The sequence below is a fragment of the Lithobates pipiens genome, unplaced genomic scaffold (genome assembly GCF_037356315.1).
Source record: "Lithobates pipiens isolate NorthernLeopardFrog02 unplaced genomic scaffold, aLitPip1_a1.2 Scaffold_1, whole genome shotgun sequence".
In the NCBI taxonomy this organism is placed as follows: domain Eukaryota; kingdom Metazoa; phylum Chordata; class Amphibia; order Anura; family Ranidae; genus Lithobates; species Lithobates pipiens.
Window position 1 is genome coordinate 141,722,204 of NW_027507685.1, and position 258,096 is coordinate 141,980,299.

Below are 258,096 nucleotides of genomic sequence, written 5' to 3' on the forward strand. Positions count from 1 at the left end.
AACCGCATCATAAAGGCCAAGATACACACCAGACAGTTCAGGGATAAAGTTGTGGAGAAGTTTAAAGCAGGGTTAGGTTATTAAAAAATATCCCAAGCTTTGAACATCTCACAGAGAACTGTTCAATCCATCATCTGAAAATGGAAAGCGTATGGAACAACTGCAAACCTACCAAGACATGGCCATCCACCTAAACTGACAGGCTGGGCAAGGAGAGCATTAATCAGAGAAGCAGCCAAGAGGCCCATGGTAACTCTGGAGGAGCTGCAGAGAGAGATCCACAGCTCAGGTAGGAGAATACTAATTCCTATTGGGAAAACCACTCGGTCTGTATGCTGTTCTGACGGACCAAAAACAACGCATGCTCTGAAGCAAGTACGAGATGAAAGCTATTGGCTACTGACTATTGAACTTCCTTTTTCTAGTCCTGTCCTACGTGTTGTATGTCACTGCGTTCTTGACGGTCGGACTTTGGTGTGATTGTGTGTATGCAACAGTTTCACTGAAATTCCATCGGAAACTCTATCTTAAAAACCTTCAGAGTTTATTCCAATGGGAAAACCAGTTGTGTGTACGGGGCATTAGAGTCACCTTCCAGTAGGACAATGACCTTAAACCAGAGCAACAATGGAATGGTTTGGATTAAAGCATATTCATGTGTTAGAATGGACCAGTCAAAGTCCAGACCTAAATCCAATTGAGAATCTGTGGCAAGACTTAAATTGCTACTCACAGACGCTCTCCATCCAATCTGACAGAGCTTGGGCTATTTTGCAAAGAAGAATGGGCAAATATTTCACTCTCTAGATGTGCAAAGCTGGTAGAGACATCCCCAAAAAGACTTGCAGCTGCAATTGCAGTGAAAGGTGGTTCTACAAAGTATTGACTCAGGGGGGCTGAATACAAATACACTCCACACTTTTCACATATTTATTTGTAAAAAAAAATATATAGAATTTTCCCTCCACTTCACAATTATGTGCCACTTTGTGTTGGTCTATCACATAAAATCCCAATAAAATACATTTACCTTTTTGGTTGTAACATGACAAAATATGGAAAATGTCAAGGGGTGGGAATACTTTTACAAGGCACTGTATGTGATGGCATTCTTAATAAATGTTATTGAATACATTGATTGCTACACTATTGGGTTGTTTTACCCATCCCAATTTGAGGTATGGGGTTCACTTAGTGGAACCCCCACCCCTTAAAGGCATACACACAGGGATTTGTGGAGAGAAAACAAGACCAGGGTTATCTAGTACCACTGGAAATGCTCTCATATAAATATCGGAACATCTATATGATGTGGGTCATATCTGGAAAGGAAGGACACTGTTTGCACACTAGTGGTGAAGCACGGGTGTGATATTGGAATGGTGGTCACTGGATTTGACGTAGTTGCTATACTAAGAAGGAGAAAAATATTTGATGCTCACTGGTTCTGTTGTTGAGGATGAGAGAGAACATTAGAGATACATCTTGTGTGGAGGTGGTGATACATGGAAAGGTTTCCTCATGGAAAGGAGTTTACCGTGGAGAAAATAATTATTTAATCCCTACAGATTTTGTAAATTTGCCCAATTACAAAGAAATGAAGAATCTATAATTTTACTTATACAGTAGGTGTATTTTAGAGAGAGACAAAATATCAACCAAAAGTCCAGAAAAAACACACGATACTAATGGTACAAATTGAGTTGCAGTTCAGTGAATAAAATAAGAATTTGATCCCCTACCAACCAACAATAATTCTGTCTCCCACAGACTGGCTACAGTATGTGCTTGTGTGGTACACAGATTAGTCCTGTTAGTTTAACTTCTTCAGCTATAGCCGAACGACAGCTACAGTGCGGACCTACTATCCCGGAAGTACATCAATAGACGTCCTCGCATTCCCGAGCGGCCTGAGCACCCCCTGCAGGGGCCGCATGGCGTGCTCTGTGATCAGCGAGTCTATAAGCCAGTGACAGTTGATCATGTGATGTAAACAGAGTCGGTAATCGGCTATTTGTTCTCCTCGTGCTGATAGCGTGAAGAGAAGAAAAAGATCACCAGTGGGACATTGGTCCCGATCAAGGAGATCTTCCACCAGCTCATCTGTGCCCACCTGTGCCACCTACCAGTGCCACCTATCAGTGTCACCAATCAGTGCCTCATCAACGGTGCAACAGAGCCCATCAGTGTCACCTACCAGTGCCCATCAGTGCTATCTATTAGTAGTACCTATCAGTGCCACCTTATCAGTGCTGCCTTATCTGTTCTCATCGGTGCCACCTTATCTGTGCCCATCAGTGCCCACCAGGGCTGCCTCATCATATTAATGAAGGAGAAAAATGACCTGTTTGCAAAATTTTATAACAAACTATAAAACTTGATTTTTGTATTTTTTTTCAAAATTTTCCATCTTTTTTTGTTTGTTCAGCAAAAAATAAAAACCCCAGCTGTGATTAAATACCACCAAAAGAAAGCTCTATTTGTGTGAAAAAAATTAAAACATTATAAAAATTGGGTACAGTGTTGAAAGCTGAAAATTGGTCTGGGCAGGAGAGGGTTTAATTGCCCAACAAGCAAGCGGTTAAGAAGGTGCTCCTAACAGCAACTCTCTTTCTTTGATTTAAAGCTCACCATCATGGACAAGACTTTAATAATAGCTGTCAAAGGATAACCAGGACAAGATTGTAGACCTGCACATGGCTGGAATGGGCTAAAATACCACCAGCAAGAAGCTTGGTGAGGAGACAACTGTTCGTGTGATTATTCACAAATGGAAGAAATACAAAATAACTATCAATCTCCCTCGGTCTGGAGCTCCATGCAAAGTTTCGCCTCATGGGGTAAGGATGATCATGGGAAAAGTGAGAGATCAGCCCAGAACTACACGGGAGGAGCTTGTGAATGATCTCAAGGCAGTTGGGACCACAGTCACCAAACAAACTATTGGTAACACAATATGCTGCATGGATTGAAATCCTGCAGCGTCCGCAAAGGTCCCCCTCCTCAAAAGGCACAAGTATAGGCCATGTGAAGTTTGCCAGTGAACATCTAAATGATTCAGCGAAGGATTGGGGGACATTGCTTTGGTCAGATGAAACCAATATTAGGAATTAACTCGACTTGCTGTATTTGGAGGATGAAAAATTTGGACTATAACCCTAAGAACACCATACAGTCAAGCATGAAGGTGGAAACATAATGCTTTGGGGCTGTTTCTCTGCTAAAGGTACAGGCTGACTTTGCCACATTAAAATGGATGGGGCCATGTATTGTAAAATCTTGAATGAGAGCCTTCTTCCCTCAGCCAGAACACTGGAGATGGGTCGTGGATGGGTCTTCCAGCATGAATATGACCTAAAACATATCGCCAAGGCAACAAAGGAGCGGCTCAAGAAGAAGCACTATAAGGTCATGGAGTGACTTAGCTAGTCTCCAGACCTTAATCCTATAGAAAATTTATGGAGGGAACTAAAAGTTTATGTTGCCAAAGTAACAGTCAAGAAACCTTAAAGGGTTTGTAAAGTCAGAAGGTTTTTTTTTTTTATCATAATCCAGTCTATACATTAAGATAAAAAGCCTTCTGTGTTCAGCAGCCCCCCCTAATACTTATTGGAGCCCCATCTCTGTCCAGCAATGTCCACAAGTGTCTTGCCAGTCTGGGAATCTCCCTCTTGATTAGCGCCATTGGCTCCCGCTGCTGTCAATCAAAGTCAGGTAGCTAATCAGGAGAGAGAGGGGGCGGGGCCAAACCGCAGCTCTGTGTCTGAATGGACAGGCAAAGCTGCAGCTTGACTTGGGTGCCCCCATAGCAAGATGCTTGCTGTGGGGGCACTCAACAGGGGGGGGGGGACAGGAGCCTAGAGAAGGCACCCGAGAAGAGGAGAATCTGGGCTGCTCTGTGCAAATCCACTGCAACAGAGTAGGTAAGTATAACATGTTTGTTATTTTTATATAATAAAAAAAAACTAAAATTTACAATCACTTCATGGTTTTAGAGAAGGTCTATAAAGAAGAGTGGACCAAAATCCCTTCTGAGATGTGTGCAAACCTGGTAACCAATAAAAAAATACTTGGGAGGCACACCCTAACAAAGCATTACAGTGCTGCTATAAGACCATACAAACAGAACACACACACACAAAAATTACATTTAAATCCTGCAAGGCTATTTAAAGCACCTGAGCACATTAATTAAATAAGCAAAAATATGGGTATTTGGTCACACCATATGGCCATATAGTGCTTAAGCCCACTACTGTGTCAAAGTACCCCATTTTCAGTGGGTCCTACACTATGCATAGAATGAAAGATCCCACTTCTCACCCATAAGAGAAATACACTTCTCTTTATGGTAGAACTAAAAGGATGACTCCTATAACTCAGGAGGACACTAATTAGTGCTTTAGGCCTGATTTACACTGGTGCGACACGACACTCGTCCTACTTTGGATCTGACTTTGCCCTGCGACTTGAAGTCAGAGATGCGTCCGACTTCAATAACATACCAGGCACTGGGTTTGGTATGAATCTTGAGGGGGGAACGCCACGCTGAATTAAAAAAAAAAAAAAAAAAATGGCATGGGTTCCCCCTCCAAGGGCATACCAGGCCCTTTCGGTCTGATATGGATTTTAAGGGAAACCTCCTACATAAAAAAAACGGCATGGGGGTCCCCCCAAAATCCATACCAGACCCTTATCTGTGCACGTAGGCCAGTTAGGAAAGGGGTGGGGGCAAGCATGCTCCCCCTCCCCTCCTGAACCATACCAGGCCACATGCCCTCAACATGGGGGGGGTGGGTTCTTTGGGGCAGGGGCGCACTGCAGTCCCCCCACTCCAAAGCATCTTGTCCCCATGTTGATGAGCACAACAGCCAGGGTTGCGAGGTCTGCGGGCGGGAGCTTATCAGAATTCAGGTGCCCTCTTTAATAAGGGGGCCCCAGATCCCGCCCCCCCACCCTATGTGAATGAGTATGGGGTACATCGTACTCAGATACAGTTTGTAAGGGCGCTCTGAACTTCAGGACCAAGCAAAAACAGATGTCTTTATGAACCAGAAAGTCTATAATAGGGTATCTTCCACACTGCACTTATGGAGAGAAGCAATCTCTAAATAGGAAACAGAAAAACAAAGAAAAGGCGCCGCTAAGTGTAGAATTAAAAGCTGTTTAATTTCCCCAAAAAGGGTTAAAAACACTTACAAGATATGTAGACTGGCAGAGCATATCATTAATATCCATGTAGTTGGTCCGACATGAATGCAGTGGTCACTGGCATATACCAGTTCTTTAGGCTGTGTGTGTCCAGTAGCAGGGAGGTCCAGGGGATGCCAATGGGAAAAACAGCAGGGAGCTCCAAGAGAACTGACAGGCCAGCCCGCAATCACAGTCTCAAAAACCGAGGATCCTGGAAGTGACGTCAGCGGCAGGAGACAATAACCAGCAACCAGCGTGGACCACAAACAGGAAGCAAAACAGGAAGCAGTCATCAAAGAGGGACGCGTTTCGGAACATCTCATTAGTTCCTTTACCAACCTGATGACTGTGTGTGTATGGGACTAATTTATACTACCTGGGCGGACCTTAGGGGCGTGAATATGTAAATGGAGCGTTATCACAATATAAAGGTATAGGACAGGAGGAGAAACAGAAACAAAATCCCTATCCAAACAAAAAAAAAAAAAAAAAAAAAAATATATATATATATATATATATATATATATATATATATATGATTTCATACAGAACAACAACCAATAAGCGACATTTAACCACTTTCAGACCGGACCATTTTGCTGGTAAATGACCAGAGGTCTTTTTACACTTTGGCACTGCGCTGCTTTAACTGGTAATTGCGCGGTCATGCAATGTTGTACCCAAACAAAATTTGCGTCCTTTTCTTCCCACAAATAGAGCTTTCTTTTGATGGTATTTGATTGCCTCTGCGATTTTTATTTTTTGCGATATAAACGTAAAAAGACCGCAAATTTTGAAAAAAAATGATATTTTCTACTTTTTGTTATTAGAAAAATCCAATAAACTCAATTTTAGTCATACATTTAGGCCAAAATGTATTCAGCCACATGTCTTTGGTAAAAAAAAAGTCAATAATTGTATATTTATTGGTTTGCGCAAAAGTTGTCACATCTACAAACTAAGGTACGTTTTCTGGAATTTACGCAGCTTTTAGTTTACGACTGCCTATCTCATTTCTTGAGGTGCTAAAATGGCAGGGCAGTACAAAACCCCCCCAAATGACCCCATTTTGGAAAGTAGACCCCCTAAGGAAATTGATAAGAGGCATGTTGAGCCCATTGAATATTTTATTTTTTTGCCTCAAGCGATTGAATAATGACAAAAAAAAAATTTTTTTTTTTTTTTTACACAAAGTTGTCACTAAATGATATATTGCTCACACATGCTATGGGCGTATGTGAAATGACACCCCAAAATAAATTCTGCTGCTTCTCCTGAGTACGGGGATACCACATATGTGGGACTTTTTGGGAGCCTAGCCGCGTACGGGGCCCCGAAAACCAAGCACCGCCTTCAGGCTTTCTAAGGGCGTAAATTTTTGAGTTCACTTCTCACTACCTATTACAGTTTTGAAGGCCATAAAATGCCAAGATGGCACAAAACCCCCACAAATGACCCCATTTTAGAAAGTAGACACCCCAAGCTATTTGCTGAGAGGCATGTTGAGTTCATGGAATATTTTATATTTTGCCACAAGTTGCGGGAAAATTACAAACTTTTTTTTTTTTTTTTTTTTTTTCACAAAGTTGTCACTAAATGATATATTGCTCACACATGCCATGGGCATATGTGAAATGACACCCCAAAATAAATTCTGCTGCTTCTCCTGAGTACGGGGATACCACATATGTGGGACTTTTTGGGAGCCTAGCCGCGTACGGGGCCCCGAAAACCAAGCACCGCCTTCAGGCTTTCTAAGGGCGTAAATATTTGACTTCACTCCTCACTACCTATTACAGTTTTGAAGGCCAATAAAATGCCAAGATGGCACAAAACCCCCACAAATGACCCCATTTTAGAAAGTAGACACCCCAAGCTATTTGCTGAGAGGCATGTTGAGTCCATGGAATATTTTATATTTTGCCACAAGTTGCGGGAAAATTACAAACTTTTTTTTTTTTTTTTTTTTTTTCACAAAGTTGTCACTAAATGATATATTGCTCACGCATGCCATGGGCATATGTGAAATGACACCCCAAAATAAATTCTGCTGCTTCTCCTGAGTACGGGGATACCACATATGTGGGACTTTTTGGGAGCCTAGCCGCGTACGGGGCCCCGAAAACCAAGCACCGCCTTCAGGCTTTCTAAGGGCGTTACAGTTTTGAAGGCCATAAAATGCCAAGATGGCACAAACCCCCCCCAAATGACCCCATTTTGGAAAGTAGACACCCCTAAATTTAGGGGTACACTAGTGAGACTAGGTAATAAATGGCGGGTGCCCTGAAACTATAAAAAAATAACTAACCAACCAGCGTCACCTGTAACAGTTATATGGTGATCACTGGTGAAAGGGTTAACTAGGGGGCAATCAGGGGGCTTTATGCGGTAGTATATGGGGGTCCCTGGCGCTATAAAAAGCTGCGGCGAACCTAAATACCTACTTGCCTAACTAGCGTCACCTGTGACACTAATACAGCGATCAGAAAAACGATCGCTTATTAGGCTGGGTTCACACTGGAGCGATGCGGGAACGCCACGAATGCGCGGCGGGTTCCCGCATCGCATGCCTCCCGGCGGCAGTTCACACTGCCCTATGCGAACTGCTGGGAGTGTCAGTGAAATGTTACTGACACCCCCAGATCAGTTCGCATATCGCAGTGCGATCTGCAAACTCGGATCGCATGGTGTGAACACCCATGCGATCCGATTCTGCTGCGGGCCAAAAAAAGGGTCCCGTGCGAATTTGCGGCGGGTGCGGCGGGTGTGGCGGGTGCGGCGAATGGCTGAACTCGAATCGCACAGAGATCGGATGTGATTTGCACTGCAGTGCGAATCACATCCGTTCTCAAACCGCTGCAATCTGAACCCAGCCTTAGTGACACTGGCGACGGGGGGTGATCACGGGGTTAAACCTTTATTGGGGGGGTTAGGGGGGTACCTTAGAACTAAAGGGGGCTAACCCTAACTGCCCTAACAGTTATTAGTCACAAATGACACCCGCCGGGTGATCAGGGGGTTAAACCTTTATTAGGTAATAAATGGCGGGTGCCCTGAAACTATAAAAAAATAACTAACCAACCAGCGTCACCTGTAACAGTTATATGGTGATCACTGGTGAAAGGGTTAACTAGGGGGCAATCAGGGGGCTTTATGCGGTAGTATATGGGGGTCCCTGGCGCTATAAAAAGCTGCGGCGAACCTAAATACCTACCTGCCTAACTAGCGTCACCTGGGACACTAATACGGCGATCAGAAAAATGATCGCTTATTAGGCTGGGTTCACACTGGAGCGATGCGGAAACGCCGCGAATCCGCGGCGGGTTCCCGCATCGCATGCCTCCCGGCGGCAGTTCACACTGCCCTATGCGAACTGCTGGGAGTGTCAGTGAAATGTTACTGACACCCCCAGATCAGTTCGCATATCGCAGTGCGATCTGCAAACTCGGATCGCATGGTGTGAACACCCATGCGATCCGATTCTGCTGCGGGCCAAAAAAAGGGTCCCGTGCGAATTTGCGGCGGGTGCGGCGGGTGTGGCGGGTGCGGCGGGTGCGGCGAATGGCTGAACTCGAATCGCACAGAGATCGGATGTGATTTGCACTGCAGTGCGGTGCGAATCACATTCGTTCTCATAAACCGCTGCAATGTGAACCCAGCCTTAGTGACACTGGCGACGGGGGGTGATCACGGGGTTAAACCTTTATTGGGGGGGTTAGGGGGGTACATTAGAACTAAAGGGGGCTAACTCTAACTGCCCTAACAGTTATTACAGTCACAAATGACACCAATGCAAAAAAAAAAAAAAAAAAAAAAAAAAATGACATTGGTGTCACTGTGACTGGGGGGCAGGGGTAATTGGGGGGGTGATCGGGGGGTAAAGGGGGGGTGTGAGTGTGCCTGGCATGTTCTACTGTGTGTGGGATGTGTTGGTGCAACTCACTGATCCGCTCTCCTCCGTGTCGGAACGAAAAATACCGACACGGAGGAGAGAATACATCACTTCCTCTCCTGTGTTTACATTACAGGAGAGGAAGTGATGTCACCGGGGATTTCTATTCGTCGGGAGCGATCGCGAGGGGGTGGCCATGAATGAATGGCCGTCCCCTCGTCCGGGATCGCTCCCGAACGAAAACCGACCGCCGCAGGCACCGGGCGGGGGCCCGATCGGGCCCCCGACCCGCGGGAGGCAAATCACGTACATGTACGTGCTTATGCCTGCCCGTGCCATTCTGCCGACGTACATCGGCGTTAGGCGGTCGGCAAGTGGTTAAAAATAAAAATAAACATAAAATTAAATGAACATAAAATCGTACATCGTACCCCTACCCATTCACCTGGGGGAAAAAAGTGTCAATAAAAAAACACACTAGACAGGTTTTCAAAGTAAGTTATTAGACAGCTCCGGGGGTCTCTTGCGACTTCTTCGCTCCCTCCGGCCTCTTCTCCCAGTCTCCGGTTCTTCTCCTGTTCTCCTCCTGCTCTCCCGTATCTTTTGCCGGGCTCTTCTGCTATCTTCTGCTCTTTTGCCCACTCTTTTGCTAGTGTTGGCCCGGTCTTCTCCATCGTCTTCTTCCCCCGATCTTCTTCCGATGTTGACACGATGCTCTCTCCCGCTGTAATGCCACGTGCATGGTGCGCAACGACTTATATAGGCATGGGGCATGGTAACGAGGTGATGTCATCCAGTGACCCCACCCCTTATGATGTCGCCGCCTGGGGCATGATAGGGTGGTGAGGTCAAAAGGGCCGGGGTCACCGGATGCTAATGGGTCACTTACAAAATCTGCAGGGGATCAAATACTTATTTTCCCCACTGTATCAGGAGCTAAGATAATTTTTTCTTTTCATACCTTCACCTTTAAACAAAACAAGCCGTTAAAAATTAATATATGATCTTACACTGTATTTCAATTATTTCCAGCCTACTGCTATTTAATCTGAATGATCGTGAAGTTTATAAATATACTTTGTAGAGCTGCATGATTCTGGGAAAAATTTGATTCACGTTTTTTTTTTGCTTAGAATAAAGATCACGATTCTCGCAGCGTAACATTATTTTTCACATTATACAAAAAAATTGGGCTAACTTTACTGTTTAATCTTTTTTTTTTTATTCATTAAAGTGTATTTTTTTTAAATAAAATTGCATTTGAAAGAACGCTGTGTAAATAGTGTGGCATAAAATATTTCAATAACCGCCATTTTATTCTCTATGGTTTATACTAATATATATATATATATATATATATATATATATATATATATATATATATATATATATATATATATATATATTAATGTTTGGGGGTTCAAAGTCATTTTCTAGGAAAAAATAATGATTTTAACTTGAAACCAACAAGTGTCAGAAAAAGGTTTAGTCTTTAAGTGGTTAAACTGCCCTCATTTACAATCTGAAGTTCATTCCTTTCATCTAAAGAAAAAAATGTTACAATGTTTATAGTTAGCTTAGCAGTTGAGGAATGTTGTGAAGCTTGGCAGACTGCCTGTTACTTTTTTTTTTTTACAGCTGTCGGCTTGAGTATAGAACTCGGAATAGAATTGAGGGGGGGAAAGAATCGCAATCTCAATTATTAATGATTAATCGTGAGGCTCTAATACCATTAAAGTAGTTGTAAAGGCAGAAATTTCTTTTTTTACATGAATGCATTCTCTGCACTAGGGTAAAAAAAAACTTCTGCATGCAGCCAGCTCAACCCCAAGTACCCCCTCCCCGCCACACCCCCCCATCAAAGCCTCTTTTCTTTATCGTACATCATAGGACACAGAGTCTCAAGTAATTACTTGGTGGGTTATAGGCCTGGTATAACCACTGGTATAACCAATACAGGAAGTTGACTCCCCTATATAACCCCTCCTCCTTCCAGGAGCACTCAGTTTTTCGCCAGTGTCTAAAGGTGTTGGTCACAAGTGAAGATGTGCTCTAACGGAGCTCCAGGAGGGATCCATGCTGGATTTAAAGAAACCTCCACAATCAGATCCATCCACTGAGGCCATAGGATGGTACCTGGACCTCGATGCAAGAACGAGGTTTTGCCTGTAATGCTTCTCTTTGAGAGCTGGACCCTAGGAACCAGGACGCTTTTTGGTCTTGCTACATTTCCTAAAGTTGTCCTGAGGGGTGCTATACAAGGCTCAAAGGAGCGGAACCCCTTTTAAAAGGGCCCCAGTCTTTGAGCGTGTTTGAACGCAGCCCACTGTGATGGGTGAAAGTTGGATCTGTCTGTTAAATCAGCAGTATCCTGCAGCGAGGACAAGGTAAGGGAAGAAGCTTTGCTTTTTCTTTCAATATACCTTATATGCCTTACAAATGTCTCCTCTATAAGGAGTAACTTACACTACCTATGATGTGTCTTAGTGCAGCTCTGTCTCAGAACATGTGTGGTCCCAGTGGCAGAAGGGGGTTCTTACTATAGATCTTGTGGGATTTGTTTAAAAAATACAGCAGTTGCTAATACAGAGATGTGTATAAACTTCTATATGGGCGGTGGCTGATTGGTTGACGCAGCTGCTTTAGCTGCATGGTTTAATTACAACCTAGCACTTCCACCTAGTAACATTGGGAAACACCCTATGCTTCTGTGGTTTAAAAAAAAAATATATATATATATATATATATATATATATATATAAATCTGCTGACAGAACCCCCCTCCCCTTCCCCTCTTCCCCTCCCCCCTTGTAGAGGTGTATAGTACGTTCACCTTACTTTGTGTTGGCCATCCGGGTCCCTAGCAGGGCCTGAGAACACAGAGGGGCATGTCCGCAAGGTCACGTGGCGCTGTGTATGGATGTAACGTCCACACACACAGCACTCGCCGCATAGCTGAGGGGAAACGCTGAGGATACTAATCAGGTTCCACCTGAGGCTTTATATCACAGACACTCTCAGTTCACAGACACTCTCATTTCAGAAAGACGTAAGGGTGTAAAACAGGCATTCCCAGACAGATTGTTACTTAGTAGCAAAAGAACTGTTATTTTGTGTGTACCTCTGCTTGTGATTTGCACTATGTCTTCCAGACCTACCGTAAAGGTACCTAAGGTGTCACCCCCCCAGGCACTGGGAATCCCAGTTATGCCTCCATACTGTCTTCCTCTTCGGAGAGATCAGACATGGCAAGCCAGGGTGAGTCACTGGAAGCTAGCAGTGGTGCAACTGCTTCACACACTTCAGCCCCTGTAGAGGTGACTGAAGATGCATTTTCCTCTGCCTTGCAAGGCTTAGAAGGAAGATTAGCGGCTTTAATCGCATCCTCCATCCAGTGCTCAGATGATCGGGAGGAAAGACATGTGATTATTTCTCTGCGGAGGAAACAATACTTGAAGTTCCCAAGGATCCCTACTTCACAATCTGAAGTACAGAGGCTTGCAAAGATGGTTCGCTCTACTTGCATGCTACCCCTAACAGAGTTAGCTGAAGGGCCGGTCTCTTCCTTGGGTTCTTTGAAGCCTTTACAGCCTTTGCATGCGTTTCCCATCCACGCATTACTAAAAAAGCTTATTTATACCGAATGAGATCATCCGGATAAGCATTTTTTTCCCTTCCAAAGAGATTCGCAAAGCTCTATCCTATGGAAGAAAGATTCACTAAAAGATGGAAAGTTCCAGCAGTTGACGCTGCGATTTCCAAATGTGAAAAAAATATATATATATATATATATATTTTTTTTTTACCCAGTGGACAATGCGCTTATGCTTAAAGATCCAACAGATAAGAAGTTGGAAGGTCTGTTAAAATCCTTTTTTTCTTAGCAGGTACTGTTGCTCAGCCTGCAATTGCAGCTATAGGCATCTGTCAGTCCTTAAAGGACCAGTTCACATATGCTGTCAGATGAGCTTCCTGCACAACAAGCACAGGAGCTGGCCAAAATACCTAAAGCAGTATGCTTTGCTGTAGACGCTATGAAGGACTCTATTCACCAGGCATCACGCCTTGCGTTTGTACTTGTACATATGCAAAGGACCCTTTGGTTAAAGGGTTGGTCCACTGAGACGCCATGTAAGAACCCTCTAACTAGTTTCCCCTTTAAGGGAGAACGATTATTTGACGATAGTTTGGATAAATACATTCAAACAATTTCCAGCGGAAATTGTACTCTTTTGCCAGTCAAAAGAAAATATAAGCGTCTTTCATTTAAACTGTTCGGCCTCTGCCATCAGACCAGGCATAAAGGAAGACCTGGGGCTACAAGTCTGCAAAGCAGAATACAAGACCTCTTTATGAAGAGGCATCTCCCCTCACCAAGGTGGGGGGGAAGACTGCTGATGTACTCAGAAGTCTGGCAAAGGGAGATTCAGGACAAATGGACTCTCTCCACAGTGTCTCTAGGATACAAGCTAGAGCTTTGAGAGTTTCCACCATCTCATTTTCTGAGATCAAACGTTCCCAAGGATCCAGGGAAAAGGCAATCCCTGTTGCAAGCATTAGACCGATTTATTGGCTCAAGGGGTGATCAGACAGATTCCCAAACAAGAGCAAGGTTGGAGGTTTTACTCAAACCTAATTACGGTGCCAAAGCCAAATGGGGATATCAGACCAAGTCTAGATCTACGTAATCTAAATCGGTTCCTGAAAATCTGCTCCATTTGCATGGAGTCAATCAAGTCAGTCGTTTCCAGCCTACAAGGAGAAAAACTTCTGGCGTCCATCGACATCAGAGATGCATAGCTGCTTGTCCATATATTTCCTCCTCACCAGAGGTTTCTGCAGTTCAAAGTAGAACAGAAGCATTTTCAGTTAATAGCCTTGCCCTTCGGGCTTGCTACAGCACCTCGGGTATTCACTAAGGTATTAGCCCCACCTCTAGTCAGGTTAAGGGCACAGGGCATAACTGTCTTGGCTTACTTAGACGATCTATTGTTAATAGACCAGTCAGTGGCTTGCTTGAAGCAAGGTATAGCCATCACAAGCAGTTACCTGGAAGGTTTGGGTTGGATTCTCAACCTAAAGAAATCCTCCGTAAAGCCACTAAGAAGGCTGGAGTATCTGGGCCTGATCATAGACACAGCCCAGAAAAGCTGTGTTCTTTCCTCCCGCAAGGATCAGTTCCATACAGGAGCTGGTGAGGATGATCAGGTCAAAGAGAAATCCTTCAATTCGCCTTTGCATGAGGTTGTTAGGGAAGATGGTAGCTTCATTCGAAGCAGTTCCCTATGCTCAATTCCATTTGAAACTGAAAGCAGTATTCTGTCTGCTTGGAACAAAATGATTCAAGCTTTGGACTTGTCAATGTGGCTGTCCCCATGAGTGTCCCAAAGCCTCAGTTGGTGGTTACTATCTTGGAACATGCTGAAGGGAAAGTCCTTCAGATCAATTATCTGGAAGGTAGTAACGACAGATGCCAGCCTTTTCAGGCTGGGGAGTAGGAGCCTTGCCCATCGACATCCTAGAGATTCCGGCAGTGTATCTGGCTCTAGAAACCTGGACCTCCAGGTTAAAGAATTGTCCTGCCAGGATCCTGTGCGACAATGCCACGGCTGTGGCATATATCAATCACAAGGGGTCACCAAGAGTCTCTCTCAGCTCAGAGAGAGAGGTGAACCAGATTGTAACTTGGACAGAAGAGAATGTCCCATGAATGGTCTCTTCACCCCAAGGTGTTTCAGGCTGTTTGCCAAAGATGCAGAACTCTGGACGTAGACCTTCTAGTGTCCAGATTCAACACTAAGCTAGTCAACTTTGCATCCAGGACAGGGGACCCACTCGCATACGGAACAGATGCATTGGCGACCCCGTGGGATCAGTTTTTACTGAGCTATGCACTTTTCCCCGATTCAACTGCTACCTCAAGTTCTTTGCAGGATCAAGCTGGAAAGAAAATCGGTAATACTGGTAGCACCAGCATGGCCCAGAAGGTCATGGTACGCAGAGATCGTAAGGATGGCAGTGGAGGATCCAGGGCTCTTCCCACTAAGGCCAGACCTGCTATCTCAGGGGCCGATATTCCATCCTACTTTACCAACGCTAAATTTAACGGCTTGGCTATTGAGACCCACATTCTGAATAAACGTGGGCTTTCCAGGTCAGTTATCTCTACTTTGATTAATGCTAGGAAGCCAGCTTCTAGAGCTATATATTATAGAGCCTGGAAAGCTTATGTTTCCTGGTGTGAGTCCAAGGGTTGGTACCCTCGGTGATATATTATAGGCAGAATTCTTACCTTTCTACAATTAAGCGTAGAGATGAAGTTGGCCCTGAGTACTATTAAGGGCCAAGTCTCAGCCTTATCAATTTTTATTTCAAAGACGACTATGCATTCTTTAGTCCAGGGTTTCATGCAAGGAGTGCTGCGGATTAATCTGCCAGTTAAATCACTCTTAAGCCCTTGGGACTTAAATTTAGTTTTGTCAGTGTTACAAAAACAGCCATTCGAAACGTTGCAGCATGTTCCCTTAGTCCCTCTGACTAGGAAGCTGATATTTTCATTTGCTATATCCTCAGCAAGGAGGATTTCAGAATTGGCTGCTCTTTCTTGTAAGGAGTCATATTTGATTACAGGACAGAATGGTGTTACGCCCTCGTCCAGGATTTTTGCCAAAAGTGGTTTCAGGCTTTCATCTGAATGAAGATATTGTCCTGCCAGGGTTTTTTCCCAAGACCTTGTTCCAGGGAAGAAAAGTCTCTACATTTTCTTGATCTAGTGAGAGCAGTGAAAATTTATTTAAGAAAACTGCTCCGATTCGTAAGACTGATGTCTTATTTCTTCTACCAGAGGGTCAAGGGAAAGGCAGCGTCAAAATCCACTGTTGCTAAGTGCATTTGGCAAGTTATAATTCAAACTTATGATTTAAAGGGAAAGATTCCTCCTTTTCAAGTTTAGGTGCACTCTACCAGAGCGGTTGGTGCTTCTTGGGCAGTGCGTCACCAAGCCTCCAGGTCTCAAATCTGCAAGGCCGCGACTTGGCCTTCAATACATACATTTGCAAAATGTTATCTAGTGCATGTAAGATGGAATGAGGATATCGCCTTTGGGCGCAGTGTGCTGCAGGCAGCAGTATAAGTCCTCAGATCTGGGGGTTGTGTCTCCCTCCCCTCAAGTAGCATTGCTATGGGACATCCCACCAAGTAATTACTTGAGACTCTGTGTCCTATGATGTACGATAAAGAAAATAGGATTTTTAAAACAGCTTACCTGTAAAATCCTTTTCTTGGAGTATATTACTTATATTGCTTGGCTACAAAAACTGAGTGCTCCTGGAAGGAGGAGGGGTTATATAGGGGAGTCAACTTCCTGTATTGGTTATACCAGTGTCAACACCTGAAGGTAGGCCTATAACCCACCAAGTAATATCTTGAGACTCTGTGTCCTATGATGTACTCCAAGAAAATGATTTTACAGGTAAGCTGTTTTAAAAATCCTATTATACTTACCTTGACCTGATCTTGATCCAGGCATGTGCATGAGAACAGAGGCTTTCTCAGCTCTCTCCCTCCTCATTGGCTCAGACACAGCCATTGGCTCCCACTACTGTCAATCACAGCCCATGAGGAGGGAGTGGAGGTCAGGGCCAAGCTGTGCTTTGTGTCCTATGGACGCACAGAGCTGGCTTGAGAGTGAGCATGTACAAGTGCCATTATGGCAAGAGACTTGCTATGGGGGCACTTGGTGTGAGGGAGGAGCCAGGAGCGCTGGCAAGAGACTCGAGAGGAGGAGAATTAGGTTGCAGGTAAGTATAACATGACTGTTGTGTTGATTTTAAAATAAGCTAGCATTTGCAATCATTTTTATCCTTGAATTCCGTGACACATGCCTTGTGAGTAGGCACTGTCATGTCCCGTGTTTCACAGTCTGCCTTCTAAATGACAGAGGTGCTGAGAGGAGGGGTTTCAGGAGATGTTATCAGTACAGGATTGACTGCTGGCAGGGTGGTACCATGGGATATGTAGACATTGAGGAACAGCTGCAAAGCATGCAGGGAATCCAGGAAGTTGTGGAATGAGCTGGCCAGCAGACAGGCAGTACTCACAGCATGAAAGGAGATTTTTCAAGTAAGCCTTTTTTGGATTGTAAAAAATAAGTATTTATATTATTACAATGCTGATGTTAGAACATGAAAGCGTGACCTTCGAGTCCTGTAACTTTTCAATGTGGGGTGAGGGGGGTGGCAGCAATAAAATTATTTATTATTGACTGCTGAGCAAAGATTATCTCTTGTTAACTTAAAGTGGAGGGCCAGCCTAAAAAAAAAAAAAATAGCATTAATATTCTTAAAAAAATGAAAAAAAATATTAATTTAACAGAAAACCCTGTTGCTAGGCAGTCTTCCTAATCTGCCTCTTCCTATTCAGCTGCGCTTCCTCCTCTTCGGCGAGCACATGTGTGTGTCCCAGAACACAACGGAGCCATTCACAAAGGGTTACGCGACTCGCGCATGCGCACTAGGAAATGGCCACTGCCTGTTTCCCTTCGTTAAGATGGCAGCGCCGACAGCTGATCCGATGGACGGATTGGCCTGGTGGGGGGGGGGGGGGGGGTTTACATCGAGGGTTCGCTGGACAAGTAAGTGTCCTTATTAAAAGACAGCAGCTACAGTGTTTGTAGCTGCTGACTTCTAAAAAAAAAAAAAAGCACATTGTGGCTAGAACACCCCTTTAACACTTTTGTTGACTTGTTATATTTTACTATATCACAAACTTTTATCATCCCGGGTACACGGATTTCTTATGTTCTTACTATGTTTGTTTAACAAATGGGCATGATTTTACTAGTAAAAGAAAACTATTTAAAGAAATCTAATGAAGAAGAACCTAACTGTGAGTCTCAGTCTCTGTTAGGCCCCTTTCACTCTGAGGCGTTTTTCAGGCGTTACAGCTCTAAAAATAGCGCCTGAAAAAAGCGGCTCCTTTCACTCCAGTGTGAAAGCCGGAGGGCTTTCACACTGGAGCACTGCGCTGGCAGGATGGTAAAAAAAAGTCCTGCTAGCAGCATCTTTGGAGTGGTGAAGGAGCGGTGTATTCACCACTCCTAAACAACTCCTACCTATTGAAATCAATGGGGCAGCGCGGCTATACGGTTTTAAACCTTTTTCGGTCGCTGGGGGGCTAAAACCGCCCCGCTATCGGCCGAATACCACCGCTAAAACGACAGTAATGTGGAGCTAAAAATAACGCTGCTTTACTGCCGACGCCCGCACCGCCCCAGCATGAAAGGGGCCTAACAGTCCTGCTGGAATTGGGACCCTTTTTGCTCTACGTAGAGTGGTCAAGACCCCAATATCACAAGCACACGGTAGCAAAAGCAACCTGCCAGGACACAGCAGAGGCCCTTAGACCCCCATACTCTCCTCCCAGGTGCAGTCCGTTCCGGTTCCTCCCTCCCCTCGCTGTACTGATTGGTACCGTGTGAGAGGAGAGAGGGAGAGATTGTTTGCAGCGCTTTGGGCACTATAGATTCAGCCCACATCGCTGCTCAGTGCCCATACTCTTCCAATACTCTGTCAATAAACTTTAACAGAAAAAAAAAAATTCTTTATTTTTTACCGAATTTTCAGTCTTTTTTGATTTATAGCGCAAAAAATAAAAAACCCAGCCGTAATTAAATACCATCAAAAGAAAGCTCTATTTGTGTGAAAAAAAGGACAAACATTTCATATGGATACAGTGTTGCATGACTGAGTAATTGTCATTCAAAGTGTGAGAGCGCTGAAAGCTGAAAATTGGTCTAGTTAGGAAGGGGGTTTAAGTGGCCAGTGGTCAAGTGGTTAAACCAATATGGGGTGTTCTGCAAAATAAATAAACCAATACAATGTATTTTAGCCAGTGCCTAATATAGATCAAAAAGTGGATAAGGCATAATAATAATAGTAAAATTACGCTTTAACAATGCAAATAAAAAAAAATATATACTTATATATAGTATTCGCTCCCTCAAGTGTGCTTAAAGTGGTTGTAAACCCTTACAAACCACTTTTCACTACAGGTAAGCCTAAAATAAGGCTTACCTTTAGCTACCGTGGATATCTCCTAAACCTGCACGGTTTAGGAGATATCTCCTGTATCATCAGCACATGCGCACTGAAGCAATGGCTCGTTCATGCTGTTGCTTCGGCTGACATGCTGTTACTGGCAGCTCCTGGACACATGTGCAGGAGTGACACCATCGCAGCTCCGGCCATTCACAGCACCAGAGACCGCGATACTCGGAAATAACTCCAGGAGACATGTTGCTTGGCAGAGCAGTGTTCCGGGACCGCTGCGGGGGCTTCGATCTATGGTGAGTATTTCATAATGAGCTATATATACTAGCTCATTATGCCTTTGTCTTGCAGGTTTTTTTTTAGTTACATTTTTTTGTGGGTTTACAACCACTTTAAGTGTATGATAACATAAGTCTGTCAATAAATGTCCTTAAAGTAATTTCAATTAAGTTGAATCCTTGTGATGGTGCCCCAAACTTATCCAAAGTGTCAGCAATCTTGTATCCTACCCCCCATAGCATAGTAGCTCATTATGAATTACTTACCTGAGATCGAAGCCCCCGTCACCTCCTCCATCACCGACATGATACCCGGATTGACTTCCATGTATCGCGGCTCCAGCTAGTCACTCCCGCAGATGCGTGCAGGAGCTGCCAATAACGGCACGATCCCATTCATAAAATGGTACGCTCAGTGCGCCTGCGCCATTGACAACAGTGCCGTCTTTCTTGCAAATATCTCCTTAACCGTGTAGGTTAAGTAGATATTTCTTGCACCTACAGGTAAGTCTTAATCTAGGTTTACCTGTAGGTCAAAGTGGTCTGTAAGGGTTTACAACCACTTTAAGTGTGGTCTAACAATGCTGTTGAACCACCCCTGGGCTCTGTGATGTATGGGCTCTGCAGGAGCTGTTCAGTGGAATTATCCTCGGTGCATATATGAAAGATGAACGTTTTGTAGTCCAAACGCGCGTGATTTACTTGTAGTCATATATGACGCTGTATGCTGTAAGTATAACATGTTTGTTATTTTAATAGGAAAAAAAAATCATGCTGTGTGCGTGTCTATGGGAACATTTTCCATCACTTCCTGTGCCAAAGGCACAACAGGAAATTACACAAAATCTCCCAAAGAAAGGGAGATTCCCCTCTTACACAGTTGTCCCCAAAACGGTGGTCTCTAATGAAACATGTCCCCTTACCTCTTGTTCCAGTGAGGTCTCTAAAATTCGCATTAGTGTGAATGCAGCCTAAAAGAAGGGTTCACTTGGCTTCCACTTCTTTTGTCGGGTCTCTGTGTTGTGGCAAATGCCCTTTTCAAAACCTTATTTAAATGTCCCTGTAGTGATAGATAACATACTAGTGCTCATCATTTGGATAGAATCAAGAAGCTGAATGGCAGTAGAGGGTCATAAAACATCCATCCTGGGTCACATCCAAAGCTATTAAATAAGCCTTAATATTTGCACTGCAAACAAAGGTATAGTGTCAACAAAGTCCTAGAGTGTATAGTAATCCTCAAGGTTTCTACAAAGCATCATTGTATAGATACAAACCTTCACTGTTTAACTAAAGCCTCTAAAGCCTTCTTCTAAACAAAACTTATTTTTTTTTAGATTTGAATAGACTGTGGAGAATATAGGACTTCTGACTTTTATTGCTGTTTGTGGTGACATTGGGGAAATTTGCCCTCACTTAGTTTGCCACCGACACTCCTGTGACACCAGAACTAAAAAATAAATGACTGGGGTTCACGGGGACAGAAAGGCACAGACAGCGATTATATCCGTTTGCCAGTGTACTGCAAAATCTGCTTCCATTGCGCTCTCTGTCCCCTTTGCAATAGATTTTCCATCATTACTGGTCCCTCTCCTCCTCGGTCACTTGGACAGGAAGTGGAGGAAATCTCCACAATGGTGAAACAGTAAGCAATCAAAACGGATAGGGGGATCAAATTCCTACCCACTCTATATAAAAAATAAAAAAAAACACAAAAAAAAATGTAAAAAGGTTTTGGCATTTACTCCTATGTGTACCCATATTCATGGAAGTCTCCAGAGGTCCTGCAGAGTATGGTTCACCACATAGAAATGAACAAGGCCTGTAACAAGTATATAATAGCAGAGTTAAGACTTATGCCGCGTACACACGATTGGAATTCTCGTCGGAAAAAGCTCTGATGGTATTCGGCTCAAGCTGTCTTGTCTGTACACGATCACATCAAATTCCGATTATAACGCGGTGACATACAACACGTACGACGGGACTAGAAAAAGGAAGTTCAATAGCCAGTAGCCAATAGCTTCTGTCTCTTAGTTGAATCTGAGCATGCATGATTTTTGGCATGTCGGAATTGCATACACACGATCGGAATTACCGATAGAACGTTTTTCCGTCTGGGAAATTGAGAACATGCTATCAATTTTTTGGCTGGAGGAAATTCGGACAGCTAAATTCTGATGGAACATACACACGGTCGCATTTTCCGATGAAAAGCTCTCATCGGTCTTATTCTAGCCTGAATTCCGATCGTGTGTACGCAGCATTAGTGTGTTGTCTATTGTGCTAGCTGCCTGTGTCAAGATGGCCATTTCCATTTAAGAGCAGTCAGTAATGACCAACTGCTCTCAAATGTCTTGACTTGTTGAAAAATGTTGCTTCGATCAGCTCTGCAGCGTTGATCAGTGTATTCTAGAGCTGCACAATTCTGGCTAAAATGAGAATCACTATTTTTTTTTTTTTGCTTAGAATAAATCACGATTCTCGTGGCGTAGCCTCATCTTTCACATTATACAACAAACTTGGGCTAACTTTACTGTTTCGTTTTTTTAATTCATTAAAGTGTATTTTTTACAAAGAAATTGCATTTGAAAGACCGCTGCACAAATACAGTGTGACATAAAATACCGCAACAACCGCCATGTTATTACATAAAATAATATGCAATAATAAAAATATATATAATGTTTGGGGGTTCAAAGTAATTTTCTACCGAAAAATATTGATTTTAAAACAGCTCTTAGTCATTTTTTCATCTTTCCATCTCATAAATCTTCTGCCCTTGTTTTAACTTTGGATAGTAAAACATTTTTTTCTGCCAGTAAATGCCTTATACAGCCCACTTCTTGTTTTTTGTCTGGTTATTAGCCTAGGCTAATAACACATCGCTCTCTCACTCTCGTGAGAGTTTGCCAGGAAGCAAGGGGGGGATGAGTCATAAGAGGGCCAATGAAAGCTGCAGGGCTGAAGGTGTGCCTCAGCGTGTCTGTGTAAATCCAGGAAGTGAACAGGCAGCAGCTTCAGCTGCCTACAGTTAAAATGGTTGACTTAGTGAAGGGAGATTTCTGCAGCATATTTGGCAAATACAGAATCACAGTATGTATAAAAATAATATGAAAAGTGGTTAGGGGAAGCTTCAGAATGGCAAAGATGTTTTTATTACAAATTCTGTGAGCAGACTGTATTTCCTTTTTAACAAGTGTCAGAAAAAGGTTTAGTCTTTAAAGCATTTGTTGCCCCAACAATTTATATCCCTGATATGTGGCTGCTGTACCATGTACTTTTATGAGAAATGATCCTGTTCTCTTTGTATTGAAATCCCTGGTGTTCCTGCTAGTCCCCATGCTTTTCTATTAAAAACTGACCATGCTAAGCAGGGGTGCTCACCATGGTCAATTCTCTTCCTGTGGTGGGAACTCAGTATGCTCTCCTGCAATGATCAAACTTGCCCTGGCACACCTCTGCTGCACAGCCATTCACTGGGAAGATCAGTGTGCTGCTGCTTCTCCTCCCCCCAGCTCTTATGCAACTGAGAACAGAGGGAATGTTACTTATTAAAAAAAAGGGAAAAAACGTATTTATAATATTTTTTTTTTTATATCTCTACAAAAATGTTTTGCCTTTCATTTCTATTTTTAAACTGAATGGGTTGTTTTACAAGGTGATTGTTTACAATCACTTTAAATGGTTAAACTCGCCTCATTTACAAACCGAAGTTCATCCCTTTTGATCTAAAAACTAAATGTTACAATGTTTCTCTTTATCTTGGCCTAAGCAATGTTGTGATAAACTTGGCAGGCTGCCTGTTTGTTTTTTGTTTTTTTGTTTTGTTTTTGGGTACCTGTCAGCTGCAAGCAAAGAACGGAAATGCTGTTTTAAGATCGCGAGGGGAGTTTAATCGCGATCTCGATTCTTTAACGATTAATCGTGAAGCTCTAGTGTATTCTAATGGCAGAGAATCCTGCTGTCAGAATACAATGACACAGCGGGGAGAATAATTGAGGTGGATGGGGGAATCTGTTCAGTTTTTTTTTTCAATCAGCATGCTGGCTCATCAAAAAAACAAAAACGGATGCGTGTATGGTCAGCTTCAGTAATTGAGACTATTATAAAGCCATTTATATTGTACTTGCTTAACTGAATTTCCTGTTCTGAGCTTAAAGTAGAACTCTAGGCAAAACGGCTTTCGTTTTGGATAGATTAAGTTAGGGTTATAGCCCCTGTCAGTTTTTTGTTTGTTTTGTTTTTTGCCATCTGTGTCACATTGGGGAGATTTACCTTCACTTCCTGTCCCATAGCCAAAACAAGAAGTGAAAGGAAATCCCTGCAAATTAAGGATACCCTTAAGAATTTACCCTTGGGGAGCCCCCCCAGATCACCAAAACTAGTGTTCCCATATGACGATTTCCCCTGTATTACTTTTCTGCGGACAACCCAAAAGTTGGGGTTTTCTTTGATTTTCACTTTCAATGATAATGATAGATGGGACGAATAGAGAGGGTGAATTTCCCTAATGGGAGAATCCTGTTCTAATAAAGCCCATTCAACAGTGTTGGTGTCTGTCCTGTGCAGATTTAGGTCGGGTCATCACTGAGAAAATAAAAGTTAAAGCACAGGGAAAGATAAGAAGATGGAAAATTGTATTACTGTAGTTTTCCTTTGCTATCAAATACTTAAAGTTGTTGTTGTTGTTAACCCACTGTGACATTTTTATATAATCCTGTGCGTTTCGTTATGCTATGTGCCCCAGTCTCTGCGTTTTATAAAAAAAATGCCATCTTTACCTTATTTTAGAGTGCTGCTCAACGTGACCCACTGCCTCTCTCGCCTCTAGGGTTGCCACCTCATCCCTTTAAACCCGAACACAGGTTCTGAGGTTAATTTAATGCAGATAAGGCACTAAAGCTAGACAGCTAGAGCGGGAGGGGCCAAGATTCCTCCGCTGTCGTCAGTCAGGAGGAGAGAGGCGGCCGGTCACGTGAGCGCTGAGCAGTGCTCTGAAATTAGGTAAAGCCAGCATTTTTTTTTTTTTATAAAACACAAGAGTGGAGGGGGGGGGGGGGGGAGGACAGAGAAAAACAGAACAGGGCTGCTGATGACTGAGGCATGTTCACTGAACACGGTGTCAGGGCTCAGCAGCCATAATAAACCATGGTCAGTTTACAGGGTGAGGGTAGAACCAGGATCAGCCAGGTATTTCAGGTGTTACAGGGGGCCAAATTACACAGCACAGTGTGCATCGCCCAGGAGTCGGGACTTACCTGTGTCGCAGTGGGTCACGGTGGCATCCTCTATGTCCATGCTCCTTGATTTCTCCGGTCCTCTCTAGCAGACGTCCAATCACAGCGCCTGTTGTTTCAGCCGATCAGGTGACAAGTAACCAGACCGAGCACCTGATTGGCTAAGATGCGGGTCAGTGTTAGGAAAGAGATTTATTCACTTTCCTAACACAACACTGAGTAAACAGCAAACGCCTATGACTCTAATCAGGCGCTTCCAAAAAGAAACCCTGCCACTGTAATTCAGGTGCCCACCCCCCGACAAGGGGCCGGACACCTGAATAGGGGGTGGCAGTGGCAACCATAAAAAGATTCATGCAATTCATGAATCTATCTATGATGAGATAGAGGTGACAGGAGAGAGGGGGCAGCGCTCCTGTGCCTTTTATGGAAGGCAATGCCACTGGTCTGGAGGATATTAGTTATGAGGAAAGGTTGTGAGCACTGAACTTATTCTCTCTGGAGAAGAGACGTTTGAAAGGGGATATGATTTCAATTTATAAATACTGTACTGGTGACCCCACAATAGGGATAAAACTTTTCTGGGCAAGGGAGTTTAACAAGACACGTGGCCACTCATTAAAATTAGAAGAAAAGAAGTTTAACCTTAAACTGTATAGAGGGTTTTTTTCTGTAAGCCCACGTACACACGGTCGGAGATTTTGCCAACCAAATCCGTCGGATTTTGCCCGTCGGATTTAGTCTGACGGATTGTGTCCAAAACTGTTGCATACACACGGTCGGGCCAAGTTGGCGAAAAATCCGATCTTTCAGAACGTGATGACGTAATTTCGTTACGATGGGACTACATTCAGGCTAGTAGCCAATAGCTTTGATGTAGGAATTTGATCTGAGCATGCGTGGCACTTGGTCCGATGAAAATGCTCTACACATGATCGGATTAGGTCCGTCCGGCCCAGTTGGTCGGGAAATATTTCCAACATGTTGGAAAATTGGGTCGGACGGAGATTCGGACGGAATCAGTCCGATGCATACCACACACAATCGGATTATCTGACGACACGGTCCGATAAGACTCATTCCGACAGATTCTCCGACCGTGTGTACAAGGGCTAAGAGTGGCAAGTATGTGGAATTCCCTTCCACAGGCGGTGCTCTCAGCTTCAAAAAACTATTAGATAAGCACATGAACGACCACAACATACAGGGATATACTGTACAATGTATCATCACACACATAGGTTGGACTTGTGTCTTTTTTTCAACCTCACCTACTATGTAACTATGTAATAACTATCTATGCCTTGAAGAAGAATTCCAGGCTAAACCTGACTCCCCCTTTCTAACACCTATGCTAACTAACCTGTGTAGGAAAGATGTTTATCCTTACCTTTTCTCAGCTTACCAATTCCTAGATGTGATGGCTGCATTCATTATCTTGTATAAGCTTTCCTTCCTTTATTGGGGATCTTGCTAGCAAGGCTGGTATTTTTTAACAGAACGAGTTCTCCTGCAAATGTAGCAATTGGAGTATTTAACAATTTAACACTGGCAGGGGGGCTTACACTTATCAGCTTTTATTTATTCATGTAAAACCTTTATCCGAAAAGGAACAAAACTGTTGCTGTACGACGACTTTCACACCCGAGCCACCCCGGGTGTCGGCGGTAAAGCGGCGCTATTTGGCCACTAGCAGGGCGGTTTTAACCCCCCTCTAGCGGCCGGAAAGGGGTTAAATCCGACCGCAAAACGCCACCAGAACGGTGTTTTGCCGGCGGTATCGCAGTGCTGCCCTATTGATTTCAATGGGGAGCAGCGGTGGAGGAGCTGTGGGCTCACCACTCCTTCACCACTCCAAAGAAGCTGCTGGCAGGACTTTTCCGGATACCCTGCCAGCGCAATGCTCCAGTGTGAAAATATTAAGCATGTCATATAGGGGTGCACCGAATGGGTTTTTTGGTGCCAAAACCGATACCGAAAATGAAAAATACACTAGGCTGAAAACCGAAACCGATACCGAAAATGACTGTTAAAAAATATTTTTATACAGGATATGGCAATAGACTGCGGACATGGTACAGGAGATGGTCAGAGACTGTGGACATGATACAGAGGATGGTTAGAGACTGCAGACATAGTACAGGAGGTGGTCAGAGACTGCAGACATAGTACAGGAGGTGGTCAGAGACTGCAGACATGGTACAGGAGATGGTCAGAGACTGCGGACAAGGTACAGGAGATGATCAGACACTGCAGACATGATACAGGAGGTGGTCAGAGACTGCAGACATAGTACAGGAGGTGGTCAGAGACTGCAGACATGGTACAGAAGATGGTCAGAGACTGCAGACATGGTACAGGAGATGGTCAGAGACTGGGGACATGGCACAGGAGATGGTCAGAGACTGCAGACATGATATAAGAGATCAATGCAGCCTCACCAGTGCCCGTCAGATGGAGCCAGCCTGTGTTTCCCCAGTGCAGCCTTGCCTGTGTGTCCCCAGTGCAGCCTTGCCTGTGCAGGGGAAGAGAGAAAAGAGCCGCCTCCAGGTTGGCGCCGGGAATATCACAGCTTTCATTTTAATAGTTGTGTGTTCCCCGTCGTGCACCGTCACATACAGCCCCTCCCCCTTGTACGGGAAACTTTGATAGACAGATCACCCGTCCCAGGATTGTACAGGTGATCTGTCTATCAAAGTGCCCGGACAAGGGGGAGGGGCTGTATGTGACGGCGCATGATCGGGAACACACAGCTATTGAAATGAAAGCTTTGATGTTCCCGGCGCTCTAATCAACCAGGCGGCGGCTCTCCTCTCCCTTCTTCGCTATACAACACCGTCCAAGCCCGCCCAGGCCCTGTCCCATTTTCGGCTCCATTATCAGCCTTTTTTCTCTTTTGGTAAATTGCCAAAAAGGCCATTTTCGGCTGATATGTTTTGGTGCATCCCTAATGTCATACTTACCTGCTGTGTTCAATGGTTTTGAACAGAGGAGCCCTGATCCTCCTCTTCTGGGTTACCCTGCTGGTCATCCTGGCTCCTCTTACCTTTTGAATGCCCCATGGCAAATTGCTTTCTATGGTGGCACTATGCGGGCTTAACCTGCAACCAGAATGTGTGTGTCAGCCCGACTCACCCCCTACTCCCTGCTCTGCTCACAGGATTCGATTGACTGTAGAAGGAACCAATGGTATAGAGCAATGGTCATCAACCCTGTCCTCAGGGCCCTAAAAGGCCAGGTTTGCAAGATAACTGAAATATATTACGTGATATCATTTGCTGCTCAGTGATTGCAGTATTCTAGTTTGCATCTCCCTAAGGTAATGTATAAAACATGGCCTGTTAGTGGGCCCTGAGGACAGGGTTGATGACCACTGGTATAAAGCAAAGCTTGAGATCAGGCTCAGGTAAGTATTTAGGGGTGGCTGGGGAACGAGCTGATTACAGAAACTTCTCTGGAAGATTTACCCCACTTCCTAACCAGGCCATTTTTTTGCGATGGGGTACTGCGTTACTTTAATGGACAATTGCGCGGTCGTGTGATGTTGTACCCAAATGAAATTGATGTCCTATTTTTCCCACATATAAAGCTTTCTTTTGGTGGTATTTGATCACCTATTTCTTACTTTCTGCTCTAAAACACATCTAATAAAAAAAAAATGTAAAAAGTCTAATTTCTTTATCAATTTAGGTGAAAATGTATTCTGCTACATATTTTTGGTAAAAAAAAAAATCCCAATAAGCATATATTGATTGGTTTGGGCAAAAGTTCTAGCGTCTAAAAACTAGGGGATATATTTATGGAATTTTTTATTTACTAGTAATGGCTGCGATCAGCGACTTATAGTGGGACTGCGATATTGCGGCGGATAAATCAGATACCTAGCTGACACTTTTGACACTTTTTGGGGACCAGTGACAGTGATCAGTGCTGATCAGCTCCCACAGTGTAAAATCACAGCGGGAATGAACCGCTGGCGGTGTGCCCTCGCGTCTGATACCCGGGAAGTGCAGGATCATGTATATATGTAGCAGTAAATGTGCTATGGAGCGGTCGGCAAATGGTTAACGTAAAAAACATTCTGCCTTTTCATTTTATTCTAGTTTATGTCCCATTTATAATGCCAGTAAAAGAATACTTCAGGTACAAAGCACAGAAAAATTGCTTAAAAATGATTGGAAATTAAACATTGTGTCATATTTTTATTTTTTTAAAGCGGAGGTTCACACAAAAATTGAACCTCCACTTTTTGGAAACCCCCCCCCCCGGTGTCACATTTGGCACCTTTCAGGGGGAGGGGGTTGCAAATACCTGTCTTCCGGGCATAGACTCCCACGGGAGTCTATGCTTCTTCCAGTCCTCCCGCGCTGTCTGCTGGGACACACACGGGTCCCAGAGACAGCAGGGACCATTCGGATTGCACAGCGCGACTCGCGCGTGCGCAGTAGGGAACCGGAAAGTGAAGCTGCAAGGCTTCATTTCCTGATTCCCTTACCGAAGATGGTGGAGGCAGCATCCGAGGATAGAGGGACGGTTCGGCCTCGGGTGCCGACATCGCTGGACCCCGGGACAGGTGAGTGTCCTTATATGAAAAATTTTCGCCGGACTTCTGCTTTAATGCAACAAAAATGAACATGTTTAATTATTAATAGCAAAAAAAGTTAAAAAAAAAAAAAATAGAAGAAAAATAATAGGGGAGAAAGGAAAGTAGTTAATTGTATTGCTTCCTTTGTGTGAAATCCCTGGTGTGCCTGTCAGTCTCTCTTCTTTCCTAATTAAAACTGACCAGACTAAGCAGGAGAGCACAGCATGGTCAGTTCTCTAGCTCTGTCGTGAACTCAATCTGCTCTCTTCCAATGGTCATAGCTGTGCTGACCCCACACCCTAGACCTTAGGGTATACAACAGTTGTCCGGAGGTGCCTGCTTTGTGTTGTTTTGTGTGGGTGACAGGTCTACTTAAGGCACACAAGTACTTTGTTTTAGGACAACATACTCTCTTATCTATGTTGTATCACACACCAGTTCTTTGTTTTGCTTTGACATACAATTTCCCCTTGCTCTCGATGTCACACCTGGTTGCCAATACCTGCATTGTCCACAAACAAGACAATGTGCATTGTAGAAACAGTGACCTTCCATACCAGCTATGAGCAGTTTCCCACGGACCCCAAGCAGAGGGCTCAAAGTGCCTTCCGAGGTCACAGCTCTGGTTAGTACAAAATGCACTGATAAGGGTAAGAATGACTTAAAAGGGAGCCTTTGTGACTGCTCTGTCATGTTAATCCAGTGTCTTCCATACTAGCAAACATTTAGCAAATTTAGGTCCTCATCTGAATACTTGTTGCAATCAGTGAATCCTAAGGCTCCATGTACACAGGACATTGTTCAACCTGTTCTGAAAGATTTAGCTTGACAGCTAGAAACCAACGTCTAAAAAAAACGGACGTTTAGCCGCGTTTACCTACCGCGTTTGCATCTAGAGGCGTTTGAAAAAATATTTATGTATATTTTTTTCAAAATAGCCAAAAATGTAAACGAAACACGGCTAAATGAGAGTTGCCGAATTTAGCGTTTGAAATGCCTCTAAACACAGCTTCTGAACTAGGGCTGAAACAACTAATCGATTAATCGACAACTAATCGATTATGAAATTGATTACTATTTTCATAATCGATTAATCGGGCAGTAACATAATGGGGTTAAAAAAAAATAGCCCTATAGTACAAAGCGCAAATAATCGCTAGTGTAAATATTACTTTTACTGTTCTACAGTAAAAAAATTAACCCCTTACAGTAGTGATTATCTGCTTTTTTCTACTATTAAGGGCTTTTTTCTACTAATTTTTAGTTTTTTTTAACCCCATTATGTTAGTAAACATCTTAGCCCACGTACACAAGGTCGGAGATTTTGCCAACCAAATCCGTCGGATTTTGCCCGTCGGATTTAGTCCGACGGATTGTGTCCGAAACTGTTGCATGCACACGGTCGGGCCAAGTTGGCAAAAATCCGATCTTTCAGAACGTGATGACGTAATTTCGTTACGATGGGACTACATTCAGGCTAGTAGCCAATAGCTTTGATGTAGGAATTTGATCTGAGCATGCGTGGCACTTGGTCCAATGAAAATGCTCTACACATGATCGGATTAGGTCCGTCCGGCCCAGTTGGTCGGGAAATATTTCCAACATGTTGGAAAATTGGGTCGGACGGAGATTCGGACGGAATCAGTCCGATGCATACCACACACAGTCTGATTATCTGACGACACGGTCCGATAAGACTCATTCTGACAGATTCTCTGACCGTGTGTACAAGGGCTTAGACCTGGTTCACATCTATATGTTTATTGGTGCTTTTTGTAGAAATGCACTACAGTTCATTTACATGGTTTCCTATTGGACACGTTCATATCTGAAAGGGTCAGGGACTTTTAACGCAAAATGGTTCAATATACTTCAATGGAGAAGCTGCACAAAAGAATGTAATGCATTTTTGCATCAATTTGTGTTTTTTTTATCTGCCCAAAAAAATGCAAAAATACAAATTGCAGTAAAATCGTGTGTGCAAAAATCAAAAGGTACAGCAAAAAGTACTGCAGAATCAGATCAAAAGCAAACTGCATAGGTGTGTACCGAGCCTTATGCTGGCCACACCGATCAATTTTCAAATGAGAATATTCAGACAAAAAAATCTTTGTACATTTGCTGAATGAAAGAATTTTGTTTGAAATTTTCACTTGTTTTTAACATTCTGTTTTTAAAATGAATGTAATTTCTGAACGAAAACCACATCCACTGTCTGAAAATTCCTTTGACTAAGAAGTTATTTCCAAATTTTTCCATCACTGTGGTTGAAAATGAACGTAAATTTGACCCACTTTTTTTTTTAAAGGTTATTAACCGATTAATCGAAACAATCGGCCAACTAATCGATTATGAAAATAATCGTTAGTTGCAGCCCTATTCTGAATGCATTTTTTTGGGTTTCAAAAAAAGCCTCTAAACACAACTGCCTAGAAACGACCCTGTGTACATGTACTGAGAAGATAACATAGAGGAGAGTTCAGGAGCAGTTAAAAAAAATGCCCAACTGCTTCTGTACTTGTTGATTTAAAGCCGCCCAAAAATGAAACTTCCATTGTCCGGATTACTCCCCCCTCCTCCCCCCCCCCCCCCCCCCGTGTCACATTTGGCACCTTTCAGGGGGGAGGTGGGAGCAGATACATGTCTAATACAGGTATTTGCTCCCACTTCCGGCAAAAGATTTCCACAGATTCTGCAGCGATCTACGCCATGTCCGGCCCCTCATCCATCCCCCCCTATCTTCTGGGAGACACACAGATCCCAGAAGACAGCAGGGACCAGTGAGGATGCGCAGCGTGACTCGCGCATGCGCAGTAGGGAACCAGGCTGTGAAGCCGCAAGGCTTCACTTCCTGATTCCCTTACTGAAGATGCCGGTGCCTCCACCCGGGAGCCAAGGGACAGATTGGCTTCAGGGGAGGACATCGCGGGCACCCTGGACAGGTAAGTGTCCTAATATTAAAAGTCAGCAGATGCAGTATTTGTAGCTGCTGACTTTATTTATTTTTTCGGTGGAACTTCGCTTTAAAGATCATTCACTTTAATATTATAACATCAGCATTGTAATAACAATACAAATGTAGTCCCCTGCCCTAGGTTCAATAAATTTTGTTTTTGGCTCTGTTGTATTTTGCTTCCAAAAATAGAATAGAAGGGTTAGCCACTGGGTTATGAATAGGGACCTATTAGTTTGAACACGCGAACACTGTTAAAGTCTATGGGACATGAACATGAAAAATCAAAAGTGCTAATTTTAAAGGTTAATATGCATGGTATTGTCATAAAAAGTGTTGGGGACCCGGGTCCTGCCCCAGGGGACATATATGCAATGCAAAAAAAAAAAAGTTTTAAAAAGAGCCGTTTTTTTCGGGAGCAGTGATTTTAACCACTTAAGCCCCGGACCAATTTGCAGCCAAAGGACCAGGCCCCTTTTTGCTATTCGGCACTGCGTCGCTTTAACTGACAATTGTGCGGTCATGCGATGTGGCTCCCAAACAAAATTGGCGTCCTTTTTTTTCCCACAAATAGAGCTTTCTTTTGGTGGTATTTGATCACCTCAGCGTTTTGTTTTTTTTCTGCGCTATAAACAAAAATAGAGCGGCAATTTTGAAAAAAATGCAATATTTTTTACTTTTTGCTATAATAAATATCCCCAAAAAATATATGAATTTTTTTTTTTCCTCAGTTTAGGCCGATACGTATTCTTCTACATATTTTTGGTAAAAAAAATCGCAATTAGCGATTATTGATTGGTTTGCACAAAAGTTATAGCGTTTACAAAATAGGGGATAGTTTTATAGCATCTTTGTTAATATTTTTTTTTACTAGTAATGGCGGCGTGATCAGCGATTTTTATTATTATTTTTATATTGTGACTGCGACATTATGGCGGACACATCGGACATTTTTGGGACCATTGTCAGATATACAGAAATCAATGCTATTTAAATGCATTGATTCCTGTGTAAATTACACTGGCAGTGAAGGAGTTAACCACTAGGGGGCAGTGTAGTGTTATGTATGACGTTATGTGTGTTTTTTTTTATCGTAGGGGGGCGTGGCCTGGCATGTGATGTCACTGATCGTCCTTCCCTATAAAAGGGAAGAGACGATCGTGACAGCCACACAGGGAAGCACGGGGAGAGGTTTGTTTACACAGACCTCTCCTAGTTCTTCAGCTCTGGGACCCGATCGCGGGACACGAGCGGTGATCGGGTCCGTTGGTCCCGCGGCCACGGTCACGGAGCACAGGACCGGGTCGGGAGCGCGCTGCCGCCGGTGCGCTCCCGGCCCACAGCTACGTGATTGTGCCCAGCCATGCCATTCTGCCGACATACATCGGCATGAGGCGGTCCTTAAGTGGTTAATAATGCTTAAAATGAAACAATAAAAGTAAAATATTCCTTTAAATTTCTTACCGGGGGTGGGGTGGGGGTTTTCTATAGTATGCCTGTAAAATAGCGCATGTTTCCCGTGTTTATAACAGTCCCAGAGCAAAATTATATTTCTAAAGGGAAAAAAAAGTTATTTAAAAGTACTAGTGATAGTGCCAGCTATTAATGAATTGTCGGTCCAGACAATACACATAAAAGTCATTGAAAAAAAAAATGCTTGGGGGTCCCCCAGAATTCCATTACCAGGCCAATCAGGTCTGGTATGGATATTAAGGGGAACTCTGCGCCAACATTTTTAAAAACAAATGGCATGGGGTTCCCCCCAAAAATCCATACCAGACCCTTCAGGATTTGCTACAAAGTTACAATGTTGTAGTCTGATCACGGGGGGAGAGGAAACTGAAGAAATGCCTCCTCCTGCCTGCACCAGACTGGTGTTATTATCTTAGCCTCCAGTTGCTGAACTGGAGCTCAGGGACATTTTTTATTATTAAATTTAGGGCCGTGCTAAACCCAAAAGCAAACATTTATTCTATTGCAATTTACCGGTTCTTAGATGTCATGGCTTTATTAGTTTCCCTTTTTATGCTTGCTTTCTTCTAGTTTCACTGGGTGATCCAGCCAGCAAGTCTGTTTTCAAAAGCACAAGCTCTCCAGCAGAATTTCAGTTTACATGGAGGAGACAAACCACTTAGGGGTGATTAAAATGATTTGATTTTATTTACTTATGATAAAGCTGGAGTTTGACTTCTGTTGGTTAGTGTATCTAAATCTGCCAATACATTTAACACTGCCCTCCACCCCAGACTCCTTCATCAAACCTGGAATACTGAGGACATCTTGCAGTGGAAAAAAAGTACTAAGGGGACAACTCTAATTTGAAGGTGTGTACTGCAGCAAGTACCATCCTTTTTGTTTTAAAACCAGCGGGGGAGACCATTATAACAATCAGGCTGGAGCTGGGCATTTTCAGTACGTGAGAATTTTAGGAAAGAGGTGCAATTGCAGCCTCCAGGCCTCTCTCAGATATGTACATCACTTCTTTATCATGATGGAGAAACCTACTTCTACAGACAATCAAATGATTATTATCTGGTCCCTGCTTGTGTCACTGTCCCCCATCCCCATGAAGCTAATGCCTCCTAGGACAATGCTCATAGCTAAAGGTTTGCAGGGAGCCAAGATTGCCAAGATTGAAGTTTATGGTTTTATTGCTGAGAGGATATAAACATGACAGGATCTGACTGGGGGAATGCAGGTAGATCAGTACACAGCTCATCTGGGTTAACCCTTCAGCACACAGGTACCCAAATGTATGTGCTTTAAAGGCTAAGTTCTCTTTTTAGCATTAATGTACTTATTTTGCAAAAATAAACCAGCTTTCCATTTATTCTACACACACTTACCTCACTCTCTTGATGGCTGGTTAAAAACACTCCTCCATTACTTCTGCCTTACTTCCTGGACAGACTTTAGGTCATGACCCAGGAAGGAGTTGACCAGCTGATCTCATCTACCTATCATTTGTCACCCTGCAATGGTTACCCACAGATGGCCAACACCTTCCTGTGTCCAGGAAGTAAGGCAAAATAATCTCTCAGCACCTGTTCTTCTGCTTATGTGCACTGGTCCCTCGGTGGCCAGTCGCCTCAGTCCTAGACTCAGAGTCCAAACACCAGCACACATTTTCTTGGCACACGTCTAATTACCTTTCTGTGCCCAGTGCATCCAATACTGGCGGTTATTACTATGTCCATTGACGCCAGTGCTGGGGGTTAATATTGTGTCCACTGACACCAATGCTGGGGGTTAATATTGGGTCCACTGACACCAATGCTGGGGGTTAATATTGGGTCCACTGACACCAATGCTGGGGGTTAATATTGGGTCCACTGACACCAATGCTGGGGGTTAATATTGGGTCCACTGACACCAATGTTGGGGGTTAATATTGCGTCCATCGACACCAAAACTGGCGGCTAATACTGCGTACATCTACACCAATGCTGCGGGTTAATGTTGCCTCCATCTACACCAATGCTGGGGGTTAATATTGCCTCCATCTACACCAATGCTGGGGGTTAATATTGCATCCACTGACACCAATGCTGGGGGGTTAATATTGCCTCCATCTACACCAATGCTGGGGGTTAATATTGCGTCCACTGACACCAATGCTGGGGGTTAATATTGTATGCACTGACACCAATGCTGGGGGTTAATATTGCGTCCACTGACACCAATGCCGGGGGTTAATATAGCCTCCATCTACACCAATGCTGGGGGTTAATATTGCGTCCACTGACACCAATGCTGGGAGTTCATATTGCATCCACTAACACCAATGCTGGTGGTTAATATTGCGTCCATTCCAACCAATGCTGGGGGTTAATATTACATCCACTGACTGACACCAATGCTGGGGGTTAATATTGTGTACATCTACACCAATGCTGGGGGTTAATATTGCCTCCATCTACACCAATGCTGGGGGTTAATATTGCGTCCACTGATGACACCAATGCTGGGGGTTATTACTAAGTCTATTGACACCAATGCTGGGGGTTAATATTGCGTCCACTGACCCCAATGTTGGGGGTTAATATTGCATCTACTGACACTAATGCTGGGGGTTAATATTGCATCCACTGACACCAATGCTGGGGGTTAATATTGCGTCCATCTACACCAATGCTGGGGGTTAATATTGCATCCACTGATGACACCAATGCTGGGGGTTATTACTACGTCGATTGACACCAATGCTGGGGGTTAATATTGTGTCCACTGACACCAATGCTGGGGGTTAATATTGCCTCCATCTACACCAATGCTGGGGGTTAATATTGCCTCCATCTACACCAATGCTAGGGGTTAATATTGCCTCCACTGACACCAATGCTGGGGGTTAATATTGCGTCCACTGACACCAATGCTGGGGGTTAATATTGCGTCCACTGACACCAATGCTGGGGGTTAATATTGCGTCCACTGACACCAATGCTGGGGGTTAATATTGCGTCCATCGACACCAAAGCTAATGGTTATTATTGCATCCAACGCTGGGGGTTACTACTACATCCACTGGCACCTGCTGTGAGTGCCGGCTAGGATGAAGCTCGTTCTGGCTCCAGAATTAAGTATGTGGGGAAGAATATATCCTGTGCGCCGCACATTGCTCCAAGTCCTGTATTCTCATACAAAAACAAATTTCGCTCCACCCCTGATACTTAATTATGGGGACCCATTACTAGATTCTGAAGCTGTAGCGAAACGCGCTGAAGGGAGGAATGGCCTGGTTGGAGCCCAGGCTGAGGCCGTTGCACTCAGTCATACATTGCTTTTAGCAATGTGTGTCTTACAGGACATATACTTGCCCAGGCACACAATGATGGCACACTAAATGCCGACCCGCAGGTGCCACATTTTCTTCTCGCTCCCTTTATAATGTCCTTCCTGATTATTTCCAGATGTTGCAACTATGACCCAATCACTGCCCAACAGGGACCGTGGCATGCTGTCACCCTATATGGTGGGTACAGTCAGGGCCTCTGATAGGCCAGTACAACTGGCCCTGTTGTACCGGGCCCCCCTGCAACCTTAACAGAAAACAAATTAATGTAATGTAAAAAAAAAAAAAACTCTTCCAGCCACCATGACCTAACATCATCCCCCTCCCGCCCCCCCCCCCCCCCCCGGCCACCTATCACGACTGCTTCACACACAACCCCCAACAGTCCCCCAGTAATCTCTCCCCCCCCCCCCCCCCCCGGTACTTTTTAATTTTTTTTTTACGATGTAGGTGGCAGCAGGGAGAGGGAATGTCTCTTCCGCGCCCACTCCTTATTCTGGCTCAAGTCCCAGCCAGCACGTACTCTGTAGTGTCTTCCCTGGCGCCGTGCCGAGTGCCTCTGCTCTGTTCCTCACTCTGCCTGAGAGTAGAAGCAGTGAGGGGAGTGGCGGCATTGGCGGGAGAAAAAAAAGAAGCAGCTGGCATCTGAATCAGATAGTTTGTGGACACTTCAGTCCAGGCAGCAGGATCAGGGAGGAAGTGACTCCTGGGACCCGTCTAACAGGTGTGTGCTTGCTTGGGGGGATTCAAGATCTACTACTACTGCAGCAGCATCTAAACATTACAGCATTGGTGGCATGGGTGGCACTGTCTGCAGGCAGCACATGCAGGATGGGCCATAAGGCATGTGTTGCCTGCAGACAGTGCCACCCATGCCGTAATGTGCTGCAGAGTTCTACCCATGACGCTATTGCCATAATGCATGTGCTGCCTGCTGAGACAGTGACACCCATGCTGACAATGGCATTATGCCATTGGCGGCATGGGTGGCACTGTCTGCAGCACAATATGGCATGGGTGGCACTGTAGGCAGGCAGCACATGCGTTATGGCATTAGTGTAATGGTTGGCACTGTCTGCAGCATAATATGGCATTGGTGGCATGGGTGACACTGTCTGCAGGTAGCACATGCGTTATGGCCCATACCGCATGTAGTGTTGCCACCTGTCCAGGATTCACCCGGACAGTTCGGGTTTGGAATCATGTGTCCGGGTTTCAGACTTCCTGAAACCCGGACACATTATTTAGACTGGGCTATGGCTTCCCAGCAGGGTTGCTGCATGCAGTTGTCTAAGCTGAGAGTGTCAGGGTTCTCAGGTCACCCCTTACATCAGAGTTCCCCTTTACACCAGAGGTCACAGTGTTTCCCCTTACATCAGAGTCCTCTCCGTACATCAGAGTTCTCAGTGTTACCCCTTAAATCATGGTTGCCAGAGCATCCATTACTCCCCAGAGTTCTCCCTTACATCAGAGTCTGCAGAGTCCTCCCTTACAGTGAAAGGGAACTCTGCGAGTTCAGATGTAAAAGGAGAACTCTGTGGACTCTGATGTAAAGGGGGACTCTTGTAATTAACTTCATATGATTAGAAATGTTATTTAATAGCAAAGTATATCTATAAAAACGAATGTCTGTGCGCTGCTAAAGTGTTCAGGTTTGACTTGAAGAAAAGGTGGCAACCCTAACCGCATGTGCTGCCTGCAGAGACAGTGTCACCCATGGCGCCAATGCCAATGTGCTGCAGACAGTTTCAAGGCGGGGTCTGGGGAGGGGCCAGGGGTGGGGCTGAGGGAGGGACCAGGGGGTGGAGCTGAAGGGGGCCCTGTCAGGTAGGCTGTACAGGGCCCCATGATTTCTATCAGCGGCCCTGGGTACAGTACAGCTGGACAGTCTTGCCTTATATAGAGCCCCGCCTTTAGAATTAAGCCCCTCCTTTCAGTTCTTCCCCTCCCCCATGACTTATTTCTAACTGGACTGCTGCTCAGGTGCCAGCGTAGGACGCGCTTAGTGTTTACTGACTACGGCGGGGACGCGCACGGGAGCGAGCACGCAGGCATGCAAAGGATGGCCGTACACAGGCAGAACACCCCCCAGGCGGTGTACAGGACTGCCCGACACCGCCCCCTCTTCCCTGTGCTCTGTCCTTTGCAGGTCACATGCACGCTCAGGCTGCGCATGCTCCCTGAAGATTGACAAAAGACTACACCTCCCAGGATTCTTCAGGGCAATACATTAGACACAATGGGACATTGGGCCGTCGTGAGGTTTCTGGGAAATGTAGTCCGGTTGGCTGCAGGTTGTCCTAGCTATGGCTTCTGCGGGAAACCTGGATCCTCCGGAGCGCGGACACCCGCGGCCCTTCCTGATCGGGGTGAGCGGGGGTACGGCCAGTGGAAAGGTGAGAGCTGGGGGGTGATGGGGCCCAGTGTGGGCTGGTCCTGTCTGTCCTGCTAAGGTTACTGGGGGCAGCCAGGTGCAGTGTCATTGTCACTGAATAGAGCTGAGGGGGCAGCCAGGTTCAGTGTCATTGTCACTGAGGGGGGTGAACAGCCAGGTGCAGTGTCATTGTCACTGAATTGAGGAGAGGGCAGCCAGGTGCAGTGTCATTGTCACTGAGGGGAGTGAACAGCCAGGTGCATTGTCATTGTCACTGAGGGGTGTGAACAGCCAGGTGCAGTGTCATTGTCACTGAATTGAGGAGATGGCAGCCAGGTGCAGTGTCATTGTCACTGAATAGAGCTGAGGGGGCAGCCAGGTTCAGTGTCATTGTCACTGAGGGGGGTGAACAGCCAGGTGCAGTGTCATTGTCACTGAATTGAGGAGAGGGCAGCCAGGTGCAGTGTCATTGTCACTGAGGGGAGTGAACAGCCAGGTGCATTGTCATTGTCACTGAGGGGTGTGAACAGCCAGGTGCAGTGTCGTTGTCACTGAATGGAGGAGAGAGCAGCCAGGTGCAGTCATTGTCACTGAGGGGTGTGAGCAGCCAGGTGCAGTGTCATTGTCACTGGGGTGTGAACAGCCAGTCAATGTCATTGAATGGAGGAGAGAGCAGCCGGGTGCAGTGTCATTGTCACTGAATGGAGGAGAGAGCAGCCAGGTGCAGTGTCATTGTGACTGAGGGGAGTGAACAGCCAGGTGCAGTGTCATTGTCACTGAGGGTAGTGAGCAGCCAGGTGCAGTGTCATTGTCACTGGGGTGTGAACAGCCAGTCAATGTCATTGAATGGAGGAGAGAGCAGCCGGGTGCAGTGTCATTGTCACTGAATAGAGCTGATGGGGCAGCCAGGTGCAGTGTCATTGTCACTGAGGGTAGTGAGCAGCCAGGTGCAGTGTCATTGTCACTGAGGGTAGTGAGAAGCCAGGTGCAGTGTCATTGTCACTGAGGGTAGTGAGCAGCCAGGTGCAGTGTCATTGTCACTGAGGGTAGTGAGAAGCCAGGTGCAGTGTCATTGTCACTGAGGGTAGTGAGCAGCCAGGTGCAGTGTCATTGTCACTGAGGGTAGTGAGCAGCCAGGTGCAGTGTCATTGTCACTGAGGGTAGTGAGCAGCCAGGTGCAGTGTCATTGTCACTGAGGGTAGTGAGCAGCCAGGTGCAGTGTCATTGTCACTGAGGGTAGTGAGCAGCCAGGTGCAGTGTCATTGTCACTGAGGGTAGTGAGCAGCCAGGTGCAGTGTCATCGTCACTGAGGGTAGTGAGCAGCCAGGTGCAGTGTCAATGAATGGAGGAGAGAGCAGCCAGGTGCAGTGTCATTGTCACTGAATAGAGCTGAGGGGGCAGCCAGGTGCAGTGTCATTGTCACTGAGGGTAGTGAGCAGCCAGGTGCAGTGTCATTGTCACTGAATGGAGGAGAGAGCAGCCAGGTACATTGTCATTGAATGGAGGAAAGAGCAGCCGGGTGCAGTGTCATTGTCACTGAATAGAGCTGATGGGGCAGCCAGGTGCAGTGTCATTGTCACTGAGGGTAGTGAGCAGCCAGGTGCAGTGTCATTGTCACTGAGGGTAGTGAGCAGCCAGGTGCAGTGTCAATGAATGGAGGAGAGAGCAGCCAGGTACATTGTCATTGAATGGAGGAGAGAGCAGCCAGGTGCAGTGTCATTGTCACTGAATAGAGCTGAGGGGGCAGCCAGGTGCAGTGTCATTGTCACTGAGGGTAGTTAGCAGCCAGGTGCAGTGTCATTGTCACTGAGGGTAGTGAGCAGCCAGGTGCAGTGTCATTGAGGGAAGTGAGCAGCCAGATGCAGTGTCATTGTCACTGAATGGAGGAGAGAGCAGCCAGGTGCAGTGTCATTGAGGGGAGTGAACAGCCAGGTGCAGTGTCATTGTCACTGAGGGGTGTGAACAGCCAGGTGCAGTGTCATTGTCACGGAATGGAGGAGAGAGCAGCCAGGTGCATTGTCATTGTCACTGAATAGAGCTGAGGGGGCAGCGAGGTGCAGTGTCATTGTCACTGAGGGGCGTGAACAGCCAGGTACAGTGTCATTGTCTCTGAATGGAAGGGACAGCCAAATGCAGTGTCATTGTCACTGAATGGTGGAGGCAGCCAGGTGCAGTGTCATTGTCTCTGAATGGAGGGGAGGGGGCAGCCAGGTGCATTGTCACTGAATTAAGGGGGCAGCTTTTTACTGAGGGCTGTGAACAGCCAGGTGCATTGTCATCCTCACTGAATGGAGGGAAGGGGGCAGCCAGGTGCATTGTCACTGGATGGAGGGGGCAGCCAGGTGCAGTGTCATTTCACTGAGTGGCATGAACAGCCAGGTGCAAAGTCATTGTCTCTGAATGGAGGGGAGGGGGCAGCCAGGTGCATTGTCATTGTTATTATTGGTAAGGATGAGCTGTGATTGGACAGACATGTGGCGTGGATCTTCTGGGGGAGTTGGTGATGGGAATGGTGTGAATGGTGATTGGTCCTCTGGCCCTGTGTTGCCCCGCCCCCTTGATAAGCTCTTTCTGGAAGAACTTTTCACCATTAATTGTTCATCATAAAGTGTCATTTCCTGAGACGCCTCCGATGGAAATCCATGTTGTGGGCATGTGGCCTGGTATGGGGGGGGTGAGTGAATTAGAACTCACACTTTTTTATTACATGGGAGATTCTCCTTACAGCCACTGTTATTGTCTACATATAGTGGATGGTGGATTAGTGGCAGCCAGGTGCAATGTCAGTGTCATGGAAATGATGGGGAGGATGACACAAATGTCTTGATATAGAATGTAATGCTCTTATACATGGTGTAGGGATTGGCTCCAGATCATTGGAGATTGGTGACTCCTATATAAAGGAGGGTGGGAAAGCTGACCATACACTTATTCCCAGCCTCAATGGTTGTGGTGGACGATCTCAGGACTGACAAACAACGACATAATTGATATATAAAAATATGATTTACTACATATATAAATAACATACAGAATACATTTAACCACTTTCAGACCGGACCATTTTGCTGGTCAATGACCAGAGGTCTTTTTACAATTTGGCACTGCGCTGCTTTAACTGGTAATTGCGCGGTCATGCAATGTTGTACCCAGACAAAATTTGCGTCCTTTTCTTCCCACAAATAGAGCTTTCTTTTGATGGTATTTGATTGCCTCTGCGATTTTTATTTTTTGCGATATAAACATAAAAAGACCGCAAATTTTGAAAAAAAATGATATTTTCTACTTTTTGTTATTAGAAAAATCCAATAAACTCAATTTTAGTCATACATTTAGGCCAAAATGTATTCAGCCACATGTCTTTGGTAAAAAAAAAAAGTAAATAACTGTATATTTATTGGTTTGCGCAAAAGTTGTCACATCTACAAACTAAGGTACGTTTTCTGGAATTTACGCAGCTTTTAGTTTACGACTGCCTATCTCATTTCTTGAGGTGCTAAAATGGCAGGGCAGTACAACCCCCCCAAATGACCCCATTTTGGAAAGTAGACCCCCTAAGGAAATTGATAAGTGGCATGTTGAGCCCATTGAATATTTTATTTTTTTGCGTCAAGCGATGGAATAATGACAAAAAAAAAAATTTTTTTTTTTTTTACACAAAGTTGTCACTAAATGATATATTGCTCACACATGCTATGGGCATATGTGCAATGACACCCCAAAATAAATTCTGCTGCTTCTCCTGAGTACGGGGATACCACATATGTGGGACTTTTTGGGAGCCTAGCCGCGTACGAGGCCCCGAAAACCAAGCACCGCCTTTAGGCTTTCTAAGGGCGTAAATTTTTGATTTCACTTCTCACTACCTATTACAGTTTTGAAGGCCATAAAATGCCAAAATAGCACAAAACCCCCACAAATGACCCCATTTTAGAAAGTAGACACCCCAAGCTATTTGCTGAGAGGCATGTTGAGTCCATGGAATATTTTATATTTTGCCACAAGTTGCGGGAAAATTACAAACTTTAATTTTTTTTTATTTTTTTTTCACAAAGTTGTCACTAAATGATATATTGCTCACACATGCCATGGGCATATGTGAAATGACACCCCAAAATAAATTCTGCTGCTTCTCCTGAGTACGGGGATACCACATGTGTGGGACTTTTTGGGAGCCTAGCCGCGTACGGGGCCCCGAAAACCAAGCACCGCCTTCAGGATTTCTAAGGGCGTTACAGTTTTGAAGGCCATAAAATGCCAAGATGGCACAAACCCCCCCCCCCCCCCCAATGACCCCATTTTGGAAAGTAGACACCCCTAAATTTAGGGGTACACTAGTGAGACTAGGTAATAAATGGCGGGTGCCCTGAAACTATAAAAAAAAAAACTAACCAACCAGCATCACCTGTAACAGTTATATGGTGATCACTGGTGAAAGGGTTTACTAGGGGGCAATCAGGGGGCTTTTTGCGGTAGTATATGGGGGTCCCTGGCGCTATAAAAAGCTGCGGCGAACCTAAATACCTACCTGCCTAACTAGCGTCACCTGTGACACTAATACAGCGATCAGAAAAACGATCGCTTATTAGGCTGGGTTCACACTGGAGCGATGCGGGAACGCCACGAATCCGCGGCGGGTTCCCGCATCGCATGCCTCCCTGCGGCAGTTCACACTGCCCTATGCGAACTGCTGGGAGTGTCAGTGAAATGTTAATGACACCCCCAGATCAGTTCGCATATCGCAGTGGGATCTGCAAACTCGGATCGCATGGTGTGAACACCCATGCGATCCGATTCTGCTGCGGACCAAAAAAAGGGTCCCGTGCGAGTTTGCGGCGGGTGCGGCGCGAATTCAGCCATACTATCTGTATGGCTGAACTCGAATCGCACAGAGATCGGATGTGATTTGCACTGCAGTGCGGTGCGAATCACATCCGTTCTCATAAACCGCTGCAATGTGAACCCAGCCTTAGTGACACTGGCGACGGGGGGGTGATCACGGGGTTAAACCTTTATTGGGGGGGGTTAGGGGGCTTAGAACTAAAGGGGGCTAACCCTAACTGCCCTAACAGTTATTACAGTCACAAATGACACCCGCCGGGTGATCAGGGGGTTAAACCTTTATTAGGTAATAAATGGCGGGTGCCCTGAAACTATAAAAAAAATAACTAACCAACCAGCGTCACCTGTAACAGTTATATGGTGATCACTGGTGAAAGGGTTAACTAGGGGGCAATAAGGGGGCTTTATGCGGTAGTATATGGGGGTCCCTGGCGCTATAAAAAGCTGCGGCGAACCTAAATACCTACCTGCCTAACTAGCGTCACCTGTGACACTAATACAGCGATCAGAAAAATTATCGCTTATTAGGCTGGGTTCACACTGGAGCGATGCGGGAACGCCACGAATCCGTGGCGGGTTCCCGCATCGCATGCCTCCCGGCGGCAGTTCACACTGCCCTATGCGAACTGCTGGGAGTGTCAGTGAAATGTTACTGACACCCCCAGATCAGTTCGCATATCGCAGTGCGATCTGCAAACTCGGATCGCATGGTGTGAACACCCATGCGATCCGATTCTGCTGCGGACCAAAAAAAGGGTCCCGTGCGAATGTGCGGCGGGTGCGGCGCGAATTCAGTATGGCTGAACTCGAATCGCACAGAGATCGGATGTGATTTGCACCGCAGTGCGGTGCGAATCACATCTGTTCTCATAAACCGCTGCAATGTGAACCCAGCCTTAGTGACACTGGCGACGGGGGGTGATCACGGGGTTAAACCTTTATTGGGGGGGTTAGGGGGGTACCCTAGAGCTAAAGGGGGCTAACCCTAACTGCCCTAACAGTTATTACAGTCACAAATGACACCAATGCAAAAAAAAAAAAATGCTATTGGTGTCACTGTGACTGGGGGGGGCAGGGGTGATTTGGGGGGGGTGATCGGGGGGTGAAGGGGGGGTGTGAGTGTGCCTGGCATGTTCTACTGTGAAGTGTCGTGTTGGTGCAACTCACCGATCCTCTCTCCTCTGTGCCGGAACGAAAAATACCGACACGGAGGAGAGATTACATCACTTCCTCTCCTGTGTTTACATTACAGGAGAGGAAGTGATGTCACGCCTCACTTCCATTCGTCAGGAGCGATCGAGAGGGGGTGGCCATGAATGAATGGCCGCCCCCTCATCCCGGATCGCTTCTGAACGAAATCCGACCGCCGCTGGCACCGGGGGGGGGGGGGGCCCGATCGGGCCCCCCACCCGCGGGAAGGCAGGGACGTACATGTACGCCCATATGCCTGCCCGTGCCATTCTGTCGACGTACATCGTCGTGCGGCGGTCGGCAAGTGGTTAAAAACAAAATTGAAAACAAGTCCATAAACAAATCCTCTGGCTTCCCCCAAGAGATATCTGTTGATGAATTGTAAGAATTGGCTTTTCCTCTACTAGTTTAGCCGCACATTCACCGGTTCTTCAGGAGGAATCTCTAAGACAAATGCCATATTTATCGGCGTATAACACGCACTTTTTTCCCCTTAAAATCAGGGGAAAATTGTAGGTGCGTGTTATAAGCCGATCCCCCGCTGATTGTGAGCAGAGCGATCGCTGCCGAAATGCACATAGCCGAGTGTACTCGGCTCAGCTAGGCTCGGCTCTGCGCACAGTCACGGCCAGTCCCTCCCTATGATGGACATAACACAGGGACTGGGCGTGACTGTGAGCGGAGCTGAGAGGAGCTGAGTCTAGCTGAGTACACTTGTCTATATGTATATCTGCGGCTCCTGCCTCCACTCAGTCAAGCTGAGTACCTGTGTTATGCCCATCATAGGGAGGGACTGCAAGAGGAGCCGAGATACACAAAGCTGGTCCTGTGTAACTCTAGCCGGTGCCATATTTAAACTGCAGTGACACTGATAAGGCTGCAAATGACACTGGACAAGGCTGCAGATGGACACTGATAAGGCTGCATTGATGGGCATTTAAATGTACGTTTTTTTTTCCTTAAAATTCCCTCCTAAACTTGGGGCGTGCATTATACGCCAATGACTATGGTACTTGGTAGGAATAATGATAGTAAAAGGACATCTCATACATGGTCACCACACAATCAGTGGGGGGGAAAGGGGGAGGAGGAAAGGTGTAGAGGGAGGGAGGAAGGGAAGGGAGGGAAATGTAAGGGGATATTGGGGGGGGGGGGAGGAAAGAGCGGGGGAAAAAAGGAGGGAGGGATTGCAGTCAGACCGGGGGGGGGGGGGACACAGACGAAAACAAGGTGGAAACAAAATAAATAGAAAAGGAACAACCAATAAAGGTGGAAGAGGTAAGAGAAGGGGAAAGGAAGAGGGAGTGTTTATGGGAGGGAGGAGAAGGGGAAGAAAACAAGGAATTGGAAAAAAAAAAGGGGGGGGAAGAAAGGGGGAGGGAAGAGACGGGAAGGGCAAGGGAGTAGGATAAAGCTCCATAGTGTTCTTCTCTATGAGAGGAAAGCGGGGGGGAGGCTCCATAGTGTACTTCTCTATGAGAGGAAAGCGGGGGAAAGCTCCATAGTGTACTTCTCTATGAGAGGAAAGCGGGGGGGGGGGGGCGGCAGCTACATAGTGTACTTCTCTATGAGATGAAAGCAGGGGGAAGCTACATAGTGTACTTGTCTATGAGAGAAAAGCGGGGGGAAGCTCCATAGTGTACTTCTCTGAGAGGAAAGTGGGGGGAAGCTCCATAGTGTACTTCTCTATGAGAAGAGAACGGATTGAAGCGCCATAGTGTACCTCTATATGAGAGGAGAGTGGGAGGAAGCTCCATAGTGTACTCATTACCCAGGTGTCACACAAGAGACATCTCATGATGTTAGACCTTTTTTCCAGTGCGCACTGTTGGGGCCATAACCCAGAAGTAATCTGGCAAAGCTCTGTAGTGTATCTATACTTTATTATAAGAGAAGAGAGTGGGATGAAGCTGTGTAGTGTAGTTATACTTTTATGTGAGAGCAGAGAAGGGGGTATACTCTAGTATAGGTATTATAAGAGGAGAGAGGGCTAATTCTCCATACGTAGTTATACTTTATTATTGAAGAAGAGAGCAGGGAAAAGCTCCTTAATATACCGGTAGTTATATTAAAGAGGAGTTTGGGGTAAAGCGCTGTGATGTGTTTTTTTTTATCATTATTAAAGTCAAATCGCATTGACCAGGTGGCTTTGAAATCGCCCTGAAGTAGCATGATTTCATAGCTGCATTCATTGTGAATGAGGTCTAAAGTTCTATAGTATAGACATTATTATAACAGAGGAGGGTGGCAAAATGACATAGTATAAGGGCACTTTATTATACAGAAGATAGCGGGTTAAAGTTCCAAAGTATGGTTCTACTTTATTATAAAGGGAAGAGAGGAGGGTATAGTTCCATTGTGAAAAATACTATAAGAGATTATAGTGTGGCAAAACTCCATAGTGTATAATATAGTATAGTTATACTATACAGTATAGTTCTAAAGCGAGAAGAGTGGAGTAAATGTCCAAAGTATTCTACTTTATTATAAGATAAGAGTGGAGTATAGCTCCATAGTGTAGTTCTACTTTAATTTAGCTGACTCTATATGAAGACGGAACATAAGCGTAAAGCTTTCTAATGTACTTCTAGAATATAAGAGAAGAACAATGTGCAATCATTTAGCTTCATATAAAAGAGGAGTGTGGGGTAAAGCACCATAGTGTACATCCCAAATAGGCTCTGCATCGGGGTCTGTTCACCCGTCTCTGTCATACTTGGCTGTGTAGGTGAGTCTGTACAGACAATGCGTGTCTATTCACTTTATATAGGCTGATTCCCGCGTGCGGGGCACAGAGGAAAGGGGAGGCCCACCGTGCCCTGACACACACTGCCCACATGTATTATAAAAGAAATAAATCCACATCCAACTTTTCCCTCAGGCCAAAGTGGGTAAGGTACTGTTTAATAGGCATCAGGAGCTTTATAACTTTTTTGCACCTTTGTAGGCAACGGCAGCTGGCCATGCTATGAATATAGTTCCCGCTACCGCCGCCTACAGCCAATGTCTGTAACGGAATCAGGCCCCCCCCCCGCCCTCCCCTCTCCTCCTCAGGACACCCAGACCTCCTTGACTCCTCAGACCTCCCGTCTCCTCTCATCGGGCCCCTCAGACCTCCCGTCTCCTCTCATCGGGCCCCTCGGACCTCCCGTCTCCTCTCATCGGGCCCCTCGGACCTCCCGTCTCCTCTCATCGGGCCCCTCGGACCTCCCGTCTCCTCTCATCGGGCCCCCCGGACCGCCCCTCTCTCTCTACCTCAGGCCACACCGACCTCCCCTCTCCTTCTCAAGGGGCCCCCCCTTTTCCTCAGACCCCCCCCAAACCTACCCTCTCTCCTCCCAGACCCCACCTCCTCAGACCCTTCCTCTCCATATCCCTAAGGTCGACCTTTTTAAGACCCCATTCACACCGCTATGGTTTCCTCACAGAAGCTAATGGAGAGCAATCTGTACTTTTTAGCTTCAAGGGAGTGCATGTGAGACATCCGGGATCTAAAAGACTCCTGACTCATAAAAGAGAACCTAACATATCAACATCATATCACACAAAGGGCTTTCATTTTAGTGAAAAAATAAGAAAGTGTAAAAAAAAAAATTGTTAAATGCAATCACGTTGAAACCCCCAAAAATATTTTGAGTTGTGCTTCCTCGCCTCCCAATGGATGTATGTGAATGTAAAAAAGTAAACACCCGTTGGGGGGCACCTACTTATAAAAACGAAGCTTGAAATACAGTATGTTATATATTGTTGCACACTCAGGATAACGGCAATAATTCTAGGCCCGTTATTTACAATTCACTCTAAACGGAGGACCTTTAGGGCCACGCCCAATATTTAGTGCAATTTAAACTATACCTACTTTTCCATTTCTGTGTAGGGCCTAACTTCTGATTCTGCACACAGACCCTCTGATTTCATACAACACCCCTGGGCTGACTGCGTGCAGGTCAGCACTACTACAAAAAGTAAACCAATGTCTGTTCATGCTGCATGGGGCTGAACAAGTCCTGGCTAAATGAGCCCCAAGTAGTATTCTGGAAAAAAAACAATGCTGTTCTGGCAGTACACAAGCCAAGTGTTGCCTAATTTTCTGTTGCCCTTGGTGTGATTTGCGGTTTGCTCTGTCATTATCTACGTGATGCTGGGACCAAGTGATAGGAGACTTTGCTCTGTTGTAAATATTGACCTGTGTTAATAAGTCACTGCCTATCAATTGTGTGTTCTGCTACAACTGCCCACACATCATCCTATGTATGGTGACAGCCTTAGACAACTTTTGGCCAAAGGTGTGGAGATTTTTACCAAGAAAATATCTGCAAGATAATGCTGGCCATACGTCTGCACACGCATGCGCACTCACACTACAGACACTATACACTTCCAGTTGATATTGAGAACACGGACAGGAACTGTTGTGAGAAAACCAGCTGCTGGAGTCCCGAAGAGAAATATGTGACCTGTTTTTCTTGCCAGATCATTTACACAGCCTGTTTGTGAATTGCACACATTTGCAATATTGCATAGCCAGGAAGATGATGCCACTATGTTGTGCCAAATTCCAGCTCTTGGGATATTCTGAATGATTGTGAGCAGGATGGAAACACAAGGGTAGCTGCAATGCAATTACAAATACTGTGATGGGTTTAAAAAAAATAAAAAATTCATTACATGCAAGTGCCACACTATTTGCTTGGATTTCCACTCCAGATTTATTGGTGTATATCCAGACATAACCCAGAATTACCCCCCAAACCCACCTCTTCTAGAGTATGTTCCTGGGTAGCAATTAACAGCTGTAGTTTCATTGTCAGATTTGTACAATTCTTGCAGGGGCAGCTACTGGGAGCTTTATTCCTGTATAGATAAAGACATACTGTCAAGGCCATGTCTGTCAAAAGCCCTTTCCCTAAACAGTGTATGGACGGGCTCATGAAAGCCAAGGCAGCAGCATTGTTTTGTTGGGGAAGAAATCGATGCATGCATGTGGCGACGATGGGGAAGAAATTGATGCATGTGGCGAGAATAGCCTTATGCTGGCCATACACTATACGAAATATCGGCCGAAAAAAACATTTTTGAAAAACAAACATTCGGCCATGGGCACAAACGATAGTGCCATCATGTAATGACCAATAAATCGTTCAGTGGACATATATGTAAAAATAACATACAAAAAATGCATTAATTTACCTAGTGCAAACGGTAAACACATTAACCTTTTTCAATTTATTGTTCATTCGGCAGAAAATTTCTAAACTCATCCTTTGCTTTTTCGTCTCAAAAACTTTCCAATGATTATCGATTTTGTGCCCATTAACTGGCTGAAAAATGAACGAACTGTCTAAATGACCGAATTTCGGAAGGTTTTTTATCTATAGTGTATTGCCAGCCTTAGTTCTGTAGTCCAGCAGTTAGAGCGGACAACGCTGGTTGGGATTTCGGTGCATCAGTCGGTCAGCTCAGACAGGAAGTTGGGAGCACACTAGATTTCTGGTATTTTTCTGTACTGTGTAAAATTTTAGGGAAATCTGAATGTAATATGATAGATATATATATTATAATATAATTATTATTATTTTTTTTAGCTCCTACATTCACTTTAGGAAATCATCAGTAATGGTCATCCCACTTCTTGTAATCAAGGTCTTATGTGTAGTATAAATTACTTACATGAGTAGGTTTAGTTTTAATACCAGTTTTTAGCCAGAAAGTTCCCAAAGCCTTTTCTTCTTTATTAATCAGTCCATGCATTGATGATTGTTTGATTCTTGCAGTCAACAGTATGTGAGAAGATCATGGAGCTCCTGGGCCAGAATGAGGTGGACCACAAGCAAAGGAAGGTGGTTATTTTAAGCCAGGACAGATTCTACAAGATACTGACCCCTGACCAGAAAGCCCGGGCCCTCAAGGGCCAGTACAACTTTGATCACCCTGGTGAGTCATTCGTCATAACTGATCTTGACTTTTCTGGGCCACATGTTATCCTTGGTAATTCACACATTTTCTTGTAGCTGTGGCTGGCAAGCTCTATCACCCTTGCAGCTTTCAGTTGGTGTAGTGCTTGCCATTCAAGCGAATGGGGGCTGTTCTGGTTGCGGTGTGCTAGTGTGGGGTTCAAAGGGATAAAGCTGGCAGTAAGGCGGGATACAACCCCCCCCATCAAATCGTCTCTGAAGAACTGCATACTATTATTGAGCTTCTGATCTACCAAAACACCCAGATCATTCTCCACCATTGATTCCACTGTTCTCCCCCTCGTATGTATGATGCATGCATATTCTTAGCCCCCAAGTGCATAACTTTACATTTATTAACCTCATTTGCCACATAGTTGCCCAATGAAACAGTGCATTGAGATCGGCTTATAAGTTTGAGACATCCTGTAAGGATGTTATTCCGCTGCATAGCTTGGTGTCACCTAGGGTTGCACCAATACCAAGCATTTGCACGAGTACTTATACTCATGCAAATGCTCTGATGCTTGACCCGATACCTGGGCAGTCAGGGGCAATCAGTGCGGCAAGTTGCAAGCACTGATCTTCCTATATAGATTTCCATAGCCGCTTCTCCTCCTGTCTCCTAAATATTTAAAAGTTAAAATTGTAAAAAAAAAAGTAAAACATAAAATAAGAAAAACACTGACACCATCCACTCCCCCCTCCTCCAAAAAACCATTGTAAAAAATAAATAAATAAATTGTGGGGAAAAAAAAAAGACTGACAGGGTCCACACGTCATTGGTGCCACTGTCACATGACATTTTGAAAAAAAAAAAAAAGTATCAGTACTTGTACTCGGTCTTAAAGTGGTATTGGTGCAACCCTAGTGTCATCTGCAAACACTGAAATTGTACTTTTAATCCCTGACCCTATATCATTTATAAATATATTAAAAAGTAAGGGTCCCAACACTGAATCTAGGGGTACAACACTGATAATCTTAGACCATTCAGAGTAAAAAATCATTAACCACTACTCTCTGTAAATGTATAGAAAACTGGCTAAAAGACAGAATTCAAACTGATCTTTCTAAGCCTGTAGACTTTACCTTACACATGAGCCGTGTGTGGGGAACTGTGTCAAAACGCTTTTGCAAAATCCAAGTATACCACGTCCACCGCCACCCCTCTGTCCAAGGTTTTACTTACCTCTTCATAAAAAGAAAGCAGATTTGTTTGACAACTTCTGTCTTTAATGAATCCATGATGTTAATTAAAATATATTTTTTCCAGCAAGAAGTCATCTATATGGCCTTTTATTAAAGGATATGTACACCCTAACACTAAAATTTCTACATCTATAGACCTCCATGATCTAGCCCTCTAAAGAAAAAATCAGTATATATACCTTTTTTCTGAAGCCGATCCAGCCTGATCCCACACTGAGCTGTCATCTGTGGCTTTGCTGTGGAGGTGGGTGCAGGGGACACACCCGACAACAGAAGCCCCATAGTAAGTCTATGGGTGATGTCACTCCCCATTAACTTCACAGCCGTTGTCGGCTGTGACCTCTGCAGAGCTTCTATTGCTGGAGACTGAACTGGAGCGTCTCAAAAAAAAGGTATGTATACTGATTTCTTCTTTACAGGGCTAGATAGGTTAGTGTTAGATTGTGGATGTCTATAGATAGCGATTTTGGTGTTGGGGTGGACTTCCACTTAAAACTCTCCACTATCTTCCTGACCTATAGAAAATAATAGATATTATTCCAGTGAGAGTTGTCTTGGAGAGATTTTCTCCTCATCTCTTTTTTTTTTTTTTTTTTTAAGAGGTTTCTTCTCACTTCCTGTCAGAACTGGAAATGAAGTTAAATCTCCCTAAGGTGGATCAGATGGCCACACAAAAAAGAAAAAAACACCTGACAAAGGTTTTAACCATTCCCTGCTCCACCTATATTAAAATAAAAGTGATACTTGAAACACATGTACCCAGACCCCACAGAGAGAAGTCACATTGTTTTGTCAGCGACTTTACAAAATTTGCATAGCATTTCTCCTAGTTTGCGTTCTGTGCGAATTTAGTCCAAAATGAATGTTGTTAGGCTATCTCCAGTGCTAGTCAAATGTTTTTTCATTGATTTAAAGATGAACTCCAGATGTGGATTGTATTGCATAGTTACATTTGTCCAGCTTGGGCAAGTGAAAATATGCTTATGTCATACCTGTGGGACTGCTGTGGAAGCAGAAAATTACTCTAGTATTCCTAACTACTACAGTGATCACCAAAGTATTCCAGGTCCTATGCTGAGCCTCTGCCGTGCTGCGTACCAATCACGGGGAATTGCATTTTTTTCAGTGAATGCAAAATGTTCTCTGTACAAGGTGGATGATTATAACTTCACCTCCTCCCCCCTCCACCTTGTACAATTACAGAATACCTTGCATTCATTGGGAAAAATGCTGTGTGTGGTGCCTTTGCTGAGCAAGCAACTCTTACAACATAGCGGGGCAGCCACACAGAACCTGGAGGAAAGTGCTGACTACTATCAGGTTCAATAAGACTGCAGCAGTGGGGTGATGTCACGGGGGGGGGGGGGGGGCAATTGGCCCAGCACAGACTGCAGCACTGGATTACAGACCTCCGGTCCAGGCAGTGGTGTATCTCTTTTGTGCTCTGATTCTCTTGTACGTCTGCTTAGTATACTGTAGATAAATATTTTGTGGCTCTTTACAGATGCGTTTGATAATGATTTGATGTACAAAACTCTCACAAGCATTCAAGGGGGACAAATAGTGAGCGTGCCCACATATGACTTTGTCACTCATTCAAGGTAGGTCTTCCCCTTTACCATGATATCATTTCAAGGTCTGTAATCACCTGATACTTTGAGTGTAAAAAGCTGACAAATTTATAACTTCAGTGAGTGTGGTAGCTGACTTTTTTTTTTTTTTTTATATATATATGATATTAATAACAAAAATGAAGTACTAAAGTATTCACATTTCCAATTCCTATAATTCTATTTTTATTTAATTAAACTGTTCCATATTTTATAGATAAAACCATTCTGTTTTTTTTCACGAATTGTGTATGTTGCAGTGATCTAATTGATTCTCAAAAATATCCTATAGTTTGGATAATGTTGCTGAAGGACAAGTCCACCAAAAACATATATATTGTTGGGTTGACTAATCCACTGGCTTTTCTTACTGAATTTGTTTGCTCCCCCCATACACCCACGGCATGGTCCCTATCTACTGATATATTCTGAAAGTGAACCTGGACACTGTTATTTTTAAATTGTAAATGTAAAAATTCTGTCTTAGACCACTAGATGTCTGTTATTACCTTTTTATTAAAACGTAGCTAAACTAAAAAACACAAATATAATGTAATCCAACCTACCAATTTTTTTTTTTTTTTTTTTTTTCTTTTTCAGAACATTTCTCTTTATTTTCATCTGGTGATTCTACCAGTAGCACACTTCCTGTCCTAGGGTGACGATACTCACTGTACATAAGGAGAAAAAGCTTAGTCACCCCAAGACGAGAAGTTTGTTAGGACTACAAAACCCCTCCCTCTCTCTTGCAACATAAGGAGTGGAGGGCTCTTAAATGTAAAATCTAGATGTTTATATTTGTGATCACTGTAATTTCGCCATCACAGTGATCACAAGGTACAGAGCTGCTCTGGTCAGCTATGTACATTGTAAAAAATACACACAAGAAAAAACTAGCAGGTGTGCTAATCAACAGTTTGGTACAGCCCTCCAGCTGGCTAATGGTGATAATTAGACAAGTCAAAGGGTGCTGCTGCTCTCTATGGATACTTTGGGTGGTAGGAACACATCTAGACCAAACAAAAAAGAGAGAGCACAAAGCCGCCCAGCTTTAATATGGCAAAGTTAAAAACACAGCAATGGTCAAGCTTGCATTTTGTGAAGATGGATACAGCATAAGGTGACCTGAGGAAGGAGGCCATGCCTCCAGAACATGTTGTCATGGCAACTGTTTGACGTCCTCATACTACCCCGTACTGTACTTGTGTGGGTTTGTGTGCCTTTTGAAGAGCAGCGCTAGCTGGACCGGACGCAAGTAAATAAGGATCTGCACATCAAGCGTGGTGGTGGTGCATAGCCTCGGATGTGCTGCCAGTATCGGGGCACAGTCAGGTTGAACGTCCATGGTTCCCCCTTCCCCTGTTGGGATCTTGAGGTGGTTATAGGAGTGTGGCCACAGTGGAATCCTTTCAATGGTCAAACTCACATTGCGTGAAGTTAGATACAGTATAATGTTTTTTTAACTTTACCATATTAAAGCCCAGTTACACTAGGGCGGCTTTGCGCTCTCGTCTTTTGTGTTCTGTCTAGCTATATACATTGTGCCTGCGATCTGAGCCATTGAATGACAGCTCGGATCATAACCATTCAGGGACAAACTTTCAGTCCAGGCGTTTTCTGAATTGCTGTTTATAAATGTCATGCCAAATGTATTTTTACACCATTTGCCATTTCAGAGGAGGTAGTGAAATGGTTAAGCCAGAAAGACCTTCCTTGTTTTGCCCCTCTCTGATTTGAGATTGGCTTTGCCAAATGTCATTCCACTGTCGGTGAAATTTCTTTCTCGTACATCACAGAAACGCAGTAATTACTGGTGGGTTATAGGGTATCACTAGGTGATTGGACACTGGCACACCCTAGATAGGAAGTTCAATCCCCCATATAACCCCTCCCCCTACTGGAGGTACCTCCGTTTTTTTTTTGCCAGTGTCTTAGGTGTTGGTCACAAGTAAAGATGTGCTGTGCTGAGCTCCGCTGGAATATCCTTACTGGGGCCAGCTATGCAACCGGATCCATTCAAAGTATCTTTTCCAGATCGAATTGGATGGTCCCCGGGCCTTGTGTCTGAAGAAACAAGGTTTTACCTGTAACGCTTGTCTTTTTAGAGAGCTGGACCCTGGGATCCAGTATTGTTTTTTTTCAGCCATATTCCTGGCAGGGTGCTTTACGGGCCCAGAACTGCGGATCCCCCTATTCAAAGGGGCCCCAGTCTCTGAAGATTTTTTTCCTAATGGAGCCCACTGTGAGAGGTGAAGATTGGGTCTGTTATTCAGACCCTGCAGCTGGATAAGGTAAGGGAGACTTCTCAAGAAATTTTCTAATTTTAGTAGGTTTTCTCCTTTTAAGTAAATGTATGCTATGCCTATAGTCGCCACTGGGGGCTGCCAAGAGCACATACCTTTTCATACCTGATCTGTCTGCTTGGGTGTCCACGCTCTATGCTCCTCCAGCCATGCTCCAGGAAGGATGAAGATAAGGGGTGTTTTTTTCCTTCTGGGAATTTTCCCACCACGGATTAGGGGGCTGAGACAGGCCTGGGCAGAGAGCGGTAATATACCCCACCACCCGCCGCCATCCACCGTCGTTCGCTGCCGCCATTACAGTGGCTTCACATCCACCGGCCCTTCCCTCTCCTCTGTCCCAGCCTCCCCTCCATGCTTACCAGCAGGGTTACAGCCTCTGCTCGCGCAGGAAATGCTCGTTTTTAAAACGAGTGGTCAGAGGAGAGGGGGCGGAGCACTAGGCTACACAGGCTTTAAAGTGCACTCTTTTTCAGATGCACACAGCCTATGGAGGGACACAGCTGACAGGCGCATGTGAGTGTGGGAGACACAGGCATTCCCAGGCAGCATTTACTTAGGCACCAGACTGAGTCTTAAGTAGCAGCAGCAGTTGCTGAACTACAGGGCTCAGCAGTCAGTGCATTTTTTTTGTGTGGTACCTCTACCTTTTGTTGCTTTGCACTATGGGTAAAAGAGGTACAAGTACCCCAAAGAATAGGGGCTCTAAGAGGCCCCCTTCAGGCCCTGAGGACCCCCCCCCCCCCCGCAGGACCCAGGGAGGCTGGCCAGGGAGAGCCGTCGGGGTCAGGGGCTGCAGCTGCTTCTGGCACTTCAGCCCCTGTGTACATTACACAGGAGGTTTTTTCCTCAACCATAAACGGTTTATAGGAAACATTAGTGGCCTTCATCGCATCTTCACTCAGTGGAAGAAAACGCACTAGGCCCCCCCTGTCACCCAGGACCCTCAGAGTGAGGAACTCAGGGATAAAGGAGAGGAATCCCCCTCAGAGGATCGGGAGGAAACTGATGATTCCCCTTCTGAGGAATCTAGTGGAGAATGGCCCTCTTCAGCTTCTCTGGATGAGAAAACGTTGGTGCAAATTCTTGCTGGATTGGTCCGTTCCAGGTTTAAGTTACCTGTACCTGAGTCAGTTAAAGAACCCACTTCTTCTCTGGGTTCACTGAAACCTCCACAAACTGCACATGCTTTTCTTGTTCATGGTTTGCTGGAAAAGCTTATCTATTCTGAGTGGGATCACCCAGATAAACATTTTTTTCCTCCTAAAATGTTTTTCTACACTTTATCCTATGGAGGAAAGATTTACTAAGATGTGGGGTATACCAGCAGTTGACACCACCATTTCCTCCGTAAACAAAAGCCTGACTTGTCCTGTTGACAACTCTCAGATGCTTAGGGATCCAACTGATAAGAAAATGGAGTTCCTATTAAAAAATGTTTTCTCCTTGGCAGGTTCAGTAGCAGCAATTGGAGTCTGTCAATATTTAAGAAACCGTGTTAAACAGGTGCTTAAAGCCTTACCTGAACAGCAAGCCAGGGGGTTAGGTAACCTTCCAGCGGCTCTGTGTTTTGCTGTTGATGCTATCAGAGATTCTATCCTTCAGACCTTTTGCCTTACGCTTGGATTGGTACGCATGCGTAGAATCTTGTGGCTGAAAAATTGGTCAGCCAAATGGCCATGTAAGAGACTCCTGGCGGGATTTCCCTTTCGTGGTGCAAAACTGTTTGGAGAGGATTTGGACAATTGTATCCAAAGGATCTCTAGTGGGAAAAGCACTCTTTTACCAGTCAAGAAAAGGAGTAAACGTCCCTCCTTTAAACGACGGCCTCCCCTGTCAAGCTCTAAGGTTAAAACTCAGTCAACCCCAGGGACAAAAGAAGTTCTGGGGGAGAAGGTCTTCAAGACAAAACGCTAAGACCTCCTTATGAAGGGGTGCCCCCGCTCACTCGAGTGGGGGGAAGAATACTAAAGTTCTCAGGGCTCTCGCAGGAGGAATGTCGGGACAAATGGGTGATCGCCACAATAACCCCAGGTTACAAACTAGAATTCCGAGAATTCCCTTCTCCTCGTTTCCTCAGATCAAATGTACCCAGAGAAAAAGAAGTCTCTCCTTCTAGCGTTGGAGCGACTATTGTCGCAAAAAATTATCATGGTAGTTCCCATGCAAGAGCAAAGAACGGGGTTTTATTCAAACCTTTTCACGGTACCAAAGCCAAATGGAGAGGTCAGACCCATTCTAGATCTCAAAGATCTAAACCATTTCTAGAGATATGGTCCTTTCGCATGGAATCGAGCCGATCGATAGTTTCCATCCTACAAGGAGGAGAACTTCTGCCATCAATAGACATCAAGGATGCGTAACCTGCATGTACCTATTTTCCCTGCTCCCCAAAAGTTCCTGCGTTTCGAAGTAGAAAAAAGCCACTTTCAGTTCGTAGCTCTGCCTTTCGGGCTAGCTACTGCACCTCGGGTGTTTACAAAGATCTTGGCCCCTCCTCTGGGCAGATTAAGGGCCCAAGGTATAACGATAATGGCATACCTAGACGACTTGCTCTTGATATATCGGTTGGTAGCCCGCCTGGGCCAAAATTTGGTCACCACAATCAACTACCTGGAACGCCTAGGTTGGGTCCTCAACTTAGAGAAGTCTTCTTTAAAACCAGTAAGAAGACTAGAGTATTTGGGTCTGGTCATAGATACAGCCCAGCAGAGGCAAAGATCAGTGCTATAAGAGAACTGATTCAGGTAGTCAGGGCAAAGAAGGGTCCTTCTATTCGTCTTTGTATGAGGTTGTTGGGGAAGATGGTGGCTTAATTCGAAGCAGTTCCCTACGCTCAGTCTCATTCAAGGCTACTGCAAAACAGTATCCTATCGGCCTGGAACAAGAAGGTTCAGGCGTTAGGTTTTCCGATGCATCTGTCCCTTACAACGCGTCGGAGCCTCAGCTGGTGGTTGATACCCGAAAAACTGCGGAAAGGAAAATCCTTTTTACCAGTTACCTGGACAGTGGTAACAACAGATGCCAGTCTTTTGGGTTGGGGGGCAGTCCTGGAACAGTCGATTGTCCAAGGAAGATGGTCCAGGACCGAAAGGGCCTTACCCATCAACATTCTGGAGATCCGTGCGGCGTATCTAGCCCTAAAAGCCTGGAAACTCAGGTTGCAGGGTTTCCCTGTCAGGATCCAGTCCGACAATGCCACAGCAGTGCCTTATATCAATCACCAAGGGGGCACCAAGAGTCGTGCAGCTCAGGAAGAAGTAAACAAGATCTTAATCTGAGCAGAAAGACATGTGCCATGCATTTCGGCAGTCTTCATTCCGGGGGTAGAGAACTGGCAGGTGGACTACTTGAGCCGCCAGCAGTTAGTGCCAGGGGAATGGTCTCTCCACCCCGATGTCTTTTTGGCCATTTGCCAGAGATGTAGATCTCTTTGCGTCCAGGTTCAACAACAAGGTCGACAACTTTGTGTCAAGAATGAGGGATCCTATTGCATGTGGGACAGATGTGTTGGTTACTCCATGGCATCAGTTCTCTCTGATTTATGCGTTCCCTCCTGTTCTGCTACTGCCAAGACTGCTTTGCAGGATCAGGCAGGAAAAGAAGTCAGTGCTTCTGGTGGCTCCAGCATGGCCCAGGAGAGCTTGGTATGCAGAAATAGTGAAGATGGCGGTAGGCTCTCCTTGGACCCTACCGTCCCATCCAGACCTGCTATCCCAGGGACCGGTATTCCATCCTACCTTACAAACGCTAAATTTAACGGTTTGGCTATTGAAACCCACATTCTGAAGAATCGTGGGCTTTCGGGCCCTGTGATATCTACCTTGATTAATGCAAGAAAGCCAGCTTCCAGAATGATTTATGATAGAGTCTGGAAAGCATATATCTCCTGGTGTGAATCCAGGGGTTGGCACCCCAGAAAATATGTCATAGGCAGAATCCTCGAATTTCTGCAAAATGGGCTAGAGATGAAACTGGCCTTGAGTACCACCAAGGGCCAAGTCTTGGCCTTATTGGTTCTGTTTCAACGTCCACTTGCTTCACATTCTTTGGTCCAAAGCTTTATACAAGGGGTAACGCGCCTTAATCCTCCAGTTAGGGCGCCTCTGAACCCCTGGGATTTGAATTTTGGTTCTGTCAGCTTTACAGAAGCAGCCTTTTGAACCAATACATCAGATTCCCTTAGTTCTGTTGACAAGGAAATTTATTTTTCTGGTGGCCATTTCTTCTGCCAGAAGAGTATCAGAATTAGCGGCCCTCTCTTGTAAAGAACCGTATCTGATAATGCACAAGGATAGAGTGGTGTTACGCCCTCATCCTAGTTTTCTACCGAAGGTGGTCCCAGGTTTTCATCTAAACCAAGATATTGTTCTGCCTTCTTTTTTTACAAATCCCTATTCTACGGAAGAGAAGTCACTACATTCTTTGGATGTAGTGAGAGCAGTCAAAGCCTATCTGGAAGCGATGGCTCAGGTTCGCAAAACGGATGTTTTGTTCATATTGCCAGAGGGTCCTAAGAGAGGACAGGCAGCATCAAAATCTACCATTTGAAGCAAAAGAGTCCGCCTTTTCAGATCAAGGTGCACTCCACTAGGGCTATTTGTGCTTCGTGGGCGGTGCATCACCAGGCCTCCATGGCTCAAATCTGCAAGGTCGCAACCTGGTCATCAATCCATACATTCACCAAATGTTACCAGGTGGATGTGAGAAGGCATGAGGACTTCGCCTTTGGGCGTAGTGTGCTGCAGGCAGCGGTACAGGGTCCTCAGGTCTGAGTAACACCCTATGTTGTGTGGTTCCCCTCCCCTCAGATAGCATTGCTCTGGGACATCCCACCAGTAATTACTGAGTCTCTGTGTCCCGTGATGTATGAGAAAAAAAAATAGGATTTTTATAACAGCTTACCTGTAAAATCCTTTTCTTTTGAGGTACATCACGGGACACAGGTCCCTCCCCTCTTTTAATACACTTATATTGCTTTGTTACAAAACTGAGGTACCTCCAGTAGGGGGAGGGGGTTATATGGGGGATTGAACTTCCTGTCTAGGGTGTACCAGTGTCCAATCACCTAGTAATACCCTATAACCCACCAGTAATTACTGAGTCTGTGTCTCGTGATGTACCTCAAAAGAAAAGGATTTTACAGGTAAGCTGTTATAAAGATCCTATTTTCTGACCCTGGACACTGTTGCATCGCATTTGGTATCACTTGGCCATAAAATCAAGAATGTTTTTGACTAGTAACAAAATTAAACTAAATCGGAGTAAACGGGAGTCTTTTTTTTCTGGCAATTAAAACTGATATGCGAGTCTGCCCTGAGCCAGGATTTTTACTTTTAAAGTTGAAAGGGATCCTGTAATTTTGCTCACTGAAGTCAAAGTTCCAGGCTCTCTTGAAAGCTGTTATTTCACGATACCTTCCCTTTTCTCCCTCCATTCCTTTCCTGGAGCCATGGGTCTAATTTTGATGTAAGTTCTGTGTTGGGACAGTGTCAGAGCTTACACAGGATTAATAACAATCCTCCCCATGTAACACTGTTCATCACTGAACTATCCCATACCTGTATGCAGCAGATGTTTCAAAGGTTTGAGGCATCAGGGGAACATGGAAAAGGTATCAGCTGCTTGTCTTTCTTTCCCAGATTACCAGAGACCACAAGAGTGTACCCTCCCGATGTGTTGCTGTTCGAGGGCATTTTGGCTTTCTACAACCAAGAGATCCGAGACATGTTCCACCTTAAGCTGTTTGTAGATACAGACTCAGATGTCCGGCTCTCCCGCAGAGGTGAGATTCTCTTAATAATAACTGATGCTATAATCTATTATTATACGCGATTTATATAAGGCACACAGTTTACACAGCGCTTTACAATGTATAGGGGGCAGGGCCGGATTAACATAGGGGCTATTGGAGCTGCAGCTCCAGGCCCCTTTCTCAAGATAGGCCCATTTGCCAAAAAAAAAAAAAAAAAGATTGACTTCGAGAATTGTCTCTTGTAAATAGTTCCCACTGTCATACACTTCTCTCCTGTACATATTGCCCACTGTCATACCCTCCATACTCCTCTCCTATACATACTACTCACTGTCATACCCTCCATACTCCTCTCCTATACATAGTGCCCACTGTCATACCTCCAACACTTCTCTCCTATGCATAGCACCCACTGTCATACCCTCTGCACTCCTCTCCTGTACATACTACCCACTGTCATACCCTCCGCACTCCTCTCCTGTACATACTACTCACTGTCATACCCTCCGCACTCCTCTCCTGTACATACTACTCACTGTCATACCCTCCATACTTCTCTCCTATACATAGTGCCCACTGTCATACCTCCAACACTTCTCTCCTATACATAGCGCCCACTGTCATACTCTCCACACTCCTCTCCTGTACATACTACTCACTGTCATACCCTCCATACTCCTCTCCTATACATAGTGCCCACGTCATACCCTCCCTCCACAATCTTTTCCTGTAATTACTGCTTACTGTCCTACTCTCCACACTTCTCTCCTGTACATAGTGCCCACTGTCATGCCCTCCACACTCCTATACATATTGTTCACTGTCATACCTTCCACACTCTTCTCTTATACATAGTGCCCAATGTCATACCCTCTACACTCCTCTGCTGTGCATACTGCCCACTGTCATACCCTTCACACTCCTCTCCTGTACAAAGTGCCTTCTGCCATACCCTCTGCACTCCTCTCGTGTACATAGTGCCCACTGTTAGACCCTCCACATTCCTCTCCCTCACCTGCACATACTTCCCACTTGTATACCATCCATACTCCTCCCCTATGCCTCTTACCCACAAAAACTGTTCTTTAAAATTATACTGAATATCCTCAATGTTACCAGCTCTAGAATGGGCACTTTTGTCAGTTCAACTAAAGGAAACCTCACAGTCCTCATATTTGTTCCGCCCCATTATTAGTACTTATTTCATTTTGTAATTACTATTGTGATGTATAGAGGAACACGGGGGATGTCAGCTACTATAAATATAGCACTTGTAAAGAAAAGCGTCCCTGAAAATATTTTTGAAATGTTGACAACTATGCACTTAGGCACTGCCCAAGGGCCACAGGGTCAGTAGGGGGCCCCATGAGAGGCTCGTGATATTAAAGCGGTAGTAAACTTTTCTAACATTACGACTTTTTAGAGGCCCTGGGGTAGGTTATGCCATAATGTACAAGTATGCACAGCATATTAGCACATTAGGGTACACTTAAATTGTCAGACTGAGCCCTCCAGTGCTGTGCTGTGATCAACCGGCGGGGCCCCGGGCACTTCCATCTTCACCCGGTCTTCCTTCTGGGTTCTGTGCCTTCGGTCACTTGCCTTGGCCAGGCTGCGTTGATGTCATTCCCATCCTCTCTCTCTCACCCCCCCCTTTCTCTCACATCCTCCCTCCCTTACCCCTCTTTCACCCCCTTTCTCTCTCTCTCTCATCCTCCCTCTCTCTCTTTAATTTAATTTGTTATCACAAAAAATAGTTTGCATTTTTATTTATTTATTGTTTATAAAAGGCCCCACCAAAATCCTCAGCACCAGGCCCATGATGTTCTTAATCTGGCCCTGATAGGGGGACAACACAATTACAGTACAGTTCAATACAAAAGGTACAGGAGCGCCCTGCTCGTAGAGCTTACATTCTAAAGGGAGGGGGTGGTGGTACAAAAGGTAATAGCTGCAGAGAATGATTTGATGAATAAGTGAGTTTTCAGGGTGGACAGGCTAGGGGCTGATTGGATATACCGGGGCAGGGAGTTCCAGAGGATGGGAGAGGCTCTGGAAGAGTCCTGAAGGCGAGCATGGGAGTAGGTAACAAGGGAGCTAGCGGAGGGGATGATTTGAGCGATATCTGAAGATGAGGTTGGTGATGTAACAGGGGGTGATGTTATGGATGGCCTTGTATGTTATGGTTAGTAATGTTTTGAATTTTACCCGGTGGGGTAGGGGAAGCCAGTGAAGGGATTGGCAGAGAGGAGCAGCAGTCACGGATCGTTTAGTGAGGTGTATTAGTCTAGCAGCAGAATTCATAATAAACTGAAGGGGGATAGCCTGCTTAAGAGTAGGCCATTAAGGAGAGAGTTGCAGTAGTCAAGGCAGGAAATAATCAAGGAGTGAATAAGTTGCTTTGTGGCATCATTAGTCAGGAAGGATTGAATTCTGGAGATGTTGTGGAGGTTAAGGTGGCAGGATTTAGCCAGTGATTGGATATGGGGGCTGAAGGGGAGGTTCGAGTCAAGGATTACACCCAGAACCCTGACATGTGTGGAGGGATCAATGGTTGTGTTGTTGATATTAATGTTGAAGTCACGGGGGGGGGGGGGGGGGGGTTAGACCATTATAACAAGCTCTGTTTTAGAAAGATTGAGTTTGCTAAGTTATGCTAAAGCATCACTGACACTGCATTGACTGTGGACCAGCATCATAGTATATAATTACATAGTAGGTGAGGTTGAAAAAAGACCAACCTATGTGTGTGATTATATGTCAGTATTACATTGTATATCCCTGTATGTTGCAGTCGTTCAGGTGCTTATCTAATAGTTTCTTGAAACTATCGATGCTCCCCGCTGAAACCACCGCCGAAGGGAATTCCACATCCTTGCCGCTCTTACAGTAAAGAACCCTCTATGTAGTTTATGGTTAAACCTCTTTTCTTCTAATTTCAATGAGTGGCCATATGTCTTCTTAAACTCCCTTCCGCAAAAAAGTTTTGTCCCTATTGTGGGGTCACCAGTATGGTATTTGTAAATTGAAATCATTCTCTCTGCAGAAGAGACGCTTGAGAGGGGATATAAGTTCGGTGCTTGCAACCTTTCCTCATAACTAAACAATTGACAAATTAATTTCCTCTATATGGGACTTTAAAATAGGCCAGGTAGCTAATGAAATGTAGGAGTATAAAAAGTATATATCTTTTAATGAAAGTATTAAAAATTTTGAGCACATACATAATACACAGAACATCATGTGATGATACTCTGCAAACTGGTAAACATGCAAATACAGTAAAAATATATAGACAATAACCACACAAGATCTGCTGAACTAATGGTGAGCACAGCAGAAGTACCCAACGCGTTTCAAGATTTGCAAAAGTTGCTTTCTCTCATCAGGGGTATATGCAATTTATCGCAGAACGTAAAAAAACGTCTGCAGATAATAAACAAAAATAAATTACATATTGATAAGTGTGCAGTAACGATACAGCTTCAAAGTACACAAGTATATCAGTATACCTTATCATATATATTGATGTTTGACCACTTGACATCCGCGCTATGGCCGAATGACAGCCATAGCGTGGATGTGAATTCCCGGAAGGCCGTCGTATGATGGCCTCCCCTGTACATGCTCCCTGCGTGCTGTGATCACCGAGTCACTGAGACTCGGGTAATCACCGATCCGAGTAAGGGGCTGGTCCCAGCCCCTTACCATGTGATCAGCTGATCACATGATCAAAATAAAAGCTTGGTGATCGCTTTTTTTTTCTCCCCTCACGCTGACAGCGGAAGAGAAAAGAAAAGCTGATCACTGGCTCATCTTAAAGGGACATCGGTCCCGAAACGGATACGGAATTCCAGTGGAGTGGTTGGTACACGATACCACCTTGATACCAGTTTATAGTTTTTTTTTTTTTTTTTCCTGTGTGTAGCTTGAGATGGATGACTTGTGGGTAAAGATAAAAGCTTTACCCCATTCTGCCTCATTTATATCTCTCCCAAGCTCCTCCGACCATGGTTTGGTGTATTTAGGAAGGGTGTCGTGAGCGTGGTCAAGGATCATCTTGTAGATCAGTAATAGGGTATGATGATGGGTATCTGTAAGTGTGCATAGCTGTTCAAACCCAGTCAGGGGTCTGTGGATTTGTTTGGAGTTGTGGAGTTTTTTGCAATAAGAGGTCAGGTGTAAGTGGGTAAGCCATGTTACCTTAGAGGTTGTAGTGTGATGGTTAGTCACAAAGGTGCCAAGATCATTCTTAACAAACTGTTGTTCTAAGGGACAGGAGTCTCTTTTTGTAGCTATCTAAGGTGTGGGGTGTGATCTACCTTCTGGGAGAGCCGGGTTGTCAAATAGGGGGGTGAGGGGGCTCGGTTCAGTGGACAGAGAGTAGGTCACTTTTCTTAAGTACCAAATTGCTAAGGTGTCTCTAGTGAGGGGGGGGGGGGGGGGGAAACAGTGTGAGAGATTTGTGAGTCCAGTCAAAGCCCCAGAGGAGTGCTTGAAGGTCATCTGAGGACAAGTCTTGTTCCACTAGGGCTGGGGCCTTGATCAGGGGACAGAGGAACCAGTCCAGAATTCGGGAGACCACTGCCAATGTATGATAAAGCTCAAAATCTGGCAGGCCCGCCCCGCTTTTAGAGGTGGGGGAGCACAAGAGCTTGTGTTTGTCTGGGGTGGTTTCCCTTCTATACAAATCAAATTGCCATAGAGCAAAGGGTACGGAAGAATGCGGATGGGAGAGCAATCGGGAGGCCTTGGAATAAGTACAATAGTTTAGGAAGTATATCCATTTTTAGTGTGCTCATTCGACCAAACCAAGACACCGGTAGGTCCATGTGGTTTTCTGTAAGGCGTCTCAGTTTTGTGAGGAGTGGACTGAAATTTAGAGCATATATCTCGATTTGTGTTTAGGGATGGCTGTACCCAGGTATGAGATGGAGTTTGCCTGCCATTGAAATTAGAAATTGGCCTTAAGGGAGACAAGGGTGGGTTGTTTTAAAGAAAGGTTTAGTTTTTCCATTTTGGAGATATTCAGCTTGTAATTGCTGAAGCAACCGAACTGGTTGCGAGTATGGATGGGATGCTGATCTGAGGTTGGATCACATAAAGGAGCAGATCATCCGCATATAGGGAAAGTTTACATTGGGAGGAGGGGGCGCCCAGGGACAAAACCCACTTGGTCTTTATGTATTATCTCGGGTAGGAAGGGTGAGAGGCGATTTGCTAAAATCTTGGCAACCTGATTTAAAACTTTGTTTAATAGAGATATCGGCCTATCATTGGGGCAAAGTGAGGGGTCCTTACCTGATTTTGGGATAACTACAATTTGGGCTTGAAGTAGAGCTGGAGAGGGGGCAATCGTCTTGTCTATGGCGGAAAATGCTTTTCCTAATAGAGGTGCTAATAAGTGGGAATATTTTGTAGAAGCGTGAGGAAAACCCATCTGTACCTGGGCTCTTGCTGTTTTTAAGGCTTTTTATGGCCATTTGAAAGTCTGATTCAGACAGGGCGGATTCAAAGTCTGCCAAGTCAAGGGCTGGGATGGTAGGAAGAGTGGATTCTTGGATGTATGAAGGCAGGTCTTGCGTGGGGTTGCCTGAGTGGGGTTTGGATGGTGGTGCCTGGGGGGATAAGGTTATATAGGGACTAATAGTATTGGCGGAATTCTTCAGCTATGGCTGAGTTTATCAATTCTTCAACCAAAGGGAAAATATTGAATAAGGGGATAGGTCTCCGGCCTTGTCAGGGTTGAAGCATATTTGCTAGGTATCGGCCACATTTGTTAGCATGAGAGTAGTGTATGAATCGCCCTTTGTTTCTTGCCACCATACAGTGCTCTGCAAAAATTTTCAAAAGATCTCTCCTGGTGTTAGTCAGGTCTAGTAGCATATTGGTATCTGGAGTTTGTTTATGTGACTCTTCCAGTGCAGCTATGGTGGCAACGAGGTGTGTGATATCTGCTGTGCGCACGCGTTTTAGTCTAGAGCCATGTTGGATGAATTTACCCCTAGGTACACATTTAAGCGCTTCCCACTTTGTAACTGACCATGCACATAATGATAGCAACCCACTCACAAAGTGTTTGATGGTCTGTATGATATCCTGAATGCAGACTGAATCAAATAAGTTGATATTCAGTCTCAAAGAGGTTCTCCTCTTGTGTGTGGGGATCTTCCCTAAGCTCATGTGAATGGGGGCATGGTCAGACCAGAGGGTGAGGCCTATGAAGGTGTCAGGAGTGTAGTCTAGTAAGGATTGAGAGCTGAAAATGTAATCCAGCCTGCTGTAGGATGAGTGTGCATGGGAATAGTACGTGTAATCCTTAGTGGTGGGGTGTAGAACTCTCCACACGTCCACTAAGGATAGTTCGGAAATGAGTGATCGCATTTTGGTCAGGGAGGCCGGGGAGATTGAGGACTTACCAGTCGAGGTATCAAGGTGGCATTGAGGTCTCCTCCCAGGATAGGATCATGTTGGTTGTGCTGAATCATTTCAGGCGACAGGTCACTGAGGAGAGGAATTGCAGCTGATCCTGATTTGGAGAATCTATGTTAATTACAGTATAGATCATATTCATGTATGAAGATTTAAGAAAAACATATCTTCCTTGTGGGTCAATATAGGTGTCTAGTACGTCTGGTGTAAATGTAGCGTGGAATGTGATGGAGACCCCATTGGATTTAGCAGAGGGGTTGGTGCTATGGAACCAGGTAGGTTATTGCCTATGGAGGAGATGTGGAATTGCAGAGAGGAGATTGTGGTATTGCCTATGGAGGAGATATGGAGATGTCAGACCTAAAGTGAGTTTCCTGAAGGAGGAGGATTTGTGTACGAAGTTTATGGAAATTATATAATATTTGCCTTCTCTTCTCTGTTGTATTAAGGCCCCTGCATTTCAGAGAGGAGACTTTCAAGGACGGGTGTGTGTGTGTGTGTGTGTGTGTGTGTGTGTGTGTGTGTGTGTGTGTGTGTGTGTGTGTGTGTGTGTGTGTGTGTGTGTGTGTGTGTGTGTGTGTGGAGTGATTATCTGCTCACTCAGCTGTCAAAAGAAAGCATCCCCCAATCTGCCAAGTGTAGAACTTGAAACATTGTAACTAAACTTCTTAGATCAAAGGGAATGAACTTCTTGTGTAAACAAATAATCTGGGCAGTCTGCCAAGCTTTCAACCATGTGTAAATGCAGGAAGTTAAAATCAATATTTTTTGCTAGAAAATTACTTGGAACCCCCAAACATTTTATTTATATAAAATCAGAGACCCTAGGGAATAAAATGGCAATTGCTGCAATATTTTATGTCACACTGTATTTGCCCATCAGTCTTTCAAATGCAATTTTTTTGGAAAAAATACATTTTAATAAATAATAAAAAAAAAGAAACAGTAAAGTTAGTACAATTTTTTTTGTTTTAATGTGAAAGATTATACGCCGCGAGAATCGTGAGAGAATCATGATCTATCTTCTAAGCAAAAAAATTGTGATTCTCATTTTAGCCAGAATAGTGCAGCTCTAGTGTGTAGCAACATCTAGTGGTGAACATAGAGGAGATAAGTACAAGAAATATGAAAGCGAGAAAAGGAAGAGGAAGTGAAGAGAATCGAGGGCGCGGTCGCGGTCAGTGCACAGAGGGGCCCGCACACACCGGGCAACAACAATAAACTTATATACCATAATGTAGGGTTCTGAGCTACAATGTTAATATATTTTGTATATCTATACGTATGTAATCATCTGGAGGAATAGATTCTAGGAAAACATCTTGTATATCTAACCGCGTAATGGGTCCTTTACCTGGCCTCCAGATTAAACTGGATATAACCAAATATTATAAAGTGGTGGGAGGGGAGGATGGGGGATCCGAAGGGGTTAGTATGATGGGTGCCGACAGGTATAGATCTCAGCTAAGAGGCTATCACATTTATGAGGAACAAGTCAAAGCCTGTAAGTGTAACACATTTTTAAAGTGGGTTAGCAATTTAATGTCCCAACATAACTGTGAACCGGGACAGCTCCACAGGACCAAGGCCTGTGAAGAAAAGCGTAGTCAATGGGCTGGCAGTGAGGGTTCATCTGGCTGTCGAGCTGGAGGCTTCTGATTTGAAACGTTTGTTCTTCTTGGGTTGTTTTTGCCAGCAGGTGGTGGCCTGGAATCCAGGAGTAGCTGCATGAAGTGGCCAGTCTGGTATTAGGGATCTGTGGGAGCTCACAAGATCCAAGGAATTTTGGGAGATCACCCAATGTGCGGAATGTTGCCGACTTCCCTTTGTGGGATGCAGACAGGTTAACCCCTTCCCGCTGAGTGTACGCAGATGTGCGTACTCGGCTTCCGGGGGGTATGTCCGCACCTGCAGGCATCATCCCGGTACCGTTTTTTACAGCGGGCGATTAGCTATTCAGCCATAACACCCGAAGCAGCTAAAAGCCGCTCGGCTGTTATGTCGGAGGAGTGGGAGGGGATGCCCCCCCCCCTCCCGCCGCTGTTACCGGTGCTCCCGTTCAATTGGGAGCACCGATTCACGATCCGATGCCTCCGGCTGCTGGGGAAGTAATAGTAAACACGAAAGCGACGTCATGGCGTCACTTCCCGTTTACTCGGCTGCCAATGGCGCCCATTTAAAAAAAATATACAGTATTCAGAATTGCTGTTTTCGTCGATCTGAATACTTTGAAGTGTAAAGGAGGGATCGGGGGTCTTTTAGACCCCCGATCCCTCCATAAAGAGTACCTGTCACCACCTATTACTGTCACAAGGGATGTTTACATTCCTTGTGACAGCAATAAAAGTGATCAATTTTTTTTTTTAAACAATTTATTCATTTTAAAATAATTTTTTTTTTTTTAAAGCGCCCACCATCCTCGCGAAGCAAAGAAAACGCATACGGAAGTCGCGCCCGCATATGTAAACTGTGTTCAAATCACACATGTGAGGTATTGCCGCGATCATCAGTGCGAGAGCAATAATTCCAGCACGAGACCTCCTCTGTAACGCTAACCTGGTAACTGTAAAAAAAAATTAAAGCGTCGCCTATTGAGATTTTTAGGTACCGTACTTTGTGGTCATTCCACGAGTGCGTGCAATTATAAAGTGTGACATGTTTGGTATCTATTTACTCGGCGTAACATTATCTTTCACATTATGCAAAAAAATTGGGCTAATTTTACTGTTTCGTTTTTTTTTAATTCATGAAAGTGTCCCTTTTCCAAAAACGTTGCGTTTAAAACACCACTGCGCAAATACCGTGTAACATAAAATATTGCAACAATCGCCATTTTATTCTCTAGAGTCTCTGCTAAAAATATATATATATATAATGTTTGGGGGTTCCAAGTAATTTTCTAGCAAAAAATATGGATTTTAACTTGTAAACACCAAATGCCAAAAATAGGCTTAGTCATGAAAGGGTTAAGTGGAAATCCCCAGCGGTATTTGATATTTTCTGCTTGTAGGGCTCCTGTGAGGGGTTTCAAAGCATGACACATGTCTAGGGTCAGCTTAGAGATGTCTGGGAGTAGATATACTAGGGTTCCATTAACCACTTTCAGACCGGACCATTTTGCTGGTAAATGACCAGAGGTCTTTTTACAATTTGGCACTGCGCTGCTTTAACTGGTAATTGCGCGGTCATGCAATGTTGTACCCAAACAAAATTTGCGTCCTTTTCTTCCCACAAATAGAGCTTTCTTTTGAAGGTATTTGATTGCCTCTGCGATTTTTATTTTTTGCGATATAAACGTAAAAAGACCGCAAATTCTGAAAAAAAATGATATTTTCTACTTTTTGTTATTAGAAAAATCCAATAAACTCAATTTTAGTCATACATTTAGGCCAAAATGTATTCAGCCACATGTCTTTGGTAAAAAAAAAGTCAATAACTGTATATTTATTGGTTTGCGCAAAAGTTGTCACATCTACAAACTAAGGTACGTTTTCTGGAATTTACGCAGCTTTTAGTTTACGACTGCCTATCTCATTTCTTGAGGTGCTAAAATGGCAGGGCAGTACAAAACCCCCCCAAATGACCCCATTTTGGAAAGTAGACCCCCTAAGGAAATTGATAAGTGGCATGTTGAGCCCATTGAATATTTTATTTTTTTGCCTCAAGCGATTGAATAATGACAAAAAAAATATATATATTTTTTTTTTTACACAAAGTTGTCACTAAATGATATATTGCTCACACATGCTATGGGTATATGTGAAATGACACCCCAAAATAAATTCTGCTGCTTCTCCTGAGTACGTGGATACCACATATGTGGGACTTTTTGGGAGCCTAGCCGCGTACGGGGCCCCGAAACCAAGCACCGCCTTCAGGCTTTCTAAGGGCGTAAATTTTTGAGTTCACTTCTCACTACCTATTACAGTTTTGAAGGCCATAAAATGCCAAGATGGCACAAAACCCCCACAAATGACCCCATTTTAGAAAGTAGACACCCCAACCTATTTGCTGAGAGTCATGTTGAGTCCATGGAATATTTTATATTTTGCCACAAGTTGCGGGAAAATTACAAACTTTTTTTTTTCACAAAGTTGTCACTAAATGATATATTGCTCACGCATGCCATGGGCATATGTGAAATGACACCCCAAAATAAATTCTGCTGCTTCTCCTGAGTACGGGGATACCACATATGTGGGACTTTTTGGGAGCCTAGCCGCGTACGGGGCCCCGAAAACCAAGCACCGCCTTCAGGCTTTCTAAGGGCGTTACAGTTTTGAAGGCCATAAAATGCCAAGATGGCACAAACCCCCCCCAAATGACCCCATTTTGGAAAGTAGACACCCCTAAATTTAGGGGTACCCTAGTGAGACTAGGTAATAAATGGCGGGTGCCCTGAAACTATAAAAAAATAACTAACCAACCAGCGTCACCTGTAACAGTTATATGGTGATCACTGGTGAAAGGGTTAACTAGGGGGCAATCAGGGGGCTTTATGCGGTAGTATATGGGGGTCCCTGGCGCTATAAAAAGCTGCGGCGAACCTAAATACCTACCTGCCTAACTAGCGTCACCTGTGACACTAATACAGCGATCAGAAAAATGATCGCTTATTAGGCTGGGTTCACACTGGAGCGATGTGGGAACGCCATGAATCCGCGGCGGGTTCCCGCATCGCATGCCTCCCGGCGGCAGTTCACACTGCCCTATGCGAACTGCTGGGAGTGTCAGTGAAATGTTAATGACACCCCCAGATCAGTTCGCATATCGCAGTGCGATCTGCAAACTCGGATCGCATGGTGTGAACACCCATGCGATCCGATTCTGCTGCGGGCCAAAAAAAGGGTCCCGTGCGAATTTGCGGCGGGTGCGATGCGAATTCAGCCATACTATCTGTATGGCTGAACTCGAATTGCACAGAGATCGGATGTGATTTGCACTGCAGTGCGGTGCGAATCACATTCGTTCTCATAAACCGCTGCAATGTGAACCCAGCCTTAGTGACACTGGCGACGGGGGGTGATCACGGGGTTAAACCTTTATTGGGGGGGTTAGGGGGTTACATTAGAACTAAAGGGGGCTAACCCTAACTGCCCTAACAGTTATTACAGTCACAAATGACACCAATGCAAAAAAAAAAAATGACATTGGTGTCACTGTGACTGGGGGGCAGGGGTAATTGGGGGGGTGATCGGGGGGGTGTGAGTGTGCCTGGCATGTTCTACTGTGTAGTGTTGGTGCAACTCACCGATCCTCTCTCCTCGGTGTCGGAACGAAAAATACCGACACGGAGGAGAGATTACATCACTTCCTCTCCTGTGTTTACATTACAGGAGAGGAAGTGATGTCACGGAGCATTTTCATTAGTCGGGAGCGATCGCGAGGGGGTGGCCATGAATGAATGGCCGCCCCCCTCGTCCGGAATCGCTCCCGAACGAATACCGACCGCCGCAGGCACCGGGCGGGGGCCCGATCGGGCCCCCGACCCGCGGGAAGGCAGGGACGTACATGTACGCCCTTATGCCTGCCCGTGCCATTCTGTCGACGTACATCGTCGTGCGGCGGTCGGGAAGTGGTTAAAGTAGATGGCTTCTTGTGTACATGTGGCTTGCATTATGGTGTCTTTGATTGCATAGAAGTGAACTCTGCATATAACGTCCCTGGGGTGTTCCTGGTTCGGATTTTTAGGGCCCAGAGCTCTGTGCACACGATCTAGTTCCAGAGGGGCATCTTTGTCTTTCTGAAGCAGGTCGTTGAACATGGCAATGACTGCAGGGGCCAGGTCTTTGGTTTCAACCGACTCTGGGAGGCCGCAGATGCGTATGTTACGCCTGGCCCTGTTTTCCTGGTCATCTTGGTGGTACATTAATTGCTGGATCTGCAGGGTATGCTCATGTAAAATGACTTCATGTGTTTGTAAAGTGGTGACAGTCTCCTCTACATTGTGCTCCACTTATTCCAGCCTATTAGTGACATCCCTGCACAGCTCTATATCTTGCTTGTATAAGCGCTCCATTCTCTGCACACAGGCCTCAAAATCGTGTCCATTTGGGAGGGCCTTAATGTAAGCCTCCATGTGCGATTCAGGGGAATGGCAAGCAGAATGGACTGACCCATTTTTGGAGTTTGCTGGGGACCTGGCTCGTTGTCTGGTTTTCATGTGTGGAGCGCTGTGAAGTGGCTCCCTGTGAGGCCACATGTGTGCCTGAGGAGTGTGTCAGTGGCATCTTGGTGAGGGGGGGCGCAGTGATTCGGCCCCAATTGGACGAAAAATCTGTCTATTTCCCCCTCTTTCTGTGGATCGGGGGTGTGATGGTCTTCTCCCCCACCTCTCCTCCCCATTACCGACCTCTTATCTGGATCTGGGAAGCGCTGTGAGCTGTGGCAAGCTCAGAGTGTGCGGGAGCTCCAGGAAGGCACATCTTACTGCTAAATGCGCTTGGCCATGAGTTTAATTGAGGAAGCTTGTGGGCAGTTAGAAGCTTTTATAGCCCATTGATGCATGCAGCTACAAGATGATCTGAATGATGTTCCATTCAATAAAGAGCTGCAGCCAAATTGTTAAATTTGGATAGGCTAGAAAAGGGGTTAGACAGGCAGTGAATAAAAATCTTACCAACCTGTGTTACACAGCAATAAAATCCTGCCATCTAATCTGTCATGTTTTTGGTTGGATTCAACTTTAACATAGACTGTTGTACTTGATAAAGCACTAGAATAGGTTTAAAGTATATGTAAATGTTAACAGCATTGTTGCTCATAAACCATTGTCTTTAGCTAAAATACTTATTTTTATAATTTTTTTTTTTTTTTAGTCCTGTGTTGCTGATCTTTATGTTGTTTGCTGTGACTTTCTGTCTACATGAACTCCAGCAATAGCTGCAGGGCATGGAGAGGTTTCCTGATGATAACACTTGTGGGCCATGATGAGTATTACTATGCTGAGTATGAAATGGCCCCTTGTATTCTCCATCAGAATCCTCTGTGTGGGTAAAAGGCAGGGGGGCAGTGTTTACATTCTATAACAGGAAGTACCTGAACAAGGCCCTTATGGTAGGATTACCAGGGAATAATTAAAGTGATTGTTATTTTTATTTAAAAAAAACAAAGAAGAATTTACAAATATGTTATACTTACCTGCTCTGTGCAGTGGATTTGCACAGAGCAGCTCCAAGCCTCTTCTCGGGTCCCTCTGCGGTGCTTCTGGCCCCTCCCTCCTGTAGTGTGCCCCCACAGCAAGCAACTTGCTATGGGGGCACCCAAGCAGAGTCACAGCTCTCTGGGTCCATTCGGACACAGAGCTGTGGCCCAGCCTGCCCCTCCCCTCCCTCTGTCCTGATTGGCTGACTGACTTTGGCTGAGACACAGCAGTGGCGCCATCAATCAGGATGGAGAGTCTCGGATGGCCGAGACACTCATGGACATCGCTGGATAGAGATGGGGCTCAGGTAAGTATTAGGGGGTGCTGGGGCAGCTGCTGCACACAAAAGACTTTTTATCTTAATGCATAGAATGTGACTTTATGACTCCGATTTGAAAGCATTGACAATGTTAACAATGAGATGAGATTTTAATGACTCAGTTTATATCTATTGCACTTACCCACATTTGGAAGAAATAAATTGACATTTAGTTTTGTTTTAGAGCCTATTCACATTTTAGCCTTGCACTAAATGGGAGTCTTTGTCTATTTTTCATGTTTGCCGACAGTCCCTTTAAAGAGATTGAGCTGCCTTAACACAGTATACATTGTTAAGGTCTTAAACTGGCTTTGACATGAATAAGAATAGTAACCGAATTGTCGTCCAATCACACTGCTCAAAATATATATCATTTTTCATTATTGACTAGTTAGCATATTATGCTTTTGCTTTACAGCTAGTTTGATTTTCTGTTTAAAGAATACTTTAATGATGTATACATAAAGGGCATTTATTCTTGTTTTACTGGCAGTTCTGCGTGATATGAAGAGGGGACGCGACCTGGAGCAGATTCTTACCCAGTACACCACCTTTGTGAAGCCGGCATTCGAAGAGTTTTCTCTACCGGTAATGGTGTCCAGTCACTATTTGATGTGTTTTCTATTTAATTCAAATTTTCTATCTATATAGTGCTTCTGCCTGTATTCTGCTGCATGTTGACAGCTAACCTGTCACAACTAAGAGAGAGAGAAAAATCCAAACCCACCTCTGCCCATCTTGTACTGAATATTCTCTCTAGAACCAATATTGTCCTGAGTCACCAATCATCTGCAGGGGTGGCAGTGAGGATGCAAGCAGCAAATGGCAGCTGTTGATAATACAGTGAATGGCAATGCTCCTGCCCTATGTGATAGCTTTAGGACATGGCGATTTGTTGCCCAGATTTTAATGGCTGCATTATGAACAGACAAGTGTTGTGTGACTTCCTTGCCCATACCAAGAATTATTTGGTGTTTTAAAGCAGTTAAAGAACATGTTCATGTTTATGAAGAAAAATACTCTCCAGTCCCTTCTCTATAGACCCCTACTGAATCATATCTCTCTCACCTGCATGCTTAGTAACCTCTTTCCGTCGGAAGAGTGTTTAGAACCCCCTTTTTGAAAATTTTGTCTGGCACTGCATGAAATATTACCTGGTGCTGCCCATGCAGTACCTCCTCGTGAACCTTAATTGGGGCTCTAAATTACAAGTTGGGGTATAAGTATTCAAAGTAGTCACCAGCTGTGACTGTTTCACTGTAAAGTGACTTTCGACTGCAAGGGTGAATATTTCAAAATTCCTGGGTTTGAACTTTGAATCTGAAAATGAAGCCTATAAACTAGTTTGGTTTAGGAAAACAGCTTATTTTTTTACATCACCAGTTTTCTCGACTTCGGAAAAACAATCTCAATAATTTGTTTTTATCCTTCCTGCAATGAAGTAAATCTTGAAAAGGTAGAAAAAGAAACGCTGCCATTGTTTAATTGGTGCTAATGAGGCTAATATTAAAATGATGGCTCTGGAGCCTACTTCTTTAGTGAGTGTCTGACCCAGAATAAGCATGCAGCTATTGAAATGTAAAGTCTGCACTATCGTCCTACACACTTGTTCCAGGTCAGCGAGTCACCAGGCAGGCCAGGTTTGGGGTGAAAGTTCTGTACCTGAATTGGCTGCTTCCCTATATTTATTCTCTTTTTACTTTAGCCCTTTAAAGGGTAAGTACACCTTTACTCCAATAACATCATTAATAATATATTTCTTCTTACTATATAGAGCCAGTTTCCTTTGAAAATAAAGACCACCACGAAATGATGCCTAATTTGCCCTGAACAAAACAAGGTATAATTTACCTGCATATACTAAGAAGTTTAACCACTTCTATACTGGCCTATAGGCATATGACGCCCACAGGAAAAGCCAGTCACTTTGGAGATCTGTGTGCACGCCGCTCATGTGTGAACCCAGGGCGAACAGCGTGACAAACGGGGATGAGGTGTGTCCCTCGAATACAGCCCATCCCCATTCCGGGTAAAGAGCCAATGAAATGAAATTGACTCTTTACCACGTGGCCGGTTGTGTCCAATCACAGCTGGTCACAAATGTAATTATAAAGAGCTGCAGCCAAATTGTTAAATTTGAATAGGCTAGAAAAGGGGTTAGACAAGCAGTGAATAAAAATCTTACCAACCTGTGTTACACAGCAATAAAATCCTGCCATAGGTTCTAATCTGTCCTGTTTTTGGTTGGATATTACTTTAACATTGTTTCCAAAACATTTTTTGCTCTTTTTTCACTTATGTTGCAAAAAATAAAAAGCCCAGTGGTGATTAAATGCCACCAAAAGAAAGTTCTATTTGTGTGAAGAAGATGATAGAAATTTTGTTTGGGTATAGTGGTGCATGAGTGAGTAATTGTCATTCAGTGTGAGAGCACTGAAAGCTGATAATTGGCCTGGGCAGGAAGGGTATATAAGTGCACTGTATTGAAGTGGTTAACAGACATTTTTGGTTTCAGGCATTAGGATTTGTTTGGATCTTTTTCTTGAAGTACAAGTTCGCCTTTATATAAAATCTGTAAGGTGAACTTACACTGGACCCCCTTCCCCACCCCCCCATACCGGAGTTCCCCGATCCTCCACGGTCAGACCCTGGGACGTCGCTTTACCAGTCCGAGGATTTGAAACCCTCCTGGCTTTCTCTCCTCCAGCACTGATAGGATAGGCTAGGTGGACTCTGATTGGTCAGTGCTGTCCATGTGATGGTGCTGACCAATTAGAATGCCTCCTATGCATATACGCTGAGAGGTACGGCTAGGAGATTAAGCCACAAGGATTTCAAATCCCTGGACTGGTGAAGCGGCGCCCTAGGGTCTGACGGGGGGGGGGGCTCAAGGGACTTTGGTAGGGGATGGTAGAAGGGGGTCCAGTGTAAGTTCACCTTACAGATTTTATGTAAAGGTGAACTTGCACTTAAGAGGACAAAGGTCCAAATAAATCCTAATGCCAGAAACCAATTTTGCAACTCTGGCGTGTGTTTAGTAAAAATAGTTTTTAAAACATTTACAAGGTATCCAAGAAAATTATACCTTGTTTTGTTCAGGGCAAATTGGGCATCATTTTGTGATGGTCTTTATTATCAAAGGAAGCTGGCTCTAAATAGTTATTTATTATTAATGATGTTATTGGAAGTACCGTATATACTCGAGTATAGGCCGACCCGAATATAAGCCGAGGCACCTACTTTTACCACAAAAAACTGGAAAAAGTTATTGACTCGAGTATAAGCCTAGGGTGGGAAATGCAGCAGCTACCGGTAAATTTCAAAAATAAAAATAGATACCAATAATGTTTTTGAATATTTATTTCAAAGAAAAACAGTAAACTATCTCTGTAAAAAAATATAAAAGTGTAAAGAGGGTCAATAAAACAATATGGTATCAACAATAACTTTAAAAGTACAAAAACCTTAGCTCATTCAGCAACCAAGCTAAAACACAAGAGTTAAAATCCTTCAAAACTGGATTCCTCATCATCTGTATGTCCAAACAGAGCTTCAGCATTAGCTGGTGTGAGATTATCAGCGTAGACATTGTCATCATCACTGAGTTCGCAGTCATCACTATCACTGCTGTCGTTCTCATACAAAGCGCTGTCTTCACTGCCATCCATAGCATTACTAATGCCACATTTCTTGAAGGCGCGTTGCACCATGTCCTCCGGAATCTCTTCCCATGCATCACGAACCCACTTTGCTATCAATTCTATGTCGGGCTTCATCAGATTTCCACCTTTTGTCAGTCGGGCTTGACCAGATGACATCCATTCATGCCACATCTTTCTCACACGGTCTTTAAAAGGTTTATTTAAACACACATCTAGCGGTTGCAATACAGATGTAAGCCCACCTGGAATAACGGCCAAAGTAACTTGAGAAGATTTTGCCATTTCTTTTATGCCATCAGATGTGTGGGCTCTGAACATATCCCAAACTAGCAATGATGGTTTTTTCTTTAAGGCTGCTCCTGGTCGTTCTTTCCAAATTTCTTCCAGCCATTTTTTTGTTCCGTCTTCATCCATCCAGCCTTTAACATGTGCGCGCACTGTAATTCGTGGTGGGAATTTGACCTTTTTAGGCAAGGTCTTTCTTTTAAAAATAATGACAGGCCGCAGCTTTGTTCCATTAGCCAAACATGACAGAACAACTGTGAAATGATTTTTTTCATTTCCTGTGGTTCTGAGAAAAATAGTTTTGTCTCCCAAACTTGCCACAGTTCTGTTGCTTGAAAGATCAAAGGTCATCGGTGTTTCATCCATATTTCCAATATCTCCCAGGTCATAGTTATGGATCCTTCTTTGTTTTATGATGAATGAATGGAATGACATCACTTTTTCATCAAGGTCTTTTGGCAACTTCTGTGAAATCTTTGTTCTTTGCCGCAAACATAGGGCAAACCTATTCATGAAGCGGGTACACCATCCTGCTGACGCAACAAATTTTTCAATGCCTGGTGCTTTTAATTTGTCATCTTTAGCCATCTGAAGGGCACGTAAGCGAATTCCCATGCGTGTTACGCAGTAACCATTTTGACGACACTCCATAACCCATTTATGCAATTCAGTCTCTAAAGCCCCATATGAAGTTGTTAAACCACGTTGAGCTTTTTTTGCCTTTGGAATCTTTTCCAAGTCAGCTTTCTTTTTCCGCCATTCCCTCACTTGTTTTTCATCAACACAAAATTCCCTACTTGCAATACTGTTATTGCTTTCTTCTGCTCTTGACACAACCTTAAGTTTGAAACCAGCTTCGAATGACCTGCGTTTTTCTTTTGGTCCAGGATTACCGGTAGAAGTACTGGGATCCATTTCTAACAGGATAAAAAAAAAAAAAGACTTGTTCGGGTACCTTTTGAGGCCTAATGCAGGCTGATATTACAGAAAGTGATGACATGACTGTTTGCAAAGAGCAGCCTGTGTTAGGGCTCATATTACCGGTAATATACCGTACATTCTACCAGTGTCCTGCCTGTGCCCATTAAATATACAGTCCAGCCTGCCTGTGTCCATTAAATATACCGTACAGCCTGCCTGTGTCCATTAAATATACCGTACAGCCTGCCTGTGTCTATTAAATATACGGTACCGTACAGCCTGCCTGTGTCCATTAAATATACCGTACAGCCTGCCTGTGTCCATTAAATATACCGTACAGCCTGCCTGTGTCCATTAAATATACCGTACAGCCTGCCTGTGTCCATTAAATATACCGTACAGCCTGCCTGTGTCCATTAAATATACCGTACAGCCTGCCTGTGTCCATTAAATATACAGTACCCATTGTAATAATGCTCTGGATAACACATTAGACACATACCGGTATACAGCCTGCCCATTAAATATACAGTAACCATTGTGATTTTTCACTCACCTCATGATGCTGATGTCCCGCTGTGATGATGATGTCCACGGACAGGGCCGCTGATAGAAATCATGGGGCCCCGTACAGCCTACCTGACGGGGCCCCCTTCAGCTCCACCCTGGCCCCACCCATTGCCCCTCCCCAGACCCCGGCGCCGTCTATGGATAATATAAATTTACCGTAGTGTGCTGCCATTCCACAGGTGGGCATCGTTTTAAAGCATGGTACGGTATGTTTGGTACCGTATCTATTCACCACTCGGTGCAACATCTTTTATATTTAACAAAAAAAAAAAAAGGGTACCGGTATTCTTTTGTGTTTACATGTGCTAGAACTCATTGAGGCTGGGTTCACACTGCTGTGGCTACGAGAACCGGATGTCATTCGCACCGCACTGCAGTGCAAAATCACATCCGATCTCTGTGCGATGCGAGTTCAGCCATACAGATAGTATGGCTGAATTGGCATCGCATCCGACCCAAACTCGCACAGGACCCTTTTTTTGGTCCGCAGCAGAATCGGATCGCATGGGTGTTCACACCATGCGATACGATTCCTGTGCGAGTGTGCAGATCGCACTGCGATATGCGAACTGATCTGGGGGTGTCATTAACATTTCACTGACACTCCCAGCAGTTCGCATAGGGCAGTGTGAAGTGGCGCTGGGAGGTATGCGATGCGGGAACCCGCCGTGGATTTGCGGCATTCCCGCATCGCTCCGGTGTGAACCCAGCCTTTTGAAACATAATTTTACGGTAATACCGGTAATTGCACTTTAGGCTGGGTTCACACTGCAGCGATGCGGGAACGCCGTGAATCCGCAGCAGGTTCCCGCATCGCATACCTCCCAGCGGCACTTCACACTGCCCTATGCGAACTGCTGGGAGTGTCAGTGAAATGTTAATGACACCCCCAGATCAGTTCGCATATCGCAGTGCGATCTGCAAACTCGGACAGGAATCGGATCGCATGGTGTGAACACCCATGCGATCCGATTCTGCTGCGGACCAAAAAAGGGTCCTGTGCGAGTTTGGGTCGGATGCGATGCCAATTCAGCCATACTATCTGTATGGCTGAACTCGCATCGCACAGAGATCGCATGTGATTTGCACTGCAGTGCAGTGCGAATCACATCCGGTTCTCGTAACCTCTGCAGTGTGAACCCAGCCTTAAAGTACAATATTGCTTAAGCTAAAAAAAAAATCCAGGATTCTAATCAATATATGGTAGATAGAATAAGGTCTACAAAAGCAGGTCAGTTTCATTTTTTTTTTTTTGCCTCTTACCTCAACTTAAAAATCACTGGATCGCCCGGCCCCTGCTCTCTCTGCTTCTTGTTATAGTGTGTAGAGAGAGAGAGAGAGAGAGAGAGACTGGATCGGATATCACTCCGCAGCACACAGTAACCTAATGCTGAGCGGTGTGCGGCGCGGGTGCAGAGGATGTATTCATCCGCGCCCGAAATAGCAGAAAGAGTCCCCCCACTGCGGTGACCAGCCTAATGCTGAGGAGTGCGGCGCGGGCGCTGAGGATGTATTCCTCCGCGCCCGAAATAGAAGAAAGAGTCCCCCCCGCCACTGCAGCCATACAGCCATAAGCACGAGGAAGAAAAAAAAAAACTGGACAGAACGAAAGAGAGCAGAGGGGATGGTGTTGAGCGGTACACTTACAGGCCATTCACTAGCGTCAGCCAGCGGCATGGCCCCGCCCCCTTTTCTCCTCCATCTCCGGCAAAAAATTTCAGTGACTCGAGTATAAGCCGAGGCGGCTTTTTTCAGCCCAAAAAGTGGACTGAAAAACTCGGCTTATACTCGAGTATATACGGTAAACCGTAAAGGAAGCTGGTGGCACAGGGCAAGATAACTCATAAAACACTTCTATGAGTTGTATTCCTATTTTGATATTTAAAGGAAATAGAATGCCATTAAGTTATTATTTTGAAATTCTAAGTATATTGTAGTTTTGAAAATCTCCCTAGGGGGGACACAGATTGCAATAAAATACTTTACCCCTTTACTATATATATATATATATATATATATATATATATATATATATATATATATATATATATATATATATATATATATATATATATATATATATATATATATATATATATATATATATTTTTGGCTGTCTAAAGATAGAACATAGCAAAAACTACCTACCTTCAGCCTCTCTTATTCTGACGCTCCATAAGGCTTTTCATTGCTCTGAACTCATTTATTTATGTAATTTGAGCTGTGAAGTTCTGCAGACGTTTTTTTTTGTTTTTTTTAACAAAGCAACTAGGCGCAGACAGGTACATTTGTGAAAAGAAGCCCAGAGCGCTACCTGCTCACTAAAAATGTAACTCTAAAATCATAGGGCTTTGTGTTTTAAAAAAAAGTATATCCTCAAATAGTATTTAAGTATCTCATGTTGCTTTCCCTTTAGACAAAGAAGTATGCAGATGTGATTATCCCACGTGGAGTGGACAACATGGGTAAGTTTACTTTATTTGGTCTACAGTTTATTCTTCAATCAATTATTGGGGCAATAAAGTATAAACCCTAACTGAATGACAATTTTTACCAAAGCATTAAACAAGGGGGGGGGGGGGGGGGCGTTACAGTGGTGTAGTGGTTGGCACTCTCTCACCTAGCAGTAAGAAGGGTCGCTGGTTCAAATCCCAACCACTGACACTACCTGCCTGGAGTTTGCATGTTCTCCCTGTGCCTGCGTGGGTTTCCTCCCACACTCCAAAGACATGCAGGTAGGTTAAAATTGGCTTCTGTTCAAAATTGGCCCTAGTATATGAATGGGGGACCTTTCATTGTGGGCTCCTTCAGGGTAGGGACCGATGTGAATGTGCAGGGATAGGGACAATTGTAGACACTCACTCAGGTTGGACTGGTGTCTTTATTCAACCTTACTAACTATGAAACAAATTTTATAAAATACAATTCCTTGACTGTATAGCCCAGGACAAAGAGGAGTTAATAATCATGAGTACTATGCTGCCATTATGGTGGATACTGGCAAAAAATTTAACAAAAAATCGAATCCTCTCTCAGCTTAACCCCAACTATTACTAAAATTGTCCTCTAACACCTCTACTAACTAACCTGCGTAAGAAGGATGTATATACTTACCTATTTTTAGGCCGCTTCAATCTCGGCCCCCTTGTTAGCCAAGCGCAGAGGAGGAAGCACCAACAAGGAATGGGTCATTGAAGCCTTTGGATAATGTCACTGCTTCAAGCTGTTGGAGCACACTCTCACCTTTCCCCTGCAGGCACCACTGGCTAACATGGAGCTCACATGACCAGACTTGACCAAAGTGAGCTGAAAATAGGTAAATGTATACATCACACATCCCAGGTGAATGTGTCCAGCAAAGCTTTGCCAGTGTCACCTGTACTATACTGTTAAGATAAGTGGACCCTTTTACTGCCACAGCTGTAATTTTGGCAAGGCAGTAAGAGGTTGAAATCCAGCAATAGCAGCTGTGAGCTTGAATATGAATCTGGCACCTGTCTCTATCTGCAAATTTTTGTAGATGTGACATTTCCAGACTCCTGATCACTTCAAAAAGCTACAGAGTGCCTTTTTTTTCCTAAGCTGGTTCAGCAAAGCAAGGGTTTAAAACAAAACAAGTGTGACCCATGTATTAACAAGTGATGGATTACTTGGATGTAAGGCGATCCTAGTCACCCATTGCTTGCTTTTTAACAAGAAGAGTTGGACAGATCCCACTCCCTCTTATGGACTTTCTGTGCCTCCTGCCCTCTTCTCTGCTTTGAGTTCAACAGCGGCTGGCGAGTATAGACAGACGTCCACCCTGCCATGCCTTCTGCCCTTTGTTGTGCTGTGTTAAAGTATTACTGTGAAGGGGAAGATTATGGAGGGTTGAGCTATGATACATAGGGGGGGGAGGGGGGGGGCTGTGATGTCAGAGAGGAGAGATGTGAGGTGAGGTGAGTTGTGATATGAGGGTGGCTTTGATAGATCGATCGATCTATCTATCTATATCTCTCATCTGTGATGTGAGCGGAAGAGCTGTGATTTGAGAGGTGGTTAGGTCATTAAGGTGGTAAATCCTTCTGGTCCTTAAATGGTTAGTAGGTCATTGTTTGTTATATATGTTTATTCTAGCGCAGCTCTTTTCTTTTTTTATAAAAATTATAGACCCTTTATTTCTTTGTAAGTGGGCAAACATACAAATTATACAGGGGATAAAATTATTTTCCCCACTGTCATTCCACAGGAGCAGGATGTCATCTATGTATCCTGCCCAGAGGACCACCTGAGGTCTCTGTTGGGCATAAATAACATCATCCTCCCTTCGGGCCATAAAGAGATTAGCAAGGCTGGGGGCATATTTGGCCACAGAAGAATGAGATTTTGGACCTCTGCAGGCAGAATGCTACTAACCAGAGCTGGGTGAATTTTAATTTATCAAAATATAAATGTCTGGATGTGTCTTCTTTCCACAGTTGCCATAAACCTGATAGTACAGCATATTCAGGACATCCTGAATGAAGACATCTGTAAGTGGCAGAGGGGCTCTGCAAATGGACGTTCACACAAGAGGACCTTCCCAGGACAGGGGGAGCCCGGAGCAGTGCTGATGCCAGGGAAGCGCACTCACCTGGAGTCCAGCAGTCGACCACACTAGGTGGCTCTTTTTACAGCAGGTTTTGTCAGCGATTTATCTCCCCCCAGTCTGTGCTCTCCTGAATGGAGCTGCAGACCTGAATAATATCTGTTTGGCTGTACTTCGGGTAGGAGGTATTGCAAATAGAACCAAGGCTTTTGAGGCCATTTTCATTTTGTAGGGTGGTTTATGGAGCATTTTAACTACTTTTTTTTTTTTGGGAGGAGGGATCTACCAGTTATTTTAAAAGGAGCATATTGTTTTTTATCAGTGCCAGAGCCATCTTGTAGGATGAGTCTGGGATCCCTACTGAAACATGGAAAGGAATTTCTCTATGCCTGGTGAATTAGTACACTGAATTTGTAGTCTTTAGCCAGAACAAAGTAGGGATGCTATACACACTGTAAGGCATGCAGACATCATACATAAAGTCAGCCATTTTACTGTGATTTTTGTATAGGAAATACAGATCTGATATTAGTGGTTCATTATGTCACAATATAATGGTCTACTATGCAGATGACAGATTATATTTGGATTGTTACTCTTATTCACAGATGTGAGGAGCTGACACCACTGAGGAATGTTCAGACTCAAATATAATGAGCCTTTAATATTCCTTAGTAATATCAGATCAGGCAAGTTTGCAAATATAAGCTCACACTTTTTTTTTATTTTCCTCGTTCTGCTGCTATTTGTGAGCTTTTCTAGGGCATTGGAAGTCCTTCTTTGTGTATCCTGACAATTATTTTTCTTCATACAAGGGTATTTCAATTAGGGTCTCCTATAGTACATAGGTCATAGCCAAGCCAGGTTGTCTAACTTAGCTTGTCAAGAAAACCCGTCTTTAACTTTTGGTAATGGCTCTGATACCAAATGTCCTTATGGCTCAGACGAGCCTGAATATGATTGTTAGGCATTCTGGAGCTAGTATAGCCAAGCTGTTTCCGTGACTCTAATACTTCTGAATTTTAGTATGTTTGGCTTTTTCATTCTGATTGGCTGGGTTATATTAGTATCCTGAGCGCCAATTTTCCTATATGCCTCTCAAACTTTTGCTTAGAATTGGCAGTGAAGAGGTGAAATGTGCTGCTGCTGTATATTAATACTTACATATATCAGATACTATATTTTAGCCTTTATTTTTCTTCACTAACAAAATTATATATAGAGAGATATATTTCCTTTGCACTATAAAGCTAGTTTTGTTATAATTTGCCTCCATTTCTTATAGGAAGAAAGCTTTCTATAGAAGGGTAATGTGAAACCAGTGGGGTATTTGTGCTGTATGTAGCATTAGCAATTTTAAATATATATATGAGGCAGAGTGGGCCTCAGTTATGAATAATGTGCCTAAAAGAAGGGTCAGTCTCCTCATCCTCTAGGGCTTTAAATTCTGCATCTTCTGTCTCTTTAGCTCCCGTTTACACTGGTGTGATTTGACAGTTGCAAACCACATGCACGTCGCACCATATTGTTGGCAGTGGAACTGTTCAAAGTGGTGCAACTCAGACTTTGGGTGATTTCAGGTGTGACTTGCATAGACATCTGTGTATGAAGTCAGACAGATATCAGGACAGTTGCACCTGAAATTGCACTGACCTGTGACTTTGAAATTGTATTCAGTGTGAAGCAGGGCTTAAAGTAAGATCTGCTTTAGTCAGCGGATGTTGGAGAGGGCATTTGCAAGTGAGTAAAAACTAGAAAAAGAAAAACTGTCACTGTGGTGCTTTAATTCCTGGTCATAGGTGCAGTTGGTTGCTGGCATCAAGTGTGGATGACCACCATACAAAGCTGCCTTTTGGTCACATGACCCAGAACTGAGGCCCCTTCCCACTCACCTTAAAGAGAACCTTTGCTAGAACTAGAAGAGCTGCTGACCAGCTCTTCTGAAAATGCTAGTTGCCTGGCTTCCTTGCTGCCTTTAGTACTTTTATGACCCAGACCATATTCTACCTAGTGTTTTCAGAAGCTGGTCTGGTATTTCTCTCAGTAAAGGGTTTTTATTTGAATTGCTAGGTAAATAACATTGAAGTTGAGGTCTGATTTAACGGGAATCTTCCACCCCCCCCCATCCTGAGTGTCTTCCCACCAATGGACCAGAGCTGTGTTTTTCCTGTCTTACCAGGAGGGGTTCTAATTGGGAGGGGATCCTTCCTATAGCTCCTCCTGTTTTGGAGAGGTATATTTGCTGGAAGTAGATGAAATCTTTAGCTGGAGAAGTAACCTGTGAAATTTACATTTGCTAGCCACTGTAGCACTTTATTTTAGGTTACACACAGATGTGTCTTAGGCGTGCCAGAGGTGACAGCCAATGCTATAGGATAATAATCAGAGTCCATTTTAAGAGGTCTTTCTGTTTCATTCCTACAAGTGAGTGTTTATTTTTTTATATGCTCTGATATTTGTTATATGGCCAGTATATGATCAAATAGCTCTTCTTCGAGAAGGACCGGTCAGCCATATTCAATGTTTACTGTTTCTTTGTAATTGTAGATTATCCATGATGACTGTTGTGCCATTTATGAGGGGGATGTGCATTGCAACACAGTAACAAAGTGAAATGAGTGCAGGGAGGCACAGAAGAGGGTTAGATCTGACAGAAGCATTTTGCAGCGTTTTCTCTGAGGCAGTATGTTTACACAAGTTAAATGACTGACACGCTTACTTTAGGATTTCATGGCAGGTATTTCTATATTCATTTGGTCTCCAATTTCTATGGTGCGGCTGAAGCTTTAGAGTAATATATGATGTAAATCTATGACCTGCTTGGCCTGTGACTTTTAGACCTCACTCACACAGGACATACATAAGGGTACACCCCTGCAGGGTCATGTTTACTAAACAGCCGTGTATATCGCCTTCTGGGGTAAACATGGCCCATGTGAATGAGGCCTATAAGGGAAGTGACCAAGACAGCTGTTATCTAGCCAAGCCCAGAGCTCCCCCCTTCAGCTTTGCAGACTGGCATTGGCCAACAATTGAAAAGGAGCCAGTTTTGTGATTAGGGTACATTTAAGCCCCATACACACTATCAGTTTTTCTGCTGAGTTTTTCCATCAGGTTTACCAAAACCATGTAGTGCAAGGGCCTGCCTGATTGCATACACATTGAAACTCCTAAGGTTTGACCTCATATTATATGGTTTTGGTAAGTCTGAAGGAAAAACTCAGCAGAAAAACTGATAGTGTGTATGGGGCTTTACACATAAATTTAACAGCAGATAGTTTGATGCATGCAAAAGAAGGCTAGATGCCACCTCTTGACCCAGTAACACCCTGTGCCAAGGCCACATACGGGACAATTTAGGTCTGGGTAAATCTCAAAAACACCAACCTGTCTGTATTCAGGCTTTATTTACATGTAGCTTCTCAGGTGCGCCTAATTTGTACAGGGTACATGTCGCATGAAGGCCAGTTCCTGCTGCTAAACTTGTTGTGAATGTTGCCTAAATGTGTCACAGCGGGTAATGTTTACCCCCCAGAATTAGCACCACACATGGTAAATAATGACAGCCCCAGCTGTGAACAATAACCTTGCAGTTTTCCTTCAGAGGCAGGGGGGCAAGGGAGGCCATTTAATTTTAGTTCCGATTCACACTGCAGCAACCTTGCGAATCTACTATAGGTTGCCGCTTCGCATGTCTCTTAGTAGTAGTTCATACTGTACTGTGAGGACTGCTGGCAGTGCGTAAATTCAAAGTTACCAACCCCTCCAAATCAGTTCACAAATCAGTGTGATCTGCAAATTCAGACAGGAATTGGATTGCATGGGTGTGAACACAAAAAGGGTCCTGTGTGAGTTTGGTCCGAATGCGATGCAAAGTCAGCCATACAGAAAGTATGGGTGAATTTGCATTGCACGTGATTTGCGGTGCGAATCACATCCAATCTTGGGCAACGCTGCAGTGTGAACCTGTACCTATAAACAAATCATGCGCCTCACTTCTCTTTAACGCTAAAGCAGTGCTGAGAACAGCCAGTAAGCAGTCATATTTTGTACTTTTCTGATCTTAGCTAACTGCCTTCTCATTACACTGCCTTAGTGAAATAAAGGAAGTAAGAGAAACAAAACAACACTTAATAAATCAGCAAGATGTGCACACAGTTCCTATTTAAATATTCTCATTGGACACTTGGGTGAAAAATAAGCTGCATTGGTTCATCAGAAGCAATCACTTTGGTAGCAACAATAAACGTCACTTGTATCTTTGTATAGACTGTTATATTCTTCTATGTTAGTTGGAGAACTACTTAGCAAGAGAAACAAATTTCTTTGCAACAGATATTCACAACCAAAACAGTTTAATGTTTTCAGTATTCAATGTCTATGCATTTGTATGTCTTCTACACACTCAATTATCTTCAATAAAATGGAAAAGCTGTATAGACCTTTTTATTTTATTACATGAAATACTAAACAAAATGAGGGAGAAAAAAAAATAATAAAAAAAAGGTTATGGGTTAATTGTTAGACCTGGCCAGCAAACCAGTTTTTCCTATATTTAGGATTCTATTAGTACCAAAGGACCACTGGAATAGTAAAACTACTGTGGGGGTGTTAAGGAAAAATTATTTTGCATTCCTTTTAATGTTTTAAACACATAGTGAATTGTTGGTCAGATGCTCCTGGCCATTACTGAAGCCCCATGCTTCACAACTATGCATTTTAAACAGGAAGCACAGCAGTGATATGAAAAGCTCTGAAAGCCCAACTCCAGTCAATGTTTTTTTTAAAAAAGTCATGTCCCATTCTTTTCTGTCCTCACCACAATAAAAATCTGAAGGTGGTTCCATACCTTCCCCACTTTTGGCTGCTGTTAGGTTTTAAAAAGGATAATGAGGGAAGCAAGTCTCCAGCTCATACAATGGAGGGCCCCCTCCCCATACGACACATTCAATACATCTCTCTTCATCCAGTACTTCTACAGCATTGGGATAGAGGCAAATATATAAGTCAGTATCTTTAACAAAGATTAAGCCTAGGGCTACATGAATGACAGTATCTGCCAATTGCTGCCCATCTTTTAAAAAGCAGCAGATGGCCTTATTTGCTGCATACAGAAATCCAACAAGCAGCTAAGAGATTTAATCACTCATGTAGCCCTGGTCCGAAAACAGTATTATAAGCAAAAATGTAATAATATTGCAGCTTACCAATTCTTAGAGGAGGGCCGGTTAAAATAAATTAAAAAAAAAAGTCAGCAGCTGCAAACACTGCAGTTGCTGACTTAATAAACACACTCACCTGTCCAGGGCGCCCGCGATGTCGGCCGCCCGAGGCCGACCCGTCCCTCGGCTCTCGGGTCCCGGCGCCGCCATTCCCTGTAAGGGAAACAGGCAGTGGAGCCTTATGGCTTCACTGCCCGTTTCCTACTGCGCATGCGCGAGTCCCGCAGCGCTTTCCGAATGGGACGCGCTGTGTTCTGGAACACACAGTTCCCAGAACACAGCGCGACTCATTACCCAGAAGACGCTGCGACGAAGACAGAAGACAGAAGATCTCCGCGGAGGAGGAAGAGGAAGATTAGGATAAAGTGCCTAGCAACAGGCATTTCTGGTAAGTAAAAAAAAAAATTTTCTTCATTTTTTTTTTTTAGATTTTTTTCTAATTTTTAAAATGTTTTTGTTTTTCAGGGTGGCCCTCCACTTTAAATGTGGTGGTTACATTATTTTTTTTTTTCACCTGGTGATCCGATCAGTAACACAACTTAAGATGGCTCTATTCCACTGGAGAAGCAATGGATTTTGTATTTGCCATTGACAAACTGAAGAGAATAGGGTTAGTTGGACTAGCAGATTTAGGGTGCTTTTCACACTGCCCCATAGCGTAGTGTACCAATGGTTTAGCCACCCTATCCCACAAACTTCTACTAGATCAGCATTTTTGGTGATCTAATAGATCACCAAAAATGCTGATCTAATAGAAGTCTATGGGGAAAGAGCACATGGGGAGGTATACTGTGCTGCATTTCACACAGGGGGACAGTACAAAAGGGGCCTTAGATGGATTTCAGCTGACACTTTATAAGCAGTTACAGTAAACATTTACTTTTCCTTCCTTTTGACATAAAGGTTTTTACATAAAGAAAGAAATTAAAACTGATTGTATTAATTGGTTTGTCTCCACTATGACACTTTTGTTGGACAGCTCGGTATGGTAAAGGAATCTGAAAAATAACAGACTAAAGCTGGATATACACTAGTAGAATTTGGAATGAAAATCCTCAGTGCACTTAAATGTCATTTGAAAGCGGTTCAGGATTTTGTTTGCTAAAAGTTCATCCATAAAAACAAAAAACGAATGTTAAAAGGCAAAGAAGACTACATTTATTGTTAGAAAGTTGTTTATTTGATAAAAAAAAATTCCTTTGAGTTTTCTCATAAATGCAGTGGAAAACCAATGCTTTGATCCCACTAGCAATTTAAAAAACGAAAGAATGTTCTTCCAAAGAAAAATGTTGAACGAAACTCTACTAGCGTATACGCAGCTTTACTGGCTGGAGCACCAGGTGAAAATAAAGGAAAAAGAAGAAAACTGAATGCAGCCACCACATCTAAAAATTGATAAGCTGGAATATAGAATACATGTTTGGTTTTAATACTGCTTTAAGTTTACCTTAGGAGTATGATAAGGTTTGCCCATATGAATGGCAGCAATAATCTGCCTGTCTGCTTCCTGTTCCCAGTGCCATTTCTAAAAGGAAAAGTGCACCTTTAGAAAAAAATAAAAATAAAATACTTTATCCTACCCTTTTTTTTTATTTATTTTTTTAAAAGGTGCCTGCGGATCATTGGTGCAATGTCCAGCTCCTGCAGGCTCTCAGGATATCGCTCTGCTCGTATGGGCAGGCAGTCACCCAAGATCTGGAAAATCAATGGACTGAGAAGAGGATGCTGGCCTGCACCTTCACAGCTCATTGAAAACTACAAGCCATCAGCTGCAATAGATGACAGTACTTGTAGGAATTTATTCACAGGAAATTGTGAATGAATGAATGATATGGCTTTGTGGGCGGGGCTGCGCTGTTTTCAAATAGTGACAGTGGGTGCGGGGAGAAAATCCCCGGGCACAGGGGGAACTGCAGATGCTGGAATATGCTACGTTGCACCCTAAAAATGGGCAGAACATGTAACATATTCCAAAAGTAAACGTATCCTTTGTACACACAGCTGGCCCACAGCCATGTTCAGGCAGAGGGGGCATGTCTGCATTATCTATCCTTGCATGATTAGGGCCAGCCAAGGAGGTATAAAATATGTCCAAGGTAATCACTGTTGCATTGGAAATAGCCGGTTTAACTCATACAGCTACAGAATGCCATCTCCACTAGGGGTAGCTATGAAAAATGTCATCCAGTCATTATAATCTACCCAACATCTAGGATCCATTTAAACCAGTTTGCTTCTTTCCAGACCAGCATTTTAAAAGTTCATTTTAACACAACTGCCATTTCAGCGTTTGGTAGTGGCTGGGGTATTAAACCACTGGAAAGTTTCTCCCCTCTCTCTCAGGAACTCTGAGATCTTTGGGGTGAGTTCCCAGTACTGCACACCCAGGTGTGAATATTTTGAGGGGCTTCCCTACTCTCCCTTCATCGTAATATAGAGTTACAGTCAAGTTAGAGAGAGAAGAAAAGATTAGTGAACATGAAGCTTAAATGCAATCACTACTGTTGTAATAGTCACAACTACACTGCTTTCTGTGTGTAAGTAGTGGCCAAACTTGAGGCACCTGCCTAGTTCCAGCAGGACTCTCTGGAGCCTATTCCTGTGGCAGAGGCTTTGAGATGGTCCCTGGAGAGCAAAATAATTAATTTACAACAGTAATTTGCACCGAAGCTTCCCTTTCACAATTTAATCTACAGCCAAATTTGTGTTTTTTTAAACTTTGGTGGGCTTTAAAAACAAGTTATTCATACCAGCTGTTAAGTCTCAGTCTTGACAGGTTTCCTTTAAACTTCCAAATTCCTTTATCTAAACTTTTAACATTATCCATATATGATCTGACTGTAAGTACCTCCAAAAGGATACTGTAGGTTTTGCTGGTTCACTGTGTTGTCCTGTGTGGCACTTTTGCATACCAGGCAATAATAAACATATGTAGCCAACCTCTAGTCTAGATTCTTAAACCTATGCAGGTCATTTACCAAACACAACTAACACAAGCCATCTGTAAAACTCTATAGAGGTAGAGCATATTAGTCTCTCACCACACACAGCCACCATCATGTAACCTGGGCATCCGGCAGTGGTCGTGACCGTACTGCTGCCATTGTGCAAGTTCCAGTCATGGTCCCTTAATCCAGTGTCATTGTTTTCTGATCAGAATATCCCATGTGTCCTTCCAACGTAGACTCCGAAGTTCTGCCACTGATAGCGCAGGGTCTCCAAAAGTCAGAGGACATAGTCTGCGGTAAGTCAGAAAAACGCTAGACATCCAAACCAAAAGCAGGGAGGAGAATGTGTTTTTCAGAGCCTCAGACCTGGAGTAACACAAGAGAAATGTCAAACACAGCAATAAACAAGACCACAAGATATACAGATACACAACAACTTTGTGATAGTAGTTTTAGATCTAGGTGGTACTAGAGATTGAAGAGTAGGAGCCATTGTTTTTTTGTTTGTTTTTTATTATTTGTATTGCTATATCCCCATGGAAAAGGTACATATACTGTAATAGTTTTGTGTATGTTGTCTTTATACATGGTCAGAAATAAAAAAAAAAATAAATAAAATGTAAATACTTCAGAAAAAAAAAAAAAAAAAAAATCAAAGAAACACTCCTCACTAATCAGATGGACCTGTCTAAAGCCTTGTACACACGGTCGGAGAATCCGTCAGAATGTGTCCTATCGGACCGTGTCGTCGGATAATCCGACTGTGTGTGGTATGCATCGGACTGATTCCGTCGGAATCTCCGTCGGACCCAATTTTCCAACATGTTGGAAATATTTCCCGATCAACTGGGCCGGTCGGACCTAATCCGATCATGTGTAGAGCATTTTGATCGGACCAAGTGCCACGCATGCTCAGATCAAATTCCTACATCAAAGCTATTGGCTACTAGCCTGAACGTAGTCCCATCGTAACGAAATTACGTCATCACGTTCTGAAAGATCGGATTTTTCGCCAACTTTGTGCGACAGTGTGTATGCAACAGTTTCGGACAAAATCCGACGGGCAGAATCCGACGGATTTGGTTGTGGAGACCGTGTGTACAGGGGCTAAGGGTGCAGTCAAAGTGAGCCTGAAGGTAGGAAAGCCTCTGTGTTCGCTAATACAGAATTCCAAAGTCATCTGGAAATCCTTTATTAATTTAAATGTTTGTAAAACTATATAAACTGACAACCTTTGGAATTTTTTTGGGCAGTTTTACTACACATTTATGTTCTCCTTTAAAAACTACTAAAATAGAAAAAACTGCGCTAAACCCAAAGAAAAATATATATTTTTTTGCAGTAGTCACCATTTTATCATATCATCACTGCTTGAGTACTTTGAGATATTGTTTGCAGTAATTAGCGCTACACTTTCTTTTTGCTTTTAAAAATTACTTGCTGCTCATCCCAGGGAGAGAATGGTCACTAGACCTACATAACAAAAGATTTCCCAGCACACTTAGGACTCTTTCACACGACCGATCCGTTCAGGTCCTCCTGTCAGTTTTTCAGGCGGATCTGAACGGATGCCCCATAGACCTCTATGGAGCGTCGGATGTCAGAGGTGACATGTCCGCTGACATCCGACCCGCTCCGATCCCAAAAAGTGTGACGGAGGAAAAACCTACTTTTCCATCCGTCATCAAATCAGATCGGGTGACGACTGACTCTGCGGTCCATTGTCATCCTATCTCCCATAGGGGAGAGCGGCGCTCTGACAGGTCTGTCCCTGCACAGTGTGCAGAGACAGACCTGTCATCTTCCTGCTCAGCAAACAGATATCTACGGGGCGGATAATCACGGATCCGTCCCGTGTGAACGAGTTCTTACAAACCAGCCTGCAAAACAATCAAAAATGACCCTGTCTAACAATTCACGTTAAAAACAGAGGGTTTTGTTTCCACAGTGGCAAACATCCCAACCCATAACTAGCCTTTGCAGTAAGATGCACGTCAAATTACCTACCTAAGCATGTGCTGGTGAATGTGTTCAAGCAACGGAGGCAACAGAAGAATAAGGCAGTTCAGAGCAGGGAGGTAGTGATAAAGAAAGAGGGTCTTCTCCATTAGGAAGAATGGCAGGTAATTCACAGCCCACCCGCCAAGGCACAGTATTCCTGTCAGCTGCAGCGCCTGCCATGAACCTGGAGACCAAACACACGGTAAGTGAACAGTCTATCAATAATGATCGGATATTGTTTGAGGAAACACTGTTTGATGACACGCTGCAAAAAAAATCTAAAAATCCTAGGAAGGCCATTGAGGGGCGTGAGGGACCCATTATAGCTGAAATCACCATAATGCTGGGTCCTAGTCTACAGGAAAATAGAGCATGCAGGTTGCAATGGTTGCTCAAAAAGATCGCCATCTGGTTTAAGAAAAAAAAAATTGCTTTGTATGATGATGAGCACAAAGGGGTTAACATAGGAGTTATCACCTGTGGTTCGGGGTGCAACGGATCATCACCGATCCGTGATCCGAACGGGTCAACCTGTTCAGAACGGCACACCCGGCGCTCCGCTGCCTCTGCCTCAGGAAAGGCTGCGGCTTCGGCCTAGCTCTGGAGCGGCGACCATCTTGGTACACCCAGCAGTTGTTTACAATGTGATCGCTCCGTCAAATGAGGGGGTGGGGGCGGAGGCAGACATGAAGAAGCAAATGCAGACAGTGCAGACCAAGGCATGGTAGGCCAGTTATAGGGAAAAAGATCAGCTGCATGGATACCAAAGGCAATGCTGGTGACCAGTCTTAGGGCCTCTGTCTGCTTTTTTGCAACAGATCCATTAATCTTTCTAGTTTCAATATTAAAGCAGAACTATAGGCAAAATGTATTTTTTTTTCTGCCATCTGTGTCTCATTGGGGAGATTTCCCTGCACTTCCTGTCCCATAGCCAAACCATGAATTGAGAGGAAATCCCTGTAAATAAGGGAATTCCTTAGGGGCTCCCCAGAACTAGTGACCCCCCCCCCCTCCCTGGAAGATTTCCCCTCTATTACTTTTCTGGGGACAACCCAAAATTTGGGATTTCCTTTTACTTTCAATGATAATGGTAAATAGGACAAATAGTGAGGGTGAATCTCCCTAACGGGGCACAGACAGCAATAAAAATCTGACAAAGCTTCTAATCCCTCTCATATCTATCCAAAACAAAAAAGTTTTGTCTTTAATTATATTTTAATGACTCCAAAGACCATGAGTCACCAATTAAAGCATGTAAACACACACAGCTAAGTGCACAAATGTACAGAACAGATCATACGGTATATGTCATACCACCATATTGCTTTATCAATTGGAAAAAAAAAAATGGTTTTCTTACTCCTCCATGTGGAAACACAAGAAGTCATATATTGTCAGGTAATACTGCAGACTACAGGAGGACTGGACATAAGCAAACAAAATCTATTGACCAGTCTGAGAACATCTCCTTCCCCCAACATGGCTCAGTTTTTTGCTGCTGTCCTCGGCAGGATGAGCATTCATTCTGCAGTTCTGTTGGAAAAAGTCCAACTATGTTTTGCTAGCACTTTTGTGATCCATTTTCTATTTTTTTCTTCAATCAAGATTTCTTGCTACATCACTGCCTGCCCTGGCCTCAGCTATCCCGAACAGCCTTGTGGGGTTAGCCTAAAACTGGCCTCAGAGCACAGGCTTCTGCATTTGCCATTCTGCAGACCCCGTCCTGGTAACCAGTTAGTTGTGGATTCTTTTTTAAGCCCAGAGTTGCTAACATAGTCTCTGAAACGTCATTCCATGAGTGGGCTGATCAGGCTGTACACTGGGAGATACCTTACTAATTGCACCACAGGACACCTTTAAATTTCACTCTGTCATTTACATCACAGAAAGGATTCATGCTATCATCTGCTGGGTAGTCTGTTGCACGTGAACCCTGTGTGCTCTTTCCCACAATTCAGCATGGAGCAAGCATTGTCCTGTTGCTGTTCCACATTTGCAAAAGAACCATATAGAACTATGTTTTCTGGTTTGTTCCTACTGCATGTCTAGAATGACCTTGGTCACCTCCAGCGGGTGGTGGGAGCAGCATATTTTCTCTCATGCCCCCCCCCCCCCCACCATTAGCTAGGGATCCATTAGTCTTCTCAACCCTTGCAGGAGCATTGGGTTTATTTTTGGTCTGCTTCAGCCTCTTACTCTGCTGTCATAGGTTCCATTTGTGAGCAGACTTTTGTGTCTGCTTCTAAGGATCAAGTCGTTTTTGCGTTATCACTCAATTTGCCCATCAGACAGCAGATAAGGACTTCCCTCCCCATCTCTGGGGGGCTCCTCTTATTGGAGAGCTTTTGTCTCTGGGGCTATAGCCTTAATTTCCAGAGCAGTTGGTTCCTTCTAAAATCTCTGGATTCCTCTTTAGTCCGCTCTCCTCATTCAGACAGCGCTGGATACCTTCTAAATACTGGAGTGTCCTTGTCACAGAGGAAAAACAAGTATTTTCTGCAACAGAAGAGGTAGCTTGGTACCGGTTGTGGATGGTACTGTGGGTCTCCTACTGCACTGATCCCTCTAAGGTTGATCCTCCAGAGGTAGCTGGTCTTTGACAGGGAGATATATATATATATATATTTTTTTTTTGTTCTTTGTCTAGTACACATTCTTACAAGGGGTTTTGATTTATTTTCTCAATCATGTTAGGCTGTTTTTTATTTTTTTTATTTCTTTAAATGGGGATTTTATGTTTTTCTTCTACTAGTCTGTGTGTTCAGGGTGTCCAGCTTGTCACATGAGTCTATAATTCCATACTCTCCTTCTGTGCTGAGCCATTCCTCTCTGGTGGGTGACCATATTTTTTTCTTGGTCCACTGGCTATGTTGTTGGGTTTCCCCAGTCAGGCAGGGGGTTCAGCCTCATCAAGTGTGAGATTTGAATACTGGTCCTTCAGGCAGCTCTTGAGCTGTAATTTGTACCAAGTTCAGTTTTTATTGGCATGTTAGCAGTTGTTGCTGTTTGCCATGCCCTCAGTTTGACTGCTTTTGAACGTTCTGACAGTATAGGACTTCCAGGAACCCTCAATGAATGAGAAAGAAAAAAGTATTTTTGTATTCACTGTAAAATCTTTTTCATGAAGTCGATTAAGAGACGCAGGTCTTATTCCTCTGTATTTATGATCACACTCTTGGTACTGTTTGCCCCCTAATGGCCTCCAAGAAAATGATTTTTACAGCAAGTACAAAAATGGTATTTTAATCAATTGTGATTGGTTTAGAATGGCTGTTACTTATTTCCTTTACAGCTCAAGGCCAATGCCCAAATCTTCTTTAGCCTCATGACAGGATTACTATAGGTTGCAGTACTCATTGCAGATGCTGAGCACTGAAATAGGGAACCAGTATTTCCTTCTCTGTCTCAACCGCAGTCATTTTTTCTTCTTTACTATAGAACTAACTAGAAATGCATGTATCTTCCCTGTCACGTTGTGTTTGAGCCAATTCCTCTTGTCACGTTGCTAGGAAGCGTAATCCTATACTGTACATGTGATTTTTATTTTTATTTTTAAATAAATGTGCAAAAATTTCAAACAAACATCTTTCACTTTGTCATTATGGGGTATTGCTTGTTGAATATTTAGGAAAATAATAAAAATTAGAGTTACACTTACCGGTAACGTCTTTTCCAGTAGTCTTTCAGGACAGCCACTATGAGATATAGTCTCCTTCTCTTCCTTAGGAAACACTGCGCCAGCCCATAAATTCTCAATTCCTCTGCCGGACCTCAGTTTTTCCAAGATCACCTCCGGCCAGCTGGGGAGACACAAGAACACAACAACATACTATCCCCAATCATTATCATGCTGCGTTCTGGTTCTTTGTAAGACCCCCTTAAACTTTCGGGTGGGTAACTAGGGCTGTCCTGAAAGACTACTGGAAAAGACGTTACCGGTAAGTGTAACACAAATTTTCCCGTTTCATCTTTCAGGACAGCCACTATGAGAGGATAAACAAGCACTTACCACTTAGGGTGGGACTACAGCTTGCAAAACCTTTCGCCCAAAGGCTTGCTCACCTGCCAACACCAGGTCTACTCTGTAATGTTTTATGAAAGTGGAGTAGCTGGACCATGTTGCTCCCCTGCATATTTGTTCTGGCGTTGCTCCAGCTCTTTCTGCCTGACAAACTGCCATAGCTCTGGTAGAGTGTGCCCCACTATACCTGTGGGGATCTCTTTCCCTGCCAATGCATAGGCCTGGCCAATGGCAAGTCTGAGCCATCTGGCAATAGTGCGTTGGTCTCTGCCTAGTCAGAGCCCTAAAGAGTCTTACCACCTACAGGTTGGTGGCCAGAGATCTTTCTAAATATGCACTGAGAGCTGACACTTGACTCTTAAGGGTACTTATGGATAAACCCATGTCTGCTCCACACTGCAGAAATTCCAATACAGCTGTGAGGCTCTACACCAAGCAGGAGCTTCCTACGCACCATTCGTTGAAACTAAGAAAGACCTTTTTATAAATCCGGCGCGTCTCCTTTTTTCTGCTATTGAGGAGGGTGGAGATTAGTCACTCTGAAAATCCCTTTGATTTTAAATATACCCTCCTCAGTAGCCAGGCCTCTAGTCTCCACTGGTGTACCTGTGGGCAGAGAACTTGACCCTGTGAGAGAAGATCCTCCTGAGGTGGTAGAAATAGGGGAGGTTCTACTGCAAGTTGTTTGAGAATTGAAAACCATGCTCTTTTGGGCCAATGTGGTGCCACTAGAATCAGAGACGTGTTTTCTATTTGAAACTTCCTCAGAACTGCCAGCAATAATACCAGAGGTGAGAAGGCATAGCATGTTTTGAACTGCCAGTTCTGGGTCAACGCGTTCACCCCCAGTGTTCCTTCCCCTCCGTTTAGGGAGAAAAAACAGCGGGCTTTCGCGTTGTCTTTGGAAGCGAAGAGGTCCACCTCCGAGGGTCCCCATTTCCTGGATATGAGATTGAAGACCTCCTGGTTGAGGACCCAATCTCCCTCCCTCAGCTTCTTTCAGCTGAGAAAGTCCACTATCGCGTTCCTCTCCCCTCTCAGAAAAATTTCTGAGAGTGTTGGTTTCGGCACAGCTTAGGATGTCTGTTGCTAGAGCTAGCAGGACTCCGTTTCTGGTGCTGCCTTGCTTGTTTACGTAGGGCACGGCAGACGAGTTGTCCGACGGTACCTGAACGTGGTGGCCCTGGAATTCTTTTTTGAAAAACCTGAGGGCTGTCCCAACTGCCTTCAGTTCTTTCCAATTGGACAATCTTATTGGTTTGTCATCTCTCCAGGTCCAGGGATCCCAGATGTGCCCCCAAGCCCCTGCCACTTGCGTCTGTGGTTACCACCTGAGAAAATCGGATGAGCCACAGACGTCCCTGCTACAGGTTCGCTACTTTCCTCCACCACCAGAGAGATCTTCATACCTGATGTGGAACATGTACTAAGGTGTCTGGATCCCTTTGACTGTGGTCCCACACCCTTAGTACAAAGGTCTGCAGGGGACGAAAGTGTAGTTCTGCCCACTGCATTGCTAGAAGGGTAGAGGTTAGTAAGCCCAGCGTTGAGATTAGACACCTTTTGGAGACCTGTTGGTTGCTCTGGAGAGAAGCTACTGCTCTGTCCAGTTCCAGTATTTTCTCCTATGGGAGAAAAACTCTCAACAGCGTTGAGTCCAGCAGGTACCCAAGGTACACGATATGCTGTGAAGGAATCAGGCTGGACTTTTCTAATTTCAGCAGCCACCCCAGGTATGTCAGGACCCTCTTTGTTCGATCGAGATTTTTGACTAGTTGCTCTGGAGACCCTGCAAATAGGAGCAGGTCCTCCAGGTATGCTATTATTGACACTCTCTGGAGCCGTAGAAAAGCCATGGCCTCTGCCAAGACCTTGGTAAATATGCGAGGCGAGGAGGATAGCCCCGAAAGGCAGTGCTTGAAATTGCAGATGCACTGTTACTCCATCTAAGTCTACTGCTAGTCGGAGAAATCTCTGAGAGGTTTTTGCGATGTGGACATGTAAATATGCGTCCCTGAGGTCCAGTGAAACCATGAAGCAATTGTGGGGTAACAGGGCTCTGACCATGAAGATTGACTCCATGTGGAATCTCTTGTAGGTAAATGACCTGTTTAGGGTTTTAAATTCAGAATTAATCTGAATTTCCCTGAGGCTTTTTTCACCACAAAAATGTGTGAATAGAATCCCTTCTCTTTCCTCCTCTCTTGGTACTCTGAAAATTACATTCTGATCTAGTGTTTCTAGCCTCGGCTGTGCAGTTGGGTAGGTGTGCGAGAAGGAATCTTCGTGGGGGAGGTTTTGAAAAACTCCAGGAGGTACCCCCTTCTTATAACCCCCAGGATGAACTGGTTGGGGGAGATTGTTTCCCACTGAGGAAGGAAGGCCCCCAGTCTTTCTCCCACCGTGCCTGAATGGTCATTGACTTTTGCCTCTGCATTAACAGTAGTGGCAGGTTCAGAGCCCTGAGCCTGTGGCGGGCTTGTATCCTGCGGAGCGTGATTAGTGGGAAGTTGACATTTTTCAAAAAGAGTTTTAAAATGATGAAAAGGTGGATGAGAGCTCCTTTACAGAGGCTGCCAAATCAGACTGTTGTTCAGATTCCCTTTCCCTAACTAGGGACTCTATGCAGTCTTTACATAAAACCTTTGTCCATGATTCCCCTAGAATATCCCGCCAGGAGGCAAACTTCCTTTTAGAGCTGTGTTGACTTTGTCTTTTCAATAGCTTTCTGAAACACAAGTACCAAAAAAAAAAAAGCACAAAAAATATTACCTTAAGTAGACAGTATACAACCCTGGGTATCTTAACCTGAAGGGGTCTGAGCCCCCCGACCACCCAAGGGATCTGCCCCCCCATAGATAGGAACCATACATGGAGGGGCAATCCTGCATATAGAGGACCCTTCACCAGGGTGCTCTTACCTTAGGAAGGCTGGAGGTAGTGTCACTGTGTGTCGTAGCATCTGCTTCCGACATGACTGCAGGTGGTTGCTTGCTACCAAGTCTCGAGCTGTGCACGCATTCCAGACTCCACTCCAGCCTGTGCCTGGGCCACTATCAACTCCGCGACCCGGAATCGGAAGTCGTGGGTCAAAGGGAAGCGTCCGCCCTCCGCCGAAAATGACATCACCCATCGTCCGGCCTGCTGGTTCCAAAAACATGCAGCCTATGGAGTGTATAGGGAGAGTGGACTGCCTCCATGCTGCGGCCCTGTAGACGCAATAGAGGTCCCCTGCATCCTGCTGCCATGCTCGACGAGGAAGGGGTGGCTTCTAAAGGCGGATATGTACCACACCTTTTGCTCCTTCGAAGCCCCTGCTTCCCGTAGGGGATTTTTTATATGGCCACAATCTCCCTGACTGACCAGCCTGGTCCCATGCACAGTGTCTTCTCTGCTGGAGGAAACACTAATAACGGAGGTCCCGGCAGGGGAAGTGAGAATTTATGGGCTGGCGCAGTGTTTCCTAAGGAAGAGGAGGAGACGCACTCTCCTAGTGGCTGTCCTGAAAGAGGAAAAGGGAAAATTTCATTTTGTAATAAGGCTGTAACATAACAAAATGTGAAAGGAGTCGAGTGTTGTGAATAATAAGTGGATGCACTATATTTGCATAAAATGACATTACCTTAATTTCTAAACAGACCAATCAAGACACATAACTTGAGGTCATCAGGTCACATACATCTCTAGATATATGGTATACAGAATGGCATTAATTATGTGTTTGCATTCACACTTCTGTTTATGTGCACCCTATTACAGACTGCTAGTCTGCAGCAGTAGGGAGGGTTTAGAACTTTCTTTTGCTACCTATGCAACTCTGCAGTTGTGCAACGCAAGTCAAATCATACTCTGCATTAGTAGGCTTATAACCTTACCTTGGGGAATGTCATAAATCGCTCTTCTCTGCCGCAGCAAGTAAAAAAGGAACAGAACTGTGTACAGTATGGCGCCAATGTTTGCAGAATACCAGATGATGGGATTACCCAAGAGCTGGATCTGAGCCTAAAACCAGTCAAAAGACAGTTACATAGATATTGAACACGTTTAGCAAAGAAGAATGACAATTTTACAAATTTACATTTCACTCTAAAAGTTCTGTAATGATTTGTAATACATGTAAAGTTAAACCAGAGCTCCAACCACCACTCCTTCCCATCTTGGATAGAATTGAGAGTTACCTCTGCGTGTTCTTGTATGCAATGTTCTTCACTTCCTATACTAGTGAAATGACAAAAGACACGTGGAAATCTTCCAACTGGGTCACTTTTTTGTTGATGGCTTCAAAAGTCAAATTTCCCTTCATTTTGGGGAGATTACCATAAAATAGGATTTTTATAACAGCTTACCTGTAAAATCCTTTTCTTGAAGTACATCATGGGACACAGAGACTAAGTAATAAATTAATGGGTTGTGGGCCACCTTCAGGTGTTGACACTGGTATACCCAATACAGGAAATTCACACCCCTATATAACTCCTCCTCCTTCTAGGAGCACGTCAGTTTTTGTAGCAAAGCAATATACTTAAACCCCAAAAAGAGGGGAGGAACCTCTGTGTCCCATGATGTACTCCAAGAAAAGGATTCTACAGGGAAGCTGTTAAAAAAATCCTATTTTCTTTATCATACATCATGGGACACAGAGCCTAAGAAATAACTTAATAGAACGTCCCATAGCAATGCTATTTGAGGGGAGTGAGACAACCCATAGGGCACCCCAGACCTGAGGACTTATACTGCACACTGCGCCCGAAGGCGATATCCTCATACCTCATTACATCCACCAGATAAAATTTTATGAATGTATGTACTGAAGACCAAGTTGCGGCCTTGCAGATCTGAGCCATTGAGGCCTGGTAATGGACTGCCCAAGAAGCACTAACTGACCCGGTAGTGTGTGCCTAAATTTGAAATGGGGGAATCTTAGCGACAGTGGCTTCTGACACTGCCTGTCCTTTCTTAGGACCCTCTGGCAGAATAAATAGGACGTCATTGTTACGAATCTGAGCAGTTGTCTTTAAATAGATTTTTACTGCTCTCACCACATCAAGACAATGTAGTGACTTCTCTTCCCTGGAACATGGTTTTGGAAAAAATTATGGCAAGACAATATCTTGGTTCAGGTGAAAACCTAAAATCACTTTTGGTAAAAAGTCTGGACGAGGGCACAACACCACTCTGTCCTCATGAATAATCAAATATGGCTCTTTACAAGAAAGAGCAGCCAATTCCAAAACCCTCCTTGCTGAGGATATAGCAACTAAGAACACCCGCTTCCTTGTCAGAAGGACTAAGGGAATATGCTGCATCAGTTCAAAAGGCTTTTTTTGTAACATTGACAAAACTAAGTTCAAGTCCCAAGGGATTAAAAGGTGATTTAACTGGCGGATTAATCCGCATTATCCCTTGCATAAAACCCCCGGACTAAAGAATACGTAGCAAGCAGTCTTTGAAATAAAATCAATAAAGCTGAGACTTGGCCCTTAATAGTACTCAGGGCCAACTTCATGTCTACACCTAATTGCAGAAAGGCAAGAATTTAGAGATAACTGACCTGGAAAGCCCACGTTTCTTCAGAATGTGGGTTTCAATAGCCAGGCCGTTAAATTTAGCGTTCGTAAAGTAGGATGGAATATCGGCCCCTGTGAGAGCAGGCCTGGCCTTAGTGGGAGGGACTATGGACCCTCCATTGCCATCTTTACAATTTCTGCGTACCATGACCTTTTGGGCCATGCTGGTGCTACTAGAATTATCAGCTTTCTTTCCAGCTTGATCCTACAAAGAAGTCGTGGCAGCAACTGAATAGGGGGGAATGCATAGATCAGTGAGAACTGATCCCACGGGGTTACCAACACATCTGTTCCGCATGCGAGTGGATCCCTTGTCCTGGACAGAAAGTTGACTAACTTCATGTTGAATCTGGACGCTAGATCCAGAGTCCCCCATCTTTGGCAAACAGCCAAAAAATGTTGGGGTGAAGAGACAATTCCCCTGAGAATAACTGCTGGCCACTTAAGTAGTCCGTCTGCCAATTCTCTATTCCTGGAATGAAGACTGCTGATAGGCACGGAACATTCCTTTCTGCCCAAGTTAGAATATGGTTCACCTCTCTCTGCACGGAGACACTCTTGGTGCCCCCTTGGTGATTGATATAGGCCACAGCCGTGGCATTGTCGGATTGGATCCTGACAGGACAATTCCTTAACCTGGAAGTCCAGGCCTTCAGAGCCAGATGTACTGCCCGAATCTCTAGGATGTTGATAGGCAAGGCTCTTTCGGATCTTGACCACTGTCCTTGGACAGTCATTTTCTCTAGTACTGCTCCCCAGCCTTAAAGGCTGGCATCTGTCCTTACTACTTTCCAGATAATTGGTCTAAAGGATTTTCCTTGCAGCAGATTCTGGGTTAGCAACCATCAACTGAGGCTTTGGGACAATCTTGGGGACAGCCGCGGGCAAGTCCAAAGCTTGGATCGTTTTGTTACAAGCAGAAAGGATACTGTTTTGCAACAGTCTCGAATGGAACTGGGCATAGGGGACTGCTTCGAATGAAGCCACCATCTTTCCTAACAACCTCATGCAAAGGCAAATTGAGTGATTTCTTTTTGACCTGACCATCCACACCAGCTCTCGTATGGAGCCGATCTTTGCTGGAGGCAAGAACACATTTTTCTGGACTGTGTCTATGATCAGGCCCAAATACTCCAGCTTTCTTAGCAGTTTTAAGGACAACTTCTCTAGGTTGAGAATCCAACTCAGACTTTCAAGGTAACTGGTTGTAATGCGTACGCTTTGCTCTAAGCGAGCCACTGACTGGTCTATTAACAATAGATCGTCTAGGTACGCCAAGACTGTTATGCCATGTGCCCTTAAGCTGGCTACAGGTGGGGCCAGTACTTTTGTGAACACCCGTGGTGCTGTAGCTAGCCCGAAGGGCAAGACTACAAATTGAAAATGCTGCTGTTTTACTTCAAAATTGCAGAAACCTTTGGTGAGCGGGAAATGGGGACATGCAAATATGCATCCCTGATGTCGATAGACGACAGAAGTTCTCTTCCCTGTATGATAGAAACTACTGACCTGATTGACTCCATCAGAAAGGAATTGATTTAGATTCCTTAGATCTAGAATGGGTCTGACATCTCCATTTGGTTTTGGTACTGTAAAGAGGTTTGAATAAAACCCCAAACCTTGTTCTTCTGTGGGGATCTGTAAGATCACCCCCTGAGCCAATAATCGGTCTAATGCTTGAGGCAGAGATTGCCTTTTCCCTGGATGTTTGGGAACGTTTGATCTCAGAAAACGAGACAGTGGAAACTCCTGAAATTCTGGTTTGTATCCTAGAGACACCGTGGCGATGACCCATCTCTCCTGAAACTCCTTTTGCCAGACTTTTGAGAATTTCAGAAGTCTTCCCCCCCACTTTAGTGAGGGGGGCGTCTCTTCATGATGAGGCCTTAGTATTCTGCTTTGCAGATTTACGGCCCCAGGTCTTCTTATGTACCCGAGTCGGACGCTGAGGTTTTCCTCTAGAGTATGACGGAGGAGGCCGTCGCCACTGCCTAGAGGCGGATGCCCCTGGCGCAGGAAAAAAAGTCAGTTTAAATGAAGGACGTTTATACTTTTTTTTGGACTGGCAAAAGAGTACTCTTCCCACTAGAAATCTTTGGATGTATCCAAATCATCCCCAAATAGTCGCTCCCCATGAAAAGGGAAACTAGTCAGAAGGTTTTTGCAAGGTACTTCGGCTGACCAACTTTTTAACCACAGGGTGCTACGCATGTGTACTAGCACAAACACAAGTCGTAACACTTGGTGAATAGAGTCTTTCATGGCATCTATGGCAAAACATAGCGCCTTTGGTAGTTCGGCAAACTCACGGGCCTGTTGTGCAGGGACCTCCTTAAGCTGGTCCTTTAGCGACTGACAGATGCCTATTAAAGCGACTGCAGGCTAAGAAACAGCCCCTGCCAAGGAAAAAGAGGATTTTAACAGAAATTCCAACTTTTGATCAGTTGGATCTTTAAGAATTTGTGCATTGTCTACTGGACAAGTAAAATTTTTATCCACACTGTAAATCGTAGCGTCAACTGCTGGTACTTTCCATCTTTTTGCGAATTTCTCCTCAATGGGATAGAGAACTGGAATGTCTTTGGGGGGTAGAAAATGCTTATCCGGGTGATCCCATTCAGCATAAATAAGCTTTTCTAGTAATGCATGGACCGGAAAGGCATGAAAAAAGTTTTAACTAACCCAAGGAAGAAATCAAACTTTCAGCTGACTCTGTTAGGGGTAGCATGAAAGTGGAACGAACCATCTCCATAAGAGTTTGTACCATCAATCTCTCAGATTGCGAGGTTGCAAAAGGTTCACCAACTGTTAATTCCTCTGTAGAGGAATAATCGGCTTGTTTTTCCACGTGATCGCCTGAGGGTAATACCTCATCCTGTGCATACTGTTCCCTTGATAAAGGGTTTGAGATGGGGGAAGGGAATCTAGCACGCATCCTATCCGCTTGGATGGAGGATGCAATTAAAGCCACTAATCTTCCTTCTAAGCCCTACAGGGCAGAGCAAAATGCATCTTCAGTCATGTATACAGGGGCTGAAGTGTGAGAAGCAGTTGCACCAACAATAGGATCCAATGACTCAACCCTTGCTTGCCATATCTGGTATCTCCGGAGAAGATGACAGTGTGGAGGCATGACTGGAGTTCCCAGCGCCGGGGGGGGGGGGGTGGAATTTTTGGCACCTTTGTGGTAATAGTCTAGAAACAAATGCTACCATACAGATCAGTTTTTGATGCTGAATAACAATTGTATTTCCTGTACTGGAAATGCCTGTATACACCCCTTATGTGCCCCAGCGCTCCTGTGTCCTGTGTGACAGCCTCTCCACTTCAGCTGCTCTGATAGAGACTTTCTGCCATAAGAGCGTCAGCTTTATAAAGAGACTTTGGGTGGGAGCCTGATTAGTGTCCCAGTGTTTGCGCCACCTGCCTTAGACCACGCTCCCTTTTAGTGACCAGCCCTCCTACTTTCAAATGAACCTTAGCCTGCGTGCGTGGAAGTCACAGCATTCGGGTCTGTAATGAAGACCCGAAGGAGAGGAGGCTGCAGCCGCTATCTGGCACTCTTGGCAGGTTCACATTACATGGGTGCATCAAGGCTTTAAATAGGCAGGTAAAACATGGTAAATATTGTTTTATAAGTGTGAATCAGTTTAGTGCTGTCACATTTTTCCAATTATTCAGACATGCAACACTACCCAAATGTAGGATGTAGTACAGCTTTTGCATGTTAAAAAATGCTGTACCCCAGCCCCTTAGTTTCCCAAATTTGGGGGGGGGGGGTACATCTTGTTTAATTTACGAACCACCTCCTGCTGCTGGGACACACACGTACGCTGTTGCAGCAGAGCTGCGGAGAAGCAACGTAACAAGGTATGTGTATCTTTACTCCCTCTAGAGGAGATTTTAAGCCATTACAATGTTTTCATATGGAAGAAAAAAAGGCATAGGAGGTGGACTTTGCAGTTCCTAAGCTTCTTCCCTTACCTTTTCCTCGCTGCAGGATACTGCTGAAACAGACAGATCTAAACTTCACCCATCACAGCAGGCACCTATTATAGGGGGTTCCAATCCTTTGGACCTGTATAGCACCCCTCAGGAGCAACTAGGTAATGTAGCATGACCAAAGAGAGTCCTGGTTCCTGGGGGTCCACCCTTCAAAAGAGAGACTAACAGGCAAAACCTCATTCTTCTATGCAATGCCCGGGTACCATCCTGTGGCCTCAGTGGATTGGATGGATCCGGTTAATGGAGGAATTTAAATCCAGCATGGATCCCTCCTGGAGCTCCTCAGAGCACATCTTCACTTGTGACCAACACCTTAGACACTGGTGAAAAAACTGAGGTACTCCTGGAAGGAGGAGGGGTTATATAGGGGAGTGAGATTCCTGTGTTGGGTATATAAGGGGTCAACACCTGAAGATGGCCCATAATCCATTAAGTTATTACTTAGGCTCTGTGTCCCATGATGTACGATAAAGAAACTTACTGTTGTTTAAATGGTAAAGCGAAGGAAGATTTCTTAAAGACAATGACAGAAGTAAAAATCTGATGGAGAAATGGAAAAAAAAAAAAAAAGTGTGGCTGGAGTTCTGCTTTAATCCTGGCTACACATTATGATCCTATCACTTATTTCAACTTAGCTAAAATAATATTTTCACCATGCACCAGTGCAGCACTTACAGTGGTCTTTGGGTGAAGCCAGTAAGCGATGCTGGTGTCCAGGGATACCCAGTCTAGTGGTGAAGAGCTGTACTTGTGTTCAGGACTTTCGCTCCTCATAGTCAGCATCTTGCACTGGACAGACAGAGGATCACAGCATGTTCAATATAACAATTCACTGAAAGGGCTCATGATCCATTAAGAAAATAAAGAGCTACCTGGAGTTCCCAAAACCGAGCCATGAAACTGAGATTCCTCCCAACATCCATCTGCGGAGAAGTGTGCAACTCCTTCTCTCGCTCAGACTGCTCCCGGCCTGCAGAGATCAAGATCAAGAGGCCTCAGCAAATTAAGTGAAAGCAGAGAATAAATGTCACAAAAAGACATCATTATTATACAGGCAAAGGACATACTCTTGCCATAGCGGTGCTCCTCCACATTCCAGACCAGGCTCTGGTGATAGCCCTTAGCTACCTTGTCTCCAACAACCTCTAGTTGCCGGAAGCCCCAGTCCGGTAGAGCTGACCCACTAAGCTGGAAGAGAATTCACAGGATGAAAATTCAAAGACAAAAAAGGAAAACACAGTATTTGCTAAAATCCTTAAGATTCCAACAACCATTCAGTATTTAAAGAAAATTTGTCATGAGGAAAAAAAAAATTGGCTGCTACGGGATAATTAGAGTCGATGGCCTGGCACAAGTTTAGTTTTCTGACTTTTTGCTGCACAGTTGTTCTGGTTTTGCGAGTCAGTATGGAAGCTAGACACAGCCAGGCAACTAGCTTTTTTTCAGAATAGATAAAAAAAATAAGTGCAGCGCTAAAAAACACCTATATATATATATATATATATATAGGTGTGTGTACAAAAATAAATAACAAATGATAAACAATGGTCAACTAGAGTCCCCAGAGAATATTCGCAACCATCAAGCCAGTACACCGAAACTTCAAGCTGGAGTACTTCCCATAGTGGAACATATAAGATACTCAAATAACATACACGGCCTTTGGGGTTGTGTAAGGGCACTTTTGGGTCTAGTTTGGTTGGCGCTTGGTGAACTGTCTATTGCCATGCTGTGTGAGACTTGTGCCCGGTTTGTGTCTGCTGACTGCGCTGTGCATGGTAGTGTTTGCGTTCCAGTTGGTGGAACGCAGATATGACGTACCAGGTCCTGGATATGACGCCGTTAGTTCCCCTGGAACGCAGATAAGATACAGGAAGTGTTCCCGGATATGATGTCTATCACGTTTACGTCACGTCCTGTGACGCCGGTTCCCGTCTGCGCTCCCATTGGTTGAGCGTGTACAGTTCCTCCCCGGATAGGACGTTGAGGGATGTTTACCTTCGACGTCGTTTGTAAGTGAGGTTTGGAACGTAGGTTGTCATTGTCGCTGTGGTTACTGCAACATAATCGGCCCTTATAAAGATATCAGGGCAGTAGATCATGCAAATATTAATTTATGAATGAGGTCTTGGTGCCATGTGGGGGTGTGAGTCCTCTATATGGCCACCGGTACCCAGGTAGTAAGCGCATTTACTTCCTGCTTCCGGTGTACATGCTGGAACGCAGGAAGTATGATCACTCCGGGAGGTGGGTGATCTAGTTTGTGTTTCTAGCCAGACCTTGTTTTAACGTTCATTATTATTTGATACAATATACAATTGGTCAGGTATGTGGCATTTGATGTATGGAGCTATGTAGAGTGTCCTGTTTGTTCGCATCCTTAACGTTGTGGGAGCACACTCATGGGTTAATCTCCTGGGCGGTCATTTCCCATGGACCTCTATTACTGCTTAATTATGTAGCTTATAAATTGTGGCAATGTGGGGGAGTCAGGTTATGCCCCAGTAGACGACTTTGCGGTCGAAACGCGTAGGGCTTGCATTTTTTCTGCTCCCCACATTGCTGTTTTTGTTTTTACTACTTATCACGTGATTTTTATGGACTAATTGTTTTATTTGTCATATATCCAAATATTTTCAATAAACTGGTTGTATTTCACCATGAGAGGTGTCTTTTATACTTTTCTCTCCTATGGTGAGTCTCCATGAGATTTTTGGTGTCAAGTTCTACAGCTGTGCACGGCTTGGAAGGCTTACTGATCCTCTTCAATCGGAAACCAGAAGGTATTCATGATGAGGAACCTAGAGGGGAACCATCATCCGGCTGTCTATACCTGGGTGGAGTGATCGGAGTCCCCCATAAGCTTTTATGACACACTACTATACGGTGGATGTGTCCAACCTATACGGTAAGAGTATCCACCTTTAATAAATACTTCATAATCCGATTACCAGAACTTCCAAGGCCTGAAAAGGTTGGGAGCTCTTCACTTCGTGTATGCCATTTGAGAATCTTATATGTTCCACTATGGGAAGTACTCCAGCTTGAAGTTTCGGTGGACTGGCTTCATGGTTGCGAATATTCTCTGGGGACTCTAGTTAACCACTGTTTATCATTTGTTATTTTTGTACACACACCTATATATATATATATATATATATATATATATATATATATATATATAGGTGCTTTTTAGCGCTGCACTTATTTTATTTTACTTTAAAACTTGGTTTGTTTGTGTGCTAGCAGCTTGGCTGTGTTTATTCACAGGTGTTTTTCATTTTAGGTTTGTATGTTTATATATTGCTCACTATTTATATCTATATTGTTTGGTTTAGCGCGGTGCTTTCCCCTTTATATATGTTTTTTCAGAATAAGGTTAGCAATAGCAACTCCCATGTTTTTCTTGTGACTTTAAAGGGGGCACCATTTTTTTAAATGTAGAGTTTAACCTCTTCTCGCACCACCTGGCCCTTTAAGTGGATTGAAATGCCGTGAGGCAGGCATTTGCGATCATGTGACTGCTGTGATTGGTTGTCACAAAGGTCATATGAGCAAAAGCTCCCAATCGCAAATATGCATTGGGAGCTTTCTGTCACAATTTACTGTGCTGGGAGTGCACGCTCAGTATAGTAAATAGTTTACATATAGACACATATGTGGCTGCTCGGCGTACAGCCGATGGGAAGGGGTTTAAAAGCACTGCTAATAGGCCATTCATTTCAACAAAAACCTTCTTATAAGATTACATGTGCATTTAACTCATTCTGTGCATGTTGTTTATCTGTAAAGGTCTACTCTGTGTAGACATCCAAAAATCCTGAGACTGCTGCTGGGTTCCACTATCTTGAATGCAATGTCAGCAGCCTCAGCAGAGTTAGAATTGTTTTCAAGGAGACACTCTATACATTCCCCTTCACTCCTTGCCCAGCAACTACATAAAAGTTTATGACGGAAGGGACAGAGGAGCTGGGACAGTCTAGACAGTAATTAGACACCCCCAGAAGAGAAGAGGGCTATGACATGCAAGGAAGTAGGGGGCTGTACCAGGGAAATGGACTCTTCCCGGGGTAGCACATTTTCTAGCACATTTAAAAGGCAGATTGCAAAAGTAATTTATGAAAAGGAAAAACCCAAATAAGAGTTTTACTTGATTTTTCTTTGCTTTTTACGTTTAAACATATAATGTATTGATCCCTAACTACCAGTGAGGCCGCCAAATAATGTTGTCATTAAGAAGCTGAGAAGAGCAGGAAGGGGTGGGCCCTATCAGATTTGGTTTCTGTTTAACAGATGAGAATTTGGCAGACACTTTCACTAACTTTCTGCGGCCAGATTTAACAGGGGTTTCCAGCTCACACGTACAGTGGATAGAAAAAGTCTACACACCCCTGTTAAAATGTCAGGTTTCTGTGATGTAAAAAAATTAGACAAAGATGAATCATTTCAGAACTTTTTACAACTTTAAATGTGACCTTTAAACTGTACAACACAGTTGAACAACAAACGGAAGAAGTAAAACTAAAAAACTAAAATGATGTGGTTACATAAGTGTGCACACCCTCTTATAACTGGAGATGTAGCTGTGTTCAGAATTAAGCAATTACATTCAAATTCATGTTAAATAGGAGTCATTACACACCTGCCATCATTTAACGTGCCTCCGATTAACCCTAAATAAGGTTCAGCTGTTCTAGTAGGTTTTTCCTGGAATTTTCTTAGTCGCATCCTACAGCAAAAGCCATGGTCCGCAGAGAGCTTCCAAAGCATCAGTGGGATCTCATTGTTAAAAGGTATCAGTCAGGAGAAGGGTACAAAAGAATTTCCAAGGCATTAGAAATACCATGGAACAAAGTGAATAGTCATCATCAAATGAAGAAAATATGGCACAACAGTGACATTACCAAGAACTGGACGTCTTTCCAAAATTGATGAAGAGACGAGAAGAAAACTGGACAGGGAGGCTGCCAGGAGGCCTAACGCAGCATTAAAGGAGCTGCAGGAATATCTGGCAAGTATTGGCTGTGTGGTACATGTGACAACAATCTCCCGTATTCTTCATATGTCTGGGCTATGGGGTAGAGAGTCTTTTTTTTTTTTTTTTTTTTTTTTTTTTAAAGGAAAAACACACATCCAAACCTGGCTACATTTTGCAAAAACACATTGGAAGTCTCCCAAAAGCATGTGGGAAAATGTGTCATGGTCTGATGAAACCGAAGCGGAACTTTTTGGCCATAATTCCAAGATATGTTGGCGCAAAAACAACACTGCACATCATCAAAAGAACACCATACCCATAGTAAAGCATGTGGTGGCAGCATCAGGCTTTGGGGCTGTTTTTCTTCAGCTGGAACAGGGGCCTTAGTCAAGATAAAGGGAATAATGAACAGTTCCAAATACCAGTCGATATTGGCACAAAACCTTCAGGCTTCTGCTAGAAAGCTGAACATGAAAAGGAACTTTATCTTTCAGCATGACAACGACCCAAATCATACATCCAAATCAACAAAGGAATGGTTTTACCAGGAAGAATAGTTTTGGAATGGTCCAGCCAGAGCCCAGACCTGAATCTGATTGAAAATCTGTGAAGCGATCTGGAGAGAGCTATGCACTCACAATCTGACAGATTTGGAGTGTTTTTGTAAAGAAAAGTGGGCAAATATTGCCAAGTCAAGATGTGCCATGCTGATAGTCTTTTTGGGTATCAGCATGAAGTCTGAGTTCTGTAATAAAATCATAAGGTGTTTCAACAAAGCATTAGCATAAGGGTGTGCACACTTATACAACCATATTTAATTATTTATTTTTTATTTTTACTTCCCTCCACCTAAAAGATTTCAGTTTGTTGTTCAACTGAGTTGTAGAGTTTATAGGTCACATTAAAAAGGTGGAAAGAGGTTCCGAAATGATTTATCTTTGAATCCTTTTTTTTTTTTACATCACAGAAACCTAATATTTTATTGGCTATGCTACTGTCTACCACCATGCATGCATGTACATTACTTCTTGAATAAATGGTTTTACTGTATTTACTGCTGTTATTTTGGCCTACTTTGACTGCCTCACTTAAAGTCCCAGGGTGACCCTCTGTGTGTTTGCTATGTATAGGGATAGAGGTGTATCACTGGCGACACCAGACCTTTCCTCCTTTCTTACGCATGCACAGGAGGGGAGAGAGAGAAAGTGACATAGAATGATGCAGCTAGATTTACTGATGCATCGATTGTGCAAATGCTGAGCAGAGATCTCCCTGAGATATCTTCCCCATCCTTGGGCAAGCTTTGAGCAGGCAAGGAAAACCTTTGTTCTGCCTGGCTACTTATAGTCAGCTTAAGGAATGTGTGCATGTCTGTAGGTCTTCACGACTACCACTTCCTGAGCTTAACCAGGGGAGAGACTCCCTGAACAAGATTTTTCCAGCTGACAATTACTGTTCCCCATTCCCCTAGAGACAGTGCCCACGGTTCTCAACGTCTCTCTTCTATGGGCACAAACATGCAAATTCCCAAAAGTCCAGTTCTCCGACAGTACACTTATTTATCAGTTTATGCTGGTTTACCACTGCAATCCAACTTTATCATTTGTAATGTATTTCTATTTTCATACCTTCAACGTTGCAGTTGTATTCACATGAACAAGTCTGACTTCAGACAAGATGGTTTTCCATGTGTCCTTGTCAGATTCCCTGTTTACAATCTCCTGTAAACAATAAACAGCTATTCAGTAACAAAGCTGGGATAAACAGTCAACTCAATAATCATATACTCAAAACATATCAGTGCACCTTCCCTTATCAATATCCACAAATGGATCTACCCACATGATAAATATTAATGGGAACCTTTCCTACATCAAAATAACAAAGTGAGACCAAATGCTGACACTTACCACCTTCCATAGTGTCTGAGCTGGCATTGAAATATTATAATCAACGTAGCAGGAGATCTCTTGGGAATATGGTGAAAGAGGGGCAGCTACGTCATGTCTGAAAAGAAAGGTCAATTAACAGCTTGCATAACTATATCAAATTTTTATAGGTTTCAAGCAAGAACAGGCTTGTATTTACAATAAACTAGTGTGGGAGTTTCAAGGGACTAGCAACATATGCTGAAAATGTGCTGATTGAAACTGAACTAAATCAATCAAGCAGCTCAATGCCCAGTAGAAATACATATATACAGGTGATGTTTAATGCACCAGTGGATTTGTTTATTTCATACTGATAATCGTATGACCTAGACCTTTGTAAGATAGCCCTGCCAGATCTAGCAGCAGCTGGCACACATTGTCTTATGACACAACCCTAACCTGCCAAATGAACCATGAAAAAGCAGCAGCACACTGATGAGTTATCAGTTATCCTTTCGCTTCTTTCTCTTCTTGACTGCATAATGACAACCAGCACATGACAATGGCTGCCTTATTTTTTTTTTTTTTTTTTTATAAAAACCAATTATTTTAAATGTATTCCTGCATTTAATTTTTAAATTTTGATGCAATTACTATTTATTGGTTCATTTAGACAATGTTGTTTATTTATTTGTTTTTTTATTATTTAAATATGAATTCTTCCTCTTTACCAACACTCTAGCAGAGTTTACATTGTGACTATGTTGCCCCCACGCCCAGGCACTCGGCTGGTGTACGTGTGGGCGGAGGGGTTGGGCCCGGCGGCCTAAAGCTGTGGGCGGGTTTGACTCCGCTCGCGCTTCCGGGCTCTGGTTATAGCTTGCGCTCCAGCGATTCTGGTATACACAGGAGCAGAAGCCGAGCATTGTAGGAAGCCAGGTGCTTGCGCTCAGGCGACCTCTATGTGCGCAAGAGCGAAAGCGTCCATATTGGGGCAGCCGGAAGTTGCGGGTGGAACTTATTTCCACCCGCACTTCCTGTTATACGGGACTAGGTGCGCTCCAGCTACTTATGGAGCGCACAAGAGACCAGGTATGACTTCCCCCCCGCACATACAGGTGCGAATATTAATTAATTGGATGCCTAAGTGGAGACTGGCGAAAATTTAAGGTAAAGCCCTCGTCCCTCTTATACAGTGCCTTGCGAAAGTATTCGGCCCCCTTGAACTTTTCAACCTTTTGCCACATTTCAGGCTTCAAACATAAAGATAAAAAAAATGTATTTTTTGTGAAGAATCACCAACAAGTGGGACACAATTGTGGAGTGGAACGAAATCTGGATATTTTAAACTTTTTTAGCAAATGAAAAACTGAAAAGTGGTGCGTGCAAAATTATTCGGCCCCTTTACTTTCAGTGCAGCAAACTCACTCCAGAAGTTCAGCGAGGATCTCTGAATGATCCAATGTTGTCCTAAATGACTGATGGTGATAAATAGAATCCACCTGTGTGTAATCAAGTCTCTGTATAAATGCACCTGCTCTGTGATAGTCTCAGGGTTCTGTTGAAAGTGCAGAGAGCATCATGAAGACCAAGGAACACACCAGGCAGGTCTGTAATACTGTTGTGGAGAAGTTTAAAGGCGGATTTGGATACAAAAAGATTTCCCAAGCTTTAAACATCCCAAGGAGCACTGTGCAAGCGATCATTTTGAAATGGAAGGAGTATCAGACCACTGCAAATCTACCAAGACCTGGCCGTCCCTCTAAACTTTCAGCTCAGACAAGGAGAAGACTGATCAGAGATGCAGCCAAGAGGCCCATGATCACTCTGGATGAACTGCAGAGAACTACAGCTGAGGTGGGAGAGTCTGTCCATAGGACAACAATCAGTCGTACACTGCACAAATCTGGCCTTTATGGAAGAGTGGCAAGAAGAAAGCCATTTCTCAAAGATATCCATAAAAAGTCTCGTCTAAAGTTTGCCACAAGCCACCTGGGAGACACACCAAACATGTGGAAGAAGGTGCTCTGGTCAGATGAAACCAAAATCAAACTTTTTGCCCACAATGCAAAACGATATGTTTGGTGTAAAAGCAACACAGCTCATCACCCTCAACACACCATCCCCACTGTCAAACATGGTGGTGGCTGCATCATGGTTTGGGCCTGCTTTTCTTCAGCAGGGACAGGGAAGATGGTTAAAATTGAGGGGAAGATGGATGCAGCCAAATACAGGACCATTCTGGATGAAAGCCTGTTGGAGTCTGCAAAAGACCTGAAACTGGGACAGAGATTTATCTTCCAACAAGATAATGATCCCAAACATACAGCAAAATCTTCAAAGGAATGGTTCACAAATAAACGTATCCAGGTGTTAGAATGGCCAAGTCAAAGTCCAGACCTGAATCCAATCGAGAATCTGTGGAAAGAGCTGAAAACTGCTGTTCACAAACGCTCTCCATCCAACCTCACTGAGCTCGAGCTGTTTTGCAAGGAAGAATGGGCAAGAATTTCAGTCTCTCGATGTGTAAAACTGATAGAGACATACCCCAAGTGACTTGCAGCTGTAATCGCAGCAAAAGGTGGCTCTACAAAGTATTAATGCAATTTTGCACGCCCCACTTTTCATTTTTTTATTAGTTAAAAAAGTTTCAAAAATCCAATAGATTTCGTTCCACTTCACAATTGTGTCCCACTTGTTGGTGATTCTTCACAAAAAATAAAAATGTTATATCTTTATGTTTGAAGCCTGAAATGTGGCAAAAGGTTGAAAAGTTCAAGGGGGCTGAATACTTTCGCAAGGCACTGTATGTGCACACAGAAAATGAGGAATATGGAGTGATATGTGTATTCATGTGTTATATATATATATATATATATATATATATTTTTTTTTTTTTTTTGCTAAACAAATATTTTTGAAAAAAAAAAAAAGTTTTCATAGTTTGTAAGAAAATGTTGAAAACAGGTAATTTTTCTCCTTCATTGATGGGTGCCAATGATGCTGCACTGATGGACACTGATGGGTGGCATTGAAGGGCACTGATGGATGAGATTGATGGGTGGCACTGGTTAGCAGTGCCGATATGCACTGGTGGGCATTGCTTAGCAGCAGTGGGGTCTGGAGTGTGCGTTTACTCTTGACAGTAAATGGCTTTTTTTTTTCTTCTCCTCACCCTGACAGCATAAGGAGAAAAAAAAAAAGAAGATTATCGAGTCTATTTATATCACGTGATCAGCTGTCATTGGCTGACAGCTGATCACGTGGTAAGGGGCTGGGATCGGGATCGTCTCACACTCACTGGTCACAGAGCAAGCCGTGCTCCCTGGGAGGACGTACATGGATGCCCTTTCCGGCAATTTAAGCCCACGCTGTAGCCATCTTTTGGTAAGAGGTTACTAGCCCAGTCATGTGAAGAATGAAGCCAGGATTCAGCAATACCAATTAAATCATTGTTCTCTACATGCCCCAAAGTTTCCAACTCACCTATTTTTCTTGGCAGACCTCCGATTGGATGATTTTTTTTTTCCCCTTTTATAGGTTGAACTAGGACTTTTTTTTCAACCTATGTGCCACACATTTCTGTAGAATCCTAAAAAGCCGGCCTCCCTCGCCTATTATCATATGTGTTTGTGAACAGATAAGCAAGGAAAAAAACACAATAGCATGTGGGAGTATAGTTTTGCTTTATAAAAAAAAAAAAAGCTAGCTTTCTACAGCTATTACTACTGTCATTTTTATAATATCCAGTGTGCATGAGGCCCAATACTGTATGGCACATACAATAAAACAGAGGTAACACTTTGATACATACGTGTTCAGGAATCGAGCTGTCATGCCATGCACAAGTTGTACGGTGTCTCCGTGACGCACAGCACGTGGCGGTGAGCTGACAATCATTTCCTGTCTGCCAAAGGACGGTACAGAACGTTATCATTTCTCTTTGCCCATGTTGACCAAACAGCTGTGGCAATATGATTACTGTATGGTTACCTGGATGGGTCCTTGACAATCCACCAGTTATTGACATCTTTGTAGGGATAGCAGGTGACCTGCTGCTGGTGTGAACTCCCGCGTCCTCCCTCATACCTGCACAAAGGGTATTATAGAGTGCTCAGTACACACAAGATTAGAGGTGCCCGATAAGAGAACAATGGCTTATGTGTCAGAGCAGCCATCTCTCCCTATAATCCAATAAGTCTGTGTACATAACCGGTAATCAACAGAAAATATCCAGTGTGTGTGTGTGTGTGTGTGTGTTGTGTGTGTGTTGTGTGTGTGTTGTGTGTGTGGTGTGTGTACAAAGGCTCAGCTGAATTGAAAGCCAACATCCTAAAGAGGAAAGGGTGTAAGGTTGCAGCCAGCAAATCCTTCTTTAAAGGGCCTATAATCACTTTTTAAACATTGGTTTATTTAGCTTATTTGAATATATGCAAACATTTCAGGCACTAAGACCAGCCATATACATTGGATGTTCGTCACCTGATCTGACCAATCACATTGCCTTGCTTAAACTAGGTGGGTTAGCTACAAAACAAATAAATGAATAAATGAATAAATGTCTGGTTGAAACTATTATGCATGTTTATGTCATGAACTCTGTACAGAATGCTCATATGAATGCCGCATTTTGTAACAGACAATTTATGTCTAATACTGGCTTAAGATGCTGAAAGAACCTCTAAAAAGAAATGGCTAAGACAAGCTACAAAAACAATATTATATGGAACATACACACTGTACACATAATAGTTCCCACACCCCTACAGGAAAGTTGTAAAAGTTCTACACTTTGTCAAAACTGTCTATAAGCTTTTTCAGGAGCTTGATTGAGAATGGTGCCTCTCGCTATACAAATTTTGATCAAAATATTTGAGCAGAAGGATAAAAATGTGTTTTCCAAATCTCTCAAAAAAAAAAAAAATGATATATATATTTATTTGGGAGCATCCTCTCTTCTGATAACACCCTAAACAATATATTTTGAAGGGAACAAAGAATTGTCTCTTTATAGGAGAAACTCATTGAACAAAGACCTTTGTGTTAAGCTTCTTTTAATTTAAAGCTGCAGATTTAAAAATATTGAAAATGAATTTTCAGATGACATCATCATGTCAAAAGTAGGATTTTAAAAGGTGCTATAACCTATAATAGCAAAACAACAATCAAAAAAATAAAAATTTTCTCAGCACTCATAAAAGACAGATATTAGTAGGTAAAAAAAAAGTCCATTGCACCATCAGCAGCTGCTATATTAACACCCATCTTTCAGTATAATAGCAGTTCATTTTTATTACAATGATACATAAAATCCATAAAAGAGTTGCTTGAAAGAACGCCTAACAAACATCCATATTACACACTAGGGCTGCAACGAACGATTATTTTCATAAGCGATTAGTTGGCCGATTATTGTTTTGTTTAATCAGATAATAACCTTTAAAAAAAATGTAATGAATATGAAAGTAAAAAAAAAATTATTTTTTTTTTTTTTTTTGATGGAAGACATAGTTTTTGTATGGCCATCATTTAATATATTACAGTTCTGTCTGAAAATCGGCAAAATAGTCTTTAGTTATTATTATTTTTTTCTTTTACATAAAAAATTTGATCTCTGAGTCTGATGATATTTACCAGATTCAACCTATAATAGTATATACAATATATCTCTTCTGTCTGTTATTCTCAGAGCGGATTAAAGATTTTGCTCCCAAACCATATAGTTATATTTACCACTGCATATAGATATTTAAGAATAAATTGCCTTTTTTTTCGATTCAACGATTTTCTAATCATTAATGCGATCAAATTACCATTCGTTTTCGACTGCAGTGATGGTAAAATTCAAAGGAGCAGCATGGAAAACTTCTTGGTCAGACAGTGTATGTAGTTTGTAATTACAAACGAAAATTAAAATTACATTAATTTTAAAACTGAATGTTAAAAGCAAGTGAAATTTTCAAATGATATTCTTTCATTCAACAAATTGACAAAGATTTTTCGCATGAATATTCTCCTCTGAAAACCGATACGTGTATGGCCAGCATAAGAATTGGTTCCCCACCTATGCAGTTTGGTATGTGTTTTGCAGTGTTTTTTGCTGTGCATTTTTGCACATGTGATTTTGCTGTGATTTGCATTTTTTATGCTTGGTTTTTGACAATTTCTTGTTGGGCAGATTAAAAAAAAAAAAAATAGGATTTTTGTACTCACCGTAAAATCCTTTTCTCTGTAATTCACCGGCCGACACAGCTCCTCTCTGTAACTAAATGGGTTTGTTAGCCTGTCATTAGGAGAACTAGGCAAAAAATTGTAACACAATACACAGAACTTTAGTCTAGTCCCAGGGGAGCGGACCCTGTGCTAACAACCCTCCCTGCTCCCAGGCAGAACTCAGTATGTCAACAAGCAGTATAAACGTAGAGAAAAGGAGGGGTGGGTGCAGTGTCGGTCAGTGAATTACAGAGAAAAGGATTTTACGGTGAGTACAAAAATCCTATTTTCTCTTATATTCACTGACCGACACAGCTCCTCTCTGTAACTAAATGGGACGCCCCCAAGCAGTGCCAAACGAGAGGTGGGAAAAAAACAGCATTAAAACTTCATCCACCATGGAAAGTGGGAACCAGTGAAACTAAACCCACAAAAAAAACAGCAGTGTACGGAAAAACACACCGCCATAACCGGGCATTCTCAACAGGAGAGATCCCCAACACCGCAACCCTTTTTGCATAAGTAATGCAACAGTGCATTAACAAAACAGTACTGCATTTTTATATATAAAAAAAAAAAAAAAAAACAGGGGAAAAAATAAATAAAAATCGCAATTGCAACTACACGGCCGCCTACAAAACTTTGCGGCCAAAACAGGCATCAGCCGATGTACTGACGTCTACCTTGTAGAACTTGGTAAACGTATGGACAGACGACCAGGTCACCGCCTTACACACCTGAGTGACAGACGCTTGGTGTCGGAAGGCCCGAGACATTCCGAAAGCTCTTGTAGAGTGGGCCGTGACTGGAAAGGGGGGCACCTGCCCCTTCAAGGCGTAGGCTTGGACTACAATCTGTCTGATCTACCTGGAAATGGTGGCCGACGAGACCGCCATACCCTTCTTTGGACCAACCACCGAAACAAAGAGTGAGTCTGACTTCCAAAAGGGAGCCGTGGCAGACAAGTACACCTTCAGAGCCCTAACCACATCGAGAGCGTGAAGGGCCATCTCCTTGGGGTGCTGCGGCTTAGGACACAACGATGGTAATACAATGTCCTCATTGATATGAAAAGCCGAGACCACCTTCGGTAGAAAGGACGGTTGCGGACGCAACACCACCTTATCCCTGTGGATGACCAGATAAGGCGACTTGCAGGACAAGGCCGCCAATTAGGAAACCCTCCTGGCCGATGTGATGGCCACTAGAAAGACCACCTTCTGTGAAAGGAATATCCCTGATATTCTCAAACGGCGGCTTCTGAAGCGCCAACAACACCGGGTTCAAATCCCATGGGGTTAACGGTGGACGCAGCGGAGGGACTACATGTGGAACCCCCTGAACAAAGGTACTCACTAATGAGTGAGACGCCAGGGGTCGCTGGATAAAAAATAAAAATAAAAAAAAACAGCCAGGGCTGAAATTTGCCCCTTAATGGTGCGCAACGCCAATTTCTGGTCTACTCCTTGCTGAAGAAACAGCAGGATCTTGGATACAGAAAAGGAGCGCGGATGCAACCCTTTCTCCTCACACTTTCTCCTAAGCCTTTCAGGAACGATGGTATATCTTCGGTGAAGAAGATTTCCGCGCCCTCAGCATAGTTGGAATCACAGAGTCTGACAGACCCTGGTCCCTCAGCACCTGGCTCTCAATAGCCATGCCGTTAAAGCCAGCGATGGCAAAGCAGGGTGAAAGATTGGACCTTGAGATAGGAGGTCCTCTCGCAAAGGCATTCGCCAGGGAGCGTCTGCCACCAGATGCACCAGGTCTGCGTACCAGGGCCGCTGAGGCCAATCTGGGGCAACCAGAATTACTGGGATCCCCTCGGCTTCCACTCTGCAAAGCAGACGTGGCAACAGTTTTAGTGGAGGAAAGGCGTAGATCAGCTGGTACTGATCCCACGGAGCCACCAGCTCGTCCAACACATCTGCCCATGGATCTCTTGTCCTGGACACGAATCTCAGCACCTTCCGATTGAGACGGGAGGCCAATAGATCCAAATCTGGTGTGCCCCATTTCAGGCACAGCAGCCTGAATATCTCTGGATGCAACGCTCATTCTCCCGGGTCCAGCACCTGACGATTCAGATAGTCCGCCTGCCAATTTTCCATCCCCGGGATGTAAATGGCTGACAGAGCTGGAACGTGTCGCTCTGCCCACTGAAGTATGTGAGCGACCTCCCAAGCAGCGGCTGAGCTTCTTGTTCCCCCTTGGTGATTTATGTACGCCACAGCCGTGGCGTTGTCTGACTGTATCCTGGTTGGACATCCCTGAAGACACGTCGACCACGTGTGGAGGCAGCCTGATTGCACTCAATTCAAGCAGATTGATCAGCAAGCTGGATTCGTCCGTCGACCAGAGGCCCTGAGCCAACTGAATCCCCATCACTCCACTCCAGCCTGAGAGACTGGCATCCATAGTGATCACCGTCCATTTCAGAGGAAGGAATGATTTTCCGGACTGAATCACCGGGGACCTCAACCACCAGATCAGAGAGTCCCTGACTGGCTGGCTCACCTGGACCTGACGATCCAGGGACAACGGAGATTTGTCCCATTTTGTCAAAATCTCCTTTTGCAGGACTCTGGTGTGGAACTGGGCATAAGGTACTGCCTCGAAGGAGGCTACCATGAGCCCCAGTACTCGCATGCAAAAACTGAGCGACGACCACTTGCGGTTCATCAGGAGTTTGACCGCAGATCTGAGAGTCTGCAATTTGTCTGTGGGAAGAAAGACCCTCGCTTCCCTGGAGTCCAATAGTAAACCCAGGTACTCCAGACGCTGGGTCGGCACAACCACCGACTTCTTTAGGTTCAAAAGCCATCCAAATTCTTGCAGAGTCTGCATGGTGATCGCCACATCCTCCTCTAATTCTGAGGCGGAAGATGCTCTCAGGAGGAGATCTTCTAGGTAACCCACGATCGCAATCCCGCGTTGTTGCAGCAACGCAATACTGGAGCCAGTACTTTGGTAAAGACTCAGGGGGCTGATGGCAGGCCAAAGGGAAGAGCCGCAAACTGGTAATGGGCTTCCACGCCGAAGACATATGGGCATGTGCAATTACGCATTCTGGATGTCCAAAGACACCAGGGAGTACCATTGATGGAGTGCAGCGACTACTGAGCGAACTGATTCCATTCTGAACCTCTGCACTTTTACAAAGTGGTTATTAGGGGCTATTGGCGCTACCTCAAAATAATAGTTATACTGTTAAACCTCAGGTAAGTGACCATTACCAATACACAAAGCTAATTCTGTAATATAAGTGCGAAACTTTCCCTATTATCTATATATATATCTATATATACACATATACATATACCAGTAACTATACTGGTCATCTATATATATATATATATATATATATATATATATATATACACTGGTGACACCAATAGTGTACATCTGCCACACATATACAATAGCCTCCACAGATAGGTATAAAGATGTATATAAAAAAATCCTCAAGTCAAGAGTTATCCAAGAGCAAAAAAATAGGAAAATAGAGGAATAAAAAAACCCTAAGAGTGCCTTGTGAATAATTGTGATTAGTTCCACTAAATGTAGAAATACAGCATAAATTATCCTTGTAAATAATACTTATACTTATTCCCCCTATAGATAGTATTCTCAATAGATAGTAGTGCAGACCCTATGTGGGCTTATCACCATAAATACCAACTGATGTGAATTAAACCAAGAATTGCATAAATCAACAGCCCCTAAATAAGTGATACCTATAAAGGCGTATTCAAAAAGGTATATACAAAATATATATTATATATATATATATATAAAACAAAAAAAATAGGGTTTTTTACCATAAAAAGTGTATGTGCACCTTATATGTGAACCTTATATAGGTGATAAAACATATACTAGGATTTACAACAACCTTCCCATCCACGTAAGGCAGGGAAAAAAATGTACAATAAGAATACCAAGATAGAACTAAAATAAAATAAAATAAAGGTAGTCCACAGTAATTCTTCTGGTAAACGTCCAACAGTGTGCAAGATTCCAGCTCAGGAAAAAACAAAGAAGGTGACTTTCGTGATCATATATATATTTTTTTGTGACTTCCGTGCTTGTTTCCCCTTTTGGGTCCCCACTCACCAGATCCACGTACCCCCTAGGGCAGTGATGGCGAACCTCGGCACCCCAGATGTTTTGGAACTACATTTCCCATGATGCTCTGGCACTCTGCAGTGTAGTTGAGCATCATGGGAAATGTAGTTCCAAAACATCTGGGGTGCCGAGGTTCGCCATCACTGCCCTAGGGGGTTGCAAGCATATAGGTTCTGCTCCGCTATGCACTGTTGAGGGTTCCACCTGCCAGCTCTAACCTCCACACTCTGCCACAGGATTTGGTTCTTCGTGCAGGAAAAAGATCTTTGCCAGGTGCGATAATTCCTCATAAAGGAGAAAAACCAGCTCTCCTGGTGTAGTATGTCAGATACCCAGGAAACAGGCTTTTTTAGGGCAAAGCTTTTACCACAATTTATCTTTGAGTCTTTTTGGGATTTGTTAGGTGGTATTTAAAAGGTCAAAAAAACCAACGTAAAAAGTAAAAAAATAAGGGGTTCTAAAGGCCACTTATTTTAAAAGATTATTTTATTACAAAAAATATTGTATATATAAAAAATGTGTCACACATCAATCAAAAATAAACCATAGAAATAGAATAACAATACCACACACTTCAGCTAATGGGGGACATGACACATATGCCTAAGGACAAAGTTGGTGATATGTCCCTATTAGGCAAGTATTAAAAGAGAGAGGCCAGTGTTAACACCTCACTGGAGCCCCAGTATAGGTATACCTAGATGGGGACTAGCCCTCCTACTCTCTATATATACTGTATCCCCAAAAAGCTTGCTTTATACAAAGCACCGGTGTAGGTAAAAAATAAATAAAAATAAAAACTAAACCAGTAAAGGTCAATTTGAAGATATATAAAAAAAAACAATATCCAGCGAACCTTAGCACTGGTTTAGGCAAAGTATCCGGCTAACACAAACCCCGCGGGCAAGCGGCGTGCGTTCCAGCTGCGACTCAACGGTTAAGACAAGCCGGAAGTGATGTACGGGGCACTCTAATGCCCCGTACACACGACCAGACTTTTCAACATCAAAAGTCTGACGGAATGATTCCGGCAGACTATTCTAACGTGTGTGGGCTGCAGCGGACTTTTGATTTGCAAAAGTCTGACAGACTTTAGAAATGGAACATGTTTCAAATTTTTCCGACAGAACTCTGCCGGACCCAGTTCCTACTGAGAAATCCGCTCGTGTGTGTGCTAGTCTGACGGACTAAAACCGACACTAGGGCAGCTATTGGCTACTGACTATGAACTTCCTTATTCTAGTCCAGTCGTACGTCATCACGTTCGAATCCATCGGATTTTGGTGTGATTGTGTGTGGCCAAGTCCGTTCATTCGGAAAGTCCATCAGAACTCCGTCGAAAGTCTGTCAGACTTAGTCCCTCGAAAAGTCTGGTCGTGTGTACGCGGCATAAGGGTTTTTTTATTCCTCTATTTTCCTATTTTTTTGCTCTTGGATAACTCTTGACCTGAGGATTTTTTTATATGCATCTTTATACCCATCTGTGGAGGCTATTGTATATGTGTGGCAGATGTACACTATTGGTGTCACCAGTATATATATATATATATATAGAGAGAGAGATAATAGGGAAAGTTTCGCACTTATATTACAGAATTAGCTTTGTGTATTGGTAATGGTCACTTACCTGAGGTTTAACAGTATAACTATTATTTTGAGGTAGCGCCAATAGCCCCTAATAACCACTTATATTAATCTCTAGGCACGGACTTCAATGAAAGCCCATGCACTCAGGGGTGGCTGCAACCTGTTTGTATTTTCTTTCCTCTGTGCAACAGCACCTATTCCCTTCCTTATTACTATTTTTCTGTTTTTCCTGTCTATTTCCATAAGCGCGGCTATTTCCATATATCTACTTTTACAAAGTGATTGAGGGCTTTTAAGTCCAAGATTGGACGTACCCCTTCCTTCTTGGGAACCACAAACAGATTTGAGTAGAACCCCTGGAAGCGTTCCGATTCCGGAACTGGTACAATCACCCCGAGTCAGCAAGTCCCTTACTGCCCCTAGCAGGGCCTCCCGGCGGGGAAGAATCTGTTTGGCGGCCAAGTGAGAAACTAACTTGTAGCCTGTGGAAATCAGGTCGCAGACCCATTATTGGTCCAGGAGGTCCACCGGGCTGCAAACTCCCGAAGGCGACCCCCCACCCGATACGCGGGTGGGGGCAAACCTTCAACGCAGTAGCACTTTTGTTCGCAGGCTTGTTAGGCTTGTGGTTCCAGGGGCGCTTTTGACAGTCCGTGGACCTCCTGTCGGGCTGGGAACGTTTTGGTCGAAGCACAGGGCAGACGAAAAAGTTTGCGAGTGGAAAAAGAGGGCCCTTGCCTGCGGCGTGGCTCTTTAGCCTTCCTGGCCTGTGGGAGTAGTGTACTCTTACCACCCGTGGCATTTTTAATAATGTCATCCAACGAAGCTCCAAAGAGCCAGTTGTCAAGGAAAGGAAGATCCGTCAGGGCTTTTTTGGATGCCTGGTCAGCAGACCAGCATTTTATCTAACCACAGCTGACACTGAAGTCCTGGATAACAGAGGGAGGGTATCCAGGGCCGCATCACAAAGGTACTTAAGGCCTTGCACTAGTTGGTCTGCTAGTTCCACACAGACAGGGGAGGCGTTTTTGCTCTCCCAATTCGCGGTGCAAAAGTTTTGCTCACTCAGTCAGTATCTGTGACACCAGTGCGGATGCCAGTATTGGTCGCACGGCTGACCCCACAACCATAAACAAGGAACGAGCCACTGCCGGGATCGTGGTTCCTTTATTTAACCTGGATACTGGGGGGTCCACGACCGGAGGAGCCGACCATTTCTTGAGAAGGCTTTCCTCAAAGGGGTAAAGCACTGCCATGTTTTTGAGGCCCGAAAAAGGTCCTTTGCGGCCGACCCCATTCCCTGTAGATGAACTTGTCAAAATAAGCCAAATACGGGAACACTTTAGGTGAACGTGCTGGCTTGCGGGACCCAAAATGGACGATACATCAGCAGGGGTAAAGCACTGCCATGTTTTTGAGAACCAAAAAGGTCCTTTGCGGCCGACCCCATTCCCTGTAGATGAACTTGTCAAAATAAGCCAAATACGGGAACACTTTAGGTGAACGTGCTGGCTTGCTGGACCCAAAATGGACGATACATCAGCAGAGAGATCCGCTGGCTCCTGTATCTTCAGGGTATCATACACAGCGGTGATAAGTGCTCCAAAAAGCTCTTTTTTCGTGCCTGGACCCGGACGGGGAATCATCCTCACTGTCCGAATGGTCCTGGTCAGCCTCGTCTGATAGGTCAGAGCAGGGGTCACCAGCCGCAGCAGGGCCCGAGTCTGCATCAGAGCTCTCCCCAGAGGACGGGGGGGGGGGGGGGGACGAGGGGTAGGGGCCTTTTATGTGCACTTTTCCTTCCTTCCACGCACCTCCTCTATTTTAGCAACAAAAGAGTTAAGGACCGCCGTCAGGGTGTCCATGGGCACAGTGCTATACGCAGGTGACCCGGTTGCAACAGCCTGGATTTTGGGGGAAGAAACACCAGTTTCTGAAGCCATGCTGACCCTACCCGGTCTGCCACCTGCAAGGGGACTTAGGACAGAGAAGGTCCCACCCTCCTGCTGCTGCCGCGTGGGGGGGGGTATCTAGCGCCAAACTCGCCACCCTGGGGCGTTCTGTGAATGTCACTAGCCTCGCCTGTAGTCCCTAGGAGGTTACTCAGTTGCAGAGTGAAGAAACTGTGTCAGCAGCAGCTGTATAGAATAGCGGTGAAACAATCTGCAGAACTTGCACCAGTGTTCAGGGAAGAGCCATCCAGCATCCTGTATACACAGTGGACACAAGAAACAGCATGTGAGAGCACATGTAAAGCTGTCACAAGAGAACTGCGGTGAAAAGAGCGATTGGGCTTCAAAAAAAATGGCCGCCAATGCAACTAATAGGAAAATCCTATAGAAAATGGCTGCTGAGGCTCACAAGGGGAACCTGCTTTGCCCACAGTCAAAATGGCTGCCGGACAGCGCCATGCAGTGACAGGAAAAAACAAAAAACACAGAACAGTGCTGCCTGCATTCAGCAAGAACACCTCCACAGACAATTTTTGGGACCCTCCAGACCGGGACCAGGACCAACGCTAGCTGCACAGAGCCCCCTACAGGCGAGAGACCCAGCGAAACACACACACACACACACACACACACACACACACACACACACACACACACACACACACACACACACACACACACACCCGCCTGCAGCCACCCCCCCCCCCCGCAGGGGGGAAGGAGGGGAGATAGGGACGTACAAGAGAAGAGAAGGAGGTGAGGTGGCCCCCGAATCGACCTCCCAGGGAATGCCCAGCTGCTCACCCCACCGAAGCAGGGAGAGCTGTACTTGCCAGTCCTGAAGAGCTGGGAGATATTCCATCACAGACCTACTCCTGCTCAGTTACAGGGTAGCTGCTGGCCCGGTATACTGTGATCCAGACATTAGTAGCCCAGTCATATGCATACCCCGGAGCATTGAAGCTCACCGACCACCTCTGGAGCTGAGGTATGTCGCGGCCTGCCGAGCCTTAGCTGCGGCCTGCACACGCTCGATGGCCAGACTGGGGAGACTACAAGGATAACTTAACCAGCCTATCACCCAGCTGGCAGTTGATAGAAGATCCCAGGATCTTTTATCTTGCGCAAAAAACATCAAATCTGCAGAAAAAAAATGGACCAAAAGGCCCGCAGGGTTCCTAGGTCATTCTCCTTCACAAGGCAAAATAAAAACGGAGTTCTGCCTGGGAGCAGGGAGGGTTGTTAGCACAGGGTCCGCGCCCCCGGGCAGGACTAAAGTTCTGTGTATTGTGTTACAATTTTTTGCCTAGTTCTCCTAATGGCAGGCTAACAAACCCATTTAGGCTGCTTTCACACTGGGGCGGTATTCAGGCGTTACAGCGCTAAAAATAGCGCCTGTGTAACGCCTGAAAAAAACCGGCCCCTTTAAGTCCAGTGTGAAAGCCGGAGGGCTTTCACACTGGAGCGATGCGCTGGCAGGACGGTGAAAAAAGTCCTGCCAGCCGCATCTTTGCAGCGGTGAAGGAGCGGTGTATTCACCGCTCCTAAACCGCTCCTACCCATTGAAATCAATGGGACACCGCGGCAATACCGCCGGCAAAGCGCCGCTTTGCGGGCGGGTTTAACCCCTTTTTGGCCGCTAGCGGGGGTTAAAACCACCCCGCTAGTGCCCGCACACCGCCGCTAAAACGACGGTAAAGCGCCGCTAAAAATAGCGGCACTTTACCGCCGACGCCGCTCCCGCTGCAGTGTGAAAGCAGCCTTAGTTACAGAGAGGAGCTGTGTCGGTCGGTGAATATAAGAGAAAAACAAATTGCTGCAAAGACTCACTACATGCTTTTCTGCAGCTTCTCCATTGAAGTCTATTGAACCAAAAAAGCACCGTTTTACATTTAAAAAAAAAGTCTGTGATCCTTTCCAAATACGCAGATAGAAAACTGTGTTAAATTATAACTTTAATGCATTTCTGCAAAAAACACCAAATCACCTGTAATCATAGGGTTAAAAGAACAAAAAACAAAACTAAAATTAGCCCTCTATAGCACAAAAAGAGCAGATAATCGGTATAAGGGGTTCATACACTGTAAAACAGTGACCATAATAATATATATATTACTTTTATCATATGTATAATAATAAATACACCCAGAAGTAGGATATATGGCCATTATAACTAGGAGTAAGACATGAAGCTATATGAAGGGTGGAAAGGAGATAGAAATATTTAATATTAACCACTTTCAGACCGGACCAATTTGCTGGTCAAAGATCAGACCACTTTTTGCGATTCGGCACTGTGTCGCTTTAACTGACAATTGCACGGTCGTGCGACGTGGCTCCCAAACAAAATTGACGTCCTTTTTTTCCCCACAAATAGAGCTTTCTTTTGGTGGTATTTGATCACCCCTGCGTTTTTTATTTTTTGCGCTATAAACAAAAATAGAGCGACAATTTTGAAAAAAACGCATTATTTTTTACTTTTTGTTATAATAAATATCCCCAAAAATATATAAAAAAACATTTTTTTCCCTCAGTTTAGGCCGATACGTATTCTTCTACATATTTTTGGTAAAAAAAAAAAATCGCAATAAGCGATTATTGATTGGTTTGCGCAAAAGTTATAGCGTTTACAAAATAGGGATAGTTTTATAGCATTTTTATTAATAATTTTTTATTAATTTTTTTTTTTTTTACTAGTAATGGCGGCGATCAGCGATTTTTATTGTGACTGCGACATTGTGGGGGACCCATCGGACATTTTTGACACATTTTTGGGACCATTGTCATTTATACAGTAATCACTGCTATATAAATGCAGTGATTCCTGTGTAAATGACACTGGCAGTGAAGGGGTTAAACAGTGGGTGGCAGTGTAGGGGTTAAGTGTTCCTAGGGGTGTGTTACTAACTGTGGGGGGGTTGGGCTTTCATTTAGTGAACACTGATCTCTGCTCCAATCACATGGAGCAGAGATCAGCGTCACTAGTTGCTAGGCAGAATGGAGAAATGCTGTTTACAACGGCATTTCTTCATTTGGCCTCTCCGTGAGACGATCGCGGGTATGCCCGCGGCGATGGAGTCCGCGGGTCCCGCGTCCGGACTCACGGGGGTCCCGACCAGCGCGGGAGCGCGCCGCCGGCGGCACGCTCCCGATGGCAGGGCGGCAAATTTAAAGGGACGCACATGTACGCCCATTTGCCTGCCCGTGCCATTCTGTCGACGTACATCGGCGTGCGCTGGTCGGCAAGTGGTTAAAGTAGTACTAAAAACTGAGACTTTTTTTTCCATGGATATGTTCAATTTTGCACAAAACAGCCCGATTCTCCTCTTCTAGAGTCCCCCACTGGCGCTTCTGGCTCCTCCTGCCTTTGGAGTACCCCAATAGGGAGCAATCTATACTGCAAAGTACAGTATAGATTGCCCCAATAGCAAGGTAAAAAAACTTCTGCCTTTAGAAGCACACACTTTCTGTCCAGGACTACATGTCCCATGAGGCATTGCTCCTCACGCATTCACAAGTTCTCTGACATGTATGGATGATGTACTGAGCTGTATGTGTGCTTCACTGTATTTCCTGATATGTAGACAATTAATGCATTCTGTATGCAGGCCAACTAATCAGCTGGCCGATTAATCGATTCGTTGTTTTGGCCCTATTAAACACGGTGGTAAAGTTGACAAAATCCTTTACACAACGACTTCTACATGTTTTGCCAACATGGCTTCTTCAGGAAGTAAATGTGTGTAGGATACAAAAACATTTACGTAAGATAACTTTAACCACCTAGCGTAGATGCGCAGCAGCAAATCGGCCTCCCTTGCGCTGGATATCGTACCCAGTACGTGATCTGCACGCCTGCTGGCCCGGCTGTGCTGTGATTAGTTACACAGCACATACCAATCAGCGGGTCTCGGCCAATGATTGGCCACTGCTACCCGCTTATGGGTTAAGTGATTTATGGAACAAAGCTCTGTTATTGTAAACAATAAAGAGCTCTGTTCACTGACAAGGGATCTTGCTGTTTTTATGTTTCCTGCTAAGCAGCAAAAAAATAAAATAAAAACACAACATGATCCTTAGAAAAAGTACACACATTACACACACATTTAACCTTTTGATTGCCCTGGATGTTAACCCCTTCCTACCCAGTGTCATTAGTAGTGACAGTGCATATTATTAGCACTGATCATTGTATTAGTGCCACTGGTGATGTCAAATAGCCCGCCACACTATTGCAACCCCATTACAAATTGCCGATTACCGGCATTCGTAGTATCTAGAGGCTATAACTGTCACATAAACCAATCAATATACACTTATTGGGATTTTTCTTTTTTTACCAAAAATATGTAGCAGAATACATTTTGGTCAAAATTTATGAAGAATTAGAAAAATTTGATTTATTGGATACGTGTTATAGCAGAAAGTGAAAGGTTTTTCTTTTTTTCAAAATTGTCAGTCTTTTTTCATTTATATTGCAAAAAAAAAAAAAAACACAGTAGTGATCAAATACCACATAGCTCTATTTGTGTAAAAAAAAATTATATAAAATTTTGTCTGGGTACAGCGTTGCATGACCGCATAATTACCAGTAACGCAGTGCTGAATAGAAAAAAATGGCCTGGTTATAAAGGGGGTAAAATGTTCCAGAGGGCAAGTGGTTAAATAACATAAGCATGCATGTACAAATAGGCCTTAAAGCACTCACCCAATTGCCCCAGATCCCACACAACTCGGACCCAGACTGTAAGGAGTGCCACCAAATGGAACAAACACAGGGACTACCCCACAGCTCCCAGGGACAAACCCTAGGCCAACCGCAGAGTGGGTCTACAGACCTAGGGAAAAATTCTAGTAACACAGGTTGTCTATTCGTTCTCAAAAATATATTTTGTATTAAATGTTACCCTGTCAAATGGGCTTTATACTTACCAAAACATAAGACAAATGATCCACTAGGGGGAGCCAAAGCACCACTGTAGTGCAAAAGATCTTTTACCACCGTGTGTAATATGGATGTCTAAGGAATTCATTAAAGCCCTTTTATGGATTTTATACATCATTGTAATAAAAATTGTAAAGTTTTGACTGCTATTATCGTTTGGATTATAATCTGAAGCACCTTAAAAATCCTACTCTTGATACAATACTAGGCAAGTGGTGTAAATTATACTAGGGGTGCACCGAATGGGTTTTTTGGTGCCGAAACTGATACCAAAAATGAAAAATACACTAGGCCGAAAACCAAAAATGACTGTTTTAAAAAAATATTTTTTATACAGAGATGGTCAGAGACTGGGGACGTGATACAGGAGATGGTCAGAGACTGGGGACGTGGCACAGGAGATGGTCAGAGACTGGGGACATGGCACAGGAGATGGTCAGAGACTGGGGACGTGGCACAGGAGATCCATGCAGCCTCACCAGTGCCCATCATATGCAGCCTGCCAGTGCCCAGCAGCCCACCAGTGCCCATCATTTGCAGCCTGCCTGGGCCTCATCGGTGCCCAGAAGCCTACCGGTGCATACCTCCCAACTTTTGAAGTTGAGAACAAGGGACATTTAGGGGGGAGACTGACCCTTGACAAGCGTAGTGCACCGCGGCAAAAAGTGGGTGTGGTAGCATAGTAAACTGTGTTGTCTGTAAACACAGTTTATTATGCTAGTTAGGAATGGACAAAGTAAGTGATTTGTACAGATAACCTACTCTCATTTCAGGCAGGGAAGCCTTCCCTGCTCTCCATCTTGACATATTCTCCACAGCAGACATGGGAGATGGGAGGGGGGAACCTGGCAGAGCTGGGGGGTGGGCAGGAGACAGTACAGGGTGACAGGAGAATGGCAGGGTAAAAGAGAAGCGTACAGGGGGGAATCAGAGAAGAGAAGAGCACGGGGGGGGGGGGGGGGGGGGAATCAGAGAAGAGAAGAGTACGGGGGGGGGGGGGAAATCAGAGAAGAGTAGAGCACGGGGGGAATCAGAGAAGAGTAGAGCACAGGGGGAATCAGAGAAGAGTAGAGCACGGGGGAATCAGAGAAGAGTAGAGCACGGGGAGGATAAGAGAAGAGCACGGGGGGAATCAGAGAAGAGTAGAGCACGGGGGGAATCAGAGAAGAGTAGAGCACGGGGAGGATAAGAGAAGAGCACGGGGGGGATAAGAGAAGAGCACGGGGGGGGATATCAGAGAAGAGTAGAGCACGGGGGGAATCAGAGAAGAGCACGGGGGGGAGATCAGAGAAGAGCACGGGGGAGGGGGGACAATCAGAGAAGAGCACGGGGGGGGGGGGGGAATCAGAGAAGAGCACACGGGGGGGGGGGGAGATCAGAGAAGAGCACGGGGGGGAGATCAGAGAAGAGCACGGGGGGGGGGGAATCAGAGAAGAGCACGGGGGGGGAATCAGAGAAGAGCACGGGGGGGGGGGAATCAGAGAAGAGCACGGGGGGGGGAAATCAGAGAAGAGCACGGGGGGGGGGGGGGGAATCAGAGAAGAGCACGGGGGGGGGGGGGGAATCAGAGAAGAGCACACGGGGGGGAGATCAGAGAAGAGCACACAGGGGGGAGATCAGAGAAGAGCACACGGGGGGGGGGGAGATCAGAGAAGAGCACACGGGGGGGAGATCAGAGAAGAGCACGGGGGGGGGGGAATCAGAGAAGAGCACGGGGGGGGGGAATTAGAGAAGAGCACACGGGGGGGAGATCAGAGAAGAGCACACGGGGGGGAGATCAGAGAAGAGCACACGGGGGGGAGATCAGAGAAGAGCGCACGGGGGGGAGATCAGAGAAGAGCGCACGGGGGGGAGATCAGAGAAGAGCGCACGGGGGGGAGATCAGAGAAGAGCACGGGGGGGGGGATCAGAGAAGAGCACACGGGGGGGAGATCAGAGAAGAGCACACGGGGGGGAGATCAGAGAAGAGCGCACGGGGGGGAGATCAGAGAAGAGCGCACGGGGGGAGATCAGAGAAGAGCGCACGGGGGGGAGATCAGAGAAGAGCACGGGGGGGGGGATCAGAGAAGAGCACGGGGGGGGGGGATCAGAGAAGAGCACGGGGGGGGGGGGAGGGATCAGAGAAGAGCACGGAGGGGGATCAGAGAAGAGCACGGGGGGGGGATCAGAGAAGAGCACGGGGGGGGGGATCAGAGAAGAGCACGGGGGGGGGGATCAGAGAAGAGCACGGGGGGGATCAGAGAAGAGCACGGGGGGGGATCAGAGAAGAGCACGGGGGGGATCAGAGAAGAGCACGGGGGGGGATCAGAGAAGAGCACGGGGGGGGGATCAGAGAAGAGCACTGGGGGGGATCAGAGAAGAGCACTGGGGGGGATCAGAGAAGAGCACTGGGGGGGATCAGAGAAGAGCACTGGGGGGGGGATCAGAGAAGAGCACTGGGGGGGGGGATCAGAGAAGAGCACTGGGGGGGATCAGAGAAGAGCACTGGGGGGGGATCAGAGAAGAGCACTGGGGGGGGGATCAGAGAAGAGCACTGGGGGGGGATCAGAGAAGAGCACTGGGGGGGGGGGGAATCAGAGAAGAGCACTGGGGGGGGGGATCAGAGAAGAGCACTGGGGGGGGGATCAGAGAAGAGCACTGGGGGGGGGGATCAGAGAAGAGCACTGGGGGGGGAATCAGAGAAGAGCACTGGGGGGGGGGGATCAGAGAAGAGCACTGGGGGGGGGGGAATCAGAGAAGAGCACTGGGGGGGGGGGGAATCAGAGAAGAGCACTGGGGGGGGGGAAATCAGAGAAGAGCACTGGGGGGGGGGGGATAAGAGAAGAGCACTGGGGGGGAGATAAGAGAAGAGCACTGGGGGGGGGGGATAAGAGAAGAGCACGGGGGGGGATAAGAGAAGAGCACTGGGGGGGAGGGATCAGAGAAGAGCACTGGGGGGTGGGATCAGAGAAGAGCACTGGGGGGGGGATCAGAGAAGAGCACTGGGGGGGGGATCAGAGAAGAGCACTGGGGGGGGGGATCAGAGAAGAGCACTGGGGGGGGGGGGAATCAGAGAAGAGCATGGGGGGGGGAATCAGAGAAGAGCATGGGGGGGGGGAATCAGAGAAGAGCATGGGGGGGGGATAAGAGAAGAGCACGAGCACGGGGGGGGATAAGAGAAGAGCACGGGGGGGGGATCAGAGAAGAGTAGAGCACGGGGGGAATCAGAGAAGAGTAGAGCACGGGGGGAATCAGAGAAGAGCACGGGGGGGGGGGGGAAATCAGAGAAGAGTAGAGCACGGGGGAATCAGAGAAGAGCACGGGGGGGAGATCAGAGAAGAGCACGGGGGAGGGGGGACAATCAGAGAAGAGCACGGGGGGGGGGGGGGGAATCAGAGAAGAGCACACGGGGGGGGAGATCAGAGAAGAGCACGGGGGGAGATCAGAGAAGAGCACGGGGGAGATCAGAGAAGAGCACGGGGGAGATCAGAGAAGAGCACGGGGGGGGGGGGGGAATCAGAGAAGAGCACGGGGGGGGGGAAATCAGAAGAGCACGGGGGGGGGAAATCAGAGAAGAGCACTGGGGGATCAGAGAAGAGCACTGGGGGGGATCAGAGAAGAGCACTGGGGGGGATCAGAGAAGAGCACTGGGGGGGATCAGAGAAGAGCACTGGGGGGGGGATCAGAGAAGAGCACTGGGGGGGGGGATCAGAGAAGAGCACTGGGGGGGGGGATCAGAGAAGAGCACTGGGGGGGGGGGGGGAATCAGAGAAGAGCACTGGGGGGGGGATCAGAGAAGAGCACTGGGGGGGGGGATCAGAGAAGAGCACTGGGGGGGGGATCAGAGAAGAGCACGGGGGAGGGGGGACAATCAGAGAAGAGCACGGGGGGGGGGGAATCAGAGAAGAGCACACGGGGGGGGGGGGAGATCAGAGAAGAGCACGGGGGGGAGATCAGAGAAGAGCACGGGGGGGGGAATCAGAGAAGAGCACGGGGGGGGGGAATCAGAGAAGAGCACGGGGGGGGGGGGAATCAGAGAAGAGCACGGGGGGGGGGAATCAGAGAAGAGCACGGGGGGGGGGAATCAGAGAAGAGCACGGGGGGGGGAATCAGAGAAGAGCACACGGGGGGGAGATCAGAGAAGAGCACACAGGGGGGAGATCAGAGAAGAGCACACGGGGGGGGGGGGAGATCAGAGAAGAGCACACGGGGGGGAGATCAGAGAAGAGCACGGGGGGGGGAATCAGAGAAGAGCACGGGGGGGGAATCAGAGAAGAGCACACGGGGGGGAGATCAGAGAAGAGCACACGGGGGGGAGATCAGAGAAGAGCACACGGGGGGGAGATCAGAGAAGAGCGCACGGGGGGGAGATCAGAGAAGAGCGCACGGGGGGAGATCAGAGAAGAGCACGGGGGGGGGGATCAGAGAAGAGCACGGGGGGGGGGGATCAGAGAAGAGCACGGGGGGGGGGGGAATCAGAGAAGAGCACGGAGGGGGATCAGAGAAGAGCACGGGGGGGGATCAGAGAAGAGCACGGGGGGGGGGATCAGAGAAGAGCACGGGGGGGATCAGAGAAGAGCACGGGGGGGATCAGAGAAGAGCACGGGGGGGATCAGAGAAGAGCACGGGGGGGGGATCAGAGAAGAGCACTGGGGGGGGATCAGAGAAGAGCACTGGGGGGGATCAGAGAAGAGCACTGGGGGGGGGATCAGAGAAGAGCACTGGGGGGGGGGATCAGAGAAGAGCACTGGGGGGGGGGATCAGAGAAGAGCACTGGGGGGGGGGGATCAGAGAAGAGCACTGGGGGGGGGATCAGAGAAGAGCACTGGGGGGGGGGATCAGAGAAGAGCACTGGGGGGGGGGGGGGATCAGAGAAGAGCACTGGGGGGGGGGGATCAGAGAAGAGCACTGGGGGGGGGGATCAGAGAAGAGCACTGGGGGGGGATCAGAGAAGAGCACTGGGGGGGGGGATCAGAGAAGAGCACTGGGGGGGGGGGGAATCAGAGAAGAGCACTGGGGGGGGGGGAATCAGAGAAGAGCACTGGGGGGGGGGGATCAGAGAAGAGCACTGGGGGGGGGGAAATCAGAGAAGAGCACTGGGGGGGGGGATAAGAGAAGAGCACTGGGGGGGGGATAAGAGAAGAGCACTGGGGGGGGGGGATAAGAGAAGAGCACGGGGGGGGGATAAGAGAAGAGCACTGGGGGGGAGGGATCAGAGAAGAGCACTGGGGGGTGGGATCAGAGAAGAGCACTGGGGGGGGGATCAGAGAAGAGCACTGGGGGGGGGATCAGAGAAGAGCACTGGGGGGGGGATCAGAGAAGAGCACTGGGGGGGGGGGAATCAGAGAAGAGCATGGGGGGGGGAATCAGAGAAGAGCATGGGGGGGGGAATCAGAGAAGAGCATGGGGGGGGGATAAGAGAAGAGCACGAGCACGGGGGGGATAAGAGAAGAGCACGGGGGGGGGGATCAGAGAAGAGTAGAGCACGGGGGGAATCAGAGAAGAGTAGAGCACGGGGGGGAATCAGAGAAGAGTAGAGCACGGGGGGAATCAGAGAAGAGCACGGGGGGGGGGGGAAATCAGAGAAGAGTAGAGCACGGGGGGAATCAGAGAAGAGCACGGGGGGGAGATCAGAGAAGAGCACGGGGGAGGGGGGACAATCAGAGAAGAGCACGGGGGGGGGGGGGGAAATCAGAGAAGAGCACACGGGGGGGGAGATCAGAGAAGAGCACGGGGGGAGATCAGAGAAGAGCACGGGGGAGGGGGGACAATCAGAGAAGAGCACGGGGGGGGGGGAATCAGAGAAGAGCACACGGGGGGGAGATCAGAGAAGAGCACGGGGGGAGATCAGAGAAGAGCACGGGGGGGGGATCAGAGAAGAGCACGGGGGGGGATCAGAGAAGAGCACGGGGGGGATCAGAGAAGAGCACGGGGGGGATCAGAGAAGAGCACGGGGGGGGGATCAGAGAAGAGCACTGGGGGGGGATCAGAGAAGAGCACTGGGGGGGATCAGAGAAGAGCACTGGGGGGGGGATCAGAGAAGAGCACTGGGGGGGGGGATCAGAGAAGAGCACTGGGGGGGGGGATCAGAGAAGAGCACTGGGGGGGGGGGATCAGAGAAGAGCACTGGGGGGGGGATCAGAGAAGAGCACTGGGGGGGGGGATCAGAGAAGAGCACTGGGGGGGGGGGGGGATCAGAGAAGAGCACTGGGGGGGGGGGATCAGAGAAGAGCACTGGGGGGGGGGATCAGAGAAGAGCACTGGGGGGGGATCAGAGAAGAGCACTGGGGGGGGGGATCAGAGAAGAGCACTGGGGGGGGGGGGAATCACAGAGAAGAGCACTGGGGGGGGGGGAATCAGAGAAGAGCACTGGGGGGGGGGATCAGAGAAGAGCACTGGGGGGGGGGAAATCAGAGAGAGCACTGGGGGGGGGGATAAGAGAAGAGCACTGGGGGGGGGATAAGAGAAGAGCACTGGGGGGGGGGGATAAGAGAAGAGCACGGGGGGGGGATAAGAGAAGAGCACTGGGGGGGAGGGATCAGAGAAGAGCACTGGGGGGTGGGATCAGAGAAGAGCACTGGGGGGGGGATCAGAGAAGAGCACTGGGGGGGGGATCAGAGAAGAGCACTGGGGGGGGGGATCAGAGAAGAGCACTGGGGGGGGGGGGAATCAGAGAAGAGCATGGGGGGGGGGAATCAGAGAAGAGCATGGGGGGGGGGAATCAGAGAAGAGCATGGGGGGGGGATAAGAGAAGAGCACGAGCACGGGGGGGATAAGAGAAGAGCACGGGGGGGGGGATCAGAGAAGAGTAGAGCACGGGGGGAATCAGAGAAGAGTAGAGCACGGGGGAATCAGAGAAGAGTAGAGCACGGGGGGAATCAGAGAAGAGCACGGGGGGGGGGGGGGAAATCAGAGAAGAGTAGAGCACGGGGGGAATCAGAGAAGAGCACGGGGGGGAGATCAGAGAAGAGCACGGGGGAGGGGGGACAATCAGAGAAGAGCACGGGGGGGGGGGGAAATCAGAGAAGAGCACACGGGGGGGAGATCAGAGAAGAGCACGGGGGGAGATCAGAGAAGAGCACGGGGGGAGATCAGAGAAGAGCACGGGGGGGGGGGGGGGAATCAGAGAAGAGCACGGGGGGGGGAAATCAGAAGAGCACGGGGGGGGGAAATCAGAGAAGAGCACTGGGGGGATCAGAGAAGAGCACTGGGGGGGATCAGAGAAGAGCACTGGGGGGGATCAGAGAAGAGCACTGGGGGGGATCAGAGAAGAGCACTGGGGGGATCAGAGAAGAGCACTGGGGGGGATCAGAGAAGAGCACTGGGGGGGATCAGAGAAGAGCACTGGGGGGGGGATCAGAGAAGAGCACTGGGGGGGGGATCAGAGAAGAGCACTGGGGGGGGATCAGAGAAGAGCACTGGGGGGGGGATCAGAGAAGAGCACTGGGGGGGGGGGGGGGAATCAGAGAAGAGCACTGGGGGGGGGATCAGAGAAGAGCACTGGGGGGGGGATCAGAGAAGAGCACTGGGGGGGGGGATCAGAGAAGAGCACTGGGGGGGGGATCAGAGAAGAGCACTGGGGGGGGGGAATCAGAGAAGAGCACTGGGGGGGGGGATCAGAGAAGAGAACTGGGGGGGGGGGAATCAGAGAAGAGCACTGGGGGGGGGGGAATCAGAGAAGAGCACTGGGGGGGGGGGAATCAGAGAAGAGCACTGGGGGGGGGATAAGAGAAGAGCACTGGGGGGGGGATAAGAGAAGAGCACTGGGGGGGGGATAAGAGAAGAGCACTGGGGGGGGGATAAGAGAAGAGCACGGGAGGGGATAAGAGAAGAGCACGGGGGGGAGGGATCAGAGAAGAGCACTGGGGGGGGGATCAGAGAAGAGCACTGGGGGGGGGATCAGAGAAGAGCACTGGGGGGGGGATCAGAGAAGAGCACTGGGGGGGGGGATCAGAGAAGAGCACTGGGGGGGGGAATCAGAGAAGAGCATGGGGGGGGGGGGGAATCAGAGAAGAGCATGGGGGGGGGGATAAGAGAAGAGCACGAGCACGGGGGGGATAAGAGAAGAGCACGGGGGGGGATCAGAGAAGAGTAGAGCACGGGGGGGAATCAGAGAAGAGTAGAGCACGGGGGGAATCAGAGAAGAGTAGAGCACGGGGGGAATCAGAGAAGAGCACGGGGGGGGGGAAAATCAGAGAAGAGTAGAGCACGGGGGGAATCAGAGAAGAGCACGGGGGGGAGATCAGAGAAGAGCACGGGGGAGGGGGGACAATCAGAGAAGAGCACGGGGGGGGGGAATCAGAGAAGAGCACACGGGGGGGGAGATCAGAGAAGAGCACGGGGGGGAGATCAGAGAAGAGCACGGGGGGGGAATCAGAGAAGAGCACGGGGGGGGGGGGAATCAGAGAAGAGCACGGGGGGGGAAATCAGAAGAGCACGGGGGGGGGGAAATCAGAGAAGAGCACGGGGGGGGGGGAAATCAGAGAAGAGCACACGGGGGGGGAGATCAGAGAAGAGCACACGGGGGGGGGGGGGGGAGATCAGAAAAGAGCACACGGGGGGGGGGGAGATCAGAGAAGAGCACACGGGGGGGAGATCAGAGAAGAGCACGGGGGGGGAATCAGAGAAGAGCACGGGGGGGGGAATCAGAGAAGAGCACGGGGGGGGAATCAGAGAAGAGCACGGGGGGGGGGGAAATCAGAGAAGAGCACACGGGGGGGAGATCAGAGAAGAGCGCACGGGGGGAGATCAGAGAAGAGCGCACGGGGGGGGAGATCAGAGAAGAGCGCACGGGGGGGGGGATCAGAGAAGAGCACAGGGGGGATCAGAGAAGAGCACGGGGGGGGATCAGAGAAGAGCACGGGGGGGGATCAGAGAAGAGCACGGGGGGGGATCAGAGAAGAGCACGGGGGGGGGGGGGAATCAGAGAAGAGCACTGGGGGGGGGGGGGGTTAGGAAAGCGCTGGGGGGGGGGAATCAGAGAAGAGCACTGGGGGGGGGGGGGAATCAGAGAAGAGCACTGGGGGGGGGGGGGATCAGAGAAGAGCACTGGGGGGGGGGGGAATCAGAGAAGAGCACTGGGGGGGGGAATCAGAGAAGAGCACTGGGGGGGGGGGGAATCAGAGAAGAGCATGGGGGGGGGGGGGGAATCAGAGAAGAGCATGGGGGGGGGATAAGAGAAGAGCACTGGGGGGGATAAGAGAAGAGCACTGGGGGGGGGGATAAGAGAAGAGCACGGGGGGGGATAAGAGAAGAGCACGGGGGGGGGATAAGAGAAGAGCACGGGGGGGATAAGAGAAGAGCACTGGGGGGGGGATCAGAGAAGAGCACTGGGGGGGGGATCAGAGAAGAGCACTGGGGGGGGGGAGATCAGAGAAGAGCACACGGGGGGGAGATCAGAGAAGAGCACGGGGGGGGAATCAGAGAAGAGCACGGGGGGGGGGGGAAATCAGAGAAGAGCGCACGGGGGGGAGATCAGAGAAGAGCGCACGGGGGGAGATCAGAGAAGAGCGCACGGGGGGGGGGATCAGAGAAGAGCACGGGGGGGGATCAGAGAAGAGCACGGGGGGGGATCAGAGAAGAGCACGGGGGGGGATCAGAGAAGAGCACGGGGGGGAATCAGAGAAGAGCACGGGGGGGGGGGGAATCAGAGAAGAGCACGGGGGGGGGGGGGGAATCAGAGAAGAGCACGGGGGGGGGGATCAGAGAAGAGCACGGGGGGGGGATCAGAGAAGAGCACGGGGGGGGATCAGAGAAGAGCACGGGGGGGGATCAGAGAAGAGCACGGGGGGGGGGGATCAGAGAAGAGCACGGGGGGGGGATCAGAGAAGAGCACGGGGGGGGGATCAGAGAAGAGCACGGGGGGGGGATCAGAGAAGAGCACTGGGGGGATCAGAGAAGAGTACTGGGGGGGATCAGAGAAGAGCACTGGGGGGATCAGAGAAGAGCACTGGGGGGGGGGGATCAGAGAAGAGCACTGGGGGGGGGGGATCAGAGAAGAGCACGGGGGGGGGGGGAATCAGAGAAGAGCACTGGGGGGGGGGGAATCAGAGAAGAACACTGGGGGGGGGGAATCAGAGAAGAGCACTGGGGGGGGGGGAATCAGAGAAGAGCACTGGGGGGGGGGAATCAGAGAAGAGCACTGGGGGGGGGGAAAATCAGAGAAGAGCACTGGGGGGGGGGGGATCAGAGAAGAGCACTGGGGGGGGGGGATCAGAGAAGAGCACTGGGGGGGGGGGAATCAGAGAAGAGCATGGGGGGGGGGGATAAGAGAAGAGCACTGGGGGGGGATAAGAGAAGAGCACTGGGGGGGGGATAAGAGAAGAGCACTGGGGGGGGGGATAAGAGAAGAGCACTGGGGAGGATAAGAGAAGAGCACGGGGGGATAAGAGAAGAGCACTGGGGAGGATAAGAGAAGAGCACGGGGGGGATAAGAGAAGCGCACTGGGGGGGGGGATCAGAGAAGAGCACTGGGGGGGGGATCAGAGAAGAGCACGGGGGGGGGATCAGAGAAGAGCACGGGGGGGGGATCAGAGAAGAGCACGGGGGGGATCAGAGAAGAGCACGGGGGGGGGATCAGAGAAGAGCACGGGGGGGGGATCAGAGAAGAGCACGGGGGGGGATCAGAGAAGAGCACGGGGGGGGGGATCAGAGAAGAGCACGGGGGGGGGATCAGAGAAGAGCACTGGGGGGGATCAGAGAAGAGCACTGGGGGGGATCAGAGAAGAGCACTGGGGGGGGGATCAGAGAAGAGCACTGGGGGGGGGGGGGAATCAGAGAAGAGCACTGGGGGGGGGGGGGGGGGGATCAGAGAAGAGCACTGGGGGGGGGATCAGAGAAGAGCACTGGGGGGGGATCAGAGAAGAGCACTGGGGGGGGGAATCAGAGAAGAGCACTGGGGGGGGGGGGGAATCAGAGAAGAGCACTGGGGGGGGGAATCAGAGAAGAGCACTGGGGGGGGGATAAGAGAAGAGCACTGGGGGGGGGATAAGAGAAGAGCACTGGGGGGGGGATAAGAGAAGAGCACGGGGGGGGGATAAGAGAAGAGCACGGGGGGGAGGGATCAGAGAAGAGCACGGGGGGAGGGATCAGAGAAGAGCACTGGGGGGAGGGATCAGAGAAGAGCACTGGGGGGGGATCAGAGAAGAGCACTGGGGGGGGGATCAGAGAAGAGCACTGGGGGGGGATCAGAGAAGAGCACTGGGGGGGGGGGAATCAGAGAAGAGCATGGGGGGGGAATCAGAGAAGAGCATGGGGGGGGGGAATCAGAGAAGAGCATGGGGGGGGGATAAGAGAAGAGCACGAGCACGGGGGGATAAGAGAAGAGCACGGGGGGGGGATCAGAGAAGAGTAGAGCACGGGGGGAATCAGAGAAGAGTAGAGCACGGGGGGAATCAGAGAAGAGCACGGGGGGGGGGGGGGAAATCAGAGAAGAGTAGAGCACGGGGGGAATCAGAGAAGAGCACGGGGGGGGAGATCAGAGAAGAGCACGGGGGAGGGGGGACAATCAGAGAAGAGCACGGGGGGGGGGGGGGAAATCAGAGAAGAGCACACGGGGGGGGGAGATCAGAGAAGAGCACACGGGGGGGAGATCAGAGAAGAGCACGGGGGGAGATCAGAGAAGAGCACGGGGGGGGGGGGGGGGAATCAGAGAAGAGCACGGGGGGGGGAAATCAGAAGAGCACGGGGGGGGGGAAATCAGAGAAGAGGGGGGAAATCAGAGAAGAGCACTGGGGGGATCAGAGAAGAGCACTGGGGGGGATCAGAGAAGAGCACTGGGGGGGATCAGAGAAGAGCACTGGGGGGGGATCAGAGAAGAGCACTGGGGGGGATCAGAGAAGAGCACTGGGGGGGATCAGAGAAGAGCACTGGGGGGGGATCAGAGAAGAGCACTGGGGGGGGGATCAGAGAAGAGCACTGGGGGGGGGATCAGAGAAGAGCACTGGGGGGGGGGGGGGAATCAGAGAAGAGCACTGGGGGGGGGATCAGAGAAGAGCACTGGGGGGGGGGATCAGAGAAGAGCACTGGGGGGGGAATCAGAGAAGAGCACTGGGGGGGGGAATCAGAGAAGAGCACTGGGGGGGGGGGGATCAGAGAAGAGAACTGGGGGGGGGGGAATCAGAGAAGAGCACTGGGGGGGGGGAATCAGAGAAGAGCACTGGGGGGGGGGGAATCAGAGAAGAGCACTGGGGGGGGGGGGATAAGAGAAGAGCACTGGGGGGGGGGGATAAGAGAAGAGCACTGGGGGGGGGATAAGAGAAGAGCACTGGGGGGGGGATAAGAGAAGAGCACGGGAGGGGATAAGAGAAGAGCACGGGGGGGAGGGATCAGAGAAGAGCACTGGGGGGGGGGATCAGAGAAGAGCACTGGGGGGGGGGGATCAGAGAAGAGCACTGGGGGGGGGATCAGAGAAGAGCACTGGGGGGGGGAATCAGAGAAGAGCATGGGGGGGGGGGGGGAATCAGAGAAGAGCATGGGGGGGGGATAAGAGAAGAGCACGAGCACGGGGGGGATAAGAGAAGAGCACGGGGGGGATCAGAGAAGAGTAGAGCACGGGGGGGAATCAGAGAAGAGTAGAGCACGGGGGGAATCAGAGAAGAGTAGAGCACGGGGGGAATCAGAGAAGAGCACGGGGGGGGGGGAAATCAGAGAAGAGTAGAGCACGGGGGGAAATCAGAGAAGAGCACGGGGGGGAGATCAGAGAAGAGCACGGGGGAGGGGGGACAATCAGAGAAGAGCACGGGGGGGGGGGAATCAGAGAAGAGCACACGGGGGGGGAGATCAGAGAAGAGCACGGGGGGGAGATCAGAGAAGAGCACGGGGGGGGGATAAGAGAAGAGCACTGGGGGGGGGATAAGAGAAGAGCACGGGAGGGGATAAGAGAAGAGCACGGGGGGGAGGGATCAGAGAAGAGCACTGGGGGGGGGATCAGAGAAGAGCACTGGGGGGGGGGATCAGAGAAGAGCACTGGGGGGGGGGGGATCAGAGAAGAGCACTGGGGGGGGGAATCAGAGAAGAGCATGGGGGGGGGGGGGGAATCAGAGAAGAGCATGGGGGGGGATAAGAGAAGAGCACGAGCACGGGGGGGATAAGAGAAGAGCACGGGGGGATCAGAGAAGAGTAGAGCACGGGGGGGAATCAGAGAAGAGTAGAGCACGGGGGGAATCAGAGAAGAGTAGAGCACGGGGGGAATCAGAGAAGAGCACGGGGGGGGGGGAAATCAGAGAAGAGTAGAGCACGGGGGGAATCAGAGAAGAGCACGGGGGGGAGATCAGAGAAGAGCACGGGGGAGGGGGGACAATCAGAGAAGAGCACGGGGGGGGGGGAATCAGAGAAGAGCACACGGGGGGGGAGATCAGAGAAGAGCACGGGGGGGAGATCAGAGAAGAGCACGGGGGGGAGATCAGAGAAGAGCACGGGGGGGGGGGAATCAGAGAAGAGCACGGGGGGGGAAATCAGAAGAGCACGGGGGGGGGGGGGAAATCAGAGAAGAGCACGGGGGGGGGGAAATCAGAGAAGAGCACACGGGGGGGAGATCAGAGAAGAGCACACGGGGGGGAGATCAGAGAAGAGCACACGGGGGGGGGGGGAGATCAGAAAAGAGCACACGGGGGGGGGGGGGAGATCAGAGAAGAGCACACGGGGGGGAGATCAGAGAAGAGCACGGGGGGGGAATCAGAGAAGAGCACGGGGGGGGAATCAGAGAAGAGCACGGGGGGGGAATCAGAGAAGAGCACGGGGGGGGGAAATCAGAGAAGAGCACACGGGGGGGAGATCAGAGAAGAGCGCACGGGGGGGAGATCAGAGAAGAGCGCACGGGGGGAGATCAGAGAAGAGCGCACGGGGGGGAGATCAGAGAAGAGCGCACGGGGGGGAGATCAGAGAAGAGCGCACGGGGGGGGGGGGGATCAGAGAAGAGCACGGGGGGGGATCAGAGAAGAGCACGGGGGGGGGATCAGAGAAGAGCACGGGGGGGATCAGAGAAGAGCACGGGGGGGGATCAGAGAAGAGCACGGGGGGGGGGGGGGAATCAGAGAAGAGCACTGGGGGGGGGGGATCAGAGAAGAGCACTGGGGGGGGGGAATCAGAGAAGAGCACTGGGGGGGGGGGAATCAGAGAAGAGCACTGGGGGGGGGGGGATCAGAGAAGAGCACTGGGGGGGGGGAATCAGAGAAGAGCACTGGGGGGGGGAATCAGAGAAGAGCACTGGGGGGGGGAATCAGAGAAGAGCACTGGGGGGGGGGGGATCAGAGAAGAGCACTGGGGGGGGGGGAATCAGAGAAGAGCACTGGGGGGGGGAATCAGAGAAGAGCACTGGGGTGGGTCGGAATCAGAGAAGAGCATGGGGGGGGGGGGAATCAGAGAAGAGCACTGGGGGGGGGGATCAGAGAAGAGCACTGGGGGGGGGGATCAGAGAAGAGCACTGGGGGGGGGATCAGAGAAGAGCACTGGGGGGGGGGGGGGATTAGAGAAGAGCACTGGGGGGGGGATCAGAGAAGAGCACTGGGGGGGGGGATCAGAGAAGAGCACTGGGGGGGGAATCAGAGAAGAGCACTGGGGGGGAATCAGAGAAGAGCACTGGGGGGGGGGATCAGAGAAGAGAACTGGGGGGGGGGGGAATCAGAGAAGAGCACTGGGGGGGGGGAATCAGAGAAGAGCACTGGGGGGGGGGAATCAGAGAAGAGCACTGGGGGGGGGGATAAGAGAAGAGCACTGGGGGGGGGGATAAGAGAAGAGCACTGGGGGGGGGATAAGAGAAGAGCACTGGGGTGGGTCGGAATCAGAGAAGAGCATGGGGGGGGGGGGAATCAGAGAAGAGCACTGGGGGGGGGGATCAGAGAAGAGCACTGGGGGGGGGGATCAGAGAAGAGCACTGGGGGGGGGGGGGAATCAGAGAAGAGCACTGGGGGGGGGGATCAGAGAAGAGCACTGGGGGGGGGGATCAGAGAAGAGCACTGGGGGGGGGAATCAGAGAAGAGCACTGGGGGGGGGATCAGAGAAGAGCACTGGGGGGGGGGATCAGAGAAGAGCACTGGGGGGGGGGATCAGAGAAGAGAACTGGGGGGGGGGGAATCAGAGAAGAGCACTGGGGGGGGGGAATCAGAGAAGAGCACTGGGGGGGGGGGAATCAGAGAAGAGCACTGGGGGGGGGGAATCAGAGAAGAGCACTGGGGGGGGGGGATAAGAGAAGAGCACTGGGGGGGGGGATAAGAGAAGAGCACTGGGGGGGGATAAGAGAAGAGCACTGGGGGGGGGATAAGAGAAGAGCACGGGAGGGGATAAGAGAAGAGCACGGGGGGGAGGGATCAGAGAAGAGCACTGGGGGGGGGATCAGAGAAGAGCACTGGGGGGGGATCAGAGAAGAGCACTGGGGGGGAATCAGAGAAGAGCATGGGGGGGGGGGAATCAGAGAAGAGCATGGGGGGGGGATAAGAGAAGAGCACGAGCACGGGGGGGATAAGAGAAGAGCACGGGGGGGATCAGAGAAGAGTAGAGCACGGGGGGGAATCAGAGAAGAGTAGAGCACGGGGGGAATCAGAGAAGAGTAGAGCACGGGGGGAATCAGAGAAGAGCACGGGGGGGGGGGGGGGGGGAAATCAGAGAAGAGTAGAGCACGGGGGGAATCAGAGAAGAGCACGGGGGGGAGATCAGAGAAGAGCACGGGGGAGGGGGGACAATCAGAGAAGAGCACGGGGGAGGGGGGACAATCAGAGAAGAGCACGGGGGGGGGGAATCAGAGAAGAGCACACGGGGGGGGAGATCAGAGAAGAGCACGGGGGGGAGATCAGAGAAGAGCACGGGGGGGGGGGAATCAGAGAAGAGCACGGGGGGGGGAAATCAGAAGAGCACGGGGGGGGGGGGGGAAATCAGAGAAGAGCACGGGGGGGGGAAATCAGAGAAGAGCACACGGGGGGGAGATCAGAGAAGAGCACACGGGGGGGGGGGAGATCAGAAAAGAGCACACGGGGGGGGGGGGGAGATCAGAGAAGAGCCACACGGGGGGGAGATCAGAGAAGAGCACGGGGGGGGAATCAGAGAAGAGCACGGGGGGGGAATCAGAGAAGAGCACGGGGGGGGAATCAGAGAAGAGCACGGGGGGGGAATCAGAGAAGAGCACGGGGGGGGGGGAAATCAGAGAAGAGCACACGGGGGGGAGATCAGAGAAGAGCGCACGGGGGGAGATCAGAGAAGAGCGCACGGGGGGAGATCAGAGAAGAGCGCACGGGGGGGAGATCAGAGAAGAGCGCACGGGGGGGAGATCAGAGAAGAGCGCACGGGGGGGGGGGATCAGAGAAGAGCACGGGGGGGATCAGAGAAGAGCACGGGGGGGGATCAGAGAAGAGCACGGGGGGGGGGGGAATCAGAGAAGAGCACTGGGGGGGGGGGGGGATCAGAGAAGAGCACTGGGGGGGGGGGAATCAGAGAAGAGCACTGGGGGGGGGGGAATCAGAGAAGAGCACTGGGGGGGGGGATCAGAGAAGAGCACTGGGGGGGGGGAATCAGAGAAGAGCACTGGGGGGGGAATCAGAGAAGAGCATGGGGGGGGGGGGGGAATCAGAGAAGAGCATGGGGGGGGGGATAAGAGAAGAGCATGGGGGGGGGGGATAAGAGAAGAGCACTGGGGGGGGGATAAGAGAAGAGCACTGGGGGGGGATAAGAGAAGAGCACTGGGGGGGGGGGATAAGAGAAGAGCACGGGGGGGATAAGAGAAGAGCACGGGGGGGGGGGGGAATCAGAGAAGAGCATGGGGGGGGGGAATCAGAGAAGAGCATGGGGGGGGGGGATAAGAGAAGAGCACTGGGGGGGGGATAAGAGAAGAGCACTGGGGGGATAAGAGAAGAGCACGGGGGGGATAAGAGAAGAGCACGGGGGGGAGGGATCAGAGAAGAGCACTGGGGGGAGGGATCAGAGAAGAGCACTGGGGGGGGATCAGAGAAGAGCACTGGGGGGGAGATCAGAGAAGAGCACACGGGGGGGAGATCAGAGAAGAGCACGGGGGGGGAATCAGAGAAGAGCACGGGGGGGGGGAAATCAGAGAAGAGCGCACGGGGGGGAGATCAGAGAAGAGCGCACGGGGGAGATCAGAGAAGAGCGCACGGGGGGGAGATCAGAGAAGAGCGCACGGGGGGGGGGGATCAGAGAAGAGCACGGGGGGGGGGATCAGAGAAGAGCACGGGGGGGATCAGAGAAGAGCACTGGGGGGGGGATAAGAGAAGAGCACTGGGGGGGGATAAGAGAAGAGCACTGGGGGGGGGATAAGAGAAGAGCACTGGGGGGGGATAAGAGAAGAGCACTGGGGGGGGGGGATAAGAGAAGAGCACGGGGGGGATAAGAGAAGAGCACGGGGGGGGGATAAGAGAAGAGCACGGGGGGGATAAGAGAAGAGCACGGGGGGGATAAGAGAAGAGCACTGGGGGGGGGATTAGAGAAGAGCACTGGGGGGGGATCAGAGAAGAGCACTGGGGGGGGGAGATCAGAGAAGAGCACACGGGGGGGAGATCAGAGAAGAGCACGGGGGGGGAATCAGAGAAGAGCACGGGGGGGGGAATCAGAGAAGAGCACGGGGGGGGGGGAAATCAGAGAAGAGCGCACGGGGGGGAGATCAGAGAAGAGCGCACGGGGGGAGATCAGAGAAGAGCGCACGGGGGGGGAGATCAGAGAAGAGCGCACGGGGGGGGGATCAGAGAAGAGCACGGGGGGGGATCAGAGAAGAGCACGGGGGGGGATCAGAGAAGAGCACGGGGGGGGATCAGAGAAGAGCACGGGGGGGGAATCAGAGAAGAGCACGGGGGGGGGGATCAGAGAAGAGCAGGGGGGGGGGGATCAGAGAAGAGCACGGGGGGGGGGATCAGAGAAGAGCACGGGGGGGGGATCAGAGAAGAGCACGGGGGGGGGGATCAGAGAAGAGCACGGGGGGGGATCAGAGAAGAGCACGGGGGGGGGATCAGAGAAGAGCACGGGGGGGGGGATCAGAGAAGAGCACTGGGGGGGATCAGAGAAGAGCACTGGGGGGGGATCAGAGAAGAGCACTGGGGGGGGGGGGATCAGAGAAGAGCACTGGGGGGGGGGGATCAGAGAAGAGCACTGGGGGGGGGGGGATCAGAGAAGAGCACTGGGGGGGGGGGAATCAGAGAAGAGCACTGGGGGGGGGGGAATCAGAGAAGAGCACTGGGGGGGGGGAATCAGAGAAGAGCACTGGGGGGGGGATAAGAGAAGAGCACTGGGGGGGGGATAAGAGAAGAGCACGGGAGGGGATAAGAGAAGAGCACGGGGGGGAGGGATCAGAGAAGAGCACTGGGGGGGGGGGGGGATCAGAGAAGAGCACTGGGGGGGGGGATCAGAGAAGAGCACTGGGGGGGGGATCAGAGAAGAGCACTGGGGGGGGGAATCAGAGAAGAGCATGGGGGGGGGGGGGGAATCAGAGAAGAGCATGGGGGGGGGATAAGAGAAGAGCACGAGCACGGGGGGGATAAGAGAAGAGCACGGGGGGGGATCAGAGAAGAGTAGAGCACGGGGGGGAATCAGAGAAGAGTAGAGCACGGGGGGAATCAGAGAAGAGTAGAGCACGGGGGGAATCAGAGAAGAGCACGGGGGGGGGGGGGAAATCAGAGAAGAGTAGAGCACGGGGGGAATCAGAGAAGAGCACGGGGGGAGATCAGAGAAGAGCACGGGGGAGGGGGGACAATCAGAGAAGAGCACGGGGGGGGGGGAATCAGAGAAGAGCACACGGGGGGGGAGATCAGAGAAGAGCACGGGGGGGAGATCAGAGAAGAGCACGGGGGGGGGGAATCAGAGAAGAGCACGGGGGGGGAAATCAGAAGAGCACGGGGGGGGGGGGAAATCAGAGAAGAGCACGGGGGGGGGGAAATCAGAGAAGAGCACACGGGGGGGAGATCAGAGAAGAGCACACGGGGGGGGGGGGAGATCAGAAAAGAGCACACGGGGGGGGGGGGGAGATCAGAGAAGAGCACACGGGGGGGAGATCAGAGAAGAGCACGGGGGGGGAATCAGAGAAGAGCACGGGGGGGGAATCAGAGAAGAGCACGGGGGGGGAATCAGAGAAGAGCACGGGGGGGGGGGGAAATCAGAGAAGAGCACACGGGGGGGAGATCAGAGAAGAGCGCACGGGGGGAGATCAGAGAAGAGCGCACGGGGGGGAGATCAGAGAAGAGCGCACGGGGGGGAGATCAGAGAAGAGCGCACGGGGGGGAGATCAGAGAAGAGCGCACGGGGGGGGAGATCAGAGAAGAGCGCACGGGGGGGGGGGGATCAGAGAAGAGCACGGGGGGGATCAGAGAAGAGCACGGGGGGGGATCAGAGAAGAGCACGGGGGGGGGGGGAATCAGAGAAGAGCACTGGGGGGGGGGATCAGAGAAGAGCACTGGGGGGGGGGGGAATCAGAGAAGAGCACTGGGGGGGGGGATCAGAGAAGAGCACGGGGGGGAGATCAGAGAAGAGCACGGGGGAGGGGGGACAATCAGAGAAGAGCACGGGGGGGGGGAATCAGAGAAGAGCACACGGGGGGGGAGATCAGAGAAGAGCACGGGGGGGAGATCAGAGAAGAGCACGGGGGGGGGGGAATCAGAGAAGAGCACGGGGGGGGGAAATCAGAAGAGCACGGGGGGGGGGGGAAATCAGAGAAGAGCACGGGGGGGGGGAAATCAGAGAAGAGCACACGGGGGGGAGATCAGAGAAGAGCACACGGGGGGGGGGGGAGATCAGAAAAGAGCACACGGGGGGGGGGGGAGATCAGAGAAGAGCACACGGGGGGGGAGATCAGAGAAGAGCACGGGGGGGGAATCAGAGAAGAGCACGGGGGGGGAATCAGAGAAGAGCACGGGGGGGAATCAGAGAAGAGCACGGGGGGGGAATCAGAGAAGAGCACGGGGGGGGGGGAAATCAGAGAAGAGCACACGGGGGGGAGATCAGAGAAGAGCGCACGGGGGGAGATCAGAGAAGAGCGCACGGGGGGGAGATCAGAGAAGAGCGCACGGGGGGGAGATCAGAGAAGAGCGCACGGGGGGGAGATCAGAGAAGAGCGCACGGGGGGGAGATCAGAGAAGAGCGCACGGGGGGGGAGATCAGAGAAGAGCGCACGGGGGGGGGGGGGATCAGAGAAGAGCACGGGGGGGATCAGAGAAGAGCACGGGGGGGGATCAGAGAAGAGCACGGGGGGGGGGGAATCAGAGAAGAGCACTGGGGGGGGGGGATCAGAGAAGAGCACTGGGGGGGGGGGGAATCAGAGAAGAGCACTGGGGGGGGGGGAATCAGAGAAGAGCACTGGGGGGGGGGGAATCAGAGAAGAGCACTGGGGGGGGGGGGAATCAGAGAAGAGCACTGGGGGGGGGATCAGAGAAGAGCACTGGGGGGGGGGAATCAGAGAAGAGCACTGGGGGGGGGGAATCAGAGAAGAGCACTGGGGGGGGGGAATCAGAGAAGAGCATGGGGGGGGGGGGAATCAGAGAAGAGCATGGGGGGGGGGATAAGAGAAGAGCACTGGGGGGGGGATAAGAGAAGAGCACTGGGGGGGGATAAGAGAAGAGCACTGGGGGGGGGGATAAGAGAAGAGCACGGGGGGGATAAGAGAAGAGCACGGGGGGGGGGGGGAATCAGAGAAGAGCATGGGGGGGGGGAATCAGAGAAGAGCATGGGGGGGGGGGATAAGAGAAGAGCACTGGGGGGGGGATAAGAGAAGAGCACTGGGGGGATAAGAGAAGAGCACGGGGGGGATAAGAGAAGAGCACGGGGGGGAGGGATCAGAGAAGAGCACTGGGGGGAGGGATCAGAGAAGAGCACTGGGGGGGGGATCAGAGAAGAGCACTGGGGGGAGATCAGAGAAGAGCACACGGGGGGGAGATCAGAGAAGAGCACGGGGGGGGAATCAGAGAAGAGCACGGGGGGGGGGAAATCAGAGAAGAGCGCACGGGGGGGAGATCAGAGAAGAGCGCACGGGGGGAGATCAGAGAAGAGCGCACGGGGGGGAGATCAGAGAAGAGCGCACGGGGGGGGGGATCAGAGAAGAGCACGGGGGGGGGGATCAGAGAAGAGCACGGGGGGGATCAGAGAAGAGCACTGGGGGGGGGATAAGAGAAGAGCAACTGGGGGGGGATAAGAGAAGAGCACTGGGGGGGGGGATAAGAGAAGAAAGAGAAGAGCACTGGGGGGGGGGGGATAAGAGAAGAGCACGGGGGGGGATAAGAGAAGAGCACGGGGGGGGATAAGAGAAGAGCACGGGGGGGGGAAATCAGAGAAGAGCACGGGGGGGGGGGGAAATCAGAGAAGAGCGCACGGGGGGGAGATCAGAGAAGAGCGCACGGGGGGAGATCAGAGAAGAGCGCACGGGGGGGAGATCAGAGAAGAGCGCACGGGGGGGGGGATCAGAGAAGAGCACGGGGGGGGAATCAGAGAAGAGCACGGGGGGGGAATCAGAGAAGAGCACTGGGGGGGGGGATCAGAGAAGAGCACTGGGGGGGGGATCAGAGAAGAGCACTGGGGGGGAGGGATCAGAGAAGAGCACTGGGGGGGGGGGAATCAGAGAAGAGCATGGGGGGGGGAATCAGAGAAGAGCATGGGGGGGGGAATCAGAGAAGAGCACGAGCACGGGGGGGATAAGAGAAGAGCACGGGGGGGATCAGAGAAGAGCACGGGGGGGATCAGAGAAGAGCACGGGGGGATCAGAGAAGAGCACGTGGGGGGGGTGAGAGAAGAGCTCAGGGGGGGTCAGCGAAGAGCACAGGGGGATCAGCGAAGAGCACAGGGGGATCAGCGAAGAGCACAGGGGGATCAGCGAAGAGCACAGGGGGATCAGCGAAGAGCACAGGGGGGATCAGCGAAGAGCACAGGGGGGATCAGCGAAGAGCACAGGGGGGATCAGCGAAGAGCACAGGGGGGATCAGCGAAGAGCACAGGGGGGATCAGCGAAGAGCACAGGGGGGATCAGCAAAGAGCACAGGGGGGATCAGCAAAGAGCACAGGGGGGATCAGCGAAGAGCACAGGGGGGATCAGCGAAGAGCACAGGGGGGATCAGCGAAGAGCACAGGGGGGATCAGCGAAGAGCACAGGGGGGATCAGCGAAGAGCACAGGGGGGATCAGCGAAGAGCACAGGGGGTGGGGACTGGAAAAGAGCACAGGGGGGGGCCAGAGAACAGTGGGGGGCAGAGAAGTTGCTGGGCAAAATCACAGAAGGGCCAGGAGAGCTGAGGGGCCCACGAGCAGCAGAAAAAAGCTGGAGAGGAGGGGCAGCATACAGAGAAACCAATGCCCTACATGTTCTTCCTGCAGATGCTGAATGCCTACTTTTCCTGCTCTCCCTCCTGCAGGCATTCAGTGGCTGCAGGAAAAACATGGAAGGCATTGGTTCCTCTGTATGCCGCCTCTCCTCTCAGACTGGATCGCAATGGTGACCCTGCAGAGAAGTAAAGGAAAAAAAGTTCTGGCAGAATGAAGGAGCAATCAGGAATGAATGGAAAGCTGGCAGGATTCTGAGGCTGAGACAGTTGCAGAGCATACAGAGGGTTAAGAAGACTGAGATGAAAAGATTGTGGGAAATGCTTAGGATGAAGGGGGGGGGGGCTGAGAGTGTAGTGAGAGCTGGACAAGCAAGGAGAGAGAACAAAAGTGCCAGTGTGAGGAGTCATCAGTGTGCAGTGATGCTGGGAAGATTACCATACTTCATTTACCTTCTACAAAGTACATTCTGGTCATACAGAGGCACTGGGCAGTGGAACTCAGACAGGAGAGGATCACATGTCAGAATCCTCCCACATGCAGGGACTTCTATCACACACTGTTGAGTGATGGGAGGAGGGGAGCAAGCTCTACAGCCTGTGCCTCCGATCAATGCACAGTTTCCCTCACAAAACACGGCAGCACTCCAAAACGATACCCCTGTAATGGGCGGCAGGGCCCCACCCCCATTACTGGCAAGAATTTTCTTTCGTCAAATTGCCGAAAAGGCCATTTTTGGTGGCCGAAATTTCGGTGCATCCCTAAATTATACACTTTCCACAAGCATTTACATTATCATGTCAAAGATTATACGAGAATTTTGTGATCGGGTTTACATCTACTTTAGGAAAAAGTCTGCAGACAGCTATCAATTTTGGTTGCAGAGAGCCAGAGGTAGGGGGCAGTGTGGTGCGCCTTTTACTGCATCATACAGCTTTTTTTTTGTAAACTGTGTGTGAAATGCACAAAATTACACTCTATTAATTTCATCGTACAATAGTGTGAAGTATGGCGGTCTGGTGCTGTTCTATTTGTGCCCATAGTTTGAATTTCTGATGACGCTGCCAGTCCATAAATCTACCTAGTTGTGCTGCTTGGTAATACCGCCTGATATCAGGCAGTGCCAATCCTCCATATTGTTTTGGTATGGAGAATTGGGCACGTGGGATGCGTGCTCTTTTGTGTGCCCAGACAAAGCGAACGAAGAGAGCTTGCACTTGTTTGAAAAATATGGGGGGTATCTTAAATCGGTAGAGCCTGAAAGAGGTATAAAAATTTTGGTAGTATACTCATTTTCAATAAATTGCATCTCCCGAACAATGACTGTGTACCTTTGTGCCATGTGTCTAATAGTACTCTGGTCTTCGCTAACAGAGGGGGGAAATTATTCTCATAAATGCGGTAAAATCAGGTGGGATATTGGTGCCTAAATAGGTCAGGGTGGACGATGTCCATCTGAATCTAAAATTCGATTTTATAGTTGGAAGGATATGTGCTGGTATCGACATTCCCATAGCCTCTGATTTGGTGAAAATTATATATAGGTTAGATAGCTTCCCATATATCTCAAATTCTTTAAGGAGTTTCGGTAGCGACACTCCTGGGTTAGTTAGTGAGCAGAGTAGGTCGTCCGCATAGGCTGATATCTTGTGCTGTCAATTGACAACTGTCATCCCTTGTATGTCAGGGTTTAATCGATCTTGGATAAAAAGGGTTCCAGTGACAGGGCAAATAGGAGAGGGGATAAAGGGCATCCCTGTATTGTCCCATTAGCTATTGGGAAGGGGGTCAGACAATATTCCATTTGACTTAACTTGGGCTGTTGGATTTGAGTATATTCTAGTTATCCGATCAAGCAACACCTCCCCCAGACCTATGTGTCTGAGTACCCCAAACATGAATGACCAGTTTACCCGGTCAAATGCCTTTTTGGCATCAGTATTTAGAGGCACTTAGCTTTTAGTGATCCTTTAAAGTGATTGTAAGGGTTCGTTTTTTTTTTTTTAAATAACAAACATGTCAAACTTACCTCCACTGTGCAGCTCGTTTTGCACAGAGTGGCCCCGAACCTCAGTCTTCTAGGGTCCTCCCGGCGGCTCTCGCGGCTCCTCTCCACATCAGATAACCCCCTAGGAGAAGCTCTCTCCCGAGGGGGGTTACCTTGCGGGTGCACTCCCAAATCCAGCATTCGGCGCCCATAGCCGTAAAATGTATAACTCGGCCCCGCCCCACGTGTCATTGGATTTAATTGACAGCAGTGGGAGCCAATCGCTGCGCTGCTATCAATCTATCCAATCAAGGGCCGAGAATCCTGGGCAGAGAGACAGCGCGGCCCTGCCGGGTCAATTTCCAGGGCTCAGGTAACTAAAACGGCTGGGGGGGCCAGTCACTGCCAGGTGTTTTTTCAGGATGCATTAAGGTGAAAAAATATGATGGTTTACAACCCCTTTTAAAAAGACCTGCCAAATACAGAAACTGACACTTCATCTAATTACTGTATGGGATGTCCCAGAGCAATGCTATCTGAGGGGAGGGGACACCAACAAAAGTAGGGTGCAATCAGACCTGAGGACCTATACTGCAGCACACTGCGCCCAAAGGCGATATCCTCATGCCTTCTTAAATCCACCTGATAGAATCTGGTGAATGTATAGACTGAAGAACGAAGTTACGGCCTTGCAGATTTGACCCATGGAGGTCTAGTGATGCACTGCCCACAAAGCACTAACAGACCTGTTGGAGCACGCTTTGATTTGAAAAGGCAAAACTTTCCTCTTCAAACCATAAGCTTGAATAATTACTTGCTGAATCCATTTGGCAATATTTCGACGCTGCCTGCCTTCAGGCAACACAAACAGACATCCGTTTTCCGAAAATGAGCAGTCGCCTTCAAATAGATTTTGACTGCTCTCACTACATACACAAAGAATGTAGTGACTCCTCTTCCGTAGAACAGGGTTCTGGAAAAAATGAAAGTAGAAAAATATCCTGGTTTAAATTAAAACCTGAAACCACCTTCGGCAGAAAGCTAGGATGAGGACGCATTACCACCTTATCCTTATGAATAATTAAATATGGCTCTTTACAAGAAAGAGCAGCCAATTCTTATACCCTTCTTGCAGAAGACATGGCAACCAGAAACCAACTTCCTTGTGAGAAGGATCAAGGGAGTATGTCGTATCAGCTCAAAAAGGCTGTTTTTGTAAAACCGACAAAACCAAATCAAAGCCCCAAGGTTTTAAGGGCGACCTAAGCGGTGTAATCCCCTGTATAAAACTATGGACTAGGAAATGCGAAGCAAATGGTCGTTGGAACAATACTGATAAGGTCGAGACCTGGCCTTTGATTATACTCAAGACCAGATTTATTTTGAATCCTATTTGCCAGGCTTCTACCTATAACATGCTTTCTAGGATGCCAACCCCTGGACTCACACCAGGAAACATATGCCTTCCAGACTCCATAATAAAGGTCTCTGGAAGCTGGCTTCCTTGTATTAATCAAGGTAGATATCACTGAGCCTGAAAGCCCACAATTCTTCAGAATGTGGTTTTCAATAGCCAAACCGTTAAATTCAACGTTTGTAAGGTAGGATGGAATAGCAGTCCCTGTGATAGCAGGTCTGGACGTTGTGGTAGGGTCCATGGGGCCTCTACTGCCATCTTTACGATCTTTGCATACCAAAATGTTCTGGGCCACAAGAACCACGAACTTCCCTTCCTGCTTGATCCTTCGAGGAGGTCGTGGTAGCAGAATAGGAGGGAATGCATAAATTGGTGGAAAAACTGATTCCACAGGGTCACCAATGCATCTGTTCCGTATGCGACTGGATCCCTTGTTCTTGACACAAAGTTGTTAATTTTGTCGTTGAACCTGGATGCAAACAGATCTACGGCCGTGGTCCCCCATGTTTGGCATATAGCCAGGAAGATGTCAGGGTGAAGGGACCATTCCTCCGGGAACAACTGCTGGTGACTCAAATAGTCCCCCTGCCAATTTTCTACCCCTGGGATGAAGATTGCTTATATGCATGACACATGTTTTTCTGCCCAGGTTAGGATATGGTTTACCTCTCCCTGGGCTGCATGACTTCTGGTGCCCCCTCAGTGATTGATATAAGCCCCTGCTGTGGCATAGTCGGATTGAATCTTGACAGGACAATTCTGCAACCTGCATGTCCAGGCCCTTAGGGCTAGGCGCGCTGCCCGAATCTCTAGAATGTTGAGGGGCAAGGTCCTTTCAGTTCTGCACCATTTCCCTTGGACAGTCGCCTCTTCCAGGACTGCTCCTCAACCCGCAAGACTGGCAGCTGTTACCACCTTGCAGGTAACTGGTATGAAGGTTTTTCCACTTCTGCAGATTCTTGGATATCCTCCACCAACCGAGGCTCTGGCGCACCTTTGGCAACAGACACATTGGAAAATCTAGCGCTTGTACCCTCTTGCTCCAGGTATACAGAATACTGTTTTGCAGCAGTCTCTAATGAGACTCAGCATAGGGAACCACTTCGAAAGGAAGCCAACAACCTCAGGCAAAGGCAAATAGAAGGACCCTTCTTTGCCCTGACCACCTGATCTAGCTGCTTTACGGAACTGATCTTTGCCTGGGGTAAAAACCCCTCTTCTGGGCTGTATCTATAACCAGACTCAAGTATTCTTAGTCTTCTTAAAGAAGATTTCTCTAGGTTGAGGACCTAACCAGGGTACTCCAGGTAGCCGATTGTGGAGACCATGCTTTGGTCTAAGTGGGCTATGGACCTGTCTATCAAAAGCAGGTCGTCTAGGTATGCTACAATTGTTATACCTTGAGTCTTTAAACTGGCCAGAAGTTTTGTAAACACCTGAGGTGCAGTAGCTAGACCGAAAGACAAGGCTACAAACTGAAAAGTTTTTCTACTTCAAAACGCAGATATATTTGATGAGCGGGCAAAATAGGCGCATGCAGGTATGCATCCCTGATGTCGACTGATGCCAGAAGTTCTCCTCCTTATAGGATTGATTCCATGCGGAAAAAGTGGATATTCAGGAACCGGTTTAGATCCTTGAGATCTAGCATTGGTCTGACATTCCCATTTGGTTTTGACACTGTGAAAAGGTTTGAAAAAACCCCAACCCCTGCTTCATCGCAGGCACCACCATGACCCTTTTTGAGACAAAAGTCTGTCTAATGCATGAAAAGGAGACTTTTCTCTGGATCTTTGGACAATTGCCCTGAGGAAAACAAGGAGACCGCAAATCTCAGAACTGTAGCCTAGAGCTATTATAGGGACCATCCATCTGTCTCAAAACTCCTCCTGCCAGACCCTTGAGAACTGCAGAAGTCTTCCCCCCACTCGATTGAGCAGGGGCGCCCCTTCATAAGAGGCTTTAGTGTTCTGTCTTGTAGGTTTCTTGCCCCAGGAGTTCTTTTGTCCCTGGGATCGACCCTGAGGTCCTTTTGAACCTGACGGTGGAGGCCGTCGCGACTGCCCGAAGGCAGACGCCCCTGGCACTGGAGAAAGAGCCCGTTTGAATGAGGGACGTATTACTCATTTTCTTAACTTACAAAAGGATGCCTTTCCCTATCCCCAAACACCCAAACAGCACACGCAGCTCACTGTAGAAATTTGGCAATGCCGAAGCTGATTGAACAACTGTGCATGTGTGGGAGTTATGTTATAGTGGCCAGAGACTGATACCTGGAAGCTGGCCTCTCAAAGATGTCAGCGGCCCGTGGGGAGCTCCAGGACACTGCATTGCTGGACTGAAGGAGAGTATAGTTTCACTTTAAAGATGATGTATAAATTATCTGCTAATAAATAGCTTGTGTACGTGTGGCCAACAAGTTTCCCAGCTGACAAATTGGCATCTGGGATAGCAAACAATCAGATTGAAAAATCTACTCCTCCTACAGGGTCAAATACCTAGCATATGTACAGATGCATCTCAAAAAAAAAAAAAAAATCAGAAGATCATCAAAAGGTTAATTTCAATAATTCTATTCAAAAAGTGAAACTCATACAGATTTATTACACACAGAGTGATATATTTCAAGCATTTCTTGCTTTTAAATTTTGACGATTATGGCTTATAGCTAGTGAAAACTCAAAATTCAGCATCTCAGAAAAATAGAATATTAAATAAGACCAATAAAAATAGTATTTTTATAACAGCTTACCTGTAAAATCCTTTTCTTGGAGTACATAATGGGACACAGAGCCATAGTAGTTACTATGTGGGTTATAGGCCACCTTCAGGTGATGGACACTGGCACACCCCAAGACAGGAAGTCCACTCCCTATATAACCCCTCCCACTACTGGGAGTTCCTCAGTTTTGTAGCAAAGCAATATATGTGTATTAGAAGAGGGGAGGGACCTCTGTGTCCTGTGAAGTACTCCAAGAAAAGGATTTTACAGGTAAGCTGTTATAAAAATCCAATTTTCTTTGTCGTACATCACGGGACACAGAGCCATAGTTGTTACTATGTGGGATGTCCCAGAGCAATGCCAACTGAGGGGAGGGAGACAACAAAAAAGTAGGGCACCATGAGACCAGAGGACTTCTACTGCTGCCTGCAGCACTCTACGCACTCTATGCCCAAAGGCAATATCCTCATGCCTTCTTACATCCACCTGATAGAATCTGGTAAATGTATGGACGGAATACCAAGTTGCGGCCTTGCAGATTTGAGCCATGGGAGCTTGGTGATGCACTGACCACGAAGTACTAACAGCCCTAGTGGAGTGCACCTTGATTTGAGAGGGTGGAATCATCTTCTTCAAATCATAAGCTTGAACAATTACTTGCTGAATTCATGTAGAAATGGTAGATTTTGATGCTGCCTGTCCTTTTTTAGGACCTTCAGGACACACAAACAAAACATCCCTTTTTAGAATCTGAGCAGTCGCCTTCAAGTAGACTGCTCTCACCACATCCAGAGAATGTAGCGACTTCTCTTCCATAGAACAGGGTTCTGAAAAAATGAAGGCAAAACAATATCCCGGTTTAGAAGAAAACCTGACAATACCTTCGGTAGAAAGTTAGGATGAGGATTCACTACCACCTTATCCTTGTGAATAATTAAATATGGCTCTTTACAAGTAAGAGCAGACAACTCTGATAACCTTCTTGCAGAACATATGGCTACCAGAAATATTAGTTTCTTGTCAAAAGGATCAAGGGAATATGACGTACTGGCTCAAAAGGCTGTTTTTGTAATGCCAATAGAACTAAATTCAAGTCCCAAGGGTTCTGGGGTGACCAAACTGAGGGATTAAGCCGTGTTGCCCCTTGAATAAAGCTATGGACCAAAGAATGCAAAGCATAATACCGATAAGGCAGAGACCTGGCCTTTGATAGTACTCAAGGCCAGCTTCATTTCTAACCCCATCTGCAGAAAGTCAAGGATTCTACCTGACATACTTCCTGGGGTGCCAACCCCTGGATTCACACCAGGAGACACATGCCTTCCAGACTGTATAATATATGATTCTGGAGGCCGGCTTCCTTGCATTACTCAAGGTAGATACCACTGAACCTGATAGCCCACGCTTCTTCAGAATGTGTGTCTCAATAGCCAAACCATTGAATTTAGCGTTTGTAAGGTAGGATGGAATACTGGACCTTGCGGGAGAATGTCTGGATGTGGTGGTAGGGTCCACGGGTCCCCTACCTCCATCCTTATGATCCCTGCATACCAGGATCTTCTGGGCCATTCTGGGGCCACAAGAATCACTGGCTTCCCATCCTGCTTGATCCTGCAAATAAGTCATGGAAGCAGCAGAATAGAAAGGAATGCATAAATCAGTGAGAACTGATTCCACAGGAACACCAAGGCATCTGTTCCACACACTAGCGGATCCCTTGTCCTTGACACAAAGTTGTCAATCTTTTTGTTGAACCTGGATGCAAACAGATCCACATCTGGGATCCCCCATCTTTGGCATATTGTCAGGAAGATATCAGGTTGAAGGGACCATTCCCCCATGAACAGCTGCTGGCAACTCAAGTAGTCAGCCTGCCAATTTTCTATTCCTAGAATGAAGACTGCCGATAGGCAGGTACATTGTTTTCAGCCCAAGGTAGTACGTAATCCATCTCTTTCTGGGCTGCACGACTTCTCGTGCCCCCATGGTGGTGGATATAGGCCACTGCTGTGTCACTGTCTGATTTAATCCTGACAGGACAATTCCATAACCTGAACGTCCAGGCCCTCAGGGCCAAGCGCACTGCCCGAATCTCTAGAATGTTGATGGGTAAGGTCATTTCTGATCTGGACCATTTCCCTTGGACAGTCGCCTCTTCCGGGACTGCTCCCCAACCTGAAAGGCTGGCATCTGTTACCACCTTCCAGGTACAGTCATGGCTGAAATTGTCGGCAACCCAGAAATTTTTCCAGAAAATCAAGTATTTCTTACAGAAAAGTATTGCAGCAACACATGTTTTGCAATACACATGTTTATTCCCTTTGTGTGTATTGGAATAAAACAAAAAAAACAAAAAAAATGGAGGAAAAAAGCAAATTGGGCATAATCTCACACAACTCCAAAAATGGACTGGTCAAAATTCTTGGCACCCTTAACTTAATATTTGGTTGCACACCCTTTGGAAAAAATAATTGAAATCATTTCCTTTCTATAACCAATAAGCTTCTTACACCTCTCATCTGGAATTTTGGACCACTCTTCCTTTGCAAACTGCTTCAGGTCTCTCTTATTGGAAGGGTGCCTTCCCCCCCCCCCCCCCCCAACAGCAATTTTAAGATCTCTTCACAGGTGTTCAATGGGATTTAGAGCTGGACTCCTTGCTGGCCACTTTAGAACTCTCCAGCGCTTTGTTGACATCCATTTCTGGGTGCTTTTTGAAGTATGTTTGGGGTCATTGTCCTGCCTGAAGACCCAAGATCTCGGACGCAAACCCAGCTTTCTGACACTGGGCTCTACAGTTGCGACCCAAGATCCTTTGGTAATCCTCAGATTTCATGATGCCTTGCACACATTCAAGGCACCCAGTGCCGGAGGCAGAAAAACAACCCCAAAACATCATTGAACATCCACCATATTTCACTGTAGGTACTGTGTTCTTTTCTTTGTAGGGCTCATTCTGTTTTCGGTAAACAGTAGAATGATGTGCTTTATCAAAAAGCTCTATCTTGGTCTCTCTTCTGTCCACAAGACGTTTTCCCAGAAGGATTTTGGCTTACTCAAGTACATTTTGGCAAACGAATCTTGCTTTTTTATGTCTCTGTGTCAGCAGTGGGGTCCTCCTGGGTCTCCGGCCATAGCATTTCATTTAATTTAAAATGTCGACGGATATTTTGCGCTGACACTGATGCTCCCTGAGCCTGCAGGGCAGCTTGAATTTCTTTGGAACTTGTTTGGGGCTGCTTATCCACCACCCGGACTATCCTTCGCTGCAACCTTTCATCAATTTTTCTCTTCTGTCCACGCCCAGAGAGATTAGCTACAGTGCCATGGGTTGCAAACTTCTTGATAACGTTGCGCACTGTGGATAAAGGCAAATCTAGATCTCTGGAGATGGACTTGTAACCTTGAGATTGTTGATATTTTTCCCCAATTTTGGTTCTCAAGTCCTTAGACAGTTCTCTTCTCCTCTTTTGATTGTCCATGCTTAGTGTGGCACACAGACACACAATGCAAAGACTAAGTGGACCTCTCTCCTTTTTATCTGCATTCAGGTGTGATTTTTATATTGCCCACATCTTTTACTTGCCCCAGGTGAGTTTAAAGAAGCATCACATGCTTGAAAATCTTATTTATCCACAATTTTGAAAGGGTGCCAAGAATTTTGACCAGCCCATTTTTTGAATTTTGTGTGACATTATGTCCAATTTGCTTTTTTGTTTTGTTCCAATACACACAAAGGGAATAAACATGTGTATATCAAAACATGTGTTACTGCAATACTTTTCTGTGAGAAATACTTGATTTTCTGGAAAAATTTCTGGGGTGTCAACACTGGTAGGAGGGATGGATTTTCCCTTCTGCAGATTCTTGGTTATCAACCACCAACTGAGGCTGCGGCGCACACTTGGAGACAGACACATTGGGAAATTTAGAGCTTGGACCTTCTTGTTCCAAGCCGATAGGATACTTTTTTGCAGCAGCCTCGAATGAAGCCATCATCTTTCCCAACAACCTCATGGAAAGTCAAATAGAAGGATTCTTCTTTGCATTATACTAAAATAGAAAAAAACTGTGCTAAACCCAAAGAAATATATCAGAAAAAAAGCAGCACACACTCAAAGTTCAAAAATTCAAGAGCAAAAAGAAAGTGTAGCGCTAATTACTACAAACAATATATCAAAGTACTCAATGTGCTCAGACAGTGACAATGTGTAAATAACAGCAGTATATGCAATGCTTATCATTAAGGAGAGTAGCGCCTATCCACACCAAACGTCATCTGATGAAAACGTCTCAGCAAAGTTCCAGAATGGCTCAGAACAATCCCATGGTGTAAAAAACAAAAGTCAAGGAACGCCAATAGTGCAGGTCAAAAATGATCTAAAACTTTATTCACATCTTAAAGTAAAACACATCTGACATAAAATGTGATCACATAAAAAGATTAAAAGCAATGTGGGAAGCATAAGATAAGTGTATCCCCACGCGTTTCAACACAATAGGTCATCGACTGGGGCATCTCTCTTTATGGGATTGTTCTGAGCCATTCTGGAACTTTGCTGAGACATATTCATCACATGACGTTTGATGTGGATAGGCGCTACTCTCCCTTATGGCTGCCTTGTAGCCTGGATCATCTGGCTCCATCCTCCCTATTTGCTAGTGGTTCTAGCACTTCAAGCCTGTATGATACATTGCCGTATGGTACTTGTATCCAACTTATCTGGTAAGAGTGTTTTATCTCTCCATCGGATTTCCACCTGTGAAGCTACCGAGATTGATTCAAGACTCACTCTGACTACAATTTTGGGCGATTGAGTTACTGATCACTTGATTGGACTATTCATTGTGTGGGATTTTCTGTTATATCGCCACAACTTTGGGCAATTGAATCACATATCACTTGATTGGACTATTCACTGTGTGGGACTTTTTATTTTAATATCATCGTGGGCTATCCCCTATACAGTTTATGCTCTACCAATCAACATCCGCCTGGAAGAAAATCACCTGGCTTTTAGGAAAAAACTCAAGACCTTCCTCTTTTAGCAGATGATCAAAGCTCGCCACAGCGCCTAGAGGCGATTCAGTTCGCATTGTGCGCTATATAAGTATTTCATTCATTCATTCAGTTTATGCATGTATATTTGTTTATATACGCCGATTTCTGATCTGGGATAAGCATTGCGTATACTGCTGTTATTTACACATTGTCACTGTCTGAGCACATTGACACTTCATTATTATTTTCTTTGCAGTAGTCACCATTTTATCATATCATCACTGCTTGAGTACTTTGATATATTGTTTGTAGTAATTAGCGCTACACTTTCTTTTTGCTCTTCTTCTTTGCCTTGACCACCTGAATCAGTTCCTTTATGGCACTGATCTTTGCCTGGGGCATGAATACCCTTTTCTGGGCTGTATCTATGATCAGATCCAAGTATTCTAATCTCTCTGATGGCTTTAAGGAGGATTTCTCTAGGTTGAGAACCCAACCTAGGTATTCCAGGTAATTGACTGTGGTGATTATACTTTGGTTGAAGCGGGCTACCGCCTGGTCCATCAAGAGTAGATCATCTAGGTAAGCTATAATAATTATACCTTGGGCCCTTAATATGGCTAGAGGAGGGGTCAGGACCTTTGTAAACACTGTAGGTGCAGTAGCTAGACCGAAAGGCAGAGCTACAAACTGAAAATGAAGATTCTACCTCGAAACGTAGATTTTTCTGGTGAGCGGGGAAAATAGGCACATGGAGGTATGCATCCTTGATGTCGATTGACGCCAGAAGTTCTTCCCCTTGTAGGATGGAGACTACTGTTCAGATTGACTCCATGCGAAAAGAGCGGACATTCAAAAACCAGTTTAGATCTTTGAGATCCAGAATGGGTCTGACATCCCCATTTGGTTTTGGAACCGTGAAAAGGTTTGAAACCCCAATCCCTGCTCTTCCATGGGGACCACTGAGAGCACTTTTTAAGACAAAAGATTGTCCAAGGCTTGAAAGAGAAACTTCTTTTTCTCTGGATCCCTGGGAATGTTTGATCTGAGAAAACGAGATGGGAATTTTTGGAACTCTAGTTCGTTACCCTAGAGTTATTGAGGAAGTCACCCATCTGTCTCGACACTCTTCCTGCCAGACCCTGGAGAACGGCAGAAGTCTTCTCCCCCACTCGAGTGAGCAGGGGCGCCCCTTCATTAGGAGGCTTTAGTATTTTGTCTTGTAGGTTTCCTCCCCCAGGACTTCTTTTGTCCCTGGGGCGGACCCTGAGGTTTACCTCTTGAATTTGACAGCGGGGGCTGTCGTGACTGCCTGGAGGCAGACGCCCCCAGTACTGGAGAAGGAGCTTGTTTAAATGAAATACGTTTACTCCTCTTCCTAACTGGCAAAAGGGTACTTTTTCCACTATAAATTTTTTGGATGTATTTATCAAAATCATCCCCAAACAGCCGTTCACTGTGAAAAGGAAAACTAGCCAGGAGCTTTTTGCACGCCGCTTCGGCTGACCAAATTTTCAGCCATAAGATTCTACGCATATGTACCAGCCCAAGCGAATGGCACGAGGCCTGGAGAATAGAATCTCTCATGGAGTCTATTGCAAAACATAATGCCCCTGGTAGCTCAGCTGAATCCTGGGCCTGCTGATCAGGAATAACCTTGAGCACCTGTTTAAACTGGTCTCTCAAGGATTGATATACACCAATTGCTGCCAGCGCAGGCTGAGTCACTGAACCTGCCAGAGAAAAAGTATTTTTTAATAGGAATTCCAACTTCTCAACCGTTGGATCCCTAAGCATTTGAGCATTGTCTAACGGACAAGTCAAACTTTATTCACAGAGGATATAGCAGCATCAATTGCTGGTATCTCCCACTTCTTAAGAGAATTTTTCCTCCATAGGATAAAGTGTTGAAAACTTATAAGGAGGAAAAAAATGCTCATCAGAATACATAAGCTTTTCCACCAATGAATGGACAGGAAAAGTATGCACAGTTTGAGGAGGCTTTAGCGAACCCAAACAAGAAGTGGGCTTATCAACCGACTCCGTTAAGGGTAGCATAAATGTGGAACGGACCATCTCAGTAAGAGATTGAATAAATACTAAGGTGGTAGTAACGGCGCTCACCTGTTATTAATTATACCTGCAGGGGACCCACCTGCTGTTACTTATGCCTATTCTTTGCAGGGGTATATATCAAATTAAAAGTGTAACAAAAATGAAACTTTGTGCATTAGGTGCTTTAGTGACAATATCTCTCATAAAGATTGTAAAAAATTTATGAGAAAAACAAATAAATAAATTTGTAACTCTCTAGCAGTATGAAACATGCAAAAAGATGCTATAAAAAAAACCCTAACACACATTTTAGAAACTACAATCCTCTTATTGCGATGTTAAAAGTGCTTGTATAAGTTTGTGCAAAACATACAATAGAAAGTGCTACGTGCTTAAGAAAGTGCCATAGTAACAATATCAGCTGTGAAAAAAGTGCCACGTGCTTCTAAAAGTGCCACAATATGTAAATTCAGTCCTTTATGCTTATAAAATCGCTAAATGGAAGCATGCGATTTATTGCACTTTTAAAGTTGATGTAAAAAATCCAACGGCAGAAAAACAATAATACTCCAATTAGAAAGTTCTGCTGAAACAAAAAGTGACAGTGTGCTTCAAAATTAAGTGGATTCCTGGATTGCAACCAGTGCGATTTCCGTGTAAAAGACAATTGGCCGCACTCACCAGCTCCCTCTCCCCATAAGGGGTTAATGTGCCTTCACAGTGTGAGCCCCTGTGTCGCTTTGCAGAGCTGATCCGGTTACCATCCAGTAATTTTCCAGTGATTTTTCCTCATTGAAAGCAAAATAGGGCAGACATAGTGTAATCCAGTTTTCAATCACGTTTTATTAAATGTATAAAATGTTACTCACACAGTGGAAGAAAAAAATGCGTCTCTGTACATATGCAAGTCACAACGTTTTTTGAATCCACCGCCGCCGCCGCTATACAAGAGTGTATTCACCTTAGGCCACACCCTACGCGTTTCGTCATTGGACGTCGTCTGGATAGCAGTAAGAGATTGCACCATCAATCTTTCAGATTGTGAAGCTGATCCTTCTGCATTTGACCCCTCAGAAGAGGAGTCATCAGCCTCTACACGGTCCCCTGAGAGAAATTCATCTTCTCCTGACCCTAGTTCCTCAGTTTGAGGGTCCTGGGTAATGGGCGGGGACCTGTTGCGGTATGCCCCACACTGGGAATGCGATTAAAGCTGCTAACCTTTCTTCCAAACCTATCATGGCTGTGGAAAAATCTTCTTCAGTAATATAGATAGGGACTGCAGTGTTGGAAACAGTTGCAACATTTGCCAGCTCTGATGGCTCATTCTGAACAGCCACCTCAGATCGCTCAGGGGAGGATGCCATTGCAGAGATGAGTTTAGGCTTTTTCGAGCTTGAGGGAGTCCCTTTTGAGCCCTGTTTTGGGGTGATTCTACCTCCCCTTCTGACCATAGCCCAATGCACAAAATGCAGAGGTACTACCAGAAAAAATGGCACCCACTGCTTGAGTAAATAGTCCAGCAACTGCCACTGCTATTAGTGCTCAGCCTGCCGCTTTGGTAAATGTGCCAAGGGAATGCCTGTGTCACCACTTACATGCCCTCTTTTTTCTCTTGTGTCCCTCCGACAGCTTGCAGTCAGCAAAATGGATCTTTTAGTGTACTCCTGCGCTGGACGTTGCTGCATGCCAATGCTGCACTAAGCCCCACCCCCTCCATATTTCCACTGCGCCCCCTCCTCCTCTTTTCAGAAAAAGCATTTTTTCTGTGCGAACGCAGGCCTCCAAGCTGACGGGATTGGCGTGTGTGTGTGTGGGCATCAAGGGGGAGAGCTGACAAAACCGACGTGCAGAGGCAGTGGGGAACTGTGCATCCACTGATCGTTCTGGCTCCCCCTCAATCGAGGGAGAGCTTCTGTCCAGGTAGGGGGTGTTTTTGGAAAAAAATCCCCCCCCATCTTACCGAAGGCCTGGGACTGCTAGCTGGAGGGAAGTCTGCCGTTTCTGCTGAGACAGAGTGATCTAAGGAAAGCGTGACAAGGTACGTGCTCTATACAGCCCCCAGTGGTGACTTTTAGGCATGACAACATTTACTTTTAAAGGAGACATTCAAAAGAGAATTTAAAATTCTCCACTTACCTTTCCTGCTACCATTCAATTTAGCCTAAAAAGGCACTTTGAATGGATTTGGTCACATAGCTTGCCCCAGCAAGGAATATTCCAGAATGATCAGTGGAATATTCCAGCGGAGCTCACCATAGCACATCTTTACTCGTGACCAACACATAAGACACTGGCAAAAAAACTGAGGTACTCCTAGTAGTGGGAGGGGTTATATAGGGAGTGGACTTCCTGTCTTAGGGTATGCCAGCGTCCATCACCTGAAGGTGGCCTATAACCCACATGGTAACTACTATGGCTCTGTGTCCCGTGATGTACGATAAAGAAAATAAAGGATTTTTAATAGAGAAATTTTGTCTTACTGAAAAGTATGTCAATGTACAGTATAGTATGCACTTAATACTTTGTAGGGAGGATTTACTGCATCAATGCGGTGTGGCATGGAGGTGATCAGCCTGCGGTACTGCTGAGGTGTTATGGAAGCCCAGGTTGCATTGATAGCGGCCTTCAACTCGCCTGCATTGTTGGGTCTGGTGTCTCCCATCTTCCTCTTGACAATACCCCACAGATTCTCTATGAGGTTTAGGGCAGGCGAGTTTGCTGGCCAATCAAGCACAGTGATACCATGATCATTAAACCAGATATTGGTACTTTTGGCAGTGTGGTCAGGTGCCACATCCTGCTGAAAAATTAAATCAGCATTTCGCTAAAGCTAGTCAGCAGAAGGAAGCATGAAATGCTCTAGAATTTCCTGGTAGAGGGCTGCGCTGACTTGAAAAAACACAGTGGACCAACACCAGCAGATGACATGGCTCCTCAAATCATCACTTGGATTTTGTGCCTCTCCACTCTTCCTCCAGACTCTGTGACCTGGATTTCCAAATGGAATGCTTTTATGCAGAAAGGGGACTTTCGACTACTGCGCAACAGTCCAAACCTTTCTCTTCTTAGCCCAAGTATGACGCTTCTGATATTGTCTCTGGTTCAGAAGTGGCTTGGCACAAAGTATGTGACAGTTGTAGCCCATGTCCTGGATACGTGTGTGAGTGATGACTCTTGAAGCACTTACACCAGCGGTAGTCCACTCCTTGTGAATCTCCTCCAAACTCTTGAATGGCTTTTGCATCACAATCATCTCAAGGCTGCAGTTATCCCTGTTGCCTTACACCTTTTTCCTTCCACTCAACTTTCCATTTTTATGCTTGGATACAACACTCTGAACAGCCAACTTCTTTAGCAATGACCTTTTGTGACTTAACCTCCTTGTGGAGGGTGTCAATGACTGCCTTTTGGACTACTGTCAAGTCAGCTGTCTTCCCCATGATTGTGTAATCTATTGAACCAGACAGAGACCATTTAAAGGCTCAGGAAACCTTTAGAGCCCTTTCACACTGAGCTGCATCGGGCGTTAGCGGTAAGGCGGTGCTAGCTTTAGCAGTGCCTTAACATCGTCTTAGAGTTACTTTTCGGCCGAAAAGCAGCGCTGCCCATTCATTTCAATGGGCAGGGGCGGTGTATATACCACTCCTCCACCGCCCCAAATACGCTGCTTGCAGGACTTTTTCTAACAGCCTGCAAACGCACCGCTCCAGTGTGAAAGCACTCAGGTTCGCAAACTGGGGCTGCAGGGGTGCTGTTTTTCAGGCGCTATTTTTAGCCCAAAAGAGCCTGAAAAAAGACCCAGTGTGAAAGGGGTCTTACAGGTGTTTTAAGTTAATTAGCCTTTTAGAGTGTGACACCATGAGTCTACAATATTGAACTTTTTCAAAATATTTGAATTTTCTGAAATACTGAATTTGGGGTTTTCACTAGCTGTGAGCCATAATCATCAAAATTTAAAGAAAGAAATGCTTGAAATATATCACTCTGTGTGTAATTAGTCTATATAGGAGTTTCACTTTTTGAAATGAATTTCTAAAATAAAATTAACTTTTTGATGATATTCCAATTTATTTGAGATGGGCCTGGATTTGTCTGCTTCTGCTTCTAAGGTCTCCTATATGGAATGGGTGTCGAACCCTCAGACTAAATGCCATAGCTTGCATGTTTTTGTTTTTTAAAGGATAGCCAAAATTGCTGCAGGTCAGGCCACTTGCAACCAAGAATGTCATTGATGCCCTGACCTCCACAGTATGGGCAGTTTTAACTCCATGTGATAAAATTCTAATCAGTGCAATCATCCACTCAATTATTCGTGTGGAATGTCACCTAACTTATATTAGCCTAACACCCTAGGCTGAGACTGCTGCTAACACTTTCTTGAGTGTGTCCACCAAACTCTCCTCAAACATAAGTGCAAAGTCTAAGTGCAGCACAATCACATATTACAAAGTGAACCAATTGTAATATCAAATGTGATAAAAACAGTGTAAAAAGTCCCATGCATAGAACTCCATCACTTTACATATAAAGTGACAGTTCATATAGTTTCCAACAATGTGTGCAGTGCTCACCATATCTGAATAAAGTGCAGTGCTCACCTCAAATATCTGACTCCACTACAGAGTCATCATGGCCTTAGTGAACTCAACTCTTGATGGTACTGCAACACTCCTCCTGCTCCTGTCTTTTAATCACGCTACTTGACTTTTTTATTCACGATCATCATTATGTCAAATAAAAAAAATAGAAAAGACCATAGTGCTCTCTTTCCAAATGTTTATTAAAACCGAACAGGGGATTAAAAGCACTCACAGGGATATATGAAAAACTAGAATATCGTCAGCTCACCGTGCTGATACAAATGGCTGGTTTTGACGTCACGGGCTTCGGCTCCTCCCACACATACATGTTCCACTCTCCTATTGGGCTTCTTCAGCAGTTCTATGCATGGGACTACACTGTTTTTATTATAATTGGTATTACAGTTGGTTCACGTTGTTTGTAATATGTGATTGTGCTGCAATTAGACTTTGCATTTCAGTTTTATCCTCTGTCTCCTATGCAAATACATCTTAGATTGTAAGCTCCAATGAGCGGGGCCCTCTGATTCCTTCTGTATTAAATTGTATTGTTGCTGTACTGTCTGCCTTCACATTGTTAAAAAAAAAGTTATATATGTTATATATATATATATATATATATATATATATATATATATATATATATATATATATATATATATATATATATATATATATATATATATATATATATATACACATATACATATACACATACACACACACACACACCCTGTATAATATTAATAATAATATACTCACATTACTGGATAAGTGTGCTTGTGTGAGTGCAGCCAGCAAGGCACTGGTTTACCAAAGGCGTTCCGAAGGGTGATCTGGGAGCCAAATGCTACCTCTAGTGGCTGCCCCTGGGTAATCCGTGACAGACCTCCCTGGAAACCAGAAATTAACAGGATTAACAATTTAGAAATAATGTCTATAAACATACTGCATGTCATCAAAAGGCAGAATGGCTTCACATTAGAACCTCAAATGTTAAAGTGTCTTCACACTAGATAATTAGGGGTGCATTTACAAAACAAAATCTGCATAGCAATTCCCCCAGTGAAAGTGCATGTACATTTGTTCTGTGCAAATGGGTGCTGGTCAACTGAGTTGGAACAAACAAATACTGCAATTGGCCACTAGATGGCGGGAAGTATCATAGGAAATTACAGTTGTCAAAGGAACAGGAAAAACGGACAGTAATAATAACCTGACAGGAGGTTCTAACCCCTCCCCATTTTGCTTAAAAAAGGTTTGCTTTGGTCAGTGTTCCAACTGGGGAGATTTTACCATGCTCCCAGTCAGGAAGTTAGGGTAAAAAGCACTCCAATGGGCACACAGACTACAAACAAAAAAAACTGAAATAGGTTCTAACTCTTCCCCAGTCTGTCCTAAAAGGACAAAAAAATGAAGTTTGGAGTTGATTTTTAAATGTCTGCTTTTACCTCTTGAACCTTAGATATTAGCAGGCCATCATTGAAGCACCACAAGAAATAGTGAGCCATTGCTTTTTTCACATACTTATGGTATACAGCAGCCTTTTTATACCCTTTTCAAATGGAAGAACCCTTGAAGTAACTTTCAGGTCACAGGGAACCCCTGTCAATACTTACTAGATCTACAAGCTCACTGTACAATTGAGTGGTGGTCAGTAGGAAGAATACTACTTACATTGCTGGTCTTTGGGAAGAATGCTCCCCTTACAGATAGAAAGATCTGATGGCAGTGGCTATATATCTGAGAGGCAGAAATTGTTCATTGTTCCAGGAACCCCTAGCAAACTCTGGAAGAACCCTAGAATTCCACAGAACCCTGGTTGGGAAAGGCTGGTCTAGAATTGTAAATCAACATCTACCTCCAGACTAGCTTGGAATGCACTGCTCATAATGTGATCATGGGGCCCGGAGTGAGTCAGTATGGATAGGTGTATAAAGAAAGTTCCCAGGTAAAGAGCTGCAGGTACAAGCAGAAGAGCCAGGCAGCGTGCTCCCAAGTGAAACGCCACTGACATCTGCAAGAGAGAGAGCAGAGATGAAAAAGGAATTGCTGGTCACACAGTCACTACGCTGATAAGACAAGTACATACATTGGAGAGTTTGCGGTCACCAATCAGTTGCCAGCTATGGACTCCAGCTATCCCAAGAATCAGAAGATAAGTGAAGAGACCCATGTATTTCACCCTAAGAGCAGGAGATGAGTGTTAGAGGAGGATCATACAAGGGAAAAGTATGAGAAAGGTAAACTCAAAATACAACCTACCCCACAGCAAATGAGCAGGAAACACCAGTCAAAACCAGCCAGAACCACCAGGACAGGGAAAACGGACTGGAAAGAGGAAAACACCATTATAATTTATCTATGCATCCTACGGTCTCAGCTATTTAAAGTATACCTAAATCCAATCGCTACGTTACTGTCATTGCTAAAGTTGTTTTGGGGGCTCGATTACACTAGCAAGCAGGTGTCAAACTGGTCGCCCTCCAACTGCTGTGGAACTACAAGTCCCATGAGGCATTGCAAGGCTGACCGTTACAAGTATGACGTCCACAGACAGAGGCACGATGGGACTTGTAGTTCCACAACCGCTGGAGGGCTACTGGGTTGTCACCCCTGCAGCAATAAGGACTGCTGCTGTTCTGAAGGCGATCCACTCTCAGATCTCATTTCAGAGGCATTTTCGGGACATGAGGTGGCGATAGGTCGCCTCCAAGCACCTGATTTATCGCATGCAATACATAGTCATTAAAATTGGAAAATAAAGTTGCAAAACATGCAGGGAATCCAGGAAGTTGTGGAAAGAGATGGCAGCAGATAGGCAGCACTCACAACATGAAAGGAGAAGAATAAGAATAAAAGAAAACAAACATTCATACTCACCTCTATGGCTGCATTTGTCACCCACTGGCTATCAGCCCAAGAACTGAGCAATCACATGACCACTGGTCGCTGAGTTATTGGTCAGCTGTGAGTAGAGAGCGGTGACTGTCAGTCACCGCTCTCAGCTCTGCCCCTCTAGCATTCACTGGAGCACCAGGCTGGGGAGAGGGTGGGAGGAGCTGACTTGAGCTCTTAGTGGCACCCTGAGAGGCTGAGCCAGCTGCCAATCAGGCATCTGTGTGGATTCTGACATTATTGTCAGGATCCTTACAGAGCCTGGAGCGACTCTGATGTCAGCCGACAATGGGTTTTAGCCTCCTGGCGGCCGATTCTGGTTCATATGAGTGCAAAAGTAAGTGCACCTCTGTGCCCAAGAAGACCAGAAGGGACCAAAAAAGCTTTGGCAATACTTATCTTTTAAGTAAGCTTTTATTAGATTATCAAAAATAACTAATGATGGTATTGAGATAACAATGCTGCTGTTATAAAATGAAAGTGTATGCTATGGTCAATAGTACTCCTTCAAATGGTTTGTCCTAACCCTCTTACTACCACTTTCGCTAGACAACTTGGTCAGGTAAAGCACAACTTGACTTTCCAGGGGAAAAAAATAAAAATAGCAAATTAAAGTCATATTGTAATTGAATGTTAAAAAAAGGCCGTTCGTTTTCAATCTGCAGCACTTTAATTTTCTGTATAATGCAATGCAATATGACAACCTGGAGGCGTTCTGTAGAAGGAATGCATTAAGGTGAAAAAATGTTCAGGCTTTAGAACCACTTCAAGGTAAAAATTTGAATAAATGATGACAACTATGACTTGGTAAGCTTCAATATAAAAAAAAATTTTTTTTTGGTTTTATGACACTTTAATTTCTTCATAATGCCTATAGAAACAGATGAATGAGGACTTGTTTTAAATTGCGTTTACTGTTCAGATTATATAAAACACTTGAGTGTGTATGATCTGGGATCAGGTTCACTTTAAGGTAGGTAGGTATCTTCTTGTGCTCACCTGATATGCTGGTAACTCTGAAACTTGAGGTATGACAGGAAGGTCAGAAGAATGAAGAAGATGAGGACAGGTTCCAGCAGGATCAGCCGTGACTGGGCGATTAGAGCATTTTCTAGAACACAGCATAAGGAAACATTTTTAAATTCCTGCACATTTACCTGTCAGATTAAAGTGCTTCTCTGTACAGAAATTGGACTGCGGTCCTCAACCACACGCTTAGGATTCCAACTTCTATATGTTCCAAGGACCATGCTTGGAGTCTTAGCCTTATCTGCTAGCTAACTTGTCCCTGCCTCTACACTTCTGTTTTTATAAGCTACAGTACGTCAGATAATCAGAGAACACATAAAATAAGTGGAAAGGATAGTCAATATGGTGCTAAATACGTGTACACTGGGTTGGATCAAACTAAATGAACTGAGAGGATAGTTTGGGTGGATAGTGCACAGGAAGAGTCCTTTGATTTCGTAATGGATCCAAAACCAGCACACTCGATGCAGTGTTTCTGGAAGACTGAAGACATCTATCTATAGGGTAAACAAGCTAACAAAGCAGAGTGCACAGACCATGTGTATCCGGTAATATCACATTTATTGGAAAAAGACAACTCACATTTAGTAAAATCCAAAAGCTTGTCATAGTTCTCAGATGGCTTTCACAACCGAGAGAGATGCCTGGAGGGCTGTCAGTATGGATACCCTGGTAGGATGTTTCCTGTAGTCAGAGAGACAGCAAGGGGGTGCCAGATAGAAGAATTAGGGGGTGTGGCTATGCTGCCTTTAACATCAGTTCTGGTTTCATTACTTCCTTTCACCACCTGCGCATCACAGAGCCCACGTGCTGCTTCCTGCTACCTCCGGAGGCTGCCTGGTTACTCTGGCTACCAAACTCCATCCACAAAGCGGCAGGGCTCTCCTGGAATCCTAGCCAGATATCTGCAACAAGCTGCAGGAGTACCTATGACTAGCACCTTAGCATACCATTCATGTGCATGCCTATTTGAAGCGAGTTGCCAGTTTTGTGAGCGGTTTCCATTCTTCTAGCTTACTGCACTTAGTCTGGTGCCCCCTTACTCTCATTCTGACTACAGGAAACATCAGGACCATTACCAGGGTATCCATACTGGCAGCACTCTAGGCATCTGTCCCAATTGTGAAAGCCATCTGAGAACTATGACCAGCTTTTTGGATTTTACTAAAGGTGTGATGTTAATTGTCTTTTACCAATAAATGTTGTGTTACCTGCTACTCTGTTCACATAAAATAAATGTACAGATCATTAAAATAAAAGTAAAGCCCACCAAACAAAACCAAAAGAGCAGCTATTAGTCCCGCCAGCGTAGAGAATCCAAGCTCCAGTACTATCTGATAGGCCAGCGGAACACACAATCCTCCGGACACAGCTGGCAGTAGGCGAAGGGCCCAAACAGGGACATTGCTACCATATTCTGCAAGAAAACAGTAAAAACACATCAGTGCAGTATACAGATGCTACAGAACAGAAGAGAAAAAATTGTCAGGTTTATAAAGAAACTATTATGGTGTTGTTTTGTTATTTAAACAGTTTTCCCTCTGCTATAGGTTTTACCAACGTATAGAACATCGTTATTTTACAAAGAATTTAATAGAGGGGGCTTGCCATGACACAGGATTTGCAGTGTTTTATAGGTTCTAATTAGAAAGCATGGCAGAAGCTGCTTTCTTTCAGTAGAAATGCAGACAGACTTTAATTTCATGGTACTAGTCAGCAAAACAGGAAGTGAGTTGAAATCTTCTCATAGGCGGCAGCTATTAATTCTTAGTGTGGTCCTAAGATGGCACCCAAACGCAGCGGCATTTATTGGTAGAACAGCTGCCTGTCAGTTGTACTGTAACCTTGGTTCAGCAGTAAATACCCAAGCCAAATCACTTCTGGACTTGCGATCACACTACACAGCATTTACCAACAGCATTAAAATACAATACATTTGTTGTTAGGAAAATTTTGAAATCTAACCACTTGACAACTGGGCACTTAAACCCCCCTCCTGCCCAGACCACTTTTCAGATTTCAGCGCTCTCACACTTTGAATGACAATTACTCAGTCATGTAATACTGTACCCAAATTAATTTTTTGTTCTTTTTTTCCCCACAAATAGAGCTTTCTTTTGGTGGCATTTGATCACCTCTGGGTTCTTTATTCTTTGCGCTATAAATGAAAAAAGACCGAAAATTTTGGGGAAAAAAACGCATTTTTCTTTGTTTCTGTGATAAAATTTTGCAAATTATACATTTTTCTTCAGAAAATTTTGCCTACAAATTATACTGCTACATATCTTTGGTAAAAAATAACCCATATTAGTGAATATTTGGTCTTTGTGAAAGTTAGAGAGTCTACAAGCTGTGGTGCAAATCATACAAAATTGATCACACCTGATGTACTGGTGGTCTATCTCATTTCTTGAGACCCGAACAAGCCAGGAAAGTACAAATACCCCCCAAATGACCCCTTTTTTGAAAGTAGACATTCCAAGGTATTTAGTAAGAGGCATGGTGAGCTTTTTGATGTTGTAATTTTTTTCCACAATTCTTTGCAAAATGACGATTTTTTTTTCCCCACAAAATGATCGTTGTAATAGGTTATTTCTCTCACATGGCATCTGTATACCACAAATGACACACCAAAATTAATTCTGCTACTCCTCCTGAGTATTACGATGCCACGTGTGGGACTTTTCCACAGCCTAGCCACTTAGAGAGGCCCAACATGCAGGGAGCGCCATCAGGTGTTCTAGGAGCATAAATTACACATCTAACTTGTTGACTACCTATTACACTTTTGAAGGCCCTGGAGCACCAGGACAATGACACGTAGCACTGATAACAGATGGCACCGAAACGTGGCACTGATGACACGTGACACTAATGACAGATGGCACTGATGACACGTGACACTGACAGGTGGCACTGATGACAGTTGACACTATGTGGCACTGATGACAGATGGCACTGACAGGTGGCAGTGGGGGCAGATGGGCACTTTTTTTTTCCCCACTAACCGCTCCTTCTCTGACTAAGCCGTTCGCTCTCCCTCCTCACACACTGTCTCTGTGTGAGGAAGTAGAGCTGGCAATGAAAGATGATCTCATATGTTTACATATGAGACCATCTCTCATTGGAAACGCTGATCGCACTGTAAACGGCCCCTGTGATTGGCCATTTACAGCGATCTGTGACTGGCTGTGTCCAAGGGACACAGCCAGCACAGAACTTCCCTGATGTGCGCTCGCGGGAGCGCGCATTGCGGAAGTAAACAGGAGGTCGTCCAGGGATGCCCTCCCGGCAATTGGCGTCCGCACTGTAGCCGTCTTTCGGCTATAGCGCGGGCGTGAAGTAGTTAAAAATGAATATTCTTGAGTAAACCAAAAAGTTTATAAACAGGCATATTAATTAGACCTGGTACACAGGACTTTACCAACCCCTAGGTGTAATTTTTCTTAGTTTGGCAAGAAATTTCCACACACAGTGAGGGGAAGTTACGAAGACTGGAGCAGCCAGAAGCTAGAGCAGGTGTTCATGGCAACCAGTTAGCTTCTAGCTTTTCCATTCAAAGCTTAAAGTGTAACTTTAGTCACAAAATTAGAGTAGACCTATAGGCAAAACTTCCCCCCCCCCCCCATTATGGATGGGGCAAGGGGGGGTTATAACATGTCAGATTTTTTTTCCGCCATCCCATAGCCAAATAGGAAGCGAGAGGAAATCCCTGAAAACTAAGAGAGACAGAATAATAATAAAAATATCCAGAAAAATGCATTTAAAAAAAAAAAGTTATAAATTGATTTGCATTTTAATGAGTAAAATAAGTATTTGATCCCTCAATCAGCAAGATTTCTGGCTCCCAGGTGTCTTTTATATACAGTGCCTTGCGAAAATATTCAGCCCCCTTGAACTTTCCAACCTTTTGCCACATTTCAGGCTTCAAAACAAAGATATAACATTTTTATTTTTTGTGAAGAATCACCAACAAGTGGGACACAATTGTGAAGTGGAACGAAATCTATTGGATTTTTGAAACTTTTTTAACTAATAAAAAAATGAAAAGTGGGGCGTGCAAAATTATTCGGCCCCCTTGCGTTAATACTTTGTAGAGCCACCTTTTGCTGCGATTACAGCTGCAAGTCGCTTGGGGTATGTCTCTATCGAGAGACTGAAATTCTTGCCCATTCTTCCTTACAAAACAGCTCGAGCTCAGTGAGGTTGGATGGAGAGCCTTTGTGAACAGCAGTTTTCAGCTCTTTCCACAGATTCTCGATTAGATTCAGGTCTGGACTTTGACTTGGCCATTCTAACACCTGCATAAGTTTATTTGTGAACCATTCCTTTGTAGATTTTGCTTTATGTTTGGGATCATTGTCTTGTTGGAAGATAAATCTCCATCCCAGTTTCAGGTCTTTTGCAGACTCCAACAGGCTTTCATCCAGAATGGTCCTGTATTTGGCTGCATCCACCTTCCCCTCAATTTTAACCATCTTCCCTGTCCCTGCTGAATAAAAGCAGGCCCAAACCATGATGCTGCCACCACCATGTTTGACAGTGGGGATGGTGTGTTGAGGGTGATGAGCTGTGTTGCTTTTACGCCAAACATATCATTTTGCATTGTGGGCAAAAAGTTTGATTTTGGTTTCATCTGACCAGAGCACCTTCTTCCACATGTTTGGTGCGTCTCCCAGGTGGCTTGTGGCAAACTTTAGACAAGACTTTTTATGGATATCTTTGAGAAATGGCTTTCTTCTTGCCACTCTTCCATAAAGGCCAGATTTGTGCAGTGTATGACTGATTGTTGTCCTATGTTCTCTGCAGTTCATCCAGAGTGATTATGGGCCTCTTGGCTGCATCTCTGATCAGTCTTCTCCTTGTCTGAGCTGAAAGTTTAGAGGGACGGCCAGGTCTTGGTAGATTTGCAGTGGTCTGATACTCCTTCCATTTCAAAATGATCACTTGCACAGTGCTCCTTGGGATGTTTAAAGCTTGGAAAAAAAATTTGTATCCAAATCCGGCTTTAAACTTCTCCACAACAGTATTACGGACCTGCCTGGTGTGTTCCTTGGTCTTCATGATGCTCTCTGCGCTTTCAACAGAACCCTGAGACTATCACAGAGCAGGTGCATTTATACAGAGACTTGATTACACACAGGTGGATTCTATTTATCACCATCAGTCATTTAGGACAACATTGGATCATTCAGAGATCCTCGCTGAACTTCTGGAGTGAGTTTGCTGCACTGAAAGTAAAGGGGCCGAATAATTTTGCACACACCACTTTTCAGTTTTTTATTTGCTAAAAAAGTTTAAAATATCCAATAGATTTCGTTCCACTCCACAATTGTGTCCCACTTGGTGATTCTTCACAAAAAATTACAATTTTATATCTTTATGTTTGAAGCCTGAAATGTGGCAAAAGGTTGAAAAGTTCAAGGGGGCCGAATACTTTCCCAAGGCACTGTAGGTAACAAACAGATTAGGAGCACACTCTAAAGCCCCATACACACTATTAGATTTTCTGCAGATTTTTGTTATCAGATTTACCAAAATCATATAAAATGAGGTCAAACCTTAGGAGTTTCAATTTGTATACAATCAGGCAGGCCCTTTCACTACATGGTTTTAGTAAATCTAAAGACAACAATGAGCAGAAAATCTAATAGTGTGTATGGAGGTTTAGACCCCTTTCACACGGAGGCAGTTTTCAGGCGTTTTAGCGCAAGAAATAGCACCTAAAAACTGCCTCCCATTCATTGCAATGGGTGCTTTCACACCCAGGTGGTGTTGTCAGAGAACTCGTACAGCAAGTGCTCGTTCCTATGCAGCAGCTGCCAATCCCCGTTCAGTAAATGCTAATGCGCATGTGTGGAGCCACAGACCAAGACAGGCAAGGATTGGAATGGGCATGCGCAATGGCTCATCCAGACTAGCATGTGCTAGTGTGCGGATGCACGCATCCACAAATTCTGCAGCACTATTTAAATGGAGAGTCTGCCTGGCTTCAGTGCTGGATTGTCTTCAGCTTGGTTCCTGTGTTCCTGACTATTATTCATATCTGCTGACATTGGATCATCCCTGCCTGTTTATCTGCCTCTTGCCTATATTACTGACCCCGGCTTGGACTTATGATTACGGGGATCGGTCTCTTGATCAGATACCCCACTGCCAGCACGTTAGCGACTCCTGCCTGTTCCCGACATTCTGGCATCTGCCTGGCTCCCAATGAACAAGACTCGTGACCAGCTTCCACTCCACCATGGCAAGGGCTCCTGTGTCTTCAACATTCGCTCCCACATCTGCAAGGTGCCTGCACCTTTCCACTGTCCTAGCAGTCCCTGTCTCCACTACCAGGGGTGCTTGGACAGGAATTGTGCAAGAGGCCACCCTCATCATCTGGGGCTCCACTGTAAGGTACATGACAAGTGCAGTTTAAACAGTGGTGCTTTCCTGCAAACGCATGGGCAGCCCCAGTGTGAAAGGGCTCTTAAAGGGAGTGCTCCTAATCTCTGCTTGTTAGCTATACAAAAATAGGATTTTTGTACTTGCAGTAAAATCCTTTTCTCCCATGTTCATTGACGGACACAACTCCATTAAATCTTAAACGTAGGGTTATTACACCACCTTCAGGAGAGGACTAGGCAGAACATGTAATACATGTGAAAACAACAGAACTGCACAGTTCCGCCCAGGGGGTGGTCCCTCTGGCTGTAACCCCTCAGCCTGCTTCCTGCAGCTTAGTAAGTCAACAAGCAGTATAACGTAAAATAATAGGAGGGTGGGTGCTGTGTACGTCAATGTACTTCAGAGAAAAGGATTTTACGGCGAGTACAAAAATCCTATTTTGTCTTTCATTCATTGATGGACACAGCTCCATTAAATCTTGACCGTAGGGATGTCCCCAAGCAGTGTCAGAACGAGGGGTGGAAACGGCAAACATAAGTTCACCCACAGCCAGAGGCGCTCCTCAACGGAGGAGTTGCCATCTGAAACAACCGCATCAGAACTTGCAGCTAACGTATGCATCAGAATGTGTTTACAACCAAAATGTAACTTTATCTTACAAGAAAAAACAAAAAAGTGTAAATTGCAACGATTACACGGCCGTCTGCAAAACTTTGTGGCCAAAGCAAGCATCTGAAGATGCGCTCACATCAACTTTGTAGAACTTTGTGAAAGTGTGAACGGACGACCAAGTCGCCACCTTACACACCTGGGAGACAGACGCTTGATGTCGGAAAGCCCAGGAGGTCCCAATTGCGCTGGTGGAATGGGTCGTGACAGGAAAGGGGGGCACCTGCCCCTTCAAGGTGTAAGCCTGGACCATGATCTCTCTGAACCACTGTGAAATGGTGGTTGACGAGACTGACGGCCCTTTTTTTGGACCAGCCACCAAAACGAACAGGGAATCTGACTTCCGGAAGGGAGCAATGGCAGACAGATATACCCTTAGGGCCCGGACCACGTCCAAGGAATGGAGGGCCATCTCCTTAGGATGTGTCGGCTTAGGACACAGGGATGTTAACACAATGTCCTCATTGAGATGGAAATCCGAAACCACCTTTGGAAGAAAGGAAGTTGCGGATGCAACACCACCTTATCCTTGTGGAAAACCAGGTAGGGTGACTTGCAAGACAAGGCCGCCAACTTAGAAACCCTCCTGGCAGATGAAATAGCCACTAGAAAGACCACTTTCTGAGAAAGAGACAACAAGGAAATTTCCCGGATGTTCTCAAACGGCGGTTTCTGAAGCGCCGATAGCACAAGGTTCAGATCCCACGAAGGTAGGGGAGGTCGAACCGAAGGGACTACATGTCGAACCCCTTGCACAAAAGGTGCTTACCAATGAGTGAGATGCTAGGGGACGTTGGGGGAAAAAAAAAAACACAAAAGACAGCCAAGGCTGATATCTGGCCCTTGATGGTGCTTAAGGCCAGTTTCTGGTCCACTCCTCACTGTAAGAACAGCAAGATCCTGGAAACTGAATTGGTGTGCGGGCGCCACCCCATCTCCTCACACATGGAGATATAAGCCTTCCATGTACGATGGTATATCTTCAGAGAAGAAGATTTTAGTGCCCTCAGCATAGTGGAGATTACTGAGTCTGACCGAGCTCAGTTCCTTAGCACCTGGCTTTCAACAGCCATATCGCTAAAACCATCAACGGTAAAGCAGGATGGAGTATTGGACCTTGCAATAGGAGGTCTTCTCGCATCGGCAACCGCCACCAGGCGTACTAGGTCGGCGTACCAAGGATGCCGAGTCCAATGCAGGGCGATCAGTATCACTGGAATCCCCTCCACTCATCTGACACATCCACCCAAGGATCCCTGGTCCTCGACACGAACCTCCGCACCTTTCAATTGAGCCAAGAGGCCAGGAGATCCTCATTTGGTGTGCCCCACCGCAGGCAAACATGCCTGAACACCTCTGGATGCAACGACCATTCTCCTGGGTCCAGCATCTGGTGACTTAAGTAGTCCGCCTGCCAGTTTTCTACTCCCGGGATGTATAGGGCCGGTACATGACGCTCTGCCCACCGGAGGATGTGAGCGACCTCTCGTGCTGCAGCTGAGCGCCTTGTTCTTCCTTGATGGTTGACATATGCCACTGCCATGGTGTTGTCTGACTGGATCCTGATCGGACGCCCTCTTAGCCTCATTGATCATGTGGAGAGACATAGCCTGATTGCTTGAAGCTTAAGCACATTGATCGGTAACTGGGATTCCTCCCACGACTCAGGGTGCTGATGCCAGGCCAAAGGGGAGAGCCACAAACTGGTAGTGCTCTTCCCCCACTGCAAATCGCTGAAACCTCTGATGCCTGAGGCATATGAGTATATGCAAGCATGCGTCCTGGATGTCCAGAGACACTATGGAGTCCCCCTGATGGAGTCACCTCGAATCTGAGCAGGTCCCTTACTGCCTCAAACAAGGCTTCGTGGCGAGCCGGGAGTAAAGGTATGCTGGAGGGAAAAAATCTGTTTGGTGGCCAAGAGAGGAACTCTATCTTGTAGCCCAATGAAATCAGTTCGCAGACCCATTGCTCGGATAGCCGAGAGGCCCACCATGCTGACCCACCCTGTCTGCCACCCTTGGGGACTTAGGACAAGGTGCTCAATCCCACCCTCCTAGCTGCTAACAGACTGAGGGGGCCAATTTCATTGGCTCTTTACCCTGATCGGGGATGGGCTGGGCTCGAGGGACAAAGCTCATCCCCGCAAGCAAGGGCGGCGATTACGAGCACAACACATGACTGGCTGTGATTGGACACAGCCGGTCACGTGGCAAAGAGCCATTTTTATTGCCCCTTTACCCTCATCGGGGATGGACTGTGTCCCGAGGGACATGCTTCATCCCCAATCGACGCTCTGCGGGTCCCCACAGGATCCGCGACATCCACCTGGAGGGAGCAGATGTTCCTGCCTGCGTCATTTTACTATGGCCGTTACCAAACGTCATTTTACTATGGCCGTTACCAAACGTCAGCCTCGAAACCATAATGACTTGGGGGGGATCTGCATAGAGGAGTGGGACACAATCCCCCCTAAGATGTGTGCAAACCTGGTGACCAACTAAAAGAAACGTCTGACCTCCATGATTGCCAACAAGGGTTTTGCCACCAAGTATTAAGTCATGATTTGCGAAGGGGTCAAATACTTATTTAACTTATTAAAATGCAAATCAATTTATAATTTTTTAGAAATGCGTTTTTCTGGATATTTTTTTTTGTTATCCTGTCTCTCACTGTTAGAATAAACCTACCATTAAAATTACAGACCGATAATTTCTTTGTCAGTGGGTAAACATAAAATCAGCAGGGCATCAAATACTTTTTTCCCCTCACTGTATACTTTAGCCACTTGCGGCAGGTTGGCACATTCCCACGAGCACTTGTGGGGTGCCAATGCTCGTGAATGGCAGTTGCAATGACCACCGGGCAAGAGAGGTAGAACAGGGATGTGTGTGCAAACACACAAATCCCTGTTATGTGAGGAGAGACAGATCGCAAGTTCCTAATAGCTAGGCACCACGATCTGTCATCCCCTCTAGTCAGTCCCCTCCCCTACAGTTAGAACACACAGTCAGGGAAAACAGTTAACCCCTTTATTGCCCCCTAGAGTTAAGCCCTTCCCTGCCAAGTGACATTTTGCACAGTAATCAGTGCATTTTATAGCACTGATCGCTGTAGAATGTCAATCGTTCCAAAAATGTGTTAAAAGCATCGGATGTGTCCGCCATAATATCGCAATCATGATAAAAAAAATGCAGATCACTGCCATTACTAGTAAAAAAAATAAAAAATAAAAATATATAAATGCCATAAATCTATCCCCTATTTTGTAGACACTATAAGTTTTGCGCAAACCAATGAATATATGCCTATTGCAATTTTTTACCAAAACTATGAAGAATACATATCGGCCTAAACTGAGAAAAAAATTGGGGATATTTATTATAGCAAAAAGTACAAAATATTGTGCTTTTTCAAAATCGTCCCTCTTTTTTTGTTTATAGCACAAAAAATAAAAACCACAGAGATGATCAAATACCACCAAAAGAAAGCGCTATTTGTGAGGGGGAAAAAAAGGGCGTCAATTTTGTTTGGGTACAGCGTTGCACGACCGCGTAATTGTCAGTTAAATCGACGCAGTGCTGTATCGCAAAAAGTGCTCTGGTCATTCAGCAGTCAAATCTTCCAGGGCTGAAGTGCTTAAAGCGGAGGTCCACCCTAAAGTGGACCTTCCGCTCATCGGAACCCTCCCCCCCTCCGGCACCACAATTGGCACCTTTCAGGGGGGAGGGGGTGCAGATACCTGTACAGTACAGGTATCTGCACCCACTTCCGGGATAGCTCTCTGCGGAAAGGGGCGTAGATTACGCCCCTTTCCGCAAGTGCCCCGCTGCCTGCTGGGAAACACACAGATCCCAGAGGCAGCGGGGACCGTCCTTATTGCGCAGCGCGACTCGCGCATGCGCAGTATGGAACCGGGAAATGAAGCCGAAAGGCTCCATTTCCTGATTCCCATACCCAAGATGGCGGCGGCAGCACCCGAGAGACGATCTAGAGATCGGCTTCGGGTGCCGACATCGCGGGCGTGCTGGACAGGTAAGTGTCACTATTTTAAAAGTCAGCAGCTGCAGTATTTGTAGCTGCTGGCTTTAAAAAAAAAAAAAAAAAAAAAAAAAAAAAAAAACGCGGAGTCCCGGCGGACTCCCGCTTTAAGTCCTGCTAGATTACTACAAGCTGACCTCTTTTGCAGATATAGCAATGTAAAACATTAAAAAGTGTGTATACTTTTTAAAATCCTGTAATACACCGTCGCACCCTGCTCTGCACATGCTCAGTCGCTCTCCATTTTTGGCATTATGCTGAAAATCAGAGCCACTGGAGGCAGATCTGCTGACAGCCTAAAGATTTACTGCTGTTCAGGGGCTCGGGGCTTCAGCAAAATGGCAGCCTCTGCCAAGAAGAAACATGAACAATACTGAAGGCAATTTACAGCACACACTTATTTTGGTAGCACAATTATTAATGTGGAATGTATGTTCTTTGCTAAGGAACGTTATTTTTTTATATAGTTGTTATGAATAAAGTTCCACTGTAACTGAAGAAGCTAACATTGGAAGCTGGTTACCATGCACATCTGCTCTAGATTCTTCTGTCTGTCAACATGTTTGCATTCTATAGTAAAAGTCTGTCAGTTTGGAAGTACCTTTATCAAGTCTGTAAAGCTCAATAAAAAAATAATGTAACAGAAAAATGAATATCCTCTCCCAATACTTTGCTTTAGGTTACAATTAAAGAGGGATTTCACTGTGAAAAAAATTATTAAAAGCCAGCAGCTACAAATACTGCAGCTGCTGACTTTTAATAAATGGACACTCACCTGTCCCGGGATCCAGCGATGTTGGCAGCCGAGGCCGATCGATCGCTCAGCTCTCAGCTGCTGCCGCCGCCATTCTAGGTGAGGGAATCAGGAAGTGAAGTGCTGCGGCTTCACTTCCCGGTTCCCTACTGCGCATGTGCGAGTCGCGCAGTGCAATAGGAATTGTCCACGCTGTCTCTGGGACCCGTGTGTGTCCCAGCAGACAAGGTGCAGGGACAGGAAGAGGCATAGACTCCCATGGGAGTCTATGCCCGGAAGTGGGTGCAAATACCTGTCTTAGACAGGTATCTACGCCCCCCTCCCCCCTGAAAGGCGCCAACTGTGACACTGGAGGGGGGGGAGGGTTCCGATGAGCAGAATTTCCACTTTAGGGTGGAACCCCGCTTTAAGGTGGACCTTGAGTCTTTTTTTCATCTTTCCATCTATTAAAACCTCTGCCCTTGTTGTTTTAACTTTGGACAGTAAAACATTTTTTTTTTCTGGCCGTAAATACCTTATACAGTCCACTTCCTGTTTATTGTCTGGCCATTAGCCTAGGCTTATGACATCATTCAAAGCTCTCTCTCTCTAGAGAGAGAGAGTTTGCCAGGAAGGGAGGGGGGAAGAATCATAAAAGAGGGCAAATGAAATCTGCAGAGCTGGAGGTGTAAATCCAGGAAGTGAACAGGCAGCAGCTTCAGCTGCCCACAGTTAAGATGGATGCAGCCAGACTTAGTGGAGGGAGATTGTAAAAAGGAAAAATAACACAATAAGGGAGCCCCCAAAGCTGCATAACATAGTGGAGGGAGATTTGGCAAGTACAGAACCACAGTATATATAAAATATGCAAAAGTGGTTGGAGGGAAGCTTCAGAATGGCAAAGATGTTTTTATTACAAATTATGTGAGCAGACTGCAGTTCCTCTTTAAGTCAGATGTTCTGAATGACATGAACATCAAATGCTAATAAAAGCAGGTGCAATGTAGTTCAGAAGTTTAGAGATCACAAACTTGTGAAAATGTCACTGTTGTGACAATGTGTGGCCTCACACAAAAATCAAACACACTGGGATGCCAGAGAGGAAAAGGGTTCTAGCTACCATTGCTGGACTATTGTGCCTTGCATCCTACCTGCCCCAATTCTGTTCCACATGAAGTTACCATCAAAACCGCCCAGATATCCTGTTGAAAATGAAATAAATTGTTACAAAAAAAAAAAAAAAAAAAATAGAACGAAAGTCAAAAATGTAGACATACAAGGTACTTAAATTCAAATATGTACTGTAGACATTCTGGGGGTTATTTACTAAAGGTGGAGTGCGCAGAATCGGGTGCAGCTGAGCACAGAAACCATCTTCCAGGTTTTATTGACAAAAGCTTAATTGAATAATCTGAATTTAGAAGCTTATTGGCTACAATGCACAGCTGCATCAGATTTAGCAAATCAACCCCTCTATTTACAGAACACCTCCAGGTAGCCACAGTGCATTGCATTTTACAGTAAATTACAGAGCTGCAGATTGAAAAGGAAAGGTACTTTTTAATGACATTCAATGGCAATATTTTTTTGTTCCACGAAAGTGGAGTTGCCCTGTAAGCCGCTAGCCTCATGCAAGTGGGATGTAAAAAACTGTTTTGTTGACACACACCCTGGCAGAAGGGGGTCACAAAGGAAGACAGGTCCTCACTGGGGTACACAGCACTATAGGTACTGAGCTCTACAAGGGCTAGTGGCAAAATTACTGATTTTCTTTAACTACTTAAGGACCGGAAGGATTTGCCCCCTTAATGACCAGGCCATTTTTTGTGATACGGCACTGTGACGATTTAACTGACAATTGCGCAGTCGTATGACCTTATACCCAAACAAAATGTGCGTCCTTTTTTCCCCACAAATAGAGCTTTCTTTTTGTGGTATTTAATCACCTCTGCGGTTTTTATTTTTTGCGCTATAAACAAAAAAAGACGACATTTTTGAAAAAAAAACAAAAACAAAAAAAAAACAAACACAACACTATATATTTTTTACTATAATAAATATCCCAATTTCTTTTTAAACAAATTTCTTAATCAGTTTAAGCCAATATGTATTCTACTACATTTTTTTGGTAAAAAATATGTAACCACACAAAAAAAAAAAAAAAAAAAAATATATATATATCACAATAAGTGTATATTGATTGGTTTGCGCAAAAATTTGTGTCTACAAAATAGGGTATAGATTTATGGCATTTTTATTATTACTATTTTTTTTATACTAGTAATGGTGGTGAGCTGCGATTTTTAGCGGGACTGCGACATTCAGTTCGGACACTTTTGACATTTTTTGGGACATTGCATTTGTATAGCACTGATCGCTGTATAAATGTCACTGATTACTGTGTAAATGTCACTGATATGGAAGGGGTTAACACTAGGGGGCGTTCCAGGGGTTAAATGTGTTCCCTCGTGTGTTTCTAACTGTGGGGAGGATGGGACAGACGGGAGGAGGAGACATATCGCTGTTCCTGAATAGGAACAGACGATCTGTCTCTCCTCTGTCAGAACGGGGATTTGTGTGTTTACACACACACACAAATCCCTGTTCTGGCTCTCATGGCGGAGGACATTGCAGCCTTGTGCGCGCATAATGACGGCGCCTGGTCGGCAAGTGGTTAAAGGGTAAGTTCACCTTTGTAAAACTTTTTTCTCTAAATTCCAGCCCTTTAAAATGAGTAGTTCACTTTAGAAAAAATAAAACTAAAATATAATAATACAGTAATAATAATAATAATAGCACATTTTTTGCAGGTAAAAAAATTTAAGATTACAATTTTTTTTTAACCACCTCAATACAGTGCAGTTACACCCCCTTCCTGGCCAGACCAATTTTCAGCTTTCAGCGCTCTCACAGTTTGAATGACAATTACTCAGTTATCCAACACTGTATCCATATGAAACTTGCGTCCTTTTTTCCACACAAATAGAGCTTTCTTTTAGTGGTATTTAATCACTAGTGGGTTTTTTATTTTTTGTGCTATAAATAAAATAAAATGTAAATTTTGTGAAAAAAATGCCTTTTTCTTTGTTTCTGTCATACATTTTTGCTAATTAGTAATTTTTCTTCATAAATTTTGGCCAAAATTTATACTGCTACATATCTTTGGTAAAAATAACCCACATTAGTATATATTATTTGGTCTTTGTGAAAGTTATAGAGTCTACAAACTATGGTGCCAATCACTGAAAATTGATCACTTCTGATCAGGCCTTCAGTACATCAGGTGTACCTCATTTCTTGAGACACTAACAAGTCAGGAAAGTACAAATACCCCCCAAATTACCCCTTTTTACAAAGTAGACATTCCAAGGTATTAAGTAAGTAGCATGGTGAGTTTTTTTAAGTTGTCATTTCTTTGCAAAATGAAGATTTTTTTATTTTTTTTATTTTTTTTTACTAAATTGTCATATTATCAGGTTATTTCTCACACACAACATATGCATACAACAAATTACACCCCAAAATACATTCTGCTACTCTTCCCGAGTACGGCGATACCACATGTGTGAGACTTTTACACAGCCTGACCACATACAGAGCACCAACATTGATGTAGTACCTTCAGACGTTCTATGAGCAAAAATGACACATCTCATTTCTCAACCACCTATTACACTTTTGAAGGCCCGGGAGTACCAGGACAATGGAATTTCCCATAAAATGACCCCATTTTGGAAAGCAAACACCTCAACGTATAATCTGTGAGGCATAATGAGTCTTTTGAATGGTTAATTTTTTTCCAGAAGTTTTTGAAATATGTGGAAAAAAAATTAAAACGCATTTTTTTTTTTTTACACAAAATTGTCAATTTATAAGAGATTTCTAACACATAGCATGTATATAGCAAAAATTACACCCCAAAATACATTCTGCTACTCCTCCCAAGTATGGCGATACTACATGTGTAGGACTTTTACACAGCCTGGCCACATAGAGAGGCCGAACATTGAAGTAGTACGTTCAGGTGTTCTAGGAGCATAAGTGACACATCTCATTTCATTCCTACTCATCAAACTTTTGAAGGTCCTGGACCACCAGGACAGTGAAATTACCCACAAAATGACCCCATTTTGGAAAGCAAACACCCCAACGTATATTCTATGAGACATTGGCTGCAAATAGGTACTCGGGTACTCTGATGGCCTGGTGACAGGTACTCGGGTACTCTGATGGCCTGGTGACAGGTACTCTGATGGTTTGGTGACTGGTATTTGGGTACTCTGAAGGGCGGTGACAGGTACTCATATGGACTGTGACAGCTACTCGGGTACTCAGATGGGCTGTGACAGGTACTCGGGTACCCTGATGGGCTGCGACAGGTACTCGGGTACCCTGATGGGCTGCGACAGGTACTCGGGTACCCTGATGGGCTGCGACAGGTACTCGGGTACCCTGATGGGCTGCGACAGGTACTCGGGTACCCTGATGGGCTGCGACAGGTACTCGGGTACCCTGATGGGCTGCGACAGGTACTCGGGTACCCTGATGGGCTGCGACAGGTACTCGGGTACCCTGATGGGCTGCGACAGGTACTCGGGTACCCTGATGGGCTGCGACAGGTACTCGGGTACCCTGATGGGCTGCGACAGGTACTCGGGTACCCTGATGGGCTGCGACAGGTACTCGGGTACCCTGATGGGCTGCGACAGGTACTCGGGTACCCTGATGGGCTGCGACAGGTACTCGGGTACCCTGATGGGCTGCGACAGGTACTCGGGTACCCTGATGGGCTGCGACAGGTACTCGGGTACCCTGATGGGCTGCGACAGGTACTCGGGTACCCTGATGGGCTGCGACAGGTACTCGGGTACCCTGATGGACTGCGACAGGTACTCGGGTACCCTGATGGACTGCGACAGGTACTCGGGTACCCTGATGGACTGCGACAGGTACTCGGGTACCCTGATGGACTGCGACAGGTACTCGGGTACCCTGATGGACTGCGACAGGTACTCGGGTACCCTGATGGACTGTGACAGGTACTCGGTACATGGACTGCGACAGGTACTCGGGTACCCTGATGGACTGTGACAGGTACTTGGGTACCCTGATGGACTGTGACAGGTACTCGGTACATGGACTGCGACAGGTACTCGGGTACCCCGATGGACTGTGACAGGTACTCGGGTACCCCGATGGACTGTGACAGGTACTCGGGTACCCCGATGGACTGCGACAGGTACTCGGGTACCCCGATGGACTGTGACAGGTACTCGGGTACCCCGATGGACTGCGACAGGTACTCGGTACATGGACTGCGACAGGTACTCGGGTACCCTGATGGACTGCGACAGGTACTTGGGTACCCTGATGGACTGTGACAGGTACTCGGTACATGGACTGCGACAGGTACTCGGGTACCCCGATGGACTGTGACAGGTACTCGGGTACCCCGATGGACTGTGACAGGTACTCGGGTACCCCGATGGACTGTGACAGGTACTCGGGTACCCCGATGGACTGTGACAGGTACTCGGGTACCCCGATGGACTGTGACAGGTACTCGGGTACCCCGATGGACTGTGACAGGTACTCGGTACATGGACTGACAGGTACTCGGGTACCCTGATGGACTGTGACAGGTACTCGGGTACCCTGATGGACTGTGACAGGTACTCGGGTACCCTGATGGACCGTGACAGGTACTCGGGTACCCTGATGGGCCGTGACAGGTACTCGGGTACCCTGATGGGCCGTGACAGGTACTCGGGTACCCTGATGGGCCGTGACAGGTACTCGGGTACCCTGATGGGCCGTGACAGGTACTCGGGTGGGCCGTGACAGGTACTCGGGTGGGCCGTGACAGGTACTCGGGTGGGCCGTGACAGGTACTCGGGTGTGCCGTGACAGGTACTCGGGTGTGCCGTGACAGGTACTCGGGTACTCTGATGGGCTGGGACAGGTACTCGGGTACTCTGATGGGCCGGGACAGGTACTCGGGTACTCTGATGGGCCGGGACAGGTACTCGGGTACTCTGATGGGCCGGGACAGGTACTCGGGTACTCTGATGGGCCGGGACAGGTACTCGGGTACTCTGATGGGCCGGGACAGGTACTCGGGTACTCTGATGGGCCGGGACAGGTACTCTGATGGACTGTGATTGACAGGTACTCTGATGGACTGTGATTGACAGGTACTATGAGGGGTGGTGACAGGTCCTCTTTATTGGGGGGGGGGGGGGGGGGCAGGCAATCAATGTGATTGGTGTACACTAGGCGGTAACGAGATGTTACCGCAATCTCCTTCTCACACACGATCGGTGTGTGAGGAGGAGAACAACCCGGTAACATCTCGTTACCGCGGTTTGTTTACATTTTAGTGATCGGCTGTGAAAGGATCACAGCTGATCACGTGGGTAAACAGCCGGCCAATGGCTGTTTACCAGCGTCGGTGACGAGCAGTGTTCCCGGGGAACACGCCGCCACCGACGTGATCACGCGCATGCGCCGTGCACAGTCGGGGTGTGACCATCTGTGATCGGCCGTGACTTCATCACGGCCGATCACGTGGTAAACAGCCATAACGAATGGCTGTTCACCCCCTTCGGTGGCGAGCGGTGTCTCCGTGACACGCCGCCACCGAAGAAACAGGGATGCGCGCGCACGATGGTGCGCATTCCCTGTTTAAACGGGAGGCCGTCATAGGACGGCCTCCCGCCACAATAGGTGCGCCGCCTGGCCGTCATTTGACGGCCGGCAGTCGGCATCTAGTTAAGGAGTGAAAAGCATTGCACCAGTAATCATCAGCGCCGACTGTCTCAGGCAATAAAGAGGCAATCCCAGTGCAGCTGAGGCTCTCGTGGACATCGCTGGATTGAGAGGGAGCAACAACTGTTTTTTTTTTTTTTAATATAGAATTATAGAAGGCAGGAAGGTAAAAAAAAAAAAAAAAAACCTTCAACCATTACAACACTTTTAATGGTCTTTAAAAGGCTGATTTTTCTTTTAAAGTTTTTTTTTTTTACAAGTCTATTTAATATACCGACATTGTTAGTGATTCTGCTTACCTCCTAAAGCCAAAAGCATGTGTCCTAAGGGGGGTCCACTGTCATCCAAGAAGAATATACCTTTCATATACATGGATATAAACTGGCCATAATATACCTCATCGAATCTAAAATCAAATGTAAAAGGAAACAAAATCACATGTACTGTATATGTTTTTCTGCACAGACTCTCACAATACGAAAACACAAGTTCTAAGGAATGGGCAAACCTGACTCTCATAGTTACATAGTTAGTCAGGTTGAAAAAAGACACAAGTTTATTAAATTAATAATAAAAAAAAAAAATCATTCAATCCCATACATAATCCTATACCCACAGTTGATCCAGAGGAAGGTGAAAAACCCCAGCAAAGCATGGTCCCATTTCCTACAGCAGGGGAAAAAATTCCTTCCTCACTTAGGCTGGGTTCCCAGTGTGTGCGGAGCAGTTTGCAGGAGGGGGTTTGGGGTGTCCCTGTTTACCGTTTCAGGTGCAAATTTGGTCCCAATTTTTGGCTGAATTTGCACCTGAAACAGACCAGAAGACACACAGGACTCTTCTGCAAACAGCCGCACGACCGTCCTGGAGCTGTGTGAATCGGCTCCATTGAGAGGTGGGTCAGAGTCTCCTGACATACAAAATTTTAATACGGGAAACCCTCATACAATTTGCACCAGTCTGACTACAGCCTTAAAGCGTTTTTCAATCAGAAAAAAAATAGATTTCTTGGTCACTTAAAGCAGATTAAACAGCATAGAGATTGTGCTGTGTAATCTGACCCCCTCTAAACTGTAAAAAAAAAAAAAAAAAAAAAAAAAAAGAACCCCTGAACCCTCAACTTCCTGTATGCCCCTCTCTAAACAGACCATGAAAATCATGGCTGCTGAGCCATGACCACCATGGTAAAAGTGCATCCCTCCGTCATACGCTGCCCTGCTCTCTGCCGCCCCTCCTCCTCACCCCCTCCTTCCTGCCTGTCATGCTAGTGTCTGTGTCTTTGTCTTTCCGTTGCAGGAAAGACATTTGCACTGTCAATGGCAGGCCTTAGACTGACATGTAGTTTTCAGATCCCTGCCCCCCACCCTATGTGAATGAGTATGGGGCAAAACACACTAGACAGGTTTTTAAAGTAATTTATTAGGCAGCTCCAGGGGGCTTCTTCCGATTTCGGGGGCCTCTTCTCCCACTCTCTGGCCTCTTCTCCAGGTCTCCGGTTCTTCTGCCAGGCTCCTCCGCTATCTTCGTCCAGCTCTTTTGCTAGCGTTGACCTGGTCTTCTGCGTCATCTTCTTCCCTCTTCTCTTCCTTCGATGTTGACACGGCGCTATAATGCTGTGTGAGCGGTGCGCAACGACTTATATAAGCATGGGGTGCGACATCCCCCGATGACCACGCCCCATGCCTATAAGTCGTTGCACACCGCTCGCACAGCATTACAGCGGTAGAGAGTGTTGTGTCAACATCGGAGGAAGAGAAGAGGGAAGAAGATGACGCAGAAGACCGGGCCAACGTTTTCAGCAGAGAGCAGGCTGGATCATCCAAATGCAGCAGCAGAGAGCAGGCTGAGGTCCGCTCTCAGCTGATGTCACACAGATGGTCCAGTCTCCGCATCATCATGACCATGGAGTCGGGATCTGCTTAGATCCCTGGACAAACACCTGGCTCAGCCTCACAGCAAGCCCCCTCCACAGCCCAGTACTCCAGTGAGAGAGAAGGAAGAGCAGAGAGCCGCTGACTCACAGTAACCAGCTCTCTGCTAGGGGAGCTTTTAGAAGCAAGCGATTGGTGCTGTTCGAACAACCGGTTCTCAGTGTAGAGGCCCCGGGAGACTGATGCTGCATCCATCCAAGTATAAATAACAATTTTTTTTTTTTTAAATACTTCTTTAAGGTCTGGAGTCTGGCTAGGTCATTCCCTGACCTTAATGTGCTTCTTCGTGAGCCACTCCTTTGTTGCCTTGGCAGTATATTTTGGGTCATTGTCATGCTAAAAGACCCATCCATGACCCATCATTTGTGTTTTGGCTGAGGGAAGAAGGTTCTCATCCAAGATTTTACAATACGTGGCCCCATCCATTGGCCCCTCAATGCGGCAAAGTTGGCCTGTACCTTTAGCAGAGAAACAGCCCCTCAGCATAATGTTTCCAACTCCATGCTTGACTGCAGGGATGGTATTCCTAGGGTCATAGTCAGCATTTTTCTTCCTCCAAACAAGGCGAATCCCCCTTCTCAAGAAAGCACATGTACAGTCATGCCATTAAAAATCTAATGATTTAGAGAAGGATTGGGAGAAAGTGCTGTGGTCAGATGAGAACAAAATTGAGCTGTTTGGCATTAATTGGACTCGCCGTGTTTGGAGGAAGAAAAATGCTGACTTTGACCCTAAAAAACACCATCCCTACAGTCACACACGGAGGTAGAAACATAATATTTTGGGGCTGTTTCTCTAATAAAGATACAAGCTGACTTTGCCACATTGGAGGGGCAAATGGACAGGGACAAGTATTGTAAATTCTTGGGTAAGAACCTTCTTTCCTCAACCAAAACACTGAAGATGGGTTGTGAAAGGGTCTTTCAGCATGACAATGACCCAAAACATTAAGCCAAGGTAACAAAGGAGTGGCACAAGAAGAAGCAAATTAAGGTTATGGAGTGGCCTAATCAGTTTCCAGATCTTAATCCTATAGAAAATGTATGGAGGGAGCTGAAACTTCAAATTGCCATGAGACAGCCAAAAAAAACCTTAAGGATTTAGAGATCTGTAAAGAAGAGTGGACCACAATCCCTCCTAAGAGGTGTGCAAACCTGGTAACAAACTACAATAAATGTCTTAGCTCTGTGCTTGACAACAAGGGTTTTCTCCACCAAGTACTAAGTCATGGTTTGCTTGGGGATCAAATATGGTACTTATTTTACTCACTAAACTGCAACTTAATTTACAGCATTTGTTTTGTGTTTTTTTTGGTTGAAATTCTGTCTCTATCATTTACATTACACCTATGATAAAAATTATGGACCTTTCATTTCTTTGTAAGTGGGAAATCTTGCAAAGTCTGCAGGAGATATATATATATATATATATATATATATATATACATACACACACACACACACACACACACACACACACACACACACACAATCTAACAAAAGTTAGTACACCCCTCACATTTTTGAAAATATTTTATTCTATCTTTTCATGTGACAACACTGAAGAAAGGACACTTTGCTAAAATGTAAAGTAGTGAGTGTACAGCTTGTATAACAGTGTAAATTTTCTGTCCCCTCAAAATAACTCAACACACAGTCATTAATGTCTAAATCGCTGGCAACAAAAGCAAGTACACCCCTAAGTGAAAATGTCCAAAGTGTCAATATTTTGTGTGGCCACCATAATTTTCCAGCACTGCCTTAACCCACTTGGGCATGGAGTTCAGAGATTCACAGGTTGCCACTGGAGTCCTCTTCTACTCCTCCATGACACACTCACAGAGCTGGTGGATGTTGGAGACCTTGCGCTCCTCCACCTTCCATTTGAAGATGCCTCACAGATGCTCAATAGGGTTTAGGTCTGGAGACATGCTTGGCCAGTCCATCCCCTTTACCCTCGGCTTCTTTAGCAAGGAAGTGGTCGTCTTGGAATACTGCTCTGCAGCCCAGTCTCCAAAGGAAGGGGGGATCAGGCTCTGCTTTAGTATGTCACAGTACATGTTGGCATTCATGGTTCCCTCAACAAACTGTAGTTCCCTAGTGCTGACAGCACTAATGCAGCCCAAGACCATGACACTCTGACCACTGTATGGTCTTTTCTTCAGTGTTACAGAACAAAATGGAGACCACAGATAATGGAACCGTATCGAAAACACAAAATTGTATGCATTTGTAAATATTGTCTTTTATTAGAAAATGGATAAAAAACTAAATTAAAAACATTAGATAGTATTAACCCAAAATAGTGTGTGGGCATACATACGATTTTGTGTGTTCGATATGGTGCCAAAAAAGTCAAATTTTCTGTGGTCTCTATATTGTTCTATATTATTTAGGGATGAGGCATAGTGTATCATGTTTTATGTCCATGACAGCCATTTCATGGTGACATAATTTAATAATTGTTTTTTCTCCAGTGTTGTCAGATGAAAAGATATAAAAAAAAAAATTATTTACAAAAATGTGAGGGGTGTACTCATTTTGTGAGATAATGTGAGTATTTTCTCATACAGGATGTGTGTGTGTGTATATATATATATATATATATATATATATAATTTTTACACATACATAGTGGTATAGGTATACCTCAACTATGAGACACAAAATGTGGAAACAAATCCAGACAATCACATTGTCCGATTTTTAAAAACAATTTATTTGCAAATTATGGTGGAAAATAAGTATTTGGTCACTTTCTGCCTCTCACAGACCTGTGTTTTCTTCTTTAACCACTTCAATACCGGGCACTTAAACACCTTCCTGCCCAGAACAATTTTGAGCTTTCAGTGCTGTCGCACTTTGAATGACAATTGCGCGGTCATGCGACACTGTACCCAAATGAAATTTTTATCATTTTTTTCCCACAAATAGAGCTTTCTTTGGTGGTATTTGATCACCCCTGCGGTTTTTATTTTTTGCTAAACAAATAACAAAAAAACGAAAATTTTGAAAAAAATGTTTGTTTTTTTGGTTTCAGTTTCAAAACTTTGTAAATTTTCTCCTTCACTAATGGGCACTGATAAGGCAGCACTGATGGGCACCGATGAGGTGGCACCAATAAAGTGGCACTGATGAGGTGGCATTGATGGACACTGATATGTGGCACTGATGGGCAGTACTGATGGGCGACACGGATGGGCACTGATAGGTGGCACAAATTGGCACTGATAGCTGGCATGGATAGGCGGCACAGGTGGGCATGGATAGGCGGCACAGGTGGGCACGGATGGGCACTGATAGGTGGCACGGATGGGCACTGATAGGTGGCACGGATGGGCACTGATAGGTGGCACGGATGGGCACTGATAGGCGGTATTTTATTATAATATACTGTACTAATGGATGCCAATCAGTGCCAAACAATAATGAATGCCAGTGATACCCATTGTGGGCACTGATTGGCATCCATTATGGGCACTGATTGGCATCCATTGTGGCACTGACTGGAATCCCTGGTGGTCTAGGGTGGCATACCTTATCCTGGGCATCCCTGGTGGTCCAGTGTGGGCATCCTCGGGGGGACTGTGCTGATAATCGATCAGCACAGGCCCCCCCTGTCAGAGGAGCAGCCGATCGTCTCTCCTCTACTCGCGTCTGACAGACGCGAGTGAGGAAAAGCCGATCACTGGCTCTTCCTATTTACACTGTGATCAGCCGTGATTGGACACGGCTGATCAAGTGGTAAAGAGTCTCCATCGGAGACTCTTTACCGAGATCGTAGTTGCAGGGTGTCAGACTGACACCCCGCAACAATGATCGCCATGATGAACGCCCCTGGGGGCGCGCAGCGGCTCATAATCCTGATCACGTCATATGACGTCCGATCAGGATTATGAAACCCCTTTGCCACCGTCATTTTGTTATAGGGCGGGCGGCAAGTGGTTAAGAGGCTCCTCTGTCCTCCACTCATTACCTGTATTAATGGCACCTGTTTGAACTTGTTTTCAGTATAAAAGACACCTGTCCACAACCTCAAACAGTCACGCTCCAAACTCCACTATGGTGAAGACCAAAGAGCTGTCGAAGGACACCAAAATTGTAGACTTGCACCAGGCTGGGAAGACTGAACCTGCAATAGGCAAGCAGCTTGGTGTGAGGAAATCAACTGTGGGAGCAATAATTAGAAAATGGAAGACATACAAGACAACAGATAATCTTCCTTGATCTGGGGCTCCATGCAAGATCTCACCCCGTGGGGTCAAAATGATCACAAGAACGGTGAGCAAAAATCCCAGAACCACACGGGGGGGACCTAGTGAATGACCTGCAGAGAGCTGGGACCAACGTAACAAAGGCTACCATCAGTAACACACTATGCCGCCAGGGACTCAGATCCTGCAGTGCCGGACATGTCCCCCTGCTTAAGCCAGTAGATTTCTGAGGTTTGCTAGAGAGCATTTGGATGATCCAGAAGAGGATTGGGAGAATGTCATATGGTCAGATGAAACTAAAGGAGAACTGTTTGGTAGAAACACAACTCGTCATGTTTGGAGGAGAGAGAATGCTTAGTTGCAACCAAAGAACACCATACTTACTGTGAAGCATGGGGGTGGCAACATCATGCTTTGGGGCTGTTTCCCAGAAAAGGGAACAGGGCAACTGATCCGTGTACATGAAAGAACGAATGGGGCCATGTATCGTGAGATTTTGAGTGCAAACCTCTTCCCATCAGCAAGGACATTGAAGATGAAACGTGGCTGGGTCTTTCAGCATGACAATGTTCCCAAACACACCGCCCGGGAAAAGAAGTAGGGGCTTCGTAAGAAGCATTTCAAGGTCCCGGAGTGGCCTAGCCAGTCTCCAGATCTCAACCCCATAGAAAACCTTTGGAGGCAGTTGAAAGTCTGTGTTGCCCAGCGACAGCCCCAAAACATCACTGCTCTAGAGGAGATCTGCAGGGAGGAATGGGCCAACATACCAGCAACAGTGTGTGACAACCTTGTGAAGACTTACAGAAAACGTATAACCTCTGTCATTGCCAACAAAGGATATATAACAAAGTATTGAGATGAACTTTTGATATTGACCAAATACTTATTTTCCACCATAATTTGCAAATAAATTCTTTAAAAAAAAAAAAAAAAAAAAAAAATCAGACAGACAATATGATTGTCTGGATTTGTTTCCACATTTTGCCTCTCATAGTTGAGGTATACCTATGATGACAGTTAAAGGCCTCTCTCATCTTTTTAAGTGGGAGAACTTGCACAATTGGTGGCAGACTAAATACTTTTTTGCCGCACTGCATACATACATACGTACATACATACATACATACATAAAAAAAAATATATATATATAAAAGAGAGATAGATATTATTAATAATAATAATCACAAAAGTAGGTGGACAACATTACAAATGCTTTGGCATACACAACCCCAATTCCAAAAAAGTTGGGTTGCTCTGTAAAATCTACCAGAGAGCACTGACCGCCTATTATGGGAGGTCGATATAGGATGTGTATCTGGGATACTCCAGATCTGTAATGAGGTCCACCGTTGGCCGATTGGAGGTTTTGCTAAGTGGACCACACTACAGATTTGGAGTATCCCAGATACACAAGCCTATATTGACCTCCTGTAATAGGCGGTCAATGCTTTCTGGTAAGGGCACATCTTGATTATTGGTGGTGGTCTCACAAGGTGGAGGAAGTTGGTGACACAACTAGAGGTCGACCGATATATCGGCCGATATTTGGCATTTTTCAATTAATCGGCATCGGCCGATTGTGCTGATAAAAAAGCCGATTACATGTTCAGGTGACTTGCAAAAGACTTCTGTAATAGAAGTCAATGTAAGTTGTCTGTGAACAAAATAGCTGATAAACAGCGATTATTAAACTCCGCGCCACTAAAAATAATCGTGAATTTGATCAATAATCAGTGAAAAATAAATAACTAATAGCTGCTCCCTAAAAAAACAAGGAAAAACTTGTCATACTGGAAATATACTAATGATAGGGGCGCTAGTGCAGATGTAAATAACAAAAAAAATGTGAAAAAAAGTGACAATCATAAAACATCTAAAATAATCCACACCATATCACAAAGCTGCAATAAACAACAAAAAATGCAAACAAAGTAAATAAAGTCCCACATTCAGGTAATGGAACTCCAAAGTCCAAAAATAAATGTGATTTTTTCAGCGAAAAACTCCTTCTGAATCCATAAATCGGAAAAAATTGAAATCTTCTATAACGTGATAAACCGTCCCTTCACCAAACAATTTATGGATAAGGAAAAACAACACCCCACTTTTAAAGATAAAGATGTCTTCTTACCAGATGCTGTTGACTACTTTAATTAAAAAGATAGTCAAATAGGCTTATGCAGGTTGATTCCCTGCTGACATGGAATGTGATGGACCTCGTATGGACAGAAGCTTCTTCCTCATAGGCTCAGATAGGTCATAAAAAAAGCCAAACAAAATTCCATAGCATAATACCGTTTAATCATAAAATCAATTTAAAAAACATAAGGCCAAGTGGCTGCTTACATGTGTAGGTGCCCAACCTGGCACTGGGGCTGCTTACTTAAAACAACAATTTCGTAATGGATACGTAGTTCCTCGTGGTGTAAGGCGTGCGTTCCACCGAAGGGCAGCCGATGACCAAGGACGACCGGAACTAGACGTAAACGAACGTGACTGGATACCGCCTCGACGTACGTTTCGTTTGACACGTCATCAGGAAGCGTACCCAGTAACAAAAGTCAATGTTCTTTATAGTGTCTTGATTAATCCATAGACCAATCACGAAACACTAAATTTGATGCGCAGCCTCAGTCCCACTTAAGGCTAACAACAATAATGATTCCTTAAAACATAACTAAAAAAATAATAAACATTTCGAACATATTACTCCCAAAACGAAGGGATGAGTTATATATTCTAAAATAAAAAAGTTTTTTTATAGAGAAATATAAGAAGGAATGTACTTATAATCAAATGGAATTGTCCATTGGAAAAAAAGGGGAGCAAGTTCCTTGCAATTTGTAAATTGACCACTAGATGTCAGTCTAAAGACCAGAAATATTCTAACTTTAGCCAGACATAGAAGACAAAAAAAGGGGGGGGCGGGCAATTTTTTGTAATTAATAATTAGATAATTCTTGAAAAATACATATATATAAAAAAAAATTTTTATATATAAAAAATTCCTGAATATCCTACTGCCAGAAATCCGGCCTTGTCTCTATCTGCCAGATGTGAGGGAATATCAACCAAACTCAACAGGCAGAAGAGAACACCAAGTAACTCTAAAAAAAGGTTGAAAATAAGAAGAATGGGAAACTTTTTAATCATTGGACAGAAAGCAATTTAGATCGAGCTCTATATTCATTCCTAGGGGTTGCATAGTCTGTAAATTATATATCCACTTCGTTTCGTTCTTTGATATTTCCCTTGTCATATGGGTTCCTCGCCAATGTCTTGAGATCTTATCGATCCCATAAAATTTACAGAGTGAAGGATCGCTATCATGATGTGTTTTAAAATGTCTAGACACGCTATGATTGGGAAACCCTTTTTTAATATTTGTAAGATGTTCATTAATTCTAATTCTTAGCTGTCTAGTAGTTCGACCTACATACTGCATAGAACAAGGGCATTCAAGCACATAGGTTACATGGTCTGAGTTACATGTAATTAGTGGTTTGATTTTGTAATCCAGTTTAGTGACTTGAGATTGAAACTGAGTAATCTTCCTTGATGAACCGGGTCCTCTGGTGGTCTTGCAGGCTTTGCATCTAGTGCAATAATGGAAGCCGGATCCATCAAGGAAGGTTACAAGTTTTTTTGGGGGGTCCGGAACATTAGGAGCTAATTGGTTTCTCAAACTCGGTGCCCTTCTGTAAATAAATTTAGGATTCTGGGGAATGATCGAGGCCAGATCTTTATCACGTTGTAAAATGGGCCAATATTTTTTAAAAATGGTTTCAACTTGTCTATATTGCCTATTAAACCCTGTCACAAAAGGTATTACTCCTTGATGTTCAGTTTTAACCTTTGATACCAATAAAGATTTTCTATCTATCTGTGACACCTGTGTTACCACTTTCTCTAAAGTTTTTTGTGAGTAACCTTTTTCCAAGAACCTACTAGTTAGCACTTTAGCTTGTGAGTGGAAATCTGACTCCTCCTCACAATTCCGTTTTAATCGCATATACTGTCCTTTTGGAACAGCCCCTATCCACTGTGGATGGTGGCAGCTATGTGTGGGCACATACCCATTTCTGTCAGTGACTTTAAAATAGGTTTTAGTCACAAACTTATTGTGCTTTTTTGTAATAGTAAGGTCCAGGAAGTTCACCTGCACCTTACTGAATTCAGCTGTAAACTTCAGGCAATATTGATTAGCATTCATATTGCTCAAGAAGTCTTTGAAGCTCTCTAAAGTACCTCTCCAAAAGAGAATTGCATCATCTATATATCTTTTATAAAAAACAAGAGATTTATGCATGTTTTTATAGATGGTTTCTGATTCCCATTTATTAAGGACAATATTGGCTACGCTGGGAGCATAGCGCGCTCCCATGGCCACTCCTGATACTTGATTGTAATACTCATTGTTGGCCCAAAAAAAATTATTGGTTATAGCAAGATCTAGGCCTCTGATCAGGTAATTTGTCTGGGCCTTTTTTAATTCAGATTCTTTTGTTAGTGCCCACTTTGTTGCTGTAAGTGCATCTTTATGCTGGATGTTAGTATAGAGTGACTCAATATCTACCGTAATCATAATAATATCTTCTGATGCCACCAAATCCTGTAAAAGTACTAACAGATCTCTGCTGTCTTTTAAATACGAGGGACTATTTCTCACTAGTGGTTTAAAAAAACCATCTAGATATTCTCCCAGCCTGGCTAACAGGGACTCTATCCCGCTTATTATAGGTCGACCTGGAGGTCTTTCATTATTTTTGTGTATTTTTGGTAAAATATACATAACCGGAATTTTGGGAGCGTGTGGTATGAGATAATCTGCTTCTTTTTGATTTAAAATATCTTTATATAGGCCCTCAGTTACCCACTCTATCAATAATGTTTTTATTTTTGGCGTCGGGTCACTGTTTAATTTTTTGTAGGTGTGGGTGTCATTTAATAATCGTCCCATTTCCTGATAATAATAGTCTCGGGATAATATCACGAGGCCTCCCCCTTTATCTGCCGCTCTTATCACTATCTGTTTATTTTCCTCTATCATTTTTATGCTTTCCCATATGGTTTTATTTTTAGCCTGTCTTTTAATTTCTAAATTCCTCACATCTTGTTGAACCATATTTTTAAACACTTCTATGTGGTGATGCGTTCCTTTCTTAGGATTAAAGACAGAATTATTTTTTAACCCACTATGTACATATAAAGACTCAGTGGTAGGGGCGCTAGTCCCCATATTAGGGTTAATGAAATGTTTTTTAATATTAAGTTTCCTCACGTATTTCTCGATATCAACAAATAATTCAAACTTGTTCACATCTTTATTAGGTGCAAATTTTAAACCCTGATTTAATACTTCTAATTCTTGCTAAAGTTAGAATATTTCTGGTCTTTAGACTGACATCTAGTGGTCAATTTACAAATTGCAAGGAACTTGCTCCCCTTTTTTTCCAATGGACAATTCCATTTGATTATAAGTACATTCCTTCTTATATTTCTCTATAAAAAAACTTTTTTATTTTAGAATATATAACTCATCCCTTCGTTTTGGGAGTAATATGTTCGAAATGTTTATTATTTTTTTAGTTATGTTTTAAGGAATCATTATTGTTGTTAGCCTTAAGTGGGACTGAGGCTGCGCATCAAATTTAGTGTTTCGTGATTGGTCTATGGATTAATCAAGACACTATAAAGAACATTGACTTTTGTTACTGGGTACGCTTCCTGATGACGTGTCAAACGAAACGTACGTCGAGGCGGTATCCAGTCACGTTCGTTTACGTCTAGTTCCGGTCGTCCTTGGTCATCGGCTGCCCTTCGGTGGAACGCACGCCTTACACCACGAGGAACTACGTATCCATTACGAAATTGTTGTTTTAAGTAAGCAGCCCCAGTGCCAGGTTGGGCACCTACACATGTAAGCAGCCACTTGGCCTTATGTTTTTTAAATTGATTTTATGATTAAACGGTATTATGCTATGGAATTTTGTTTGGCTTTTTTTATGACCTATCTGAGCCTATGAGGAAGAAGCTTCTGTCCATACGAGGTCCATCACATTCCATGTCAGCAGGGAATCAACCTGCATAAGCCTATTTGACTATCTTTTTAATTAAAGTAGTCAACAGCATCTGGTAAGAAGACATCTTTATCTTTAAAAGTGGGGTGTTGTTTTTCCTTATCCATAAATTGTTTGGTGAAGGGACGGTTTATCACGTTATAGAAGATTTCAATTTTTTCCGATTTATGGATTCAGAAGGAGTTTTTCGCTGAAAAAATCACATTTATTTTTGGACTTTGGAGTTCCATTACCTGAATGTGGGACTTTATTTACTTTGTTTGCATTTTTTGTTGTTTATTGCAGCTTTGTGATATGGTGTGGATTATTTTAGATGTTTTATGATTGTCACTTTTTTTCACATTTTTTTTGTTATTTACATCTGCACTAGCGCCCCTATCATTAATGTAAGTTGTCTGAAGACATTAGTGAAGGACTTTCCTCCTCTCTGGGCAGGCTGCCAAGAAAAGATCAAAGTGATACAATGTTTCTTCTTCAATGGGCTGAACTCCCTGTGTAGAAGTTCTCAGTTTAACCATTTAAAGACTAAATCTTTTCTGACACTTGTTGCTTACAAGTAAAAATCCAGTATTTTCTGCTAGAAAATCACTCAAAAGCCCCAAAAATTATATATATTTTTTTAGCAGAGACCCTAGGGAATAAAATAGCGGTTGTTGCAATATTTTATGTGACGCGGTATTTGCGCAGAGGTCTTTCAAATGCAAGTGAGGCCTTTTTTTTCGTCCAAAAGTTTTGAGTACCTGTTTTTGTGTATTTAATAAATAGTTTTTTTTTTTTAAATCTAAATTATACATACAAGTGAAGTGATTGGAGGTTTGTTTTGTTTAATAAATGTGTAAGAAATTTTCTGCATCACTTATTAAGGCTGCTTTCACACTGGATCGGGCAGGCGTTGACGGTAAAATGCTGCAAGTTTTAGCAGCGATTTGCCGTCATTTTAGCCCCGCTATTCGGCTGCTAGCGGGGCAGTGAAGCACTGCTGCAAAATCGCATTGCATGTGCTTCAGCACTGGTGACCATTCATTTTAATGGGCAGGAGTGGTGGAGGAGCGGTTTACACCGCTCCAAAGATGCTGCTTGCAGGATTTTTTATTTTTTTTTTTTTAACGTCCTGCCAGCGCATCTCCTCATTGTGAAAGCACTCGGGCTTTCACACAGACTGCAGGGGAGCCGTTTTGAAGGCAATTTACAGGCGCTATTTTTAGCCCAAAATCGCCTGAAAAACGCCCCAGTGTGAAAGGTGTCCAACTTAGATTTTATGAGATGAAAGGGGAAAAAAAAAAAAAAGTAAAAAATAAATAAATAAATCGGCCTAACATATCGGGCCAAAAAAAAAAAAATATATAAAAAAAAAAAAAAATCAGCATCATATATCGGCCATCGGCCGCCACGATTTCTAAATATCGGCATCGGCTAGAGAAAAACCCATATCGGTCGACCTCTAGACACAACAGTGAAAATGCACTTATTTTATGTCACGTTCAGGACTCTTTGGACTCACTTGACGTTTTATTTTATTTTGCGCAACATACGGTATATATTGTTTTCATTCATTCTTTATTGTGATAATATCTCACTTGATTGTTGCAGCTGTAATTTGTCTTATCACAAGCGCAGTTTATTTTCCGTTTCCCATTAAAGAAGAGAGGGACCTCCCAGCTTGTTATTAGCGCTCAGTTCAAAAGTCTGAATCTCTGATGGTATGAGGGTGCATTAGCGTGTATGGATTGAGCAGCATCAATGCAGAAAGATATATCCAGGTTTTAGAGCAGAATATGCTCCCTCCCAGATGTTTTCTTCAGGAAAAGCCTTGCATATTTCAGCAGGACAATTCCAAATGGTATACTGTAGCTATGTTACCAGCAAGAGTCCGGATGCTTAATTGGTCTCCCCGCAGTCCAGACCTTTCACCAGTTGAAAATATTTGGTGCATCTTAAAGTGCAAAATTCGAAAAAGAAGACACAGGACTGTTGAGCAGTTAGAATACTATATCAGGCAAGAATGGGAGAACATTCCTCTCTCAAAACTTCACCAACTGGTCTCCTCAGTTCCCAAATGTTTACAGAGTAATGTTAAAAGAAAAGGGAATGCTACACCGTGGCAAGCATGGTGTTGTCCCAACTTTTTTAAAATATGTTGCTGCCATCAATTTTAAAATTACCTTTTTTTATATAAAGCAAACGGGTTTATGCTTACCTGCTCTCTGTAATGGTTTTGCACAAAGCAGCCCCAATCCTCCTCTTCATGGGCCCCCCGCCTGCACTTCTAGGTTTTCCTCTTCTGGGTGTGCCCCCATAGGAAGCCTTTTCCTATGGTGGCACACCTGCAGGCCAGATCCTGAGTTGTGCCACCTGTGTCTGCCAATGGTTCCCGCTGCTGTCTGAGCCAGAGACAGCAGCTCCCTCGGGCACAGTGCTGGATTGAGATCCGGCTCAGGTAAGTATTTAGTGGGTGCTGGGAGGAGCAAAACATGAGAGGGTTTTTTTTTTACCTTAATGCGGAAGAGCGCTAAAAGCCATTGTGAAAACATGTGGCAAGGAAGACCTTTACAGCCATTTTTTATTTTTTTTTGCTTAAAAAGGAAAAAAGCCTTTATAATCACTTTAAATACATTTCCTCAGTTTAACCCCTTCAGCCCCGGAAGGATTTGCCCCCTTCCTGACCAGGCCATTTTTTGTGATACGGCACTGCGTCGCTTTAACTGACAATTGCACAGTCGTGCCACGTTGTACCCAAACAAAATTGACATCCTTTTTTTCCTCACAAATAGAGCTTTCTTTTGGTGGCATTTGCTCACCTCTGCGGTCTATTTTTTGCGCTATAAAACAAAAAAGAGAGGCAGTTTTGAAAAAAAATAAAAAACACAATATTTTGTACTAATTTTGCTATAATAAAAAAATCTTCATCAGTTTAGGCCAATATGTATTCTTCAACATATTTTTGATTAACAAAAGTAAATCGCAATAAGTGTATATTGATTGGTTTGCGCAAATGTTATAGCGTCTAAAAAATAGGAGGATAGATTTATGTCATTTTTATCATAACAATTTTTTTTTTTTTTACTAGTAATGGCAGCGATCTGCGATTTTTATCAGGACTGCGACATGGCGGAGGGCAATATTTTTTTGTTCCATGAAAGTGGAGTTGCCCTGTAAGCCGCTAGCCTCATGCAAGTGGGACGTAAAAAACTGTTTTGTTGACACACACCCTGGCAGAAGGGGGTCACAAAGGAAGACAGGTCCTCACTGGGGTACACAGCACTATAGGCACTGAGCTCTACAAGGGCTAGTGGCAAAATTACTGATTTTCTTTAACTACTTAAGGACCGGAAGGATTTGCCCCCTTAATGACCAGGCCATTTTTTGTGCTACGGCACTGTGGCGATTTAACTGACAATTGCGCAGTCGTATGACCTTATACCCAAACAAAATTTGTGTCCTTTTTTCCCCACAAATAGAGCTTTCTTTTCGTGGTATTTAATCACCTCTGCGGTTTTTATTTTTTGCGCTATAAACAAAAAAAGCCGACATTTTTGAAAAAAAGCAAAAAAAAAAAAAAAATACAACACTATATATTTTTACTATAATAAATATCCCAATTTCTTTTTTTTTTAAACAAATTTCTTAATCAGTTTAAGCCAATATGTATTCTACTACATATTTTTGGTAAAAAATATGTAACCACAAAAAAAAAAAAAATCACAATAAGTGTATATTGATTGGTTTGCACAAAAATTATAGTGTCTACAAAATAGGGTTTAGATTTATGGCATTTTTATTATTACTATTTTTTTGTACTAGTAATGGCGATGAGCTGCGATTTTTAGCAGGACTGCGACATTCAGTTCGGACACTTGACATTTTTTGGGACATTGACATTTATACAGCGATCAGTGCTATACAAATGCACGGATTACTGTGTAAATGTCACTGATATGGAAGGGATTAACACTAGGGGGCATTCAAGGGGTTAAACGTGTTCCCTCATGTGTGTTTCTAACTGTGGGGAGGATGGGACAGACTGGAGGAGAAGACATATCGCTGTTCCTGAATAGGAACAGACGATCTGTCTCTCCTCTGTCAGAATGGAGATTTGTGTGTTTTTTTTTTTTTTTTTTAACAAAGAATTTTTATTTATGTTTCAAACACAAAAAAAATAAAGAAATAAAAAAACAGAAAACAGACATGCGTCAGCCAAGTACATACATATTATGAGTAGACAGATAATCAAGTGTATCACATATAAACACAGATATTTCTTAGCAATGTGTAGAGTCACTAATCATTGCAGCATAAAATATAAAGCCCCCCCGAGACCTCCCCCCACCATACAAAAAAGAAAACCACAGAGATTACAAAAAAAAAAAAAAAAGGGAAAAACCCCCCCCCCTCCCCTCCCCCTAGCCTAAGTAATGGTCAAATGCTTCGCCTCAACCCATGCCGCCCAAATCTTCCCAAATTTCCCAGGGCAGTTCCTGCCCAGATATGTAAGTTTGTAGAGCGGCAAAGCCGCGTTCACCAGGGACTGCCACAGTTGTTTAGTAGGAGGGAGAGGTTGATTCCATTGCAGTAGTATGGCTTTCCTCGCATAGAGTGTAGTGTAAAAAATAAACAGTTTCTTCCCCCAGGAGATATCCAGAAAATCACAGATACCCAGCAGGAGAGGTATCGGGCTAAGTGGAATCGTAAGCTCCCCCACTGCATTAATATCGGCCAGGACCCCTCTCCAAAATCCCACTACCCCAGGGCAGGACCAGACCATGTGAAAAAAGTCAGCATCATCTTCTTTGCATCTGGGGCAGGTAGTCAATCGGTCAGGGTAAATCCTTGCCAGGCGTGCCGGTGAAAAATATACCCGGTGGAGGAACTTCAATTGTATAAACCTGTCCCTTGCAGAAATCGCAAGGGTCAGGTATTGCTGTAAACCCTCCTCCCAGTCCTCCTCAGTAAGCTCCGGAATGTCGCCTTGCCAGAGCTCAAACAAATGGGAGATCCTAGTCTCCTCCGATACGGTCAGCGCGGCATACACCACGGACAGCGTGCGCGTCCCTCCCCCCTCAGGACCAAGCGCCTCCTCCACCGCCGACACCCCAAGAGTCGCTCTAGATGGGAATTGAGAACGGAAGGCGTGTCGCAACTGCAGGAATCTGAAAAACATATGGTTCGGGAGGTCCCTGGCCTGTTTAATAGCATCAAAGGAGAGTAGCTGCCCCTGGGACACTATGTCCCCCAGTGTTGTAACTCCATGCCTGGCCCAAACAATCGGGTCCGGGATGGATTGAAAGTGGGGCAAGCGGGGGTTCCCCCAAAGGGGAGTCCCCGGGGCCCACACCCCTGCGCCCACCAACCTTTTGTTCACCAGATCCCATATTTTAAGCGTCGTACGCATCGGGAGGGTTATCCCAGGGTTAGATCGTGGTCCCCTATAGATCAGGTTCCTGAGTTCCGCATAAGAGCCCAACAACGCCGCCTCCAACGAGGACGCAGGGTTGACCGGGCCCTCGGAGAGCCACCACCGGACAGTCACTAGGACTGCCGCCCAGTAATATTTCAGAAAACAGGGCAGTGCCAGACCGCCCCTCACAAGGGGCCGCTGGAGGGTTGTTTTAGCTATTCTAGGGGGCCTCCCATTCCAGACGAAGGACGAAACAATGCCATCTAATTTCTTAAAAAATCTAAGCGGGATGTGGACTGGGGTCTGACGGAAGAGATAGGTAAACCGAGGAAGGACCGACATTTTGATTAAATTGACCCGTCCCACTGGCGAAAGCGGCAAGGACCTCCACCCAGTACACCTCTGGGTCAACTGGGCAACCACCGGACTCAGGTTAAGGGTAATAAATTGTTTCAGGTCTCTGTGTATTTCCACCCCTAGATATTTAAATTGAGAAACCCTCTGCAGTTGCCCATCTACTCGGGAACCACCCTCACCATCATGTAGTGGGAATAGAATTGACTTCGCCCAGTTTATACGTATACCCGAGAACTGTCCAAACCGGTCTATATGCGACAGTGCCGCCTGTAGGGAGGCTCCGTCGTCCTTGAGATACAACAGGGTATCATCAGCGTATAACGAAACTTTTTCCTGCAAAGGACCCCGGACAATACCCCGAACCTCAGGAGAGGAGCGGAGAATAGCCGCCATAGGTTCAATTGCCAGTGCAAAAAGCCCCGGGGACAGTGGGCACCCCTGCCTGGTTCCCCTATGGAGGGGAAAGAGCGGGGAGAGGACCGCACCCGTACGCACTCTGGCCGTGGGAGCTCTGTACACCGCCCTGACCCAGGAGATAAAGGCTGGACCGAATCCAAATCTATGGAGGACTGCCCACAAATAGTCCCACTCCACAGAATCAAAGGCCTTCTCCGCGTCTAGGGAGACCACAACCTCCTCCCCACATTCTGCATCCCCCGAGGCCATAACAGTAAAGAGCCTGCGAATATTAATATCTGTCCCCTTTCCTGGCATAAAGCCAGACTGATCCTCATGGATCAAGGTAAGTATAACCTCGTTCAGTCGCCTGGCAAGGATTTTGGTCAGCACTTTCGCGTCCGCGTTGAGTAGGGAAATGGGTCGGTATGACGAGCACAGCTGGGGGTCCTTCCCAGGTTTAGGGATCACCACTATGATGGCTTGTGCCATAGATGGAGGGAGTTCCTCCTCCCGAAGGGACCCGGTGAGCATATCATGCATTCTAACTGACATCTCCTCTAGATAATACTTATAAAATTCCGGGGGTATCCCATCCTCCCCAGGGGTCTTCCCCGGCTGCATGGACCCCATCGCCACCCGGACTTCCGCCAGAGTGATCAGGGAGTCCAGACCGTCCCTGGCCTCAGGAGTAAGGGCAGGGAGTGTCACCCCCTCCAAAAAGGCACTTAACTCCTGTGCTGAGTATTGCACCCTAGATGAATAAAGGGCGGAGTAGAACTCTGCAAAGCAAGCGTTAATGGCAAGGGGATCCGTCACCAGTGTCCCAGCACTATTCTGTATTCGAGGGATAGTGGAGATTGGGGCCTGCTCCCTCGAGATCCAGGCCAACAATCTCCCCGTCTTTTCGCCCTGTTCAAAAATCCTCTGCGTCTGAGCCAGTTGACGTTTGCTTGTTTTAGCCACCCTAAGGAGCACCACCTCTCTATACGCTACTTTCATATCCTGAGCCGTGAGCGGGTTACCCGTGAGGGTGAACCGGGTCTCCAGTTCCTGGGCCCTGGCCTCTGCCTCCTCTACCGTGATCTTATCATTCCTGCGCTCCCGACCAATGGAGGAGAGGTAGCACCCCCTCATATAGGCCTTGAAGGCATCCCAGACCATCCCCCCAGAAGCCGTGCCAACATTTGAGGCCCAAAATCCCCGGATTTCACCGCCCATCTCAAAGGCAATGGTGGGATGCTCAATCCAGTACCTAGACAAACGCCATAGTCTATCCCTCTGAGGGGTAGAGGTTTGCAATGTACACAGCAGTGGGGAGTGGTCAGAGATGCCCCGAGGAAGCAACTCTATTCCAAGGACCCTGGGAAGCATGGGGGCACCAGCATAGACTAGGTCAATACGGGAGAGTGTGTTGTGGGAGGAGGAGTGGCACGTGAACTGGCGATCTGATGGGTGTTTCCACCTCCAGACATCCTCCAGCCCAAACACCTGTGCCCAGCGAGAAACTGGAGAGTCTGTGGCCCGGTCAGGCGTCAACCTATCCAGAGAAGGGTTAGGAGGAATATTAAAGTCCCCTGCTATAACCACATTGTCAGTCTGGAATTGGGCTATCAGGGCAGTCAGTTTATGTAGTAGAGACAGATCCGCAGGAGGAGGCATATAAAGACCCACCAGCACCATTTCTATCATGTCTATTGTGGCATGGACCAGTACGTATCTCCCGTCCTTATCTGTGACAATATCAAGAGGCTCAAAATTAAGGGACCTGTGGATAAGGACGCTAACCCCCCGGGCATAGCCGGAGTATGTGGCATGGTAGTGGTGTCCCATCCAGGGCCTCTTCAATCCCATAATCCTTCCCCCCACTAGGTGCGTCTCCTGAAGAATACAGATATGCGGAACATATTTTTTCATGTAGTCAAAAACAAGAGAGCGTTTAATCTTCTGGTTAAGCCCCCTAACGTTCCAGGAGAGGATCTTCAACGGAGCCATAATCTGGAAGGGCAGGGGGGACCATCGGATACGACCACCCGACCAGGGTCGGGGCATAAATATCTCATCTTAAGTAATGCAATGATATACCTTGTACATTCATTATAGTAGCGCTGTCTATACCAGAAAACATGAAAGCATGTAACAAAAAGACAACAAAAAAAACAGAAAAAAAACCAGAACTCCCCTCCCTTCCCACCCCACACCCCAGAAGAACAGCCCCAGGGTGTTTGAGAACCCAAACCAAACATAATCAAACCCATTTAAAGGAGAAATCTCCCGTGGGGGCGGTGCGTATCAACCAGCACACCTAGGACAGAGTCTCCTGCGCAGAGTAGACAAACTCCAGCGCAGCCGCTTCCTGGAGGCAAAGGAAAAGAAAAAACAAGACAAAAGGGAACAAATCGTAGTGTATGTAGCGCCTCCAATTGAAGTGCAAGATTCTCTTGGAATGTTCCAAGGGCTCATTCTTAGTAACAACTCATCCAACAGGACGACAACATCGGAGTAGCGGGGTCCAGCATCATCAGTACAGTATATTCACATCCAGAAGTAGTCACGCAAACCCCCCCGGGTATAAACTAGAGAAAAGGCCCGTTAGACAGAAATATGAGGACATGAACCCGTAGACCCCCCCTAAAGAGCATCAGAATATCAGGTCGGCTCCTCGCCCCCTGCCCAACACCAGTAATGAAAAGGAGAGGGGCACTCCGACCTGCCCTCCAAGTTCCGAAATGGAGGGACAGAGCTGGGGGGGGGGGGAAGTTCGATCCGCTTAACACTGGGCATAGCTTGTGATGCTTGTGGACCCCAGTCAGGTAGTCACCATCAAAAAATTATCTCTGCTGGGGAAGGGAATCAATCCATCTGGAGGCCTCACTCGGGGCGGTAAAGAAACGAACGGATTCTCCGTCAATCACTCTGAGTTTCGCGGGGAACATCATGTTGTACTTGAGACCTTTGGTGCGCAGCTGGGCCTTGACTTGGTCGAATGTCCTGCGTTGCCTCTGCGTCTCCACAGAATAATCAGGAAAGAGCATTAATTTAGCATTTTCAAAGCGCAGGTCTCCCACCTTCCTCGCCTCCCGAAGAACCAAATCTCTGTCTCTAAAATTCAAAAGGCGGAAAATAAACGTGCGTGGCGGGGCGCCCGGTGGGCCACGAACCGACGGCATTCTGTGCGCTCGTTCCACGACAAAATGAGGGGAGAACTCAGCGAGCGGGAGAAGTGTACGTAACAAACGTTCGGTAAAGGCTTCGGTGTCACGACCCTCCGACCCTTCCGGGAGGCCCACCAACCTCAGGTTGTTCCTCCTATTCCTGTTCTCGTGGTCCTCGGCCCTGGATTCCAGCGCCTTCACCCGCACCTGCAGGGTACGGAGGGAGGCATCATGGTCGCGGGTAACATCGTCCACGTCTCCAACCCTCCGCTCCACCTCGGCAAGCCGCTCCCGGTGTTTATCCATATCTCGCCGGATAAGCCCCATGTCGAGCTGTATCTGCTCTATCTTAGTGGTTAGGGTAGTCTGGCAACCAGTGATCGCTTGCATAAGAGCTTGGAATTGATCATCACCCATCGGTGGCGTGTCAGCGTGGTCCGTTTGAGACGCCATGTTGGTGTAGGCCTGCCCGCGTGCCGCGCGGGTCTGTAGCGGAGTTCCCGGCGGGGTTCCCGGGACCGTGTGCTTCTTCCTATGGGAACCGGAGCTACCCCTGCGCATCCCCGAGCCTCACCACCGCTTCACCGGCCCACGGGGAGAGATATATGTCCCTAAATACCGGATAAATAGCCTGCCAGGTGCGGAGCTCTCTGCAAACACGTCCTAGCTGGTTGCCATCTTGGCCACGCCCCTGGAGATTTGTGTGTTTACACACACACACACACACACACACACACACACACCCATTCTCGTTCTGTCACAAGCGATCGATAGTGCCCGCCGACACATGCTCGCTTGCTATTATGTCTTAAAGGAGCGACGTATAGCTATGACGACTTGGTCGGCTAGTGGTTAAACCTTTGATATGTTTTCTATTTTTTAATGTGAAAAAATATGGGTTCATGAGATTTGCACATCACTGCATTCTGTTTTTATGTAGATTTTAGTTTCATTCAAGTTTTATTTTAGATTTTAGAGTCCTAACGTTTTTGAATTTGGGATTGTAAGAGCGTTCACATGTATGCATTTCACCTGTGTATTTAGTTATTTGCCTGAAGTTCAGCTTTAATACAGAAGGTACACCTCAAGACCAGGAGAAAATACTTACACCACTGCCTGGGGGTAAGAAAGATTCCACAGTCGGCTCAGAACCCCTACCGCTGTCAGAGCCACCAGGATCAGGTTTATTTCTAAGGTTACTACAAAAGGAGACTTCCGAAGGTCCGACATCCCGCATGGAGGCGGCACAAGATGGACAAGAGTGGATTAGGGGACAAGCTATATGAAAGAGAAAGCAAGGAGCAGAGACAAAGAGGAAAATGGAAATCAAATAGAGAGAGAAGACAAAGAGGATAACAAGGAAGAAGAATTTACATCCTGCAGGAGAGGAAAAAAAAAGGGATTCAGTTGAAAAAAAATGCATTGCCTAAGGCAGATTCTGTACATACCACTAAATGATAACAGTCTGCTATGTTCTGTCAGCTTTTCACACAGCTATTACCTAGCAGGATTTAAAGCCTAAAGACCGCCATACATGGCTCAATTCTCTCTAGTTCAGCCCGCAGCTGAAATTTGGAGGCCTCAAAACTTGCCTCCATGTTATGAAGCAACCATAACAAATTTCCTTCACTAATAAATGCACCTGCTGCCAGCTCTGCACCAATTATACATAGCATCAGTTACATAAACTATGCAGCGCTGTGTTCTGGTAGCGGTACCGGGACTTCCCTTCTGCTACCAAGAAAAAAATTCTGTTGGGCAGAGCTCTGCTCAGCCAGTCACAGGAAGCCTTGTATTCATTAATAAAACACAAGGCTTCCTCTGAATGGCTGAGCAGCGCTTGGATAATTTTTACACGACAGTCGGAAATCAAATAAACAAAAACAGTAACAAGCTCATGGTTTGTTACTAACAAGCTTGTTTTAAACCATTCACTCTCTGGACATATACTATATTGTCCATGTCTTTATGGACCTTGCTTTGTGCATTGGTGCGCAGTCATGTTGAAACAGGAAAGGACCATCCCCAAACTATTCCCACAAAGTTGGAAGCATGAAATTGTCCAAAATGTCTTGGTATGCTGATGCTTTAAAAGGGGTTGTAAAGGTTCACATTTTCTCACCTTAATATATCCTATACATTAAATTGAAAAAACACCTGGCAGTGACCGCCCCCCGCCCCCCCATTTTACTTACCTGAACCCTCGAAGCACTCTCTCTGCCCGAGGTTCTCGGCTCTTGATTGGATAGATTGACAGCAGCGGGAGCCAATGGCTGTGCTGCTATCAATCAAATCTAATGATGCGAGGGGAGGGGCAGAGTCCATTTGGCCTCTATAGGCGCAGAATGCTGGATTCGGGAGCTCATCAACATGGTAATCCCCCGGGGGGAACGCGTCTCCCAAGGGGTTATCTGATGTGGGGAGGAGCAGAGAGAGCCACTGAGGGACCCCAGAAAAGCAGGTTTGGGGCCACTCTGTGCAAAACGAGCAGCATAGTGGAGGTAAGTAGGAAATGTTTGTTATTTGTTTTTGTTTTTTAAATCTTTGGTGTCACTTTAAGAGCCGGTTCACACAGGGGCGACTCAGATCCGACTTCAGGTCGCCCCTAGTCGCCTCAGGTCGGCCAACATGTAAAAATCAATGTAAGTGAATGAGAGTCGTCTTAGTGCACGCTACTGAAGTTGCTCCGACTTCAGAAAAGGTTCCTGTGCTACTTCAATCCGACTTGTAGGCGACTGGTACCCATTGATCTCAATGAAGGTCGCCTACAAGTCGGATCTCCGTCTATATGGAGGAGACTCTCACAGAATTATCAGCTCTCAAGAGGGAACTCCACGCCAAATTTATTAAAAAAATTTGGCGTGGGTTCCCCTCCGAGAGCATACCAGGCCTGGTATGGATTCTAAGGGGAACCCCCCCAGATGCATACCAGACCTTTATACGAGCACGCTACCCAGCCAGCCAGGAAAGGGCGCCCCCCCTCTTGAGCCGTACCAGGCCGCGTGCCCTCAAAATGGGGGGGTGCCTTGGGGAAGGGGGGATCTCACGGCCCACCAACCCAAAGCACCTTGTCCCCATGTTGATGAGGACAAGGGCCTCTTCCCGACAACCCTGGCCGTAGGTTGTCTGGGTCTGCGGGCAGGGGGGCTTATCGGAATCCGGGAGCCCCCTTTGATAAGGGGGCCCCCGGATCCCGACCCCTCACAGTCCCAGCATCCTCTGGGACTGTGACATCATAATGGGCAGGGACATCATCAGGTGATGTCCCTATATAAGTAGCCGCACGCCACGTGTTCTGTCATAGTGAGCGGAGACAGTGACGAGGCAACGTCTCCAGAAGAGAAAGCCCTGAGGGCTTTCACACTGGAATGGTGCGCTGGCAGGACGGTATTCCTGCTAGCAGCATCTTTGGAGCGGTGTGTATACCGCTCCCGCCCATTGAAATGAATGGGGCAGCGTGGCTATACTGCCGCTGCAGCAGTGCTTTGTGGTGGTTTAAATTCTCTCTCTCTCTCTCTCTCGGCCGCTAGCAGGGAAAAACTGCCCCATTAGCGGCCGAATATTACTGCTAAAACGATGGCAAAGCGGCGCTAAAAATATCGCCATTTTACCGCCGGCACCCGCACCGTCCCAGTGTGAAAGGTGTTTTTCAGGCACTAAAGGGCTAAAAATAGCACCTGTAAAGTGCCTCCCCTGCAGCCCAGTGTGAGAGCCCGAGTGCTTTCACACTGGGGGGGAGCGCTTGCAGGACATTACAAAAAAGTCCTGCAAGCAGCATCTTTTTACTAGCAAAAAAAATACCAAATTTAAAAAGTGCCAGAAAAAGCAAGTGGTTAGACAGGAGCGCTCAGCTTTACCAGCGATATGAAGACACTGATGAAGGGGACTGACTACAACTGGGCAGAGTAACCAAGCAGCTTCTAGCTCTAGCTTTTTTAATTAAGCTTTGGAAATTAAATCGAGTAGCTGATTGGTTTCTATGCCCAGCGGCTCCAGTTGTAGTAATCCCTCCCCTCCTACATTCAGTTACACAGAGACAGGAATAGTTCCCAGCCAGAGATGGAGGGATTCAGGGAGATTCGTTCACCATGCTGTCAGTCTGTGAGGATGTGAACTGCGGCTGTCACCATGCTCCATCATCCTATAGACATCCTACAGAGAGAGGTGCAGCAGAAAACCATTCATGCATAAGACCGCCGCCATTCATCACACTTGCCTGCCGCTCAGCTGTTCTTCACATGCGATTCGTAACGTCTGAAGAGTTCACGGCTCGATTAGCTCAGTCTGCGGGTCATGTGACGAGAGGCCGCTGTACAAGGCAAACAGCAGAGGGCGCTCGAGGAAAGTTGAATCAGAGTGGAAGCGGTCATGTGATTTGGTGGTTACCATGGTAATGCCTGATGGGTCGGTGTCTCCTGCTATATGGGGAGTGGACGCGTTACTGTGCTGGGAGAAAACGTAGCAGATAATAAAGATTCTGTTCACTGATTCCAGCACTGAATGATTTATCCTAAAACAGCCACGCCCCTCATTTGGAGGAAATGGTCCCCTCTTGGAGCCAGTGCTATTGTCTCTATATCTGACAGGGCAGAGATATCTAACCACTTCCGCCCCCGAAAGTTTTTACCCCCTTCCTGAGCAGAGCACTTTTTTTGCAATTTGGCACTGCTTTGCTTTAACCACTTGACCACTGGGCACTTAAACACCCTTAATAACCAGACCAATTTTCAGCTTTCGGTGCTCTCACATTTTGAATGACAATTACTCAGTCATGCAACACTGGACCTATATGAAATTTTTGTCCTTTTTTTTCACACAAATGGAGCTTTCTTTTGGTGGTATTTAATCACCGCTGGGTTTTTTATTTTTTGTGCTATAAAAGAAAAAATACAGAAAATTCTGTAAAAAAAATGAATTTTTCTTCGTTTCTGTTATAAAATTTAGCAGATTAGTAATTTTTTCTTCATAAATTTTGGCCAAAATTTATACCACTACATATCTTTGGTAAAAATAAGTACAAATTGGTGGATATTATTTGGTCTTTGTGAAAGTTATAGAGTCCACAAGCTGTGGTGCCAATATCTGAAAATTGATCACACCTGAAGTACTGGTGGCCTATTTCAATTCTTGAGACCCTAACATGCCAGAAAAGTACAAATACCCCCCAAATGGCCCCTTTTTGGAAAGAAGACATTCCAAGGTATTTAGTAAGAGGCATGATGAGTTTTTTGAAGTTGTCATTTTTTCCCACAATTCTTTGCAAAATCAAGATTTTTTTTTCACAAAATTGTCATATTATCAGTTTATTTCTCACACACAGCATATGCATACCACAAATTACACTCCAAAACACATTCTGCTATTACTTCTGAGTACGGTGATACCACACGTGTGAGACTTTTACACAGTGTGGCCACATACAGAGGCCCAACATGCAGGGAGCGCCATCAGGCATTCTGGAGCACCCAGGACAATTCTGACATTTCTCTCCTACATGTAAAAATCATCATTTATTTGCTAGAAAATGACATAGAATCCCAAAACATTATATATGGTTTTTTAGCAAACGCCCTGGAGAATACAATGGTGGTCGTTGCAACTTTTTATCTCGCACGGTATTTGCACAACAATTTTTCGAATGCTTTTTTTTGGGAAAAAAAACAGTTTTGTGCTAAAAAAAAAAAAAAAAACACAGTAAAGTTAGCCCAATGTTTGCATAATGTGAAAGATGAAGTTACACCGAGTAAATCGATACCTAACATGTCACTCTTCAAAATTGCACAGGCTCGTGGAATAGCGCCAAACGTCACTACTTAAAAATCCCCATAGGCGACGATTTAATTTTTTTTTTTACTGGTTATTTGTTTTGAGTTACAGAGGAGGTCTAGGGCTACAATTATTGCTCTCGCTCTAACGTTCGCAGCGATACCTCACATGTGTGGTTTGAACACCGTTTTCATATGTGGGCGGGACTTACGTATGCGTTCGCTTCTGCATGCGAGCACATGGGGACAGGGGCGCTTTAAAAAAAAAAAATATTTTATTGTTCATTTTACTTTATTTATTTTAGTTTGACATTTTTTTTCCCCAAAAATACATTTTTTGATCACTTTTATTCCTATTAAAAGGAATGTAAACATCCCTTGTAATAGGAATATGGCATGACAGGTCCTCTTTACAGTGAGATATGGGGTCAATAAGACCCCGCATCTCATCTCTAAGCTGGGAAGCCTGAAAAAAAAAAAAAAAAAAGATTCTGGATTTGATCGTATTGGCGAGTCGGTAGAAGCACCGGAGGGCGGCGGGAGGGGGGGGGGGGTGTCTATGGCTGGGTATTGCAGGGTATCACCGACTATGGCTGGGTATCTCAGAGTATGGCTGGGTATCTCAGAGTATGGCGTTGCAGAGCATTGCAGGATATTGGAGGGTGTTGCAGAGCATTGCAGAGTGTTGCACGGTATTGGTGGGTGTTGCAGAGCATTTCAGAGTGTTGCAGAGCATTTCAGAGTGTTGCAGGGTAATGCAGGGTAATGCAGGGTATTGCAGGGTATTGCAGGGTATTGCAGGGTATTGCAGGGTATTTGCAGGGAATTGAGGGGTTAATTTTCGGTGAGCAGCGATGTGGGCACTGCAGATGCAGCCCACATCGCTGCTGACACCGATCTCTTCCCCCTCCGCTGTTCCGATCGGTACAGAGAGGGGGAGGGAGGAACCGGCGTCATAACATGACGCCGGTTTGTTTACAAGTGATCACTCCGTCATTTGACGGAGCGATCACGTGGTCAACGGATGCTCTCGAGTGCGCGCCCCAGGGGGCACGCGAGAGCGGAATTCTGGGAGGACGTCATATGACGGCCTCCCAGAGATAAGAAACCGCCCTGTAGCCGTCATTTGGCTATAGGGCGGTTATTAAGTGGTTAACTGACAATTGCGCGGTCATGCGACATTGCACACAAAATTGAAGTCCTTTTTTCCCCCACAAATACGGCTTTCTTTTGGTGGTATTTGATCACCTCTGCGGTTTTTGTTTTTTGCGCTATAAACAAAAAAAAAAGTTTTGAAAAAAAAAATGTTTTTTACTTTTTCCTATAATAAATATCCCCACAAAATATATATAAAAAAACTAAATTTATTCCTTAGTTTAGGCCAATATATATTCTTCTGCATATTTTTAGTTTAAAAAAAAAAGGCAAAAAGTTAAAGCGTCTATAAAAATAGGGAATGTTTTTATTATTGATTTTGTTTTAATTAGTAATGACGGCGATCTGCGTTTTATTTTTTTTATCATGACTGCAACATTATGGCGGACACATTGGACACTATTTTGGGACCGTGTCATTTATACAGCGATCAATGCTATAAAAATGCACTCATTACTTTGTAAATGACACTGGCAGGGAAGGGTTTAAACACTAGGGGTCGATCAAGGTGTTAAGTGTGTCCTAGGCCATGATTCTAACTATGTTGGGGGTAGCGGCTACCACTGACATGACATCGATCACCGCTCCCGATGACACGGAGCAGTGATCTCCGTCATGTCACTAGGCAGAACAGGGAAATGCCTTGTTTACATGTCCCCATTTTTCAGTTCTGTGACACGATTGCTGGGAGACCAGCAGACATGGAGTTGGCAGGAGCGGTCACGCTGTATGTGGCGAGCCTGCGCCCGCCAATTAAAGGGTACGTACAGGTATGCCCATTTGTCCACCGCTGCCACTGTGCCGACATATATCGGCGAGCAGCGGTCAGCAAGTGGTTAAAGAGGAACTGCAGTCTGCTTACATAATTTGTAATAAAAATATCGTTGCCATTCTGAAGCTTCCCTCTAACCACTGTGCATGTTATTTTATATATACTGTGATTCTGTACCCAGGCCATCGATGTCTCCAGTAGTGTCAATTATGAACCGCCCCTGCGGCAGCAAGCGAAAACCCGTGTCCGTGATAGGGATGAGCCGAACACCCACCCGGTTCGGTTCGCACCAGAACTTTCGAACGGACCCCAAGTTCGAACGAACGTTAGAACCCAATTGAAGTCTATGGGACTCGAACGTTCGAAATGAAAAGTTCTAATTTTAACGCCTAATATGCAAGATACTGTCCTAAAAAGGGTTTGGGGACCTGACTCCTGCCTCAGGGGACATGGGTCAATGCAAAAAAAAGTTTTAAAAACGGCCGTTTTGGCGGGAGCACTGATTTTAATGACGATTAAAGTGAAAAAAAAAAAGTGAAATATTCTTTTAAATATCGTGCCTGGGGGGTGTCTGTAGTATGCCTGTGAAGTGCCACGTCTTTCCTGTGTTTAGAACAGTCCCTGCACAAAATGACATTAAACGGAAATAACACCATTTAAAACTGCTTGCGGTTTTAATGTTATATCTGGTTCCTGCAATATGGTTGAAAATCATTCAGAAAAATGGCATGGGTAGCCCTCCCTGCCCATTACCAGCCTATTTGGGTCTTGTACGCATATTAAGGGGAACCCTGTACCCATATTAAAAAGGAAATGCGTGTGGCCCCCAGGCCCTATATACTCAGAACAGCAGTATACAGGCGGTGCAAACAAGACAGGGACTGTGTAGGTTTGTTGTGTTAAGTTGAATCTGTTTGTAATTTTCAACTGGTACATTTTTAAAGTGTAGCTCCAGTCAAAAAAACTATTTTTAAGCTTTTTGGAAAACATAGGGAAGGGTTATCACCCCTGTATAATTTGTTTTGTCGTCCATCTTTTTTCATCTCACTTGCTGTTGTCTCCTTCCGTTTGCAAGTAGGAGATGTTTGTAAGTTGGATGTTTGAAAGTAAGGGCCTGCCCTATATGCTCTGCAGAAATGGCGGAACAAGGTGTTGGTTTTGCCACAACATTGTAAGCCCTCAAAGTGACTCTTGGTGGGCGCTGGAGCGCCCTGCTGTGAACGATTATATCAAGAATTGTAATTACATGCCATTGTTGAACAGTGGTAGAAAAATTGACCTTTGGTGGTTGTGGTGCTGGTGCCACAACACTATAAGTCCTCACCGTTACTCTGGGTGGGCACAGGAAGGGGCCCTCCTGTGAAATATTATATCAAGAATTGTAATTACATGTCCCTGTTAAACAGGGGCAGAAAAATTGGGCCTTAGGCACTGGTGCTGGTGCCACCACACTGCAACCTCTGCCATATACTCTAGTTTTATTGCAGGAATTAGCCCTGCTGCAAAGCATTACATCAAAAATTGTACCTAAACGCCCCTGTTAAACAGGGGCAGAAAAATTGGGCCTTAGGCACTGGTGCTGGTGCCACCACACTGCAACCTCTGCCATATAATTACAAATGACATTTGTTCTGCCTATGAAGCAATAAAATATTAATTTAAGTGGGAGTTTAATGTAGTGGTACTGGAGAAAAGAAAGAAGAATGCAATAGGAAAATAACTAGAATGCATAATTTGCTGGATCCATTGGGCTCCCAAAATGTTTTCTCTACCTCTTCATTATTTGACTTAAATACCCACTATCTTTTTCTATTAGGCCTTTTCCCCCTTACTGTGTGAAGCCAGATATACCCACGTAAATCCTCAAACTAGATCCCACATCCCCACTGTTAGGAGTACCACCGACCCAGGGGACCACCAGTCTCCTCCAATCCTCTCTGCTGACGTCCACCTTTTTTTTACCATAGCCCATCCAATAGGAAGTGGCTACAACAGGCAGGGGTGTGGATTTTCTCTGAGAGGGGCTTTAAATGAAAAGTATAACATACAGTGGCAGTGCGTCCATAAAGGGCGCAGGAGCGCTGCCCCCTCTCTTCTGTCACCGCTCTATCACCATAGATAGATTCATGCCTTGCATGAATCTATTTATAGTCCCCGCTGACACCCCCTATTCAGGTGTCTGGCCCCTTTTCTGGCGCTGGGCACCTGAATTATAGTGATGTTTTTTTTTTTTTTTGAAGCACCTGATTAGAGCCGTAAACTCTAATAGGCACCCAAAAAGATGAACAGCGGGTGCAATGCTGTGCGTTTGCTGCTCACTCAATTGTTTGTAAGCAAAGCGAAGGAATTCACTTTGCTAACACTGAACCACCTCTCAGCCAATCAGGTGCTCGGGTCTGTTATCTGTCACCTGATTGGCTGAAACATCAGACGCTGTGATTGGACGCCTGATAGAGAGGACGGAAGAAGACATCAAGGAGCACGCAGGACACCGCCACTGACCCGCTGCGAGACAGGCAAGTGCCGGGGTGATACACACTGCCAGCATTTGATGGGGCACAGTTGCAGCGGCAAATGATGGGCACACTGGCAGCATTTGATGGGGCACAGGAGCGGCAATTGATGGGTACACTGGCAGAAATTGATGGGCATACTGGCAGCAATTGAAAGGTATGGTAGTTGGCACAATGGCTGCTCTTGATGGGCACAGTAGCTGCCTTTGATGGGCACAGTGGCTGCGTTTCATGGGCATAATGGCAGCATTTGATGGGCACAGTGGCTTGCATTTGATGGGCACAGTGGCGGCGTTTGATGGGCACAGTGGTTGCATTTGATGGGCACAGTGGCTGCGCTTGATGAGCACAGTGGCTGCGTTTGATAGACACAGTGGTTGCATTTGATGGGCACGGTGGTGGCAATTGATGGGCACAGTGGCTGTGGTTGATGGGCACAGTGGTTGCATTTGATGGGCACAGTGGTTGCATTTGATGGGCACAGTGGCTGAACTTGCTGGGCACAGGGGCTACGCTTGATGGGCACAGTGGCTGCGTTTGATAGACACAGTGGTTGGGCTTGATGGGCACAGTGGCTTAGTTTGATGGCACAATGGCCGCAATTGATTTTCTTTTTTCAGTTTGTTTGCGCCTCCCCAAAAATTTTGAGCACCAGCCGCTAGTGGCACCAGTAGCTGCGTTTAATGAGCACAGTACTTGCGTTTGATGGGCACAGTGGCTGCGCTTGATAGGCACAGTGGCTGCGCTTGATAGGCGCAGTGGCTGCGCATAAAGATCAAGTAGGCTTTGTCCATTTAAGGGGTACATGAGACAGCATTTGCAGAGCGATCCAATTGATTGATATTGCAAAATCTCCTAACACTACTGACTGCAAGCTCTATTATAAAAGATAGATCACTAGCCATATAGGTGAGGTGAATATAGCGGTGTATACTGCGGTCAGGGCACAGACAATAACCACTACACATCAGCAAGATAGAAAAATCGGCCGAAAATGATTGGTGTGTACACAGAACACCCACTGCTTCAGACGCCAACACACTACACGAGGCCGCCACGATGGCGGCCTTATATAGTGTGGGGCGTGCACTACACAGCCTGAGCTATGATTGGCCACAGGCATCCTGCCTGTGGCCAATCATGGCTCTCCTCGCTGCTGGCGCTGCGATTGGCCAAGCATGCGGGGTCACAGTGCATGCTTGGCCAATCATGAGCCAGCAATGCACTGCGCCATCGCACACGAATTTGACACGAACGGACTAAAATGTTCGGATTTCGCCGAACGGACGAACAGCCAATATTGGAGTCGAATGTACGTTCGACTCGAACACGAAGCTCATCCCTAGTCCGTGAACACTGAACAGAGTGGCTGCGTTCCTACGGAACCCCTTCCACTAGGCATCCTGGGTCCTGGAACAAGTTGTGTTAAGGAATCTAATGTACATAATGATAATCAGAAAATGTCTATTTGCTTATGTGTATACATGTTCCTTACTTATTATGTAGTATACAGATTGACTTCTCTGTTTGGACTTAAAAGATGGCGTCTACCCCCTACATCCCCCGCGTTAGAAGAATGCATTTGAGATAAGGGAACCAGCTTCAACCAAACTTCAAGCATCAAGTTTCTTCATTTCTCTTGTATTGTAACCAATGAAATGTACCTATTAGACCAGGCATCACTAAATGGCGGACCGCGGGCCGAATCCGGACCCAGTAGCAGCCATATCCGGCCCGCAGCCTCACAAATAGTTGCCTGCATGTTTTCTCCCCTCTGCCGGATTGCCAGCCCGTCGCTGCCGCTAAAATCCTTGATTTACATGGAGTGGTGTTTACATGGGAGGCGTGGCAAGTCTCTCCCTTTCATCATCGCATCACTCCACCTTCTCCCCCTCCCCACACTGCCCTACCTTATTCACCCAAGCCTGGAAGCGCTGCAGGTCCGGACAAAGGGCGGGACTTATCACGTTACGAAGTGGGTGATTGATTGCTAGGCAGTGGGGCAGTCCCAGCAACCAATCACCTCCCTTTAACTTGAAAAGTCCCGCCCTTTGTCCGGACCTGCCATGCGTGCTTCCCGGCTTATGTGAATAAGGTAGGGCAGTGTGGGGTGGGGGAGATAAGGGGGAATGCTGCGATGATGAAAGGGACAGTCTGACTCTAATGTTGAGGGAGGGCTGTAATGGAGGGAGTCTGTATCGGGGAATCTGTGATGGAGTGGGGTCCTGTGATGGAGTGGGGGTCCTGTGATGGAGAGGGAGTCCTGTGATGGAGAGGGGGTCCTGTGATGGAGAGGGGGTCCTGTGATGGAGAGGGGGTCCTGTGATGGAGAGGGGGTCCTGTGATGGAGGAGGGGTCCTGTGATGGAGTGATGGAGTGGGGTCTGTATTAGGGGGAGATATGTGAAGGAGTGAGGATCTGTGATTGAGGGATCTGTGATGGAGTGGGGTCTGTAATGGGGGGATATGTGATGGAGTGAGGATCTGTGCTGGAGGGGGGTCTGTGGTGAAGAGGATCTGTAATGTAAAAGGGAGGGATGTGAAGGGGGACTGAGGGCACTGATGTAAGGGCTTGTCCACACTTGTGCAGAGATCTGTTTTTCTGCCCTAGAAAAACCCAGGTATCTACAATGGCAATAGAAAACAATTGTGACGTGCACGGGAGGCTGTAATGTGAAGGATCTGAGTCATGACCAATATGACATTCGGACCTCCGCGGGAAGAAAATTTTACTGACCGGACCCCCGTGAATTTTAATTCAGTACCCCTGTATTAGACTGACATAGCAATGACGTATCTTTCTGTATAAAATATTAACACCGCCCACCAATAAAGAAGAAGTTAGAAGTAGCCTGAGCTGAACGTATCTCAGAGAGTGTTTACTTCTAATGTGCATGCACATTTATACTTTTTAATTAGAAATAGCAGCAGATAACCAAGAACTAATTTGTAGTTCTTATCCATTTCAATTGCACTCCCGGGACACGGTACATTCCAAGGAATCTTCTCTCCAACTCCGAGAAAACTGGACTCGCCTCTTCTTTGCGCAACACACACTCACGCGGTGCCTCGTGCGGGGAAAAGATCAGCCTGGACTCCTCCCACTGGGTGCTGGCTCCTGTGTAGTTTTGCGGGCTTTTGATATAATCTCCTCCCATGCTTACGCACCTCAGTGAAAGTCTCTCCAAAATGGCGCTGATGTTTGTGGCGCAGTTCAAAAACATTCTTCACCCTCTGTTCCAAGGCCCTGCGGGGTAACTGTAAATCCCGGACGAGCCCCCACATGTAGCGGCCATAACCCTTTGTAGGGCGGCCTTAACTTTACTGGGCTTACCGGTTACCTCCACTTGGCTTGTTCTTCCACGTCTAAGGGTTCCCAGGGTTTATACCCAACAACTTGAAGGCTGACACAAATAAAGTCCTTTTGAAAGGTTTTATTTTTCAGTGGTAACATCCAATAACACAGTCTCTCATGGGAACAGAGGGCACGGGTGAAGAACTCAGGCACCTTGAACTGCAGATCTAACAAAGTCTCTAATTCCACCCAGAGAGTAGCCACTCGCAGCTGGGTACTTCAAGGCTGAGCAGATCTCTAGCCAGAGATCATGGCAGTCAGCACGTTGACTTGAAATAACCCTATGAACGTGTACAAGTTGTAGCTAAGGGTGAACATGAACCTTTTTTCTCAGTACCTGGAACATTTTCTGTCTCCTTAATAGTACTGGAAAAAGCATGGATTCGTCAATGTCCTTCCCAACTCAGTAACTAGGCACTTCTCAGGATGCCACTTGCCGGCCCTCCTCCGAAGAGTCCTCCCCTGGTCACTTCCACGAGCTGTGGTGCCCCTCCAAGCCAAGAGCACACCCGGACACCTTGAATCCTCCCTCAGTTACTGCACCTCGGACCAGCCGTTTCTGAGACTCGAGAACAGACAGATCCCTACCCCAGACCAGACGGGTCTATTAGGAGCCTCTAACAGGAACATGTTGCGGGATGTCGAACACCCCGTGACCGGGACCTCTCACGGGCTACCCCGGTCCTGGAACCAGAACAGACCACACGGGCCTCGCGAACTCCTCTCCCTTCAGCACGTGACCCACACATCTTAAGTACCCCTTCCCAGACTCAGCAGGGCCCGGCGCTCCCACTGATTGGTTCAGAGAAGGTTGATACTCAAAACATCCAACCAGGCCTGGTTCTGGCCTGTCATGTGCACTTCACTGCTCACATGACCAGGCAGAACTTCCAACACAGCCCAGTCCCCGACTGATGCCAAGGCCAACTAACCCTCAGAACCCCTACTGTTCCGAGGCAAAAACTAAATTTACATGCGTATGACACTTTGTCCAAAATGTCATCCGCTACACAAGTGATTATATATTTTCCTCAGTTTAGGCCGAAACGTATTCTTCTACATATTTTTGGTAAAAAAAATAAAAAAAATAAATTGCTTTAAGCAATTATTGATTGGTTTGCGCAAAAGTTATAGCGTTTACAAAAAAAGGGGATAGTTTTATGGCATTTTTATAAAAAAATTTTTTTTTTTACTAGTAATGGCGGTAATCAGCGATTTTTATTGTGACTGCGACATTATGGCGGACACATCGGACATTTTTGACACCATTGTCATTTATACAGCAATCAGTGCTATACAAAGGCACAGATTCCTGTGTAAATGACACTGGCAGTGAAGGGGTTAACCACTAGGTGGCAGTGTAGGTTTTAAGTGAGCCCTGGGGAGTGTTTTTAACTGGGCAGGGCGTGGCTGTGTATGGCATGTCACTGATCTCTGCTCCAATGACTGGGAGCAGAGATCAGTGACACTGTAACTAGGCAGAAAGGGGAGATGCTTGTTTACATTAGCATCTCCCCGTTCTTCCTCCCCGTGAGACGATCGCGGGTATCCCCGCATCGATCGAGTCCATGGGACCAGCAATCAGATTCACAGAGGTCCCGACCAGCGCGTGCACACAATGGCACGGCAGCAAATTTAAATTGATGGAAAGATGAAAAAATGACTGAAGATCGGCTTTAATTGACTACTTTGACTTTTTACCTATTCTGTTACATTACAACCTTTAGTTCAATGTTTTTTTTTTTTTTAATCTGAATTATATGTGATGGATCAGAACAGTCTGTATAGTACTTTATAGTGGAAGCGTAACGCTAACTGTTCTTAAAAATGTTCCTTCTCATACCTATGCTGCCTCAGTTCACCATTTTGCACCATGTTAACATCTGCATTTAGAGTGGCATACACCTTGGTCTCTAACAACCATCCTTTGTATCTGACCCCTGGTGCACATCTTGGTATCCAACAATCCCCCTCCATATCCGACCCCTTGTTCTCTAACCCCCCTGTATCTAACCCCTTGGCACACACCTTGGTCTCTAGCTCCCCTCTGTATCCGCCCCCCTGGTGCACACCTTGGTCTCTAGCTCCCCCTCTATCCGACCCCCTGGCACACACCTTGGTCTCTAGCTCCCCCCTGTATCCAACCCCCTGCCACGCACCTTGGTCTCTACCCCCCTTGTATCTGACCCCTGGCACACACCTTGGTCTCGACCACCCCCTTTGTAGCCGACCCCTGGCGTACACCATGATCTCGCCCCCTTGTATCCAACCCCCTGGCACACACCTTGGTCTCCACCCCCTTGTATCTGACCTTCTGGTGCACACCTTGGTCTCTACGATTCCCCCCCCCCTGTATCTGACCCCTGGCACACACCTTGGTCTTGCCCCCCTGTATCCGACCCACTGGCAGACACCTTGGTCTTTAACCCCCTTGTAGCCGACCCCCTGGTGCACACATTGGTCTCAGTGTTACCAACCACCCACATTTTTATGGGCAACCCGCAAAAATAAGGCACTTTTCTACCTGCCCATAAAAGGGTAAGAGCGGCAGTTAAAAAAAATTACCGTGGCTGGGTTGGCTTGGAACTGTGCATGCATAGTTTGCGGAGCAGCCTGAACCGATCCTGTATTCGCCCAGGCCCAGAGGGTGGACTTGATAGAGGTTGGGCTGGCAGTGCGCAACTACTGGCAAAGCAGGTAATATGTCATGGCGCATCCCGCCAGGTGCACCAGAAATTAAAAAGTCACCAGGAGGCGAGCTATGCAGGTGGAATGGAGGAGCCCTCGTAGGGCTTTGTCCTGACGATCCAGACTCCACGGGGAGTCGGGGACAGCCCAGCCCAGGCATCCACAGCATGAATGGACCAGCCAGGGGCAGGTTCACCTTAAGATAATAGAGGAGGTAATGGTGGCAGGAGGGATGGTGTGATGGAGGCAGGAGGTAATTAAGGGAAAGTGTGATGGACATAGGAGGGGATGGAGGGATGGTGACAGGAGGAGATGGAGGGATGGTGTGATGGAGACAGGGGGTGATGGAGGGATGGAAACAGGTGGTGACGTAGACAGGAGGGTCTTTAGAAATGGGGACAAATTCTGGTGATCCTAGTGGCTACCAGGAATTTCACCTCACTTTCTGTGGTGGTTATGGAACAGAAATTAGTCCGCTTTCACACTGAGATGCTACCGCTTCAAATAGCGACTGGAGCGGTGCACTTGCAGGACGGTAAAAAAAAAAAAAAAGTCCTGCAAGCAGCATCTTTGCAGCACCTAAAGCACCACTGCCCATTGAAATCAACCTGGCGCACACCTTGGTCTATACCCCCCTCCCCGCATCCGACCCCCTGCATAAACCTTGGTCTCCAATACCCCCTGGCACACATCTTGGTCTCTACCCCCCCCCCATGTATCCGACCTACTGGCGCACACCTTGGTCTCCCTCCCCCCGTAACTGTCCCCCTGGCGCACACCTATGTTCTCCCCCCCCCCTCTCTTTTGTAATCTAGCTACAGAGCACACTTGCCAACTTTTCCTTCAACAGGTCATTTAGACAACCCCCCAATGGGGATACCACACAAGCACAGTCAGTCTAGTACTGGGGCTAGAACCTTGCTGAATTCCAGAGGTAAGGCCAAAGAGCAGGGCCACGCACTGGTAGTTTGGGGACCCATAGCAAACCACGCGACTATGCACTGGGGAGAAGGGAAATGTAAGAAAGTACCAAGATTTCCACAGAAACCTCTGATGACATTTCCCGTTCAAATAAGGACATTCAGTGCTGTGAGATCTGAGATGGGACAGATACCTCCATTGTGTTTGGTACCAGTGAAACAAGTTGGAGTAAAATCCTTGAAACCACTCTGCCACAGAACTGAGGCACTGCTACCTTGGTCTAGAATGAGGGTCGGCAACCTGTCGATCGTGGGCTACCTGTCTACCGCCAACAGGTAGATCGCGAAGAGGTCTCACCATTGCCGACTCGGTCCTTGCGCCACGTGTGAGCACGTTCACCAATCCCAGTCTGCAGAGGCAGTCCCCCACCCCTTGCATACGTGCAGCTGCGGGGTGGGGAAAGCCTCCGGAATAGCTCGGGTGGGTTTGGCTCTTTTTCCGAACACGCCCGAGCGATTCATATGGCTATTGCACACCCCCTGCCACTGGCCCTCCTCCCTGATCCAAGATAGGGGTGAGAGAATTTCCGTTCCACAGGCAGAGATCAGCGACAGTGCACCTTCCCTTTGCTTCTGTACACGCCTGCCCTCCTAATCCCCCAATACCATACCCTCCTGTCCCCCCAATACCACACTCTCCTTCCCCCCCCCAGTGCCATGCCCCCTTGAGACCCCTGCCCACTAGTAACATCCTTGATATGGTGTCAAGTGTTGAACTGCATAGATGTTGCCCCTTGAAGGCAGTGAAGATCAAACGCTTCTTGCATGCAGGTTCTGTCATCCAGCACTTTAACCAAATTGCCCTATGCCCATGCACCATACATCCCAACTTTTTGAGATAAGAATGAGCGACACCCATCAGCAAAAGTATGCAGGCATATGACACATCCCTTGCCATGTCCCTTAAAGGGGAATTGTACAAAATACAAGATTGGTTAAACCCACAAGTGCTTTTATTTTTTTTTTTACCATTACTGTTCCTTTATATTGGCTTTTGGAATTTACAAATGCAGCAATTTAGAAATCAGATGAAAGGTTTAGTGCTGGAAAACCTTTTTGATAGCTAAAAAGTGCATTTTATATACATCTATATAGATCAGACCAAAATGAGGGACAAAGGAGGATTGAGGGACAATGCTCCAAATCAGGGACAGTCCCTCGCAGTCAGGGACAGTTTGGAGCTATGCATGTATTGACAAGAAACTCATGCAGGGGATAAGCCAGGAAACTTCTAAACAGCCCACAACTTCTTGAAATTTAAATCTACAGCTACTTGTTCAATAAAAAGAACAGTCAACTGCAGGTGAACTTTAAAGGGAATTTGTCCAGTCAGCCACAAGAGAGATTTTCTAACCACTTATTGTTTGGGTCCTTAGACAAGCATGCCTTCCACTGGAATAGTAGGCTCCTTGTTTAAGCGGGACACTGAAGGATCCAGAGTGAGGTTAGACTATTATTGAACAAACTTTTCCCCAAATGGGTACAATGCCAACAAGCTCTTTGGATGAGCAAAAAACCTTAATACGTTGTTTTCAATCACTGTAGATAGTTGGAAAGGCAGGTGCAATGGATGTCTTTGCAGTCTCTAAATTTGAGAGAGAGAGCAGTAGACTGCAACTCCTCATTGGCAAAGTCATTAAGTCCAGGGCAATTCAGAACCAGTTTCTGAAGCCGTCTCAAGAGATAGCGTGTAAATCAGATATAGAATCTGCAGTGGAAGCATGCATAAACATAGTTGGCTCCTTTTTAATTCATAACATAAATCACACAAATGGCCCCGATTAAAAGTTTACACACACTGGAATATCTGGCCTTGGTACAGACACAAAAGGTGACAGGTTAAAAATGGAAATTAAAGGTTAATTTCCCACATCTTTGGCTTTTTACATTTCAATACGTATTATTAGCATGTAGGGAATATGTTTGTTTTTTTTCTCTCATGTGGATGAACTGAGCAAGCTAGATACTGGGCCATGGGGAGCAGAAAATAACTATCAAAAGACCTGCGTAATAAGGTAATGGAACTTTATAAAGATGAAAAAGGATATCCAAAGCCTTGCACATGCCACTTAGTACTGTTGACATGCCTCACAGCTTCTGGCACAATAATCTGGAGTGACAAGAACAAATTAGAGCTTTATGGTTACAACCATAATTGCTATGTTTGGAGAGGGGTCAACAGGGCCCATAGCGACAAGAATGCCATACCCACTGTGAAGCACAGTGGTGGCTCACTGATGTTTTGGGGTTGTGTGAGCTTTAAAGGCACAGGAAATCTTGCAAGAATTGATAGCAAGATGAATGTAGCATGTTATCAGAAAATACTGGAAGACAATTTGCATTCTTCTGCACAAAAGCGGGGCATGGGGTGCTCTTGGGCTTTCCAGCAAGACAATGACCCTTCCGTGGTTACAAAGAGAAAAAGGTGAAGCTTCTGGAGTAACCATCAGTGTCTCCTAACCTTAATATCATCAAGCCACTCTGGGAAAATCACAAACATGCAAGAATTTGGGGCCCCATAGACAACTATTACAAATTACTGCACACTGTCATTGATGCTAAAGGGGAATACATACAGTATTATAAACTAAGGGCGTGCAGACTATTGAACAGGGGTCATTTAATTTGTTTAGTTGTTGCAATGTTTTATGATTGGGCCTGTTATGACCTACTGTCAGGAAGGGCAAGCCAGTAACCAAAATGACAGAAGAAAATCTGTGCACGGGTTTCCAGTAAGAAGAGCCACATGGCACATACGCGCAAATGGTGGTGCGTGCGTGGGAACGAGTGCGCACGCTGTGACAGTCCATGGCACCAGATGCGCTATTTAAAGAAGACTGATGCCCATGTTCATTGTGGTCTGTGACCCCTGCTACCCATTGATCTTGAATACCTGTTCCAGTAGACTTTCGGCTTGTTCCCGACTACTCCTGCCTTTTGCCTGCCTCTGATTCCGGCTTGTCCTTACTTTGCTGTCTCTCCCTTGGTCTCCTTGCTGCGCACCTGTTACCTCCTCGGCCTGCACCTTGACTCTGCTCCAGCTACCGCACTTGTTCCTGATCTGTCCGCTAGTGTATGACCCGGCTTGCCTGTACCTGTCTGTGTGAGTCCTGCTTCCAGTCTGATCCTGTCTCCAGCCTGCCTGCTGTTCAGGCCATCCTCCTTGCTGAGAGTCTCTTCACAGCCTCATCGGTACTTTCGACCAACCCCTGCAGTAGCAATCCTGCCAGGCACTTGTGCAACTCTGCACTCCTGAGCTCCCTGTCTGCTTTATCAGGGGTTTGAGTCAGAGGTGTAAGAGTTGAATATGAATCCCATAAAGAAATACAAGAAATGTGTTTTGTCTGTTCACTCGTGTTTTCTTTAAAAAATGCAACATACTTTACCAACTCTACAAATAAGAGCACAACTGTCTGAAGCAAAGCCTCATGTACTCGTGAAACCCAATAGCTGGTAACAGATAAGGGGAAGATGGCCAGCATTGACCAAAGCAGGAAGGCAGCAGGAACGCATCGACAATTGTAACACCAAGTGATTTTTCCAAGCTGGAGCAGCAGCTGGAAATGCTTCCTCAAAGCAGTATGGTGGGAAAGAGCATGAAGCATGCTTGTGTAACTCCACCCAGTGGCTGTCGGCCCTTTAGTTCCACAGCATTAACTCTTCAGCAGTGGAAAACATCAGGAAAAAGGGAATTTCAAAAGGTGATCCATGACCTTAGTTTACGAGTTAGCTCCCTGTGCTCTGTCTGACCTGCATATTCAAAAAGCAATCTTTCAGAGACAGGGCAAGCGCTGTGGCAATGTCAATCGCTTTAGACCCGAAAAATGCTACTTTTGGACAGTAGTACTCAAAGCCTGGCTGAGGATGTATCGTTTTTTAGAGGACACCGCAAATGTAAAAGACCTATGAAAAAAAACAATAGGGTACTGGCCCAATAGAAAACAAAGAAAACCCTGAGGGAAGCGTGGACAACATAAGTCAAAGAAATATATAATCTGTTCACAAAAGGAGAGAAGGCCTAGGTCTTTTAGTCTTAATCTTAGAAGCAAAGTAAGAGGAAAGGGGAATGCAGCTAGGCAACCAATCAAGTAATAAGACCGCTAAGTTGTGAGTGCCCTCACAACATGCACCACATTGGATAGATAGGCAAAATAACTTACCATGCCTGGAGGAGTCTCAGGGAAACCAGTCCTGAAACAATTCTAAAGGGAAAGGTATAGCAGGTGCGCGGAACCCTTAAAAGACAGACAGGTGTACCTGAGGATAGCAAGATAACGCTTCACACCTGCCTAACTAGTGCTGAAACACATGATTTTAGGAATCCACAACCCTGTCCCGAACCCATGCCTCATTCTGCACTAGGGGATGATGGTTGGGCATCTCAGACTCCTTACTAGGAGCATGCGCATATTATATATATATATATATATATATATATATATATATATATATATATATATATATATAAAAATGTTGGATCAATTCTAGGGACAGACTGTCATATCCACATCCCTGAAAATTTAGTTAAAACAGAATAAGAGAGCACCACTCCCCCATGAGGTGATGAGACTTTCCCAGATATGTCACTGTCTCTGAGGTAAGCACATACACAACTGATGATAATAAAATATGAATTTATTACAAAGTATACACAATGTACAAATTTAATCGATGGTAGCATTAAGCCATAAACAAAAGTTCACCAAAAATTATACGTAATCCATTAAAGCTTGAAAGATGCTTGTATGTAAAGTAAGCCAACGCATTTCGTAGACCTTGTCTGCTTCTTCTGGGCAGCTCAACATGCATCTATATCAACATTTAAGTTACAAAAAGATAACATTCGTATCAATTACAATGAATTTACTCATATTAATACAAAATTTGTTTAATAATATCAGTGCAAATTCTTTAACATTAACCCTGTACAGACTGTATCAAAGACTGAACGGACCCTCAGAGTCCCTGCAAGCGGTGTGCATCGGATCGTATCCAAGGCAGGATAGTATTAAACCAATGATTATCTATAGGACCAAACATATTCAGATGCAAGATCCCTCACATCATCATATATGTAGGGACATACAATTGACTATTTACATTAGGTAATAAGTGACGTAGGAATAAAAAAAGGAAAAAGAAAAAAAAAAAAGGAGAGAGAAAAAAAAAGGAGAGAAAAAAAAAAGAGCATGGAGAAGAAAAAGAGGAAGGGGAGATAACACAGGGGCAGGCGATAGGTTAACTATTAAGCATCTCCATATATACAAAGCAAAATATCCCGCCACTGGATACACTGAGAGCCACCATAATAAGTGGCTCAAGGTGACTACCCAATAGCGAGAACAATTTATCTTTAAACACAGGGTCCAGAACAGTAACTCTACCACAAAGTTAATCACCACTTTTAGTGCCCACCAGGACCATTTCCGTGCACTACTAGCCCATAACTGGCACTTTCTCGCAGAGGACCCCATAGTTCCTAAATACATATCAGACCGTCCTGAGATAGTCTAAAGGAGATCTCGTTCTGTAAAAGATAGTTTTGTGCATAGCCACTACTCGCCCCCAGAAGTTCTGGAGGGAGCAGTGGGTGGCGAGGGCACCTATAGATGTGGTAGCTGCGACCAATGCCACTGGATTAGGGAGGGCGATGGCTGCTCACTCTACCCTAGAGGTGGTTATCTCAAATCCAGGACAGAATGGCCTATCGCCCCACCCGTTTTATCTTTCCTTCCTCTTCTTCATGCTCTTTTTTCTATTTTCTTTTTCCTTCCCATGTCATGTATTACCTAATGTGGATATAGTATGTTCCTACATATATGATGTAAGGAATCTTGCATCTGAATATATATGTTTGGTCCTATAGATAATCATTGGCTTAATACTATCCTGCCTTGGATAGGATCTGATGCCCACCAGACCATTGCGGTGACTGTGACATCACTGTTTAATTACCAGATGAGGGTCCGTTCACTCTACGTTGATGATGCAGTTGGTACAGAGTTAACCACTTCAGCCCCAGAAGATTAAGCTGCTCAATGGTCCCCCCCCGATTACGAGGTGGACAGATGCCATGAATGATATTATGCTCATGGAAGAACTACACGCCAAACAAACTGATAGATGGGATATGTATATGTCTCTCTGGTATCCCTGGCTCCATCACTCTTCATCGGCCCCATTCCTCAATAGTGTGGCTTTGTGAGAACAGGGTCTTGCAACTGTGGCGCGTAGGCAGATTGTTCAACATGGTCCCACAGACCAAAGGGCTCAGAACAGATCCCCTGGTGGACAAGCTAAGAGATTTTCCTTGTTGAGTTCCCCTTACCTACACCTTGCCCCTCCCTACCCGTGTGACCCAAGAGGTCACACAAACAGTTGACCCACCCCATGCCGGATAGGTTACCAGTATAGGCTTGCATGCTCCTTGAATGAATATATCTCCCAAGCGGGGTCCTTGGATAGACCAAGCCGCGGGGGAGGTCTTATGATAATTTCCTTCTTGAATGGGTATACCTGTACGATTCGATATAGGAATTCTTAAGATGCCTATAAGTTGTCTTGTATACAATGCACTCCCTACCCTGTCCCCCCTCCCCCTCTCAATTCTTATTGTATTAAGCGGTTACCTGAACTGTAACAAACAAATATTCAACCTTAAGCTGCTCAATGACCAGAGCACTTTTTACAATTTGGCACTGCACTGCTTTAACTGGTAATTGTGCGGTCATGCAATGTTGTAACCAAACAAAATTTGCAGCTTTTTATATCCCCACAAATTGAGCTTTCTTTTGATGGTATTTTATTGTCCTGCGATTTTTATTTTTTGTGCTATAAACAGAAAAAGACCAAAAATTTTGAAAAAAATGATATTTTCTACTTTTTGAAAAATCCAATAAACTCAATTTTAGTCACACATTTAGGCCAAAATGTATTCAGCCACATGTCTGGTAAAAAAAAAAAAAAAATGGCATTAAGCGTATATTTATTGGTTTGCACTAGAGCTGCACAATTAATCGCCAAGAATGGTTATCGCGATCATGACTAAAGTGTTTCACAATTCTTTCTATGCAAAGAATTCTCTGCTCTTCTGAAGCCACAGCCCTCAAAAGAAAAGAAGGGAGAAACTGGGCAGTCAGCCAAGAATCACAACATTCTTTATCAGTTGAACTCAAGTATAAACATTGTAACAATTTGTCAATGGAATAGACTTTAAGTGAAAAAAGTTTAACCACTTAAACACTAAACCTTTTTCTGACATTTGTTGGTTTCAAGTTAAAATCATTTTTTTTTGCTAGAAAATTACCTATAACCCCCAAACATTATATATATATATATATATATATATATATATATATATATATATATATATATATATATATATATATATATATATATTAGTAGACACCCTAGAGAATAAAATGCTGGTTGTTGCAATATTTTATGCCACACTATATTTGCGCAGCAGTCTTTCAAATGCATTTTTTTTTTTTAAATCCCTTGAAAAAGTCACATGACCTGTGACGCAATGCGTGGGGAGGAGGAGCCAGTGACATCACCCTGTCGTTCGGAGACACAGAGGTGAAGTGAGGATAAGCGAGGCGCTGCTGTCTACGAGCCTGACTGTTCAACACACGCTGGTTATAAGCTGGTCATAAATGAGTGCATACTGTGAACCTTCCTATATAGGTTGATATCAGTTAATGTTGTGCGATTAAATTACTTTCTTCTCTTTTGAGATTGGCACTTTGAGACGGTCATTGAGGAAAGAAAGATTGTGAATTCCAAGGAGCAGTAAATACCTGAAAGGAGTTCGAGCTTCTTACTATCTTTATTTCCATTCACCGAAGCAGGAGGAACGGTACATATATGTGGATTTCTGCACAGAGGCTAATAAGAGTGCACATAGTGTCCAGTGTATTTCATGTATTTTTTTTTTTTTGCACTATGTACACATTTATTCAGTTTATGGATTGCACATATTCACATCACAAATTTGTGATTTTTATCAACACAGGAGTCAGCATTTAAAGGAGAACTGTGCATTTAACTGAGGTTGATACTAGCGCACCAATTGTTAACAAGTTATTGTTTACATTCATCAACTGTTAGCGCTATATAAAACCTGTATAATAATAATTCATCATTTGTATTTATAGTGAGCGCGCACTGTATTGGTTGCAGTTGTAATAATTTAGGGACTTTTTTTAATCATTTACTTAAGTCATAAAATGCTCATAGCTTCCAGTTTCTTAAGCCATAGAGATGATTGGAGCCATTATGGTCTCTGTTCAGCTCTATGGTAAGCTGGCAGAATTCACCGGCTGCATTCTTGGGTTCTCTGTTGGGATAGGAGAGCCCGAGAAAACCATGGAAGATGGTGGGGGGGAGTGGAACGACAAAGCCTAGAGGCTAATTAGCCGCTAGGATTGCTTTTACATGAAAGCTAACCACTGGCTGAAAAGGAGGATACCAAGATGATACCTAAACCTGCAGGCATCATTCTGGTATAACCACTCAAAGTCCAGCAACATACCAATATGTCGCTGGTTCTTGTTGGTCATACATTATAATGTTTTTTTTTTTTTTCATGCAGTCTGTGGGCTGAACAAAAAAAGGGATAGATCAGTGGGTATGCCCACCATTAAAATACTGCCCTTCATCCACCCACTTCTAATGATGAGCATACGTGCCCCATTTTATTTTTTATTTTTTAACTGTGGCAGTGAAAATCACCTCCTACAGCACTGGAGTCTCTGATTTACGCATCGTGGGAGCAAACGCTGTTGCTGTCAAGATAGATAAATCAGTGACGCAGCTGAATGGCGTACCTGCTAAGCAAATGGTTACCAATAAAACAAAGTAACATTACAGTATAACAGTAAGACATACCATAACTGCAAAGCAAATATAATAAAACATTTAACCCAATCTGTATATATATGCCTTAGCATGGGGGCAAGCCACCCGTTGCATCGGCATATATGCTTTTTTTTTTTTAACTGTGGTGGTGAAATCAACTCCAACAGCGCTTTACGCGCTAAGCAAATGATGGTTAACAATAAAACAAAGTAACAGTATAGCAGTAAGACATATCATACCTGCAAAGCAAATACAATAAACATAGTAAAAATAAAACATTACAGTTCTAAAATACAGTAACAGAGAGAGAACAGATATAGAACAATAGAGCGGACAATAGACCGTGAACATAAGAGAATAGAGAGAGAAGAAAAATAAAACAACTATTTTTGGCTTTTTTATTTTATATTTTTTGTGTGGTTTATTTTTCCACTTTTATAAAAACTGTAAATGTTCCAGATTAGGGTCTCTCAAAATGTAATGGCCATCTCATCTTTCGAGAACCTGTTAGTGTGCCCTAGGACTGTGTAGTGCTGTACCCTATACTAGTACTCCACTAGTGTGTGGTAGTGTTTGAAACAGTCACCGATGCAGAGGCCAGGTTGGACAGGACAGGAGGGACAATAAAAGCGGGTGTCATGCATAAAACCGCATTTTCTGCAGACACATCTTCTTTGGGGTGTTCTTTGGGTAGGGGTACCAGGGAGGACATATGGAAAATGCCTCTCGTGCAGCCAGGTCACTGTACTTGCGTTGGGAAAGTGGGCCATAGCACCGTCTGGAAACAGAAGGGCTGTGACAAGCTCTTCCTGGATTTTTAGGAAGGATCCAGTTTGTTCTGAAGCTTTGTATAGCACAAAAGCATTCAGCAGAGACAATTGAAATAAGTATACAGACACTTTTTTTTATACCAGCGTCTGGCCTTACGGGCAATTGGGTACAGCGCCAACAACTGGCCATTGAGGTTGTATTCATGGACACAGAGGGGTTTCTCCACAACCCCAGTTGCTGTAGGAATTTGGACTATCGTATCTCCGTGAAGTGAGGACAGAATGAAAAAATTCTGTGAATCCTTCCACTTCACTAACAAATTATTACACTTCAAGCAGGTGCTTTCCACCCATCTAAGTCGGGATTCTACAAGCCATTGGGGGAAGCCCTGGCTATTAGATCGCATTGTGCCACATGCAGCAATTCCATAATCAAAAAGGTGACTAAAAAGTGGCACGCTCGTGTGATAATTGTACACCTACAAGTGGTACCCCTTTCTGAATAAGTCCCACACAATCTTACCAGCACTCCCTATGTAGTCTGGGCAGTTCGCCGGCTCTACGTGACCATCTTTTCCCTCGTAAACCATAAAACTATATGCATAGCCTGTTGCCCGTCACAGAGCTTATACATCTTGACCCCATATCTGGCACGCTTGCTGGGAATATACTGTTTGATAGACAAGCGGCCAAAAAAAAAAACTTGATCGGGAGTAAACAAGGCTGCAAACTGTTGGTTGAAGTGGTTTACGAGGAGCCGAATGTTGTAGAGCCTATCAAATCCAGGGTCAGCCCGAGGAACACAGAATTCATTATCATTGAAGTGCATGAACTGCAAGATCTGCTTGTATCGTTTCCTGGTCATGGAGGCAGAGAACTCGAGGCATATGGTGAATTGGGTCAGTGGACCAATATGACCGCAACTCACTCTTTTTAGTTCTGCCCATGAGGAGGGATAGGCCCAAGAAGAAGGTCCTAAATTCAGAGACCGTATTAGGTCTCTAATCTCTGGCAAGGGTCAACTGGGAATTAACAGTGATGAATTGACCAGCATACAAATTGATTTAGTCCACAACAGAGCTATAGAGATCTTCCGTGAAAAACATCAAATAAAATATAAAGTGACGTAAAATCAACCCCCTGAATTCCGGTTTGGCCAGTGAATGGGGGGGGGGGGGGGAGTGAGTACGGGTGCTGCAGAAGTGGTGGGCTCCCAATTGGGATTGGCGAATGCAGCAGAAATGCTCGACGGGACTGTTTTAGTCTTCTTTTTGGTGGTTGCAGGACACTAGTTGCGCTTCCCACCTCGGCAGCTTGAACTGCACACTTATGGGACTCGCAACATCACTAAAGCCCCGTACACACTATCAGATTGTCTGCTGAGTTTTTCCTTCAGATTTACCAAAACCATGTAGTAGAAGGGCCTGCCTGATTGCATACACATTGAAACTCCTAAGGTTTGACCTCAGATTATATGGTTTTGGTAAATCTGAAGGAAAAACTCAGCAGACAATCTGATAGTGTGTACTGGGCTTTAGTGTTACTGCAGTGCTGGATGTATGTACAACCAGGATGTACTAGGCCGCTGGTGCTTGCCAGTTCACCAGGATGAGCGGTACTAGTTCTCTGCTCCATATGAGAGCCCTATGGTTCTTGCACCTCAACGACAGCAGAAGAATGGGGTTGGGTACACCTGACCTTGGCAGGGACCACAACTCTGTCATCAGAGCCATCTGTCAGAGTGCCGCTGCTGTCTACCAGTTCATATTCTGAGCATGAAGAGACTTCCTCTTCACTGTCATGCTCAGAAATGTGTAGGCTTCTTCACTACTGTACCTTCAATTTGACATTTTGGTCTCCAAATATACTGGTACAGTAGTAAGACTCTCAGTAGAAAGATCTCCTGTCAGCGACTGCTTCAAACGCTACAATAAAACCTGTTAGCGTTCGCAGGGATCAGGCCTGACTCTGCGATCACTGCAGTTATGTTTTGTGACAGTGGTCGATTAATACTGCATTTGGGTGGGCTGAGCTGGACGGAGGGGCTAAACGCAGGTGCTAGCAGGTATCTGGGCTGATCCCACTAACGCTGCATTTTTGGGAACCCCAAGTTGGGACGCTAGTATAGCTCAGATCAGATATTGTATGGTGCATGCATGGGTGTTAGCGCTACTGGCACTAATCTGACGCTGCCTGGGGCGATGCAGACCCTATCTGACACTAAAACCTGATATCACCCACCAGGTGGTCGGGGGTTAAACCTTTATTTAGGTAATATATGGCAGGTGCGCTGATATAATAAAAAAAAAATAGCTAACCAGTGTCACCCGTGACACTAATACGGTGATAAAGGGGTTAAATCTTTATTGGGGGGGTCCCTAGAACTATCTGGGCCTACATTAAGTACCCCAACACTGATTGTTGTCACTAATGACACCAGTAAAGTGACCAAAGAATATATGAACACTCTGCACTGGGTGACAGTGACAGGGTGAAGGGGTTAACTTTTGGGGGGGGGGGGAGATAGACGATCAGGGGGTGGCAAGTGTACCTACGTGAACTGGTGTCAGTGTAGTGATGGTGCACTTACTCTGAGATGTCTTCTGTCCTCTCTCTGGAACAAAGACTTCTACAAGGAGATAACATCACTTTCCCTGCTGTGTTTACACTTACACATGCAAGGGAAGGATTTAATTTGCCAGGACTCATCACCAGGTCCAGGCTAGAAACCATTGGTCTGAAGCTTGATCGGTTCTGAAGCTAATCCGATCGGTGTTGCCAAGCGCACGACATATAGCTACGATTCGCCGTAAACGCAGCAGCTGGACCGGAACTGGTTAAAGTTATAGAATTGTGTGTGCACTGATATTGTTAAACACATTTTATATATATATATATATATATATATATATATATATATATATATATATACACACACAGTGGTGTCAAAAAGTGTTTGCCCCCTTCCTCATTTCCTGTTCCTTTGCATGTTTGTCACACTTAAGTGTTTCGGAACATCAAACCAATTTAAACAATAGTCAAGGACAACACAAGTAAACACAAAATGCAATTTGTAAATGAAGGTGTTTATTATTAAAGGTGAAAAAAAATCCAAACCATCATGGCCCTGTGTGAAAAAGTGATTGCCCCCCTTGTTAAAACATACTATAACTGTGGTTGTCCACACCTGAGTTCAATTTCTCTAGCCACACCCAGGCCTGATTATTGCCACACCTGTTCACAATCAAGGCATCACTTAAATAGGAGCTGCTTGACACAGTAAGGTCCACCAGAAGATCCTTAAAAGCTACACATCATGCCGAGACCCAAAGAAATTCAGGAACAATTGAGAAAGAAAGTCATTGAGATCTATCAGTCTGGAAAGGGTTATAAAGCCATTTCCAAAGCTTTGGGAATCCAGCGAACCACAGTGAGAGCCATTATCCACAAATGGCGAAGACATGGAACAGTGGTGAACCTTCCCAGGAGTGGCCGGCCGCCCAAAATTACCCCAAGAGCACAGCGACGACTCATCCAAGAGGTCACAAAAGACCCCACAACAACGTCCAAGGAACTGCAGGCCTCACTTGCCTCAGTTAAGGTCAGCGTTCATGCCTCCACCATCAGGAAAAGACTGGGCAAAAATGGCCTGCATGGCAGAGTTCCAAGGAGAAAACCACTGCTGAGCAAAAAGAACATCAAAGCTCGTCTCAATTTCTCCACAACACATCTTGATGATCCCCAAGACTTTTGGGACAACATTCTGTGGACCGATGAGACAAAAGTGGAACTCTTTGGAAGGTGTGCGGCCAAGTATATCTGGCGTAGAAGGAACACTGCATTTCATAAAAAGAACATTATACCAACAGTAAAATATGGTGGTGGTAGTGTGATGGTCTGGGGCTGTTTTGCTGCTTCAGGACCTGGAAGACTTGCCGTGATAAAAGGAACTATGAATTCTGCTGTCTACCAAGAGATCCTGAAGGAGAATGTCCGACCATCTGTTCGTGTACTCAAGCTGAAACGAACTTGGGTTCTGCAGCAGGACAATGATCCTAAACACACCAGCAAGTCCACCACCGAATGGCTGAAGAAAAACAAAATGAAGACTTTGGAGTGGCCTAGCCAAAGTCCTGACCTGAATCCTATTGAGATGTTGTGGTATGACCTTAAAAAGGCCGTTCATGCTCGAAAACCCTCTAATGTAACTGAATTAGGACAATTCTGCAAAGGTGAGTGGGCCAAAATTCCTCCAGGACGCTGTAAAAGCCTCATTGCACGTTATCGCAAATGCTTGGTTGCAGTTGTTGCTGCTAAGGGTGGCCCAACCAGTTATTAGGTTTAGGGGGCAATCACTTTTTCACACAGGGCCATGATGGTTTGGATTTTTTTTCACCTTTAATAATAAACCCCTTCATTTACAAATTGCATTTTGTGTTTACTTGTGTTGTCCTTGACTATTGTTTAAATTGGTTTGATGTTCCGAAACACTTAAGTGTGACAAACATGCAAAGGAACAGGAAATGAGGAAGGGGGCAAACACTTTTTCACACCACTGTATATATATATATAATATGAGTAAATTGTAATTGACACCAAAGTTATTTTTGTAACTTAAATATTGATATAGATGCAGGTTGAGCTGCCCAGAAGCAGCAGACAAGACGTCTGTGAAACGCATATGCTTACTGTACATACAAGCATCTCTCAAGCTTTTATGGATTGAGTATAATTTTTGGTTAACTTCGTATATGGCCTAATGCTGCCATCGATTACATTTGCATATTGTGTATACTTTGTAATAAATAAATTTTTTATTATCATTGTGTATGTGCTTACCTTAGAGACAGTGACAAATCTGGGAAAGTCCCATCACCTCATGGGGGAGTGTTGCTCTCTCATTCTGTTATTCCTTACTAGGAGCACTATCCTGATTTGGAACAGGAAAGAAACAGAAGGAAATTTATCAAGGGGCTGCAGGGCAGCTGTAGAAGGAAGCAAGTCCTAGAGATGAGGTTCCACAAAGGCATCAGGATAAATACTATCCTCTACAGGTGGTACTCTCAAAGACTCTAGGCATGAAATAGGTTGATCCTCTAAATGCAGGGTAACATGTACAGAATCAATCCCTTTGTAAATCCAAGTCTTCTGCAGGTGGCACAAAAACTCTCTAGGGGTAAAATGCGAGGACTTGGAATCAGGGTAACAACAGCTTGAGGCATGGTTTGCGTTTGGGACCTAGACAGGTCAGAACTAGACTACGAGGAGCACACTTTTAGAACCTCTAAGATCGCCCTAATAATTTGGCACAAGTAGACATCAGCCTCACTCATGGAGGCTTCTGATGGGGGTGACTATAAAAACAGGAGACCTAGGTTCTAGATTACAGGTGTCTTCCGGGGACACTGGCTAAATGCACGAGACCCATTATAAGACAATAAGCTGGGGTCACACATTGCAGCAGGACTGCCTTTTTTGTCTTTGAGAACACGTTATACCATGTAATTGAGAACTAGATCCAAAGTGAGCAAGGCCTGGATACCCCTGAACTCTACCAGCTGATGCTGATGAGGGTTGCAGGCAGCCAAAGGTGACCAAGTCACTGTCCTTTGGCAGTGGATCAAGATTACATGATCCATTTGGTGCTAGTAGTAGGAGGGATTATTTTGGGCTGGACTAGAGTTTGACAGTGTCCAATCAGAAGTTGAATATCCTCCTGTGTCTCTCAATAGACCAGAAAGAAACTTGCTGCAGTCACACAAGCATTAAATACTGTTCATCATCCCTACTTTCCTAAATATCTTCCAGGCCCCTTTTCATGCCATGGCAAAATTCCTTCATTACTGTCATGCAGATGGAAATTCTCGCATTAAATACCTGCCCTGAGAGCATGTAACATGGTGCAGTGCAAAAGTTCTCATTGTGAATACATGGAGCTACAGAAAGAACTTAAACAAGCGATACCCTGAGCCAAGCAAGGGGAGGTGCTCCCAGGCTTTTCCTTCATCACATGTCACATGATACAGGGCTACAGGAAAAGTCTAGGATTATTATTCTCACACTGTTCCAGACCAGGCATCAAATCAGAGTAAGCACCACAGCAGGAAAAATACTGGCGGTTGGGACCAGATATTGGGCACTAGGGATCGATTGTTAAATCTATTTAAAAACAAAACAAAAAAAAAAAACAGATCTCTTCTGCATTTTCAAAATCTGTCTCCAAATCCACCCACTGATCTTATTTATAGCTACAGCAAGTAATAAACCTCCACCATAGTGGAATTATTGCCATGTAAAACTATAGAATATCCAAATGCTGAATTTCAATCACGCAGTTGACAGGAGCATTTTAACCTGCCAGAGGAATCGTATTTCTGTTCAGCCAGTCGTGAGAATTACACAAGCACTTTGGTGACCTGACATTCCTCTGCTACAATTAAGCGATACATCCTGGAAGTCTTTTCTCTGCAGCCTATGATTGGATAGTGAAGGAGCAGCAGCTAACTGTTGAGGTATCCTTGTCAGCATGCTCCTTTGCAACACATCTGATCCAATTAGCTGCTAGATAAGTTCCATCAGCCAAAAGCTCCATAAAATAATTTCTGCATGACATGCACATCTTTAAACATGAAAACCCCACACCATTATTTTTATCCGGGTAAACAAAACACACAAGTGATTTTTTTTTGAGAAAAGCATATTTTGCTTTATTTTGATTTTTTACATTTTTTTATTTAAATGAGAATTCTTCCAGATGATAAGAGCTAGTACAATCACATAGTTTTAAGAAGGGAGAAAAATTAAGTTCAACTGGGAAAACGAGGTATGTAGGGCCAGTAATGGGGAAAATGAGTGGTGTTCAACTCTGACACCAAGCTGGATGAAAGCCAGGAGGATTTTTTTCTTTTCTGGGTCACTTAAAAAGATCTCTCGTAATATCTTTTTAAAAAAATATAAAACACTTGATATCTATTACCTCACCACCTTCAAGATCTCTAGTTGACATGACAAGACTGCGGGTTACTGCAGGCTGGTTTTAGTTACCAGCCTCTACTGTACATAAATGGGTATGTATGACATTCTGCTGACCCTGGCATAGAGGAACCCATTAACCATTTATGCCAAGCTGAGGAAAGATAGATGTTGCTGCAATGCGTCTCTTTTGATCTTACAGAGCTTTACTCACTTCCGAAGGAGGCATTTCGTGAACAAGACGATCAGAGCCATCCCTGAGACTGAATATTGCTCCAGCTTAGAGTCACAGTTGGAGAGGAATTTGATGCTCCCCCTAGCAATCTATCAGCATCCTCCCATCACACACATTTCATATATAGGGCCAGTATAGTTACTTTTTATGGAGGAGGTTCAACTTTAAAGGGCACCTGTAAAGAGGGTTTCTGGTACAGGTGTGGTTTCCATCCAATGTTAGAGGCTGCCCCTACCACAAAGCACTGCTAGTATGCAGGCAGAGCAAACCTACCCTGCCCTGGAACAAGCACTTGTTTTCTGTGTCTGCCAACCACCAGCTCTGAAGGAAAACCTCTGCTGTAACAGGCAACCATTCTGACAGGTCCTATTCATCCTAAATGCAGATCTGTCTCTCTCTCTGCTAATATATATATATATCGCAACACCTATTTTCATCTGCAGCGCCCTAAAAAAAAGAGTGGGACTTGCCGCAAAAAACAGTGAAGTGAAGCAAGGGGGACGGTTTTAGTGAAAAGATCCATTTGTACACAGGTTTATCTTCCATGCTCATGAAGCACAAAGAGCAGTAATTAGTCTCTGGGTGAAGACAGTTCAAATTGGACCACTTTGAGATTTGGAAAAGCCATGCTGACCCTAGCATCTAGAAACTCCCTTTCATTCTTTCACTGTGCAGTGAGAAAATAGAAGCGAACATCTGACTGTTTACTATGTTAAGCATTGATTCATTTTGGAGACAAACTGATAAATACAACCTGTAGAAACCAATGGCGATTGCTTCCTCTGTGAACTTATAGAATTTAGGGGGGAGATCTGGTATGTTTTGAATATTCAATACTTCATCTGGCTCTCCATCAGAGGGACCAATAATCTGACCAGGGCTACAGTATAGGCTGTGTTCACAGATATGAAATACAGCTTTGTACTTGGCCTGAGTAGGTAGGACTGTCAGCTGTACATCTTTATATTCAGAGGCCACTGTGTACAAGTGATCGGTTTCTTTAAAATTGGTGCAGCAGTAAGTCCAGCGTGTTGGGGGAATATATACAAATACATAAACACAGACTAACTTGAAGCAAGGTAAAGCTTTTTGAAATAGTATAATCCTTCTGCTACTACATACACACTGTACACTGCATATATACAAAACCAGACTAGGATCCTTGTATTGCGCTGTGTTTGGTATAAGGGAAGGAAAATCAGAACAAATCTTAATTCAGTTGCATGCGTGATGCCCGTAGTTGTGACTTGAGCAGTCAGATGGGCATTGAACCCGTAATGGTTTGTATGCAAAGGCCATATAGTAATTTAAAAATGGTTGTACAGATGATGTGCAGTTCTGGGGGAAATTTAGCAAATAAACAAAAAAAACAAAACAAATGCAGTTTAAACCAATCAATTGAAACTGTTCTTTTACAATGGGAAGTTTCTATGTAAATGATAAAAGTCATCTACGAATACCTGTAGCCCTCAATACAGATTGGCGGTATTGCAATTTTACTATCAGCTTCTCTAATGTGCCACATTCAGAATGGTGGCAGCAATGTAGGAATAATCTGCAGGTGGCTTAATTTTGAAAATACAGTTAATTGTCATATTTCCTCTTCCCCTTGCATTTAAAAAGTCACCACCTAACTTCCAGGCCGTGTGACACCTTAGCTCATCCAATCCTCAGCAGCAAAGTTGTCATTGTCACACCCCCTGGTTCTCAGGACTACAGGGGGTGCAGTAATCATGTTTGATGTGCGAGCTCCAATACTTTCAGTGTAAAGGTCTATGGAACTTGCCCAACATCAACCACTGAAAAGGAATGACATCCATCTTGCCCCCACAACCAAGAAAGCACCAATGCCTCCTGGGAGATTTAATCCCAGAACAGCATCATGTTTTGCAGGTGCCGTTTAACTTCTCCCACAGACTGATTCTGAGTTGGTGGGAGCTGGGGCTAATCTAGTTCCATGAACAGTACATTTTTAATGTCTTTAGACTGCAAGAACCTAAAAGAAAAGCACTAAGCTGCTGAGTGGAGAATTCTAGGATGCATATAGTAAAACACATCCTGGAATTTAGATTCAAGTTATATAACATTATATGAAAATCAGACAAAAGGATATGTAACATATGCATAAAAGTGTATGAAGCAAGGAGGAGAGAGAGTTTAGTTGTTAACACATTATTCCTAAGGACCTTAAGGCAGGTGAGCAGATATTCTAAGACCCAAGCAAACAATGGGGGTTATTTACGAAAGGCAAATCCACTTTGCACTGCAAGTGCACTTGGAAGTGCAGTCGCACTAAATCTAAGGGGCAGATCTGAAATGAGTGGAAGCTCTGCTGATTTTATCATCTAATCATGTGCAAGCTAAAATGCTGTTTTTTTTTTCCTTGCATGTCCCCCTCGGATCTACAGTGACTGCACTTCCAAGTGCACTTGCATTGCATTTCAAGTTCACTTTGCACTTGTAGTGCAAAGTGGATTTGCCTTTAGTAAATAACCCCCAATGTGTATCCAAAAAAAAAAGGCTGTTAGAATGACAAGACTAAATAACTGCTGCTGGCGGGTTATATGTATTTAGGATAAACATTTTAAACTTAATTTTGCAGCCATCATGATTACTGCTTTGCTCACTGCTTTCTGACCGATTGTGGATCTAACCGCTGCCTGATATGACACAAATAAAATCATACTCTGTCAGTGCTGGAATATTTAAGCACTTAGACCTGGATTGTCTACAAGGGATACCCTAACCTTTTCCTTGGGCTCTGAAACCACTAGTGTGTCTGCAGACTACATAGAAAACGTTTTGAGCTCAGCTATTCTCCCCCAAAAGCCACCCCCCCGTAGGACTAGAAAATCACCTGTGTGGTATACCAAACAATCAGAGCAGATTACAAAGCTTCAAAAAGACTTTTCAGCATCAAATCTATTTCAGGTAACATAACCGAAGGATGTGAAGTTTCTGTATGAGAGGACTCCAAAAACTGGGCACAGGTGCCCAATATAGACCACTGTGGAGGCCCACTAACTTAACATAACATTAACGTCTATGGGCTGATGGGTGAAGTTCAATATAGAGACTGTACCCACAACCCAATTTACACTTTTAAAATAACATGCTTAAAGTGACTGTCATTAAACTTTAAGCCTGAATAAAGGGTTTCCTGCAAAGATGCCCTTAGATACTCATCCTTTCTGCCATCTGTGCCACTGACTGCTGAGCAATCACCCACTGAAAAATTATTAGAAACTGCCAGCAGTGTCCATTTCTTGGCCCATGCCCACACACGGCGATTCTTCCCACCAGCCACTCAGACCCCTTTCACACTGAGCCTCCCCAGGCATCGGCAGTAAAGTGGCGCTATTTTTAAAAATAGGGTTACATCCCCCTGCAAAAGACCGCTACAGTGGTACTTTACCGGCGGTATGGCGGGCTGCCCTATTGCTTTAAATGGGCATGGGGTGGGGTGAATACACCACTCCTCCACCACTGCAAAGAAGCTGCTGGCAGGACTTTTTGTGACGCCCTGTCAGCATAGTGCACCAGTGTGAAAGCACTCGGTCTTTCACACTGGGTTTGCAGCCGAGGCTTTGTCAGGCACCTGCAGGCACTATTTTTAGCACTGTAGTGCCTGAAAAACGTCTCCAGTGTGAAAGGGGTCTTAAGGACAGTAGTGGAACTGGGGAACAGCGGAATGAACCAGAGTACAGTGGGGACCAAGAAATACGACACTTCAGGAAGTGCTGATTCCCTTAGTTTATTTAGCTGGCGATTTATCTTCATCTTTACAGCAATGGCACAAGGCAGGAGAGAGGTAACTAAGATCTTCTATGAAGGAACACTTTATTTTAGCTTATGGTTTTAGCAAGAGTTGCATTAACTTGAGCAAAGTACAGTGATTAAACCTATTCTATCCATAGGCATCTGTCTGCTTCACCCACCCGGCCGCATTGGCTGACGGCTTGTAGTTTCAATGAGCTATCAGAGCGATGGTGAGTGCTCTGGTAGTGCATGGACTGCTCTCAGCCATCTGCTTACCTGTATGAGGTATGAGCAGACAGCTATTCTGAGAGTCTGCTGGAGACTGAGATTGCACCAACGATCTGCAAGCTTCAGAAAAAAAAAAAATCACTTTTTTTTGAAGAGGTAAACTTAATTAGCACGCAGCCCAGGAATTTCCTGTTGCAGGTTCTACACAGTGTTTAGCATTTATGACAATTTTTTTTTTTATAATTGTAGCTCTACCTAGAGCTTATTTTTAAAAATGGCACATTATCTTGAGTTGACAATGTAGAACTTGGGTTTCGAAGTTCCATATGGTCAAAGCCTTTTCTCCCACTCAGCAGCATTCTACAATGTCTGCCTAGACTTCAGCTGGAAAAACCCAGAACAGAGTACACGGAGGGGTAAAAATATACAAATAAAAAACACAACATTTTATAGTACAAT

General features: G+C 45.7%; 3 protein-coding genes across 3 annotated transcripts in view; 1 reads left to right on the forward strand and 2 right to left on the reverse strand.

Moving 5' to 3' along the window:
- Window positions 1–39,211: 39,211 nt before the first annotated feature.
- On the forward strand, window positions 39,212–90,557 carry UCK1 (uridine-cytidine kinase 1). The gene is made up of 7 exons (XM_077477957.1): window positions 39,212–39,378; window positions 51,164–51,323; window positions 54,060–54,156; window positions 62,108–62,250; window positions 76,609–76,703; window positions 83,970–84,018; window positions 86,011–90,557. The coding sequence occupies exons 1-7, from the start codon at window positions 39,289–39,291 to the stop codon at window positions 86,190–86,192; spliced, it is 816 nt and encodes a 271-aa protein (XP_077334083.1). The 5' UTR covers window positions 39,212–39,288; the 3' UTR covers window positions 86,193–90,557.
- Window positions 90,459–223,891, reverse strand: POMT1 (protein O-mannosyltransferase 1). Its single transcript, XM_077477944.1, has 20 exons — window positions 223,801–223,891; window positions 220,693–220,961; window positions 198,360–198,466; window positions 192,444–192,494; window positions 180,727–180,873; window positions 179,427–179,538; window positions 177,795–177,860; window positions 177,622–177,715; window positions 177,391–177,546; window positions 176,292–176,422; window positions 120,727–120,822; window positions 120,548–120,640; window positions 116,773–116,869; window positions 116,491–116,583; window positions 110,952–111,072; window positions 110,757–110,854; window positions 110,560–110,673; window positions 104,188–104,314; window positions 96,298–96,475; window positions 90,459–94,656 (listed from the first exon to the last, which is right to left on the reverse strand). Exons 2-20 carry the CDS (start codon window positions 220,812–220,814, stop codon window positions 94,482–94,484), a joined length of 2,178 nt encoding a protein of 725 aa, XP_077334070.1. The 5' UTR covers window positions 220,815–220,961; window positions 223,801–223,891; the 3' UTR covers window positions 90,459–94,481.
- A 29,231-nt stretch (window positions 223,892–253,122) lies between these two features.
- PRRC2B (proline rich coiled-coil 2B) overlaps window positions 253,123–258,096 on the reverse strand; it is a gene marked incomplete in the record, with an annotated part of 197,601 nt that continues 192,627 nt past the window's right edge. Inside the window, 1 exon segment of the mRNA XM_077477969.1 lies at window positions 253,123–258,096.

Coding starts and splice junctions, on each gene's coding strand:
- UCK1 (XM_077477957.1), top strand. CDS start 39,289: ATGGCTTCTGCGGGAAACCTGGATCCTCCGGAGCGCGGACACCCGCGG. Junction 39,379..51,163: donor GGGGTACGGCCAGTGGAAAG/GTGAGAGCTGGG, acceptor TGATTCTTGCAG/TCAACAGTATGTGAGAAGAT. Junction 62,251..76,608: donor TGTCCGGCTCTCCCGCAGAG/GTGAGATTCTCT, acceptor TTTTACTGGCAG/TTCTGCGTGATATGAAGAGG.
- POMT1 (XM_077477944.1), bottom strand. CDS start 220,814: ATGTCGGACCTTCGGAAGTCTCCTTTTGTAGTAACCTTAGAAATAAAC. Junction 198,467..220,692: donor TCTTACCCCCAGGCAGTGGT/GTAAGTATTTTC, acceptor ATTTGATTTTAG/ATTCGATGAGGTATATTATG. Junction 116,870..120,547: donor ACAGCTCGATTCCTGAACAC/GTATGTATCAAA, acceptor CTTTCTTTTCAG/ACATGACGTAGCTGCCCCTC.